Source organism: Coloeus monedula (genome assembly GCF_965178545.1).
Source record: "Coloeus monedula genome assembly, chromosome: 3".
Taxonomy (NCBI): Eukaryota; Metazoa; Chordata; class Aves; order Passeriformes; family Corvidae; genus Coloeus; species Coloeus monedula.
In genome coordinates, this window is record NC_138783.1 from 20,887,379 (window position 1) to 21,165,200 (window position 277,822).

Consider the following 277,822-nt stretch of genomic DNA (forward strand, 5'->3'; position numbering starts at 1 on the left):
CAGGGGAGGGAGTCATGGTGCTGGAACCAAGTATCTACGTCTTCTGCCACAAACTGATCTCCATCAAGCACATTTCTGAGTGAGGAGGAAATATTGGTACAGAACATGCTTGATAGAAAAAAAATCACCCTGAAAATTTGGGCAGACTGAGTATATGAATCTTTTTCTCTGAAAACCCCATAGATGTCATTTGACAGTTTGCTCAGCCCTCCAGATTGCTGCTGACAATTTTGGGTTTTTCAGGAGAATTAATCATACTGTAAATTGTTACACTTGAAATGAAAACCACAATCACCAGTTTATCATACATCTAACTAAAACAAACCTAAGTATTTCACACTATATATACACTATGGTGTTCCATGTGCCAAACATCAAGATACAAAATACTTTGGAGTTCATATTGACGTCAGTTTTCTGCTTCAATCAACATTTACCTTTTAGGTCAATACATTTTTGTGTTTGCCATAACAGAAGCTAGAATCAACATGCTTACACACCTGCAATTATTTCATTTAACTCTTTCAGAGTTTGAAATAAAGTTTGTAAGGAAAAGGCAAAGCTAAATACAAGTGTGCAGTGGCTTTGCCTGGCCTTTCGCTCAGTTAAAACCAGAAAAATACTATTGCAGGGCTGTTATCTGGAAGAATCACCTTGTTCTTTGCCAGCACTGGCACAAAATATATAACAACATTGCCAGTAATATTAAATACCAGTAATAGCCCACCTGAATAGCTGGGAGACAAACATTCAGTTATTAAAAGTGATGGTACAGAATTGCCTCATTAAGCCCAGTAGCTCACTGTTTACAATGGGCTAGTGCCAAAAGAAGAACACAGTTTTACAGCTTTTATTGCTATTGTCTCAGTGCATTGAAGTATATGTTTTCAGATAACCTACAAAAAAAAACATTTTTAATCAACATGAGGTATTTGAACTCTGTGGCCATCATTTCATTCAGCGCTGCTGAGATAAGTAGCAGAACGTTTGTTCATGCTTGGTTTATACAAGTAAAATTCTGCCTTTTTTTATACCCTTCTGCTCTTGCCAGCATTACCAGTGCTGGCTTGAGAGCTGGTGGAGAACACAACATCTGCCCAGGGATGGATGATCTGTGTCACGAGTGCCACAAAGGCTGGCAAACCATGACCACGGGTGCCATTGGCTTCCTCAGCGCTGCCATCCCAGTTTTTTTGTCTCCAGACATTCCAGATTTAAATGGTCTCAGGATAAGAGTATGTAGGAATGGTATGAAATGTGCAGGCACAAAGTCACAGGTGCCCTGCCAAAAAGTACACATGCATATTCACATGGGAGGTTTGTTGGCAGGTTTGCTCCCTTGCTTTCTCTCTCACATGTATATGTATATATGTATATATGTATGTATACACACATATATATATCTGTGTATATTTTCTTTTTTTCTGGTCCACAAGTCTTCCTTCAAGCCTAGAATTGCCAAAACCCCTTTCACTGGCCTTACTCTAAATTGTTGACAAGAGCAACAGCTGTTCAGGAAAGTGAGGAGAGGACGTGTATGTACAGCAGGGAAGAAAAGGCATTCATGGAGAGAAGGGCAGGAGAAAAGAGGAGGTTTCACCATTCACAGGTAAAGCACATCATCCTGGAGGTGCAGTACCCTCTGAATGGGGTAACCAGGAGTTTCTAGGCAGCTCTCTAACAACTGATAGCCTGCCTCCATTCCAGGAGTGGGAACACTATCCCAGATTTCTCTCAGGGATGTAAGCACAGTTTCAGTGGCTGCCCATGTCCAGGACAGTGCCATGAAGCCAACACTGGAACTTCTCTTGTGCAGCACCAGTTCTACATCTCCCTTTACTCATGCCCATCCCAATTACAGCTCCTCAAAGGAGAAGGGAGGAGGAAGGTCAATGTTCTCCACTGGAGACTGAAAATAAATATAAAAAAACATGCAAAATTGTCTATTAGTGCATGAAAGACAAATACTGTTTGCCTCACTTTCCAGCAACTCCCTACCTTAATGGCAGAAGATAGACAATTAATAGTGTGGCTTCCGCGTTAAATCACGTTGGGGGCTATGGCTTAAACCCACTTTAAAGAAACTAGGCCAATCATTTTATGAGGCGTGGGAATTGTTAAATTGGGCTACCCCTGCTGCTTTACACAATTGCATGGAGACTGGTATTGTGGAGAGGCTTTAATGAAGGCCTTATATAGCTCTAGGTCAGGACATTTGCATTTGTGAAGATTACATTGAAAACACAAGAAATGAAACAACATGAACAAACAGCAGTGTTTTCATCTTAAAGAAAAAAAAAACCCAACACATTCCATCCGTGGGAATATGGTACAAGGGACTGGGAAACAATGGTTTCTATTTCCAGCTCTGCTGTCAACTTACAGGAGTCTGACCTTAAGCAAATCATTTTACTCTGGAACCTCATTTATCTGCCGCGGGTATGTAGAGGCTCATTAGTACTCCTACTAATGAGCTTCATATAATCATATGCAAAGCACAGCATTTTAGTAGATTTTGGAAGAGTAGGATTTGTAAAGCCCTTTGAAATTCATGATGATGTAGATATGTAAAAATCTGCCTCTTGCTTGCTCTCTCTCACACACACTCTCTCTAGGTGATAAGGATAAATTCCATTAAAAATTTCAATTCCCAAGCACAAACAGTGTAAACCCAAAGTCCAGTTCTTGAAGTTTTATTACTTCTTTGAAATAACAGCGCTAACACTCACACTCAAAAGAAACACGAACAGCAGCAGGGTACTGGAGCAGTTGATCCTGAGCAAGCAATAAAAGCCCATACAAAGTTGAACTTTGGATTACATGCCATGTTGAGTTATTGAATTTGACAGGTTAATTTGTTCATTTCTTTGACCTGATTTATACACTCACTGTATACTTGCAGGACTCCTCCTCTTCAGGTGTTGCTTTTATACTTCTTACCTCGTTATAGCCTCAGTAGTACAGAGGCAGTCACCTGCTCTGAGTGCACAATTGCAAACCTGTCTTTTACTAAGCTAATTGGTATAGGTGGGAAAAAACCCTAGCTGTCATGCCCACAGCCCAAAAGCAAGGAATGACCCTGTTCCCAAAGGAGTGTCTTAATTTTTTGCAGTTACAGCAGTTGGATTAATAAAATATTATAGCTTTACCTACAAATCTCATCCATCTTTCATCCTTTTGTGACAAAATACCAGGATAAAAGCTCTGACTTAGCCTCCTCACTGGAAATAAGAGGTGTATAGGTTTTGACTGGGATATTTGCTTCATAGCAGCTCATATGGTGCTGTATTTCGGATTTGTGACCAAAACAGTGCTGAGAGCACACTAACGTTTTAGTTACTGCTGAGCAGTGTTTATACAGCATCAGGGGCTTTTCTGCTCCTCAGGCTGCCCTGCCTATGAGTGAGCCAGGGGTGCATCAGAAGATGGGAGGGGACACAGGCAGGACATCTGACTCCAGCTCACCAAAGGGATACCCCACACCTTATGGGGCTGTGCCTCCAACAAGTGGGCACCCAGGAGAGCCATTTGCCAGCTCCAGCTCCAGTTTCACAGGCAGAGGTGAGCCCTCACTGCTTAGGGAGACATGTGCTCACACTTAAAACAGAATACTTTCCTGGGGAAGAAAGAAAAGATTTGCTGTAGGAAAAGTGGCCAGAGCAGTCCTGTATGGGGCTTCAAGGCTCTGGTGAGCCACAGTCTCCTTGCAAGAATATCCCAGCTATTTGAAAGTGAGGAATACTGTTGGAAGTTAATTGCAATGGTGGAGAAATTGTCCTGGTTTGTTTGGTGCAAGCTTTATGCACACTAAGCGTTTGCTTGGTTGGAGGTTTTGGATGTTAAAAGTAAAGGGAAATTATATTTTTGAGTGATAGATGAGCCAAAGGTTCCCTTGGCAAGTGAGGTTTTGCCAGGGCAAGGAAGCAGCAGAAAGACCACTGCTTTATAGGAGATCAAATCCGATTTTTATCAGTGATCGGTTTTGTACCATTTGTTTTTTCATTGAACCTAATTGCATTACTTTGCATTTATCCTTGGGTAAGGAAAAGTTAAAAAAGGTAGAAGTTTCTATTTAAGAGAAATTAGGTCAGGCAAGGAGGTTTGAAGGCTTTAATTATAGCCTTGTCTTACCAACAGACTAGTTTTGTTCACCCTCTGCACTTGCTGTAACCTCTCAGAAACACAAGGAAGGCCCTCCACACCCTGCTACAGCCAGTCAAAAAACCTCACCTCCTTGCACATCCCCACAAGGCTCTCAGGATTTCACCATATCAGGAGCAGATCTCAAACCACCACCCAGATCCAGCAGGCTTCAGTGTTCCTTGAGCCAACATCACTTTGCCTTGATGGGCCAAACAATCTCCAGCACAACCCCCTCACCATGCAATCTGGGAGAAGGTAACTGCAGCACAGCAGCCAGCTTCTTTTACCCATCACCTTCCTCCCTGCGCTGCTGCCCTTCCATCCCCAAGATGCACAGTTTGTCTGTCTTAATGGGATCCCGAAGTTGTCCATGGGATCAAACCTGTGAGCAGACACTGAAGGGGTCCAGGTCAAAAATAACCCTTTAAAAAAAAGAAAAGTGTGTATGAAGAATCACTGAGGACATTCAACACCTGGCAGAGCCAAGGAGGTGGCGATCCGTGGGAGTGGACATGAGGAAGGATGGGGCAAAACCTAGAGTCTCAACCTGTATCCCTGGAGGAGTCAGAGCTGGGGTCCATTCCCACCACTTTCTGATGTCCTCTGTCCTGCAAAAGCTGGCACCAGTGCTTGGAAACCTTGGATGGATTTGTGTCAAGCCCTCCTTGGCAGAGACAGGTCTTTCACTAAGGGCACGCTGTTCAGAGAAACAGGCTTCAGGGAAACAAGATTTTCGCCCTACCACATTCTGGCAGCTTGCCACCATGTCCCTCCCCAAAACAACACATTATTGAACTCCCCCAACACCAGAACCCACAAGAAGCTCTGTGACTCCCATGAGGACAGCACTGGAGCAGTCACCTGGACCCCTGCCGAGAGAAGCAGAGAAGCCCAAGCATCCAGCACCCAAGAGAGAGGGTGCTGCTGGCACCCAGCACCTCGGTAGCTTTTCCCAGACAGAGAAGGAGAGGGGACACAGCAGAGCCCCTGCGTGCCCCCCTCTGCCCAGTACTGAGCTATCCCTGCTCTCTGTGACTTCTCCTGGGAGAGGACTCCCTTACTACATCCATGCCGCCAAGGTGACAGCTGATGTAAAAAGAAATGTCAAGAAGGCATTTAAGGCTTCTCATGCCCCCAGGATGGCTGTGCCAGTGCCACTCCTAATGCTGTAAACTGGATGTGACCGGAATGGAGAGGAAATCACAGCTCCCCTTTGCCCACTGCAGAAAAGCATCTCTTTCCTTCCAGACAGGAATGCGCCAGTGTGGGGTAGGGACATCAAAAATCCCCGCACTGCTTGCAATTACCAACACAGTTGTGTTGCCTACTTCTGGAGCCAGGACTGACACTGGGGTGTTTCCTACCTCTCAGGCCCAGACAACTGGCAGGCCCACCCACTCCTTCCTTAAGGGAGGGCTTGTTCCCTGCTGGGTGCATGAGCTGGCTCTACATGCATTTACATGTCTTCTGATAGCACCCAGAGAGTCACTCTTCCAAAATCCCTGCACTAGAGACACTGGGAGTCTACTGTGATGTTGTGATGATTAACACCAAGCTCAATCCCCATCTTGCAGACCTCTATCCCTGTGCCTGCCTCAGGAACTAGCACACAGCTCCAGGCTGGGCTGTGTGTGATGATGAGCTTTCCCTTGCAGAACTAACAGGATGTTTTTGCACTTTGGCCCACCCCATGCACTCATACACACACTTACATGGACAGCTTTGCAAGTGGGGTCACAAGAGAGCACCTTGGGGTCTGAGAGCATCCTTCTGGTGCCAGCATCCCAGGCAAGCTTCTGCATGGACACAAGAAGTGTTTTGCTGCTCCTCTGAGAGTAGGAAAGGGGAAGACAAGAGAAGGTTTTAAGAACAAGTATCTACTTTCCCCACTGCTGAAGATCTCTTTCACTTGCACCACTCCCTCTCCTCCTCCAAAACAAGGTTTAGCTCACCAGAAATTAAAGAAAAGCAACAAGAAAAATGTGGAATGGGAGCATAGCAGCAGGGAGAGCCAGGGCCCCAGCCTGGCAAGGCAGAAGAGAGCAAGCCAAGCCATGCCACCACGAGCTCCCAGCTTCCCATCACCTCCCACCCACTTCCGCTGGAGCAGACACGCCGCTCGCTCTGCCGTGGTGCCAAGGCCTATCCCTCCACGCCTGCCCCTCCTGCTCCTCGCCCATCCAAGCATGCCAAGGCACACAGGCACTGGGCTGCAGCCAAACACAGATATTTTTGAGCAAATTCATCCATCTTCTGCTCAGCAGCCCAGTCTCCACTTCTGCAGCTAAATGATCAACCTCACAGCCCATCCTCATCCCTACCAGCACAAGGCATCTGCAGAAAGGGGCACCCCACACTGATGCTCCAGGGTTGTTTTCAAGGCCATTTCATATAATCAAAATGACCAAGTGTTTCCAAATCTGTCTAGTAGAGCCTTCTTTTCTGTTTAGCATATCTTGTGGAGAAAAAGCAAAGGGGCATCTTTAACCCAACTGGAGAACACCGAATGCATTGTGAGAGTGCTGCAGTTGTGACCTCTGCAAGAGCCAAGCAGGAATTCCTCCCCCACCACCATGGGTATTACCAAGGTGCTATTGAGCTATGCACCAAAAGAGGCTGGTGGTATTAGAAACGGGATACAAGGAAGGCTACAAGAGCTGCAGGGTCTCTCTACACTGCTTTTCCCCTATGGTACCTCCCCTTGGAATTAAGTTTCCAGCTGGGCTGACAGACTTGGAAGACGAACTTCTTTTTAGCAAGAGAATAGGCCTAACACAAACTTCCCCACAGCTTTCTGATAAGGACATGACAGTCAGGAACCACACCTAAGGAAGCTCTTCCCGGGCTTGTTGCAGTCTGCAAGGTCTCTGTCAGCCTTGGCAGAGAATGGTGGTTTTGGGCAGAGAGGGGCTGTGCCATCCCCTCCACAGCAGCACAGGGATGTCCCTGGCAACAGCAGCCTCCCTGCTCCTGGAGTACAGCTGTGGTATCACAGGGAGACCTGGGCACCATGCTCGCTCTCAGGCACGTTTCTTCGCAGAGAGAGTGATTTTCACATGGACATCTTGAGAGTGTGCTGAGATTTATTGTTGAGTCAACAACACATTGTGCAAGAGGCCCTGTGAGATGTAGCAGGAGCTGGCAGCTGCCATGGCACTGCGGAAGGAAAGTCAGAAAGCTGTGTCCCCCACTCTGAGATATCACAGCATTTCCATACCTTATGTTACACACCTGATGTGTTTTGAAGGGACAAGCCACTGGTGTACATCCTGGTGATCCAAGATGTTATCACTTTGTTAAGAGAAAGACTGAAGATAGGCAGATATGGACATGCAGGGAATATCTTGCTTTAAAAAAAAAAAAAAGTGGGGGGGGATAAAATACAACTTTCTGTGGGAAACAGTCTCCCCACAGGAAGAAGCAGAGGTTTCTTTTAAGTGGGTTTATATTTTTTTTAACATTACAAGAATTTTGTTTTAAAGGAATGGTGTTTCACCTGCAAAACCAGAGTTCATTTTATCTCCTCCCACTCCTCATTAATCAGCCTCAAAGAACATTTTTACAATGAAGAGATACAATATTAGTTAAACTAATGCCTTACAGACAGAAACATTCCCGCAATCTTGCTGAATGCTTGGAGCAAGCAGACAGGTCCTGAGAATTGACTGGAGGTAATGAGGCTCTTGAACAAGGGTTGCTCTGCAGAAGGCACCCCAGTACCAGCAAAAAACCCTGGCCTTACCAGCCTCCATCAAAGGCATCGATGAGGCACATGGCCTAGGCTACAAAGACGCGGCACAGCAAAGAAAACACTTCTGGGTAAACACAGACAGCAGCTGGAAATCTTCATGGTCCAGTTTTGGGAAAGAAAGGGCAACACTGTGGAAGTTGCTGGCCCCTGTGCCGAGAGGCAGGATGGCTGTTCTAGGCAAAGCCCCATGTGCAGGGTGGGCAGGAGGGTGACCTGCATGCTGTGTCAGCCTTCAGCATGGGTGAACAGAGAGGCGCAGGGGCTGCAGGACTGCAGGGCTCTGCACATGAGGCAGAGAAGCAGGCATTCGACATTTCAGCAATGGGTTATGACCAGAGGAATTTGAAAAGGAGTCTAAGGTGGTAGAATAGATTAATTCTATGCTCATCAGCAAGGTTTGTCTGTTTCTAGGTTTGACCGCTTTTCCTTCCTCTTCTAGTCCCCTAAGTTTCAATTCACCTTTTCCACAGCCAGCACTTTAGTAGTAGCTGACACAAAAGGAAACATGGTGGTGCTACAAAGGAAATCTGGTAGGATTTGCACAGGTTAGAAAACAGTCAGGAGAGACCATGGATGCAGTGGTGAGGCTAGAAATGGATTCAGTTCTGGGAACGGCAACACAGAGCACAGTGCAGAGTGGTGAGGGACACTGAATGCTGCAACAAATTGGTAAGCCTAAGCTCCACAGAGGTGGAACACTCAAAGGCACCAGGAGAGGCAGGATCTGACTGCCCGAGCACAGAAACTGTGCTCCAAGTAGGAGCCTGAACAGAAAATGGGGAAAAGGCCAGGTTGGATAGGGCTTTGAGCAACTTGGTCTAGTGGAAGCTGTTCTTGCTTATGGCACAGGGGTTGGAACTAAGTGATCTTTAAAGTGCCTTCCAACCCAAACCATTCCATGATTCTACAGTAAACAAGTACCAGAGCTAGATGTGGTGGACTGAATACAATAAGATAGAGGCTTTTGGGAGCTGCTCAAGAAGAGAGTCACCAAAAAGTTACCAGCACTAGTCTTGAGAAAAAAAACAGGTCTCAAAATGAAGTTTGTCAGCAAAGGGGAGGAGAAAGTTGCAAAGTGTATCCCACCAAAGGAATAGGGACACTAGCAGAGAAAAGAAACCAAAACCACTCTCAAAGCAAGAAATGAGAGGGATGGGGGAAGCTGAACAGACAGAGGACATCAAAGAATGTATTCAAGCAAACAGAGAAGAGAGAGAAAACAATAAAATAAATTGACCAACACTCTCCAGTGCCCAAAAAAGGCAGGTATGACGTAGGCTGTGAAAGAACAAGGCAACAGGGACCTGGTGGCACAGGACAAGGCCAGAGGGTAGCAGTAGAAACATAAAGGCTCACAGGAAGGGACAGGAAGGATGATCCATAGCATCAATGCAAGATACAAGTGGATGGGGAAGCAGGAGCAGGAGAAGATGAGAGAACGGCCAAGACAAGCCAGAAGCAAAGTTAATGGAATTAACAAAGGCGCAGAAGAGTCCGTACTAGTATGGCAACACTAATTAAGAGGATGTAGCACCAAGATATGATGGCAGAAAATAATTAAAGGTTGTTAAGAGGAAGTAATTTAAGGCTAATAAGAGACAGTAATTTATCAGGAGCCAACAAGAAGAAAGAGCAGTGAATTCAACAATGGAGTAAAAATAAACAGGCAGAGCAGGAACCAGAGCCACCAGCATGATAACAAGGACAATGCCACAGCAGCACATAAAGTCTGCACACAAATGGTGAGCTGATGGAGTCCCAGATGGAGCTGTCAGGCCTCCTCCCTCTCCTTATTCAAATCTTCCCTGAATACCCATCTGTGCCAGGAGGCCTTTGTGAAGATATCAAGCCAGTGATCAGGGAAGATGCATCTTTTTGAAGTAGGGCCCCTATTGCACTTGTCCCTGCACCCAGCATCTCAAACAACAGCTCTTGGGGCAGAGGTTGTTGTGGGGGGAATGAACACAAGGTTGGGGGAGGGCAGCAGCCAACAGTAGATCCCTGAAGGAAAGTGCCATTGCTGGGCTTGCAGAGCACAGGCAGCATGAGGAAGGGGCGAGAGGGCTTCGTGGCTGCAGCCACAGCTAAGGAGTGACAACCAAGATCTTTCCTGGGGAGCAAAGGACTGTCCTTCCATGGGAGTGGGGAAACAGGAGTCCAGGCATCAATCTGGGACCAGGAAGGCAAGAGGAGCAGGCTGCCTTCCCCACAGCTCTTGCTGCATCTTTACAGCACCTTCCTAGAAAGCACATGAAGCTTATTAGCCATGTTCCTGGTGCTCCTGCTCTGTCCAGCTCAAACAGGAGATGACTGCTGTTGCCCCTGCAGCAAGGATACTTCTCACTCCCTCATGCCCAGGGTCCAAAGCCAGACAGACACAAGTGCACACCTATCCCGCTGCTCTCCACATCCAAGCTTGAAAATCCCAGTCCTGAGCCCAGACTGCTTCAGAGGGAGCGAGTGGCCAGTGGCCGCACACCAGCGGTCAGGTTTGCTCCAGCGCTCCCTCCCGTCGGCTGTCCCTGGGCTCAGCCGCAGTCACCACAGCCCAGCCTGCTCCTCCAGCTGGGGACGCGAGGCATGGAAAGGAAGGGCTGCCCTGGAATCAGGAGACGCTCCTTGAGACGTGGATGCAGAGAGCGTGGGAAAGAGGCTAACGACATTCATGTTCATCAGAAGGCAGATAAAACCACTACAATAATAAAATTTCATTATGACAGCTAAGGAAGAAGAAACAAAAATTCATTGTTTACTGTGTCTATAATAAAGTACAAAGGTACCTGCCTTTGCACTACTGGTTGCACAGACAGGTTTCAGCCCTGGGTGAGGACTAGAACTTGCTGGTGCATTTTGTGTTGGTTTCCAGGTGGCAGATCAGCCCCTTGCAGTGTTAACTCAACCCTCTGTGCCACAAGGTACATGCAAAACACCTTTCCTGGGGTCCTTTTCCTTATGGAAATAGAGCAGAGATGGCAAGACTCACTAGTTCACACAGACATAGAGATTTATGGATTTATCAAGAAAAAGGGAGGACATTAGGGTCCTCACAAACAGCCAAGGAATGTGCTTCATCCTCATTAGGCATGGGATACATTGGCATTCATTCTCAAGACAGAAAATCATTAGAAACCTGACTTTTGTTCTTCATAGTGCTTTGGTTTTCACTAGTGCACTCAATTTGCAAATTCGAGAGAATAGCATGGGAAAAGTTTCTATTTTTAACAAAAGAAGGTAAAAACTTCTGAAGTAATGAATTACTCCTGGATAAAAAGATTCATCTTCTTGAAAGAGTTTTGCTGCCTTGTGTACTCCCACACAATACATTTTACATACTTACATTTTGCATGCATATATATACATACAATTCTCCTACAGAGTACAAAAATAAATTGATCCATAATATAGACTTACTCTACATATGCATGTTTTTTATTCACAGACATGTGTGAGAAAGTTTGAGAAAATGAATAACCATGCCAGCCTGAGATTAGAGCCAGGAGCTAGAACAGAAATGGATAAAAGCTATGTAAAAATAAAAAAAAAATTAAAGCAGTAAAGCATCCTGTCCTATCTGCTAATTTTTAAAGATTTTCTTTTTCCCTACCATGTTTATTTTTGTTAAGAGAGGTCCATCCATCCCAAGCACCAGAGCAGCTGACCCAGTGGCATAGTTACCTCCTGATGAGTCATCCATGTCCTGAGCTGAATCTCCACACCTCTATCCCAGTAGGAAGTCTTATTTCATAAAGCTCCATCAGGGCGTTCACGGTGATGTCTTAAGCGCCATTAAAAGCTCAGACCACCAAGACAAATGTTTATTCCTCAGTTTGACTCATCTCCCCTTTTTTTTGAAGAAATCCATTAGTGACTAAGCATGTTTCATGACCAGCTTTTTAAAATGTCTTTATATGATTTCGCCTCACTTAAAAAAGGTTTTCCTAGTTTTGCCTCAAATGTTCACAAAAAGCAGTGAGTCTAGAGACATGGGTCTAGCTCAAAGTTCCCTTCCATTGTAGCATACTCAATTTGCTCTGGTGCATTTTCTCCTAGTCTGTTTTTTCTCTTCCTGTTCCAGCAATCAGGGCTTAGAAAGATTAAATTTTTCAGGTGAAAAAGCTCATTTTGAGGCTTTGTCCAATGGCTGCTCCAAACAGCCTGGCAATCCTAGCAGTGAGCAAAAGCCATATCACAGGCAGGGTCTCCAAACTGAGCACGCAAAACACAGGAACTCAATGTGAATGACCTACAGAAGGATCATGAATGACCAATAGATCAGTCATTACTCATTGTGTTATTTGGCAAATTTATAAAGAGCAGGCATCTAGAAGGATAACTGCAAGCCTGCACAGCCTTTGGATGGAGCTCCTGTGGTTCTTTGAGTATCTTCAGATGAGCTTGTTTCCTTCTCCCTGCTTCTGGTTTCTTATCTGGTCGATGGGACTAGTGATTACCACGGGCTTTTGAAGCCACCTGGAAATCTACTGATGAATAATGATAATAGCACGCTACTATCTTGATGGTTTTTCTCAAACTGCTCCTAAAACACTTCCCCTCGAAATGAACGTGGGCTGTCACTGGTGACCCAGTTCTTACTTCCACACAGTACATCCAACTGCAGCAGAGTGCAGAGGACATAGGTAGCACCATAAGCACCTCTCGGGATTTTTCATCACTGTGACCTCGAACTTCCAATTCTTCTTACAGAAATGCCGAATTCATTGGCATCACTTACTGGGCTGATTTAGTGGGGTGAAAGTCCTTGGGCAAGGAACCTGTGTTCTTCCTGTGGATAAACAACAAGATGTATGTGCTCAGCCCTTTATGGTTCATTGGCTAGCCAGGAATAGTAGTGGTTATGGAGTCCCCATCTTTTTTTATGGCAAGCCTGGGTATGAAGCATACGGGGCAGCTCTGGGCCTTTCCACAAAAGCCTCAAGATGGACTGAAGGTTGTCCTAAGGAGCCATGGACTGAAATGACCCAAGTTCTACCTCTCTCCCAGGCTGAGTCAGTGGAAAGAGCTCAGCACTGCTGAAGAGATCTTTTATTTGGGGCCAACATGCAGGACTTGATACCATGACCTACCTGTCCTGGGGTTATGTTACGAAGCCGCTTTGTTCCTTGACCATCCACTCAATGCCCAAGGACACTGTGCCTTTAAGATGGACCCGGGGGTGGGTCGGTTGAGGGTTCAACAGCTGCGGCCATACAGCTCAGGGGCTCCAGGGGCTCGGCGGGGCTTGGGAGGGAGTGCGCTGGAAGCGTTGTGCCGGTTTTTTGGGTTTCTTTTGGGTTTGTGTTCCGGCTAGCTGTTGGTTTTGGGCGGTTTTTTCTCGTTCTTTTTCCCTTCCCTTGCCTCACTGCCTCCCTTCCCTCCTCGCCGGTCCAGGGAGCCTGTGGGTGGCCCCAGAGGGCCCATGGAGTAGCCCCAGCTGGTCCGAGCCCAGATGTCTGTTCCCTCTCCGGGAATTTGCTGTATTTTGAGGGGGTTTTTTCCTCCCTGTTCTACTCTGTTTTGTTTGGTGTTAATAAACAGTTTGGGTTTTTTCCACTTTCACTTGCTGTGACCCACTTGTCTTATTGGTGAAGGAAAAGGGGAGGCCCTTCTCCCTTCAGAGGAGACACTCACTCTGGAGTATTTCCTCCTGAAGTTTTGTCTCCAAAGCCGAGACATAAATTTGGCACCCAACTTAAGGGGCATGTGAAAGTGGAAAAAAAAATACAAAAAAAAAACCATTTGGTTTGAATCACTTTTGTATTGAGGTACAGCAATAAGACATCACCATGCTGGTTGATTTAATAATTCTTCTGTGGAACCTAGCCATAAGTACATGTCCACAGCTGTGGGCAGTCGGGTCCCTGGCTTGCACTTTTTATAAGTCAGGAATAAGAATCAGGACTGCCATTTTGATATGCCTGGTGTTAGTGATCTCTCGAAGTTTGACAGAAGTAATGGAAACCATTGAGAATGTGTATGTTATGTTGTTTTTCCTTTCTGGCCTTGGTAGTTTTCTTTTGGAATATATTAACAATTACACCCAGTTTGTTAGGGGAAAAGCAGGGGATGATAATTCCCAGCCCTTCATCTCCTTCTTCCCCTTCAGATCTGGCACGTCACCTTTTGAAAGTGTCCAATTTCCCCTGGAAGTCAAAGATACCACCTTCTTTTTATGTTATCTAGCAGGGTTCCTCTATGTAGTCTCCAGCTTGTCTAAAATAAGGGCTGAGATTTCCAGAGGAGTTGCACAGACATCCTGCCCCAATTGCGGAAAATCCTAAGTGGTGTGGGGTATGGGAGGACATAGGCCAGACCCTGAAGCTGTTTTCTGACCCAGTAGCCTGGAACTTTCCCCCTGAACAAATTCAGAATCCAGCTGAGGTGGGGAAGCATCTGAAGGAAAACTGCAATAACAATGCTGATGAAAAGGAAAAGCTCATTGCCATGTGCTGGGTCCTGGCTAATGCTTACCACACGCTGCTAGATACTCTAGGGCAGAAGATTCAGCCAGAGGGGCAGGAGAATAAGTCAGCAGACACCCTAATCACTCCAGCTGCAGCAAAAGCAGATGAGGAGCCTAAACCAATAACAATTGCCCCTGTCCAGAGAAAGAAACACAAAGCCAAATCCATTCGCCCAGTGGATGATGAAGGGCAGCCAGGACCTTCAGAGCCAGCAGAGGAATCTGAACCTGAAATCATTACTGTCCATAGAGAGCCTTCGTACCCTGAGGAAGGATTACACCCGACGGCCTGATAAAACTATATTAAGTTGGATGGTCCGAATCTGGGATGCTGCAGGCAATGGTACAATTCTGGATGGCACTGAAGCGAGGCTTTTGGGATCCCTGTCACGTGATCTAAGTATCAACCAAGGGGGCCTGAAGCTGTCAGTCTCTGGACACAGCTCTTAAGAAGTGTGAAGGAAAGATACCTGTGCCGGGAAGATCTCCAGCTGCAGCTAAACCCCTGGAAAACCATGGGACAGGGGATTCAATGCCAGAGAGAAATGGCAGTGATAGAGATCATATTCTCAGATGACCAAGCAATTAGGAGCCCTGACATGGTAAAATGCACACCAGTGATGTGGCTGAAACTCGCACAACATGTGCCACCAGAATACGCTCCTGCTTTAGCAATGATGACATGGAATGATGGGGATGAGACAGCGAGTTCTACGGTGAGGAGGCTCTGGGCGTATGCAGACACTGTGCACGGCCCAACACAAGCAGGAATCGCAGCTGTGGAAAAGAGTCTGACAGAGACCATACAGAAAATGGAAGATAGAATGGACAAGACTCATCAGAAATTCAGGAAGGAGCTGAAAGAGGGCCTTCTCCAAATCACATCAGTGCAGACTGGAGGCCCTGTTACCAGAAGCAGACTTCCCACAGCTAGGGAGAGAGGGTACACCCCAAGAGCTGAACTATGGTTCCTCCTGTGTGACAGTGGGGAAGACATGAGGAGGTGGGATGGAAAACCAACTTCTGTCCTGGCTGCATGGGTGAGTGAATTGAAGAATGGTAATGCTGAGAGAGGGAGTTCCACCAGAAGGGAAGTAGCTCAAGTTTCAAATGATAACCAGAACTAGATGGGCCCTGCCTCTAGCCAGGAAGAGGCCAGGGAAAATCGCATCTTTTGGACAGTGTGGGTTCGATGGCCTGGCACATCAGAGCCACAGAAATATGAAGCCTTGGTTGACCTGGGCACACAGTGCACCTGGATTCCATCGAGACACATGGGGGCAGCAGAACCAGTTTCTATTTCTGGAGTGACAGGGGGATAGCAGCAGTTGACATTGCTTGAAGCCAATGTGAGCCTAACTGGAAAAGACTAGAAGAAACATCCTATTGTGAGTGGCCCAGGGGCCCCGTGTATTCTGGGCATAGAGTTCCTCTGGAGCAGGTATTTCAAAGACCTGAAGGAACTCAGGTGGGCCTTTGGAACAGCTGCTGTGGAGGCAGGGGGCATTAGGCAAATGAACACCTTGCCTGGGCTGACTGAAAATCCTTCTGCAGTCGGGCTCCTGAAGGTAGAAGAGCACTGAGTGTCAGTTGCCACCTCGGCAGTATAAGACAAATCAAGATGCTGTGATCCCCATCCACAAGATGATCCGCGAGCTGGAGAGCCAAGGGGTGGTCAGCAAGACCCACTCACCCTTCAACAGCCCCATCTGGCCTGTGCGCAAGTCTGACGGGGAATGGAGATTGACTGTGGACTATCGTGCCCTGAATGAAGTGACTCCACCGCTGAGTGCTGCCGTGCCGGACATGTTGGAGCTCCAGTACGAGCTGGAGTCCAAAGCAGCGAAGTGGTACGCCACTACTGACATTGCCAATGCATTCTTCTCCATTCCTCTGGCAGCGGAGTGCAGGCCTCAGTTTGCCTTCACCTGGAGGGGCGTGCAGTACACCTGGAATTGACTGCCCCAGGGGTGGAAGCACAGTCCCACCATCTGCCATGGACTGATCCAGACTGCACTAGAAAAGGGTGAGGCTCCAGAACATCTGCAGTACATTGATGACATCATTGTGTGGGGGAACACAGCATCGGAGGTATTTGGGAAAGGAAAGAAGATCATCCAGATTCTCCTGGAAGCCAGCTTTGCCATCAAGAAGAACAAAGTCAAGAGACCTCCCCAAGAGATCCAATTCCTACCTGTATATATATGAATATACATATGAATTAAATGTGTGTGTTTAAAGTTGAAATATATTAATTTGGGCATTGAGCAGATGGTATGGAATAAGGGGTGGAATATCCTGGGGTGATGTTACGAAGCCGCTTTGTTCCTTGACCATCCACTCAATGCCCAAGGACACTGTGCCTTTAAGATGGACCCGGGGGTGGGTTGGTTGAGGGTTCAACAGCTGCGGCCATACAGCTCAGGGGCTCCAGGGGCTCGGCGGGGCTCGGGAGGGAGTGCGCTGGAAGCACTGTGCTGGTTTTTTGGGTTTCTTTTGTGTTCCGGCTAGCTGGAAAAGGGTTCTGTTGTTTTTTTGGGGTTTTTTTTCTCATTCTTTTTCCCTTCCCTTGCCTCACTGCCTCCCTTCCCTCCTCGCCGGTCCAGGGAGCCTGCAGGTGGCCCCAGAGGGCCCGTGGGGTGGCCCCAGCTGGTCCGAGCCCAGGTGTCTGTTCCCTCTCCGGGAATTCATTGTATTTTGAGGGGGTTTTTTCCTCCCTGTTCTACTCTGTTTTGTTTGGTGTTAATAAACAGTTTGGGTTTTTTCCACTTTCACTTGCTGTGACCCACTTGTCTTATTGGTGGAGGAAAAGGGGAGGCTCTTCTCCTTTCGGAGGAGACACTCACTCTCGAGTATTTCCTCCTGAAGTTTTGTCTCCAAAACCAAGACACCTACCTTAGAAAAAGATGGTACCCACTGTGGTACCAAAAAGTCACCTATGTGACCAAGACCATCTGAACAGAACCACAAGCTTTCATTAAGCATATGCAAAGGCATCTCTGCATTGCATCCACAAGATAGTTCACTCAGATTTTTCAGTCCGCCTTGCAGCCCAGACATGTCTACAGAAGCAATGTGCAACTTCTCAGCTGTCTGCTCCCCCTTCTAAATATAAAGCACCACCTTAGTCATCTTTCCCTCAGGCTTTCTGACTAGCAAAGGGGAAGGGAAAAACTTCACCAGAAACTAAGGGGAAAAACACATGTGAAGTATAGGTTGGTTAGTCCAACAATCACTTTCTCAAAACAGCCTATATCACATTTTCAGAGCCAAGAGTAAGGATTACTAGGTAAAACAAAGACTTATTGAGACAGCCTCAGTCACAAGAGCTGAAAACAGACACTAAGAAAATACAGCCCAAGATATTTTACTCTTCTCCAGCAAGACTGAAATAGATGCCTGAAGAAGAAACCAGCCTCTAAATTCCACTATTACAAAAGAGACCACCTCAGGTGTGGTCTTCTGCACTAAAGAGGTTCCCAATTTCATTACTGTCTTGAGATTTTTTGCTATCAGCAATCAGATCTAAAGAAATCTTGTAAGACTAGACACTGGTCCACTAGCCAACAACAGTCAGGAAATTTTGCCAGGAAAAGAGCTGACCATAGGGGTTTTGTGTACAGATGAGCATTCCCTCCCAAGCCATCAGTATCTCAGGCCAAGAATAACACCAAACACGAAAAGTAATAGATAACAATAGAAGGATTTGAATCTGTTGAAATAGCAGGTCAATTTTTGGCAGATACTTAATTGCAGGAATCTGTCCTTCATCTTTACATGTTCACTGCACTTCAACCATCCTCAGCCCTTCCCTTACACAGGAGAGCACATATTTTTAAAAGAAAGGCAACCAGACAAGCAAACTGTCAGGTAAGAAGAACAAGCAGTTCACGTCATATCTTCACAGTCAGTTCTACCACACCCAACCTCTCTAAGAACCTACTTCCTGGCTATGTTTTTGTTTTCTGATAAAAATATAAAAAGAGCAACAAATGTGGGAAATGCACATTTTCCATCTCCAGAAGCAGAACACATTTCTTGTAAATCATGGATTGCCACCTTCCACAACTCCAGCCAAATGAGTAGCCCACAAAAATCAAAAAGCAACCCTTTACTGAGGTTTGGCTTACTTAGACAAACAAATCAGAAAGATCCTGGGAACAAAGCACCAATGTGTCTTAATACTCCTACTCAGACCCAAGCCAGAGTCTCTTCTGTCTCTACTGCAACCAGAGAAATAAATGGTGAGCCTACATCCACATCAATAAAATCTATTCAGCACTGCCCGAGAACCATAAGTTATCAGGGAAACACTATTAGCCTGCTAAATATTTAGTGTCACTTGGCCTTCAGTAAAAAGGAATTGCTTCTAACAGGTAGTTAAATTGGGTCAGATATGCCAGACCTTTCCAAGATCATAGGAGAGAAAAATAAGTCAGCTAGAGCAGGGGTGCTTTCTTGTGAAATTACCTACTGAACTCTCCAGACAATGGAATTACGCTCCAGGCAGATGAAGTTAGCTTCAAACAGTTCAGCCTCCCCCTATTCTGACTTGGAGTGCCCCTTCCAGAAGGGCACAAGTGCCACAGAAAGCACCACACTGCTTGCTGAATGTCTCTCACCTACTTTGTGCTCAAGCACTGGCTGAGCACGTGCCAGTGCTCTGCCAACCTTACAAGCCCAAGGTACTTAATCCCCATGTGAGACAACTCAGCCAATGGCACCCAGAAAGGAGTGCCAGGCAGTCAGATGAGGCTGATCTGAAGGGCCAGAATATCTCATCAGCAGCTCTTTTTCTTGTGTAATCATCTCTTATAAAGAAAACGAAAATTAAATTGAAACAGTTGGGCTCCTTGTACAAATAAAAAATATATACTCAATGCAGGGTCACTTCCAGTGAGAGGTGCAGATGACAGCATCTTCAACACAATCTAGACACAATCAGCTGCTCACATAAAGAGGCACCATTTTATCTTTGCATATGCTAATGAGAAATTCAATTCCATTTCCTCTTGCTTGGTACCTTCATCATTAGCTTTCAGCTCTCATGCTGGAAGGGAGAGTGAGTTCACTCCCACTCAGGTTCTCTGGCCTGTCATCGCTCTGCAGGACTGTCCTAGTCTACTCTGCTGCTCCCTGCAAGGAAGCTCCTCCACTCCTCTGGGCCTCTTCCAATCCCTACACTTTCCCCTCACCACAAGCAGCAGTAAGGCAGGGGGGACAGCAGGTTCATACAGTAACACAAAAGCCCTTTTGGTTTTCTTCCTTTTCCTACAAACTCTAATGCTACATCCACTTTTATCTCAACCGTTGCCATCACTCCTGCTCCACGCTCAGCTGGGACAGGCTGTGATGACAGCTCTTCCCCCTGAAGGGTCACCACCAGCTCAGAACCATCTTACCACCATCTGCGAAGCGAGGACAGCCCATCCCCATGTGTGTATGGCCCTATTTCCTAACACAGACTGCCACCTGCACTAGGGTGACACTTGTGCCTGAGCTGTCAGAACTGAGGACCAAAGCAAGTCATGGGGAGAACAAAGCATTGTCAGAACTGCTATCATTCTTTCGAGTATGCAGGGACAAGTGTTCAGCTTCCAACCTGGTGACTATTAACCCGATTTGGGGCACACCTACTAAACTCACAGGCAGTACAACTCAACAGTGCATGACCCAGAACATCAGCATCAAACAAGAGAAAGCATAAACAGCTGGATGGCAAGACTTCATTCCATCTTAGCAAATGGCTTTTCAGCCTCATAGTATCACCATGCTAAATCAGTTTTACCTTAAGCTTGACTTCTTCGCCATTTTTGTATCACACACAGTAACAACAAAATTCAATTAGCATGTTTATTCAAACACGAGTTACACATAACCCTTCAAGAAATACACTGCAACTAAGCCTTCGCATATCAGATTTTTTCATTTAGCTTGTCTACAAGACATACTTTGCCAAAACAGCACAATCAGACTAATTAAATGGTTACATCAGAGAACTGCATGTGATGAAAAAACAGTTTAAGAGCAAAGACCATACAGAGAACATATTACTGGATTACAGCCCAGCATGGATCATTCAGAAAGTGATAGGAGGAAGTTTTTTCCAACAGAACACAAGTATACAGCATCATTAGTATACATTTTCCATTAATAATTATTAAAAAATAGAAAAACTGTTAACTTCAAATATTACTTTGCTAGCCACTCTACCTATAAGGTAAAACCATAAATGGACTAATTCTGCTTAGAAGGTGGAAAACATTAAGTCTCTAGAATTAACTAGAGCCCCATTCAGCAAGCTATTTATGCATGTGCTTAAGCCCCACCAACACCAGTAAGGCTTACACATGTTGAAGTATTATAATTAACATTAAGAGATTCCAGCATGCATCAACAGTGAAGTGCATGCCAAACACTTGCACTGAATCAGGATCATATCCCTTAAAGTACAAGTTACATACATACTATAGAAATCATCATCCTTCTCTCTCAATCTATTATTCTACCAAGAGAAAAACCCCTGCTGGGTACGAGAAAAACTGACAGAGTCCCCTGAAGAAGCATGGCTTTTCATGTTTTATTAACAACTCCAAAAGCATGCACAAGTCAGTGCCAGGGACAATCTATCTTAATTCTACTTTCCATCTTCAGTCTTTCGGAAGAACAGAATTTACCCGATTTGCACCAGTATATCTGTATGCAAGTTCAAGATCAAGGAACTTGCTTCTTCAGATCCTTCCCCAAGTGATCAATAGATTCTTTGAACTATACATCTGTACAATAATGTCAGTGACTATATACAATCCTGCACAAGATATTGAAACAAAGCCACAAAGTTACATAAATAAATGTTCATCTTGAAAAATATTTAATTTCTCTTGCACTTAAGTGTTACTAAAAACACAACAACAATCCCTGCAATTTTGACCTGTATCACCACTCTCTAAAATTTAAAAAAAAAAAATTCCCATAGAATTGTCCTTGTCTAGAAGTTATCTGTATGGTTGTTTAAATAAAATCAGTCTTGCCGTAGCTATGAAATACAGGTAGCCAGGAAGATGTTCCACATGCTTGGGAATGAAGCATTCCCTTTTGGTTGGACTAATTTGATTGTTGGGTTTGGGGTTTCTTTTTTACTCTTATGTAACCCACTATATAATAGTGAACAAAATACTTTTGTTTCATAGAAACAACTAACATTTGCCCACACCAAGCAAATGGTCTATTTACAGATTCATTAGGACTGCCTGACTGACAGTGAGTGTAAGTTGCTGAACTCCAAGAAACATGGAGCCTAAAACGGCGACACTCTCTGCTGAATCGCCTTCCCCTTGAGGATACGTCTTATCTGGAGAAAAGAAAAAGACAAAAACATGACATTCATCGTCTTGAAATGAGTCACAATCTGAAAAAAAACCACCCTAGACCCAGTTTTGCATTCATTTATCCAAGCCTAGGTCCTGCATTCAGTTACACCAGAACTGACCCCACTTCACAGCATTTGAACCAATGAAAGGCAACAGTCAGCAACTCAGCTGTGCTTGTTACTAGTCTTAGGTCAAGAGTTACTTTTTTTCATCAAGTATTTGTATAGCCCCTAGGAAAAAGGGATTTTTTTCATCTGTTACTCAGGCCTAAGAACTGTCATTACTAACTATGACAAGAGCAATAAAAGCATGAACTCCGACCATACTGAGATGAGCAAGAGAATAAGAAGGAGTACTGCCTCCATTACATTGCAAGGTTACAAAGACAAAGCCTATCCCAACAGCAAAAAGCTTTTGAGATGGAAAAAATAAAAGCTGCATGTGAAACCTAAAATTTCAGGTCTGTATATTCTGCCTGATCTTGATGTTGAAGCTAAAGATCTATAAAATAAAATGGCATTTGCTAAATCTTTTCCTTGAAAGCTGCAACTCAAAACCCAAAAGAAACTTTTGGAGTGGAATACAGCTTTTGTGTGGATAGAGACAGATGGAAAGAGAGGGTTGGTAGGAATTTTTTTACCTGTTCCCCTACAAGGCCGTCAGGAACCAGATGAACTGGCTGCTCATTCTCCAAGTTCCTGGCACTCGGGTCCGCTCCCTTGCGCATGAGCAGGCGCACAGCATCCAGCTGGCTCACGCGGTACTGCAGGCTGGCAGCCACATGCAGGGCTGTGTTGCCATTGTAAGCCTGGGGATGACAAGGCAACTCCATGAAGGAAAAGTGGGGGCATGAGCCTCTCTTTCTCTGTCTGCATTATGAAAAAATCACCATACCTTTGCATTAACGAAAGAGAGATAGTTGGGCAGCTCCAAAAAGAGACGAATGAGCTCCAGGTTTGCTTCTTCTGCTGCCAAATGTAAAGCAGAGCGACCACTTTTGCGATCCTATCAAAAAAGAAACTGTTTAGTCTCCCCTGCAGGTGCTTCACCTATCCAGGGGGAAGATGCAGACAAATAAAAACAGAAAGCAAAGTAACTGCAGAGTGTTGAGCAAACATACTTGCACTACAATTCATCAAAAGTGAATCTGAATATATATATTTTAATATCAACATCTAATGAACAATGGAATCCGATCTCATCTGCAGGTAAGCTTACATAATGTAATATTTGATATTTTGGCTAAGTAATGGTCTGGCACGGCACAGACCTGAACTGCACAGGTAAGTAGTTTTCAATTAAAATTTGCAGTTCAAGAACAAGGTGTCATCAGCACCCTATTACTATGGGTACCTAAGAGTGCTCCAAACATATTCTTACTTTTACAGTGCTACTCACTGCAGCCAGCGTAGCATCATTCTGAGTCTAGAAATTAGACTGTCACCTCCCTCTTTCCCCAGGGTTCATTTGCATTGATAATACCTTGCTCTGAATAAACGCAACATTCTCATCCTATCTGGGTAAATTAAGCTGTAGGGAAGCTTTCAAATTAGTCTACTTCCTGTGTAACAAAGCTGAAATGCAGCGTGGGAGAAAGGGACATATTCTGCTTCCATTCAGAATGTGTCCAGAGACACATTCTCTCTGGATCTGGCACTTCAGACTACAGCATTTTACTTACTTTCGCTTCAACAGAGGCTCCCATTTGTATCAGGATCTTGATGGTTTCTACCAGGCTCTTGTTTCTCAGCAGAAGCTCCTGGACCTCAGGGGAGTGTGGTGGCTGACAGTTCTGCAGTTCATGCAGCACAGCATTATGGGCCAGAACCGCACAGTGCAGCGCTGTCAAACCTGAACATCAAAAAAAAATAAAAACCATCATGAATGAACAAATGCAGTATAGAGGTGTTGACTGGCTGCTTGTTTCAGATTGGATAAAGGAGCTCCTACCCCCATTAAGCCCAGGAATGGTTATGTATTTGTAGGTGACAGTGACTGCTCCCAAGCAGCTTGAGATTTGGACTGTCTATCACCAAAAGAGTGAAGTAGCAGCCTACTGTGAGCTCTCAGCCAGCAGAAAATTAAAGAATAAATTTCTAATATTTTTTTTTTACAAAATCTACATTAGAAAGAGCTGTTTTATGGAAAAGAGGTCCAAATACAACAGCTCTCTACTGCCAGATTCTGGCTTCTGTATGCACTGACACAACACTGGCATGCCAAGGTTTTAAACAGTGGCCAGTTACAACCTACACTCTCCTTGCCAAACAAAGCAATCACAGGTAAGAGGAAAGAGGTCCTGACAGACACAGACTAACCATGTTTTCATCTGACAGATATGTCAATTGTACCTGTAAATTTCCATCTGACAAAGAAATACTGTATTTTGTTGCACTCCCATCAGTAGCTATAAAACATTGTACTTTCCTGTAACTCTGTAAATTATAAACTCTTAACTACTCACCATCATAGTTTGTTGCCTCAAGGTCCACATACTGATTGCTTCCCATGGCTCCCTTTTGGATTGCCTGCAAAAGTAGGAACAGGTACACATTTAGGTCTTATCCAAACCACATACTGCTTCAAATTTGTTTACCATCTTAGTGCAGTAACTGCAATAAAGCTGCAATAAATAACAGCATCCCTGGAAGTGTTCAAGGCCAGGCTGAATGGGCCTCTGAGCAACCTGGTCTAGTGAAAGGCATCCCTGAACACAGCAGGGGGGTTGGAACTAGAAAATCTTTTGAAGTCCTTTCGAACCCAAACTATTCGGCGATCCTGTGATTAAGAGGAGACTTACTGTTTTGGTTTGGTAAACTAGAGGATTCCCCCAAAATTACTCAAAAATGTTGATGAGAACCTTTATGAGAAATTCAGTCCCACTTTAAGCTGTTATCTGTAGAGCCCTGAGACAGACTCACAAGGCTACCCAGAGAGATGAAGAAAGGAGTGGTGTTTCCAGAGTTTCCCAACACAGCTAATACCAAGGCAGAGAGTCAACGGCCGGGGCAGAGCTGTGCCTGCCTGGCTCTTACCTGGAGGACCTGGGCATGCCCCTTCTCAGCACAGACATGCAGCGGCGTTCTACCCCAGCAGTCTGTGGTGTTCACTTGAGCCCCCAAGCTAACCAAGTCCTGCACAATGAGATGCTGATTGGCAGCCACAGCAACCTGGAAAGCACTCTGCAAACATCAAGAAGAAAATTTAAGCTATTAGTCATCTGATCTCTAACAGGAAAGAGCAACTAAAACAAATAAAAACCCCGGCTACCTGGTATTATTTAAGCAGTGATTATGAATACTAGGAAGCCAGGACAAATGAAGCAGAGCACATAGTTTTACCAGCTCAAGGTGATCCCAAGAAGTATTAATAGCTCAAGGTTAATATTAGTATGCAGGCTAAATCTTGGGGTTAATATTAAATAAGCCTTTCACCACATCTTTCTCAAGGTTCAGACATGCAGAGGCACTCAGGTGCACGAAGCAGGCGCCAAGATTTGTTTCAGAATGTCACCTGGCCATTGTGCTCTTTAATATCCAGCATGTGCAGGGCAGCCATCTTCCTCGCAAGAACATAGGAGAGTGCTCGACGGCCCTGGGCGACAGCGATGTGGAGGAAGCTGCAGGAAAGACGGGCAACAGAGTTACACCACCAGACATCAACCAGGGCTCAAGACAGCAGAGAACCAAATGTGTGGAAGGGGTGTTACACTGCCAGCCTCATACCTCCTCTGTATAACTAAGACAGGAACATGGGTACTTTCTTACCAAGGCAATTTAAAGCATCTAAATCAGAATGTTTTCCTCCCCATTTAACCAAGTCTAACTATTAGCGCCTGAAATTAAACAATTCATCCACTCAAGTGTGCTGCAGCTCTGCATTGCAGCCATCAGCAATACCACAGTTTTCACCTGATCAGCCAAACCAATGCACTTTTGACACAAACACTGCTATTGAACTGCTTCACTATAACCCATGGTCTGCCAAAACCCAAACAGAAACATTCCCCAACCTCCCACATAAGAAACACCAAGATAAACGGCACTCACGTGTCTCCATCAGCATCTTTTGCAAGGAACTGGTCTTGAGAGATGTTAGCCAGTTTGTTCTCCTCCTGCTCCACTTGCCATTGAAAAAATGACTTGCCCAGCTGCGTTGTGCTTCTGGCAACGTTTTGGTCAGGTAGAGAGACATTCAGAGCAGCCAAAGAGACGCTGCGCTCCAGACTGCCACAGAGGCTGCTGGAAAGCAAGCTGAAGTTGGGGGCATGAGGGGCAACCTCGGCCTGTGGGTGGGCACTGCTCAGCGGCTGGAGGGGACTGGAGATGCCATCTGAGCCTTCTGAGTCATTCAAGAGGGAAGAGAAGCTCTGTGACGGGCAGTACTGCAGCTCATGGCCCTCAAAGGTGTTCTGCTGGTAGACAGGAGACTGGTCACTGCCAACAAATGGCCTGTAGTCCAGGGAGGCATCTGAAGGATAACTCTGTGACAAATCTTGGTTCTGGGATGCAGAGAACTGGTAATGCTGTGGTGGATCAAGCATATGCTGACTGGTGTGGTCTTGGAATGCTTGGTACTTCTGGGATGGGGAGAAAGCCTGTGTTCCTGGGCTGTCCTGGTACTGCTCAGCAGGCGAGCCGTGGCTGGAGACAGAGGGCAACCAGCTCACCTGCACCGTGTTCAGGGAAATGGGGCTCGACTCATTCTTGATGTTTATAATGTTCTGAAGCAGATCAGAACTGCTGTCATGCTTTGGGTCAGTTTTATGTGTCTCCTCCATGCTGTCCATAGAAGTTGGTGTCTGGGGTGGGGTCTGACAGGAAAAAATAAAGACAAATCAAAATAAGCCCCAGAAAGTTTAGAGGTATAGCTATATCTAGCAGTTTCTGATCATACAAAGCTAACTGAAAAATAAAGGCATGAAAAAAATTACAACAAACTTACCAGGAGATGTGGGTGAACATTGGCTTGGCGCTTGAAAGAAGGTCCATCAGAGAGGAGTTCAGGAGCCTTTCTTTTGCCACTGTGGCCTAGTATGCTCTTGAGTTCTGCTGGAAAGAAAATAAGTTTAGAATCCATTTGGAGGGTAGTCTTATAATTGATTTAAAGTGTTACTACAGGGTATGGATTAAAAAATGGTCTACCTGTGTATGGTTCGTAGTTCACCAATCCTCCTTGTGCCTGTTAAGAAAAATCCAAATTATTCTGTTATTATAATGTTATTTCTGGGGGAAAACAAACAAAAATAAATAAATAAACAAACACCAAAAACAATCCACCAAAAAAAAACCAAGCAAGCAGCCATGACTTCCTTTTGTAAACACAGAATATACCTTAAAATAATTCTAGTATGTGGTTGTCTAACCCTAACTTAATTGCTTTTAATTAAGGTTAGAAAATGGAAATACTTTAATGAAACTTAAATAAAACCCACTACTTTTCTTTAGGCTTTTCAAGCTATTTGTTATAATACCACAAAACTCAAGAAAATCTAGGGAAATACACTATTCCTTCCAGAGACCTGAGGATTTTTTTTTTTTTAAACATAAATAACCCAGCCAATTTTACACTTCTTCAGTGCCGTGAACTTTTATATGCAAAAATCTTCCCTTGACAACACTTATCTAGGAAGCTTTCAAACACAGACTCAGAAAAACAAATCTAATGAAATCAAAAATACCCTTTAATCTTCTCAGAATTTCCTGTACTTTTTCATCTTTTCAGACTGAAAGGGCCTACTTTTACACTGTGTGCTTTGCACAGAGAGGCGCAATAGCATGACAAACAAATCTGAGGAGAATCCCTAACCTTTCCAATGAATGATCTCATTCCAGTCAACACAGAATTTCTGTGGTTTCGCAACACAAATGTATCCTTATCCAGACTCCCTTTAGAAAATAAAGCTTAGTAAGAACACTTTTAAGGGCCTCTTCTTCCACGGTAAACCTTTCTGATTTCTTCCCAGCTGTATTCTTCCATTATGTATTGAAAAGGAAAAACACTGACTCCATCCACAGCAGATAAAGTAGAAGCTCATTTCTAACGTTACCACAAAGTGCTCTCTTGCCAGCTTCGGTAACCACTAAAATCAAATCTGTCAGTGCAAAAAGCTGCCGGTTACCTTGCTTTCCTCGGTGGCAGGACTCGAGGACATCTGTTTGCTGCTCCTGAAGTGCAGCAGGAGCTCCTTCACAGAGTTCTTCACACGGACCCCCTGGAAAGGTCCTCGGTGCTGCTTTCCGCCCCCCATGTGTTGTTCAACTGTGGAGACATGAAAACAAAACCCGAACTTAAGCCACCGATTTCGTCCTCGTTTAACAAATAACAAAGAAAAAACACCAAACAAACCCGGAACTCTTGTGGAAAGGCACCTAAATCCTGGTTTAGCAGAGAGGAGCCAGGGAGCTGCCCTCCGTACCACTTCGCCATCCCAAGGGCGTGCGGCTCCTCCGCTGCCCCGGGGACCGCCCTGCCGCTCCCGCTCCAAGGATGGAAACACCCCGGCACCGCGCACGAAGCGCCGGCCACACGCGTCCGCTCTGCACCGCTTCGGCCGCTTTCACCCCAAAAGGACCAGCGGCCGGCTTCGCCTCCCGACGGGACGGAGCGGGACCCGCGGCTCCGCGCTCTCCCCGCCACCCTCCGGGGCCGGGGTCGCCGCGGGGACGCGCCGTACCTTGCAGCGCGGGGCGGGGGCCGCCCCGGGGGTCCCTCCGGCCGCCGCCGCGGCTGCTCACCGAGAGGTCCGAGTCGGATCCCGGCGAGCCCGGGGCGGAGGAGTGCGCCGGCGAGCAGCTGCCCTCGCTGGAGTGGGGCGAGGCCCCGTAGAAGTAGGCGAGGTTGATGGGGCTGCTGAGGGCGCCGCCGTCGCCGCCATCGGGCGCCACGTCCCGGCTGCTCTCCACGATCATGGCGGTGCGGCGGGGCGGGCGGCGGCGGGGGGCGGCGGGCGGCGGAGCGGGCGCGGGCACGGCCAGGGCTGGGCGGGCGGCGCGGCGGCTCTGGGGGCGCGGGGCCGCGGCCGCGCTTATACAGGGTCCGCCCCCGAGGGCGGCGCCGCGCCGGGCGGGGCCGCGCTTCCCGTAAGGGCGGCGGGAGGAGCCTGGCCGTGAGGGCTCGCTGCCTGTGCCCGGGGGTTCCCGGGCCGGAGTCGTGGGTGCCGCTTCGTGCCTTGTCCTCCAAGCTTGGGCTTCACAGAATAACAGAATGTCCTGAATTGGAAAGGCCCCATCAGGACCATCGAATCCAACTGCTGGCCCTGCCCAGAGTACCCCGAGAATCACACATGAGCCTGAGATTGTTGTCCAAATGCAGCCTTGGCAGCCCTCGCTCACAACGCATGCAGCCACTAATTGCCACCCTCTTAGGGAGCTGCAGAGGTGGGAATGACCAGCACCTCCCTCAGCTTCCCACCACTGCTGATGCCACCTTACATCGCCATGGGGAGATATCCCTCACCCTTCGCCCCAGTCCTGCCAGTCCTCAGCTCCAGGGCGCAGACATGGAAGAACTTTTTGTTCATGTGCATCGTGTGAGCAGCATCCAGTGAAAAGGGGAACGTGAGCAGTTACTCACAGTAGAGATGAGTCATCTGTGCTCCTCTTACCGGAGCGTGGAGTAGGCAGGGGCAGACAAGGAATGATTTTGGGTGTAGGTTGCACCATACTGCGGTGGCAGAGCCTCTCGGTTGAGGCCAGCGGGGAGAAGTGGGTAAGCCACACGATGCCAAAACGAAAGGTGGGCGAAACCATGTGCCTGTGATTACTGTTAACATCACTGAGTTATTACCAGTGTTCGCAGGGCAACTTCTCAGGTTTCTACTTTTCAAACAAATATTTCTGCTTTCCTATTTCCACTGAGGTCACCATCTTCTAAAATACAAGTGAGCAATTTTGCCCATGAGGTTGAGATGAGGATGTTTTCAGCACCGTGGCTGCTCCAAAAAAATATGTAGTAAAACACCACGGTATTTCTAAAGTATATTATGCAAATTGGAGGTCTATAATTTGTATGTTTTAATTGTATTGAAAAACATGAGACAGGTGCAATATGAAATTATATTAATCAGCCCATGAGGAGGCAGGAGGGAATTGCTATATATTATTCAAATATTTTTGCCACCATCAAGTGAAGGAAGGGTTTCGCTGAGAATTACCTAGGCACTTTTCCACTCTAAAGACTGTTGTTTTACACCATAGTTTGAATCGATGCAGCCAGACTGAAATTTGCAAGTGGAACCCATAAAACAAAATCAGATGCCAAGTAGTGCCAGAAATACCCAAATAAATGTAAAAATTCACTTGCTCCCTGAGCAGAAACTCTCTCCCAAGCACATCTTCTCCCTCATTTAACAAAGCATTTTACACAAGTGAGGATTTATGAAATCAAGCCATATGTTTTAAACACACAATGAGATGGTTCTCTGTTCCTCAAGCCTTAGACCTCAGTTGTCATACCTTAATCTTAGGCAGATACTTTTCAGTATTTTCTCATTGAAAAGCCCTTGATGCTCAGAGATCCTGGAGCCCACAAATGCTCTTTGCACATTCAGTGGCTGTGGGGAGGACCCACAATTCTGCTTTCCAAAGCAGATCCAACCAATGGACCTTTGCGTTCTCATCCCTGCCAGGCAGCCCAGAAAGCCACTTGTTTTAATCTCACAGGAGGGTCTACAACTACTGCAAAATGCATCTTGTCTTTCAACAGGCAGATGGTAATTCCAATCTGAGAAGTCGATAATCCAGAAAATTAGATTTGTCATCACAGTTGCCAGCCATTCCCTTTAAAGTGTTGAGAGTAAAAGAGATTTCAAACCAAAAGTGGATTTCTCCCAGTGTAGTTAGTTCTTCTGTATCATACAAAGTCCCTAAAACACATGCAGGCAGGGACAGGCAGCACCTTTATCCTTGCTATTCAATAACAACTTTGGAATGGATTTAATTGGAGATTAGTCTCTACATATGAATAAAAACTATTCTGTAAAACCATTTAATGAGTTTGTGTTTGGTTTTTTTTTCCTAAAGAGGGCGGGGAATTTCTTTTTCTCTTCTATTCCAAAGTCTCTACTCTCCTGAAGGGTGAATTGGTGACTTGCTCTCCTTTTACCAAGCAAAATCCACTTCAGGCAACACTTTGATACCTCAGCTCGTACTTGTCTCATCAGTGACATCTTATTTATCAGGTCTACTGGCATAAATCTACTCCCAGTCAAAGCAGATTAAGGCAAGTCTAATTCCACCAAGCTCCATAACAAAAGGCTCTTTCAAAAATACACACACACCCATTGATTGCACAAGATGAGCTGGCTCCCAGCAGCCTTGTGTTCTCAAAGTGCTTCTATGCGAGTTACTGGTAAATTATTGCTACATGCACAAACTGTAATTATTAATGCTGCAGACCTTGAGCATTAATGGATTTTGGGTTTTGGCCCAAACACTACGTAACATCTGTGGTGACCAAAACCCTGTGAGGCATCTTCAACCAAAGTAAGTTCCTCTGGGGCAGGGTGGTGACCAAAAAAAAATACTTGTCACCTCTGCTCCTTGGGAAGGCTTCCAGCTGCTTTCAGCCTTCTTTGGCTGAGCTTTAATTCAGTGTAATCCACCAGCCTCAGAGCTGGAAAAGGCTGCGAGGTAAGCACAAGGCAGCCACCTCAGCTCCCTGAGTGCTGTCTTCCCATGTTTTTATTGCACCACCTCCCTACTGGGATGTATCAATAATGCCAGCTAGCGGCCATTAGCAGCAGCATTTGTCCTGAAACCCCTCTTCTATACACCTGCAAAAGGTGAGATAGACTTAACTTGGTATCTCAAATAACAACAAAAAAGAAACAGAATGCACTTGTTTCTGAAATCTCTGCTTCTTCCTTCCCTTCAGAACACAGCCCAGACAAGTATCGTAGCATTAAAAGCAATCAGTCTTGGTTTAGGTTAATCCAGTATACTTGATTAATGAAATAGCTTTTGAGAGTGTGACTTGTGCATACCCATGGGCTACTTCAATGGGATCTAAAAAAAATTCATTTAAGAACAAAACCAAAATCCAGTTGTCTTGAAGCTTGTGCTTGCTGAGTAGGGGTGTCATCACTGAAATCAAAGAGGCTGAATACTAACACCTTAGACTTTTACCACCAGCTACACATCTAGGCTAACCAAGGTCATGCGTATCCCCTTTGCTATCCTAATCAGAACGAGCACAGAGAAAAGATGCAGTGTGCCTGCACTGCTTGGTCCCTGGGGCACGTACTGGGATGAACGCTATAGGGAATGTAGGCTTTAAATAAAGAAATGAATGAATAAAGCAAGCCCAGGAAGGGGAGCTTTGTCTTCCCTGTAGAGCAGCACGTAGTCACTCTGCCAGGCACACTGTATAACCTCCCTCTGTGAGTGAGGAGCATGTCAGCTCCTCACTCACAGAGAAGCCCATGGTTCAGCAGGTATGGGAGCAGAATAAATCTCTCCCCTCAGTCTGGCTCCTAAGCAGCAGCATGGAATAAGGGTCAGCCTGTAGGTGCAGTGTCAGAGCACAAACTGCTAGTAACAAGAGCTTGGTTTTGCAACATGTTTCTGGAGCAGCATGACCTTTGTGGTATTTCTTAAACTGGAAATAAAAATGGTAGTTTACAATCCAGTTGCTTAATGCAAGTGAATATTTGCTGTGTGGATGTCAAGCGTGCCTTATTCTCCACTAGGTGTAATTTAGGCTCCTGCTGCAGACTGTGAGTTGAGGTGTGCAAACACACCGCCACACCTCCGCACCCCAACAGCATTTCCAACAGCACACACCATCAAACCATCCAGCACAACGCTCGGTTTGCTTCTAGAATGGTATTGGGAAACACAGAGGTAAAATAAAATAAAAAAAAAGTATCTCCTCCACTCCTAGAGAGCATTTGGGGTCTGTACCTGAGTTTGCTTTAACGGTTCTGGAGAGCACTTGTCAGCAGGTTGGAAGTGGTCCATGACACGAGTTTACTCTAAAAGCTGAGGAGCCAGTGTTTCTTCCCTCCTTTGCTATACTTGTATTGCTGCATTTTTCCTAGACTTTGGTCTCCAAGACTGACATTCTGGGATTGACCTGAACATCAAAAGGGGGCATGTATAATTCTTCATATTAAAGAAAAACTCAGACTTATTTAACACATTTCTTTTGGGCCTTACTCCTTTGATCCAGAGTATACCCTCAATTCTGCTTTTTTTCTCTCAAGCCATCTGATATTTGAAAAAACAGAAAAAGTAAATTAAAAAAAAAAGTGGGTTGTTTCTAGGTAGATCCTTCAACGCTGTATACATAAAGCAGCTGAAATCAGTACAGAAGAAAAGAAACCCTAAACGCAGCAAGTGTTGCAAAGCTGATTTCTGTGAAAGTAAACAGTTTCCTTGTATGTACACCTCATGTTTGGGGACATTCCTCCCGACATATTCACTACCCTGGTTAGTCATGTTTTCTCAGCAGCTTACATATCTCATTAGTTCATTAGTGCCTTGCAGTAGGAATGCATGACTAAGAAATACACACACCACTGGTGTCACAGCACGTAAACAAGGAGCGGGAGGCCGTTTCCCCTTAGCAAAGGGCAACGTCACATGTCGCCTATAAAGGATACAGTGTGTACATAGATGAGGTAGAGAGTGCACGTTCTTGCCTCAAAGTACGTGGCTTGTTATGATATTCCAGTTTAGAAAGGGAGTTGGCGCAGTTTCTCAGTGCTGTTAGGGAGACTCACTGTAGGTTTGGAGGGGTAAGCATCAGTTTTCCTTGTTGCTCATACTGAAGACATTTTTCCTCCTAACTCAGGTAACCAGCCTGGGACAAAACCTGATATTCATAGCTCACATTAATTTCATTTTCTGCTGTCAGATGCAGGAGTGTGTGTTGCAAGTACAGCAGGTGAGTTAGGCTCTGGTGTACTTCGATTTTGGTGTTCCTACCTTCCACAAACAAGGACCACTTCAACCACCTGTAAAACGAAACCTCTTTCTAACAGCGGCTGCAGAGCTGTCCCAATGCACATTGCCACTCAACACTTCAGTATAGACATGGGAGGAAAAACTCTCAAAGTGAGATTTGAACCTAGAAAAGCATAATTTTTTGAACTGCAATCTATGCAGACACTTGCATTCCTACACTCGGTTTATGCGTAGTAGCGGGTAACCTATATAAGATTACTGTTACCATACATCCAGGCTTCCCAAACATCCGTTTTTCCACTCAAAAACGTTGTCTAGGCAGATTTTGAAAATTTTTGCTCTTCTTGGACGTGGCAAACCAGCCACTTCTACCAGACAGCAGGTCTAACAGCTGACCAGTCCGGAAACCCCAGGCACAGTGTCAGTATTCATACAGCCCACCCGTGCAGTATTTGCATGGCAGGATCAACACCTGCAGGAAGCCTCAGCACTGATTTGCACAATCCTACACATCCTGTGTGCATACCATCAGTTCAAGGGTGCAGATCAACAAGCAGGAAAGTCCAGGCAGAAGCAAGACAACCAGTAAAAAGCACTTGTAGAATGTTAACACTGGAGAGATCATTGAAGAAAATGCTCTCATCTAATGTCTTGACCTTACTTCACTGTGTTTTCCAGCTTATAGAGTTTAAGTGCCTTCAGTTCAGACATCCATTCACTGGAGAAATCCCAGCTTTCAAAATACACATCTGTCTGACCATTGGGAAAGTCCTGAAACTCAGCTACAGAGCTGTCCTCCATTAGTCAGACAAAAACTCAATAAACAGGAAATTTTCTCACTTAAAAAAGCACCTAAATCAAGGCAGACAAATAAGATTTTATTATGGTAGGGAAAATGTTAGGTCACTTCCAAACAGCAGTACAAAAATTTTCCTGGTGCTTAGGATGAACTGCATCTACTAAGCCAAGTTTTATCTTCAGTTAAACCTGTGCTGGAACAGCTGGGACAATACCTCTCCACCTATGGGTCAGAATTTTCTGTCACACAAGTCTCAACCACAGATGCCCTATGTCTGCATAAAAGACATAAATATCACAGAAAAGATCCAAATACTCTGTTCTTTCTGTAGACTTAACAGCCACCTGCTACACGTCTAGAAAGAAATCCATGACAGTAATGACAACTTCACAGTAATATGTAAATCACGCACGAGTTAGCATAAAACATCAAGAAAGTTGAGAATAAACTCTTTGATTTGGTGGGGCACTGTGCTAAGCTCTGTTCCCAGGCGTTGGCTCCCTCCTCCAGTTCCCAGCTGGGAAAAGACACCTACCAAAGCCAGACACATCCTGTCTGACAGGACGCTGCTCTCCACAGAAGCCAGCTCATGGATGTTGAAGTTTCCTTTTAATTTCCTGCCAATTTCTTAAGAAGAAAGCAAAAGTAAGGCAGCACTTTTTTCCACCTTGCACGTTTTGTCTCAGGAGCTTGTGACTGGGAACACATAAAGTCACTCAGGGGGTTCTCAGTGAGGTTTCTTAGCAGCACCATCAGGATTGAGTTTTGCTGCTCTGGAAAGCCCAGGTGAGAAGCAAAGCCGGGTCAGACCACCTGGGCTGCAGCAGGAGGCAAAGCCAAAGTAAGGGACGGGGCTGTGACTGCCACACTGCTGCTCCAAGTGGCCCAGGGATGGGAAAGGAAGCTTTCCAGTACCTGGGACTGCTGCTGCAAACCTGTTTCCAGCAACTGATTATGATGATGATGATCTCCCAACCACGACCTCCAGGGTGGCAGGGTGCAAGACTGCTTGGCTGCCCCTAGCAGCCCGGGGTTTGGCTGGTGCTCAGCCCCCCCGTGACAGAGGGCATTTCCTCCCTGCACACACCCTACTCCCACCCACTGCCATCAAATGCAACAGGAAATGTGGCTTGCTGCTAAGAAACTAAATAAAAGGTCTAATGAGCAAAAAAGAAATCACTTGCTGGAAAGTGATCACCAAGCTGATACTGGAGTTTTGTTTGGAGCAGAGATACAGCCTTCATTTCAATGCCCCTAGGTGACATTTGTCCCTGACTGCTGGTCACCCAGTCTGGCTGAGGGAGAGCCCAGGGTATGTCCCTTTCCCTGCCCTGTCTGTGCCTCCAGCAAACCACCCCGTCCCAGCTGCAATCACCTGGCTTCCATCTGAAGTACGTGCGAGCTACCCACTCCCAGTCACACACGTCTCCAATGTCACCATGGCACACACATACCCCCAAATATTTGGGGTCTGAAAACCAGACCACATTTTATCCTCTGCAAGAGACTTCGTGCTGAGCTGCCCTCCCTGCCTGCCAGAGACAGGCACAGTTAATGAACCGGGGTGCTGCATAATCAACCTCGTGTGGTAAGCCAGGGAAACCCTCGCCAGGTGATGAAAAGAAGTTTATGGTTTGGTTTAATAAACCCCTTAGCATAACAAAATATAAAGTGAATTTTAAGCTCATTAAAATTACTTCTTTTCATTCCCACAGATTTGTTTTTTCTGAATTACAAGAAAGTAGGTGTAGATCCCTATTTTTATATGCTTCCCTGTGTTGTCTCCCAGTGCACCATGGCAGTTTACTCCTGTCCTGTTGAAGCTGGCAGGCTCATATTCTGGTGGTGCTCTGCTATTCCAAAATTACTGATGAGCTGCCAGGAAAGAAATTGTAATCAAGATATACAAAACACCTTTTTTCACTAACAATGTTTCTTCCATTCAATACTCTCAAAGCTTAGCTTTCCTTCCATCCATCCGTCCATCCTCTGGAAAGCTGTTACATCCTCCCCTAAAAATGCAGATGGTTTCAGAGAGAGTCACCCAGAACAGCTAAGCTATTTAGGAGTCTTTTGCCACCAGATTCACTAAGGGTTTTCAAAAATCCCACCATTCTTTGTGGTTTCTTCTCTCTTGGCTGTTACCCATTACCTTCCCAAGAGCCAACCATTCTGCCATACTCAACTCCAAAACACACAGAGATAATTATAGCACAAGCCACTTGCGAGGCTATTACAAGTGGAAAAAAATTATGAGAAGCCAATATTGTTTCAATCAATTACAGTCTTTTTTAAGCAGTAAATCAAATAAAATTATAACAGCATACCTTCATGTTGGAGGAGTGAAGTTAGAAATAGGTCTATGGAAAACAATCCTGTTCTTTGCACCCCATTGGCAACTGATCATTCCTTATGGCCATGCCAGTGTGAATGACTGAGAAGTTCCTCTAAGGTTTAAAGGTGTGAAACAGAGAAGCAGTGGTAAGGAAACTTTTTTTCCCCTCCCTCATGAAAGTCCTGCTTACTTTGGCTTTCTGTTCACAAAAAAAAAAAAAAAAAAAAAAAAACCAAAAAAAACCAAAAAAAAAACACCAACACCCCACAAGTTTCTTACGGCTCCCAGCTGAGTACCCACAGGGCACCCTTATTGCAGTGGGTCTTTTGGCTCTGGTTAACAGGAAGGAAACGGGGATGTTGTGACATGTGAGAGGAAGCAGGGTGGAGGAGGACAGTGGCATGAGCATGGCTCCCTGGACTTTTTCTGCACAGTGGAATTTCCCAGGTGGGGTAAGCCCTGGTTGAGGACATTCCCCTGTCAAAGAGGCTGGCAGGAAATCCCAGGCTGGCGTAACACTGCCAAAAAAGAGTCTAGAAAACACTGATATGAGATAAGAATGATGAAAAAGTGCTGTGCAACAATGGCTCAAAGAGAAACCTGCAGGTACAACCCAGTGGAGTTTCCTTTCTGTCAGGGTCAGGTTCTCTTTGCCCACCTCCTGCCTGCAGTGCTGCCTGTATGGCAGGCAGGAGGTGGGCATTAAGCTGCGTCTTGTATCCCTTTTCTGTCTTGGCACTACAGGGTAAACTGGAGAAGCAGGTGCCTGCATAGCATTCACATAGGAAGCAAGAGAGATGCAGTGTCCCACAGAAAAAAAAATAGCTCCAGCCTTTGGGAGGTGGTGTAGAACAAACACCTCTCCTTGGCAACTGTCTGGATTTCAGTGGGACTTTGCCCTCAGAAAGGTTGGAATGAGTTTCACTGGGCTAGTGTCGGTGTGAAAGCTCCATACAGCCAGGAGCCTGGTTAAAATGGGAAGGGGAATATGTGAAAAAAAAAAAAAAAAGGGAAAAAAGTAGTCCCATTTGTCACAGATGTATCAGATGTGAAACAGTCACCTTCTCCAGTAGATGAAAATAACCTTCAGCATGAAAAAGTCTCCTGGATTTTCCTAAAAGATGAGCAGATCCATTTGAATCATTCTCTCTTTTCTTCTCCTTCAGCAGTGGCATAGGCCAGGATTCACCCTGCATATCAAACATGGTAAGCAAAGACAGGGCACCCAAATCTTTTCAGATCAAACACCCCTCACTTTCAGCGCCTTGTGTTACCCCTTCCTAAATGCAGTTAACTCATACAATTTCCAGAAACTGGCACCAACAAGGCAAAAGCACTGGACCACTGATCCCCCTGCCCATTGTGTCCCCAGTGCCTCCTGCACAGGAACATAGATGTTAAAAACAAACAGAACATCCTCAGATTTTACCCCCACCCTTACCCTGCCCCAACAAGCTGCACCATCCCAAAGGTGATAAATTCGAAACCTTCCCCCTGCAGGCAGGAAATGCTGTGTGGGCTCCATCTTCCTGTTCACAGGTGTATTATATCACTGGAACATGTTCAGCTGATAATCTTGATGGGCTCAATACTTCTCTCTGAAATAAGGATGGTTTGTTCCAGCTGGGGATGGTATTTGTTTGCTCACTGAAGGCCCGTGGTGCCCTCAGTCTTGTCTAATGCGTGTCAGGGCGGTGCCTCATCCGGACCCTTGCCCTGCTCTCTCCTGCAGCAGCTGTGGAGCAAAATGTGCTGCCTTTGGGGACCTGAGGGGCTTCTGAGTGCCTTCACAAGGTATCAAGGTCTCTCTTTGCAAAGAGGGGAGGCTGCAGCCCCAAAGAGGTGCGGATGGCCCAACACCACAAGTAGTAGGAGCAGCACCTGGAGCACCACTCAGCTCATCCTTTGTCCCAGGTGTCACTGCCTTTGGAGTTAGGGCAGCTCAGGTGCTTTGACTCCTAAAATCATGGGGGACCTTTGTTATCAGCTGAATATGTGATAGAGGTCAGCTCCCTCCTGGGCACCACTCACCTGCTGCGAAGGAAAGGAAAATCCAAGTCTGACAAGAAAAGAAAGACTGGAAGAGTAAAAATGCCATGGCTGATGTGTGGCAGGGCAGGATGAAAAGTCCTGACTCCAGCCAGAAATGAAAATATCTACTTGTAACAATGTTTGTTGTGCACCAGAACAGGGGCAACAGGACAGCAGGAAGAAATGTGTTAACAATAGGGGACCTACATTTCAACCAGCAGATATGAAACTTCTGGGATTGGAAGATACACATATGTTGAACACATGTTACAACAGTGTAAAATAATTACAATATCTACTTGTTAGTGGAGTGCCTGATATTTTTTTCACTGTATTTTTAAGACGGGGCTTTTTATTCAGTAAAGTGACTTGCTTTTTTCTAATTTACTTATCAAAGCAAGGGCAAAAGCAAGGCGCAGCAAAAGCAAATAGTAATAATACTAATACATAGGGAAAAAATATAAATGTGGAGCAGAAAGATATGAAACCATTAGAAGGAAGAAACAGCTAGAGACAGAAATAGCTGCCTTGCCAAGAGCAAGCTACAATTCCCTGAGAGAAGCTGACTCAGAAAAGAGGGCAGGCAGAACTGGAAAGCATGACTCACCCAGCTCAGGGAAAACTGAAGGGTAGGAAGGAGTGGAAAGAACTGAGTGCAGGATGGCAAGAGGGGAAAAACCTTGTAATTTGTCGTGGTTCTTTCACTGCGGGTCCTTGGGCCATGCCTCTCACCTACTGCACTCCCACGGGCATGTCCCACCTGGAAGCTCTTCTGGGAGATCCTTCAGAGTGAGCTGCCACGGCGCAGTAGGTGAATAGTCCCTGGCATATAATTAATCCTGGTCGTTGCAAACAGCCTGCAGCAGAGATCTAGAGGCAAAGGGGACAGCTCTGTACCAAACTGAACCAAAAAACAAGAGGTGCCTTCAGAGGGCCCAAGCACAAGGGCCCAGGGTGAAAAGCACATGTCTATTTTCAGAAATGACCTGGGAAGGAGAGAGTAAAGATTGGAGGGGCTGGACAAAATGTTGAATGGATGGCTGACCCAGAGAACACTGACTGCCACAGCATGTCTCGCTCTCAGACCACAGACACTGCCTAATTTTCTATGTTGCACAAAGAACTAACTTGAGATGTAGTATTCTATCCCAGTAAAGTTTACTCCTCTCAATACTTTTGTGGCTTAGGAAAAAAAAATCAGATTTCAAAGACTATTTTGGGGGAAAAAAATCATCCTCTGAAGGATAGTCTTCAATCTAAGAGCTAGCAAATCTATGTCATCAACTGATTTCACTCTCAAACAAGCTTTAAGTAAAGGAGCCTCATTCAGTGGTGTTTGTGACATTTGTTTTCAAAACACAAACTACACAGGAGTTAGAAGACAAACCACCACCAAGACGAATGTGTTGTGGCTTATGTTTTTCATTTGAGAGTCATCCCAGACTCTTTTTCAGTGCCTCAAAGCCCTCTTCTGGCCACATTCATTAAGGACTAATCTATTAAGCCCACACCAGCTGACAGTCAGGATGTGGGGGAGGGCACGTTGCACTTTCACTTAGGTTAAATGACGTGTTCATTCTGCATCTGGGGCTCACAGAAAGTAACTCATACACTCTTAATTCTCTAGCATTCCCCCACAAAATCCCTCTTTCCCCTTACAAGCAGAGAAGCTCCTGTACAATTCACCACAACAGACTCACAGAGCAGACCAGCTTGAGTTACCCCAGAAGGCTTCTGAATATGCCCACAAGAGGCTAGTAACACCAACAGTGAAGGAGGGCACAGTAACTGGGACAGGATTTTAGAGAGTCATTGCCCAGATACAAGCTACGTTCCCTTACAAGAGAGTTCAGATCTGGCTGAATTAACTATTTAGGAAGACTTAAAGATCCAGATTCAGGTACATAATAAAACATTTCACTGATTTCAAATACATTGATCTTGCACTGTAAACAGAACAGCTAATGTTAGTAGTTACCTTATATGCTGCAAACTGGGGATGCAGGGCTAAACCATGGGATGAACATAAGAAGCCCCATTCCAATCTGATCAGAAGCCGTGTTGTTTCGGCTTTTTGCCGGCCCTGGTGAGCCTCCTGTCCCTGTGTCTGATGAATGAGGCTCAGGCCCCTGCCCTGCTAAGCAACCTATGCCATCTCAGGCAAGTTACATGCCTCCTCTGAGTCACCACAGCCTCTGAAGGGCATTTAGCACATGATGAAAACCTGCCTGTGCACTCCTCCTTATCTTGATTATAAATGCTTTGGGTTTCTTTTAAAAAGTTCCCCAGCTATGATATCTGTCACATCTACAGTCATGTGAGAACACAATATACACGCTTCAAACCAACTGGGAGCAGAGTTTGGAAATGTACCTAATGTGACTGCTGTGTCATCGCTGTCAGGAGGGCATAGAGGAAGAGGTGGGTGAGCAGCCTGGGTGGGAAGAACTGTTCCTTTTTTAAGGCATGTGGAGCTTCTATGTACATTCAGTGTGCTACCTCAGAGGGGTGGGTCTGTCCCATGCAATTGGTATTGCCTTTGGAAATCTCCACATGACCAAATCCCTGACCTTCTTCCTCTCCTTGGTGTCACAGAGCAAGACCTTTGCATGTTGTTTTTCCTTAACTGCATCCTACTTTTTTGCTTCCCCTCTCTGTCCTACTCCCCCCTCTCACTTCCCCTCTGAGGAGGCCTAGGGCCTGATCTAACTCCACACTGAAAAGCAGCTCGTGCTTTGCAGCCTCTCTCGTTCATTTTGGGCTGAGTGAAGGCTGAGGTAGGTTGGACATGATGGCAGCACGCTTCACTACAGTTTCCAGAGCCAAATGCTGGGAATAATCTGCTTTGCCTTTGCCCTGTCCCTCGGGGCTGTCAGGTGGCACTGGTGAGAGCAGGCTGGGGCATGGCCCCAGCTCTGTGCTTTGGAGGAACGCAGGCAGCACCCAGATCACAGCCCTGGCCCTTGTCCCTGCCCTGTCCTCTTCGGCAGTCACCATGGAACGCGAGGGGAACAGAAAAACGGAACAAACACTTGGCAATGCTGCCTCAGCACTCTCTCCTAACTTGCAGGATTTTGTCACTCAGGGATTTTTACTGGTCAAACAGGCTATTTTTGGCTATATACGTCAGGAATCAGTACAAAGGGCATTGCACCCTGCTTACTACTTTCCCACCTGTGAACCCTGGCTGCAGGCTAGCTCCAAGGCAAACCAGTAGACATCCCCCAAATCCTCCACCCTTAGGCCATCCCAGAGACTCCCCAGTCTGTGCCAGGCAGCCACTCTCTCCCTCTCCCCATGACCCTGCAAACACAGCCCTTGGGCTCACGGGGCAGTGGATGCACAGCCCGCCAGCGTAGGATGCCCTACAGCCCTTGAACACTCAAACTGACTCACAGGACGCATCTCTCCTCAATTTTTCTTCCATTACTTAAGTAAAAGCTGTTCATAACATAGAGAAGCACTGACCACGCTGCATCTGCTCTTCAGCCTGTTTTTCTTAAATGAAGTGGCTTAAGGATTTCCTGTGGGTCAGCTGGGCTGTAAAAGCCCTCAGAGAGCCTAGATTATGTACAAGCTTTTGTTATATGTCAGGCCTGATACACCAACAGAGGGAAACATCAGTGTGCTTCAGTGCTAGGTCTCATGTCAGGCACAGATCACTCCTCTCCAAATACAAATCACCAAAAAAAAAAAAAAAAAAAACAACCCACTTAGAGCAAATTTAATCTATAAACCATAATGTGAAACTCCTACCCAACACAAAGTACAAAATGTAATAGGTAAATCCAAGGGAACTACTATGCAGCTATAGAAATATAAAGGAGGTGGGGTTATGGCAAACAAGATAAACTGAGACTAAATCAGATTAAATAGTTCAAGTAAACTTGTCCTCTTTATTAGGAACCTTTCCTTCTTTGAGATTTTTGGCTATTAAAATTGTTTTTCTGATCACATCAGGAAATAAGACAGTAGAGCCTTCTGCATATTGTAAGCATTACAATAACATACATACATTAGAAAAAAACAAGTTCTTTGAAAACAAGTTCTTCTCTAACACACAGAGTTCTTCACTGCTCCCAACAGAGAGTAAGAGCCTTCCAAACAGTTTAAATATACCTTAAATGATCTGGACTTAAGGAGTAAGTGCTTTATAAATGAAATATACATTTGTGACTGAAGTTTTTTGCTGTTACTTAAACTTATACATGAATTGAAGAATGTTTTAACCCCCACTTCTGCAACAGAACCAAAGTAAAATCCCAGTATCCTCCACCCTTCCAGAAGACAACTTCAAACCTTCATTTTTGTCATGTACACATGAAATTGTCACCTGTAGTACATAAAAAGTTGTACAGACGCTTGTGGTAAGCAAAGTTCCCATTTTTAATTGCTTACCTCTAACAAGTAAAACAATGAAAAATGGTGATTTAAATCTCATGAAGCAGTGCTGCATTGCAGGTGAAATTAGAAGCAACTGAAAACTTGAAAAAGGGGAAATGTTTGCTTTTTATCCTCTCTTCTCATCAACAATTCAACGAATGTTTTTATTAAATTCCTAGAAGGAAGAAGTCAGCCTAAGAAGATATATATGAGAAAAAGGATTCTCAAAATATTACAGTGCAACACTAATATACATAAAATGGAGTTTACTTATTTTATAAATAAATTACTCTGGAATCTTCCAATAAACACAATAAAAGTAGGCTTTTTTCCACTGGAATTCAAGACACCTGGATTTTGAACAAAGTAATTAAAAAGTAACAAAATACCTGTATTGAAAGATTAATAATCAAAGTGATCTTCAGTACAAGAATGAAAATAGCAAAAACAATAATATTTCTTCCTTTCAATGGAAGAAAATGAAACGAAAAGGAAGACAGGGCTTTGAAAAACCTTTTTATGTGTCGAGGAAGACACTTAACAGATGCTGAGAAATTCCTTTCTGGTCCTGTTTCACATCAAGTAACTTCAAAAATAACCAACCTCTTAACCTAAGTCCCTATTAAGTTCCATTTAGAAATTCAAAGAAACAGATTTTAAAATATTTTATTGCTTCTATGTTTGCATATACTGTACATACACAACTGGGGCAATGGTAACAAGATGAGAATAGCAATGAAAAATCATTCATAGATCACCTGAATGACATCTAAAAGCACAGTGTGCCCCAAACACGGGTAAACCCTCAGTTTCTTCATTTCTCCTCCCTGTCTATTTCAGAGCCCAAAGAAAGGAAATCTTGATCCTCATTCCAAATCAACTGGCAATTTCCCTGAAGTTCACTACCAATAGTTTATCTGTTATTAAAAAATTAATCTAATTAATCTAAAGGATGAGGTTCTACCAGAAGGCAATTAGACACCTTTGCTAATAGCAGTCCTTTCCTCTTTCCCTCCACTGTCAAAGCACTCAAAAGAATATTTTCTCCTCTCTCTATGCTTGGTAGCTAACAGTGATATAAAGCTGCTGTTGAGGAGCAGTGGCAAGCACTACAACACCCAGAGAAGACACATGCAGCCACAACATTTTCACACACAATATGGCTTTATGAGTTAAACCTAATGGTCAGTCCACAAAACAAGTAGTTTCCTTCAAAGTGAAAGTCTGAAGTCCTATTTCCATGAGCATTATTAGGATAGAGTTGACATTCAGGATGAAAGTGTTTACTTATTTTAAAAATCACACCTGAAAAAGATGAAAGGTCATTTTCCATTGTGGTAGTTTACTTTCCCAGACCTGAATTGGTGTGGCCTCTTTTTTGGCAGAGGATAAATTGCCACTACCATATTAAAGGAAGAAATAGTTACCTAAAGCTAATGTATGGGCAGATGCTATGTGAGGCAGTTGTCAGTAGGAACCAGCAAATCGGACCTCTTTAATTCTGATTTGAAAAGCTAAGAATAGGTGCTATTTCAGTGTACACAATTCCTCCAGACATGTTTAAATGTTTTTAAATTGGTAAGTTTATAGATGGGTGGTACTGACTCCTTTTACATGCTAAAATAATTTATATTTGTTTTTAAAACACTTCTCAGTTGCCCTTTAAAATGAACACAACCAGAAACACTGTTGCTGTAGCTGGTAGCATTACCTCTCTTGGGGCTCAAGGCAATAAAAGTACAAACTTCCTTAAGAGAGCAGCAAACTTAACAAAGGGTAAAACTTTTCTAACATAAAGATATATTATTTCACTCCGTGCAACCTGTCAATTTGCCTTATTAATCTTCTCAGTTTGCTCACAAAGATTCAACTTTGTTTTGACACATAAGCCAGTGAAGATTGGCTTTGGCCTGAGTGGGACCAAAAATAAGACAACGTGGAATACTCCTCTGCTGTTTAATTTGGGAGTGGAATTTAATAAAAACTGTTTTCAAAGCGCTTCTAGTTAAAACTGCAGACAGACTCAATCAAATAAGCAGCAGTAAATGCCAGGCCAGGAGGCTGGAGAGCCACCAGCGGTCACCCCAGCAAACCTGGGTCTGGGCCAAGCAGCTGTATGAAGGCAACCCTGGGCACACTTGGCTTTTGGGTGCGGGGCTTTCCACCTTTCAGACTGGCAGCAGTCAAGCTCATGAATAAATGACAGAACTGCCAGACGCTGAAGAGGACTCACAGCGTGGCCTTGACCACCACTGCCAAAGTACACCAGGGCACTCGGGTCACTTGGCCTCCCTGTGCAGACGCGGCGCATGAAGGACGAACCAGAGCCACTGTCAGCTGCCCGGCTTTGCAGGAGCATAATGGAACAGCCTTAGCTCACAGGGAAGGGAAACACCTTCACTGGCAAACGAAATACTTTCATTGGCAAGTGCTTTAAGCTTCAAGTAGGCGAGCCTGCAACTTGAACTTGCAGAAACTGCCTGAGACTGTGTTTTCACTGAGGTCATAAAACACACATATTCTCATTACTGATAAATCAAGAAGTAGACAGTGTATCACAGCTCAAAAGAAATTTAGTAGTACAGTAAGGAAAACTAAAATACTGGCTACTTGACTATTTAGCAGCCAACTGTAAACAACAAAGGCGCCTAACTAGTGTGCTCAAATAAATTTCAGCAAATTCTCCATTACTTAATTCTACAGATATTGTGGTTGTGCTTCCTTATTGGTGACTTTGGTACACTCCCTTCATGTTTCTAATAAGGACTTTGAAACAAGAACAGACACTGTGCTTCTCCGACACTCAACTGGAAGAGACATCCCTTAAGCTCTGGAATGCTGAGAGAAAGACCATTGCCAAAGTCCTTCCCAGGTTTCACACACTGTTCTGAGCAACGAGACCCTGGCAACAGAATCAGTGTCATATGGATTAAATTAGGCGTACAGTGCAGACAACTAGTAAAGCTAATTACCCAAACAGTTTCTTATTGAATCCTGCCAATTTAATTTAAGGTGCTCTCTAATAATCTCAGGTATGAATGATAAGCTTGAAGGAATCAACCTTGCACAAAGATATGGCCTGAACAGTCAACTCCTCTTTACCACCCTTCACAGCTACCCAGAGTTAAGGCCACCCTACTTACACTACATGCAAGTACAGTACCCAGACTTCCTCCATATCATCCAGCATCATTCCATAGCTCAAAAGAGCAACTGTACTTCAGCTGTAGCAAAAGACGACAAAGGGATACCCATTTGTGCTAAGTTTGCAGAGGGCACACATAAGATAAAAATGCATCTATTTGATTCTTAACAATTATTTCATTAGGGTGCAGGTTATGTGGCAAGTAATGAGCCACAGACATCTCCCAAGCATCCACAAAGTGCACAGCAATTCCTGAGAACATTTTCCTCATGACAGAATCAAGCTGAAAGGAATACCAATCACTGTTGAAGAGGCTCACTTCTGGCCCAAGCTCCTGAACATTGGCGGTTCTGATGACGATTAAAGTCTTGGGGCTGCGGTCCAGCAGCTGAATAACGGCTCTGCGGATGTTCCTGAGCCGCCGGATGTACACTTCCACGGGGAAGGTGCTGAAGTGGGACCAGATGGTTATGGCTATGACCGTGTTCCTGCCACCCACGATGCCGTTGAGCTCGTTGGCGATGTAGCGCAGCTCGCTGCTGAACACCGTCGAGAAGCGGATGGGCGGCCCGTGGCAGCGGAACTTCAGCAGGATGTTGTGCTTCAGGTCCACAGACATGAAAGGGCCCACGTTCTTAGGACTCCCCAGGTTAAATTCCACTAGATCTGAAAGGCCAAGAGCAAGCGTTACTGAAAGATGGCGCAAGAACTTCAAACTATCAACAAGATGCTTGGACCCCAGGGCAACCGCAGGAGAAGATAAGGAAATCTGAACATAATTCTAAGAACTCTAAAATTAAACCCAAGGTGAATATAATTTTTCAGAGTCGAGTTTATGACTCAACTTTATGGGTGTTGACTCGAGTTTATGGGTGTTGAAATCTGCAGGACAGCACATTTGGCCTTCATAAGGCTGTCAATGCCTTTTCCAAGTTTCCCAAACTATTTCCTTCTCTCTTGTAAAAAAGAAATTTTCCAAATAGTCATTATTGCCCTCTGAATCCAGGGTTCACCAGAACCCTTCTAGCAACTTTAGGACTCCATTAAATTTAAAGATTACTTAAAGTTGTAGGAATTAAGGGGGCTCAAAGTCTGTATTCCAACACAACTGAAGTGCTTCAGGGGAAAGGGATGAGGGAGGCAGGACTATTTAAGTGGGTACTGAAATTCTGCTATTGCTATTTAAGTAACTTAAATAAGGAAAAGCGCCCAGAAACCTATGAACAGTAATGGAGGTCATTTTTTACTTCATTCCAAAATCTCTCCTGTGACTGGGATGCTGTAATGCTTTAAAAAGGCAACCCAAGTGACCTCCTGCCATGACTCCCAGGAAGGCCACCTTAACTCACAGCCACAGCAGCAGTCCTGTTACAAGGAAAACTTTGCAGATATCTGGTGTCCCCATTTACAAGGCCTACATGTTTACAGTGTCTGCTCAAACATTTGACTAACTGTCAGGGCTTCTGATGAGGTTCTGTCTTTCTTCTTCCTTTGTTTTGTCCCTGTCACTTAGTAAAATCAGCTCTGTGTCTGAGATGTGAGAAATAAAGCTTTGCAAAGGTCTTTAATGACAAAGCCAAAAAAAAAAAATTACCTGGAACAAAAGTTGTCAGATATTCAAACCACTGCCTTATTGTAGAGTCTCCAAACAAGTGGATTACTTTTCCTTGTAAGCACTCAGTTATATCATCTGATTTGTTAAAATTATGGATCCAGTGTGTTCTGGACCTCCACTGGTCTTCATAATAATAACCAGAAGGGGAAGCTGTGGGATCTTCAGCTCTGTCCATACTGCTCGAATCTGGAAGAGAAAAATCCTTTGAAATTAACATGCAACAAAAGCAGCCTCCATAATCTTCTTGGACACGTAGTCAGTGACTGCTGACAAGAGCTGGGTGGCCGAATATAGCCTAATTTGATTTAGATTAAACAGTATCTCTACCGCTAATGTAAAAAAGTATCTGACGCCTTTCACCCTGAGCTAGAAGTGCTCAATGGTGGGTGTTAGTCCAGGCAGAGAGGAGTGGAGGCAGGGAGACCAGCGGAGCATCTTCCCCATCCCGGCGCGGATCCCAGCGCGGCGGCCGCCGTGCCGCAGGGCACTGCTGCCCTCCAGCGCCCGGCCTGCGCACGGCAGCGCTGCTCGGCGGGGACACCGACCCCACGGGACAAGCCGGTAACACTCAGGGAAACATCCAAAAAACCCAACACGAACCCACCAAAAACCCCAAACAAACCAAAACAAACCCGCAAAAAACTCCTCCTGTGGAAGAGTGAAGTCTGAACCATAAGGCCTCCAAACCCCAAAAAAGCCAGAATTAAAGCTATGACCAAAAATGTTATATGTGCCATTTGACTATGGTAATTATGAGAGTCTCTAATTCCATGGATTTTATACTTTCTCTCTGCTATCTAGCCCCCTCCCCATTTACTGCCTGAGGAGCAACTACACACCAGGGAAGCTCTGTTCCATAGGATGCCTTTTTAACTTGCAGGAGTGATACCTTTCAAACAAAGGTATCAGGATTAGAGGAGATTACAGGAAGAGAAACTGCAATTTCCTGGTTATGTCAGCCAAATATTGCCATATTTCTCTTAGTAAACAGAGTGATATCAAACTTCCCTGAGGTTGTTTCAGGTTCCTCCTTTGCCACTCGTGTATTCAAATACCTCAGCTGAACAAGCATGGAGATCTTCCCCAGCACAAACACCAGCTGCATGGAGCAGACACTTCCGGCTGCTTAAACAATTCTACTCACCTTGGTGTGGAGACTGCTAAGAGCAGTCCATGCCTTGTCATAACTTACAGCTGTTTGATAAAGCACACATTGCCATGGCCAAAATCATGCCAGGGACTGTTCTAATGATGTAAAAGTACAAGCACTGGAATTCCAGGGCCCAAAAGCATCCTCTGATAGATGCTTCATTATAACACAGATAGAGCCAACAATAAACATCTTTCCTAACAAGCATTTTTTTATGGCTTTTTCTATTCAATAGCCTCTGCATGTTGCATTAGTAGATGTTAACCTTAGAGGTTAGAGGATGTTAACCTCCTTAGACCTCACAGGCACACTGTAAAAAACAAACTACTATTATGTTTATGTAACACAAATAATATAATCACAATTACCACAGAAAAAAGCCATCAGAAAATTTTATCTCTGGATGATTCTTTAAATCTGACAGCAGGGACAATGAAGGAAGAAAAAAAATCCCAACTAATAATGTAGACTCATCCAATATTTATATACAGGAATCCCACAGAGAAAGGGAAAAAAAGCCTTCACATGGTCATGCAGTTAAAGACTAATTCATAATGTGAATTCACAACTTGAGTTTGTTTGATTCTAAGGTTTGATGTAAAAGCAATTCCATTTTTTACCTTTTAAATGGACTCTTTGTCTACACATACACACACACACATATATATATATGTAACAATGGTACTGAATCAACTTTTTGGTGCCCCACAGTAAATCAGCATTTCAAGTCTGTGTATAGCGTTGTACCAGTTTTGGCCCAGAATTCAGAAATTCAGCAAGCCTTTACTTTGAGATTCTATAAAAGAAAGTAAAAGCTCCAATCTGAAGTTATAAACCAAGCATAGAAATAAAAACTTGTATTTCAGAAAAAAAATTTTTAAAAACTTGATCTACATTTACGACCCCACAAAAAAACATGTACAAAAAGAACAACAGCAGAACAATGAGTTTGTGTGTACCATCAATCCTAGCAAATCCCCACATTCACAAGCATCATACCAAAGAGTTCAGTTTATTTATTCAGAGACTGCTGTACGTGGAAGGAATTTCCCTGAGGAAATGTGCTATTCCTATCAACCATTTTTAACCCAGCATTAATCCTCAGGACATGTAGGCAGGTTTTGATCATTCATAGCTCCTGGAAGAAGGGTGACAATCAAATTTTGAATTTGCAGCCGTTTCTGTCAGGAAATATACAAGATTAAAAGAGCAACAAAAACACATCACCTAAAGGACCTAGAGAAAGAAAAGGGGCAGGAGGTAAAATGCTGCTAGCCTAGTAGCAGAACTGTAAAACTTAAAGCAAGAAATGCTTTAAGTTGCCTTCTGTTCAGACTATTAGTCAGGTCAGTAACTCTACCTTAAAAGTCTCCTATAACCTTATGAAAAAAAATATTAAAACTTTTCATTTAAGAAATAATTCTCTGTGTATCACATTTTGTGCAGACTTTTTAGAAGCATAAAGAGCTTGCATTTGGATATGAATGAGATAAAACCTCTAAGTTTATTTTAGTACAGACTGTCTTTGCTCTGTTCTTAGAAAGGCACCGAATAATTAAGTTCTGGTCCAGAACTGTAGGTTCTGACATCCTGTGGTAACACAAATTATAGTAATACCTGAATGCAAGTTATCAAAATCTGTTAGACAACATCCTTAACAAAGAAAGAAATTTAGAAACACCACACAGCTGTTTTCATTAGATTGAGAGTTTGGTAAGCAGTTACTCTAAGACATTTTAGTGTGAGTAAATGCTAGGGGAAAAAAAAGACACTTTTGGCAAGAGAACAAACTTCACTCTTCTTTTGATTTACTTTTTTGCTAAAAATTCCATTTATGTATGTAATTTTAGAAAAAAATTTTCATTATTTCTGAACTTGTATTACAGTTAACACCCAAAAGCCTTCATTGTCTCAGTGCAAATCTGATATTGATTTTTATGCCATACTAAGAAAACAAATGAATTGTTATTATTTGATGTCTGTTGTCCTTTTTATAAATTTAATTATGAATTACAAACAAGAATCTTTTGCAGCTCACTTTACCTGTAAATGCCTTGGGCTTTACAATGACTGAATCAGGTCCACTGGAGAGTATCGGCCTTTTGATATTCACGTCACTTGAACAAAAAATGAACACAGCAACAGTTGTAAAATTTACTGTAAAATTCAAAGGTAATATTAATCTCTTTTTTTTTCTTAATCCACTTCAAATAAGCACACAGTACTATGAATTTTTTACTCTAAGTTTAGCCTACTTCCTATAGCTGAATTCATTCCACATTAACTTCCTCAAGACCACCATCACTATTCCGAATCCAAATTCAAAATTTCATGGCACTGACACAACTCTTGTGCACACTTGGCACCGACACAAATCTCAATAAAGCCATCAAGCAATCAGAGGTGTGCAAGAAGCTTTTGGGGATTAGCCACAAAGATGTTCCCAGATTGCAGAACGTGTGGTGACAAACCAAGGGTACGTGGCAGCAGCAGCAGCTCCCAGCTCATTAATACTAAGCTCTTGTTGTCTTTTGCTACTGTTTTGAAGAGAATCCTTGTCTATTTATTTTTTTCCTCCATTTAAGAAATAAATTATTTGGAATTTCTGTAAGCCCCTTTGGTAAAGGATTTCAGAGCTGAATGAAACAAACAAATAAACAATCAAAACAAAACCAAGAAAAAGACCTTTCCCATTCCCATATGGAAACATCACAAATAAATATAAGCTAAATTTTACAGGTGAACTGCCAGAGACACAGAAAGTCAAAAGACCCACTTACAAAGTTGATAAGGAAGAGCCAAAAAAAAAATTCCACTGGTGCTTACTTTTATTCCTGGTCTTGGTTATAACCATGCACACATGCTTTCCTAATTAAACTATTTGGAGCTGCTACTCCAAAATTTTTCCCAATTTAGGCCTCAAGTGAACATACTGCCAAAAGACTTTCCTTCAACACATTTGTTGGAGAGCAAGGCAGTAGCCTACAACTACAACTCTGAAACTACACAGTAACTAACTTTATCTAAATTCAGCTGTGCCATTTCATACAGGAGCAGTTCTGTCACACCTACCCCGGCACTAAGAGATGGTTTGAGTTTTTTTAAAATGCTGAATGCAGAAATAAAATATGACTGTGAAACTAATTTAGTTTGACACTTGAAATAGCATGCACAGATCATTTCCACTCGCATGGGTATTGCTCAGCAATTTGTTCTACCAGGTGTTTTCTTTATGACTGACTTAAAACTGTTTCTAAGATTTGAAAGTCATACTGAGCAACAAGGAACACATTGCATCACATTTAAGATGACTTTTAATGAGGACAAAATCAGTTGGAAATTTCTGTAAAAATAAGCCTAAAACACAGGTCCTTTTTAGGTAGTTTAGATTTGGCCAAAAATACTTCTCAAAGCATTGTTATTGATATTGCAAGTGTAGGTATGGAAACAGAAAAGAAGGAAACAGTCCCCCAAACCACCACCAGATTTAGACAGCATGCTCTTGTGAAATTCAGTAGGGTTGAATTCAAAGCACAGAAAGAGAACTACATGCCAAGTTTCTTTAAGATTGCTGTCTAAGATTCTTGCACAGCTGAATGGAGTGGAACAGACTATTCAACAACTAACATCAAACACCTGGTCCTGCAGATACACTCCTCCTCTAAGGCAATGTGTCATATTTAAGCAATAGGCTAAAGTTTGTACAAAAAAAACCCAAACAAAACAACTTGACTGAGTATATATAAATTTAACAACATACAAACCTTTGGAAAAAGAGGCTTTCCTCTTGTGTCAGAAGACCTTTCAGATATCCACCTTTGGCATGGCTGATTCGGCTGGCACAGGACAGCTTTCGAGGCTTGTAACAGAACCATGGCTCACCCGTGTAGAGATCTGTGAAGTTACAGACTGGGAGACCTCCAGGCAAGCAAACGTTGCACTCTGTAGTTTCTGAATACCTCCCAGACTTGAAAGAGCTTTTGAAATAGACTCTGTCCGGCCTTTCCTCTCGTAAACGCAGGAGGACTTGGACTGCTTCACTCGGATGGACAAGTGACACAGAAACTTTGACCTCTCCTGGCCAAAGCAAGGTAAAGAAGACTTTGTAAAGGCCATTATGGCAATCTACAATCCTTCCTGCTGCTCCAGCTTTCAGCACAGGAGAGTGAATTCGTGCCTGTAAATAGTCTCCACCATACTGCTTGGGTTTTCCTTGGAAATCCTTCATACGAACGAGTACCTCTAACTGGTCACCCACCTTGAAGAACCTGCTGGGTGTCACAATCACAAAGTCACTGTGTGTGGGATCAGTGCTTTGTGCAAAGGCGATTTTGCCATCAGGGGGCTTTGGCCACTCTATTGCAGCAAGCAACGATTCCTCCTCCGCTTGTTCCCTTTTGGACAAGATCTGCTGCGCGTACCCACAGTAAGGCTTCCTGGTAGTTTTGGTTGTCTGTGACAGAGAATGCTGGACATTGTTTTCTGTTATCCAATTCGATCCTGAAACTGTGTCATCATCCAGGTGCTGGGGAGAAAAAGATTACCTGAAGCTGTGCTATGAAATGAAACACAGTGAATAATGGATGCTTTGTCAGCAAATGATCCCAAGAACTGGGCTTTGCTTTACACAGCTTTGAAGCTGACCAAATGAAGCAACTTCACTAGAAGACTCAAATCTATTACTTTGATCATGGGATTTCTAAGGAAACAGGTGGGCAACCTGTGGTTACCCTGCTTTGGCAAACAAGCATTTAAATAGATCGCATCCAATGTATGGCAGTATTTCAGCTACCAGTATATTCTCTAAATATCAGCCATGTGAAAAAAAACGTTGGATGATTAAGTTATAACTCATGTTCTATTTTCTTCTGCAGTAACATTTTAGCCTTGGAGCACCATGAGGTCTGATAGCTGCCCAATGTAATGCAAGGAAATAGGGTTTCTTTGAGATGCTGCGCTGCCGATGAAGCCAAGGCACCCCCTGCACACGCCTTCCAGAGAAGCTGCATGTAGCAGCTGCAGTCATTTATCTGGTCACACTCACACCACTTCTTGGCTAATTATCTGAAATGCATGTTTCCCTGTAATGTGCACATTGAAAGAAATAAAAGAACAAAAGCCCAAGCCTTCTGGGACAATGAATTCATGAGCCAGTTGGCAAGTAGAATAGTGTAGGACAAGCTAGGACTAAACAGGCAAAAAAACTGTTTGTTTCTTTATAAGATTTTAAAATCTATATACAGCTGCTTCTAGCACCAAACGAAAAGCAAGCAAAGAATCCCCTAATCCACACAAGAGTTTAAAAATGAAAATAGTTAAATACAATGCTAGACTAAGAGAGGGGGCTTCTGCTGCAACTTGACATCAGTGTCCAAAACTGTATTTTCATGCAAATGACTGCAGATACCACCTTCTTTATGACATCACACAATTTTGCAGGTTTGTAATAGGAAAATTTTAAAAATAGCACAGCCTAAGACTCCAGAGCTACCCATGAGACTTCTCATCAGCAAATCCAAACATACCCTTCAAATACACACAAACTCAGCGGTTAATGAGCAATTAATTATCAGGTATATATAGTAGAACTTATCCATACTTCTATTTCATAAAGAAGGAAAATTGTTTTTCAAACAAAGATTAAAATTATACCATTCACATAGCATCAGATGATATAGTGGTTTAGATTTGAAAGATTGCTAAAAAATTCAAACTACATTATTTTAAATCTTTTAAAATATCATTGTACTTACCAATACCCCAGTGTTTCCCATTTACTTCCTCCATAACTAACTGCTCATCAATGTACTAAAAGTCACAGCACTCATATTAAAGCCTTATTCATTGTTATATACCTTTTTTAGTCCATGGAAATATCACCAGTGTATTAAAATCATTTGAACCACCCTGAGATTCAACATATTTTTTAGAAGAGAGGTAAACCTGACAAGCAATAGAAACAGATAGGCTTTTGAAGTCTGTAACATAAGAAGCTGGTTTTGATCAGCTTAAGAGTAAGAGGATGAGTACATTAGGATGTAGGATGGATACACAAAATCTTCTTTGTTTGATATCCAAGTTAACTATAAAACTTGAAACTGTGAATTGCTACATTGTAGCTCTAAAATGTAAATTGACACATACCCATCTATACACCAGATGTTAACATCACAATAGAAGCTTTTGCTTCTGTTTTATATTCCCACCCAGGTTTTAATAAATTTTCCCTGAAGGCCATCTGAGATAATTCATAATTATTTTTGTTTTCCATCACAGCAAGCAAATCTGCAGATGTACGCCACACATTATTTTTATAAATCCAGTAAATTTGAGCCAAAGCTGAGAGTGAAACTCAGGCACAGTTCTACTTTAAATCTTGCCTACATGCATTCTTGAATTAAGCCAAGTTTCTATTTTTGGATACCTTCACAACTTCTTCCCTTCACTTGATCATGCATATATATATATATATATATATATACACAGAGAAAATACTGTATGGAAATATTTTTAAAAGTTAGCTATATATTTTGATGCATCCAATAAGCTGGTAACAATGTCTCAGCAAAAATTTTTAAGCATTTTCCTAAAGGGGGGTGGAAAGGGAGAATATGTATGTATGATTAATTGCTGTTTTCAGTGTAAGTTCCCAAGAGAAAGTTTCTATTTTTCAGTTGGTTCTTCAATGGTTGGTACTTCAGGCTGGGGGACATGGGAAAAAGAAACCCTTTCAAATTAAGAAGGGAAATGGCTATCTAAGACAGCTTAAAGACTGACATATCCCTATTTTTAATCTTCTATAAATTTCCTCTGGGTTTTTAACCCAGTCTTTCTGTCAGAGATGTAGAAGATGCCATTTCTGGCCTAGCTAGGCTTTCTGAAGTCTTTCCAGGGGCATACCTATATCCTTCAGTGGGAAAGGGTGCAGAGAACACCCAAACCAACAAACTCATTCAGAAAACAGAACGTGGTTCAATGTCTCAAAGTCAGTCCAGCTACACAGATTTTTAGCAGAGCACAAGGCCAAAGCTCTTCACTTGTATGCAGCTGATAACAAGGACAAGCACTGCTACTTCAACATCTCCAGGTTATGACCGACCCATTAAGCAGAACAGATCATACCACAAATATTTCCTCAAACTCTCTTCAAAGAGCCTGAGGGGGAAGCTCCATGAAGGTAAAAGCAGAGCTTCTTCAACATCCTGAAGGACCATTCTTTCTCCAACATCCTTGTTCATCCTTACAGCCCTCTCTCAAGCCCAACCAGGACCATTTTGTTGCAGAACTGTAAGCTTATGTGTCAAAATAAGCTACACCATGTATGCTACTCACAGGAGAAAATATTGCAGAGATTACCTTTGCCAGGAGAGGCAGAAAAAGCTCCAGAGTCAATTAATATACCAAAGATCCTTGACTGGAATAGAAAAGCTTTCCAAACCATCTTCCTTTCTTAAGTGTTTCCCAGGCTCAGCTCCAAACAAGTACTTAAGTTCTCCTCCCCCTATGGATAGGCAAGGCCTGCCCTGAGGCAAATAATTAACTTAGTTTGTCCACACTCTGTTTCCTACTCTCTCCTGGCATTTCCAAATCTCTCTGGCTCCTCTGTGTTGTCATACTGAGACTGTGCAGAACTGAGGGCTTTCTGCTGTAGTTAGTAGCCAAAACTAAATAAAATTCCTTTATAAAAACAGATAAAGAGGATTTCTCAAGAGTGCTCTTCCTTTATGAAACAGATTCTTTTACTGTTCATTACAGGCTCCATGTTGGATAACACCTGCTTTGCTTATTTCCAGGTATGCTTCATTCAAGGTGTCATATTTTAAGTGCAATTTCCAAGGGACTTTACTTATTTGTTTGTTGGGTTTGAGGGGTTTTTGTTTGTGTAGGAGTAGTTTGTTTGATTTTTTCTCTTTTGTGTTTTTTTTTTTCTATCATTACTTTTTTTTAATTCCCTGCATTTTCAAGCTAGACAGAACCCAAATGTGACCACAAAGTAATTTAATGGATGTCTGCCAAGTAACACAGGCAGGACAGAAGGGATTACATGTCAATAAAGCACAAATAAATCCACTAGCAGTTCCTGCATTAGAGATGTCATAAAAAGGAAAAAAGGAAGCTGTATTTTTAAGATAACTGATGGAAATTTCAGCCCATCTCCTCAGCTTTTGGCATTCTCACTGCCAACCAAGCAAAAATTAGATATAACATACAGATCAACCCAGGCAATAATGCTCTCAAGGATATTCTAGAAGGAGTCACAGAGTACTTGGGTAGATCTGCAATGAACACCTGTCCTCAGTTAAACACCATAATGTAGGTAGCTGATGGAAATTGCTGCTGAAAAGGTGGAACTCCATCTCAAAGCCCAGTATCTTCCACCAGCTGTTAACTGCTGCCTTGGCCTGGTACATGCCAAAGAGCTGCTGCAAACCTGCCTAAGTCACTGTCACTAGAGCAGGAAATAACACAGGAGATTCCCAGGCAACAGGCATGGTGGGGAAATAAAAGTTCCAGCAGACAACATCTGAAACTGAACAAATACCAATTCCTGAAAGGTCAGTCATCTTATTTTCAGTGATTTTACACTCCAAGTACTTTATTTGTTGTCTAAGACAGATATGAAATCAGTTCTCTATCATTACCATCTCACAGCACTGAGAGGCTGCTGAACTACTCTAAGTGTCAAAGCCAATCCTCAAAAGCCATCACCTGTCAGTCAAATGTTCCAGAAATAATTGGAATAAGATAAAGTTATCTTTTGTAGGCACCTGCAATTTAGCAGCAAGAAATAAAAACTTTGTTACACAGTTATTTTGTTCCGTTTCAGCTGTCTGATTTCATACATCATCCTGGCAAGAAACTTCCCCTTTCCCCATACACTCTCTCTTCTAGGTGCTTTTAAATAAAACAGTGCTCACAACCAATCCTGAAGTGGTTCTGTCACTCTAAAGGCCACTGGTACAAATACACAAACTCTCCTGTATCCTGAAGGCATGATGTTTAGGCAACATCCCAATACTTCACAAAAAATTATTGTACATTTTATCTGTCTGGCTATGTTCACAGAAAAAAAATTATAATAAAATAAAAACACATTTCTTCTGGTACTATGTGATCAACTATGTGACCTCAAAGGAGTAGTTATTCCATACTAAAAAGCAAAGTAAATAATAGGAGCTGGGTATCAAATGTTTTGTGGACGGCTTGTTTGTTTGTTTGTTTGGGGTTTTTTTAAACACAAGGTAAGGAAAATAAAATTCTGACATGGATAGGGCTGCTGAGAGGGTATCATTAATAGCTTAAGAAATTAAGAGGAAACATTCCAGCATGAAAAAGTATAAAACCCTAAAGCAAAAAAGAAGGGAGACTAGGTGGGGGGTAGCTGACAATTGCCTTAGATTTGAGCTTTAGCCAGCCAGGTTGGGTGATTTGGGGATGAGAAGTATGTCTGATGCATTTACAAACATGTTCTCAACAGTAACCAATGATAAGCTCTCCTTCCAGAGCCTGAACAGATTTGGTTACAGATATTCTGTGAAAGCTTTGAAAGATTTTTTTCTGGCTTTGATCTCTGACTGAAAAGAATCAGCCTAAATGCCTATACTAGACTGCCTGGGAAACTGAGCCAAGACAGAGACAAATACAGGAGCAGATCCATTCAGAAAAGTCAAGACAACAGAAGAGGTTAGAGTTGCATGTTACAGGGTAAAGATTTACCAGCAACACAATACTTAACTGAGTTTAGAACAGCAGATATGTAAAGGGCAACAAAGCCACAAAGACACTTATCATGGGCAGTGGCAAGAAAAAGCACAGAGCGAGCACCCAACCCGCATTTTCCATTTCACTCTCAAAGCACTGCCAGAGCCCTTTTCTTTAAGAAAAGTAATCTTCAAATGAAAAGAAAACAGTTTAAGATTCTAAATATCAGCAGTCCTCAGGCAACATCCTAGGTCAAAAACCAAAACAAAATAAAACCACAGAAAGAAAAAACAAGAGCTACCTCCCATGTAACACAAAATGGATCATACTAACTTGAACCAAAAATCCACCAAACAGTATTTTGATTGCCAATAGTTTCCAACAGCAGAGATGTGGGAAAAGAAAACAGACCAAACATGTTGTGCTATTTCCTCCTGTAGACTTAACACAGTTTCTAGCACTTTATGGTTTAGACTTCTTAAACACTAGGGTAGACCTCTTTAAGATCTAGTCTCTGGTAATGGATTTTTCTTCTGTGCATTCATCCAGATTTTTTGAATATATGCTTTTAGTAACTACAAAGTCTTACTGCAAGGAATTCTGCAGTTTTTCTGCAATCCATGAAAGAACATCCCTGCTTCCTTTAAAATCAGCATCTGCAGTTTTTATTTAATGTGTCCACTAGTACTGGAATAGGTAATGAATGTTCATTCTTCAGTTATTGATCCTGAGTCACTTGTGATTTTAGACTTCTCAAACATTTTCCTTACCCTTATGTGATCCTCTTCCAATTCAACTGCATTTTTTGTGGAGTGAGGGGGTTTTACAGCCCCTCTTTTGGATCATTTCATTTGGGCATCACTAGCCAGGAGGCAGGAAGATTCTGCAAGCAGCATATACACAACTTAGAAGCATAAAGCAATTACTGACTGGCTCCCATGCACAAAGGACAGCTATAATTTAAGGAGGTGTTAGGCTAAGAATTACAATGTTCATCCACCAAATGCAGCACTGGAATGCCCGGCCAGGCAGGCAGCCAATGGGCAGGGTCAGCCTCCAGGGCTCCCAAAGACAGATCCTCATCTGCCTTGACTTTAATCTGGGGTTACTGACTAAGCAGTTTCAAAGTACCTCTGCACTAAAGTGATAAGTAAAATGAAGAAATATGCAAGACAGACACAGCAGAGGGAAAAAGGGAAAGGAAAATAAAAATTGCATCAGTACAGGCCGGAGATGAACAAGCCAGCTAACAGCTCTGCAGGGATTCCAGGAAACAGCAAACTCACCATGTGTCAGCACATTGTGGCAAGAAATTAACAAGATCCTAATCAGCTGATTGAGCAAAGTTATAGTTCTCCTCAACTTGACCATGGTGAAGTCAGACCTAGAACATTGTGTCTGGTTTTTTGACAACCCACACCAGAGTAAAACTGGCAAGACCAATTAAGAACCCCTGAGATGATTAGGGAACTGGAATGACACTAAGGGAACCAAACCTTCTTTTTTTAAATCTGGAGAAGACCGAGGGGATCTAACTGCAGTCTTTCACAACCTACAGGGGAGTTACAGAGGAACTAAAGTACACTCCAACAGGATAAGAGGCAACTTCCTGTTGCACATAAGGCACATATTCTTCCCTGTAAGAGGGATGCAGCTTTGCAACAGACTGCCGGGGTAGGTTGTGAAATCTGAGTGTCCTTGAATATTGTCAAAAGTGAAAATACCCTGTTGCAATCCAAGCTAACCCTGACGTCAGTCCTTTGGAGAAGGTGCTGGATTAAATACCTCCAGACATCCCTTTCACTATGAATTTTCTGTGATTCCAATTTATGCCTAAATGCTGTCAGTCAGGTACAACCCTAACCTTACACACAAAAGTTAATAATGTTGCTCAAGCCATCTTGGAGAAGAAACAGGCTCTACTTACCTCTAACTGAAAAAAATTATGGACCAGCACCACAACAGCCAGCACAGCCATAAGCAGGCAGAAGAGCTGCAGTCTGAATGAGTCACGCCACATGGTCCAGTCGAGTCTTTCCCTCCCATGTTAGACGTTGCCATGACTTCCATTCACCACAAACATGAATGTCATTTCGTCTCAGCAAAGCACAAGAGAATTCAGTTAACTTCCACTTCATTCCTACAAGTGCATTTGCAAAAACTGTATTAAGTCCCCAAAATGCTACCAGAACTGAAGTCAAGTTTTACACTGAAAGCTTACAAATGGTGGGAGTTTGCAGGGCAATAACTAGTACAACAGAACTGTCAACATAGATTCATTTTGTGGAACTCATCTGAGCAGCATTATCTGTCACATTACATAATTCTCTTGGACATGTCAGAGCAAACCCTTATCATAAAGCTGGCGTCACCCCTAGTTGATACCAAAAAAAAAGGCAAAAGAAGAGTGCAAGATTTCAGTCTGGCAATCAAAAAAACCAAAACAAATCACCACTACCCTATTTATATGTTATACGACATCACCACCATCCAGACACCACAAGACTGAGACTTATAGCAGAAACTTGTGGGTTTAGACATCTCCCATTTACCTGTTTACACATTCCAATAAGTTGTTATTAAAGACTAAGTCTGAAACAAGTTTGGATAAGCAAGGTAAAAGATATTTCCTCCAGTTTTCTGCTTGGGAAGAGGGGAAAAATAAATCAACTGTAGCATTAAAGAGGAGATATCTAAGAGACTTGAAAGCACCAAAATTTAACTTCACGCATCACCTGTAACATTACATTACATCTTCCCTCTTTTGCTGTTTTATCATTCCTTTTACCTCAGGTACTCATACGCAGCTCTAAAATTTTTTAAAAAATAAACTTCTGGGTGTGTTTGGGTTTTGTGTTTCTGGGTTTTTTTTAATCTAATAATTGTATTGTCTTTCATAAATTTTAACTTCCATAAAATATTATTCCTTTAAGGTTGCTTGACAGCCGATCTGCTATAAAATCACAGACTTAACACCACTGATTCAGTTTCCACCACTTAATGCTTGCTCAGAATGACTCTTAAACCTTCCTTTCTTTCTGAGGAGGACAATTTTGATGCAGTCATTTTGCAAGCAAAAAGGGTACTGTTCATGCAGAAGCTCTAAACTTGGAAACAGAAAACAGATGGCAAGGAGAGACAGTCAAAAGACACCAATCTCTCCAAACCTAGTATTCTCAAAGCAGCATTACTCATACAACCATCCACCAAGTGCAACAACATAATCAAATGATTATATAAACTTTGTATAACTTTCTATAAATAGTATAACTGAGAATTTATACTATTAAGATAGTATAAATGCATAGTACATATAATCATAAGACTATATGAAAAATGCTGTGTAAAATTAAATGAAGCGTAATGATACATTAAATATAAAAATTAATTAAATTATTTATCAAACGAATATAGGCTAGAAAACTGAAATACATTACCATTATAACCAGGACAGCCTCAAAATAGGCCACACATCAAATTGCTTTACAAGGATTATAGAGATTATAGCTTCAAATTGAGAATTACAGAGATTATATTTCTGACCAATGAACAAGCATTGAAAGAGCAGGACATCCATTAAAGTGAAAGTATCAAAATGCCACAGAAATGCAGCTTTGTTGGAACAGTTCTGCACTAATATGAAATTTGCATAAAACAGCAGCTTGGATCCTAAATTGACAATAAATATACCTAAATACATGAAAATGCTAATTTAAGGACATATCTACCCATTTGAGGAAGAGTGAAAAACAGAATTTTCACTTGTGTTGCTGAGAATTCTTTCCATCACTGAAAAGCACAAGACACTGAAAATTAATAGAATGTTATTTCAGATGCCTAAAAAGGCCACAAACACTATTCCATGTGTTTTTATTCAAAACTTTCTATCTGTAAATCTCACAAGCCCTAAAACATTTAAATGTACAGGTTTAGAGCTTTCTTTATGCTAAAGGTGTAATACACTGCCAGTTTCATCACCCCTGAACAACTGATCCCGTTCATTTCTTGTATAAGGAAAGCCTGTAAGTACACCAAAAAGCCTTAGGTTCTTACCCTACTCCTGAAATGTTCTCTGAAGCCATCCACATGAAAGGCCAGATAACCTTGGAAACAATACATTAAAAAATAAATTTATCTACAGAAACACACACAAATATTTTTTCTAATAAAATTCATACCTTGGTGGTCTGCTTACAGTGGCACAAAATAAAATGGCAGTTATGACTTTTTACTTGTAAAATTACTTTTGTTTCTACAATAAACCAGGGATTTTGTTAAAGTATTTGATTCTTTTAAACTTCAATGCTATGCCTTTGAATTCTCTGCTATTTACTGCTAAGTATTACTTCTCTCAGCTTTTTTCCATGTTATCACAAGCCCCATTTTGCCCAAGGTTAAAAACAAAAACCGATTTAATGACATTTTTATGAACACATCATTAAATTACGCCTCATGCTCCATCACGGGATTGTGGGTTTGGGTTTTTTTCAAGTGTCCATTACTGCCAGCCCCCTATCCCCACAGCTCTCTAAGCCAGCAGCGATACACAAGCAGGTATGAGTGCAACCGCTCCAAATTTTGTCCTGCAAATCGCAAAGGCAGAGGAGCCGCTACCTCTGGCGATGCCCAAACCATGTCACTGGGGCACAGGGGCTCGAGGCTTGATGCTTCCGTGGCTGCCAGCACGGAAAATCAGATTTGCTGCTGTTTTTTGCAGATTCCGCCCTGCTCCCCAGGGCGCGGGGCGCTGGCAGCCCCCCAGCCCGATGACATTCCGGGACCAGCGCCGCAGCCCCCGCGGCGGCCCCGGCCGAGGAACACGGGACCGGACACGCACCCACGAGCCAGGGACGGGGACAGCAAGCAGGAAGCACCGCTGCCGGCAATGCAAACCGCACAGCTCTCTTTTATTGCTTCAAAGGTACTTTTTAGGGTGCCGCGGGGTGGGCATCCCCGAGGAGCGGCAAAAGGCAGCCTCAGCATCTCTGAGGAGCGGCACAAGGCAGCCCCTGGATCGGCAGGAAGCCGAGCTGAAATCCGAGCGGAGCGGGCAGGGCGGCCCTGCGGGCGGATGGGCCGGGCCCGCAGGGACGGGGGATCCGAGCAGGGCACCCGCCAATTCCGGGACCCCGCACCCGCCTCCCGCCCCGGGCCTCCCTCAGCGGCCCCGGCCCCGCCGCGCGTTCCACCCGCTCCCCGACAAGCCGCGCAGGCCGCGCCGCCCGCGCCCCCTCACCGCAGCCCCGGCACTCCCCCGGGCCAGGCGGCGGCCTCGCCCCCGGCCCGGAGGCGCTCGCTGTAAATGCACGGCTCCCGCCGCCCCTCCTTCCTCCCCGCCCCCCACACAGCGGCGGCGGCCGCCGCGCCTCCTCCCGCCCCGCCCCGATACCGGCTCTGTTCCCGGGGCCGATGCCGCAGCCTCTGTGCTGGCAAGGGGCAGTGAAAACAGACGCAAAACCCAACAAAAACATCCCTGTAATTTTTGAGCCACCGCCGGTGAAGCCAAAGAAAGCAGGATGTGGAGAGGGTGGCGCGGAGCTGGGCACTGTGGCCCGGGTGGCATTACCGTGGGTCCGCAGGCGCAGCCCCGGCCAAGAGAGAAGGCTCTGACGCGAACCATCGTAGCTCAAACGCTGTCGAGCCTGGAGGCGCAAGGAACAGGGGGCAGGAGAGTCGGCGTTTTGGACAGGGAGAAGGCTGTGAAAGGAGAGCCTGGCCACGGAGCAGCTGTAGGGACTGAGCGGGGGGAGCCGGCACGGCCCAGTACAGCAGCACTGGGCAAACGCAGCTGCATTGAAGGCAGGACTTAAGATGCTTTATGAGAACATGCGTGCAGTCAGTGCTGAGCTTTGCACCCTGCACGAGAGCCGGGTGGCACTTTCAATCGGCAGGACATCTGTAATTTGCTTTGTAAACACTTGTAAACACTGCGTAAGTTTAGGAATGCCAAAACACCTGCCAGCAGTTCTTTGGATGAGTACAGCTTAAGGTCTTGAGCTTATTTTTACTAAGTATGTGGGTTGCTTAAAACCAGAAATAAGACAGAGCAGCTGAAATATTCTTGCAAACACAATATTTTAGCCAATATTAACATAAACATTAATTGCCTACTCTTGTCTTCTGCCCCCACCCCCCATCAGCCACAGCTATTTTGAAGAAGTGACCTTACCTCTATTTTTCTCTTCCTTTCTGCATCTTACAACAGTGGTTACCTGGTAGAGATAGAAAGCAAAAATCTCAACAGGCACCAGCTTTTATTTGTACAATATGCTGTAGGTCAAGAATTGAAAGCCATCTGGCTGTATAAGCAGAATACATTGAAAAGAAAGTATTTTGAAAGATAATTGATACTGATTTTTTTTTTCATCTCAATATACAAAGTCTGTCAGTGCTATAGCAATCTCATTTCTCTTCACTCATCCTTCATGAGCTATGCAGTGCATCAAATTCCCCTACAAACTCTCCAGCTCAAAGTGCAACCTAAGGCAAAACTATCTAATCAGTGTGTCAAATGCCAAGCATTATCCCATCTCTTATATATCTGGAGTGATGTTGGGAGTTGAAGGCATGGAAGGTGATAACAGTGAGAAAATCTGTCTCATCTAAGGAAATAGGTACTGCTAGGCTATCTTCTGCCATATTTTACATTTCACCACCCCTCAGGGATGGGAAAGGATCCCCACGCTACTTTTCTCTATAAATTCTTCAGTTATCATTGTAGTTAGTCTTGATGAAGGCCTAATAATGAATCAAATATGCCTTTCTAATCTCTAACATGGTAAGCCCTTTTGCACAAAGAGGCCAGAAACCAATTACTCATTGTTTGCCCCCATGCTCTATACAAAGCACCATGTAAAAGGCTCTTTGGCTATGAGTTGAGTGTCAAAGACATTGGTGAGGTCTCTTCTACCTCATGACCATGCAATATCTAAATGTCATCAGTCCCAAAAGAACCACAGCTTCAGCAGCTGTCGCTCACCTTACATCCCTCCTTGTTTATTACACCAGAAGCACTTGGCAATTATTTTGAGATGAGTACAGAAAGCTAGATAATGAGAAAGAATCAGCCTTTCCTTATTTCTTTTTCCAGAATTACATGCAGTAAGATGAAGTTTTGCTGGGCCCTTGGCCCCATTGCCCTTCTCTCCCTTACCTGCAAAGAATAATCAATATGACACAGTATATTTGAAAATGCGTATGGGACTACTGAACCCATTCTTGATTATGGGCAAGTGTTGGGGAATGTTTTGGTTTGCTCCCTGAGCAACTGTAACATGCTTTTGTCCTGATGTATGATGAGATTTAACAAACAATGCATTGGACAGTCTGCAAAGAGCACAACAGACACTGTTCCCTTTCTATAGACATCTTGATCGTCTCCTTTTGCTACATTACCCTCATATCACTTCTCCAATCCTTTTTCACTTCCACAGTCATCGGGGTCTTGTCCTTCTGCAGTCCTTAGAAAAGCAAATTTCACTCTCATCTTGCCCACAGGTTTGCCATGTGCCTTGGTTTCAGGCACAGCAACAATTAAGGTCTATTTAAGTGGTGGAAAAAGTCTTTAGCTGGCCTGGTGCCACCCAGATGGCTTTCACGCCATCCAATGCTTGTAAAGGAATAACGCTTTTGTCAGAAGAATTCTCTTCCAGCTTCCTCAAGTCCTTTTCCAAAAGGTTACAGAAAAGCTTACCTTCAGGCACCATCAGCCCTTCCACAAACCCACCTCAATGAGCTGTGCTGCATTCCCACTCCAGAGGCAAGTTCCCATTTCTTCTAGGTGGCTCTGTTCCTCTTTGGGCCTAAGAGAAACTCTTCCTGGTCTCCCTTTCCATTTCTCCACCAGACAATGGACATGGCCACAGCCATCTCAGCCAAAGGCTGCCCAGAGTAGATCCTGCCCATTTAACACTGACCCTGCTACACCAAAGGAGGGAAAGCATCAGGCAGCTAGGAATATGAGAAAGCAGGCGAGAAAGGTAGCTTACCTGTCCTACTGGTAAAATAATACCTATTTCATACGCTTAAAAATTTCAGTATGTGTGAGTAAAGCCAAAGAATCAGAGACCAAAAGGAAAGCCAATCTGCTGTAAAAGTTCTGAGCTTGGGAATGAACAAGCTGCAATGAGAGGAAGACAAGTGGATGAACTCCATCCTGGAGAGCTCAGCAGTACAAGACAGCTGGAGAGCCAATCTTGAAAACGTGGGCTCCAATACCACATGCATTTGACCTAAACTTCAGGTTGAAGGGGCTGTAGAAAATACTGATGGAAAGAAGAAAAGTGAGTTCTGCTTGAAACTGAGAGTTTCCCAGTGTGTCCTGTTTCTCCCCAGGTCCCACAGACTCTAAGACATAAGCAGTGATAACCTGCTCAGCACATCTTCCATGCACTTCCCACACCAGAAAACATGCTGCAAATGCTCAGGGGACTGGATAACTTCAGCTGGTGTAACAATGGATAGGAAGAGATTTCCCAAAGGCTGCTGCTTGAATGCAGTTTAGCACAGTGCTAAGGAAACAGCCCTGACTGCTAGACTGCTGCTTCTCACAGCCCTGCATTGTCTGATAATTGCCTGGGCTTTTCTAATGATTTATGGCTTTCAGTCCAACACATGAACATTTTAAACACAGTGTGTCGGATTTACATTTTCCAGAGCATCCTTTATGATCATGGGCTTCTCAATTCTCACAATTTAAAGCATCTTAGAAGTCAGAGGCTGTGACTTGTTTGATTTGGGCATCTTGTGCACAATTTTCTGATATTCCTTCCCTTGGTTAATATAATCTCACACATACCAGAAAGAACAGCTATACTGGTTTTGAATGGAATAGAGATAATTTTTTTCACAGTGGCCGTGGTGGGTCTGTGTTTGATCTGTGCTGGAAACAGTGTTAATAACACAGGGCTGTGCTTACAAAGAGCCAAAGGCTTTTCTGCTTCTCACACCACCCCACAAACAAGTGGGCTGGGATGCACAGTAAGTCCTAGAATAGGTAAGGATTTCAGCCTGTAAAATCAAAAGTAACTATTTCCATTTCAACAAAATGGGCCCATCCACTAGCCATCCCTTTATTTTCCAAATCTAGCCAAAGATTTTAATGTCTGATCTTATTACAAATATGAATAAAAGTCAGGGACAAAAGGGACCTTCAACCTGAGCTCCAGAAGTGCTATGGTTACTATCCCTACAACACACCATTTAAACTTAGTAGTACAGCTTTAAGGTCTTTACTCTAAAAGAAAAGGGCTCTGCTCTTCTCTTTTCAGACCTGAAGTGGAGTTACTTCAGCTATGCCTATTTCTGACTTTTAAATAGAGTCGTAGAATGAGGTAGAAAGGAGCTTAAAAATCACCTAGTTCCAACCCCCTTGCCATGGGCAGGGACCCTCCTGCCCACAGCAGGAAACCAGAGCAGATTGCTCAATGCCCCATCCAACCTGGCCTTGAACACTTGCAGGGATGGGGTATCCATTTCTCTGGGCAACCTGTTCCAGTGCCTCACCACCCTACAGTAAGTACCTTCACAGAAGAGCAAGAAGAGTCCCACTCACAAAGTCTTTTCTTTGGTGTAATGAAGTAGAAACACGTAGTAAAGACTTCAAAAATGTCCACTAACCTCCATGTGTTACAAGTTGAATTAAGCAAAACAAACTTTGTTGTTTTAGTTTTTGTTATTGTTGTTATTTTTTTCACCTTTCAGAGAACTGTGTTGCAGTAAAACGACTTTCATGTATTTCTGAGCTCCTCGACTGTTTCCTTTGTTAAAGCCTGAAAGATTTTTAATTAGTCTTCATTTGCTTATGAACAGCCAAAAGAGTAGGAGAGGCAACACCACACATTGCGATGGTGTTTCTCTTGATAAGCCCTTAGTCTTAATTCTCTCTCTAGAAAACGCTGTACAGAATACTGCCACATCTTTTAATTTAAACACAGCAGGTAATGAAGAACATGAAAGAGGGCCAGCAATAGAAACAAAGGACTGCAAATCACAAAGACCAATTTCAGTGTCATTGGTGAACTCATTTCAAGGACCCTATTACACGCTTACTGTCCTAGGCACTGGAACAGTGGCCATCAGATGTCTGAGCTAATGCTTACCTTATCATCACTTGCTTTCTACTCCTGAGCTTCCCATCTCCAGAAGAGCCCTCCAATTGCAAGATTATGACTATAGCCATAAGAGTCAATATAAAGTACACCTTAAGATTTTCAATAAATGTACAAATCATTTATTTAAAATTCAAAACTCAGAGATACAAACAAAATATTTAAGAAACAATAAATCCAAAATGTAAACACTTATAGAAAATATATGAACTGTACCAATTTAACCACCCACCATTCTTCACAGAAAACAGCAAGAAATAGAAAGACAAATCAATACCCAATTGTTCTTTTTTTCTCAAATTCTAGTTTAGAGGTAGAATACTCCTTTCAAAGTCTCAAAAAAAATTTAATTCAGTAGAATTATGCTACAAATTAATTTGGCCCATACACTTATAAATGTAATGAAGCCAGAAAAAAAAGATTCTTACTGAGAGCTCTTGTACAATAAAATTTGGCATGGCACTTTCCAAGAGATAAAACACCTTTCCTGATAAATACTGGCTTATGTTTTTGCAAGAAAGGGATCCTGTGTTTCTTCCATTACTGACAAAGAAAACATTTTAAAATAGACAAAGTCACAACTTTTTGGCAGGCATACAGAAAGTGTTTCTCAGTAACTTGTCCTAGAAAGCCAATCTGGGGGAAAAAAGGAGTGTAACTATTAAAAGAAGACATTTTGAAAGACTTTATGAATACTTGATGCATACTTATTTGGGTGGCACAGTCCTCAAGGGGGGAGTGGGGGGGAAGTTAATATAACGGGAGGAAAAAGAAGAAGTGTCTTTTCTACTAGCTGGGGAACTAACCAGTTTATACATTTTATTGTCATCAGTCAGTCTCCACTAACTGCTACAATTCTATCCTCTCAGGAGAAAGTGTATCTGTGTGAGACACACTAGAACATCAAATCAGTAAAAATTACCCAGGTAATCTCAAAGGAACATATATTCCATTTTTGCTCATCAAATAACCTGCTACAAGTAGAAACAAAAATTATAATTGTTCAGACAATATATACAAATTCATAAAAAAACAGGAACAATTTGCAAGCTCAAATACAAACATTATTCAGAAAAAACCCCTTTTTTTTATATATAGAGACTGGCTGCTAAGTGCATTATTTAAACTGCTGCATGCAAGTAGTAGAACCTACGGTTGTTTAAGAAACTTAACTAACAACAACTGCTAGGCTTCTACAATTTAGTTTAGCAAGGACTTTCTCAAGTATTTGCTGAAGGACATTTGTGGTTCAGAAACAGTAAAATAAAATTTGCAGTCTTAATGCCTTCTTGCTTTATGGTATATAGACCCACTTGTCCCAGCCTTCAGAGAAAAAGGCAAAAGGGTCATTTCTGCCACAGAGTAGCTGAAAATAGGCCTGCATGTGCCAGCTATCTCATTTGGGGCAAAACTACTTGTGTGGTACAATTTAAATAGTCCGAGCTATATTTATCTGATTTTTCTGAAGCAAATTAAAGAAGCATTTGAATTGTACTCACAACAAAGCTGGCAACATTACCCGGCAAATAACCAAGTTACCTTTCCCACTAACACTGGAGGATTAGCCCAGGACAAAACACAAGGGATAAGCTTTTCTTCTACAAAGTACATTCTTCTGCTGAACATGAAGCCTTGCAAAAGGAAAGAATACAATATTAACACAGGAAAGTTTCAGATATATTTTAGGCCTTCCAATTCTTTTATGAAATTTCCATCATCTCCAAAGGAAACTGTGCATCCCTATCCAGGTAAAAGAATATTACATACCTAGATTATGGAAATTTATCTAAACAAAGATGAGTAAATGCTAAGCCATATATTAAACTATGATATTTCCACATCATGATTCTTTGAGAGCTCAAAACAGGGCTGAAAAGAAGACAACTTTAAGTATATATCCAGTTTTATTCCTTACTTTTCCACTGTATCCCTCATTATGTCTTTCCTTGTATGTATTTTAATGGTCAGGATTAAAATATTTTCTGTATATACAAACTAATTACATTTAGCTCTGTAAAACCTAATCCAAAACTTCACCATTCTTTGATTTCTCTATATTTAGGCAACTCATCTTCTACACATGCAAAACTTTTCAGAACATTAGAAAAAAAACTTTCTAGTATTTCACAGTTTCCCCAAAAAAGTAAGATAAAGCTGACTATTTGGCGGTACATGCTTTGCTGTACCTACATAAAACCACTTTTGGATATACAGGTTACACATTAATAAGGACAACAGCTAACCTAGGCATTAGTTAAAATAAGTTGCCTTGTCTTTGTGCTTGCAAGTCCTAATAACAAAGCAAATGTGAAGAAACATCTAGGGCTTCCATAAAAAATTTACTTTCACCAAGTTTTCCCCCTTTGATGCCTCCAAAATTAGTTGTTTCTCCTCTAACTGTGCAGCAAAAGTGACAAGAGAAAACAGCAGAATATGTATGCTCCCTCAGTGTCCTCAGTAAGTGAAACCTTGTTATTCAGGCAGTGGTCTAGTTCCTCCCAGGTCTTGCAATAAAGCAGTCTCCCACGAAAGAGAACTTACTGCATTGTTACACCTGACCACTGCTTCCAGAGTGTAAGATCCAACAACTGCTTCATAGACTGAAATAATTCCTCTCTCAAAATTCAAAGAAAATCTCTGAAGTTTGGGGGGGTTTACATAAGATATTGACATTCAAAGAGCTGAGTCCTATGAACTGCAGATCCCCAAGCATGGCAGATTTAAAGCCAAGTTCAGAACCTTCAGAGGACAAGGGTATGATCATGTGGACTACACACTGCTTTGCCCAGGTAATCAGATGTTGTGATACATTAATGCACCTGTACCATTTTCAATACCCAAGCACAACTGTGGCTCTAAGATCTAATTATGAATATGGTCATGCTACAAATGTGCTGTAACCACATTCAGTTAGAAAGACAGCACATTAAGAACCTACCACCTCAGTTGTTCTGGGTTTTCTTTAATGCTCCCATGTATGCAAGGCACAGCCAAAGGTCAGCCTGACTGCAGAGACAGCTCTTTGGAGAAGTTGGTGCTCTAGAACTTTTTTTGGGTGGGAGAAAAAGAGATGATGGCTACTCTATACACAGAAGCAAGCTTTATTCTTCCAAGATGAACTTCACCACTGGGAACGTGGCTGGTACAAGTCCAATACACCATTTATGTTCTAAATAAAGGGTATTTTGAGGCCTCAAGAAGATACTGGCCTCATACCAAACTCCTGAGTTGCGGTAAATTTCAGCTCGGAACCTAAAGCAGACATGCAACCAAAGCTTTCACAAAACCCAAATTATTTTACATGGTAACGTGGCCATCGGAGTCGCATTAAAAGAGCGCTAGTTAGTTTTAGTGACACCATAGCACCAGAAGTTAACCTGTGGATCCAGAGAATTATGATAAGCCTGTGTCTTTGTAACTGAGAAGTAAACAGCAAACTACTGCAACACCGGCCTCCCAGTACACATTGCAAAATGCAGCATCAGCAAACGCAACTGACCCCTGTAAATCACAACATCAACTTTTATTTCACTAGTGTCCATCACAAATCACATGGCAAAACAGATTTCCCTTGTCACTGTTCAAGTATGCTAAGATACCTAGACTATGCTTTCCACTTTCCTGCTGCTTCCCCAGTGTTTATCTTGCCTAGCCATCGCTATGTTGGGTTTTTTAATGGGAAAGGGTCAGGTATCTCAGCATATTTCATAACAGGGAAGAAATACAACTTTTTATCCACATCTAATTAAAATGTCAAATACTGGAGATACAGGGGAAAAAAACCAACCAAAAAACCCAACAGAGATATGAGGAAATAGTTTTAAGTCATGGCATTTACTTTTAGTATTAATACCTGTAGATAGAAGTAGTTGTGATCCATCAAACTCACTATTGTCTCGAAAGCCATGCAAATCCAAACCGCACAAGGACATTAGCACCCTTGTTGAGGAAAACATACACCATCAACTCTCCTGCTGTAACCCAGCAGTGTAGTCTTGGAAATGATGTTCCCAAATCACATGCTCTTTGGAAATTCTTATTTACTCCTGGCTGCTACTGGTCCCATTTTGAGTCTTACCTGAGAAAGCAGGGAAATTCAATCCCAGGGCAAACAAAGGTCAAGGCTTGTTTGAAGCTGCCTGAGGCCTCTCTCCTGTAAGTCCTTATTTTAGTGTGTATGTAAATGACCTAATTCGTCACCAGCAGCTTCAAGTTATTTACAAAAAAAGTCACTGACTCAGACGCTGGTTTTCTGGAATGCATCTTTGATACACTGACCAAGCTACTCTTGTTAAAGTCAAAAGAAGTCTGAATTTTCATCTTTCTCAGCAGGCTGTATTCTGCCTATGACAGGATACACTGCCTGTATTGACTCCATTTCTTCCCATATTGTTTGCTTCTCTCTGCAAAATAAGAACTTAATCCTTCTTTGTAGGAAAAAAACCAAACAAATACTTACTAACAGTCACCAAAGCGAATTTACAGCAAACATTACCACCAATGCCATATCCACCCCCCAATCTTCAGAATTCATTTAATGGAGGCCAGTCATTAGGATACCAGTTTTATGTTTGCAAATAAAGTGCATAACGATTGTCACTGAGAACTTTGCTGATTTTAGCATAGTTAGTGTCAATCCTCAGCAACATCAGTAAAATAGTAATTACAACATAAATTGTTAACATGAGTCAAAATCTGAAACAGCACACATGAAAAATTAGTTTTGTACAAACTGGAAAAAGAAAGACAAAGGAAGGTGAAATGGAATCCCTAGTCCTTTGTGGAAATGAGCCCATTATACAGCTATCCCAACATGCAGCATCTGAAACGAAGAATCATGGTCTGTTTGCTTCCCTTCTACTATTCCTGAATTCAGTTTGTAGCTTTCTGGTGGTGTCTGACACATTTCACCTTGGACAGGGGAAGATGTATCTTGAGGGAGCTCTACAGAGATGGTGTCAGAGGAAGAATCTTGGCTTTCTGCTGACACAGCAATTTGTAGACAGCTGCCCTCCATTTCCTCATTGCAATCTGTGTCTTCATCAGCCTCTTCCAGCTGCTGAACAGATTTCAAATATTGCTGTATCAGTCCATTGTCCTGCTCATTACTAGAGCTCTCTTTACTTTGCCCACACTCCCCAGGGCCATCCTCTACATCTGAAGAACATGCTGAAACAGACTTCCCACATTGTTTGATGGTTTCCATTGAAAGGGAGCTCTCCGTTTCTTCAGCTAAACTCTTTTCAGAGCTACACAGGTCACCGGCATGAGTCTGATCAGCTGCAGAAGAATGAAAACCAGAATCTGGGAACTGCAATGAAGACTTTTCTGGAAGATCATCCTCACTAGCTGGAACTAACAAAGCAGAACTAACACCTGGTGGGGTTTCTTGCTCCACTGTGGATGACTGAATAGGTGGTTTGAATGAACATGAAGTACCAGCTGAAGGGATCTCAGCACCACCTAAATTTTGCATCACTGAAAGCTGCCATTGTTGAAGGGATTTAACCTGTAAAGTACAGAGAAAAATTCATTATGAAATGCAACTAAAAGTATTTTGATTTCTAGAGGATTGATTTCTTGCATTCAGCAACCAACCTCTAGCATAAAATCTAAGACCAAGTGACAAACAAAAGGCTTGCTACATCTTTAGGGAAAGTTTGTTCTTCCCACTGAAATCATGGCTTTTAAACCTACATGCCAAACACTGACAGAGCACACAAGCTCCCAATTCAAGTACCTGAAGAAAATGAAATCTGTTCTTAAAACCAGAAAGGATTTATCTGTTTTTAAGAAAACAGCTTTATTTTTGGAAGAATAGCTTATTAAAAGATGTATTAATAACTTTCCTGCTTCAAAAACAAGTTGCTCACAAGCAACACAGCTTGACATCACTTAATTTGCCGTGGGCATTTACCAGTCACATCATTCTTCACAGTTCTGCTTATGTTTATTTAGCTTTTCTTGCATTTTGTCTTCCTTCTCACCAGGCCACAATTTAGTCTTTAGTAATAAAACCAGTGTTCTTGCACTAATGTTTCTGAAGGTTATTTTCCTCCACAATGCCAGTACAGCAAACAACACAGCAGTAAGATTCTATTAAAGCACCCAAATCATCAGAAAACCTGAACCATATTGACTATCTCTTCAAGATCTGCAGTATGAAATAATGCAAATTCACATATAAGCAGATTCAAATTCAAATTTCAAATTCACATATAAGCAGAAAAACAAGAGGACTAAAATTACTTACCTGGTTCCAAAGAAATTTGACAGCTTCCTCCTGTACAAGCCTCTGCATTTTATCTTCCTCTCTTTCTTTTCTTAGTCTGCAAGAACACACATCCAAAATTTATGCAGCTTAAATAAGCAACATTTGGGTAACAAGAGCAACAAGAATCCATAAAAATGCCTACTTATGTAACAGCACTCTTGAAAGATACAACGGAGCCTAACATTAAGAAATTACTGCAGTCTGGCTTGCCATAAATACCCAACTGCTGACTTCAAGTTTCTTTTTCAGTCACATTTAAATTCTGCTTCCATTTACTGCAGCACATTTGTTGGCTTAGCTATAATGTGTCTTTTTGTAAATGGAACCTGAGCTCTTATTTTTTCCTGTACAACTATCACCCCCCCACACACACCAAATAGTACTTCTTCATTTCAAATTATGCTGTCCCCATTGATACGTGGATAGAGTATGATGTGTAAGCACTGGGAGTTTCTGGAGGTCCACTGAGCACTCAACTTCATTCACAGAACTTATGTCACTTGTGATAATGAAGAAAAAGAGCCAGTCAGACTGACAGCTCCAGGCTGATCCAGAAAGATATTAAGTAAAATCCAGAATTTTTGTCTTTGTCTTACAAATTGAGAAACTTTGACCATGATCTCCTCCAAACATGGATTCACAGGATCAAAAATTAAAACAGAACCAACCACAGAATCATATGTTAAAATTGTATCATTTTCAATTTAAAATTTAATTTAGAATTTCCTCTACCAACAAGGTAGAGGAAATTCTTCTTTTCACCAGCAACAGAAGAATGACTGTCAATATGGACACCTGATTTACAGACTCTGTAATTGTGAGGAGACAAGTAAAAAAAAATCCCACTCAGCAATTTCTATTTTGAAATATGCAAGTCCTGCTTATAGAGGAATAGAAAAATGTGTTCTAACCCAATCCATTTATAGAAGGCACTTTGAGACTATGAACAGCTATGTGCAAAACTGTGCTTACCTTACAGGAAGTGATCCTGTAATGTAATCAGTTTCATGTGTCTGATGCTAGGTTCTACTGTGAGTAGTTATATCAAGGCCCATCTGGAATGATGGTTGTATTCATACAGCCTTGAAAATACACACCATGACCTCAACTTACTTTTCTATTTCAGCAGTTAAGCAAATGATGTGCTCCTGCATTCTGTTTAGTCGAATTTCATTCCGCACTTCCTTGGCTCGAGGATGGTAGTTCCTTGTGTAAAATCCTCTCCAGGAAGCTTGAAGCTTGGTAGCTGCTTCAGTCATCCTTTGCAGTTCAGCTGCACCTTGATCAGCTGGTGCTGCACCTTGCACAGCCAATGAACCAGACCTTTCTTCTGTCATCTGGTCAGGACAAAGAGTTTTTACTCCTGATTCAGCAGCTGATGAGGTGCTCGGGTGACTGTGCAGAACTTGGCTTTCAGAGGCCCTTAAAGAGTTGCCAGTCTTTGCAGCCAGGCCAGCTGTTCCGCGATCAGGAGCGGGCACCTGTGGCATCTCTTTGATATTCTCCTGTGTTTCCACACTTCCTGCTGCTCTATTAGGGTGCTCTCCCATAACAGACAAAGCTTCTTGCTTGTTAGTTGTTTCTCTACTACTATTAACATCTCTCACACATTCAATCACTGTATCATCATCATCTTCTTGGCCCAAATTGATTCCATGTAGCTTCAGGTCTGAAGCAGGAGACACTGGAGACAATCCTGAAGCAACTGGCATAAAAGTAGACTCTGAGGATAAAAGGCTGCTGTTTAGTTTGTCTTCATCTGTCTGTACATCTTCAAGGTGTAGCTCCTTGGGAAAGCTTCTTTCAAGAGGAAAAGTGTTCCTTACTGCACAGGAATGATCATTGTTTGCACTTGGTCCAACCCAAGAATTCCTCTGGATGACAGGTTCTAGACAAGCAGAAAGAGACATTCTAGTATTAGAGTATTTCAACAATAATAATAGCTCATCCAATTCATACGGATTCACAATTTGGTTTTGACAGTTAGCAACTGGGTGGGTAAGATGATCCAACATGCTAGTAATGATGAGCATGATTTTTGTATTAGGACAATACTTATCACAGTAACATCCAAACTTAGCAAATACCAGGTACAAACTGCACTTCCTTGGAGAATAAACTTGTATAAAACAGAAAAGTCAAAGTAGTAACTCTTTCGTCTGTTGGATTGGGTTTTTCACCTAACCAACCTACTAGCATTTCAAGACACAAATAAGCACGGACTGGATTTTTTTAGAAACAAAGTATAACTTCAGCTGAGAAAACAGATGAACAGAATAAAATAATAACAGGGCCTTGTTCTGAAATTCCCTCCACAAAGTTAGCACAAAGTTATGTTCAAAAGAAAAATATTTATCTCCACAGGTAAGATTACGGGTGTAGATAAGCTACTTACCCTTTTCAAGAACTATCTGTGATGGCTGGGCCAGGCCACTGTGTTCATGAGCAACTGGCACTGTTTTGCTGGGAGCAGAAGATGTAGGTGGTTCCTCATTTTGGTTTTCATGCATCAACTGCCTCTGGTGGAGTCTAAGAACAGGGTGCAGCAACAGATTTTATGTTTCTTTTAAACTTTCTTTTGTACAGAAAACATCTAAAAGAAACTATGAACTATTCCAAAGGAAACAAGTGATCAAAACATTCTAAACAAGAGGCTAGTTATGCAGACTCCTATACCTACAAGACACTAACAGGACTACTCACAAAGCAGGGGACTGCAGTCTTTTTCTGCTCCCCTTCCTCCTGCCTCTCTTTCTTCACTACATGTATTAAAAAAGAAAAAAAAAAAGAAAAAAAAGAGAAAAACCCAACATGCAATTCTGACTACAGACTGAAAACCATGAGGCATTACTACACACAAGGAAGGCATGCAGATATTTTAAGTATCTAATGTGGAATACATTGTGTGTGTAGGTATAGACGAGTTTGAGGAATGATGGGAGTGTCTTTTACATTTGAAAGTGAGTGAATCAAGGAATAGGTGTTCCTGTTACTAAAGGCCCAAAATCCTAGTACAAATCACAGAATATTGCCACAAACAAAATCATCCTTTAAAACCCAGAGAACACATGGTTATTTCAGCCCAAGTAAATTAGAAGATCATGAGGCAGAGGTTGAACTGCCCTATAAATCATATATGCATGTGGATATACATGGGTGAGGATTTGTGGGGATTCCTTTTTCTGATAGGGTTTTTTGGCTTGGTTGTTGAGGTTTTTTTTAATTTTTAAAGAGCTGTATTTAGCAGACCACCTTCCTGAATTTTCCCCAGAAACATCATGTGAATGCCAGAGCACTTAGCTAGAGATTCCAAGGTCAAGATGCTTTGACTGCACCTTCTCCTCAGAAACAACTACAACGCTGCTACAATTTTCTCCTGGAGGCCAATTTACACTTGCTAAGTGTACAGTAACTCCTTCCAGATGCTCCCAAGCTTCTGGCCCTTTTGAGGAGATACTCTTCTTCTAACCACAACACTTGTGTTGCTCAACTTTTTAACCACACTACACCACTTAGGTAGCCTGCTCCTGGGAGATGAATTTTCTGCTTTATCTTTCCACAAAAAAAAAAAGTTTGTCAGTAGGTCCTGGGGAAGAGAACAACCTGTATTGCTCCATTTTCTGGCTTCTAACCAAAATTAGTTCACCTTTACATGGATGAAAAATGCACCATGATAACTCTACTTATCTATTTGCACAGATCTTAGCAAAACAGCTACTGCTGGCAGAACCAGCAGGTTCTCCAGAGGCCTCTGCTGACAGACCTCAGATGCCAGATACAGATGGACAAACGCATCCCTGGGAACAGTGTCCCTCAAAAGACAACCTTAACTTTAAAACCAAGAAAGAACCTGCCAACAATAAAAAAGTGGCCAATACACCAGTATACCACAATAGTCCTCATTTACAATTAGAATGAAAGTTAAGCAAAGCTCCTTTTTGAAGTTTTCATCATTTTTTCTGTGGCAAAAGAAATCCCAGTACATAGTTTGTTTATTTTAATCACAATTCTAACACAAATTACCTTCAGAGTCCTACAAAGCACAGACTGAAAAATATAAAGAATTTTCCCCTAGATGGCCCAGAAAGCAGGAAAACACTCCTGCTGCTGCTGCCTTGCCTCTCATTCCCATCTTGGATGCATACTATACATTATACTTTGCATCTCCTGCCCCCACTGCTGCTTTGAAATACTTAAAATGAAATCTTACTATATCTAACACATAAGATACATAATTATGTTCTCAATTACATTGTCTAACAAAGAAAGTAAGTTCTCACCTTTGCTTACTCAGTATTTTTTCCAGTTTGGCATCCTCTTCAGTCTGGAGCCCATATGCAGATATGAGAGGACAAACAGTAGCCAAGTACTGAACTAGCTGAACATGCTGCCCAGGTCGATATGACCTCCCTTTCCCTTGACTGTAGAGCCATTCTGCTTTCAAACTGTTAGGAAGGGGGAAAATGGTCACCTTTAATGAATGGCATAAAACCAGTAACTCTGTGTTTTTAGTGGGTACCCAAGAGCTAATCTACAAATCTAAGCAAAACTTGGAACATGTTCAGTGCCCAGGGAATGCCATTACCAGAACAATGAATAAAGTATTCATTCATTTAAGCATCGATGAAACAAACAAAACCCCCCCCACTTGTCCCAAACTGTGGGGTCTTTGCTTTGTGTGTAATCTTTGAGCACTGAAAACACATTTGTGTCAATGAACTTATCACCAAAGCTTTCACAGAAACAGAGAAGTTCACAAAAACATGCAAACTAGACACAGAGAGCAAATCTTGCCAAAGTATTCAACAAGTCTGGTTTTTAAATTAAATTAATTTCTGCCTGAAAATATTTAATATAACACACTGACATGTAATAATACAGTTAATACAGAATACCCCATTATTAATGAAAAAAAAGTATGGATTTCTAAGAGGCAAGTTTTCAGGAAAGTCACAACATGCTATGGTGAAACAGAAATAGAATTAGTTTACCTTTGACCAAGAAAAGGGCACACTTTTATTTTAGTAACAGGGAAAAAAGGACATTAATACCCTAGAATACATTCATGTCCTGGACTAGAATGTGTTTATACTGGATAATACTTATGCTTAGACTGTTCTGATGTCAAGAACTTTGTCATGCAGATATCATAGTGACATAATGACCACAAGGATACAGTAACAAATGATTTGACCAAAATAATATTTAACTAATTAATAACAAAAAAAAGCCAAATGTAGAAATGCACACGTAAGTCATGCTTTTTATATAAGGGCACAGTTGAGCTTCCCCCAAGACAACAGCTTTAACACCTGCTGATTGTCACATTCTGCAAACTCAAAGAGGCTGTAAAGGGTAACAGACCACTGATGAATTGGTACCACAGTTTTGCTTTGTAGAAGTACTTCTGTGAGTTGAGCAACAAAACAAAAGCCTAATTTCATACTTTTATTTAAACAAGCTGGTGATCCTACATAATTCCAGTGCAACAGATGAAAAATTTAGCTAAAGCAATTTTAGCTTAGCCAAACTTCATTTGATAATTTTAGAGATTTAATAATACTATTATGTCACCTTTCCTTCTGAGAAATCACATATCCATCAAGGACTTTAAGGTTCAGACACCAGCTGACAATATAAGGCCTGTAGTCAAAGCCAGGGACAGAAGGTGTGGCCATCACACAAGGATTGTTCATAACTGACAGCTGTTCCAATTGGCGAAGAGGGGCCAGGAAAGAAACCTTGAGAAAACAAGATACATTTGTTAACTGAACAGAACACAACACATTTCTCCTAGATGCAGCTGGACAACTCATGCAAAATAACAGAATGACAAATAAATCAAAAATCACATTCAATTTTTGAACACAAAGGACTACGAAGGACCTTCTATCAACTACTGCCATTTCCCATTAATTCTTCAGTAAGTGCTATTAGTCCTTGGAAAATATTACCTTGTCTTAAAATTGTGGGAATGGGGCTTTATGTATAGAAAGGTACAGTACTTCTATGACTCCAGTTGACTAAAACAGGTGTCAGATTTTGAAAACGAACAAACAAACAAAGGGCAAGCCAGAAAGCTGGAGAAACACCGTCCTATTTTGAAGGGAAATTATTGCCAAAAAATTTTCCTCCGACTTAAAATCCCAACCAAGAGTTTTGGCTGCTACTTACAATAAACAAACAAAACAATAAAGACAAAAGTCACAGGCAGATTATTTGCTTCTCTTACACAGTGTTTGAAAAATAGGTCAGCGGCAACAAGTGCAATTCAAACCTATGTTCTAAACACAGCAGCTGCAGAAGCAGTTGATCAGCTCAGCTTTCAACTTTCAGACAACCACAAAAGATATGAATTTAGGCCTGAAAGTAACATCCTTAAATAATATAAAAACATAACAGAAAAAAGACAAAGTTTCTTTCCAGACTAAATTTTAAAAGATATCACCTAGCTTGTGCAGCTAATGCAGACATGGTTATTACACACAAACAATGAAACTATTAAAAGTTGGGTTGTTTCAAAGCAGAGAGCCCATTTTCAGTTAGAACCTCAAAAAATTGTTCAACTTCCTTCTTTCCATCTACCAAAACACAAGGTGATCTATCTTCTACATCTTACCTCATTTAAATCTCTGATTTCATTTTCTGCCAAAGAAATAACAGTCAAACTCTGAGGTAGGCAAACTGGGGCAGTGCGAAGTGAAGTTATAATATTTCCATGTAGCAACAGGGTCTAAAAAATACAGTGACTAAATGAATGTTTGATCAAAACCCTCAGATTTCTTTTTCAGGCATGACCTTACAAAAATACATGCAAAAGAACTATAATTAAGGCTTTCTGGTCACAGTTATTAAAAAATGCACTTGGAAACATTTTTCTCTACAGTGTGCATGCCAGAATAGTTAACAGTATGTTTTGTCTTGATTCATGATAGGAGATAAGAGAACAAAGAGCTATGAAGAAGATATCACCATCATATCGTTATCAAAATCATTGGAGTAGTTACATAAAAACCATTGCCTCAGTTCCTGCAACTTGAAAACAAGGAAGAGAATTCTTACACGCTTCCCTCTAGAAATTACAGTTAATTAATTAAGATGCTCTAAGAGCTAGTGTTTGAATAGTGAATGTCTAAAGGCAGAACTTTTCAAAGCAAATCTCTTTATGTAAAGAATGCAATAAAAACAGAGATAGAATAACATCTACCTTCAGCGAGGTAAGCTTGGAGAGATCGCTTAATTGAGCTATGTTGTTGTCCGACAGATCAAGATGCTGAAGAGACAGACAGGAATTGATTTGTTCAATGGCCTACAAAAATAAAGAAGTCAGTTACCCACAGTAACTCTTTTTTAGCCACTAAATAAAACCAGGTATCAATAACTATAAATTATTTTGAAAGCTAAAAAAACCATCAGCTAAGTAAGCCAAAATAAAAACCATGTTTTAATACAGTCATATTTTAAAGATAATAATTCTTTTTCCTGTTTTGGAGACTATTTCCTTTTTCGCATTTCATTTTGATATCAAACCTTTTATTTTCCCGACACAACTCTACTCCAAAAGCTGCCCTCTTCTATTTCATAAGCCAGTAGAGAAAACCTTAACATCGTTGTTCCAATCAAAACATATTCAGATCTCTTTGCAGCATTTTCCAAATTTCTATAACACAAGATTCTGGTAAATGCAACAGACTAAACACTTTACCTTAAGGTTATTTCCTGCCAAATTCAGCCATTCCAGGTGCACCAAATCCTTCAGCCCTTCCACATACCCAATACTATTATGAGGCAAGTTGAGCACTCGGAGCTTGGTCAGTTTTGCTACCCCCATCATTCGCACCAGACGATTGTTGGCTACAGAGAGCTGCAGATGGACACACGAAAGAAACACTTTTAACTACACAGACAGAATAAGCTTCTACTTTTAGTAGTTAAAAATCTACTCCAACAGATACTTGTTCAATCTACGTATTTCATTTTCAAGTAAATAACACAGACAAAAAGCCTGCAAGAACCAGGAAATAAATTACTGATCAAAGAACATAAGTCTTCACAACTCACTCCACAAACTTAAGAGGAAATTCTCCTAGCAATAGCTAAATAAAGGGAAAAGAATGAAGAATTGTGTCATATGAACACAAGGTTTTAATATCAGAATTGCCAATTCATTGTGCAAATTGTTGCCCCACTCCTGGTGTAAAATTGCACTTACTGTCAATATGGCAGAGGACAAAATATATTTCACAGAATTCTCAAACAGGTTCTGTACTAACAGGACTGTAAAATGCAGACTTTTTAAAGGGTAAATCCTGATTAGACATACACTTCAGTAACATGATCACCAAGCTGGCAGTGTGATGAAGGTTTGTTGTAGCAACAAACCCCACCTCTGCCAACTCAGTGTAGCTTGTCTGTAGAAGTTATCAGGCAGCTTCGAGTCTACCCAGAGGCAGTTTCAGTGATAATACAACATTATTTCTAAGGTTACAAAGCTCAAGCACTCAAAAGCTAAGAATTATCAAAATTTGAGTTATCAGTGACTTTTCTAAGTGTTCTTATGATGCCCCTCCCCCATCAGGATTTATTTAGCTCATTTTTAGTTACCCAGGTAATTCACAAAACAGCCTCCTCCACTATCAACTGTAGACCTCCACTGAAAACAAAGCTTTCTACTTTAGTTAGCCACCATTTATTTTCCTCTGAAGACAGTAACTGCTAGCTTACCTCAATTGCATAATACAGCCTTAAGGCAGAAGATGCTAACATCATAGCACCATTATCTGATAACAATTTCAAATCAAGGAACACTGACCTGCATCAGATTCCTGCATTTCTCCAAGTGTTCCAATTTAATTATCTGATTTTTGTCCAGAATCAGAGTCTGAGTATCAGCATCACAGGGCAAGGTTGGACCCAGTTTTTGCAATCCTTGACCTGAGCAGTTGACTACCAAGCCTTAGAATAAAAAGGAGAAAAAAACAAAAAAAAAGCACCACAAGGTTTATATACAAGAATATGTACTGAAAAAGCAGTGCAAGACAAACAGATTTGTTTTATAATGGATGTAGATAATTTGAAAAAATGGATTAACTTTCTTTTTTATGTAAAACTGAAGCAAATTACTTCAGCTAAAACACCTCAAGAGTAACTGATCCAATTAATGGAAGATATACCTACCAGACACTGTCCCAGTTAAGAACTCCGGCAGAATTCTGGGAAAGTCACAACAGAGCCTCTGAAGTGAGATGCAGCAAAATTCTGGCAGCTAAATTTAAAGGTGTGATCCTCAGAACTCCAAATTTCAAAAGAGCCTAAATTTTAAAATTCTTCAGATTTTAAATTTTGAGCAGCTTGACAACTACCTATGCGTAAGCATTCTAACTAAACTAAGAAGCCATTCATGCAGCCATACTACAGTACTGGGGGCATTAGGAGGAACAAACTGTAAACAGGCTAGCATACCATTTACTTAATGCACCACACAATTAAAATGTCCCAAGCCAAGAGGGCTATTATATGAAGTTAAAAGGCAAACATTTGCCATCTACAGGGAGCCTGAATCACTGGGTACCCAAAGTGATAACTGATAATAATTTTCATACATTAAGCCTCTGCTGTGTATTTGATGTATTACTGTAGTGCTCGTTCTCCTCTTACTATCTGTTCAGTAAATAATGCTTCCTTTTTCAGCAACATTTCCAAAACGGTGTTCTCACCCTAACATGCTGTACATATTAATTCTTACAGCTTACAGGTTTTTGAGGTTTAGTTATGCTGTGGATGTAGACAAACATTTTCGGTGTACCATTTTGTCAACTAGAGACCATGGATTTCTAAGAAAGATGTCTGACTACATTTATTATATTTCCACTGTTTTCAAATCCATGGCTGCCCCAAGAGCTTTGTAGAGCATCAAGGCAGAGCCAGCAACCATCACACTCCTGTCTTTGCACATTCAGGGAGAAAGTACTGCTTGTTTCTCACTCAAGTAGTCACTTCTGCAACCACTTGGTCACTTTGATTAACAGAGAAACTTTGTATCTGCTCATTTATCCAAGAGTTTGTTACAGAAATTCACAACTGGCCCCTCTGGACTAGGGGAGGGGCAAAGACCCACAGTACTGAACTGCAAGAGTAATCCTTTTATTCATGTGCATAAGGTGTCCCCTTCAAACTGGGGGACTTGGAATGTGGCTTTACACATGGTTCTCAGAGATTTCCAGCATTCAAGTATAACGTGATCTAACTGCTACTTAATATACACAACCATTTGCTAAGAACCTGTATTTCTATGGCGACATCATCCACCTGCTTCTCCATTGATCTAGACATCCCTGCAGTCAGGCTTGCTATAATCACTTCTCCATGATGCTAGACAAAGGAAGGTTTTCACAGAGGTGTTAAACGAGCCTGAATGCTGGCATTATTTCCCTTGTCTGGGGATATCCTTTATAAGCACCTTCAAGACTCAGAGAGGCATAGGTCCCTCTTTCAAAATGGTCTGTCCTTCTCCGCCTTGTAACAAGCTGGAGTCCTTTAGTTCGCTTGCTTAAGCATGACAGTTCCGTATACGGCATGAATCATATGTACCTGTGTAACTCTAAGAAATTAATACGATTCCATTCTATAAAGACTCATTGATATAATACCTGGGGAACGAGATTTTCGTAATAGGCTTTCAGGAGCCATGAAAACATTTCAAAATTGCCTATTTCTCGTTTGGCAGAAAGCAAGGAACTACACCCTCAGAAGTGGCGCTGTCTCCAAGACCTCTCAGTCCCCCCCCCTAGGGAAACCGGGCCCTATATCATTCAGATCCTGGCCTATAAAGGTTCTACAAGGCTGCGCGATCCTCAGCACGATGGACAGCCGCTCCGTCCTGCCCCGAAGCAGAGGCGCTCCTCAGGGCGGGAAGCGGTGCCCGCTCGCCCCGCGCTGCCCCGGCCGCCTCCAGCCCCCGGGGGCCCTCAGGGGCCGCCTGAGAGCGGGGGCAGCGGCAGCGGAGCGGCTGAACCGGCCCCACACCCCGAGAGGAGGGGGCACCGCCGCCTCCACAGCGCCGAGCCCCCCGCGCCTCTCCGAGCGCCACAGCACCTTTCGGGACTCGCAGGGCCCCAACAACGCGGCCCCGCCGGCCCCCGGCACCTGTCCGGGGCTGCCCTTACCCGCTCCGGCCGCCTCATCCCCCGCCCTGGCCGCAGCGCCGGCGGCCGCCATGCCCCGCGCTTGACAACACCGCCAGACAACCGAGCACCAGGCGCCGATGGGCCAGACGGCCCCGCCACAGGAGACCGCGCCTTTTGTCCTGGGTAGAGCGGCGGGTCCCACGTCCGGGGCTACGCCGGGGGAGCCCGGCCGGGCGAACGCTCCGCGAAGCCCCCGCGGTGCAGCCGGGGCGGGGCGGTGCTGCCCGGCCCTGCCCTTCCCGCTCCGCTCCCGTCGGGCCCCGCGCGCCGCTCCCGACACCGCCTCCCGGCGTCCCCTCCGCCTCTCCGGCCCCTCGCAGCCGCCGCCATCATGAAGTGAGCGTCCCATCCGCCGCTATCCGGGCCCATCCGCCGCGGGGAGGCCGCCGCGGGGCCCCGGCCGCCTCCCCCGGCCACCCGCGCCCTCCCCTAACTCTTCTCTCCCGCGCAGGGTCGAGCTGTGCAGCTTCAGCGGGTACAAGATCTACCCGGGCCATGGCCGCCGCTACGCCCGCACTGACGGGAAGGTAAGGACGGGGCGAGCCCCGCGGCCGACGGCGGGAGCCCCGCGGCCGGGCGGTGTGCGGGGAGCGGAGGCCGCGCCTTTGGGGCTGTCCGGAGACTCCGGTGGTCAGTACAAGTCGCTCGTATTGAGCGGTGTGAGAACAGCATCGGTGTCCAGGTGCCGTAACTGCCGTCAGAGCTGCTCCGCAGGAGATCCGTGCCGTGCTGTAACTCGGGATTGGGTTTTAGGATGAGGTTTGCAAAAGGGGTCTTAAAATAAAACAGCAGGTGTAAAGTACCAAAGTTTTGTAGAAAATGCTGCTTAGACATCCTGCATCTAATGCTGAGATTTGCTGGAGCCAACATCTAGTCTTCCAAATTAATTGAGTAGAAATCTTTGGGGTAAAATAGGGTGGAGAGCCCTTTCAAGCTATCGTGTCATATGCAGACAGGACTGTCACTGCCTGCAAAAAGAGGGCTTGGCTTTTGAGTATCCCAGTACAGCTGTCTTGGTCTACAGAATCTCCTGCAAAATGACCAGGAGATAGACTGGTTGAATCCTTGTGACCACTCCTGGGAATTAGGTTGTACTTTAAATTGAATTACATAGCTAATAACAAGCCAGCCTGCTCATTCTGCCTGTTGTTTTAGACAAGCAGGTTAGTGTCACTAGGCAAGAAGGAACTGGGTGGAGCATTGATCTCCCTGTGTTCCCTAGGCCAAGTTTTGAGTCACTCCACATACAGGAAGTACATTGTTGCTTGAGGACAGACACTTGGAAGGAATGATGCTGGACACAGCTATTGATGCTGTGCCTGAAATACACAGCAGCTCTGGATGCAAGTGGTAATTTGAGCTTTTTTTTTCAGAAAAATGAAGCTGCTTCAGAATGCCTTGTAAGGTGTCAGTTTGACCAATGTAACAAAATGCAAAACTTTAAATTTCTTGAATTATCTTCTAAAATTTTTAATAGTCAGGGCTGTGTTTAAGAACTCCAGAAGCATCAATGTTGAAAAACACTGACTCAAAGAATACTTAATGCAAACTGTGATAATGTCTTCCATGGCAACAAAGCTTACACAAAACACTTTGCCTTCCCAGGTTTTTCAGTTCTTGAATGCAAAATGTGAGTCTGCATTCCTTTCCAAGAGAAACCCCCGTCAGATCAACTGGACTGTTCTGTACAGGCGTAAGCACAAGAAAGGACAGTCAGTAAGTACATATCAGCTAATGGCACTGTAAGTTGGTGACCAAAAGATGTGGTCACTGGTCTGTTAGAGGTCACTTGAGCTTGCCAGTGTTCAGCAGAAGCATGACCCAGGTCACCAGGTTGAAGACTGGTCAATAATGGTGAAAATGTGAGTGCAGTTACATGAGTTTATACACCACTTCAGCAAAATCATTGCATTGGTGTGGTAGCACTTCTTTAAGGGACCACTCAGAGCCACAGTAGGTTCAGTAGATCTTAATAATTGTAGGAGTGGCATATGTTTTTAAAAGTTAGTTTTGGTGAAGGTGGGTAATGCTGTTTAATAAGCAGACTTCCTAAAAGTTTGGTCTTGTAAACTTCCTGAATAGTGACAACATAGGGAGCTGATTCCAGGGTTAGGGGAGCAGCGATGACACTCTTAATATAGTCTCCTTGAAAACGTTAGGCTGTATCTTAGCAGGTCTTTTCCTATGTAGCTTCACTGCATGAAAAGAATAAATCATGAAGGCACGTAGCATGAGGTATCTCCAGTGCTCTTGTTCAAATGTGCGCAGCAGAAGAGCTTTGAGAAGGCTTACATCAGTGCAGTAAGTCAGCATTCTTGCCAGTTTGGTTGAAGAAAGAAAGTTAATGCATGATGGCTTACACTGCTCCCCAGCACCTGATCCCACTTGAATAGGTGTGGAGTGTCATCCTTTTAGAAGACACCATCAAAGGTTTCTCCTTCCCTTTTTTTCTTGTGGGAGTTACAGATGGCTGAACTTTTGACATTATTTTGAAATAATTTTTTTCACTTGCTGTAGAAGCCTGGAAGATAGAGGGGCTAATGTGTGTGTCTCCAACACTGATAACTGGATAGCTGGGGAGCCAACCAAGGATTGTTGGTAATAACACACTATGGAAAGTACAGGATGTGGCTGGAGAAGGGGCCGTATGGAGGTAGGGCAGCACTTCTGTGTACTCAACAGAAGGATTCTCTAAAGTGAGGAGTGAAATTCAACTTTGGTGTACAGTTTTAAATAGCTTTAATCTCAATAGCAGCTTGTTTCTGTAATTGTAATGTATTTAATGTCTTGTGATGCTAATTGTCTGTGTTCGTCTCCTGCCCTCTTAGGAAGAGGTCCAAAAGAAGCGCACGCGCCGTGCAGTGAAGTTTCAGAGAGCCATCACTGGTGCCTCTCTAGCTGAGATTATGGCCAAGCGAAACCAGAAGCCCGAAGTACGAAAGGCGCAGAGGGAACAAGCTATTAGGTGAGAAGTTAGAGATCACTGGAGCTATCCCAAGCTTTTCAATGATTACAGTACTTTTCATACAAAAGCTTAAGCTCTAGGTGAGCTCCGTGTTCTATAAGATTTTTGTAGGGTTTTTTGTTTGCTTTTAATCTATGTATTTGTATGTAATACTGAATAATCTTGGCAAGAGATACTAGCAGCAGAGAGGGGTCTCTTTGTGCACTCTTCCATTGTATTCTTGTGATACACAGTTCTGCTGTCTCTGTAGAAATCTCCCCAGGGGATAGTGAATGTGGAGGAGAAATCTGCAGTAATACATTCCATTCCTGATCTTGGGATGCTCTTACAGCGTGAGACAAGGAAAGAGTGAATGGCAGACACGGATAACTTCCTCTTTTTTTCTGTGAATTAACAGGGCTGCAAAGGAAGCCAAGAAGGCTAAGCAGGCAACCAAGAAAACAGCTGTTTCTGCTGCAAAGGTGAGATGCAATAGGAAAATAGAAACTATGAAATGGAATACACCATGCTGTAACACAACACACAACATTCTGCTGTGGCACTTTATTGGAAATTCCCATTTCTGTTTTGAGGAAGCAGTTTTGTAACTTTTTGATGTGAAAGTTCCTCAGCTAGACTTTTTTACTGAAGTTAAACATACCCAAACAGCTGCATAGAATGAATCTTTTTTACAGAATAAGTAAATATTACAGTAAAACAACTTTTTGACATAATATCAGATATAATTGATAAAAATTTGTCTGAACGTGACATATTCACTATCTAGGAACTTGGTAACAATATATTGATGAATGTTACCATGTTGCATTATCACTTATGAATTAGTGCCATATGCTGGCTTAGTGTTATGTGTGTAAACATCTGTTAACATGATCCCAATGTTACAGGTTTTAATTCTAGTTTGATCTGATCTGATTTCCATCAAGAGTGTATATAGGGATACATTTAGGACTGCAAATAAACAGCTTTTTGCTCATACTTCATTATTTCTCTACAGGCCCCTACAAAGGCAGCACCTAAGCAGAAGATTGTGAAACCAGTCAAGGTTTCTGCTCCCCGTGTTGGTGGAAAGCGCTAACTTGCCAAACTGTTGGTCATGCTGAATAAACATCTGATGGAATTCCATTACTTGTGCCATGGTCTGCTCAGCTGTGTGAGATATACTGAAGGGAATGAATCTGTGAAATAACCATGTCTGGGTTTTGCAGACTGAAAAGCATCTTCCTGCCATAAAACACTTGGTTTCTTAGACAATCTGCTGTATTAGCACGTTTCCCCACTCCTCACTGAGTGGCTAAGCTAGCAGGGGAGATGGAGCTGATGTTTGAGGAGTGTTCTTGCCTGAAGGACAGAACAGTGCCTAAGCTTATTCTGCATCTATGACAAGTGACATAAAAAGAGGTTTCTAAGCTCAGACATAAGCTAAAGGAGGTGTGAAGCAGTACCATCTGTAAGTCACTTAAAAAGGTCCTGTGTTGTGGAATGCATGTAGCAAGATCCAGAGAATCAAATAAGGAAAAGGTTAAAAAAGGGAATGGATGGTTTCACAGACTGCGTGGCATTTACACACAAAGGTTCAGATGCAACTTCTGGGTTGGGAAGTTACAAAATGATGAATTGCTGGAAGCTGTTGTCAGGAAAAGGATGCCTGTGAAGATTGAATGGCTTCCAAATACAGCTGATGAGCTGCTGGTACACAGTCAAAGCTCATTTAGGTTCATATTTAACTTCCTGGAGGCAGATATTGGTTCCCTTAGTAATTTTCCACCCTCCCACCGCTAGAGGGATTGAAATTCCTCATGGGAATTCCTCTGTTTGCGTAAGTAACTGCACTCTACAGACAGCATGCCCAAACTTTGCCACGGGTTTGCTGGACAGCAATAGCCTTGGCAAGGCAAGTTCCTGACATACTAGAACCACAACAGGAACCTTCACTATTTTCTGGATCACTTCGTTGTCTGTTGATGCCACATCTTAATGCCTGTTAGCTCTTAGGGCTTGGTTTGTTACCTCACTACACCTGTCAAGAAGGCAGCTGTGTTGTCACATTTCAACTTCCTTCGAAGCCCTTTTGGGCTTCAAAAACAATGGCCGTAGTGGGCACTGTGGGTTATGGGCTATACTTTTGAGCTATACCTTGTCTGGGTTTTAATAAAATAGATATAGGTCTGGATGAAGGCTGCAACCCATTTAAAAAAGGTCTGTCATGGTTATATTAATGGAATTTGCACCATGATCTTCAGACAATTCTGCTTTTTGCTATTTAAAAAACCCCATAGGGGCTACTCATGTTTAGATTGAAATTTAAGGCTTTTAAACTAGTTAACACACTTGAAAGGGAAGGAGCCAGAAACCGGAGGGGGAAAGAGAGGAAGAAAAATCGCCTGTAGTTAGCAAGGAAAGGAATTTTTAATAATTTAAATCTGAAGGCTGAAAACACTGAAATTTACCTGTGCTACTGGTGATTAGATAAATCACGTCAGTGTCTTGTAGAAAGCACCTGGTACCCTGAATGTGTCCTTGTGAATGCTTTCAGCTAAGAAGCTGAAAATCAAGATGAGCTTCTACCATCTGCTTGAAATACCATTAATGATATATATAGAAATTGATTGGCAGATATGACTAATTAATAAGTCAGTATTTGTTAATGCTTTGAAGTTTGCAGGCTTTGGCTGCCTGGTGTCACTGCAGTGGTGCACAGAAGTGCTTCATGATTACTCTTCCTTGATGTTTATTTCTGAGTTCTAACTGATAAGGGGAGAAAGAGTAAAAAATTTAACAGGTTATTCCTCCCACAAGCTGTGCATCGAGTGAAGCAGGTTGTTCTGAGCAGGGCCTTAACCTGGTGTAACAGCACGTTATTCAACTCAAACATAGATGTAATAGAATGAATTAACATGGAAATTAATATGAGCCCTTGTGTTTATCTAATGCAATGTAGTTGATCCTCTATCAAGTATTTATCATAAAAAATGGAGTACCTAGGTCTGTCACAGACCCACAAAATAGTTTAAGTTAAAAAGGATCTCCAGAGGACATCAGTCCAACTCCTTCTTCAAATCGTGTTTGTTTAGATCAGATTGTTCAGTATCCAGCTGAGACTTGAACGCAGCTCCAAGGACGGAGATTCCACAACCTCCTTCAGGCAACCTGTTCTGGTATTCGACCACTGCCATTTTAAAATAAAATAAAATAAATCAAAACACTAAATATAGAACCCTTTTTTCTACATAAATAGAGCCTTTGGCCAGCCTCGCTCCATGTGGTCAGAATCTGTGTGTTTGGGTGATGCCTTAGGGGATCACTGTGCTCCAGGTGCGTCCTGCCGGCACCGAGCACAGGGAGGAAGGGTCGCTGCTGCGCTTTGCCTGGGTGGGTCAGCCCGCGGTTCCTACCTCTCATCTCTGTTAAGGGTGTAAAAACCAGCGCAAAGCTCGGACAAGTAAAACGCGCAGTCGACATCTAAAGGATTTTCTTTCTTGCCTCTTACAAACAAAACAGCGCGCACTGAGCGCCCCGAGGGAGGCGTGGCTGCGGCGCCGGTGCTGCTCCCGGCCGGCACGGAGGACGCTGCCAATCTGCTCGCAGCTCTTGCCCCCGAGGCAGTGCTGCGGTAGAAGCCGCTCCTTTCGGCGCCAGGGCTGCACAGGGATTTACTCGGGAGCGTCCCCGGCTCCCGCAGCCACGACCGCGGCCCCGCCGCGGCCTGTGCCCGGCGTCTCCTCTGCCCGGCTCCAAGATGGCGGACCCGTTCCCCCGGGTGCCTTCCCCGCGTGCCCGCCCCTTCCCGGCCCCTCCTGCGCGCGCGGGGCTCCGACCTCACTTCCGCTTGTGCAGCAGCCATTTTGTCTTTCCGCCGCCGCTGCTGCCCGAGCTTCTCCCTCCCTCCTGCCGCCGCGGGCCGCGACACTCCAGTTCCCCCCCGGGCGCGGCTCCCGCCGGGCCGGGGCCGATCCCGATCCCCCTTCCCTTATCTCGGGAGACTCCTCTGCAGCCCCGGCGCGGTTCTGAGGGCGCGGGGGCGGCTCCCGTGCCCCCGCCGCGCCATGTCCAGCGAGGAGAGCTACCTGGCCATCCTGCGGTACCTGACGAACGAGCGGGAGCCGTACGCGCCGGGCACGGAGGGCAACGCCAAGCGGAAGATCCGCAAGGCCGCCGCCTGCTACGTGGTGCGCGGCGGCACCCTGTACTACCAGCGGCGGCAGCGCGACCAGCAGCGCTTCGCCGAGCTGGAGGTGGTGCTGCAGGCCGAGCGCCGCGCCCGCCTCATCCGCGCCGCGCACCTGGCGCCCGACGGCGCGCACCGCACCCGCCTGCAGACCTGGCAGGGGCTCTCGCAGAAGTACTGGTGGAGAGGTGAGCGCGGCGGGCGGGGGCGGCGGCCGGGGCACGGCGCGGCTGCGGAGCCGGGGCTGCAGCTGCTGCGGCACGGAGCCACAGAATCGCGGCTGGAAGGGACCGCAGTGGGTCATCCGGTCCCGCCTCCCTGCTGAGGCAGGGTTACCCCAGAGCACATGGCACCGGACTGCGTCCGGACGGTTCTTGAATATCTGCACTGACGGAGACTCCACATACTCTCTGGGCAGCCAGTACCGGTGCACGGTCACCTTTACAATTTTTCCTCCTGTTCACGTGGAACTTCCCGTGCATCAGTTTCTGCTCGTTGCCTCTTGTCCTGTTGCTTGGCGCCACCGGGACCTTGCTCCGTCCTCCTGACACCATCTGTTTAGATATTTATACGTGTTAGTGCAGTCCCCTCTCAGTCGTCTCGTCTCAAGGCTGACTGGGCCCAGTTCCCTCAGACCGTCCTTGTAAAAAAGATTTTTCAGTCCCTTAATCATCCTTATTGCCCTCTCCTGGACCTGCTCCAGGAGTTCCCTGTCTCCCTTGTACTGAAGGAACGTCCGTGTGCCCTCCCCAGCGGGACCAGGAGGGGACTGTCGCTTGCTGAGTGACCAGTGCCTTTAAACGCCACCTCGAAGCACGTAGTCTGTGGGCAGTGACATTGTGTCACACCCTGAGAGCCAGGGCTCGCTCTGCACAGTGCAGCTTGGTCAGCAAATTGTCCAGGGCTTCTTGTCTGGTAGTGGTACCTTGCACATGTGGAAAGACGGAGTATGGCTATCCCCTCCAGGTTTTGCACACCGTCTGCTTAAGACAGTGACATCTCAAGCTGTGCCCTCGGTATAGGGTGATAATCCATTCCACGTGACCCGGGTTAGCTTTGGACCTCATCCACGAGTGTGATGGTGTTCATGTTTAAGTTCTACAGCTGCCAATGGTGGTTGGCAGTCCTGGCACTCATTGTTATATTTGTCTCTTTCTTGCAATGAGAAGCTGAAAAGACCAGACTAATTCTCAGCTGCGTTCTGAGTGATATCACAGCTGATACAAATGGTGGTGCCTGAACAACAGCAGTTCCCAATTGGACCTTCTTTTGGCTGAGGAAATGGCTTGATAACATGTTCCCTTTGGATTTAGTGTTCTACTTTTAGTCCTAGGTATCCATTAAACAAGTAGCCTGCTTTTCACTTGCTGTGGGCCCAGTGTGTGTCTGTATTGCTTCTCTTGTTCCGCTTTCTTCATCCATCAGCAAGTCTGTCATTTCAGCTTCAGTTTTCCCTATTTTCATTTGGAGGGGTATTGCTCTAGCTGCAGCCCATCCCTCCAATCCAAATCTCATTGACTTGAAGATCCTTTTCATGTGAAAAAGGTTGGCATCTCAAAGCTGGTATATCCGTTCTGGGTACTGGTTTCCTTGCCTCTATCTGCATTCTCATTGTCTGCCCAGCATTGGACTGTTCTAGCATCAACTCTCAGCCTATGCTGGAAGCTTCCTCCATGGGCCTCAGTGTAGCTTCTGTTTGTCAGGAGAGAGCATTCTGTATTCTTTGATCTTTCTGGTCACCTTTGTTTGCACATCCTATATTCTCTTACTTCTCTTGCACTGAGAATACTAAAATCCATTCCATGCTTTCAGTTCAAGTATTACGCTTCTTCCCTGTGTCTCCTTTAAAACAATGTTTTCCCTGCCATTACAGTACTTTTTGGCTGCTAGTGGACAGCAGCTTTGGCCCAGCTGTCATCCTGAGATGGGCATCATCTTGGGGTGTGTCTGTTCTGTAACTGCAAGGCAATAGGCTGGAGAATGGCTAGGAAGGGTGTTAGAGGTGCGATTTGAAGGCCAGAGACCTCCTGTCTTATTTCAGATGAAATCAAGGAAATGTAAAAATGTTGAAATGGGCATGAATGTCCTAGGTTGCCTTAAGTCTGTGTTTTCCTGATCCTTGCAGAGATGTGTATGTATTGATCATGCATGTCATGCTCTGAGAAGGTGTGAGCAAGCAAGTCTAAGTCTGTGTCTGCAAAGGTTTTGAGTTCTGCTGGGTTTTGAACCATAGAGACCCAGCTGCTATGTATGCTTTTATATTGTCCTAGTGAAGAAAATGAATTGGGATTGAAAGCCGTGCATGGAAAATGCCTTGGTATCTAGAAGAGGACCCTGGGCTTAGGACCTTTTGAGTATCTAAAATTATTTATAGAATTACAGAATGTGCTGAGTTGGAAGGGACCCACAAAGATCATTGAATACAACTCCAGGCCCTGCACAGGACCCCCCAAGAGTTACAAGAGTCATCCCCAAGAGCATTGTTCAAACACTTCCTGAGCTGTCAGGCTTGGTGCTGTGACCCCTTCCCTGGGGAGCCTGTTCCAGTGCCTGACCAACTTCTGGGGGGAGAATCTTTTCCTGATACCCAACCTAAACCTCCCCTGGCACAAATTCAGGCCATTTCCTCTGGTCCTGTCATTTATACTTGGTTACACTGGTAAAGTACTGGTGGGAAATTGATTTATTTAAATTCTAAAATCATAAGCAATTGATTTAAGTCAGTGTTAATAATGCATATCCATGTCATTGCATATAACACAGTTGATCCTAATTTTGCAAAAGCCCTTAAGTGAGGCTTCCAATTGCCGTCGTCTTCAGTAAGAACAAGCCATTTGCGTGGGCTAAATGCAAGATTATGTTATAGCTTTTATTACCTTGGGATTATTAGGCTAAATGTCTAAATATAATTTTTTTTTCTGGCCTTAAAAATCTTTCCAGGAGGGTTTGCTTAATGTAGTGACATTCTTAATGTTCTGTCTCAAATGACTGGTAGTGACATACAATATCATGCAAATGGTGTGAGAGAACCACAGCTGGTAATAATGAGTCAGAGAGGGAAAGTATAGGTGTCTGACTGCATTTTTCTTGGTTACTATGTAATATTTTTGATTATTAATTATCAGTGTTTTGCTAATCACCTACATATTGTAGTTATGTGTTTAAGGTAAATTGAATTAAGATTAGAAGCCTAATCATGCTGCATTAATTTTTCTTAGGTATTCTTAAGCAGGTTAAAGATTACATTAAAGAATGCAGCAAGTGCCAGGAAAAGCTAGATCGCTCTAGATCTCTCTCAGATCCCTCTGAAATGCTGGAGGAGCTAGGACTGGATGCAAAATCTCATGAGGACAGTAATGAGACAGATGATGAATTGAGTAACACAGCATCAATCCCAGCTGCATCCCCAAAGCCTGTGAAGAAGAAGCCAATAGCAAAGCACGAGCTTGTATTTGTAAGTACCATTGTTTACATCTGAATGGATTTGCATTGTCAAAGATATTGAATATGTAGAAATGGGTTACTGGTATACATGTGATGAAATTAATTATAGTGCATCATTGTTGGGAAATAAAATCAGCCTGCATATTTTGCGGGGTGCAGAATCTAAGATAAAATGAATGGCAAAATTGCCAGTAAAACATCACATACAAGGTTCTTTTGGGCTCTATATCTGTTTCTTGATACTATATTGATGTATAAAATTCTTGTTCATAACTGCAGGCTCACATGCACGTAAAGACACTTGAATTTAGAAACTGTTTCAAACTGTAGCATAGAAAAATACAGTCAAAGAACTGTTTGAATGTGTCTTGCCATTTTTCCAGTTGTCTGTTTTAACTGTGTTTGGAGGGAGGGTGAAACTTAAAGAGTGAAAGCAGTAGTAAAGTTAAACTGTATATTCTACAGGCTTGAACTGATTGTATGGTTGCAGAAAATAATCCTTTTCTGTGTTTCAGTGTGAATGCTTAAAAAGGCACAATCTAAATGTAATGAAGTTCTCATAATGTTGTTTATGACAGGTTGACAGTAAGGGCCTTGTGAAGCAGTCATCTTCCAAACATTGTCTGTCAGTCTTAAACCAACTGAATCAGCAGAGGCTTTCCAATCAGTTCTGTGATGTGACTTTGCTGATTGAAGGAGAGGAGTACAAAGCTCACAAATCTGTCTTGGCAGCCAACAGCGAGTACTTCCGAGAGCTCTTCATTGAAAAGGGAGCTGTCACTAGTCATGAAGCTGTAGTGGATCTGTCAGGTGAATTGTTGTGGGTTTCAAAGCTAGAAATCATAATATCCTAAGTAAGGTGTACAGTATTTAATTCAGTCTTTTTTGACTGTTGAAGACAACCAAATTTTTTGTCTTGTTTTTTTCTCTCTTTTAAAAATCTAAAAGTATTTTGTGTGGATCTTAATGCAAAAGTGTTCAGTCTGATTTTGCCTAATCTGATTTTCCATGGGCTGTGGTATTTAATCTAAAAATTTCTGAGAGGCTTTGGATGGATTTTTACCTTGCTTAGGCATGTTCCCTCCTTGTATTAGTCACAAACGTTAAAAAGGGAAGAAAATCAAATGCTTGAATACATCAAGCGGGAATGTTGACAAGCTGCTTGGAGAGCTGTTTAGTTTAATGAATGCTAAATTGCTTCTTAGTTCTGTAAAGCGGAATCATACATGTCTGCTTATATCTCAGACCTGGTACATAAAAGATAGGAGACAATTCTAAAATAAATGTTCTAAAAGTAGCTTTGTAGTGATGAAGAATACTGTACAGAACATATGCCTTCTGCATTGCTTTCTCACTTAATAACTGTCTCTGCATGAGCAACAGACATGGGTGAACAATAATCATCTAATAGGATAGTCCAGAAGGTTCCCCACATTAAATATTTGATTTATTATTTATGCAACTGTGGAAAATTATACCAAGTTCTTATATTTAATCAGTTCTATCTATATATCCATATCTTTATTGTTTTCAATAGCTACTTTCTTGTCTTATTTTTCTGCCACATCATTTGTTACTTAAGACCTGAGTACTTTCTGAATGTAGCAGGTCCAGAAAGACTTTGGTTAAATTCATCTGCTCTAAAAGTATTGTGACTCTCCCAGCACCTTGAAATATTCCTCATAGAATTTTATTGGGAAACTACCTAAGTTCTTCTTAGTTACTGGAAAAGTTGTCTGAGCTTACTTACACGTAGAAACTACATGAGGAGGCAGCTTTAGTGTAAATGACAACCGGGTCCCAGCGAAGGGCTCCAGTGTTATTTCCAAGTGTGTTTTGCTATAAATTTCACACTTAACTGTATCAAAGGTGAACTGCTGTTTTCATCATGGGATATTTTGGTGTAATTTCAGGTCATCAGTATTTTCTCTAATATCTTGTTTTATTCCTGGTAGGTTTCTGCAAGTCCAGTTTCCTGCCTTTATTGGAATTTGCTTATACTTCAGAATTAACATTTGACTTCTGTAGTATGGCGGAAGTGGCCATGCTCGCTCGGCATCTCTTCATGTCAGAGGTCCTGGAAATCTGTGAGAATGTGCACAAACAGATGGAAGAGAAACAAATTACGGTGTACCAAAAGGGAGGTATTCAAACAGTAGAGTCAACACAAAATGTAGCAGAGCAGGCTGAAGTGGAGATGCAGCCCGTGGATGGTGCTGAGCAAGCTAAGCTCACAGCCAGTGAAGTGCCAGTAGCTGTGAATGGAGCTCCTTCCTCTGCTGGGACAGAGGAGGCAGCAGCACCCCAGCCTGATCTGCACCCAGAGCCTCTGGAGGCCGCTGTGAGTGATCCTTCCAAGCCTGTGGAACAGTGTGAAACAACTGAAAATTACATCAAGATCCAGCTGGTGGAGAACATTTCAAACAGCATCTACAGCAGACACAGCACTGAGCCATCAGCTGTGGAAGCCATGGACACTCAGAATCAAAGGGAAACTGAGACAGTTCAAAATGACAGTGATAAAGCCCATGTGGACTCTGCTTCAGAAGACTCCTCAGAGACACTCAAGCAAAAAAGCAACGAGCAGAGCAGCTCTGTTTCCCAGCCAGAAAGCCTCGCTTCCAGCCAGGATGATACTTACAAAAGCAAACTTCGCCAGCGTTCAGTCAGTGAGGGGGGATACATCAGACTGCATAAAGGAATTGAGAAAAAACTGCAGAATAGAAAGACAAATCCTAAATCTGCAGTGCAGCAGGTATTCTGTCATTACACCTGTGGTTACCAAAGTAACTTCTAAGCTGTGGCAGTTGTGCAAACAAAACCCCAGAAGCATTGACTTGGCATCAGTATTCCTTCCACATTGAAGGTCTTTAGAATGCTTGGTGACCACAGCCTAGGTCGAGTATCTTCTCACAGCTTGTTATGGTTGGACAGAAGTTGTATTATCTCCGCAAAATTCTTAATGATCTGTGAATTTAATTGAGCTAGCTCTTGTGTATGTCTGTCATAGATACAAATACTTATCTGTTAGAGAAGTGAGATCCTACACTTCAGACTTGAAAACAGTGTTGGGAATGAAAAATCTTACATCCCATGTGGATATTAAGATGTGGTCAGGAGTCACAGTAATGCAGTCCTGCTACCTTCAGATTGGGGTCAGTTAAGAGAAAGGTTCAAAGAGCACTGGTGTTAAAAACTCTAGCACTTGAACATACTAAGTGTGTAGTAACTGAACTAGTTCCATTTACAATTTTTTTTAATGAAACAGTCTTATTACTCTTTCCCCTTTGAGAGCCTTTCTTCTTTCATTGTCTATGGGTAGTTGACATTCTTCTCAAGGGGCATTCATGCATTTAGTTTGTGACAGAGTGCACTTCACTGCATGTTGGCAAAGTCTTCTAAAGAGCTGTTAGTTTCCAGAGGAGTCCTGAGAGTTTTGCATACTAGAGCCACCAGTCCCACACACAGGGGAATAATTTGTTATTGTTACAACACCCTAATTGACAGAAACTGTAGCATTTGTGGTTTTTTACAGATGGACAGCTTAAAGACCAGACGTTAAAATTTGTGTGATCAAAATACTTGAGCAACCTATTTTTGCTGGTTAGAGAGTGCCAGGGTTTGGTTTGGTTTGGTTTTGTTTTGGAAGGGAGAATATTTACCTTTGGGGATAGTTCCTGTTAATTTATTTTGCAGTTTTTAAATCCAGTTCCTTGACAGATGAGGTCCACAGACCTATGGAAAAAAGGAATTGCTTGGGATCGGACTCAGGAATAGGTTTCTGCTTTCCTAACTTGTTAGTAGCTTTTATTGTTTTGTCTCATGCATCCCTCAACTTTCCCATATGTCATGGGATGTCATATAAGCTTCAGGAAAGAAACACTCTCCTGAGTTTCCAGTTTTGATGCTGGGAGAGTAACAGGAAAGAGATGGCAGGAAAAATACTGCCAATTTAAATTACAGTAGTTGCACCTGGCATGGAGATATTGGGGATGAGATGTGCTTTGTAGGAATTAATTATTTTCCTAGCTCTTACTACTCATATACTGAACAAAATTATTTTTGTGGCTTCACAATTTAGCCAAGTTTGCATAAGTTATCAGAGCAACAGGAAATTTTTTTTAAAAATACATTAAAAATTTTTCTCTGTGTTGAGTTTCAGTTTAGTTTTCAGAGGCATGGAAGGGCTGGCATGTTTTCAAAAACTGCTGGGCACCTCACTTGTTGGGAGAACAAGATGAAGAAATAGGGGTGGTTGTACTTCCTTCCCTTGCCTTCTCAGAAACCCAAAGGGGACACAGGTTACAGGACATTTCAATATGATTACTTACAGTTTGGCTTTTAAAGAATTTGGCAGCAAGTTTCTATGAAGGAAGATGAGATTATCAGCTCCAGGTAGCACTGCCAGTACCACCTGACAAAAACCCACTAGTGCCTTATTTCTAGATAAAAAGTCTCTAGGAAAGCTGGAATGCTCTTAACTTGATAGAGATCATGACTGGCAGTACTCTGTGCTTCTTCTGTAACTATCCCTTAGCTGCCACTTAGGCAGTTACTCAGGGCTGAAGAGTTCATTGTCCCTGAATTGGTAAGTCACTGTGGGACCATCATAATAATAAGTTTATGGTTTTTCACTCACCCTGAGATCTGTTTTGTAGTGAACTGAAATGAGGTAACTTTCTAGCAACTAAGCTAAGCAAAATGAAGAGGTATTACAGTAACACAGAAACATCAGCTTTTAATACAGGCTTTCAGACAGGGTATGAAGTACAGTGCAGTAAAATTCATTCAAAGGTTCTGTTTTTCCAACTTAGGTTGCCATGAAGCTGGTACAAAGAGGAAAAAAAATGAAACAGCCCAAAAGAGAGACCACGGAAAATAATGAAGTGGAAGCTCAGCACAAATGCACTGAGTGTGGAATGGTGTTCCAGCGGCGCTATGCGCTTATAATGCACACGCTGAAACATGAAAGATCTAAAGAATATAAATGCCCAGTAAGTTGAGGGGTTGGGGTGGTTTTTTTTGTGTGTGTAGACCTTCCTCTTCATGAAAATTAATTCAGTAGTGATATTAGTAATTATTTTTCCTTGCCTTTTTTTGTACATACATTTATTTTCCTTACGGATTTCAGAGTTGGATACAGCCTTGATCTGGATGGGGTGAGGTAGAATGGGGTGCAGCCACTTGGCCTGACAGCAGTGTGTGACTTGCTGCTCAAGACAGTGATTTGCTTTTAACCCTACCAGTAAATTTATGTTTAGATTAGACTGGAAGTTAGTCTCACTAGGAAGTGACCAGTGGTTCTGTCAGTAGCCATAAAATAAAAGTTTACAACTATTCGTTAACCTGAGACAAAATGGCTGTTGGAGTCAAGTTATAGATTTAACTAATCATATTACTGTGCTTAAAACATTTGAGTACTTTCTTGTTGTTTTAAATAATTCTGTTACATGCAAAGTAAAGCTGTAATATTTTCTGTCCCAGTTGTGCAAGAAAGAATTCCAGTACGGTGCCTCTCTGCGCGCCCATCTGGTGCGGCACACGCGGAAGACGGACGCCACCGCCGCAGCTCCTGGCGCCGAGGGGACAGGCGTGTCCTCGGTGAAAGGGAGAACCAAGCGGGAGTTTGTGTGTGACATCTGTGGGAGAACTCTGCCTAAGCTCTATTCTCTCAGAATACATATGCTTAAACATACAGGTGTCAAACCCCATGCGTGCAAGGTAAAGTCCTTTTGCTCTCTAATCAGATTAGTAATGTTCTCTATTACCAATACATTGGTATTGATACTCTGCGCTAAAATTTATGTTAATCTTGGTCACTTCACAATAGGGAAAACTGCTGCAGCATTCATGATGAAATTGCTTGCAGTCCAAGAGTGAGAAAATTAGAATGAACTTGAGTTGTGCAAGTTTATATTCTTGTGTCTAGAAGAATGTCTTCCTTCAATTATTCTTAACAGACCAGTTGTGTCACTGGTGCAAAATCACAGGCTTGGCCATTCTAGTTCCCAAGAAATACAGGAGGTTTTGTTCTGTTTGAAGTTAAACACCTATTAAATGATTAGTTTTATTTGTCCTATTCCACCACGTATGGATTTTTTTAGGTTTGTGGAAAGACCTTTACATATAAGCATGGATTAAAAATGCACTTAGCTCTCCATGAAGTACAGAAACAGTTCAAGTGTGACTTGTGTGAAAAGTCTTTTGTCACAAAAAGAAGTCTTCAGGAACACATGAGCATTCATACAGGTAAGTAATGTGAAAAGGAATCCTTTTCTTTTGCTTGGCTATTGTATTCTGCTGAACTTTAACATTGTTCTTCAGTGTCAAAGGAACTGTTTAAAAAAATAAGTGGTAGTTTGTTCTTCTGGTCAGGCAGCTGAGATATAGGTAAATAGTCATTTTCTGGGGCTTTTTACCAAAGTTTAATGTTATCATGCAGATGTTCTATGCAAGAATGGGGAATTGTGGTTGGTCTGTTCCTGTGGTTTTATGTACATGTTTAATTCTTGTATCATGTCAGTTCAACAAAAAATAGGCAACAGGCTGGGATATTCTCGAGCACTTAATCTTCCAGCCTGTCCTTTTAGAGGAAAACATGCTAAGTTAAATGTCTCAGAATCTCCATATACATTTTACAGGATTTCCTGTACTAATACTGACATTTTATAAAGCCTGGTGTCTTGAAAGATCTTAGCATGTGAAAGATGACAATATAATAATTTAATACAAGCAGAGTTTTAAAATTGTAATGTGTAAACATTGTCTGTGTTTCTGGTTTTCTGGGCTGGGCAGAATCAGGAGAGATATTCAGTTAGGACAATGTGTTCCTGAAATTAAGGAATTTATATTAGTAGTCATCACTCCTACATTGATGGAATGGAGCAGAAACTTTTATTTTAAGATGTTTTTCCACAAATGCAAGATACAAGCAATAATCCATAAGCAATGCTGTGTTGCTGAAAAAGTTGCAAAATACATAAACACAGGCTTTTATCACACAAGAGGGCGGTTTTTTAGGCTGCTCACTTTTCCTGACTAAATCATAGTTGCAGTGATGTACCTATGTTTAAAAACATGAAATAAAGTAATTTAGAGTTCCTACTCCCCCCTTTGTATATTATTACATTAACACATACAAATACACCTTAAAATTCCATTAGGGTGTAATTAAACCAACTTCTCTTACTGCTCTGATTACTTGAAATAAATTATATATGAATTATTATGAACCTGTCTCACAAAGCACTCCGGAGAAATGGAGGCCTGGCTTGGTAACATATTTTGTTTTGTTTTTGCCAGGAGAATCCAAATACCTTTGCTCCATCTGCGGAAAATCCTTCCACAGGGCATCAGGACTCAGTAAACACATAAAGAAACATCAGCCAAAGCCTGAAGTTCGTGGATATCAGTGTACTCAGTAAGTCAGGTGATGGGTGGTTTTAATCTTAGCATTAATGGTCATAGTAGTTTTCAAGATTAAAAGCAGCTCCTTGTTGTAGCATAAAACTGTTCCACTGGCCTGGGATAAGACTTGTAAAGCATGAGAATAAAAAATGCATTTTTGTAAATACGTGTCCTGGAGAGCAAAAGCTTGGTTTTAAACTGTTACCTAGCTCTAGTTTCATGCAGCTGTTCTCTGATGACTGCACTGTAATTGGTGCTGTAATCAGTAGCTGTGTGGGTGTACAGCTTTTTTGTAGGGCAGATAAAAGAGTGTAAGGTTGTCAGAGGCCAAGGGCCTTCAGCCTGGTTTTGCTGTCTTTTAGTGTGACAGCTGATTTCAGTTTGGTTTGAAGATGTCCTGTAGGGTCTGCAGTGTCCTGCGCTTGTATGCATTGCTGTGTTTAGGAAATGGCTGTGCAGGAACTTCACCAACTGAGACTGACTGTTGCAGTTCTCTTGATTATAAAACATAATATTGCAATAAGTGGCATTTATTGTTAATGGCATTTATTATTATTTAAATAATAGCACTGTGCACTTCTGGTAAGCAGAAACTGTAACTGGAAGGTGTGTTAGTGCACTAGCAAAACATGGGTACTTTTTCCATGACCAAGAGGACTATAGGGAACCTTTCAAGTGCCCTGCAGAAGGACAGATAATGCTTAATTTTGGAACTCACAATGAGGTCCCTGGGAAGCTCTGTCAGATATTAAGAGGAGTGGTACAATTTATCTGATTGCCTGTAGCAACTCAAAGTTTTAAAGGAAGTAATAATCTAAAGAATTGCTTAAAGTATCTCAGTAGTGCCGCATGCTACCAAAAATGCTGTTTTCTAAATTACAAAAACTTACTTCAGGTCTGTCAGCAATGGTTTTATGTAGTGATTTTTAATGCTAAAAGTATTAATTCTAAAAATACAAAGAACAGAGCTGAGAGGATGCACAGACACTGTTTCCTGAAAGATACTAGGGAAGTCTATACTAGGGAATTTTAGTTTTGAAGGTGAAATACATTTATAAACAAAAACTTTTTACTCGAGGCAGTAGAGCCATGGGTGCAAGAGATCACCTTGACAGAGAAGATACTTTGACTCCACAGCTTCTTCAAAATAGCCACAGTCCTTGCTGCTTCTTCAGCGAAGGTCTCTACTAAGGATGTAATTCATGTTGTCACAAGTGGCTTAGAGAGCTTCACTAAGCAATAACCAGACTTCAGTTTTTTAGTTTGGTGGCTGGGAATGGAAAGCTCCCTGTCAGGCTTCAGTCTGAACTTCTGGCCTAGTTGAGCAAAGCTAACTATGAATTACTTCTTTAAAATGTTCATGGAAGTTTTGCAGTGAAGTATGTGTTTAAGTTGCAGTAATGCATGACAATGTTAGAGGGTGGTGGTTGCTTGAGTTTTTTACTTCTCTAATGGCTTTTCCAAATAAGAATCCTTGAGGAGAGAGCACCAAGTGCCAACCCCATTCAAGCCCCTGAGGGGTCTTTGTGATACTTTTTGATATGGATGTGCAAACTGAGGATCCCTGAGAGTCCCATTTGAACTGGAGCAGTCAGATTTTCCAGCCTAGGAGGAGGAGGTTGTTTGGGTGGCTCAAAGACTGTTAATCTTTTTTTTTTTCTTTTCTCCCTCAAAAGCAAGGAAGACTTCTTTTCCTCTCCAAAATACCCATTATTCAGGGAATGTAACATTAAATGTTTTGTTCCTGTATGGAAGCCTTTTTCATGTTCAGATTCCACTGGATGTTGTGAATTCTGAGATTCCCTTATACCAGTGGTTGATACTACAGAAGTTGAATCCTCCACCTTTGCTTGCTGGCATTGCTCTGCCTCTGTCCTTTCTGGAGTCATACAGCTGTATGTTGTTACATGAGGAAGAGAGAGAGATGAGCAGCAGAATTTCTTTCAAGGGAGGAACCATGTTTTTGATTAAACCAAACTGTAGTTTGCAGACCAAGAGGAGCTGTATAGTCATACTATGGCAGAGTATAAATGAAGGAAAACCATGAGTTTGCCTGGGTTAAGATGTGTACAAGCAGCAAGCTAAAGAATGAGTATCACTACTTTCAGATGCTTTCTTGCAGGATTATGAATTTGGTTTCTTAAATTTCTAAAAAACCCCTACTTTTGAGCATTAAAAACAACAAATTCCATCTATCTTGGTGTCAGTCCTCTTTGGTTGAGGGAAGAAGCAGCTATTACTGTCCTCATATTTTCATATGGTATAATATAAATTTCTGATGTCACCCAGTTGGTAGCAGAAAGGATATAGTTACTCATAACAGACAAAAAGGTTTCAGAGGTCTTCAGGTTTTATTGCAGGCTTTCAAATAAGCTGCTGTTCTTTTTAATTTTTCGTAGTTTAGAATGGGATTGTGCTTTAAATAAATAATTATTAAATACTTAAGTATTAAATAAATACTGATGATGCAGTAGGTGTTCTCAAACAGTTGCCATTAAAGAAGAGGGTCTCAGTGCCTTTGAAATCAGTGCCTTTCTTGTATGGGATGCTAAAACATTCAATGTTACAGGTGTGACAAGAGTTTCTATGAAGCTCGGGATCTTCGGCAGCATATGAATAAACATTTAGGTGTGAAGCCATTTCAGTGTCAGTTCTGTGGAAAATGTTACAGCTGGAAGAAAGACTGGTATTCTCATGTAAAGTCTCATTCTGTCACGGACCCTTATAGGTAAGAGGAAATTAATTTAACTGAAATGTACTAATCAAAGTGAGGTTATACAGATCCACAGCCAGTCAACAAGGCACTGCCTACTTTCAAAGTACCAATGGATTGATGGTGACTGGGGTCTTGAGTACTTGAGAATGGGTGGGTGACTTTAAATAGTGTGGATTAGCTGCTGACCTGGGACACAGTCCTGCAAGTAAGACATGTGAAGTCATAAGAGGATAAATGCAATCAATGAAGTTAGAAACGTATGTGATCTCACTTCTCTAGAAGGGTAAGTGGAAGCTTTGTGGCTGTGGATAAGAGAAAATGTAGTTCAGTCCAACAATAATGACTTCTAATTATGGAACTACTTGCCATATAAGACAGTATTCCCATTAAACTTTGCCTACCATCATTAAAGTGCATTTTGGTTTAAAAGACATAAGTGTACAATAATAGGTTTAATAGATTTCTCACTTAACACATTTTAGGTGCAATGTATGTGGAAAAGAATTTTATGAGAAAGCTTTGTACAGAAGGCATGTAAAGAAAGCCACACATGGTAAAAAAGGAAGAGCAAAACAAAATCTGGAACGAGTTTGTGAGCATTGTGGAAGAAAGTTTACACAGCTCCGGGAATATAGGAGACACATGAACAATCATGAAGGTATGTAGAACAGAACTAGTCATGGCATCCCTCAGCCCCTAAAAACATGATGGAAAAAGGGGTAATTGTTTCTTTGAGTCTGCATGTGTCCTGTCTGGCAAGACATGGAGGAGTTTTTACAGATTCTCCAATTAGTTTTATGCGAATCCTGGTTTGGTACCTTGCTACCAGTGATTACCAGAAGTTGCTGTTGGGGTCTTGCTAAAACTCCAGTCACACACAGGGACTGTGACAATTTTTCCTCAGAACCTGAACAGAAGAGGAACTTTTTTACAAGTGATTTAGAGGGGTAAAATATTCTCTACTTTCAAAGGTGCACGCAGTTAACAAAGTACTCTTCAGATAGGAGAATGATTGGCCTAAATTTAAAAAACAAAAAGGACCAATGTTGGAAATTGATCAACTTCTTGATTTATAACAAGTGGTAAACTATATGATGTTTGGGAAAAATATGAAAACTTTTTTTATATATATATATATTTTTTTTTTTTTAAGTACATGCATTTTTGCTTTAGATGAAGTATGAATTTGATTTTTGAGTATTTGTTTCTTCCAGCTGTTTTGGGAGCCTGTATATTCTCCTGTCTCGGAGCAAAACCGTTTTTTTTTGGTTTTTTTTGAAGCATGTCTCCTTTTAGAGAGCATTTATGAGTAAATCTGACAGGTGTCTAACTACTGAAATAGAGATTTTGTGTTTGTTTGTAAACAGAGAAAGTGTCCTGTAGTAGGTGCTCAGCCTAAATCTAGAGTAACTGTCACAGAGGAAGAGCCAGTAGTGAGATGGTGTTTGTCACCACCCATACACCTCGTTAGATGTTACAGACCACAGAACTCAGATGTTATGAGGGAAAATAAGATTATACAAACATCAGATGCTGTATTTGAACATATGCAGTGTGGAAGAGGAGGGGTAAAGCTGTAGGTGTACAGGAGGATTTACAGAAGCAAAGGGTGACTAGAAATATAAGTGACAAATTCTGCGCAGTAAAACATGGCTTCGGAAAGGCATCGCCAGCAAAATAAATTATTAGAATTCCATTAAGCATTGTACACTTAAAATAAGGAAGAAACTGCATTAAAAGGAATCTTGAAAAGTTTTTAAAAGCGAAGTGTTGGCTTGGGCTGGGCACTTGTGGAAAATGTCACCATTGAATGCATGATGCTTGCATATGTTGTTCCACAGAAATGGTGAACAGGATCTCTTTCTTACATGGCAGCAGTACAGTGTTCTCTGCTCTCCCACACTGCTGCCGTCCCTGTCTGCGCTGATCCTGGCTCCCTGTGAGCTCCGGGTCACCTTTCCTTGCTTTGCCCCGCGCAGGTGTGAAGCCGTTCGAGTGCCTGACGTGCGGCGTGGCCTGGGCGGACGCGCGCTCCCTGAAGCGCCACGTGCGGACGCACACCGGGGAGCGGCCCTACGTGTGCCCTGTGTGCAACGAGGCCTACATCGACGCGCGCACCCTGCGCAAGCACATGACCAAGTTCCACAGGGACTACATACCCTGCAAAATCATGCTGGAAAAAGATACTCTTCAGTTTCACAACCAGGGGACGCAGGTGGAACATGCCATCAGCATTTTAGCGTCAGACATGCAGGAGCAGGAAACCGAGATCAGCTTTGGTGCTGGTGAGGGCGAGACTGTGGTAGTGACAGGAGAGACTCTCGAAGCCATCGAAGCAGTTGCAGCTACTGAGGAATGTACATCAGTCTCTACCCTTTCTGACCAAAGCATCATGCAGGTGGTAAATTACGTACTGGCACAACAGCAAGGACAGAAAATGGCTGAAGTGTCACAGGCCATTGAAACTGTAGAAGTAGAAGTGGCCCATGTAACGAAGACGGAGCCAATTTAGTATATGAGAGAGCAAGAAGTGTAAGGTTCTATGATCTGTGAGAGCCAAATATTTAACGGGTTATCTGAGGCTTTCAGTGATGCCTGTTCTCAAATGGTTAATCCTCAGTACTGAATGTTGTGATGACAGAATACTGCACCATGCATTAGAGGGAAAAAGTTCCAATACTCCAGTGTGGGCCAAGGCTTTGAAAGCTAAGATTTCTATACTGGCTATAACTTAAAAAAAAAAAAAAAGGTTAAAATAATGTTTTTGTGTCATGGAGTGAGTATCATACTGTAACTTTGAAAAATTAAGAAGAAAAAAACATATAAAAAGGCTGCACTAAAAACTAGAAATGCACAGCTATTGGTAGCTTTTTTGTTTGTTTTAATGTGCATTTCATCAAGTTTGTGAGCAAATTACCTGTATTGGATTCTGTCTGTTTCCTCCCAAGACAAGGGAGGTGGTAGAATGCTTTGTGTAGCGTGTGCTTAATATGACATACAGAAAAACTGAAGCTTTTTTTCTCTGGGCAAATGCACCGTTGGCATTTAGTGAATCCCAGTTCTGAAGAACTTATTTAAATTCCAGGTGTGTGGGTGGCTGGTCCAAGGTTCAGCAAAACGCTGTAAAATGTTTTATAGATAATGGGCAGGAATCTGCTGAAGTCTGAGGGAGTGTTTCTCCAGGATGGTTGTGGATTTAAGTTGACCAGAGGACAGCCCACCATAGGCAGACTACTTAGAGAAGTGAACTCCTTTTCATTTGTAAGGGAGGAGGTTATGCTGCAGCCTCTGTACAGAGTCATGTTTAGCTCAGCGATGTTTGTTTGGAAGCTATTGCCAGCACTGATGTATGTACCCAAAGCAGGCAACCTGATGATGGATGCTTCTAACTTTGCTGTACATTTGATGTAGAAACTGTCAAAGGAACTAATGGAACACATCTTTGGGAACTGAGGAAGTCCAGCTAGTTACAGACTGATCTTGTCTTGTATTGGAAGGAGGAGGCCTGCTAATGCCCAAGCAGGACACATGACAATATCAGGGTAGAGAGATATGAAAATCTTAGTATGGGGTAAAATTTAGATTTGTCTCAAAATTACCAGAATCTCTAGAAAACCGTATTACTGCTGCTTTAAGAAAAGTACTTCTAGGGCCAGTTGATACCTAGTGTTGCACCACATAGTTGGACAAATCCTTACTGGGTGTTCCTGCAAGTAAGTGTGAATGACAGCTGTGCTTGGCCCAGGTTTCCATGTCCCTGGTTTAATACCATGAACAGGGCACATATAAATCAGTACAAGGTGTGGGTTCCTTCGTTGCTGCGTGGTTTTTAAAGCAAGCTGCATATCTGTCAAGGAGACTGAAAGTGCTTTGCATGTGAACAATCAGAGCTGTAGTCTTTACATCCTTCTCAGTCTGTAGTGGTATCACGTATTTCCTAACTTGGACAGCAGCAAGATACCTGAGCAGCCAGAACTATTGCAGGGTAAACTTCATATATAAAGTGACATGCACAGAACTCGGCTACCTGTGAAACAGATCCACTGAACAAATTTAAGCAAACCCTGTGGCAAAGTAACCACCTCATTTCAATTAGTATTTCTACTTTTCATCTTACTTAACTATGTGGATATCTGTCTACTAAGCTACAGAATGGACTGTTCTTTTTATACTTTGCAATTCGGTAGATAAGCAGTTGTTGAAATTTTTTTGTTTGAGTTCCTGTCTTGGATCCAGATTAATTTGTAGATGCCTATTTCAAAAGTCAGGGTCTTATTTCAGAGAAACAGTGTAGTTATTTATATATCCTGCAGCCCTTTACAATTGTATTATTTTCTAATTACCAAATGGAGTAAAACTAAAATGAATATTAAAGAAAAATTACTGCTAGCTGTAACTTGAATTTTTGTATGGTAAAGAATCTGGAGATAGCCATCCTGCTTAAAATTAAAATACTGCCATTATGATGGAAAAAGATTTAAAAGAGCACTAGGTAAACTTGAAAATTTACTTCAATGTTTGTGTGCTAAAAATAATTATGTATTACTAAAGTGAGTAAGTGTTCAAGGAAAAATAGCTGTAAATAGTGCTAGAACATTATTTGTATATTTAGTGTGTTACCTTACAAAAAAGAATATTACCAGCACCTTAGTTTAATCTTTGGTGCATTTATTTATTTGCCCAGCCTATGGAAGAAGTGAATCTGAATTTCGGAGCCTTCCTATCCACTGTCAGAATGCTTTTACTGACTCAATGATCTGCTGTTTAAAAACAACCACCAACCAAACTAATCACAAAAGGTTGTTTTCTAAACAAGATTCAGCCAGGAATGTCAAAGCTGAATGTTGTGGCTCCCCTTTCCTAACATGCTGTGCCTTACCTTTTCCGAACGGCGTGAGGTAAGTAGGGAGTGTCACTCTTGGCTTTGCTGTTCCCATATGTGTGGAGTTGCCTTATGTTTTTCTTTGGACTTCAGCACTTAAGACATTCACTACCCTTCTGCAAAAGTCAGGCTGCAAATACGCAGTTGGTATCTGATTTTTTTAAAAACAAAGTTCATGAGAAGTGTCCATTCATTAAGTATTCCTAGTGAATTCCTGTACATAATGAATTTGATTTGTACATTCTGCTGTTTTTATTTAGTGTTAGATGTATAAAGTTACGGTTATTTCTGTCATCAAATAAACTGAGCTCTGCCATGAATTGCTCTTTCAAGAAAAATCTTTTTTTTTCCTGGGGAAAGAAGGTGTTACAGAATTACTTACTCTTCTTCGGTATTTCACATTCCATACACAGATTATGGCCTGAATAGTTCTAGTAACCCCTGCTTTTTAATTTTTGCTTAAGGCTCAGAGAATTATGTTGTATGGGGAAAGGGGAAAGGGGAAAGGGGAGGAGAGGAGAGGAAAGGAGAGGAAAGGAGAGGAAAGGAAAGGAAAGGAAAGGAAAGGAAAGGAAAGGAAAGGAAAGGAAAGGAAAGGAAAGGAAAGGAAAGGAAAGGAAAGGAAAGGAAAGGAAAGGAAAGGAAAGGAAAGGAAAGGAAAGGAAAGGAAAGGAAAGGAAAGGAAAGGAAAGGAAAGGAAAGGAAAGGAAAGGAAAGGCACTGCCCTCCTGAATTGTGTCAGAACATGGCTGTACAAGAGCACAGTGCTAATGAAACACCGAGTGTAGTGATCCTGAAATTGCTTTGGCTGCAAGTCCTCGCGGTGGGTGAGGCAACTGCTCGGCCCTCTGGTACCCAGCTGTAACCATTTTGGTTTGTTTCAAATGTTAATTTCTCTTGACTTGGGTGTCCATAACACTGCACTCCAAAGCAAGCACCAGCCAGCACTTCCATCTTGGTCTCTGCCCTGGGATGGGTATTTGAGCAGGGGTTGTGGTGTGGAAGTTGTCCTGCAGTGTCACTCTCCTGGCTGAAGGATGAGCTGTACAGCTGCCTCCAGGTCTGGGAACAGTGTCCTGTGCCTTTCCCTTTGCTGTTACAGGATCTTCAAGGCAGCACCAATGTTGCAGAAAGCCTGATTATCTTCTGTGGTTCATCCTAAGGGAATGCTAGGAGTTTTTTAGCACACTAACTCCTCTGTGAGCCCCTGTAAGTAACCAAGCTAAGTCTATACATAAAGAAAAATGGGGGTTTCAAAAGGCTGATTGCTGAAGGAGTAAGGAAGGCTTCTGTTGAACAACTGCTGCTCCACATGGGTTCAACTATCATGGACAACAGCCAAGTGATGTGTGGATAATTTTTGCCCCACTTTGTTTCTACTGGAGCTACAACCATGTCATTCCTCCCTGTTAAAGGAAGCACCATGAATTTCTACAGCATCAGTGTATAATGATAACATTCAGGAGCCAGTCTACAGCTGGTGCTGACAACGTGTGGAACCCCCCAGCATCTCTCAAGCAGCTCTTAACTGAGGCTTATTCTTGTGCAGAAATGTCCAGCTGCTGCAGGAGAGGCCCTGGTCACTCCGTTGTCACCCTCAAGTGTAGGGCTGTTGGGGAACATCCTTACAAGCCTCGTGTGACCTTTAAAAGACTTTGCAGAAAGAAGGTTTTTCTTGTTCCCCATGGAAAAATTTTGTCCTGCAGGCTTTGTCTCTTGTCAGGGGTCACGTGCCCTGCCTTACAGCTTTGCTGACTTAAGTGGTGCTTTTAGATGTGGAGTAGTGCAAGCTCTTGTCCTGGCTTTAAATTTCACGTGTGAACAGGATTGTTACACAAGCACCTGAGTAACAAAACTAAAGCACTCCCTTAGGCCTTCGTTCCACCATTACCTGTTCAGTGCCTGCAGCTGTAGAGAGCAGCTGGTGTGAGTAGGGAAGGTTCCCACAGCTACACTTCGTCATCATGGCACTGCTATGGTTCTGTAATGAGCTACTGAGCATCAGCAAACACCTTATGTGCAACTACCATGTTTACAAATTAGGGGAAGCTGGGGGAGAAAAGGAAAGACAATTACATTTTTATTATAACTTGCATTACCTTTAGATTAATAGCTTGGCATCAATAAACAGCAATATGGACTCATAATTTCACGTTTCAGTGGAGCTCTTGCTACCATAAACACTTTCTGTGTATCCATCTCATCAGGAGATCCAGTCCCAAGAAACAAATTTAAGAACTGAGCCACACGCCAAGCAGAGGTTTTCCAGATGTTGCTCCATGCCACTGCATCAGGAAGTTCATTTTACCAGCCATGATGTCGCTGCCACTCCTCCCTCCTCCTTACCCAGCCTGAGGGGCAGCTGGCATTGGAGTGTCCAGACCTCAAAAAGCTGCAGAGTTCAAAGGTTTGGGCAGTAAATCTTGGGCTCCCACCACTGCCGATTACTAAATGTGAACTGGCAAACATGAATTGAACATGCTGTGTCCAGAGTTCAAGTGTAACAGCTGATGTTCTGTGCTCTTGAGTCCATGGATAACTACACACCTACCCCCAGGCAACGGCTCCACATAATTAGACATGAACAGCTTTCCTAAGCACTACATAAAATGCCAGTATTTCAAAATTAGACAACAATAGGAGATCTTTTTGCTAATGAAACCAGAAGAAATAAGGGATGTGTTAACAGGATAAAGTAACCAATTTGTTAATTGTCCAATATTTACGGTGTTCTAGTGTCTCATGCCAGAGACACAAGACAACAAATTTTGGTGAGTTTAGAACATAACCTTCCCTTTTGTAGCCTAAGGGCAGAACTACTCAGCATTCTTCAGCTTGTAGTTTTATAAGGAATTCAAAAAACCCCAACCTCTTTGCAGAACACCCTTTAAGGCTACCAACTACACAAACAATAAGCCTTCTTGAAACTCTGTTGCTTCTCCAAACAGATTTATCTTATCTTACAGCAGCCCAGAAAGAGTTCTAGTGACACCAGTGAATTCCAATAGTTTAAAACCCGTTTGCCCCCTCAGGAACCAGAAGTTGCCATTTTCTCAAAAGCTGACTTCTCCTCCCAAGTCTCTTTGGAAAGCCAGCTTTGGTAAAGCCACTGCAGCACACAGAACTCAGCAGAGCCCTGTGAGTTCTGACAAAGGGCTGCTCTGCAAACCTGGCAGCCGTGGAGATGAAGCTCAGCGGGCCTGACGGCAGCTGTGGCTGCTGCCATAGGGCTGCCGGGAGGACCACAGTTGGCTTTGCCAAAGTTCAATGAATACCGTGATTGGGTCATGTCTGATACGGCACAAGCTGTGAAATAGCACCCCTCAGTTACCTCAGAGACAGGCTGGGGACTCCTTCCTGCTGATAAAAATCTTCATTCTGAGAATCTGGATGATGCACCTCCCACACTCTAAAGGAATGAAATTAGGTAAGGGGCTACACCCAGCACTGCCTGAAACACTGCCACCAGTAGTTCATCACACTGTTTGGTGGGACTGTTTTGTTTTGGGTTTTTTGGGGGGGAGGAGGGGGCTTCTTGCCTTTTGTTTCCTTTTTTTGGGGGGGGATTGTTGGGCTTTTTTATTATTTTAATACAGTTAGATGAGTTTGGATCCATTTACAAGGCAGCAGGCTCAGAAGAGCCCAGCTGCAGGGTAGCACAGCGAAGGTTACTGGGTAACTACTCACATCTTCACCTTACGTCACCAGTGTTCTGCAGGCTGCTCAGGTGCCAATTCCTGCTAAGCAAGCATGAGCTCCCTGGGAAAAAACTACACAAACTGGCATTTAAACCACTGACAGGCACACACATCTTGCTGTACTAAGCAGTTCAAGGTCTCAGAATACCTCCTGGAAGCACTTCAACATACCTAAATCACATTGTTTATCATGAGTTTCAGGATTCTTGAACATCCTTTGAAAAAAAAAAGCCAAACCAACCAACAACAAAAAAAATCACACCAAGAACAAACAAACAAACAAACGAAAAGGCTCTGCGTGCAAAAACCATGACTACTCTAACCAGAGCCTCCAGCTTCAAGTTAGTCCCAGCTAACATTTGCATTGATGATATTGTTCAGGTCAGTCAGTTTGTCCTGCAAGCGTCAGACATTAAACACCAGCAGACACCTCGGAGCAACAAAACCCAGCTTGTTTGGCACTCAGTCCTGAGCCATCCTGATGGATTTCCTTCCATGAAGAAGGAAGAGAACACTTACATTGGGTGAGGCAGGATCACTGCTCACCTTCAGCTGAGATTTAGAAGTTTCTGCAGTCTCTCACAAGGTCTAGGACTATTTATTGACCGTGGAAGTAAGAAGATAAATATAACTTTTCCTCTCTCAGTTGCATGGAAGGCATTCCATAGCATGTCTGCTCTTCTGCCTAGCAATTTCCTAAATGATTTTGAAGTACAAGGAAATTCTGGGTATGAATAGCTACTTGAGTCAAAGATGTGGAAGACAGTGGTGGTAGGTTAAGGTTAACTAAAACAAGGAATAAATTTCCAAGTCATTCTCTTATTTGAAGTTCTGTTTTTCTTTGTTCCTATACAAGTGACTAATATAGTATGAACCACCTACTGAGGAGCACGAGAAAATAGCTATTCAGTATGAATTACCACTATCTTAAAGGGATTTATTCAGACAAACATAACCACACGTGATGAAAATAAGTGAAAAGTTTGTCTTGCCTAGTTCCAGTAATGCCCAAATTGCTTTTGGAAGTCCTGAAAGTCAGTTTTGAAAGTGTGTTTTGTTTTAAATAAACCAAATATTTCTGCTATGGAAAAAAAATAATGTATACATTTTTATGTTAAGTTTGTAACAAGGCTTTTAAAAGAAAACAGTTACAGGTATTCAACTGCACCAGACTTCAAAGAAAAAAGATTACACATACAATACAAAAATACAAAAAAATATTTTTAGAACTTACAAACTCAAAAGTCTAAGTGGTCAGAGCTTTCCTAAAATAATAATAATAATAATAATCATAATAATAATCATAATAATAAAAAAATACATTACAAGATGCACTTTCCTATCTGCACTTGCAAGTTCAACTTTAGCAAGAAGACGCTTTTAGAGGCAGGATGAAAGCAATTAATGTATTGAATTCTACAGCCAGTTCCCAGAAATTCATTTAGTGGTTGACACTATCAGGTATTTGAGTTTAAAAAGAACCTTATGTTTGTTTGGGGTAGGGGAGGTGTTGCTCTTGGGACAGGTGGTGGTGTTGCTGTTGATAATGTTCTATTTTACCTGTTCTGTTAGTAAAATGTTTTACAAATATGCAATCTAAATTAGAGTGAAATTTAGATGGTCACTACTAGCACTGAAATCCTACAGCACTGTTCTGCAGTATGAAAGCTAAGAAATAAACTGACCAGATTTATGTCACTGCTGAAAATCACTGCAAAAGGAAGACAGGTAGGAAAAGGTCAAGTTTTATTTCTGAAGCTGACACTTGTTAGAAACATCAGGACTGCAGATACAGCATTCTTTGACCTGATAGTGTCCACTGAGGTCACAGGTATCAAGGCATTTTGTCTTAAATGGCAAGACAGGGAAAGTGCATCTTAGATTTTTCATACTAAGCAGTGAGTTACCAATTTTTGGTGTGGCTTTTATTCCTTCTAGGCATAGTAAAGAAAAATATTCAACCAAAGGTGAAGCTTAATGTACATTAGCTTGTATTTTTGGTGGTGGCTTTTGTGTACCACTAGGAAATGCTAACAAGCACTACTCAAGGCTAATGATTTAAAAGGAGCACACTGAAAATACTGATTTACCTTTGTAGTGAATATTCTTTACAGACTGTATCTAATATACAGACAAGGCCCATTTCCTTAGGACAGAACAGGCCACTGAAGGTTACACATCCTACATGAAATTTTAAACAAAATCAGAGCTAAGTTACCAGAGCCACTCAGAGCAACGTAATTCCTAGTTTGCAGAGACTTAACAAAAGGTGACTTCAGGGAGAAAAAAATACAGGTTCTTATTTTTCCTGTTTAAGATTATACTCAAATTAATAGTCCAGTAACACCTCTAGCACAAGACAATGCTCACTCCTAGGAGTCAACTGTTTCTCCTGTTATGAAGAGGGAGCCAGAAGTGAGAATGCAAGAGCATTCAATTTTGACTTTATTAAAGAGACAGTAACCTTTTTCATCCACCTTATTTAATCACTGACAAAAAAAAAATTATCTTAAAAAGGTACCACTCCAATTTCTTTATTATCTGTAACCTTTTGAAACTAATCACATGAACTACAAAATTAGCAAATGCCTTGAAATCTGTATACAAAACATAAATTACCTCTAATTTCAAACTCATTTATTAGTGTACCACTCAAAATCTTAAAAAAGTGGCTCCAAAGATAGTCTCATACCATTCTTAAAAAAGGAAACTGTTCCTTTAATGTTACACCCTCCCCTCCCCCCAAACTCCCAACTTGTAATCCACATCATTTAGTTATTTTCTTGGTCATGGACGTTTCCAAGATGAGATTTTATATTTCGTTCCCATAGCTTCTGGTTGTCAGAAAATCCATGCTTTCCTTTATTGAAGGAATTTGGTCCTGCTGAGGTTGGTGTATCCCTGTGAGAAGTAAAACAAGAGCAGTTGAGAAAGTCAGCTCACCTACAGTAGTCTGTGCCATGTGACACTGAGAATGCCAATTACAAGCCAAATCTGCCCCAGAAACTACCACACATTTCCTTCTGTTACATCAGGAGCCCTCACTATTAGCAAATGTAAGCTGGCCACAGACCTGATCTCTCCACAGTACACCAAAACAGAGCTGGGGCAGGAGGGGAGGTGGCAGTGGCAGTAACTGCTGCCAGCTGCGAAGAATTTGTTGCAAGGATTAAGAAACTGAGGATCCAAATTTGCTACTGGAGAAAAAAGAAAAACCACCAAACTAGAGAACTTCCAGAGTGACTGACTTTAAAAGCAGTCTATCATAATAAACATTTCTAAAATACAAATTTTCAAAATTCATCCCCAGTTTAAGTGAAGCCTTCTCTGAAAAGGTCCCTACTTATTTTAGGACTGGTCTTCTACCCTCTCACATCTGTGGCAAGCAGAAGAATTACATAATTTATTATAAAATAAAGAATTCTTTGTCTTTCTGAAAGATGATTCTCATCTTCCCCTTGCACATGAGTTTAAAAACGTGACCAGACTACCTACTTCAAGGCAATTTATAAAACTGAAAACTAGAAAAATACAAAGTAGAGACAAGCAGAATTCCTACCTATTACCTTTACAAGAAAAAAAAAAAGAGCTTCTGTTTAATGCAGACTCAATTTCTTCCTCAAAAAAAGGCAAGCATGATTCAAAGTTCAAATGCAAATGTACTACTTTTAACCTGTAGATGAAACATTTGAAAATCCTGTTTCTGGAGAAATGCTTCTTTAACCTCTTCTATTGATGCCTTAGGTTTTAACTTTTCTATTTTTCAAATCCTGTACTGCCTGGTGTGTAACTCTGAAGTTCCTTGTGGCCTGTTACCTGCTGTTCTCTCATGCTGGTTGGACATAAAAAGACTCTCTAGGTTTCCACCTCAAGGACACCAGGCCCTAAAATGTGTAAACTAAAAGCCTCTAAAGAGGGGAACCCACTTGGGGTAATTACATAATGAACTGAAGTTATAATTGGAGAATTAACCCTGATATGCAAATGGACCAAACTTATAAAAGTGTGAAGAACCCGTGACCCAGAGTCCATCTTGGGTGGAGTCTTTGGCCTGTCCAGGGTGTACCTTTGAAGGCCCTTCAAATAAATACCTGCTTTTGTTCTCTTATTCTTGTCTAGTCTCTGTGTTTTAGGTGGCCACCCCAGGCATCACTTTCTCCTCGTATTCTTAAGCCATCTGCAAGACCTGCCCTGAGCTGGGGAGGTACTTCACACGCTCACCCCTCCCCAAAGCCCAGTTCAAAGCTGCCCTACCTTCCGATGTTCTTCATGCGCATCTTTGCTTCTGGGGGCATCTCCTCTGGTTCGCTCTGCAGGGACAAAGGAGGTCAGAGCAGGGCTGGGCACTAGCTTTTGAACACTTCAAATGCCTGACAAGATAAAGGCCAGACTACAGCCCTACAGGACAGCAAAGTGACTTTGGACACAGTGGAGGTCCTACAAGGTTATAGAACAAAATACAAATTCCTTTGTTCGCCTCTATGTAAAAAGGAGCAGTAAAATGGTAACAAAATATTTAGCAAACCAGAAGCACAAGTTTCCTTTGCCTCCCCTTAATCAAGCCTAGAGAAAGCAACTATTAATTCAAATTATGCTGTGCATCTTATTTTCAGGGAGAAGTTACCAACATTTTAATGATTTCTTGAACCAACACAAAGCTATGAAATTGTACATTCTTAATCAGAATCAAGAGATGCTTCTAGGTTGAAAATTCCTGACAGTTATGTAAAGAACCATAAATAACCCACTCTCTGCCTACCACACCAATGGTATTTTGTGTTTGTCACTGGTTTATTACTCACATCTTCATCTTCATTGAATGCTGCTGCTACAGAAAGGGTTTTTGGAGCCAGGGTTGGAACAGGCTCTTTAGGCTTCTGAAAAAGATAAAATTCACAAGTAAAGTAAGTCTACTAACTCAAAAAAACTACCCTTGGCTTTTTAAGCATTTTGGTAAAATTAAGTCAAGTCAAACATCTTCACTAAAATGGGCAAGCAGGGGGAAACATTTTTGTCTAAATCAAGCACATGAAGGATCCTCTAATGAAAAACGAAAACGACTGCTCATTTATGTGTGATCACTCTGAGCAGCAAGCTGAACCCTCTCATATTACAGCTCCCCACATGCAGGTCTTAACTTTCTAGCACACTGCAGGGGTACTCAGCCACTGGTGCATGACATGAACAATTAAAACAGAACCTGAATAACTTGTGGTAGCTCAAAATTTTACTGCGTCACTATTTCCATTATTCTTTTGGGATATTCTTATCCATCAATGTCAGAAAAAATGAATATATTTACTTTCTTCGATTTTAACAACGTGACAGCTTTCTGGCTTAAAACAATTCAATGCTTTTAAACTACTACCAGTGTGTATCACACAGTCCACTTAATATAAAGTTCCTTTAAAGAGTATGTTTTTTATTTCCAATTTTTTATTCCTCTATTTAAAGTGTAGGAAGCTGTCAAACTCACAACTGTTCCATGTAATACAACAGTGGCACCAAAAGTTACTTCAACACCACTGAGAAAAAACAAGTTACTAGTAACAGTTTGCTACTATAGTACTAAATCAGTCCTGTACAGTGCTTTCCCCATTTTGCCTTTACTGGCAATTCTTTAATACACACTCCCAGAAGCTGGTACTGCAGCAGAGCCCTTACGCAACTGCCTACAGCTGTTCTTCACCAATACTGTACAACACATAAATACCATTTTTAAAGCATCTGCAATGGGTAACGTACTAGGGGAATAAAAATGACTGAAAAGAAACAGGGCAAGTTTCAGCACTGTCCCATCTGGTGCTCTGTCAGTCACCCATTAAATTCAGTGAACCAGAAATCCTGAGCCAAATTTATTGCCACTTTGGACATGAGAAACTGAAGAATGCTAGAAGCTCAGAGACGGCAGCCTTGTCTATTTTTCCAAAGTCTGAGCTGCCCTGATTGCATTTATATCCTAGAATGCTGCCAGCCCACATCTCCCATCTTAAAATAAGAGAGATCTCTAAAATGCTGGCATTGCGGGTGCAAGGCTTTCACAATTAGAGTTTGAATTTAGTGCAGACAGCTATTCAGAATGTATCCATCACAGCGATATGTGGGAAATGTAAATGAACTGTATTAAATAGAGAGGCAGCCCCTGGCTTGCCCTTGGCCAAGCCAGCAAAGGACTCGGAGAGCCATCAGATTCACATGGAAACAAGCACAAGGATACCTTGTGCTGGACAATCAAGGAGATCAGAATTCTTAGAAACCTTTGTAACAAAGCCTCATCTCTTGCATTTAACACAAGTAAATCACAGTGACCTTGCAAAGAACAGGCAAAGACATGGAAATACACTGCAATTCCTCATGCTAAAATAAGATCTTTGGCATGGAAGACAACCTATTAAGCCATCTAGATGCTTTCTTCCAGCTTTAAGCTCCTATGCAATGAAGCTTCCAGCACTCATTTCAAAGTAGCCTGAATAGTTTAACAAGTCTGCTCATTTCCCTCAGGAAATTACTGCAGACTTACCAAATCCCATTACAAAATTATTCTGTATGTTTAAAGATCTACAGTTCATTTCAATCAAGTCTTATGCTTCTTGAGACTACTGACCTGTTATTAATCACCTTGAAGTACTTAACATGCATGACTAGCTGGCCCTGCAATGTCTGCTTAAACTTTACCCACGTTACCCTCATGGGATTCAAGGTTTCCTTCTGCAAGGAAGCCTCCCCAAAGTACTTCCCTTTTCCCTAAGATTCCCTAACATGAAAAGTCCTCAGTAAACTTACATTTGCTCCCAGTTTGATGGATATTGCAGATGCCTTCTTTGTTGTCTGACTGCCTATGGAAAATCCAAACTTGGACATTTTGGCAGGAGCAGGCTTTGTGGTGAAGTCTTCAGCTTCTTCATTAGCTGCCCGTTTCTCTGCGCTGCGACTCGAACTTTCTCCTCCATTACTGGAAGAAACAGTCTTAGTTTTCACAGGTTTTTCTGCCTCTTCTTCAGGTCCTGGTGAAGTCGAAACAACTTACCAAGATGAGCTACTTTTACTGAGCAGATTGATGGGAGCAGCAACCTCAAAAAGCATTATACTTTGGGTGCAATAGGTAAGATGTTTTTAGTGACAGCAGTTTCCACCAACGCATATTTAGTGGACAGCAAAACACAAAGAGGAGAAGAAACTGCAAGCACTCCACTACTCGTAAAGAACTTCTTGTATGAGCCAGGAAAACAATCTTGAAGCATCATCTCTTTATTTAGTATGGAAGTCAAAGTTCATGTAGTAAATTAAATGTAGATGACTAAATCTTTTTAAGTTTTTAAGTTGCCACAGATAAGCTTTCATAATTGGAATCCCAATTCCAAATCTAGAGTAGATAATCTAAGTTAAAATTAATTCTACTAAATTCCTACAAAATCATGTCCATGCCAGTCTCTAGGCTTGTCTGGCACAACTCTAAAATCATGGGAGTGACTACAGTGAGGCCGGCTGTCTCAATCATGTTTCAAGTCACTGCTTGTCCGCATCTCATCTGTAATAAATCTGCCAAGCTCTGCTTGAGGAAGGAATCAGCACTAAAAAAACATATATATAGATTTCATCTTTTCTGCTTTTGTATAGTCATGGAAAACATAGCAGCTGAACAGTGATCCACAGAGAAAAAACATTCAAGTAACATTTTCATTCCTATAAAATCAGTTTCTTCAGCTACACCAAGAGACAAAGGTGTCCTTGGAAAACTCACACTGAACAGAGTAAATGCTTCAGCAAAAAGACGCTTCCCTGCTGCTGCAATAAGCAAACCACTGCAGTAGCAGAAGGGGGGAAAACCGACACGTTAGGGAATGGACAGGGAAGTGCTCTCAGTAGCAGTTTAAAACAACTGGAGCTAGCACAAGTTCCTCATCACATCAAGTGGAGAACAGCACCTTCCATGCACAGCAAATTCAGACCATCAGGGAATAAAGTTCTTTGCACTGCTAGTGCAAAAAACTACTACGTAAGATGAAGTAATGGGAGAGAAGAAAGTCTGAACTGGGGGTCAACAAGATTGTAGCTCTGAGAAAAAAAAAAGAAGCAAACAATATCAGGAAAGAGAAAAACTAGGGACTCAATCTATATATATATGTTTGTCTGCTATTTCCCAAATCATAAGCAGCAGAATATACCACTTCTACCCCACTCTTCCAGGTATCAAGATAGTAAGTGATTGAAACCAAAATGAATTTATCATTCACCTTCAGAAATATGGCAGATCACAAAAAAACCTGTAACTTTAATCAGTTTCATCATATTTTAAAAATGGTACTGCAAATTTGATCCAGCAAATATAGATATAAAAATGAAAAACAAAGGAGGAAAGAGAAACAATCAAAATTTACACAAGTGACCTTGGGTACTGGTAGTGGTCTTAGCACAGTTTACCAAAAAGCAATCTGCAGAGACTATGAGAACATCCTTACAGCTAGTCCATGAAATCACATTAAATAAAATATTCCAAGTTCAGCCTAGGTACACTAGAGACTGTGATTCAAGGGTAGGTAGAAGACTCACTGGCATTAAAAGTGCTGGAACCATAGAGCTAAGTCTTCTTATTCATAACATACAAAACCCATAGCAGCCCAAAATTCAGGACACAAGGAACCAGTCTAGGTTCCTAAACTAGGGCTAGCTTGAAGGTTAGGACACTACAGCTTACTTCTTTTAAGTGCAAATTCTCAAATACTGCTGAGCACAAGGTGAAGCCTAATACAATCTACCCATATCTGTTTTCTCACCAAATCTTAAAGAGCACCTCTCTCAGAATTAGTTCCTATCAGCACTGCACCCTGAGTGTTATTTCTACTGGGCTCGCCATGGGATGAACTCCAGACTGCTGAAAGAAACACTCTTACTTGATGAGAGAGCTGTAAGGGGCACTGGACAATTGGGGAAGGTGGGGAAGGAGCAATTGTGCTGTTTAATTTCTGCAAGAAACAAAAATGCAGACATTTTTATTAACTATTAAACAGGTCTCTACTATCTCCCATGCCAGTCCATAAATATATTCCAAGATATGAAGACTTCTTTATTATTTCCTGGTGGTCACACTTCACCTACAGAAAGCACCTATTTCCAAACTAGACTAGCTAGTGTCCTTTTCATGGATTACAGAAATAAAAAGTTGTCCTACTTCACAGTGGCTTCACTCGTGTGTATCAACAAACCACACGAGTGGACAACTTCCCCTGTCCAGGTGGCTGAAGTGACAAGACTGACAGTTCCAGCTGCACAGCATTTCAGGATCTGTTGTCCCTGGGAGCGTGACCACTGGGACATGTGGGAACAAACCAGTCACAACTAAGTTAATTTTAAGATAAACCCCACTATCTTGGCAAAAACTAAAGACTGCAAATTGCCTTCAAAAATCATCAGGGAGCAACTATTCATCCTTAGGGCCAACCAACACTCCTTAACTCACTCAGATCATGTTTCAGCACACCAAAGAGTACACAAGACAGTATGAATTTCTGATGTACTGATGCTGTCCAGTTACTGTATAACTAATACAAAAAAACCCAATACCATCACCAAAAAATGAAAACCAAAACGCCACTAAAGCCCAACAAAGAACCAAGAGTCAAGGAACTACCTAAAATCAAGTAAAACTGTTCAAATGTCAGCAATTATCAGAAATAACATTCACTGTTGAGGCTATCCTGATTGGTTTCCTGATTTAATTTTTCAACAGATCTAAAAAGTGCCCTTTCCCTTACAGATACATTGAAACAAAAAACAAACAAACAAACAAACAAAAAAACCCACACATCAAAACCTAACTAAAATAAAAAAAGAAACACACCAGGAAAGAAAAGCTTTATCTTTGAAAAGACACTGTCCTTTCAAGTTTAAGTTAAGGGAAGAAAGAAGAAAAGAAACATCCAATTAAAATCTTCGAACCAAACAGTGCAGAAATGACAGGAATATCCAGTCATAATATAAATACTGTAAGACCAAACAGCAAACTTACAGATTGCTGCAAAGCAAAAAAACCCCAAATGCTTAAAACAGCAATTAAAGAATATTCACTGTACCCATTTATAAATAACTTACACCATAACTGTTGAAAGTTAACCTTTGAGGCTCTGTCTTCATCCTTGCAGACAGCAACAGTCATATTTCTCTCAAAACACGGTGTAAGCATTCCGTGTATTTTTAAAGGAGAGAAACAGCGCATTTGCGCCAACAAGGAGAAGCTGGTGTAATTTTACAAAAGCGCCTGTAAAGCTGAGGACAGCAGGCCCAACTCGGCCTCTCCTCCAGCGCAGCCCCCTCAGGCCCGGGCCACCCCCTCTCCCCGCAGGGCCGGGCACCGCACGGCCCAGCCCGGGCAACTCACGGCCGGGTGAGGCACACCTGGACCCCCCCACCCCCGCTGGACCAGCCCGGACCCCGTTCCCACCCCACAGCTCCCCGGCGAGAGGCGCTACATGTTCACCTCCTGCGGGCTGCGGCCGCTTCGCCTTCTCCCCCTCGGCTCTGCCGTCCGCCATTTTCCCCCGCCTCCGCCGCCTCACGCGCCGCGCACGCGCGTGCCTCGGGCCCGCCCCCGCGAGGCCCCGCTGGCGGCCGCCGGCCCCGCCCCTGCGGCGCGCGGCGATGCGGGGCGGGAACAGCTCCGCACGTGGGCACGGCTTCCCTTCCCTTCCCTTCCCTTCCCTTCCCTTCCCTTCCCTTCCCTTCCCTTCCCTTCCCTTCCCTTCCCTTCCCTTCCCTTCCCTTCCCTTCCCTTCCCTTCCCTTCCCTTCCCTTCCCTTCCCTTCCCTTCCCTTCCCTTCCCTTCCCTTCCCTTCCGAAAGCGGGGTATCGGAGTCACCCCCGGCACCGCACACTGAGCCGCTGCATCACGGGGCTGCGGAGGAACCACGTCCGCTGCCGCGCCCTCCTCAGGGCGCGTGGTTTAACGATTCCGTTTAACCTTCCGTGATTCACAAATATCATTACCTCATTACCTCCTCTGTGTGTATAAATATCTAAAGTGTGTGGAGCGAGTGCGCCAAGAAGATGGATCCAGGCCCTTCTCCGTGGTGCCAAGCAATGGGACAAGAGGCGATGGGTAGAAACTGATGCACAGGAAGTTCCACCTGAACAGGAGGAAGAACTTTACTGTGCAGTGACCGAGCACTGGAACAGGCTGCCCAGAGAGGCTGTGGAGTCTCCCTCACTGGAGATATTCAAGAACCATCCGGATGCAATCCTGTGCCATGTGCTCTGGGATGACCCTGTTTTAGTCAGGAGGTGGGAGAGGTGACGCGCTGAGGTCCCTTCCAACCTCACCCAATCTGTGATTCTGTAACACGAGTTCAAGTGAGCAGTGACACCACCTTCCCCCACCCCAGTGTGCAAGCCAGTCTGCAGATCAGAAGAGGCTGTTTGTATGGAGGAACAGCAAATGACAGAAGGGGCATGGTACCCAGCCCACAGCAGATGGTTGGAACTAGATAAGACCCCTTCCAGCCCAAACCATTCCATGGTTCTATGACACTCAGCAGCATGTAGTTCCACTGTTGTCTCTTCCTCCCCTGAGGAAAAAGAGTCTGCCTGAGGTACACACACTCACACAGCCAGTCCTTGCACTTCAGGGCTTCCCAGGCAGCTCTCAAGCATCACCTGAAACACCACCCTAGGGTAAAGCTTTGTGTACTTCCCAACCACACACAGCTGAGAGGAACCAGGTCTTTCCCTCTGCCAGAGGTTATCCATGCCTGGAGGCCCCTGCACCTCACAACAGACAGTGAAGAGCAGTATTGGGGTAGTGAATCTTCTGCCTTCCAACCCCCACCTTGCAACACCATGTAGGAAGAGGTCACCAGGGAGTGGGTCATCACCAACTCCTGGTATACCTGTGTGAAATTATACTCCCTGCTCCTAGTCTTTGAATTCTCAGGACCCAACTCATCATCTGCCATCACTGACTTTAAGCATCACCCATAGGGAAAGCCCTCCTTGTCCTACAGACAAGACAGCAGAACTGTATTTAACAATATGCCCATGGCAGCTCTGCAGCCTGAACACAGACTTTCAGAGACATCAATGTATTCTGAGTTGTGAGAAAAAAGGCTCTCTGCTCCTCTAAGTATTTACTAATAGGACTGTTTACCATCTCAAAAGTTCCAGCACTTTGGGAAATCTACATTATATGGCCTGAAAACACAGGCACTCTGGGATAAAAGTCTTACACAAAAGTATGTAAGATTATTTTTTTAGCACAGTCAAGAAATTTGCCTTATTCCTTCCAAACAGGGACTTGATCTGTGCCAGACAGAACACCCAGAAATACATGGTGCAGCTCCCCAAACTCACGCAAGGTTTTAACCATTTGTTTTCAGTTCACCTATCAAAGGTCAATTCGTCTGCACACAAAAGGATTCAGGAAGCAATGGGAGAGGTCTCTTTTACTTCATCTTAGCGATCTTTTAGAATAAAACTTAGACAGCCTCCAAAGCAGTGAGCTCTGAAGAACAACCTTTGCATTCAGTAATCATCACCCTTGTCCAGCACAGTTCAATTGAACACACTGATATTCTTTGTGTAGAGTTATTTTTTTTAGAACAGATGATCTCATTTCTCTTACATAATTTCAACATGTGAATAAATTTTAGCAGCTGGACTACTAAAGTAATTTTAAAAACCCAACTCTTAACAATGGTCATTTCAAATGTAAGCAACAAAACATGTTGTGAGATTAAGAGCTGAACAGAGTTCCAGATGTACAGAGAAGCCAGAGCATTAAAGGACACAGTTTGCATGTAAAAAATTCATTCTCCTCCCCATTACTCTACTTTTGCTTTAGTTTATACTTCTTGGGGTAGCTTTTGGCAAATTGCTTTTGTACTTCTTCCCGTCCCTTTCCATGTTTAAGTATGTTGATCAGGTCTAAGGTTTTCTTCAGTTCCTTTACAGGTTTGCTTACAAAGCCACAGTATTTCCTTTTTGGAACAAATTCCAGAGCCTTCTTCCAGTCAGCAGTATCTTTCAAGGTTAATAAAATATGCATCATTTGATCTAGTGTGAGGTTTTTGGCACCAGTACTCCAGAGCAAATACTTGTCCAGTGGAAGGGCTGCAGTCTCCAATCCTAATCGCTTTGCCCGTGCTAAAGAGACTCCTGTTTTTATGCTCTTGTCAACCATTGACCCAACAATATAGATCTTATCATGATCAAATGTTTTCATCACTTTGGGAGAATCAGCTGTCAGATAGATGAGCTTATCCTTTGGAAAGATTTCTGTGTAGCACTGGTCTGTCACGGTGATAAGCAGCTTGCCCCATGCCTCTCTATACTGCTTGATAAATTCCCTATGATAGAGGCTATCATCTTTGAAGTTACAGAAGTGGATGTGGAACGGGTCCACAGATCTCCGATTGCAGCTCTCACTCAGTACTATCTGTCTCACTGTATTTGTGACTTCTCGGACAGACATTTCTTTTTCATAAGACATGTCAAATACTAGAGGTTGGCCAAAGATCATGGACTGAGCAGCCCTCCAATTGTATGCTTTATCCATAATGCTGGACCACATACATACAAACGAACTCTTTTTGGTCTCATCCGTTTTTGAAGCTTGATTTTGTGCTTCCAGCCTCCTTTCCCTTTTCTCATCCATCTTTCTTTTGTCATTTTTCTTTTGAAGTTCTTTGAGATGCAAATATTTTAAATACTTCTTTTTGGCTGACTTAGAAGGGCACTCCATGAAAGTTTTTAGCTCTTCTTCACAGATATTTTCTGGAACCGCTCTGCCAGCTAGCCTCCACATCTCCAAGGTCTCACGTGCAGCAGCCAAACTGGAAAGCTCCTTAGGCTCTGAGACTGTCTCACTGGCCTCTTCTTGCAACCCAGATTTCATTACCTTTTTCCACTCATCTAAATCTAATTTTTCTGAGGGTTCACATGACTTGTCCTGCTTCAGACAAAGTGATAAACTGAGAGCTCTACTGAGTGGAAACAAATCCTTTTGCATCCTATGTTGTGCAGCAAATGGAAGGACAGAACTTCTCACAATTTTTCTCAGAAGCATGTTAGCAGATTGCATACTTAGAGACGTGCTGTGTTCCAATGCTTATCTATAAAACACCAATAAGATGGGAAAAAAACTTGTCAGAAATCACAAAGAAAACACTTGCAGATTTTTATTCTTAGTAATGCTGACAGAAAATAGGTTACTTCTTGGAGGATGCTAGAAATTCCTCCTTCCACTATGAATTTTTCTGTTTCCTGAATAAAAACAGCTTAAACCAGCTATACTTACTGCAATTCAAAATGTAGGCAAACAACCTCCAAGAATTGTCCAAGATCTGTTTAAGTTATCCGTATCATATGACAAGCCTTCACAACCAAAGTCAGTGAAATGCTGCATGGAAACCAGAAGTATTTTTATATAATTTATCTATCCTGTGAAAAAAGAAAGAAGAGATGGAAGAATAACAACTAGTCCAGAAAAAGACCATCTTTTTTGTTTTTGCTAAATTGTCTGTGGAGTTGGCATTTGCACATAAAGCTGAGGACATAAACCCCCCCAGTCTCATTAATTTTATCCACATTTGTATTTAAATATGAAAGAAAAACACTTAGTAGAACATTTAGTATTTTCCTTGGCCTATGCACACTACTGAACTAAGCATCAGTGAAGCTTCAATGCTTGAGGAAACATGATTTGGAAAAAACTAGAATTAGTTCCTAATTTTTAAATCAAAATTCACAATCTTCCTAATAAACTGAAAATAATGTGATATATAGAACCAGAAGTTAAATCTAAGGTTTGTAAATATGTACCCGCTCATACAGAGGCACAGAAGGAGCAGTGTATTATTTAGAAATGTTATATAACCTGGCATGTGTTTTGCTATACAGTAATTGGTCAGATTGGTGGCTGACCTCTCATGTTCTACCGTTATTAAGATAAAAGTATCAAGAACAACCAAGCAACCCAACAATGCGAAAATTTGTAAGTGTTACAATAGAGGTATCCCTAATTTTACAATGAAGCATTAAACCTACCGGCAAAAGTAATAATCAAAAAAATACATTGTCTAGCATGGAGAAATCAAGGGATCAGGTCCTCAATTAACTTACATTAGTGCAGCTCCAGTTAAGTCAACATTGAACACCAGATTTACACCACCAGAATACTTGATGACAGCTTTTGATAGAGCCAAATTACCTTCCAGTGTGTCACTCACATTAACATCACTACTGCATGAATTAATCTAAGTCTCTGAAGAACCTAGATGCGTAGCACTGAAAGTATTTTTCTGGCTTTTTTTCTTTAGCATGACTTCACTGAAACTCATCTCAGTAACAGAAAGGCTCTTCACTGATACTTCAGAGACTGAACAACTTGCCTTACTTCCCCAGCACAGCTGCCCACTCAGAATCACGGAATCACATAATAAGTAAGGCTGGAAGAGCCCACAGTGGATCATGTGGTCCAACCTCCCTGCTCAGGCAGGGTCATCCCAGAGCACAGGGCACAGGATTGTATCCAGAGAGGTCTGGAATATCTCCAGTGAGGGAGACTCCACAGCCTCTCTGGGCAACCTGTTCAGTGCACGGTCACCTGCACAGTAAAGAAGTTCTTCCTCATGTTCAGGTGGAACTTCTGTGCAGCAGTTTCTGCCCGTTGCCTCTTGTCCTATGGCTTGGCACCACGGGGAAGAGACTGGATCCATCTTCTTGGCACTCCCTTCAGACACTCTCACTGATGAGGCCGGCTGCAAGGGAGCGGCACTGCACATGCACGCTGCTTAACAACTTTTAAACCAGCCCACGAGTACCCGAGCCGCTGAGCGCCAGGTCACACCCGACACATCCGCGCTGTGCCCCACAGCCCTCCCGGGGACACCGGCGCGCCCGCTCCCCCAGCTGCGGCGAGGACCGCGGCCTCCGAGCACCGCGCCGCGGGTGGCGAGAAGCACCTGCCCGATCTCCGGCCGCGCTCCCGCCCGTCGGCGCTCGGTCGGAGCGGCCCCGGCCCCGGCCCCGGCCCCGGCCCCGGCCCCGGCCCCGGCACCACCGCCGCTCACCTCGCGGAGCCTCTGCGCCTGCGCGGAGCGGGCCCGCCCGGGCGCGGTACGTCCCCTCGGCCGTCCCCGGCGCCCCGCGGCCGCACCGCCAGCGTTCCGGGCTCTCTGCGCCTCCGCGGCGGCACCTGCGGCGGGCGGCGATCCGAACTCTTCCATATTCCGTTCCCGGGAAGCCCCCGGGCACTGAGGGGGCTGCCGGTGGGTCCTGCCGCCGGCCCTGGTGCGGGGCAGCGTCTGGCCCCGCCGCCGCGCTGCGCTGGGGCGTGAGGCAATCGCTGGGGCCGAGGGTTTTGTCAGCCCGGCCTGGTGACCTGTGATGTCTCTCTCCCCACTTCCCTTTCTGCCTCTCTTCTCCTCCCTCCGCCCCCGCCTTTTTCTTCCTTTTTAAAAATTTAATAGCACAGAGAAGTTTCGCTTATTTTTGGCACGCTGGTTGTTGTTTGATGGTGCGTTGTTTTGTTGGTTTTTTCCCTATCAGGTGGGGATTTTAGTGGAGAACGTGATCTGTCGCGATGAGTTTTCTGCTGCCCAAACTGACCTGTAAGAGGGAAGTGGATCAGGCAATAAAAAGCGTGGCTGAGAAGGTTTTGGTTCTCCGTTTTGGAAGAGATAATGATGCTGTTTGTCTGCAGCTCGATGATATTGTAAGACCAATATTTTTTTTTTTTTTTTTTTTTTTAAGAACTATACAAGTATACTTGTTGCATAAAAGAGAAGAGAATGTTGCTTTTGGCCAATATGGGGAGTCATTAAAAATTTCGTGACAAATATAGAATGAAGTGCTACTCTATTTATAAAAAGGTTTGAAAAGTAAGCATTGATGTTATTATTGTAGTGGCTGAGCAAAGTGCTTGAGGTAGACAAGATGTGATATTCTAAGCCCTGCTTAAGCTGGTAACACATAAGAGAAACAGGCTTTATAAAGCTTGCCACCCTTTTTTCCTCATGTCTCAATCTAATTGTCATCCACCTTTCTCACTCTTTCCAGCTTGCAAAAACAGCTCATGACCTAAGTAAAATGGCAGTCATTTACCTGGTGGATGTGAACAACGTCCCCGTGTACACCCAGTATTTTGACATCAGTTATATTCCCTCTACTGTATTTTTCTTCAATGGACAACACATGAAGGTTGATTATGGGTAAGTCATCCTACCATTGCCTATGATGTCTGTAAGAACTATCAGTCTTACTCTATGTTACTGTGTCTGGGGAAGGTAACATTTGAAAACTATCATGTTGTTACCAGCATCTGCATTGAGAATTCTGTAGGAAGCCAGAAGGATGTAAATTAGAGAAGTATTTTGAAATATGCTCTGATGCAATAAGTAGGAGAAAGATGTCTGACTCTGCAAAAAACAGTAAGAAATCGTTAAAGTCTTAGACATGACACTGCACCTGTTTGACCTTTGGAGGTCACAGCATATTCCTGACTTGGTTATGCCATTACAAAGTTAGTGCATTCTTTCAGAATGACCAGATCAGAACCCCTTATCTCATGTGCATCTTTTCATGTTTTTAGGTGTTTTTTCTCTGAATACTTTAATGTTACAATTCTACCTTTGTCTTATGCTTACATTTAGGTCTCCAGATCACACCAAATTTGTAGGAAGCTTCAAAACAAAGCAAGACTTTATAGATCTGATTGAAGTGATCTACCGCGGAGCAATGAGGGGAAAGCTCATTGTGAGAAGTCCCATTGATCCCAATAACATTCCTAAATACGACCTTCTCTACCAAGGAATTTAATGGGTTCATCGGAGATAAGAATTACACAAATGGACGATGTTCCAGATCCCTTTTCCTTTGAGCACTTTTCCTCCTCTGACACTGTGGGGCAGTTTGAGCATTTACCCTGAAGGATCATATTGGTCTCCTTCTGAAGACAGACATTCTGTCACCTCATGCTTTGCTCATAAATAAAGCTACATGTTCATGCACAAGTGACTGTTCTTTGAGTTCTGTGCTGACCCCTACAAAACAGGCAGGCTGTGGGCATCCTCAGCTATGGCATCTCCAGTGGAACCTTCTTCATGGAACCAAGGCACTCTGTTATTTGTCTATTTAGTACCACTTTCATTCAGATGTAAGAACAGTAAACCTGACATAAAAAAAACTATGCTTGCTCTCGCGAGCATTCAACTGAATGTGCCTTTCCAATAGAATGTTACACTTTTACCCATTGCTACTTAACAGGACAGAAGTTTCTTCAGAGAGAGATGAAGACTGAAATCTGAAATGGATATAAACACAAAGTTGATGCTCTCGTCTCTCTGATACCCATTAGTACTGTTAATGGTTTTTTTGACTGAGGGTGGAATGTTCTACACTCGTAGGAGAAGGTTTTGTCAGCCTTCTGAAGGATGCTTTTTTGCAGCCTTTGAACACTTTTGATTCCCATGGGCTTGAACTGGAAATTAAGAATAACTTTTGTTTACATTCACTTTAAAGATCATTTGAACTTCTGCTTGTACACATTGCATGCCTCGAGTATGTACATTTATAAATTGTGTTTCCCACCTGTGTCAAACAGCTGAGAAGAAACAGCAATGTCATTCCTTTGCATCAATTTGGTAACTGCAGGTTGCTAGACTATTGTATTTCTACAGCAGCACATGTATTCTCATTGGCTTAGTTGGCCTTAAGATGGAAATCACTTTACCTTCATGTGTCATGTTTGGGGCACACCAACTCTGACTGGAGGGAAGGTAGTAGTATATACTTCCCTGATGCATTATTCAGCTTAACAGTAAATGTTTCAAGGAAGAAGGTGGATATTCCAGCTCTTGAAAGACTTTAAACAATATATGGTACATAGAAAGGAGGAAACAGTGTTTACATGCTTCTTCTATTCCAGATTTGGCTTCTAATGAAGCTAAGCACTTAAGCAAATGTTTTCCTGATAGTTTAGTCTGATTATAGAGCCATAACTATAGAATGTTTATTATAGAAAATGATACTGCTGAGAGTTGATGTACCTTAACATCTTTAATTCAACTTTAAGTTTCACAGCTAGCAAAAGGATTGTGGCTTAAGGCTTTCAACAATACATTTCTTTCCTAATAGTTAAGTTTTGTGGTTTTTTCTCAAAACCAAACAAACTCGTTTCAAACTTAGAACTTTAAATTGCTCCGCAGTGAGATGAAGGTTCTTAGGTGATGGAAAGGTACAGAGGAAGTTACAAAAGGAAGAAACCACTATCAAGAACAAACCAGTTATACCTTTATTTATTGCCTCTCTTCTTACTTGTTCTGCTTCTGGTTGCAACAGGTGAATTCCTAAAGGCTGTCGTGGTCTTGGCTCTCAGCATGCTCTTCAAGTACTTAAAGACGGCTTGTAAGCAGCAGGAGGGTGCTAAGCCATACTTTTCTGTTCGAGCAGAGAAAGTAGGACAACTTATTCTCATGAGAAAGCCCACAGTTTTATTTAGAGGTTTACTGTTTGACACCCATTCCCAGCAGTAGTTGTGTATCCGTTCCTGTACTTCTGGATCGTGTCTGCTCTGGTGCTGCATGCTGTGCGTGGAGTCAATGAACGCCAGAGTACACTTTATTCATTCGTCACCTCATGTTTTCTCTGCACCAGCTGATCAGCAAACACCAACCCACCATAGCCATGGGCAATGAAGGCCACATTCCTGGCTGCACTCTTTGCAGTGAAATGATCCCATACATACATGGTATGCTCCTTGGGGCTGCTGCTGCCCCTCTTGGGGATCCACGAGACAGGCTGTGTAAAAGGAAGTGCTTCTTCCCTGGCAGAAAATCTCTCCTTTTCAGTGTTCAGATCGGTGAAGTTGTCATTGGGGTTCAGTACAATCACTTCCCAATGGCTTTGCAGGGCCATTTTGATGAATGGTATTTGTGTTCCATGTCTCAGGACCTCACTGACAATTGTCCTACACCCCCACTGTCCAGCACAGAAAACTCCATGGTCTTGAAGAAGGATAATTAGGCTAGAGGAACTTGTTAGTGCATTCTTGCTCATGAAAGAGAAACTTCTTGGTTCATCCTCTGTAGCGTCAGTAGCAATATAAACCTTCTGCAGCATGCAGACTCTTTCCAGGAGCTCATAAACATACTGGGTAATAAAATGTCCCAGAACTTTGTAGCGTTTATGACTCTACTCATGTCCATTCTTGTAATAACTGAAAACAAAGGACTCATTTGTATCCAAGTGCCTCAGTTCCCCTTTTATATTGAAGTCATATTTTAGTTCCTCTTCATACTCCGAACCCTCTGTTAGTTTCCTCAAACTGAGGTCACGCTGTATTTGTAACCATTACAAATTAAGAAGGCTATAATGTCAAAGTAGTGATAGACCTCCACACAACACCTGCCTACCCACACCCCCATTGCATTAGAATTTAGATTTAAAAGCTGTTACAGATGAAATACTTGTTGATCCAGAGTATTTAGTGGTGATGTATAGTAAACCAGCTGCTTCTAAAAAAGTCTCTTAGAGATTTCAGTTGCGAAGTTCCAACAGCAGTAACTCATCTGCCTTTATTATGCCTTATTTCAGTTTGATAGTTAAAAATTTGTATGCTAGCATGTTTATTTAAAGATCTGTTTAAGGTAGTTTGAATTAAAGGCTTTAAGAAGGAGGCACATGTACATGGTTCATTGTTCACTTGAACAACTTTTGTTGTGCTGTCTCCTAGCCATTATCTTGAAACTCCACTGAGATTCAAGGGTGCCTTTGAAATACAGGCTTTGGCAGCTGGAAATAGTCCATGTGTTATACTGGATCCTGAATTTTTAAAGAAAATCAAGCTGCACTTACTAAGGACTTCAACCTTCCCGTAGCTTGTGTACCAGCATACTCTCCATGTTCTACCTTCAACTGCACTAGAACAGATAATACATGTATGTGTTTGCTTTCTACTAATCACTCCAGTTAGTCATTCATCCTTGAAAGCACTTGCCACATGGAAATATAGGAATGGATGACAGAATAAACTAGCCACTGTGATCCAGGAGCAGGAGAAAAGAAAGTCCATGCAGCAAACTATCATGAGATTGGATTGAGGTCTCCAGTTTCAGATTATCTCTAATGACTGATATGAATTATACCAGGAAGAGATTTTTGTGCAGCTGAAAAATTAAGCTTAGCAGAACCTTCTATTTTCCTAGTAACTTTTCAATCTACTACTGACTGTCACTGGCTGTAGAATGGCAAACAGGATATAACCTTTGGCATGGTCAGAATCCTATCTTTACAGGAGTTTAGTCCTAACACAGTCCTTATTTTTTTTCTGTAAATGGTCTGAATCAAGTTATATTTGGCAAGTTATACTATATACCTTTAAGTTTTTCTTGCTGAACTAAAATAAGTTTTTCAAAACACAGTAAATCACATTCTATGTTAAAAGTCACTATATCATCTGATAAAGCCAATTACTAGGACAAAAAGTGATCTGAATATTTTCATGTAAGCAACTTGAGCTGGAACCCAACTCCTTCAAGGAATGCAAGTTTCCTTGAGGTAAGGTGCTCAGCAGATTAAAAATTATTTCTTACACTCCCAAATTAAAAAACCTCAAAACCCAAACAAACACATTTTTGCTTTTCAGCATAGCAACACCACATGTATTTTCCTTTTGAGTAATCTCCACTGGGCTAGTGTTATTAAGTCCTCTCTTCAGAGTCATTCCTGTCTTCTGATTGATAGAGAGCAGGCTAGAAAATGTTACTTTCTCCTTTTTTATCTCATATAATCAGTACACATAGAAAAGGGGAAAAATCATATGCTATGATATATAATCCATTTACTGTCTTGCCAGTTTCTTGAAATGGAAACAGCACAAAGAAACTGCAAGGGCACCCATTCATCTATGATTTTTTCATTCTGCAGGAAAGCACAAAAGACACAAAGGATATGGGAGAAGAGTCTGTTATACTACTGAAATATGGGCAATTAATGCAAAAGAGATAATATTTAGTAGGAAAGAAGCTACCCATATTTCCTGTCATTGTTCCCATGAGATGAAGTGGGAGAAAAATGGACATATTTTAAGGAAAGATGTGTATGAAGAAAGGTGCAGCTTTCTGTAAGAATTAGGAATAGGTAGATGCAGTTTCCTCAGAGTGGTATGCTGTGGAGCACCTCTCAGTCCTTTTCTCTCCTCATCCCTAAAAGACTGGAGAGACTAATTTCCCAACATGCTCTGAATAGGAAGTTACCATTCTCTTACTTCAGCTACTAACAGCAACGTTGCTTCTTCAGTTCCAAAACACGGATATGTGATTCCAAATTAAACCCTGAACACCTACTTTACAAAGCACTGTGAAAGGTTTCTGAAGATTTCAGGAGGCAGAAACAAACAAACAAACAAACACAGTTTTACGTGGGGTGCACGTATGACTTTCCTTCCTAAAATTGCCTTCAAGACGCGAAATGAAAAGTTTTGAGGCAATTTGTAATAGGTTATCACTTAAGAGTTCACTTAAATAGCAGCTTAGAATTATATACTTATTAGTCCAGAGGACTGATTTTATTGTTGTAACATAATCACTTATAGAATTAAAAAGTAGCAATTCTAGATTGTTCTAGATATAGCTGCATAATGCATGTACTTTTTTGTGGTAAGTCTGCATTCTAAATCAGTGATGATTGCTGTTTGTACTTCATTGTCTATATATAAATGCAATGTTTAAGGTTGTATATGCTAGCAGCCTTTACAATTGCTACCTTAATTTTAAAAAATCGCCTTTGGGGCAAAATAATCCCTCTTTCCCTTCTTCTCACTTTTCTGTTCAGATTCTAAAATGTTTCAGGTGTAACTTCGGCTGGTGCTTTTTACAGCATTTGGCATATTCTAAACACTACTGCAGTATAAGTACTATATAAGATCCATAAAGATTACTTTGTTTTCCATTTAAAACCACCTTATTCTAGTAAAGCCCAATATTACCGTATGCTCTCCTGTAAAATCTGTAATCATCATAGGCGGAAATCTTTTTCACTCTGGGAGTGTAGACAAGTCCTCTGCATGAAAAAAATAAACCCAACCATGGTTTCAGTTTTCATTACTTTATGTACTGGGGTGTATATTTATAAAACCTATCAGTAGCTGATAGTTGCGGCCATCTAAAGTGCTCCAGATAGTTCCAAGTTACAAACTAACCTCTCATGTTTTTAATTTACATCTCACAGTAGGTTTAAGCTAAACCTCGAGTATGAAACTAAGCATTTGTCCACACCAGTTTTAATTCCCACTAACAAGAAAAAAGTAAAACAGAAAGCTCCGTACAAAACTTACAATTCTGAAGCTACCCTGAAAAAAAACCACAAAGCAAAAACACCCCAGCCAACAAATCTTCGTCTCCCCCCGGCTGTAGAAGGATTTCTAAGGGCATCAGCTGCAAAACACAGCCAGCCTGGGTTATGAGGGCGCTGCCCGGCTGTGCATCCCCCTGTCAGGGGAATAACCTGGCGGGGTCTGGCTGTCAGCTGAGGGAAACGCCATTAGCAAGGTGCAACTTAAACCTGGGTCGGGTTGGGTTCACTATTGCTTCTTCAGAAGCAGTGCGGTTTTCTCGATTCTTTCCCCAAACGGGTCAGTACAGAGCTCTAGCTGAGCAAGTGAGAGCAGGGAAGGCCTGAGGGGCAGCGCCGCGGGCGGGCGCTGGCTCCGGCGGGGCGGGGCGGTGCCCGGCCCGGAAGTACCCGGGGAAGCTGCGCAGGCGGCGGCGGGGCCGGGTAAACAGCTCCGGCTGTGTCGGTGAGTGCTGTGTGCTGCCGCCGGGGCCGCTCGCTCCCACCCGCTCCCGGCCCTTCGGCGGGGGAGGGGGCAGGAAGGCAGAGCTGCAGCCGGCCGGTAGCGTCTCAGGGGGGCCTGTGCGGCCGCTGTCCCCACGGGGCGGCCGCGGTGTCTGTCGCGAACGAGCGAAGCCGTCAGGGCGGTTGAACGGAGGGCACCGAGGCAGGGCTGGTGGCGGCGTTGCTGCTCCGCTGGGAGAAGGCTCAGGGGAGAGTGTGAAAAGCTGGAATTGCTGGCTCAGGCCCCCCGGATTTGCGCGTTTGTCGGAGGGAAACTGTTCTCCTTGTAGCGGGAGAAGCCGGGGCCGGGGCTGCGGGGCCGGGGCTGCGGGGCTCGGGCAGCCCTGTCAGGGCCGGGCTCATGCGGTGACAGCTCGGGCGCTGCCGCCCCTGGGTGGTGCCTGTTCTCCCCGAGCTGTTAGGCGGCCCCGTTTGTCGGCTTTTCCTTGTCACAGGCATCGGAACTGGCAGTATTTTGGCTTTTCTTTATCGGTCTGTAGCTGTTGCTGTTGCCCACACCGGGGGACTATGGCTCTAAGTTAAAAAAGCGCCGAGATAAGTAAAAGTCCCCGAACTTGGCTTCTTGAGAGACTCCAAACCAGCTGTAAACTTTGAAGGTCTTATGCCAGAATCATATAGAATATGTATAAAGAGAACACCTATAAATGCTGGAAGCTCTGAGGCTGTGTTCTTCCAGTGATGAAGTTTATGGATTTAACAAGAATCCTTGAATATTATTTATTCTTGGAGCCCTTGCAGTGGTCCTTTGTAGCTCCTTTTCCCTCTATAGTCCAAGTGTGAACTGCTCATTAGTTGTGTGATTGCAGTGAGGAGTTAATCAGTAAATGTCTTAGCTGAGGATAAATTCTAGGACAGTTTCATTAACAGTTCTGTCTATGCTGACAATCTAGAGCCTTTCTCGAGTGTGTGGCTTTCAATTGCTTTTTACCAAGGCGTATAGTGACAGGACAAGAGAAAATGGCCATAAATTGAAAGAGGGTCAGTGTAGATTGGACATGAGGAAGAAATATTTTTTACAATAAGGATGGTGAGACTGGAACAGATTGCACAGAGAAGCAGTGGATGCCCCATCCCTGGGAGCGTTCAAGGTCAGGCTGAATAGGCTTTGAGCAACCTGATCAAGTGAAAGGTGTCCCTGCCCATGGCAGGAGGGCTGGAATATAAGATCTTTTAAAATCCGCATCCAACCCAAGCCATTTTATGAATGTGTTTTCTTTGTTCTAGTTGGCTCAAAAATTATCTTCTTCTTTCTTAGTACCTGCTACTGTGGTCCTGCTTCCCTCTTAATCAATAAACCAGAAATTGTTAAGTTTGTTTCTTTTTTTGTTGTTGTTTTTTTTCCAGTAGAGAAAACCATGTCAGGAAGAACATCATCTTCAAGTCATGTCAGTGTAAGTGTTCCCAAAATTTCCAACAATTTCTTTTGAGGCTGTGGGTATCCTAGGCTGTTCTGATGTGTTTGTACAACCAAATTCATTCTTCACTGATCTAACTTTTGCTTTCTTGGAACATGCTTTCTTGGGAAACTGTTTATTATGGTAGCAGTCAATACTAATGTCTATTGTTGAACGTCTATTGATACGTGATAGCATTTGATTACACATAAACAGGGTGTTTTCCAAGTTATTTTAAGACCTAGACTAACCTCTAAAATTTTAGAGTAGGTTGAAGTAAGTAGAACAGCTGCAAAACTGTGTAAAACTCGGTATCTGCATAGATGTACTCAGAGGCTTCTTGTGCTGTGTATATTTTTTCCTGAAATATCCCTATTAGCAGTAGTTTCTAGCAGTGGGAGTACTGGTGAGAACAAATGGTAGACACGGCAATCACTGGTGTGATTGGGTAAGGTCTAGGAGGTCTAGTGGTTTAGAAATAAGCTGTTCCCAGCACTGTGTTTATGTACTTTCTCTGGCCCTTCCTCCTACAGGTGGAAACCTTCAGGAAAGTATTGCTGGTTTAGATGAGGAGTCTGCTGAGTGCGTATGCACATGTATGTGTAGAGTTAGTCACTTTTTGTTTGGGAAAAGCTGAGACAGCTGCATACCTTGTGTTTAGCATAGATTCAGACCTGTCTTTCCTCTTGACTTTGTGCTTGTTCTCTAAGTTAATAGTGGACACTGTAAACCAACATCTTCTTAATGAGTGCAAGCATTGGGAAGATGCTGTATGGTGAGCTGGAAGTGTTGCTGGTTAATGTATCTTGTGCTTTTTATCCCCTTCTGTCAGTTGTCTCTTCTTGTTTACTGTGTCTGACTTTATGTGTACTTTAATGTTGTCTGTTATGTCATTACAGAGGTTACCAGAATCTCTTTAATTTTAAATGTATGTTAAAATTCTAGATAACTATGTATTCTTAGGAATCTCATAGCAGAAGCTGCTAGTCTGGCAGCAGGTGGAGGTCTGAAGTAAGAAATCTGTTCCTAGCCATTACAGCGCAGATCAGAAACATGCATTCTGACTGATAAACGTGTTTATAGGCCACCTCTAATACAAAACCAAACAAATTTGGAACAACCTACTTGTAGAAGTTCCCGAATAAGAAAATATCTTGTTTCAATCCTTACATGTTGATTGAAAAAGAAGGGAGGTACTTGTATGGGAAGTTGTTGCCTCTGTGTAACATTTGCTTCCTTTAGACTTTGAGAAATCTGTTATTAAAGGCATATTTGTTACAATGTTTTACCAGCAAAAGCAACTTGAGGTGCTGTGTAGAAATTCAGGTCTAATTACGAAAAACTTTAATCTTACTTTCACAGAAGTGTAGAGAAGGAGTTAGAGCACTCATGATTCAGACTGAAGGATTGAAATATTATCTCCTTATGGTGCAGCATGCTTCGTTATGGTCTGTCTGAAGGACTACCTGCTGAGCTAATTAATGCAGTTGTGGTGTTAGTAATTAAGTTGTTAGCGTCACTGTTCTGGAATCCCTGCTTGTAATTTCATGTTACAATGCAAGGCATCTGGTGGCTTGCAAATCAAGTTCATAGGATACTTTACAGTGTCCATTGATGCCTTAGGTTTTAACTGTTGTATTTTTCAGATCCTGTATGTAACTCTGTATGTATGTAACATACAGGGTATGTTAGTATGTAACTCTGACACTTCATATAGCCTGTTAGCTCCTGTTCCCTCCTACTGGTTGGACATAACAAACCATCTCTTGTCCTTGCATCTCAAGGACACCTTGTTGTCCCGGGCCCCAAAATATGTAAACTAAAGCCTTTGAACAGGGGGGAGCAAACTTGGGGTAATTACTTCATTGCCTGAGATTGTAATTGGAGAATTAACCCTGATATGCAAATGCACCAAACTTATAAAAGTGTGAAAAAAGTGTGACCCAGGGTCCATCCTGGGTGTAGCCTCTTGACTGCCCAAGGTGTACCTTTGAAGGCCCTTCAAATAAATACCTGCTTTTATTCTCTTAATCTTGTGTAGCCTCTATTTTCAGGTAGCCACCTCAATCATATGGAGTGACTTCAGCTTTTTCCTGGCTGATCTAGACGCAGTTTGTCTGAAAGATGTAAATGTTGCATTCCCTCTCTGATACATTCTCATCTGGTTGTATCTGCAATGTCAGGTTTTGCTTCTCAGGATGCCTGGAGCAATAGCAATGCTTGCACTTTTATTCTTTCAGTTGATATTTTAACTGGTTTAATTAACTGATAGGAAGTATGATCCTGTTTCCTTGTCTTGATGAACTAGTACAAATTTAGTTTGATCATTTTTGGTTTGATTTTCAATGAACAAACCTTTTTTCCTATATATTTTTTTCTGAATTGGTGAATTTCTGTGAATTACTGCTTTCTCTTTCAATAATTACTTTCAAAATGCTGGTTCCATTTCTGTGAGAGTTGGCAAGGACAATAGCTGATACCATTTTGAGTACATGAAAATCTGTTTGATGCTAAGTTATCATACCAAGATACTTGTACTATTATAAGATGTAATTGTTCTTCATCCTGATTTTTTTCTTTTGAGAAAGCAAACCTGGTCCATGACATTCAGCTATTTTGTTTTTTCTTTATCATTCTCTAAGCTGAGACAGAGTGTAAACAAATCGGATTGAAATAAGAAAACTGTGCCAGTAGATTGGTTGTCACCTTTTTGTCACATGTCTGAAGATGTAAAGTTAATGAAATAGAGCTTTTTCAGATGGTTCATGTGTTAAAACTAGCTCATCATGTGGTATGACACATGATTTGGGATCAAGCATTAATGAGGAATGCATTTAAAGTAAAGGCACAGGTCAGGGCTTCCCTTACAACTTTATTTTGTCCAGTTAAAAAAAAACAACTTTGTACATGGCTGTATGTCAGCTCGTAGCAACACTGGGTAATTTAGTTTTACCATGTGTAACATCATCTATTTTCAGTTTCATATACCAAAGAAGAAAACAAATGCCAAGTCAGAGGATGTCCAAGTTCAGTCCCCTTTGGCAAGGCTCCCAGGTTCCCACCATTGTGACTACCCTTTAAAAGAGGTAAAGAGTTCTTCAGAGTGTAAAGTGTGTAGGAGAATGTTACGTGAGGCTTTGTTTTGGAGGCTGGGTTTTTTCAACACCAAGTGCTGCCTTGTGATAAGAACTAATCCAGGTTGTCTTGAGAGAGACAAGTGTGTAGGTCTGAAATCTGCTTGCAAGCATACATTTACAGAATTGGGAGTCTTAGTGCCATGCTTCCAGCCTAAATCATTGAAAATAAGAGTTTGTCCTCAGGTGTAGTTTGAAACTATCTTGAAAATCATTAATTTCAAGGTAAATATTATACTATTTTTTTAGTTGATTGTCTTCTGACTCCTGAACTTTTAGGTTGTATTTGAATCACTTACCAAACTTCTTGTTATGATATGGACATAACTTTTACATTGAGTTTTCAGTTATCCAAGAGCTTAAACTTTTAAGAGAATATATGAAGTACTGTATGACTCTTGACAGAATTTTAGGTGTTCATACAGAAATAACTGTATTAAGACCAAAAGACTGTAAGAGTCTTATGGCATCTATTGTGAGTGAGTGTCTGGATCATCTCAGTCACATATAGAGGCAAATATTTGCCTCTATAAATCTGTTTCAAATTTAGTAAGCATTTCAAATGTCAAGTGTTGGAAACATGTTTTGCTATGCTTGTTTCCTTCAGCTCAGCATCCAGTTTGTTGCTGGCTTTAGTGCTTTCAGAATCATGGGCCTGGACAAACAGGCTCCCCCTCAGAGGAGGTTTAAACATGTAGTGAGGGAAAGTAGGAATTTTTTTTGACTTACAGTAGTGGTGGTAATGTGACCCAGGTCTCTAGGTAGGCCAGGTCATTTGAGAATGCTGCAGCAGAGGCTCACTGTGGGGTTGTGTTCTATACTGGAAATGCTTTCAGTGAGCAGAGCATCCAGTTGCAGTCCGGTTTTGGAATGGGAGGTAATGTCTCCTATGGCTACAAGCAGCAACCTCTCAGGCAGATCCAGACAGCACTTGAATGGAGTTCTTCCTGTATTTCTCTCTGCCTCTATAAAAATCATGATTAGACTGGGTGAATTGAAAAATACTTTATTTCCTTGTTATTTCCTGGATGTTGTCTCATTTTCCATTTCTTATTTTTCCTACCTATGTCTATATATTTCGAACTTTTCCATGTAGTGGGGGATTTCATATGCTTTAAACACTGACTAGTTTTTATGTTCCACTTAAAAAAAAAAAAAAAAAAACTTGCTTGTGAGTTGTCAGAGCTTGCACCGTGTTGTTTGAGAAACTTTGTGCAGTTTTCAGTGATTTGGATGTATAGGTCTTTCCTGTGCTTGAACACCAGTGGTACAAGGTGAACTGGGTGATGTTTGAAGGCAGCAAGAGGGGAGAGCACCTTCAAGGCAATTTCTTGCTGCTAACTTTAATAACGGGGGTGTTTTCCATTGGAGTTAGTCCCCATGGTAGGGAAAAGTTTGATTTGGGAATGCCCTTTCAGACTTCACTAAAGCTTGTAAAATACATGTGGGCATGAACTTTTCAAATGCCTTTTCAAACCACACTTAGAAATGAAGATAAGTTTGTCTGCTTTCAGCCTGAGTGGCATAATTTTCAAGCATCTCTTGTGTTTATTATATTTTGAATTTTAAGAAATGAGGATTAGGAGGAGGTAATGGCAGAGGGCAGGAGGTTTCTGGAATTGCAGGAATAACTGTGTTTTGGTAGGGCTTCATTTATTTAATTTGAAAATATAAGTACTTTCTGGTAAGAGAATTTGGAAAAAATGAAGTCTTGCTGTTTTGGAGTTTCCCACCTAAGTGCCAAACCTTCAAATTGCATTTCCTTCTCAGGATTTTATATCTTTTATATCCATATTGTAACCTGTATAATTTGCCTAAATGCATGGAGTTAGCCTCTACTTTCTGCATCCTGCATCCTGTGTATTTGTGGTTATGTGGAGCAGGCCTAATATTTAAGTCCGTGTTTGGTATAGTCCCCCTTGAAATAGGGAAACAATGGAATTGTCCTGTATTTACATATTTCTTCAGGAGAAAAACATTCTATTCAAAGATCAGGTGGTATGTGGCTACTTTAAACCACACAAATTAATTCTTTGCAAAATTGCTGTATATGCTCTGCATGGCTTTGATATATTTGGTCAGTTGCATTGTTTCAGTGTCTGGCATTGTCTCATTTTTCCAGTGCATTATCCATTATGACATATTCGTGTCTGTTGAAATCTGCCAATTTGATTTGTTTTGTTTCAGTGGAGGTTAAGTGCCAACAACAGAAAGCCTTCAACAAAAGGAAAACGGCAAAAGGAGTGCAACAGACACAGCTCTAATGATGAAGAATCAATTGGGTAAGAAGTCATCTCAAAATTAGTTTATCTCTGTATATTCAGAGTTTCACAGTCTTTCTTGAAGATGGGTGTCTCTGGTCTCTAGCTAATTATTTGTGTCATGCAGAGATGGTTTTCAAGCTCACCTTGAGAGAATCATGCTTCAGTGGTCTAATGGCAACTGTAACCCTTCTTTTGGGTAATCCCAACAGAAGACATTAGAATGAGAGTGCAGCACTTACTAGAGGAATTACTGCTTGTTAACCTGCTTGGAGTCCTAAAAGGTGTTCATTACTCTCTAACTGTAAATTGTCCTTCTAGTCCTAGATATCTTTAGATATTTAAGAAGCTTCCCAGAATTCTTTTTCTTATCCCTTTTTGTTCTGTAGTCCACACTCATTAGCCTAAGCTTTATCAACTCTTACAAACAATTTAAAAAACCCTTAAGCAATATGGTGATTAGTAGTGGAAGGAAGTAAAAAAATGAGAGCTTTTTCACCTCTGTGTTTGTCAAGGCACTTAAGTAATTAAGACTGTTGATGTGCCACTTGTTTATTTTCTGTTGCCAAGAGCAAATATATTGGTTTCTTTGAGATTATGGCACATTATTTTATATGATAAAATCATCTTCTGCAGAGTTGTCAGCTAGGTAATTGTTTTATCCAAGAAAATTTTGAAGCTGTAATTCCTATAGTTGACAAATGGAAACAAAAATGTAGAACTGGATTTATTAGCAGCAGCTAGGAAACATAATGACTTTGTGACAAAATGAATATGTTTGTCTTAATGAAACAGTTGTTATTTCCCAAATCACTTAATTCTAAATAAATGAAAAAGCATCCTCTGCCCTATTTTCTGACTGCAACTAAACTTGCCCATGAGTAGTTTCTTATCAGGAGAGGCTGTTTAAAAATAAAGTACACAGGTAATGAAAATGAAGGTGATTTTGACACTGCTGAGTTCTGTGGGTTTGAGATATATGAATAGTTATTGTTTAGCCTGGTCTGTATATTCAGAATGCTTCAAAGTGTTGCAGGGAAGAGCTGAAATTGTAAAAGATGCTGAATTTATTTTTCATACCTCCTCAGAGGCATAGCTGTCAGTTTACTTGTACTTAGCTCAAAAAGCTTCTGTCAGTAACTTTTAACTGAGGAAGGAGCTCACAGGGTCAGCCTTACAGAATTTAATTGCAGTTTTCTGAATTTTATTTGTGTTGTGACATAGTTGATATCTGATATCAATCTCTAAAGGTCTTTCAGTAAACTTTGAACTGATTTTTGACATTGAGGAGTTTGGTTTCTTTAAAGCTAACTTTAGATCTGGTGTGTATTAATTTTCTGTTATATATGTTTTTTTCAATATGTGAATAGCATTTATAGGTGTTCCACAATTTTTACCCAAATTGTTATCAGCCCAATTTGCTCATGATAGTGAGAAATTATTTAGACTACAAAGACAGCAAATATTCAGATATTAAACATGTGCATTTTTCAGTTCCTTGAAAAAAGATGTGCGTCTAGAGAGTAGCTGGAGGCTCTCTGTAAAATAAATTTACTCTCCTGTCTGCAATGGAGGTTGTACTAAGTGTTCCATTTGGATACTCGGTGCTTCTCAGAAAGTCAAAATCAACATGGTGACCTCATTGCATAAGTGGAAAGAGCACATATGTTCTAAAGGGGTGGTTTTTGTTGAGCAAGAGTCTGAGAACTGACAAAATTCAGAAGAGGAAACAGTGAAGGTTGTGTGCTGCAAGTCTTTCTGATGCAATAGTTTTTATTCCCAGTGAGGATTTTTATTTGCATTGCAAAGCAGGAAATAAGTCTTAATGACAAACTCCTATTAGCTTCTAGTATTTTAAAAACTGTCTTCTTTATTGATAGGAGCCAATCTCAGATGTTAAGGGAGGCATGTTTCATCTAAAGTGTTGCTTCAGGATTGTTATTGCCCCTTAATTTTAGTCAGAAAGGACAAAGTAGATATATTAGCACAAATCTACCTTCACATGGGTGGGGGTTTTTTAACTTAAATTCTGGATTCCAAAATTTGGTAGTTGGTTGTGCTGTGATGTGAGACCAGGGGGGTTTGTAGCAGCAATTGCAGCTGCTCTCACTTGTGCAGGTCTGCTCCTGGGCTTGTGAAAGGTGACTGTCAGGGGATTTGTCTGTGATCCCAGAGACAGCTCCTGGGGCAGGTTAGTTCCCTAGTTAGGGGGGAGGGTGGAAGGAGTACTTAAATAAGATGTGTGCAATTCTTTCAGGTCAGCAATTTAAATGTTCAGTGAAATACATGTCACAGCTGAATCAAGTACTGGCCCCATAGCAGTCAGGTTTTTGTTTATATAGCAGTCAGGCAATCATTTACATACTGGTCCCCCTTGCTCTGACAAGTGCATTTGGTCAGTAATAACCACCTAGTCCAGCAAAGCAAGGAGGTTCATAGGGATGTTGATGCTTGGTGTTTGTTGGTCACTGACTTCTCATCAGCTGCTGGAAGGTCAGGACCTTGAATCTGGGACAATCAGAAGCTTTCCTCACAACCGGGTGTAGCCAGTAAATGTATCAATCAGAGTTTCCCATTAATGATAGTGTATCACATTGTTCTTTTGGGCTCTGAAAGGTCAAGGAGCTCCTGGGCTGTGCATCTGCTGCAGAAGCTCAGATAGCTGAATACACATCAAGTCTATCAGTGGTTTTATTCTGTAAACACAGGACAGATCCTCAGCTTGTGTGAGAGCTGAGGGAACAACCCTCAAATGGTATGTGACATCCCACTGCCAAAATATTTGTTTCCCAAAACTTGGGTTTACTAGTAAAAGAATATAGGCATGAAGATGGTGGTGTATACAGTTAATAGTAATTTAGTCCCAAATGAGTCAGTAGCCTCCTGGTCTTATTTTGATCACTTTCTAATACAAATTTGAATGAATTGGAGACAGCAGGTACAGCACTGGTGAGTATATGTGTGTATGCAATATGATCATTGAGTAAGGAACCATATCAAGCAGCTGTGACTAGTGTGTGAAATTGAGGTCAGACATTTTCCCCAAAGAGGTATAAACAACTAATAGCTTTTGTTTCTGTGGTTTATAAGGTAGGATAATTCTTTTTTTGCTTGTGAAAAGCAATATGAGACTTGCTGGGAGCAGCTAACAGCATTTTTCATAATATGTTTTTTGCTTATTCCATCGTTACATGCATAAGTATGTTTTCATTACCTTTGCTTTTGTATTTTTTTTCAGTTTTGGGGAGGTAAATGAGAGACTATGGTAGGTACTTGTAGAAACAGAAATAATTGCCTTTGGTTTTCTTTCACCAAGATGCCTCCAGTTTTACTGTTGTACAAATTACTTGCTGGGTCTGCTGGTGGGACTTGCTTTTAGTGTATACTTTGCTTTTTTCTGCTTGACACTTACTTTAGTCTTTTGAAGTGTCTTTTGCTTGAGTTGCTCACTTTATTCTGGGGACAATTGCAACAGATAATTTAGGGATCTGTGTCCCAACCATTGTTTACAGATGTACAGGCTGGCTTAAGTTTAGATGTTTCCCTGAATCTATTATACTTCCAGTCTTAATGACATGATTTTCAAGAAACACTGCCAGAGGCCATTCCCCTTTCAGAAAGGGAAGCCATTGAAAGCTCTTATGCTACTCTTCTGCTCTGAAGGTTAGGTCATAACCAGTTCAAGAACTTCAGTCCAAACCTGGCGCCAGATAAGAAGTGATGCCTTGGCCTGGCACTGATCAATGTATACTATTGACTTCCTTGTTTGTTGAAGGTTCCTCTCCTTTGCATAGATTTCCAGAGCCAAACTTGCTTCAGGGTATGTGTGTGCGCTTGAAATTATAAGATCATTTTTGCAAAAGTACTTGCCTGAAATCTGTAAACCCCATTTAAATTAGGGGAACACAAAACAGTACAAATTCAGTGCCAAATAACAATCAGTAAACCAAATTACAGAGGAGCCTGGAGCCTGCTAAGGTCTAGCCTGATGTGAGTGTGAGCAAAGGATGTCAGAGCTGAATTTTCAAGGTGGCCAACAAAATATAGGTAGTGAAATTACCTCCTGCTGTGGACTTTTTTGTCATTATGTTGTTTAAACACTCAGTGTTGGAATATTTTCTGTTACATTTACAAGTCTTGATCATACATGGTCACAGAGTCTTTATTTTAATTGTGTATTCCCACTGGACTAATTACCTTGCTGTTTGAGCCTAAATTTAGTAAAATTTCATTATGATAGCATGTGTTTGAGAAATAAAAAGAAAAATATCTGGCATTTCTGTGAGGTGGAACAATGAAGACTGAAAGAATTGAGATCTGGGAAATTGATAGGCTTGGCTTGTTTTTAGTCAGGACAGCTGAAGTGTTCCATGGAGAACAGCACATTTATGTTGTCTCATGATGCCCAGCAATAATGATTTTAAAGCATTTGTTTTTAAGAAGCAGCAATTTTCTGGATCACATCCATAGTGCTAGGGCCTACATCTACAACTTTTTTCTATTTGGAGGAAAAAACACCATTTAGTTACTTCAAGATTTGATTTTTAATTTTTAGTCCTGTTAGAAGAGGAGGAGGGGAAATATCTGGCTTAATCTGGATTAATCTTTCATTACATCATCTCTTCTGGCATCCCAAGAGCTGAAGTGACTTCAGTTCTTTAGTCTTCAGTAACTGGCCATCAAAAGTAGTTTGGGTGTTTCTTGTCTCTTAAGGAGGAAATTTAAAGTGCAAGAGTGAATTTCCAGTTTTATAAGATAACTTGTCCAAATTTACTTGATGACTTTTGCCTTGAAATTTTCTTTAACTGCTTCAGTAGTTGTGAATTTTCTTAACAGTCCAATAGATTCTTGTGAAGCTGAATTTTTAATTGGTCACATTTCTTAAATATATATATTCTCTTTCCTTAGGTATTGCTTATTTATTTCTTATTTCTAATATACATTACAGTGGACAAACAATAAATGATGTAGAAGTCTGGTTGCTATAAGCTCTTCTTAATGGTGATCTTACAGATGTATTAAGCTGTGGTTCACGTGTGAGCTCAGTGTATGAGAAGTCCAGAGGAAAGCCAGAACTTCTGATTCAGTGGGGACTTCTATAGGAAAATAAGTCTCTTGCTTCCTGTACTGAATCAAGAACTTGCCAGACTTGGGATGTGCTCACTTAAGCTGCTACAGTTGAGCTCCACTATTTAAGACATTAATGTTAATAGACTGACTCTCAGGACCTGTGTTCACTTTCTAAGCTTTTCAGTAATTAAAGCATATCTTGAGATGAATTCCAATCTCTGGATCCTCAGAGTGTTGCAGAAGCCTCTATTACGTCTACAATATTTGAGGCACATACTCGGAACACTTTTTTGCATTAACATTCATAGACTATATACAGAACTAGTGAAAGAACAAATGTCCACCTGCCTTTTCCAGACTGCATAAAACATTCTGGAGTGCTACTGTGCTTTAGGTTGGTCTTCAAATGAGACTGTCTTTGCCCATGTGACTTTTTATTCCCTCCACAGAGCCAGTGTCTCACTTGAGAAACCCTGGATTGTTTTTCCAATAGCTAATTAGAACCAATCTGTTACATAATGCTTTGTCTTGGGTCCGTGTCCTTGGCATCAGAGTGCCTTAAGTGGGTTTGGGGGTTCTTTTTTATTGGTGCCCTTTTTTTTGTCTTTTGAGATGAAACTTTAGCTCTTTACCACCAGTTTTCCTTTGGGAAACTTCTAAGAGGAGTTCAGAGAGTGAAGGAAACTGCCTTCACTTGAGCTTAAGTTACTTAGTTTTGAAAGGGAGCCATTTAGATTTATTGTGCATTGTCTAGACAGACAGCCACAAAGTGTACACAGCACAAAGTGTGGTGTGTACAAGACAGTTCACTGGAGTACAGGAAGGAAGTCTTGTTGTACAATTACTAAATATTTATATTGTCTTTCTTGTATTCCTTTTACACTTACTATTTGTGTGTTTTGTAGTCATAGAATTGAGGTTGGAAAAGACCTTTAAGATCAACCTGTCACTAGTACATCTCTGTAGATTTTAATTAAATCAACTTTGTAGAAGGTACATGCTCAAACTTCTTACTGCTGGTAGGGCTGTGTGATTAAAACATTTTGGAGACCTCTGGTCTGGGAAAGGCGTAGCAGAGCTCTAGGAGAAAGTGGCTCATGGCATACACATTATGACATTCAGGGGTGCAAAGATCTCATCAGGCTGACTGCCATTCCCAGCCTATAGGCAGCTTGTCCAAGCTGTGTGTAGGAACATTTGTCTTTTCAGGTTCAGTGAGGGGTTATGTATCTTGTCAATATGGTAAGTAACTAGGGAGAGAAGTCTCAAAGTGAAGTAATGATTGAAAGAGCAAAATAAAAGGCTTATATAAAACATCTGCCCCAAGTTTGTTGTGTTTCACTAGCATGGCAGTTCCAGATCTTTTTTTAGGTTCAAGCATGTCTGTCCTTCAGCCACAAAAGTTTTCATGCCCTACCTGTGTTTATTTGCCACTCGGTACTATGTAACCAGGCTGCTGAGCTGAATGCAGCATGTCAGTGGGACAATTACAATTGCTGGCGGAGTTGTAAACCCACTGAGGAATGGCAGCCCTTTGCTTAAGAAATGTTACTGTAGCATGTGTGTAACAGCTATGCGAGTAACAGCTAGTAGGTTTTTTTTCCTAGCTATTAAAAGGAGACTTGCTCTACAGCGAGAACAATTTTTTTTGTTGTTATTCAAGACATGCAGTAGAAAATTCTCACCTCAGTAATATTTTAAAACCAACATATTAGCCTGAACTGCAGTGTCTTCGTAGGACCAGCCTTTGGAAAACAAGTCCAGTTCTCAGAGGTTTGAAAATAAAGTAAATTCTGACAAATTATCTATGATTTATAATGCTTATCAGCTTATAAATTCAATAAGCTGAAGTTGGGTCCTGCCACTGGGTCACAACCACCTTATGCAGCACTACAGGCTAGGGAAAGAGTGGCTGGAAAGATGCCTGGTGGAAAAGGCCTTGGTTGTGCTGGTCAACAGCAGGTGAACATGAGCCAAAGTGTACCCAGGTGGCCAAGAAGGCCAGTGGCACCTGGCCTGTGTCAGCAGTAGTTTGGCCAGCAGGATCAGGGCAGTGATTGTCCCCCTGTACTCAGCACTGGTGAAGCCACACCTCGAGTGCTGTGTCCAATTCTGGGCCTCTCATTATAAGAAGCCTTTGAAGTGTTGGAGCAAGTCTGGAGAAGGCAGTGGAGCTGGTGAAAGATCTGGAGCATAATTCCTGTGAGGAGTAGCTGGTCTTGTTCAGTCTGGAAAGAAGAAGGCTGAAGGAAGACCTTATCACTCTCTAAAACTACCTGAAAAGAGGTTGTGGCAAGGTAGGAGCTGGTCTCTTCTCCCAGACAACCAGTGACAGGACAAGGGGACATGTACTCGAGTTGTGCTGGGGGAGGTTCAGGTTGGATATTAGGAAAAATTTATTCACTGAAAGAGTGGTTAAGCAATGGAATAACCTGCCCAGGGAGGTGGTGGAGTTACCATCCCTGAAACTGTTCAAAAACAAGTAGACATGGCAGTTTGCAACATCGTTTAGTGGCATGGTGGTATTCAGTTGAGGACTTGTTGATCTTGGAGATCTTTTCCAACCCTTACAGTTCTGTAAGAAAACTGTTTAAATTTCTGGCCATATTGCAGAATTAATTCTACATGTGAAGACTCAGTACCAATCTAGCAGAATTACCAAAGTATAGATACTTCTTTAAAGAACTTTAGTAGGGCATTTTTACTGACTTTGTAATTCATAATTCTGAGTAATCTGTTTTAGTGAAAATGAATAGAAATAGTTGGAGCTTCAGAACTGGGAGATTTGTACTAACTTCTTGACCTTTTCCCCCCCAGCAAGATCATGATTAATCTGCTATATGGGAACACATAATATTCATGGTTTTGAAATAAGGTGCCATGAAATGAGTACTTGTTTTCATATCCTGCAAATGGTCAAGTGTACACTTTCAGAATAGCTTGTAAGGCCATAGTAACACCACTTCCAACATTTTGTGATAACAAGATGCACCAAAATTTCCATTTCAGTGCTTTTTGCACTGAAAGTTTACCTTTTCAGAATTGCATATTGATATGTTAGTCATTCATGCCAGAAGAAGAAACCTTGAAAGGTTGTCCTGATGAAAAGATGAGTTTGTGGTTGCTCTTCTCCAAAGAGAACTACTTAGTAAATTGTCAGGGCAGTGACCTTAATTCTAGAAGATATGATGCAGAGACAGTGGACTCATGGAATATCTTTATTGAATTCATGTGACTTAAAAAGTTCTCAGCACCCTATTATTAATGTATTGTTATATGTATGGCAGGCAACCCAAAGTTATCTTGACGAATGTCCTGAGGACGAAAATAGGAAGAAAATATTCACAGGCGCAACCTAAAACTGGTGTTAATTTTTCTGATGCTGGCAAGCTGCAGTCAGATCAAGCACCCTCATCATCTGCTGCCAGCGTAAAGATATGGCAGATTTTAAACCCTACTCTCCAAAGTCTTTTTCTGTCTAAAAGGTATGTTGTCTTTGCCTCATGTCACTAAACAAAGTAATTTTCCTTGCAGTTATTTCTTCATGAGAAAGTGTTCTTTATTGTACCACAGTTTCCTTGTTAATGAACGGTATTTTATCTCACTTTGCTGAGTTCACTTGTACCTGGTTCCTTTAGATAATCATTGAGAGAGATGCTGCCAGGCATGCAGTAGTGTTTTTTTCTGACCAAGTGGCTTCTAGATGGTCCTGTACTGTCATGACCAATTAATTCTAATTTAGCCATTGGTTTCTCAAAATGTTTTTGGGGTTTTTTTTTTATTTTCATGAAAAGAATACACTTGAATTTAACTGCAGCCCTTTTCTCAGAGAAGATATTGAGGTGTATTTTCACTGTTAGTGCATTAGACTACTCATGAAAATGGGAAAACTGGCATAAATGATCAGAATAAAAGCATATCAAGTCTAGTATCTTATTTGCACCCCTGCAAGCAATGGTGAATTGTAGATATTGAGGGAAAAGTATGGCTAGAGTGAATGCTTTATTCTCTGGGTTTTCTCTCTGAGCTTCTGATGACCAACAGTTTAGGGGTTTCCTTTATTGGAGGTTACATCCAATCTACATGTTTTTCAGTATTAGACTTTTCCTCTTTAAGTTGTATCTCTTTGATTGTTTGTCCCCTGTGGATCTCTACAATCTTATCTGGAAGGCGGTCTCCTGATTAAAAGCAAATTTATTTACATCTTGGTGCAAGAGGAGATCTGAGTGCTCTCCAGGCATCATGTAGTCTGTGCTGGAGTGTGCTCTGTGGATGAATACAGACAACAGGAGAATTATGCAGTCAATACCTAAAAGGCAGTGTTGTTCAAAACAGATTTTAAAAGGCCATAGCTTTACAACCTAATTCAAACTAAATTGCAATGGAAGTGGTAGAATTAAAATCCCAGTGTGACAAAGGAAGTGGATAAATCATGGTCTATACAACAAGCTGGCTGCAGTGGCATTGTTTGAAGCAAGTTGCCTTGCTTTTACGCATCGTGTGTGTTCAAGTGGGAATTGCATCTTCATATTTCTGCTTGGCTTATTTTTGATGCTTGTCTGTTTTAACATCCAGGGGTATTTTTCTGAGCCTTGCTATACTGTAGAGTGCCACCTCATAGTTGAGAAGTGAAATAAAATCTAATGCTACCTTTTGTGTACGTGCTACTTTTCTACCTGTTCACTAAATGCTTTAGAAAATTTACTCTGTTTTACTAGAGGCTTCTTGTTCACAGGAAAATCAAGATTGTTTGTTCCAGAGTTCTGAGAAATGTGTACAGATACCGCGTGAAAGCTTTTTAGAGATAAATATTTACCAGTTTTTAAAAAATACTACATGATGCGTTAGAGGCAATGCAGTGTGCGTTGTATCTGGCTAAGGTAAAATCACGTGGCTAGTTTTTCTTACCCTGGTCTTCTTTTTTGTTTATCTGCTTTCCCTGTATTTTAAGTTTCTTAATGAGATTGTTTTTTTGTTTTTTTGTTTTTTGGCTATAGGGGACTAAAAATACTGATGTTCTATTATCAAGACCCTAGGATACATGAATTTAACAAGAAGTTTGTTCCTCTAGAGTTCAGTGCAGTACTTATGATTTACTGTTATATGTATGGCAGGCAACCCAAAGTTATCTTGACGAACGTCCTGAGTACGAAAATTGGAAGAAAGTACATAGACAGCCACGTAATAATTGATGCAAATTTACCAGCTGCTGACAAATTGCAATCGGGCCAACTACCCTCATCAGCTGTTGCCAGCCTACAGACATGTCAAATATTAAGTTCTCCTCATGAAAGTTCTTTTCCTTCTGAAAGGTATGTTACTGCTGATTTTGTCAGTCTTCCTGAAATGACATAACTTCACAATGGAAAAGAATTTCCCTGAAACAGCTTTTGTTCTACTCTTTTCTTGAATCAAGGGGTCAGTTTCCTGAGTGCAAACTAACATGCTTCTCCAATGAGCCGTTTTAACATTACATGTGTTCTGGTTTGCTGGACCTGGTGTTAAAGGGCTACTTTCCTTTCTTAGAAGGAATTTCTGTTTGCAATAGATCACTGTTTTGATTTGGGAAGATGCACAAGTAATTCAAACACATCTAAGTTGGTTCTGTGTCCAGAACCAAAATCTTGCTTTTCTATTGGTGTTAGTATGTTCTAGCATGATTTCAAATAACTACTTTTGCGAAATATCTTCAAATTCCTCTCTGTGATAATAAATTTCTTTTCACATTAACCCACTGGTGGTCTCAGTATTCCTAACAGGGTGGCTTTGGTTAAGGGCTATGTGTGTCCTCTTACCACTTAATATCTACTTTTCATCTTTTCTTCCTATATTTAGGTTGACTGAGCATCACAGTAATATTTGGCATATAAAACTAGCAGAAATCAGATATTAAAATTAAATAACATCTCTTTTGGTCTAAGATGGAAGTTGCATTCGAAGTAAGCTGTCTCCTTTTGTCTGTCATGGCTACATCTTTGCTCAACAGCAAATTTTCCACAGGAGAAAACAGCAGGAAATTCTGAGGAAGACAATGGAAAGATGAAGAAGAGAAGAATGATGTGGGGGTTTTTTTTAAGGCAGGAGTAATTAACAATTCCCAGGTTAAAGTTGAGAAAAGTCAGTCATATTCCTTATTCTGATACATCAGCAGCTTAGAGAACTGAAATTAATAGCAATTCCTTTTTTTTTTTTTTTTTTTTTCCTATTGGGTTACCCATTGCTGCTTAAATTAACCTGACAAAGTTGCAATTTAAATGAGATATTTAGAGAGAACAGTTTAATAGGCTGTCTCATTTTAAAGCATCATATATGTTGCTAATTGTTTTCTGTAACTTAAGGCATACTAAAGTTTGGGGTGTTTGTTTGGATTGTTGTGAGTTTAGGGTTTTTGGTGGTTTTTTGGGGTTTTTTGGTTTTGTTTTTGTTTTATTGCAAAATCTTTAAGATCGATTTTCTAGTATCTGATTTTTTCACTTTGTAAAGTTTTGGATAATGGGGGGTAGTGGATTTATAGAGAGGAAAGCATGATTTCTTGTATTTAGCTCTCTAAATCTGAGGGTGCATCTTGTGTATTGTTTCCAGCTCATATCTGGAGCACAGTATCATATATTAAGCACAAGAATGGTTTGAGCTAGTAATTTTTTTTAGTAGTTGTGAACTCAACTTGCTTTAGATTTGGAGTGGTTCATTGTTTGAGTGATTAATATTCTGTTCCTGTTACATGGTTTTCTAACGCATTGTGTAAAAGGCGTGTTATCAGGAACCAACATTAGGATGATTTTTCACCCTTCCCTAGTGACCAGCACTTTAGTGCAATTTGTAATAGATACCATATGGGAAATGGAGAATTTAGGAATGATTTCAACAAAGTCATGGCTTGATCCTGGTCACCTCACTGTAAGTAAAGTCACTGCATTACACACACTTGGCACTGATTTTTTTGGGGTCTCTTCTTTGGAGGAGACTAATAAAAGCTCCCCCCTTGTAAGTGTTATGCATCTATATGCACACGGTCATACAGAGAGTCTTTTGTACCATCAGAGTAGCTAGAATGCATGCTTTGTATTGCTGAAAATTGTGCTACTTTTGTACTGTGGAAATTTCAGATCAAGTCAAAGAATTGTATGTCCTCAGAACAGGGTGGTAATAAGTCAACTTATCTCTACCAGCTAGATCTTACTGCCAGCTCCCTCTCCATTCTTGCTCTTGGTATTACAGAATTGGTGGATTTTTGTTGCTTTTCTGCAACCCAGTGTGAAATGCATTTATTTAACTGAGCACTGGCCTGTTGGTATAACTAATGAATTTGAGGTGGGTTTTAAAATGTTTAAAGTATTTTTCTTATGGTTGTTAAGAACACTTTACAAAATTCATTGCTATACCTTCATAGGCGATGCATATATCGGTTAATGGGTGCATTTAAAACTGAATTATCAGCAAAGCTGGAATGAATAGAAAATAAAATGTGCAGAATTTATGTATAAAGCAAATATGTTTAGGAAAATCTATTGGCTGAAACAACCCTATTCAGGTGCTTTCTATTGTTAAAATGCCCGAAAGTTGAGAGAGGTGTGGGTTCCAAAATAAAGTTTTCTGTAGTCAGCTGCCCAGTGTATGGGAGACTCTTGTTCCATATACAGAATTAGCAATAGCACTTACTGAAAACTACTACTATATGTGGTAAAATTCATTATTCTTTGTGAATGGAAAGATAATCAGTAATTTTTTCACAGCATTCATCACTGTAGTATCGGAGCCCTCTGGAAATCTTTGTCTTTACGGAATTCCCAAAGAGCACTGATACTGCAATCTTCAGATACATCACTAAAGATCAGGCATCTGTTCAGAAAGTGTCCAACAGTTTTGGTCTAGTTAGAGATGTCAAGAATGTTTTTTGATGTGGCGGGTGATGACTTTTATGAGTTGAAGCTTGGCTGTCAGTGATGTCAGACACTGTGATGATCACTTAGCTCTTTGAAAATTTGAGACTGAAACATTCTGAGTTAACCACATTATAAAACTATTAACACAAAATCTATTTGGATTAAGTACTGTAATCCTTTTCTGTTTCTTTTTTTCTTTCTTTCTTTCTACGTCCCATCCCTCTCCACCTCCTTTAAAGTTACTGTTTCAGGCCCTTTTGAGCAGGAATTTCTATTTCAAATAATTTTGCATTGCAGGATCTTACTCAATGGATTCTACTAGCAGTTCTGAATCTAAATTAAAAATATACATTCCCACCATATTCATTATAAAGGCAAGGATAGTTAACTGACTGTTCTTTTTTTTTTAATGTGTTCTTGTTGCTTTTTTACAGCAAAATAATGTTTCAGTGTCTGATCTCAAGCATGTCAGATTCTCATACTGTGCTTTTTAGAAGTGTCTGTTTAATTAATAATATTGGAGTCTCTGTGTAGTTCCACAACTGGACTGAATTAATTTGTGTTTCATTTGCCAAGGTCCACATGTTTATGGGAGAGGCAGAAGTTTGTAGTCTGACCGGTTCTTGTTTCTGGTGGGATTTTTATTCAGTATTTTTACAAAATTAAAGATAAGTCATAGTTAATATTATTTACAGGTCTGAACGTTGCCTGAGAAAGACAGATGATGAACTGTGTAAATTGACCAAGACTTCTAAGGAACCAGAAAAAACTAATGCTGTCACTTTTAGAAGACGAGAACTGCAGAGGAAAGGTTTGTAGTGAGCAGTCATCTGGCAGTTTTTGGAGAGTGTTGGGACATTTTCCTTTTATACTCTACTATTATGAGAAGAGCACAGAAATAAATTAGGTTGTTGCTCACAGCGTACGTGTTTCTTCAAAATGCAGTTTATTACAGGTACAGTAATAATATATCAAATGCCCGGTTTTAAATAGGGATAAAGCTATGGTGAACCTAATCTGTGGAAGAAAAATGAAACTGAGTGCAGCCTCACTGCACTGTTATAATCTTGATCTTTCTAAAAAGTCTTATAATAAAGGATGTAATCTGTTAAGAATGTTCAAATGGTTTGTGAACCCTGCTAAAATGTTCATGCTAGACAATATTTGATTTCACTGCTGAAGAATTATGACCTCTATGCTCAGTCTTCAGGCATAATGTGCTGTCTTTTTATACTGGTGACTAATATTTGCAGATTAGAGCAGGAAATTGAGAATATTGCATTTGGCAGAAGATGGAAGAGAGACTGTGGAGTATAAAGTGCTAGTTCTTGCTTGGAAGGGAGCTATGAATTTGGTTATACCCTTAACTAATTATGCAAAAATAATAGTAATTTTAGGGAATATGTTTTGGCAGCCACATGCAATTAAAAAAGGAAAGAACTTACTCTGGAGGATACTTGCTTCCATGCATTTTATATAAGACATAAATGATATGAAGAAATGTATAGGTTTTTAAGGACAATACATTACTTTTTTTTTTTTCTTTACACAGAAAACAAGCACTGTGGTGAACTGGAGAAGAGGAGCAGACACATGAATAGCACTACTCTTAGTCAGAAGGAATCAGGCTCTTCTGATTCTGAGAAAAGGAAAAGAAGATATAGTGGCCATATTTCTGATGATTGTAATGCACACATTCCAGAAAAGTCACTTGTACTCTCTGTAAGTTGCACTTAATTTTAAAGTATGTGTTTGTGTGGACACCTTCACACACACTTCAGTAGCAGCAGTAGCAACATCCCAAATAAAAGGATTATGCTAATAAACAGGGTTTATTATACAGGTATATTAGCAGGTATTGCCTGTTGAGGGAGAGTAGTTCAGTGATGCACCACAAAAAGTGAGTAAATATGGTTCTGTCTCCATCATCACAATATGCTTATTGTAGCAGAAAGGTTGTGAAAGATGAGTGACAGTGTTTCCTTCAGACAGGAGCATGGATTAAAACAATTTTGAAAATAAGGCATTTAGCTACGTAAGTGAAGCTTCTTTCACAGATGTTCTAGAATTAGGGACTTTAATAGCAAAACTGCAAAGTGTACCTGAGATTATTGAAATCTTGCAGATGTCATCTTTTTCATTCCTCCTCAGTCTATTGTACTTTTCCCTAAAGTTTTCTTCTTATCCATCATTAGTATTTGAAAAAAACCCAAACACATAAAAGACTGAGGGAATCAGTCAAGTACAAAGTGTGATTTATATTCAAGCATTTGAATACAGTAAAGGCATCTCTGTAACCTTCTGATTTAAACCCTACAGAGACAGGCAGTTACTGAACCTGCTAAACTTAGCTGACCAAGCCACACTTCTGTAAAGTAAAGAAGAGAGCACTGATTATTGGTCTCTCCATGTCTGACACTGACAGAGCTGCTAAAAATCAGAAATAGTTCCTTATTCAATTTGAATGGGGGTCATTCTAGCCTTTTAAAAGGTTGTCCCTCGTGCCTTTATGTAATAATAATGTTTGGAATATGAGGAGGGAGAAATTATCCTGAATTGAGCATTAAATGTCACTGTGTTAAGCTATAATTATTTTTTCTAGCACGCAGCTAGATATCAGTGATCACTGATCTGAACCATCTGGAAATGTCAAGAAATAAACTTATATCCTGTCTCTGATTCCTGTTTCTAGGAAGAACAAAGTTTGGGTTCAACTCAGTCTCCTGGCAGCAGAATACCCTGTGAGGATGGACAAGATCACAGATCTGATACTATTCTGGTGCCAGATTGTCCAGCAGAGAGAGACTCTAAAGATACTTCCACCCACAACCACTTAAGGGCTGCTCACAGCTGCACAGAGGAATCTGGCTCTGAGTCTCCTCTGAGAAATTCGTCAAAGAAGCAGCTTTCTGCCACCAGTGAGGATGTGATTTCAGCACAAGTTAGTACGATCAGGAAATTAAAGATGGACAAATCTGAGTACCTGAGCAAGCTGCGGAACAGAATCTGCAGGGGTAATCAGCAACTTGTTTCCATTGACCCAAGTATGTACTATGTCTGTGCTGATGACAATTACTGGTGGTACACTTAGGCACTAGGAGAACTCGAGTGTAACTGGCTAGTTGAGACAAATGCAACAAAAGATTGAAGACTGGCATCATGTTGCTTGTAATGCATTGTACAGGTTAGAGAGCAGTGGCTGCTGTCAGGGTCTTGTACCTGGGAAACAGGATAGACAGCAAGATTCTCAAATTTCAATCCTCTTTCTTCAGCTGATTTTGTGGCTATGGAAAAACTGAGCTTTTACTTTTTAATGATGCTAAAACTGAGAAAAATTATTCTCTTCTTTGAAGCAGCTGTGCTATGTCCTGTTTCATTTAGTAGCCAAATAATTTTGAGGATCTGGGATAAAAGGTGTTCATAAAGATGCAAAGCAGTGCTTGTTGCATACAATTCCATGAACGCAGATCTTGGCTGTTTTGAGCAGTGTACTTTAATATCACATACTGCAAGAGAGAATTCTTTACTTGTCTGATATCCACAGGGAATGAAATACTCTCCTGTCTTTAATTTGTAGTATATGTCTCCTTGTTTTTTCCTTTTTAGTCGTCCTTTCCAGTGATGATGAAGATGGACCTCCTGAACCACAATGCACAGAGCTGATGCAGGATAATATCACTGAAAATAAAGAAACAGGCCAGCAGTCTGACTTCTGTTTCTCAGGCAAGCAATTAGAAGACAAGATGAAAAGTCACACAGAGCAGGTAGTCCAGTTTTTGGCCTATGTATTGTTATGCCAAGCCTTTAATTCACTTCTGTAATGTGTGTTATAGAAAATGATTGTTTATTATGGTCCCAGTCACAAGCAGAAGTTGCAGTGATTTATTTCAGAGATAGAATTCTGGACGTCTTCAGAGAATATCTGTGGTTGTGAAGCTTGGGTGTTTTTGCAACACACAGTGTATTTCCTATTTTAAAAATAAACTTTTGGAAGTGTTAGTATCAGAAAACAGGAAGGATCAAATAGTAATGTGAGCTAGAAACAGACATGATGAAGATACATCTGTGGAAAAATTTGTTTTCACACCATGTTTTACGTTGATCATAGTTTTTTTTGTCATCCAATCCTCTGTTGTAATTCAGCGCATATAGACGTTCAAGGATCTTTGTTGACTGAAGACAGAGATAGGGTAAAGCTCCCTTTCCTGTCTGGCTAGCTATAGAACTTGAATCTAAAAGTAGCCATAAAGGTTGTTGCCCCATTTTGGATTTGATTAGATTTTGGCTGCTTGCTTTCACCTGGATCTGGGTTATCTCTGTAATCCTGAAACAAGTCAGAAGAGCCATTGCTGCCTCTTCTCATAGGTGAGTTAATTCAATCATAAGCATTGAATTGGATCCTGAAGCTTTGATATGAAAAGAAGGGTATTATTTCGTTGCTCTGTTGTTTGAGTTTTTACTAATTTAGAACCAAGTCAAGAGCACAGATCATGTCTTGATAATGGAGGTGTAGCAAGGTACTGTTAGACCCTTAAAGAAATTGTCAGTAATGGATGTAATAACACTTAGAGCTTTTCCATATGCATTCTTTATGTGGAAGCTGGCTTTGGGAGTCAGTTCTTACAAGCATGAAGAAAAATATTCCTAAGGTTACAGGAGGGGTGTATCTAACTAGTCCTGTAGCAAATACACTTTTTTTTCCAGTTTTTAACAGAGTCAGTTGAAGATAAATGTCCTCTCAGCTTACCTTCGGGAAGCACACCTAGAAAGCAGATGAACCTGGTGCTGGATGTTGAATTTGATAGACTACACATTGGGAAATTTAAGTGTTTATCAACAGGTCCTGCTAGGGTAAGTTGTTCTATTATGATATTTTGTGAATATTTAAAAATTCTTGTTAAACAAAGTCAGTGGTACTTAGTGTGGAAGCATAGAGTTTTTATTATTGTTGCATTGAATTCCTTTGGCTAAACAATGGAGTGTGTGGTCCATTGCCTTGTACATTTGGATTGCTGTCAGTAGAAAAACTAACTGTGATTTGCTGTGGCCTCAGTTTTCATGTGTAAAGGTTCTGCATAAATGCTGTACTGTAACACAAGTCATACTGAGGAAGTTTTTATTGAATTCTAACAGAAAAAAATGGCCATGTTAATGGCCAATTAATTTCACTTAAAGACTAATTACTTTTCTCAGAAATAGTAACCATGTTCTAATAAAGTAGTCCATAATGACCAGAGTTAAGATATATACCATGCTCTTGCTTTTAAACAGAAAATTGCTTTCTTTGTGGCTTCAAAGAGCATAAAAACTATCCTAAAAGCATTAGTGTATAGACAAAGTGCTACTCACAGGGTGTAGAAACATTGTAGAAATGTAAGTGAAGATGTGCTTTAAATGGAGCACCAGCTCCCAGGAGTTTCAACAGGTTTTTGACCAGGTTCATTCTCTGTATATTGCAACTGAAAAAGAAAGGTTTGAACCTATCTTCTTTTGCCTTCAGCAAGACATTTTGAAGTCTTGGATTGTAATAACAATTTCAGCTTCTCACAAAACAGCAGTTCCAAAAACATTTCATGGAAATTTCCTAAATTAATAGGCAAAAATAATTTGAAAGATGAGTTGAAATAATTTTAGGGTCAATGCTCTTAGGTGTAAAGTAGAAATTTTCCTTAGTGGTTACACAGGGGAAACCTCCTGTGTTAATATATATAACCTTTTGTCAAAGTGACAATAAAGCTCTCTCTATTTAGCAAAGTCTCTTTAACACAGCAGCAGTGCAAGTGGAATCTTGAAAGGCTTTTAATTCAAAGGTTGATGTAAAGTAGCACCCCAGTGTTGAGCCATTTCTATCATGTCCTGACTTCATGCAGTGCAGCTGATGGCTTCTCAGAGGTTGCTTTAGCTCCTTCTGTCCTGAGTGCTGATCTTTTCTCTCCTTTTTAAGGAGCCTGTAGGCAGTTCTGCAGCTTTGTGCTTATTTATCAGTACATTGCATCTCTGAAAGTTACTTGCTGTCCTTTAGGTTCTGCAATGTCTTTAGGAATGTTGTTTTAGGTGAAATAGGCAATATGAAGTCTCAAGCTAAGCATATTTGACTTGAGCTTAATGGTGTTCTCCAACCTGAATGATTCTACTGTATTATTTTCAGTTTATTTCACTATAAGGAAAGATGTGCAGATATTTAAAAATCCATATATTGTTTTGCTCAATTCGTAAAATGCAAACTAATGTATATCTTTTTTAATCTTATTTCAGTTTACAATGAAGAATATTGTGATCCCATTTCAGGGTAAGAGAATTTTCTTTTCTTTAGCCTTCTCTTAACTGTATCTGTAAAGTATGGCATTAGAATGCTAAGTATGTATTTCTGTTATGAATAATTTATAATCTTACTTTCACAAAGACATTAGATAGTTTTTAATTATTTATGTTTTTCAATAAATAAAAGTTTTGGTGTCTATAGTGTAAGCATTAATAACTTAGCAGCTTCTTGTACTTTTAACATGAATTGTCATTTTAATGGCTTGCCTCCCATGGTGTTGAACTGTAGTAGATATGACTATGCATGTTTTTGAGGTGAAACATTCAGCTTTTCAATTTAGGATTTTAGATCCTTAGGTTTACAAAATTGCATGAGCAGACTAAAGCTAAGAGGAATGTAACTATAGATTTGCATTCAGTTGATTCCAAAAGATGATGTGTGGTAGGAAAGGGTTTGAGCAGTTCTGAGTTGAGTTGACTGAAAGCAAATAGGAATTAATGATTTGTAGTATTCTTTTTTTCCATATTTGTAGGTACTAACTGTGGTTATTTTGAGGAAAAAACCCAACTTTTTTCAGGAGGAATCCTGCATGCAGGTGTTTAGGTTTTTGTGTTACAATTTGGTGACTTTGTTTTACACAGTTTGATGTAACTGACTTTAATATTGAATTCTCAGTATTTTATGCAATGCAAGGAATAAAATCTATAAGTACTATGTTAACACACTCTGTCATACCTCTCAGCATGTAATTACTGTAACATGTATGACTTTATCTATGGCTGTTAAGAGTATGGTTCTTTTGAATTCTGTTTTCTATAGTGTCTCTTAAGAACATTCAGCTGACAGTGAATACCCTAGATCTGAGAAGATTTGGCTGGTGGAAAACTGATGGTGGCTGTTCTTCAACGATTATTTTTCTTTGGTTGTCTGAGGATTATGTAGAAAAGATTGAAACCCAGTTGGGAAAATTAGTTATCAGCAAGCCATGTGAGTAATTGAGTGCAATGAAAATATCTAATATATGGCATGTCAGTAAAGTGGTTGTTTTATGGCTGTGGTTTTTGAGTGCAGAGGAAAGCCTATAACATTTTAAACATCACAGAATCAGAAAATAAACTGAGTTCAAAGGATCATCAAGTCCAACTCCCAGCCCTGCACAGCACCACCCCCAAGAATCACACCATATGCCTGACAGCATTGTCCAAATGCTCCTTGAACTCTTCCAGGCTTGGTGCTGTGACCACTTCCCTGGGGAGCCTGTTCCAGTGCCCAACCACCCTCTGGGGGAAGAACCTTTTCCTAATATCCAACCTAAATCTCCCCTGGCTCAGCTTCAGGCCATTCCCTCAGGTCCTGCCACTGGTCATGACAGAGGAAAGACCAATGCCTGCCCCTCTGCTTCCCCTCATGAGGAAGTTGTAGACTGCAATGAGTTCTCCCCTCAGTTTCCTCTTCTCCAGATGAAACAAGCCAAGTGACCTCAGCTGCTTCTTGTATGACTTCCCCTCAAGGCCCTTCACCATCTTTGTGGTCCTCCTCTGGATGCTCTCTAATAGCTTAATGTCTTTTTTATATTGTGGTGCCCAAAATTGCACACATATACTCAAGGTGGTGCTATACCAGTGTAGATAAGTTGGTTACTTTTGCATTTCTAAAATGCCTCACTGTACTTATATTTGGAAGAAAGAAACCTAATATGGTGTGATTCAAAACCACTGCTATTTGGTAAAAAAACCTCAAAACACAATTTAATTGTAGTCTCTGTCAGAAGGCCTTCTGAAACTAGACTTGTGTACAAAGCATCTTTAACATACATGGATGTTGTAAATATCCTTACTCTTGAGCATGGTATATGCTTGGCAAGTAAAGGTTGAGTTGACCTTTGACAAGACTGCAGTGGGCCACTGCGTTATTATTGAAGAAAATTTCCACTAAAGGCCAAATGGGCTATTTAGTCTTAGGGTATTATGGACTCACTGTATTTGATTTTCTAGCACAAAGCTCTGTAAAATAGAGCATAACTTTGGCTCATATATTCAGAGTGGCACAATCATACAAGGTTTTTACATAAGCAAAATTGTTGCAAGTAGCATCTACTAAAAAGGTGATTGTCAGCATTGTCTATGTGATGTTTAATAGTATCTATTCCCTATCCAGTCTTCACCTGTATGAAGAAAAATTATAAGTAATGGTAGTTTTACATAAGGAGTACAAGTAGTTTGAAGCAAAATACTGAATGAAATTTTAGCAGAGCGCTACCTTTAGTTGATGCAAGTTTATTGAAGTTACTGGTACCTTCTGTAGACATAGTTCCCAGTGAAATGAGTGGAATGAGTATGAAGATGCAAGGACTCTTTTAATCTTAGGTTTATTTGCCTTGGTTACATTCTCATTGGAGGAAACCTTTAGGAGTTTTTATTAAATTTCTATCTTTGACTGTTCTACACCTTCTAATTTTACCTAGTAATGTAAATGTTTTGACATGTTTTTAGAGACATTGAAAAAATCAGTGATGGTTTTGCAGATTGTGGAAATGGTTACTACGATTCTGCTCTGCTGCCTTGTGTGTTAATATTAGAAGAAAATATATAATGGTGGATCTGACAGCCTGAGAGGGGTCAGAGGAGTTCCTCAGTGGGGAGAGTTAGAAAGGACTTTAATAAGAAGACAGGATAGGCTGTGCTTGTACATGCTCATGGCATGGCCAGATAAGTGCATTGACCAGCAAAGTACTTAAATGTGACGGGTCCTTCTTATGCCCTTAGCCCTCTCTTTTTCCCACACTGCTTCTTCCCTGAATTATCTGAATGCCTCTCTTTGCTGCCTTTAGGTCTTTTCCTTAAACAACCTCTATTAAGTCCTGTGTAATCCCAAAATACTCTTCCCCTGTATCCCATCATGTGTGCTGTACACCTCAAGTAAGACTCATCTTGCTGGGTTTTGGGTCTGGACCCTTGGGCTGAGATTCTCTTGGGACAGCCCTGGGAAGGGCCCAGATTGTGTGTCTCTTCCTCAGCCCTTAATTTGGGTTCCTACTTGCCATTTTGCTGTGCTCCTCTGGGTCTGTGAAAGTGAGACTTTTTTGGGCTGATGGCCCCAGTGATGAACCTGGCTGGGTATTGTTTGGGCTTCCCTTCCTGGCACTGTCTCTCTAAGTTCCTTTTTGGGTGTTCAGACAAGTTTCTATCACATAATCTAATAGTTACTATTATCCATTCTTTCCTTTTTCCAGCCAAATCCAGTGAATTTGTATTTTTTGAACTATCTCAACCACTCACAGAATGGGAAGAAGACAGACTGACTGAACTGATTACAGGTGTGAGCAAGAGGAACAGAGCACCAGATCTTGCTGAGTTTTTGTCTTTGAAACAAGCATTACCATTATTTAAGGATGTTTCTCCTGAAGAAAGCTCTTTCATAACTTACAATAAGGATCTACTAAAACAATACATGCCAAAAGAGAATAACTCAGATGCCTATGAGCCTGTAATTCAGGTTAGTGTGTAGCTGTTGCTTCATTCATCACCACTGGTTAGCATTCACACATTCTAGTAAATTTTAGGTCAACCTTCTTTCTTAACTCATACCTCAAAATTATCAGTCAAAAATTTGCAGTCAGCTAGATTGTGTCCACAGAGGGATAGTTTGTAGACCTCATCAGTAAGTGACAAGTATCAATGCTTTAGATAAATTCGTGGTTGTGTAAACTTAGAGCCACAGGAGTGTTCTGCCCTTGTGGTGTCTCTAGGGCAGCAAGCAGGAAGTTCATCAAGTAATGAGCAATGGCACCATCTTTTAGATAGAGCTGGAAGTACAGCAGAGGAGGAGCTGTGTAGGTGGCCCTCCGGGCGCCTCTTGTACCACCGTGTACTTGTGGGGTCTCCACAGCTTGAGAATGCTGAATTATTCCTCAGACTGCTGGGGAGATGAGTCTGTGCAAGTTAATGTGTTGTCTTGGTTTAATCTCTTGAGTAAATGTCTAAACCCAACCCCACATCGTTGTCACTTCAGAAATTGCATCTTTGTTCCCACCAGTAAAAAGCCAAGAGACAGCAGATCAATCAGGCCCATGAAAGTGGGGACTTTAAAAGGAAGCCAGCCAGCTCAAATCTGTATTGTTTTTAGGCAAAGGACTAGATTTTCAAAGCTTCCAAGCATATACAGCTCCTGGTAAGACATTCTGATACTTGTCTCCAGCCTTTCAGGTCATGTTTCTTCTCCAAAACCATTTCTAAGGCACTTGGCTAAATAATGTTTGAACAGTTTTAGAGAGAGATCATGATCTGTCATCATTTTTTTAAAGGTTCTTAACTTTTTAGTTGTCTGAGCAATGACACGTTTGCTCAAATACCAAAGTTTCTACTTTGGATCTTCAGCAAGAATCCTCTTTAGTGATGCAGGGTACTCCTGTGGGCTTTAGGCATGGGTTTTATGTGTTGTGTTTTCCCTATCAAGCTGTATAATGCTTTTTACTATTGTTTGTGTTTTCTCTGGTAGGAGTCAAAGCTAAAAGTGATCAGGCCCAGTTATGCCCTTGCAAATAAGCAGAATAGTGGTTGCTATTCTATATCTTTGTCCTCTGCACTGAATGAAGAATGGAAAGAAGTAAGAGAAACAGGAGCAGTTAAGAAGTAAGTGTATTTCATATAGAGAAAGGGAAGATATAAGAAATTGAATAAATGAATTACTGGAATAAAAGCCCTCACTTAACTGCCATTCTCTAGTTGATTTGAAAGTGTTGTATGAAAGTCACTCTTCAAATCTAAAACATCAGCAAATATCAGTGTAGTTACCTGTTAAAAGACAAAATGGATGTGTTATAGAATGACAGTCTCACAGAAATTAGAGCACATCTAGTCTGTGACTACAAGGTCATATCATGGGTGCATCAATGGGGAGGGTGGGGATCTCTTGGATTCTGTGAGTATCCATTTAAGTCTATCTCAGCAAAACTTACTAACTTAAGCTGAGTTTTTATAAAATCTGAATAATGTTTTCTTTTACTGTTCTGTCACACTCAATCTTTTTATAACCATTTGTCATCTAGTATTGCTGCACATTTTATATAGCCATTTGTCAAATACTTTGATCAAAAATAGAAAAACAAGATGAAGGTAAAAAATAATCTGCTTTTCAAAAGTTTTTATCAAAGTTTCAACGTGCATTGGGGTCTAACACCTAACTGTTGGAGGAGGAAATGGTAAAGTTTTGAGAACTATTGCTTTTCACAGGTTTTCTAAAACAGCCATACTCAGAACAATGTAATGTAAAACAGTTTGTCACTGTTACGACATGATTTCTGTTTTCTAGTTTAATTGTTTATCCACCCCCACCTGCAAAAGGAGGACTGGGAGTCACAAGAGAAGACCTAGAGTGCTTAGAATATGGAGAGTTTCTCAATGATGTCATCATTGATTTCTATCTTAAGTAAGTAATCTCAGCCCTTCTTGTACCCTTCACACTCTCTGGGGCGTGATGTGGACTTGAATGTTACTGGAAATGTTAATCACTAAATACAGTACAACAATTTTAGAAGTAACAATGGGATGCATTGGACTTTTTCTTAAAGGCTTTTTTAAAAGTTTCATGTTTTTCAAAAGTTTTTTTAGCAGTTTCATTTGTTTTAGTTTCATTGGTTTTGTCCCTCTAAAAGGGCTGTGATAAAATCTAGACAGAATAACTAGAAGAAAAAAGCTTCTTGGTGACCTTACAGAACAGAAAGTGTTAAGTAGGCAGTTGAAAAAAGTAGAGGATCTGTAGTAGTATTTTATTTACTAAGTTTGCCTGAAGTGGAGCATCCTCTGCTGTTCTGTGCAATTTCAGGTATTCTTCTGATGCAGATCTGCAGAAACGAACACAGTTGATACATCTTGAGGAGGTTGTGCTTGGCTTAGCTACTCCAAGCCATCCTGCTAAAGTTGCTTGTGAAAGCAATTTTTCAAGAACTGGCTTTGTGGCCACCAGTCCCTAAAGTTGTGGTTTGTTTTCACTCTGCTGACTTAGACATAAGAAGAATTCTAGTTCTTTTGAAGCTTGTCAGCAGGAATTGCATTTTATTTGGCATCTGGATGGATGCAGGAACTGTGAGCAATAGGAAGGCTTGTCTAGAAGATTGGAAAAGGAAACGTGTAACAGTGCTTCAGTGGGTTTTTCCAGCGAAGCCTCTTGTATTTTGCTCTAAACTAGAACTAAATAATGCATCATGGTCCCCTGAAGAGCTGTGGCTTCTCAACAGAGAAGGAAGATTTAAATAAAAGAATTTAATGCAGTTGTGGTAGAAATCCTTCAGCTTTTAAAGTTTGTTAGACTTCCCACATTCTCAGTTTTCATTCTGTTGCAAGCTGTATCATGTGTGACTGTGTTACCCAAGTCATCAGGTGAAGCTAGAGGCATGTTGTGTAGGATAACTGCAATTGTGAGTGCTTTGGCCTTCTAGAATGACAGCATAAATACTGAAGCTGATGTTTATAATAAAATTATCAGCAGTGAAATAATAAGTACTTAGCTCTCACATGGATAACCTGTAAAAGTGAAATGGTCAGTTTAACTGACCTGTTCCATGCTTTTTGATTATGCACAAGTATAGCATTCCATAGGTTTATACTTGGTTAGGTTTTCAAGTCTCTCTTAATTGTAAGGGTAATTGTAGGTACCTAACTTTCAAAATAGATTCAGAAGCTTGAATACTGGAGAACAAATCAGGGACAAAAAATAACTGCATTCTTAGTAGCTGCTTGGCTATTACATGCTCTGATGATGTGCACCCATGTGAATAGTTAAAATAGAGAGAAAATTTTGGTGTGATTAGTGGCTGTGAAAGCAACTGATACTAAGCATAACCCAAATATGATAAGTCATTAAAATAACTGCCTTTTTTTTTTAGCAGTAATGGTACTTTATAGAACAAGAATTTAATAATTTTCTTGGTTTTTTCTTTGGTAGGTATCTATTATTGGAGAAGGCACCAAAACATGTTGCTGACCGTACGCACATTTTTAGCAGTTTCTTCTACAAGTGCCTGACAAGGACAGAAAAAAACCCTGAGGGGGATGTCAAAGTTTCGTAAGTTCATTTTAGATGCCATTATGACCAGAAACTATCTATCTATCTATTGATGCCACTTGGAAGTTCTGGAGATCATCTACTAATCAGCATGTAAAATAGTTTTTGGTGTTTTCCAAAGGGTTAGTGATTAAATGTTGTAACTCACAATTTAAACATACTGGTGTTTTTCCTTAAAATCAATGTGATTCATACTGAATAAGAATGAAAATGTTACCACCTTTTTCCAGCTTTACCTGGGTATTTACTTCAGACAATTATTTATTTGATATTTTTATCATAAATGCACGGTTTTGCAAGATATGCATAATTTTAAGAGGTTATGCTACCAATAATATTTTTATATTTACTGCATATTTCATTTTACATATTGGTAATAAATTATTGACCAAAGTTTTAGTAAGAAAATTTAGTTGTACACCAAGCTTTCGCGTTTTGTTTGTAACACATGAGCTCACTGAATTGGAGAGTTTCCCAAAAAGACATCATTAGCAGCCCAGGAATCCTGTATCACATTGTGTTTCCTGCTAACTGGCTAAAGGGTAGAAGCATTCTTAGCTCACTTTCAGTTTCTTCTCAACACCGATGTTTGAGAGCAAAGCCACCAACATTCATTCTGTTTTCAAAGAGTCACAGAATCTGTTAGGTTGGAAAAGACCTCTAAGATCATCGAGTCCAACCATTACTACCCAGCACTACCAAGTCCACCACTAAACCATGACCCCAAGTGCCACATCTACACATCTTTAAGATATCCCCAGGCCTGGTGACTCAAACACTTCCATGGGTGGCCTGTCCCGGTGCTTGGAAAACCTTCTGGTGAAGGAATTTTCATAACAGCCAATCTAAACCTCCCCTGGCACAACTTGAGGCTACTGCCTCTTGTCCTGTTGCTTGTTACCTGGGAGAAGAGACCAACACCCTCCTCACTAACACCTTTCAGGTTGTTACAGAGAGAAGTAAGCTTATCCTCAATGAGCATCATCATTCAGCTTATTGAAGGCTTTTTTATTTCTCTCTGAAGTGATTTTTTTTTTCTTCTGTTATCCATGAAATCCCCAGATTTTTCATTCTACTGGCAAATGAGGCCACCTGCACAGAGAGGTGTGTGTCTTCCATCCTTTTTAGGTGACAGTCACTGCTGGGTAAGAGCTGTGTTGAAGGGAAGAAAAATGAGTTTTCTGTAATATTCTCAAAGATGTCTTGAAAATTCATGTAACTGTGTTCGAAAGAACGTCTTCCTTGATTTTACTGTCTTCTGACTTGGAATGTTCTGCAGAGAAGACAAAATTATTCGTGATAAGAATGCTGTTATGCTTTGATCCAGTTCCTTTTACAAGGCTGGACTGTGCATAATCTTCTTGAGGAAGAAGAATGACACCCTCAATTTACCATGTTTCAAGGACTGTAGCTTTTCTGGATTAGGAGATAGTTTTGGAAATTCTAGTTTTGTGTTTGGGCCTAGATACTCACCTGGTGACTACAGATGGTTTGGGTTGTTTGTTTCAGTGGGTTTTTTTGGATAAATGGCTAGTGAAAAACCTGGCTCTGTACTGTTGTAAATGAAATTAATCTCCACAGATGTAGCTACTTAGACTCTTCGCTTTGCTTCGTTCACACAGCGCAGGGACTGGATTGAGAAAGTTGCTTTTTTAGGTGCTTTCCCAGATTGTAAACAGGCCTTCCCCTTTGAAGTTCCCAATACTTCTACAGTCATGTAGCAGAAGAAGTTTGCAGCAAGTCTTCACTTAGTGGTGGCCCATGCAGAGTCCTATACTCGCCTGGTTTTCCACTCCTCACTCATTTTCTCCAGTTCCTTCTACAATGAAGTTGTGTTTCTTAATCAGAGATGAGGATGGGATCACAATGGTAATAGGGATGTCTGCTGAGTAGAGTGAATTTTGCTTTCAGATCATATTGGACCAAAGTTCTGTGAAATGTTGGTTTCTATTTCAACTTGTGCAGACTAAGCTGAAACTCTAAACTTAAATATCTTCTCAGATTTTTCTTGTTCTCGTAGTATTGTGTCCTCATGCTTTGTCTGTAGAGCTGTAAATGAAACGTGGTCCAGCATTTAAATCTCAGGACTGGAGGGCATATGTTTGCACAAGACCCTGTGCAAAGCGTTTAGCTTTTTCCCTTCAAAAGATAAGGTTGTTCAGATAGGTCTTCAAAAATGGTATTGTGAAGCTTAATTCATGGATGTTTTTAAATTATTATAGACTTGTATTTACACTGACTAGTGTTTAGATGATTTGCATTTAGTGTAGTAAACAATAATTGCAAGAAATCCATTCAAATCTATGAATGATTGTGGGTTTTTTCGAGAAGAGCTTAAGGTAGTTCAGAAATGGCTCATTAGTTACTTGGGCTCAATGGTGCTGATTTATTTTTAATCTGTCTAGAGTAAATGAAAAACCCATTGAAGCGCTGGGGAGATGTAGGAGTACTAATCCCTATGCCTTGTTATAACTAAAAGGAACAAAACCAAACAATTGTCACTTGTTTTTTTTCAGAGCGGCACAGAGAAGACACAGAAGAGTAAGAACATGGACTCGCCATATAAATATCTTCAATAAAGATTATATCTTTGTGCCTGTGAATGAGGAGTAAGTCTGTGTTTTCAACACCTTTTCTGATATTTAACGATTCTAATATTTGAACATTAAGGTGGTAAAAATTTATGCCTGTAAGGGTGGATCATTGCACATGATAGATTAGATTTTGAAGTAGTAACATATGTGGAATGAGTAATTTTGGAGTCTGTTCAAAAGATAAAATGGTTATTCAGTTGTCATCTGTCAACTTTGTACCTTTGGTTTTTCTTTTACTGAAAATTGCTGTTAGGTAATTTTCAGAATAATTTGTGTGTCGTTATGATGATTCCTGTGCACTTCAGTAATGTTTCTATAAAGAAATCACAGCAACTCATAGTGTCAATAGATAAAAGTAGAACTTCCACAATCTGTGCCTTGGCCTGGTTGAATAACTGAACTGTACATGGAAATTCCTGTAAAACTGAATAGTCATCGAAAGGTACATAATGTAAAACAGCTGTGGAAAGGTGCCACACCTTCAGCTATATTCAAAACTGGGATCACCATCACAGATATTAGTATTTTTTTTTATTTTAGATTTTAGTTGGAATGTGGAATGGGTGCTCAAACACTGATAAATTGCTGTGGTGGGTTTCTTGGGGTTTTTAAAGGAATTGATACTTATTTTTGCTATTATGCCACAATGCAAAGTAAAATGTGAGTGAGAGGATTAGTATGAGATGCCACGAAAGAATATGCAACGATGGTTGTGTGTCACAGAACAGTTGTCCATGAGCTCTCAATATTATAAAAGCTTTTCATAGCCTTTTCAGAATTCAATGTTACAGAGTTTTGATGTGTTTTTCTCCCTCTCCCCACTGCTGGGCAGGTCTCATTGGTACATTGCAGTTATCTGTTTTCCATGGTTAGAAAAAGCTGTGTATGAGGAGTGTCCCCATCAGAATTCATTATCTCACTGGCCTCAGCAGTCTCCACTTGAGCCAGAGAGTGAGAACACTAGAACTGGTTCACTGTTCCTCAAGGATGAAGAAGAGATGGATGGTAACAGAAGTTCATTTTCTAAAGGTACGTAATCTTAGGAGAAAATTATGTCAAGCCATGAACAATTCTAACAGTATTTCAATCCTTGAAGGAGGGAAATTATGTGAAAGATGATTTCTAAGACTTCAAGACTGATTTAGTATGTTCTTATATTATCATGCATAGCAAGGACTGCAAGTTGTTTGGCATTCTGTAAAATACTGGAAGAGACATGTAAAATCAGTGATGATTGGAAAGTTATTTGGTTTCAATAAGAATTTTATCAGGAGGAAAGACCTTTGGTAACTGCTATTTCAACATTCAGAAGGGAAGGTTAAAAACTGGTTTATAAATTACTTCTTCACTTTCATATCTTGAATACTAATAATCATGAAGTTGAAAATAAAAGTACTTCGCTTCAGAATTATTTTCTTAACATTTTAAAATTTGTTCTTTTGTACTAGGTGGCAATGAAATTGCTGCTTCTGCTTCAGTTCTATATTCAGCTATTTCTAAAGTAAGTGCCTTTTTGTATCGACAGAGAAAACATGTTACTCAATTTCTGAAGGCTGCGAGACTTGACCAAGTGATTTTGCATCATCTTTTTTTGTGGTAGTTATTGATGCCTGCATGGCCTGCAGCATGTGCAAGGCATTTTGACTTAGCATTGTCCTCCTATTTGCTCTGCTATGATTTCACCTGTGTTTAAAATCAATTTATCAGTCTACATTTCTGAAATGAGAGCTTCTCTAACTACCTTTAAATTTATGAAGATCTTTGAGTTTATAATTGTTGTTTTTTAAGATTTATTTTTATTTTTTCTTTTGTCTCAGATCTCCCTAAGTAATTCCAAAAAGCAGATTTGTAAAAGGTATGTTTCTGTTTTCTTTCTGATATTGTAACATTAAATTATGAAATTATGTAGTAATTCAGTTATTGTCATAAAACCACAGCTGTAGGTACTTGTCTATTTTTATCACATTTTTTTAAGATATTGGTACTCTTGGGTGGGCTGTATGCAAACAGAATACTTCCTTCACTAGTGTTGGTAATGAAAGACTGCAATAACTTGGTTTTGTTTTTGTTTTTGTTGTATACAGGCCTTGTATACTCATCTTGGATTCCTTGAAAGCATGTTCTGTGCAGAAAACAGCTCAGGTTTTGAGAGAGTAAGTAACTACAGTTTCTACCTTTTAGCAGTAGTTGCTGCTGGTCATATTTCCATATTCAAAATACTTTTCTCTGTAATGGTGTATATTTCTAATGGTAAAGGAAAATCCATGAAGAGTCATGACTAATGAAATTGCAATTATAATGCAGAGGCTTCCATGAAAAGCCTATCTGTGTTCTGCAACCCACATATAATGCAAAAACACTAAAGTGGAGAGTGGAGAAAAAAGAAAAATAGAGAGGTTTTTTCTGGTATTGTTTTTGTGGGGAGAGGATTTATCCCATCCAGTCTAGTAACTTAAGGTATTTTTAAGGGTAGAAAAACACTTTAAATGAATATTTTGAAATTTGAATGATAGTTTTCTAAGGGGCTGATGTTCATTTTTTGATGGTGCTTACAGAATTAGCATTAAATCTACTCTTATGTGCAAAAATGTAGAAACTTGACTGAAGCTGTCTAAAAGCTTGATGTGTCAGTAGAGTTGTAGTGGAATGGTATTTATTTTGAAAAGTGAGTGTAAAAACATATTCAATTTGGTATGTGATAAGTATATAAGTATTGGAAGAATGTCCTAAAAATTTTCAGTACTTTTACACACTCCTAATGACTTTAATGTCTATCAACAACTTTTTAAAAAATTGTTAAATATCTGAAGCTAAATGCAATTTTTCTTTCTCTGTGGTATTCATTTCATTGAAAGGGACAAAAATCTGCAATCCAAATACCACCACCTTCTTGTAAAAGTAAATTCTTCAAAATGCTATGTAAGGGTTATATGAGATTCAGAAATTTTTCCGAAACCATCTTTTCCCTTAATAGAGACTCCTCCCTGCCATGTATGTCTTGTGAGGAAGAATGAAATAGCAACTTCTATTTATTTATTTATTGATTAAAATCTCTATGGGATGTATTATTTTTGTGCACTGTGCCTTGAGCTATTCCCGAGGTTGAAATTCCAGAGTGTAGTTTCATGGAGTTTAGAGAGACGTCACAAAAAGTCAGAAAACCAGTGGAGAGCTATGGAGTTGTGAGATAAGGGGAGTTTGGGAAGCAAACCTCTTATTCCTTCAATTTCCAGTTACACCCTGAAAGCAGAAGTTTAAGGAAAGTGGTGCAGAGATTCTGTGACATTTTCTTTTCCTTGAGTTGATTTTTGCTGTGTTTTGGGCAGTGGTCAGGCTCAAACAAATGAATTACAAAGTCTACAGTCATAGGTTATTGTGGATGCTAAAAAGCAGGAGCAGAGGAATTTTCCAGCTACCTTTGCACTTTATGAAGTTTCTTTCTCATACAGCTAGCTGAGAAAACCAGCTGCTGAAGCACTTTGTGAAGTTTTTCTTTCTTATGCTTCAGCTGAGAAACAGTGAAAGATGGTTTTGTAAACTAATTCTGTTTCTTGTACCTGGGTTTGTTTTCCAGCCTTGTTTTGGTACTCTGGAAAAAATATTTTGAATGGGCATTAGAGAACCTCAGCCAATCCCTCTAGGGGGTGGCTGGTCAAGGGACCAATCCATATCATGCTCTCTCATGTACCAAGATATATAACCTAGCATGTAAATAATAAAATAATTCCCTTTTCTCCTTGGATTTGGATTGTGTCATTTCTCGCCGGTCCTTGGTAAAACAGCGACAGGTTCTTGCAGTTCCTAGGAAGTGTGCTCCACTGAAATGTCTTAATCTTTGAATTGCTTCATGTTTGATGCCTTTCCATAGTTGCCATTTCCCCCAAAAGCTGTTTTAAGTGTTCTGTATGTATTTTTATTCTCGTGCCTGTAAGGACTTGGGGCTTTTAGAAACCAACCACAAGGTCTGACTTAATGCATATATATTTTATTCTCTTAAGTCAGACGTTATGTTTGATTCGCAGAAGCCCTGAGCCTTTGCAAGTCTGGCTAAAGCCAGGAGAAAAATACAGGCAACTATTGCCTTTGAAAAGGAAACCCTTAGGTTTTCAATCCCATTTCTGAAATCAGCAGCCAGCCCTGAACATGGGGTCAGTGAATTTCTACTGAAGCACAAGAACAATAGAAAAGCCTAATAGCAAATAAATCCTAATCACTATAGAAGAGCTTTGTTAAGGTTTTCAACAAGTCTTTAAATACCTTGGGCACTATTAGATTGCAAGGGTTATATTGGTGCAATTGTAACTGAAGTTTTTTGTAAGGTGAGTTTTAAGGGGGGTTTAATGGTTTGCTTAGGTTGAGAAAATGCTGCTGGCTTCTTAGAATGAAGCCAGGAGAAATATGTGATAGCCAAGAAAATTATTCCTTTAGTTAAGGTACAAAAATATATTGGTATCCTAATAGCTTGTAGAAACTCTGCACAAGTAGCTGATTTTAAATGACATGTATATTTGTTTTGTATGTTGCTTGTTGTGTGGTAGAAACGCCTCTGAGTGCAACAGAATATTTGATAGTGGAAATAGTATATGAGTTTCTTTGACAAATTCTGTGAAATAATTTGGCTAAAGCTATTTTAGCTTTTTAGCCAACTTGGAACAATATTGACTAGTGTCCCAAAAGGCATTGAGCTTGGGAGTTATTTCTCAAGTATTTCAGCTGTTTGCTTTCTTCTGTAGGTACCTTGAAGTGGAATGGGAAGCTAAACGAAAAACACACCGGGAATTCAGTAAATCCACAATGATTGACCTGTGTCCCAGAGTGCCTAAACAAGATAACAGCAGTGATTGTGGGGTCTATTTGCTGCAGTATGTGGAAAGCTTCTTCCAGGTACAAATGCAAACTACCTTCTCCTTTCCCCCAAAATTACCTTAAACCACAAACCCTATTTCTGAGCAAAATAGCCAGATGCAAAAAGGCTGTGATGCAGTGTCAAAAGTGTCAAAGCCATTTGAGAAAGAGATGAAACCCATTCTTAAGTAATGGCAGGGATCCTTCTGTCTGGTTTCTCATGTGTGTCTATCCTCAGATATTTCTGACCTCATAGTTTAATGTTGCTTTGACACTGACACATGCTGACTATTTGGGTGTATTTGCAGCCTATTTAGTGTCTGCACTCCTGCCGTACAGATGTTACAAAAGTATCTTTGCATCTCTTCTTGCAGTATCTAAAACTTTGTCATTGGTCTTTGAGTGGGTCTGCAGGCAGCAGCTTCTGCAGAGAGAGGGAGAGGGGGAATTTTTAAAAGGGAATGTGAAGAGCTAAGAGAGCCTCTTTTTCAGCACATACCTTTAAATATCTGCAGATCCTGGGCTTCAGGCACTGTCTTCTAGGGTGTCCCCAAGTCTTCCTGCCCCTGATCAGCACACTGCCCTTTGCTCTGTCATGTGAATGGCTCTCCTAGTTTGATGCTTGCATGTGTGGCTTGAATTCTCTGAGATTCCTGTGCATGCAAAGCCTTGTGTGAGGCCTTGGGCAGTGAACAGGTTTTTCTGCTGTAGAACAGTTTGCTATTCCAAAGCACCCGTACACGAGTACACCCAGTGTGGGGGTAGATTGGAGATCTGTGTGCATTTTCAGGGCTGTGATCTTTTCGAGGTCATGGGGATGTTGTGGGATACATCATGTATCTGGCAGGAGGCTACAGTGGATAGATACAGGCTCTTTGGAAAGCACAGGCACAGAACCGAGGAGGTAGAGCTGTCCTTCATGTGAGTCAGCTGGAAAGCATGGATCTATGCCTAGGGTTGGGTGAGGAGCCATCTGAGAGGTTATGGGTAGTGACTAAAGAGCAGAGTACCATGGGTAGCCATGGGCATCTGCTGTCAGCCACCTGATCAAGAGGAACAAGTGCACGAGGCCCTCTTTGGACAGGTAAAAGCAGCCTCACATTCATAGACCCTGGACCCTTTGGGTGACTTTAACTTGACAACTTCCTGGAGAGTTCCTGACCTGAGTGACAGGTGACCCCATGAGGAGAGGTGCTGTGCTGGAAGCCAGGAAGGTCTGGCCGGGGACATAAAACTCCAGAAGTTCCTTAAATCCCCAGTCATTCTGTGGTTCTGTAATAGATGGGTTGAGCTCTTGTGTAGGTGGAAAATTAAATCACTTACCAAAGCTTTTGAACTGCCCATTCTCTAACAATGAGGACTTGCTCTTGAAAAAGCAAAGCTTGGGACAAAGTGGTTGTAACTTGTCATGAGCATGCCTGCAAATCATGATGTGTTCTTTGCTTTACTGTTTCAATTTATCGTATATTACTTTATTCAAAGGAAGGAGAAGATGAAATATAAGCATGGCAAAAGAATGAGGAGGGAAAAAAGAAACAAAATTGATTTTGGCAAATCAGATGTGTTGTTGTGATCTTAACTGCCAAAGTTGCCAGCACCTCTCAACTGTTTCGTTTTGCTATCCTCTTTCATTCCAAATTTTCCCCTTCTCATGTCCTGAAAGTGTTATCAGTATTCTTACTTTTTGTTGTCTTCTTTCAGAGAGACTAGCTCACAACAGAAAAACCACATGCCTGAGACAACTAAATCTCAGCATGCCTTAACTACTGTATGCTTGATTCTTTGCTATAGTGTGATTGTAATTATGTGTTTTATGACTAACAAGGGACAGATGCATTTTAGATATCAAAAGTATGTCTACTTTGTCAAAATACATGAAGTCTGCCTTTAATATGGGTTAATACTGATGTATCTTTAAGAGAAGTGATGATAACCTGTTTGGTGTTTACCATGGGTACCTTTTGGTAAGGGCAAATATATGTCATTGTGACGAAGGAACTGGAATTTGACTTCAAAGGCTGTCATTCTTGTATGGAAACTTGTTTGTACCTCCTTGATCTCAGCAGCAGTGGAAGGGCTTGAAATTCTTTCTGAAAGTTGTGTTAGAAAATTCATGCCATAAATATTCCTTTTTCTCTTACCAGAATCCCATCGTTAATTTTGAACAACCGCTGCATCTGGAGAATTGGTTCCCTCGTCAGCTGATCAGAAGCAAAAGAGAAGAAATTCGAGACCTGATCTTGCAACTGCACTTCCAACAGCAGAGTGGCAGCAGCAGCTAATGAATCCAATAAATGGCAGTCGTGGCAAAGGACACTGCTGTATAAAATAACTAACTGGAACTCTGCTTAGTGGTGTTTGGTGTCTTCCTGCCTTGCAAGGAAGACAAAAAAAAAAAGGCACAAGGAGTAATTTTTGTTCAGCATGTATTTATTTAAAGATTTTTTTTTTTCACTGGTGTTGTGTGGTCTAATGATGCTGGGATGGGGAAGGGAGGAGGTTGTAGATAAGAGTGTAAATATGTAAGTGAAAGCTAATGCCATATGGATTGCTAGTTGATTCTTTACTTGGAATATGAAAGCTGCTTACAGGTATATGCCACAAGGATGTAAAAATACTTTCATCTTTTGGAGCCTGTTCTCTATAATTCCGTATAAACATGGATCATCATGTAGGAGTCAGGCCTGAAGACAGGATTTGGATCCTGTATTGTCTCTTGATTTTGCAGCTGATACAGATAGAATGAATACTATGTATTGTTTTACTTTAAGGATTTAATATTGACTCTCTTTAGAGATGTATTTTTCGTTTTGTTTCTGATTATATACAGAAGTAATCTGCATGTGTCAGAAAATTCTGCCAAGATTTGAGCCTGATGAGTTTTGATTATTTTTTTCTGAATTATTTTCCCCTTTCCTAGCATTTTCATAAAAGTGTATTTCCATGAGTGGAAGATATTTGCTCGAGAGTGACTGCTGATGTACTTTAAAGTCTGGAGTGTATTTTTTTTAAGGTTTTTTTTTTTTTTTTCTAATCAGATTTGAGAAGCAAACTTGCTCTCAAAGTACATACCAATACAGTATGGGTAGGCAGTAGATTTTTAACACTGTTCACCTGTTTTTGGGGAATAATTCCTACAAATCTTAAGGCATCACTGCATTAGCAAGGTAAGCAGGCTGTTGCTTAACGATCTCAAAGGTCTGAGGTGTTCTACTGAAAAATAAGGTCATTAAGATATATGATTTACATATAAGGCAAACAGGATTTGTACCTTGCTTAGGAGAATTGAGTAAAGATGCCTGAATATTGAGTGTTTGAACTCAGACTTGCTTTGATAAACTAGCACAAGTTTATCATTGTCTTAATTTGTATTTATGTAGTTTTTCCTTGAACAGTGATCACATTTTGATGTGTGCACTTTTTTCTGTACTCACTGCACGATAGAAGGTGACTGTTTTAAAAGGATGCTTTGTCCTGTTCCCTGTTACTTAAGTGTCATGTCACCCTTCAGAAGGACTGTCAGATAACCACCAAAATCACGTGTCATAAAACAGTCTACAAAACCAGAGCTCTTAAAGCTGGAAGTCCAATAGAGAGTTAAAATAAAAATTGAGGGCAACCCAAAGATATGAACATTTTTATGTCATTGCAGAATTCTCAGGGCCCCTTCCCTCAAGACTGCTCTGAAACCTGGCATTTGGAAAATCCAGTTATTATTTCAGGTCTGTACAGTCATCCAACACTCCTCCATCCCCCTCTCTTATTGTTTCTCAAACTGGGAAGCATTCTTTCTGGGGGAGAGAGACAATTCTAAAACAATTTGCTGAGCACAGTTACCTTCTGTATAGCTGTGAGCAGCCTTGTGCAATGACTGTATGTTTTTTGGTTTTGTTTCTACTTTAATTCTGTAGTTTGTCACTACCCCTTCTTCCCCTGCCCCCCAGCATCTTCCCCTCTCATCCCAGAGTTTGTGTCTTTCAGCACCTAAATCACAACACCAGCATTACTTACAAGAATAATCTGTGTATTTATTGTAAAACAAAAGATAAAATGCAGAAATATGTTCCCTTTCTCTACACCTTTCTTAATTGAATAATATTTTCAGTGTTCCCTTATGAAAAACAGTTTGGGCTTTTTCTTATGGTGTAGAGTTAGGTTTTATCACCAAGTGATTTGTTCTTTTTTAGATACTTAAAAAGCAAAATAATGTATGCAATTTTCTAAATTGATTTTATAACACAGAAGGATTGCCTTTTTAGATTTCTTACATATGTGCTATGAGAATGCCAATGCATTTGATATTAAAATTATCTCCAGAAGCTGCTGAATGTGGTTGTTACCATTCTTTTCCCAGCTGCTACAAGTAACCCACGAGTTCAGTTTAAGACAGGCCATCTTACTGCTTTTAAGGTATATACACAGTGTGTGTCTCTTCACCTACGTCTCACCCAGTGATTATGGGACCATCAGCCACAACCCACCCCATTCCAGCCATTTGCATTTATCAGGTATGTGGTAAGTGCTAGGAAGTGTCTGTGGAAGAAGCTACATTCCAGGTATCTTCATGTTTCGTTCTTATTTGCTAGAACTCCCCAAAGTTAACTTTTTAACCAGACTGACTCATGGACCTTTTTGCACAGCTCCTGCATTTCCATTTCCTGTATTAAGCCCTGTCTAACTGAAATAGTGGAGTGACATGATATTTCAAAGCAAACCAATCTCTGTAAGGCTCTTTACCCTAAGCTGTGTCATTTTTGTTTCAAGGCAAACAGTTGTACCCGAGGTGTTAAATGTGCCTGTCAGTTTCTTTGAAAGAAACTGCTGCATTCTGTCTGTGTGGGACACTGAGTCACGGAGATCTGTTTGAGGTGCTGCTGGCAAGCACAACACAAGAAGCAAGGCATAAGAGAAGTAACTTGTAGGAAGTAAATCTGCCAGGAAAAAATCTAAAAAAAGTCACCTAGTTCTCATCAAGAGTTGGAGAAGTGAATCTGCAAGTGTGATTTTTGGTTCTTTTGTTCATTTTTTATAAGTAAAAGGGGACTGGTGTGTTTTAGCAATGGAATTGCAGGCATAGATTAATTGCAGTCCATCAGGGCTTTTGTGGTACTCACCTCCTGGAACTTGACCCTGAGATGAGCTTGCAGTGCTCAGTAAATACTACACCTTAGAAAATAATAAAACCTGGAAAGCCATAGTAGTAACACTTTTACCTTGGTTAGGACCAAGAAGCAGAGTATTGCTTCTGGCACCTATCCCTCCATCCCCCCAGAAAAGAAACCCAAACAAACAAAAAAAAACAGGTAACTGTTTTCCAGATGGAAAAGCAGGAATTGTAGAATGAGACTTGAAAAGTGCCAGGATTGAAAATGTGTTGAATAAAACCAATACTAATAGTAATAATTCTGCCCAATTAAATTGAAGTTGGAGTTTGAAGTTCAAATAGAAGCACAGACACTGGGATCATCTTTGACTGTTGAACAAGGTAAGAGATTTCTGGTCAACAGTTCAGAAAAGGAGGAATGCTGGGAATAAGTTTACATTACATGGACAGAGTTGATAAGTGTGAGATTAATTTGGTTGACCTAACTTCCTAATTTTTCTGCTCAAAATACAATACTTTATGATGGAAGAGGTGGCAGTACAACAGGCTATGGTCGGCTGAATTTGGTCAGCTGGAAGTTTAAACAGCCTCAGAACTTGTTTATTTTTGGGAGGTGTTCACCAGAGAGCTCTTCAGGAGCACAAGCAAGAAGTGCTTGGCACTTGTCGCATGACAGTGAATGCTTGGCAACAGCAACCACAGAAACTGAACAAGGGAAAAGGCTTTGTCTAACCTAATTGTCTCTGCTAAACTGATTGGGAATTTTGTTGGTGAATCCTGTCAAATGCCATAAAATCGGCTTCTGTGTCCAGTCACGGGAGCCAAGTTAGATTAGATTCTGGATATTAAACCATGTGAGCTTGGAGATAGTGGGTATCTGCCGTGATGTGGCTCTTTACTAGAGGCATGTTCATTAAAATATTCCTTTATTTGACATTCTTTTAGTTACACCTGGATTTAGCTTTTTGAATAAACTGCATTTGAAAAACAGGGACATTAGTTAGAATGACATGTATGCTGCAGCAGTATTTCAGGGAGTGTTACCCTCTAAAGAGCTGTAATTCAGCTAATCCCATTTGCTATATGAAAATACATGTAATTTCTTCTCAAAAATGCAAACTGTCAGAAAACTGTCTTTATTTTTGGAGGTACTGGGGTGACCTTGGTGTGTTGTGTCACTAGAATTACACTTTCCTTGTTTTCTCATTAAGCAAGAATGTTTTTCATTAATAGTTTTGAACAGATACAACTCAGCTGCTCAAAATGAAGTATTACACATTTTCTGATACAAAGTGTTACTTTAAAGGCTTTCATCAAATCAAGGAAAGAGTTAATTTTCCACAATTATTTTGAAAATCTATTGCAAGAGTTGTTTTGCTTGTTTTAAGAAACTTTAAACAATTGTGCTTTTAGTTATGCCTTGCTATTATAAATGTAGGAGATTTTCAGCTGTTACAAGTCTACATTTGAGTGCTGAAATCACTTGAATATGAAATTGACAGCAAACTAACATGAATAAAACTGAATTTACACTTTTAAAATATTTTATCATACAGAAGCTGACATAGCCATACCATAGAAAACAAATTTTGACAGAGATGGTTTTTATACTATTCCCATTCTGAGTGCCTTTGAGTACTTCGTTGGTGAAAGAATCAATACTGTAAATCTAAAAAACTGTCCAGGAAAACTTTTAACTGGGTTTCATACTTTTACTGAAGTATGTGTGTTCTAGCTTTTGCCTTTATAAGCATGTGTAGTGTTTCTAATCTTGATCCAATTGCATTTTTGCAGGACAATGCAAGCAAAAGCATTCGTAACATTGAAAGTGAGTCTCTGCAGAGGATCACAAAATAAAGGCTGGTCTGTGTTGAGTCCAGGATCATAGTAAAGGTTCCCAAGCTAGCTCAGAAGTTGTTCTCTCTACCCAGAGCTGCTAAATAGGACTTTGAAGCAGTTTCTGGGCACCAGTGCAGTCCTGTCCCTGTGCTGTTCCATGTATAGCTCCAGCGTGGTGCTGCCAGCATCATGGTTATCTTTGCAGAGCCTGACTAGGTCAGCAGTGATGGTTTGATAGATCCAAAATGTCTGATTGTAAGAAAACTGGGGGTGTTCAAGTGGCTCAGTGGTTAAACTTTAGGTGTATTTTAATAATTTTAGGGTGGAGAGGGGAGAACCAAAAAAAATATGTTGCTGTTTTGAAAAATATCAGCTGGAGTCTGTTAGATGTCAGAAGACAGAGCATAGAAACAAAGGTCATCTTATTTGATTCCTGTGAGTGTTGTATGTGTAGTACTGCTGATCATTCCTGATATGTGAATTGCTGGCAGCTAGGAGAGAGAAGTGAGCACTGCACTGCCTAAGGAGCTCTATGTAAAAGCTCTGCAGACAGACACCTGGGAATCCAGCTTTGAAATACTTACACAAAACCACTACCAAAAATAGTCACTTCAGCCAAACCAGTGGTTTGTTTAGAATGATCTGAACACAGTAACCAGCAAGTCCTGAGTAACACCACGCAGAAGACAGCCCTGAAGGAGATTTCCTAGTGGTCTGAATGCAGTCTGCCATTGCAGGACAGCTTCCATACACATTTCCACAGTGAGCTGACCCTGGACAGGATGGGAACTGAGAGTGCTGCTGCTTTCCTCTACTCTGCCCTTTCTGCCATTTCCTTAGCTGATCATCTCTTCAGGTATCTTCAGGTAATGTCCTGCTGCTGCTCATGTCAGGTAATACCTGAACACAGAGGAAAGAATCACTACTTGCCCTGGCTTTATCTTTGGAGGAAGCACTGCTTTTGGGATGTAGGGGTTAGTGGTGTAACAGCACAAGACTTCCTCCTTTAGCACAGACTCGGCAGCAGCCTTGTAACCAGAAGAATCAGTCCCACAGAGAGGTTGCTTCAGTGTTTATGTATGCCACTGTGTTTAAGCCAGTCATATATATGTGTGTATATTTGTACAAGCAGAAGACAAAACACACTGACACTTTCTACTGGAGATTAGTGTGCTCCCCCTGATGTTTTGTGGTCAGTAGGATTTTTAAAAAGAGCAGAAATTGAAAGGCCAATGAAAAGTGTTGTTAATTAAACGTGGAAGGTGCTGTCCTTGTTTGGACTGTCTGTTAATGGTATGAAAGCCCTGGTAAAGAGCTTAGCTGGCCAGATTAAAATTAAAAAATTGTGTCAGTCCATCTGCTAGCTCCAAGGAGTCTACTTCGATCACCTTTTCTTGTTTCTTCACTAAAGCAGAATACTGTCTTTGAAAAGAGCAGTGCCAGGATGTCTTGGTTGACTTCTTTTACCTAATGCTTTCTCCAAAGATAATGTGTGACGTCAAGACATTTCCAAGAAGGGCAATGCTCTTGGTTGGTTCAAGGCTACTGTAAAGACAACAGCTCTCTTGCTAAAAGGGATTGGGGTTTTTTGCTTTTATAATTTTTTTTTTTATTACACAAATAAGTATGTTTGGCTTCATTTGGAAAATCTTTCTTTGCCTTCCGGGAATGATTAACACGGATCTTCAAATAGTTGCAGGTAATGCAGACATCTTTCTTATGTTCTCGTTTACAAATTTAACTATGGCAGTGTGTAGAATTAAAAATATCTCTCTGATTTAATTGTAACAAAGGGAGCTAATACAGAGAAATGTTTGGTCAAATCTGTGCTGTGATAGCAGTGTAAATATGGAATACTTTGAGTGATTGCCAGGTGGTATAACTGCACAATTGTCTTGTTTTGAGTACAGAAGTAGCTATAGGAGGCAATTTTTTTTCAACTTTGAGATGTTAAATACTGGTAATTTTTTTCGATTTTTATTTTCTTTATTAATTTTGTATTAAATCTTAAAAAGTAAGGTTCCATCTTCTGCTTTTGGGCACTGAACATGTGTCAGTTTGGGTAGAGATTGGGGGTTTACCTTAGTGACATTTTTAGATGTTCTTTTCTGCCTCTGATAGACCGTCTGGTGATTTTCTGCAACAGTGCTCATTATTAATATACTGTCAAATAACCATGCCTTTCATCTTTCATAAAAGTCAAAGGTCTACTGACTTTGAAGTTGCAGAATAAACTCATAATCTGTGGGATGAGAAATGCCATAGAGTTATTACTATTCTTTCTCTAATAAATGGTTGGTTGTGATTGTTTTTCAGGCATGTTTTCCAAGGAAAAGGGGGAAAAAGTGAAAGAAGTTGAGCTAAATAATTTCAGATCAGCTAACTGTGAAGGATAGAAAATTAGACTGTCAGACTAAATCTCAATATACGTGTTCTTACCTCAGCTGTTTCCTCAAGTTTCTTCTGGAATTATGTGGAACAACTAATATAAGAGGAAATTACAAAAAAACAAAACCAAAAAAGCCTCACAAAACAACAAAAAACCAGATACAACAAAAAAAAAAAAACAAACCCAACATAAAGCTGATGAGCCTTTTTATTCCTCTTTTTTTTCCCCCTGCTCTAGAAGAGTAGGGACCTGCCTCAGTGATGAAAGGTTAACTGTCCTTTCAAGCAGCTTTCTTTTTGCAAGCTATAGAGATGGTTCTTGGGGAAAGAAAGTATGGAGTAGAATTATTTCTCTCTTTTACTTCTGGCCCTGAAAGCTTCTAAATACATATATATTTACAAATATAGTCCCATTGACCTCAGCCTAATGACAGAAGGAAAGTTAAACACAAAGCAGTAGAATTCAAAGGGTTAGAGCCTTACACTATGTTACCATTTGATGGGATACTGTAAAGAGCTTAAGGTTGTTGATAACATCGCAGTCAGAGACAGGTTCTGTTAACAGAAAAAAGCACAGCAATGTCCTTCAGAGACTACAGAAGTGGAATGAAGATACTAATGATTGCATCATTATCTCATCAGAGAAATTTGTGTGGTTTTAATTTCACAGCAGAAGCTTATTCAGCTGCAGAAGGAGGACAGGCTGAAGAAGTTTCACCAGCCCCTCAGCTCAGTGACTGGCAGCTGGCAAACCCTTCTCTGCCTCCTGGGTTGAAAAAGCCTAACAGCATCATGGATGCTGAGCAGTTCCACAGGCATTTGCAGTTACGAAGGAAGCGGTCCATTCTGTTCCCCAGTGGAGTTAAGATCTGCCCTGATGAATCTGTTGAGCAGGCTATTGCCAACCATCTGAAGTATTTCAGGCTCAGAGGTAAGTACATCTCGTGGGTAATTGATAAGGAACATTCACTTATAAAAAAGTTTAATTAAACTTTTAAACATAGTAAATATCAGGCTGTAGGAAATACATTATTACTGGAGAAACTTTTCTGTGATAATCTTGCTTATGAGAGCTGGTCTGGGCTAAAACCCACTGTCTGTCTACACTCATATAAGAACTCTTGGTCCCTGAAACCACATTGTTTACTAAAATAATCCTTTCTCAGAACAGTTTGAATGCTGAGAAAAACAGGTGCTATGTACAGAGTAACTAAATAGCAGAGTCTATTGGGTTTATTTAGTGTTCTTAAAGTGCCAGTAGATTTCATTGAGGCATCAGTCAGAAGAGTCAAGTCACCTCAGCCGTGTGACTTCTGGCTCTGGCTGGTTGTGCAAAGTACAGTGTGTTTTGTGTAGGAAGCCAGTCTCTGTGTGTTGGGTTGTAGTATAATAGACAGGAAGCCTTTCTTTTAAAATGTGGAAGTTGGTGTGACAGAGCTTTCTCTGAAGAGCTGCAGTATTCCCACTGACATCTTTCACCAGATGAAATATTACAGTAACATGATGTATTTCGAACCCTTCTGTCTGACAGCATTGGAATGGGGCATCACAGGCACACAGCACTTTCTGCTCTGTGTGTCTGTACTGCAGCATTCAAACAATCTGTCATTATCTTAACATGTTTGTACAAAACTGGCAAAATGACAAAGAGCTGCTGTCAGAGGAGAAGGAAGGGTGCTCAGAGACTCATGTTTGATGAGATTTGATTACCTATAGAGAAACTCTCACTGGTGACAGTTTATTTACTTAGACAAGAGAAAAACAATATCAACCAGGAGTTGCTTAGTGTTTACATAAAAGTAAACATAAACAATGTATTTGGAGAACAAAGTGGAATTATATGGGGTTTTAGAGCATCATTCAAATATTAATTGGGCCCAGCTTGCAAGGGATGTTGACACTGATGATGATGCTGATGGTTTGACAGGCTTTGCCAGTTTCTTATTTCCACCCAATAGGACTCAACTGTTCTCTGTTTGCTCCAAATGAATCCATATATACCATGGGCTTTAACTGCAGTCACCCCTCACTTATCTGTGGTAGGGGTAGATTAGGGCAACACCAACTAAGCAAAAGTGTGAGTGATAATAAAGAAGAAAGAGATCTGTAAATTAGGTTGCAAAAGTATATTTAGGTCTTAATAATCCTAGGCTGAACCAAAAATCCACCTAGTCCATCTGTTTCCTTACTGGACTTAACAGCTTCCACAATCCACAAGATTTCCTTGAGCAGAGAGGCTGTGACTACCCTTAGTGCTTTTAAGTTAAAACTTTTGAAAAAGATCTCTGAAAGGAGAAGAGGTGACTTTAATTAACAGCAAGGCATGCAAGGTCTGGTTCAAGCAATTTGTCATCTTCATTCTGTCAGCAGAAACTGCTGTTCCAGGAGTGTTGGGTGGTGTCTAATGATGTCCTGAGTAGGCACCTGAGGTGATGTAAGTTAGCGAAGAACTGTTTCCCATGGGAGAGACCTCACACTGGAGCAGGGGAAGAGTGTGAGGAGTCCTCCCCCTGAGGGGGAAGTAGTGGCAGAAACAGGCCCACTGCCCCATCCCCCTGCACTACTGCAGGTGAGGAGTTAGAGGAAACCAGGAGTGAAGTTAAGCCTGGGAAGAAGGGAGGTGAGGGGAAGGTGTTTCATGATTTGGTTTTATTTCTTGTTGTCCTGCTCAAATTTGATTGGTAATAAATTCAAGGAATATCCCCAAGTTGAGCATGTCTTGACAGAATTTGGTGTGTGATCTCTCTCTGTCCTTACCTCAACCCAAGAGCCTTTTGTTACATTTCCTCTCCTTTGTCCAGCTGAAGAGTAGAGTGATAGAGCAGGATTGGTGGGTACTTGGTATCTGAATTCAGTGTTACTGAGTTACATGCAAAGCTTCTAGTAGCCATCCAAATTGCCACAGTCCTCTGTCAACAAAATAATCCTAGGAAAAAGTGGGGTCACTGTTTAACACTCAGAGACCAGCCACTATGAGTGACTAGGAAAACAACTGACCCCAGAAGGGAATAAATATAAATGTACACAGAATCTGCTGATTTTTCAATCTCAGTGTGTATTTTTTAGAATCTTTTTTAAATTCTGTATATGTTGAAGTAAGAAATTACTTCAATATCAATATATACTTTCTCTGGAAAGGATGGTTTTAATACAGTCTATTCTTTCCTTGGTTTTGCCTTACTGCCAGCAGTGCAATGTCACTACCTTGGAAAGAAAGGTTGATTGCTATTTTGATCTAAAAGCTTGTTAGAAAATCAGAAAAGGTTTGCATGTGCTGCTTATCCAGGCTGTTTGTTCCATCTGTGTCAACCTCAGAAGCAAACAGGTGGGAATATAATTACCTGTCTGTAGCTCCTAGCTTTGTTTACTTTTGCTAGCTTGCAAAAGCCTCTCTAAGTGTTAAGAATGACAGATGAACATTCCTGTCATAGGCTTTAAGGAAGTGCTTATGTCATATTGCTGTAGGCTTAACAGTGTACAGCTTTTTGTTTTCTGACTACAACATCTGGATTGTTTGAGCCTTAAAAAGATACAAGATGAAGAATATGATAAATATATAATAAGCCATTAAAAAATCAAAGTGGAACAAAATGTGGGGATCTGGAGAAAAATCAGTGCTTTCTAAAACAGCAGTATCACCCTTCAACATATGGAAGTCCAATTAATGGTATGATTATTCACTGGTGGTTTTATTACTGTGGTATTCAGAAGCACCAGCATAGAACAGGGGTGGAGTTGTACTTGTTTTTCTACACCTGAAATCCAAAAGAAAAATTTCTGAAGTGCTGCTTTATTCTTACAGTCAGTCACATGCAGAACAGAGTTTTGCAGTAGCAGATGATACTATTTTCATTCTTTTGAGACAAATCCTGGGTTATGATTGTCTCTGTACTGCCCAGTCTCTGTATCTCTTGTAGCTGTATGTGGAGGTTACTGTTGTCTGATTTTCTATTTCATTTTTTTCAATATGGGGATGGAAATCAGTCATAGATGTTTACAGATTCAGTACTGTAGGCCTATGGGTTGGGTCTTAGGGTGTTTTTAACTGATGTCCTTTTAAATGGTGTAATGTTATGGTTGCTGATGGAAGAGTCATATAAGTGTAATGGTGGTTCATGGCTAGACTGCTGTGACAAACACAAAGTGTGTCCAATGGGCAGCTGGAGATTCCACAAAAAAATGTTGTGGAAATCTAATAGTGGGATTTCAGACAGTGAGTGGTCTAGACATGATAATGTCTGTTATGATGTTCTTTGCTGCTGACAGGGAAATGGTAGCCCAAGCCACAGGTAAATTAAATTTATTATGTGAAAAATAGCCATGCCCACTCAGACCAAGTCTGTTGTGACCAGTCACTCTATGCAGACAATTCAGTGAAGCTCTCAGTTCTCTGTTGTGAAAATTGTTGGTAGAGGATTGTAGTAGGCGTGGAATTTGAATTAGCATGTAAAACAGAAACAATATAAGGATTACAAGATAGCATGGCTTGTACTGTTCACCTGTCTCATGCCTGTTAATTGGGTAAAACAAATGCTGCTGGATTTTGTCACCATGGCTCAGGGTAATATGCTTCTTTGCCACCTCTGAGATGTAATTACTCTGGTGGCTACCTTTCCTAGTTCTCTTTGCAATTTTTCCTACTGTGACCCTCTTTCTTAAACTATTCAGTGTATGCTCATGAGTACTTTTTGGTTTTGTGAGCACTGATCCTCTTTTCACATGAGTAGATCAGATAGTCTCTCTGCCAGAACTGTTCTTGTCAGCCAGAGCTTCAGATAAGCTGAACATCTAAGGACAGCTTTTACAGATACTGACCAAACAACGAAACAGATGGTATTGCAGTGGGCTGTACCTGATGAGACACATGGGCATTTCTGAACTTTGGAAAGAATTCCTGTTTCTCAGGAATTAAATTCTGTGCATGACTGTAGTCCTTAGACTGGGCATAGCACTATGCTTGCTCATTTTCCCCTTTCTTCAGTCCCTTCAAATCTGTTTACTGAAACATTAGAAATAATGATGTTATTTTCTGCCCATGAACATAGTTAAGAGTAAAGTTTCAATTTGATACAGAAATCATAAATGTTACAAGTTATTCAGATCTTGCTAATGACGAAGGCAAAGAGCCAAAAGTCATAAAAACTACCTGGATAAATAGAATACATTAAATAAAGAATCTAGCTGGGTGAGCCTTTTTTCCCTGTTTCTGCCCCATCCCTGGCACATATTACTTATAGCTCATACTCAGCAATAAGTTTCTGAAGTTTATTTGTAGAAGGTCTGTCTCCCTCTATGTTTGAATTTTTAGATGCCAGCATATGCTTCTGAGAAACTTGACTTTTTCCATGAAGGACACTTGTTTGCACTGAAATATTATTGGTGAGAATAATTTATTTGCTAGATTTTAGTATGGTAATGTTCAAATCAAAAATCTTTCATGTGAGTTAGCTAATTCACATTCAAGCCTTTTTCCGTTTAAACCCTTTGTTTCTTTTATGTATCTTTTAAGGGTTGCTTTAAGGGTGTTATAGGCCATAGACAGTAGCATTGCAGCAATAGATGAGTGATTTCTTTGCATGTGTGTATTAATTTAACAAAGCCTTTGCAGTAACGACCTCATAGGAGGTATCTGTCAGTGTGACTGTAGTCTTCATCAAACCCCTCTGCCATTAAGCTGTTCAGTTGTGCAGAAATTGTTAGAGAGGAGGAGGAGTTGGTCTCATGTTGCCTCAAAATAGAATATTCAGCCTGATTCAGTGCTCCTAGTCACCATACACGGTTCAACTCTTAAGAAGCACTAATGAGATTTAATTGGGATTAAACTCCAGCACTGCCCACTTACACGAATGGCCAGAAAGCCACCCTACCCCCTACAGGGTGCTCAGTGCTGTCATGTGGTGCCTCTTCTGTTAACCTCAGAAATCCCTGAGCACACACTGAGTGTAATAGGCTAATTGTCTCCCGTTTGAGAGATCAATGCATCCCCAGTGGTACAGCTTGAGCCACAAGGATGCTGTATCCAGGATGCTCCAGGTGTGTGAGGGGTAGCCAGGCTGGAGAATTTCAGAGCAAGAGAAAAGTCATTTAATTACATCACAGATCTTAGCTGGAGGTTTTGAAAACAGTGACGATGTCTTTAGGAAAAGATGCTTCAAATCAATTTTTTTTCACTCCTTCCTGCAGATTAGTAGGACTGAAAAGAGCTTGTGTCTGCCTATGAGGAATTTTTTGGGTTGAAACACAATTATTTTAAGCTTTTCAGGATATTGTCTATTATATTTGAGTATTGCTTGAGCATAGACACTGCATTTGACATAGAGAAGCTCCCAAGGGCTGGGTGTTTCTGCTTTTGAAGCAGATATGCTGACAGACAATTCCCATTGGAATTGTCTTATGACATGTCTGGCTTTCTGAAGCAGCCTTTGAAACCCGCCTTGGCCTTTAAAGGTTAAAACATTGCTTACTTCAAGTGCCTGTGACACCTGGCTCAAGTAGATGCTTGCACAAGGGCGTGGACCAAATGTGCTGATCTTTTAATTTTTTTCCTACCTCCTCTTTCACCTGAAGATGATTATTTCAGTGATGAGTTAAGTGACTTCTAATTTGTGAAGCTTTTCAGGATGGGGAGTACATGGAAAATGTAGTATATGCATGCAAAATATACTTTGGAGACAAGCTGCAGAACAAGCGGTGTGATTTGCATTCTTGGTTTGAATTCTGGTTTATTGTGCCAGTCAGTTACATTTCTTCAGCATACCTGTTCTTTTTCCTGTAGTCAGCTGGACCTGATCATATCTCTTGTAGCAGGGAGCTTCTCTTTATCTCATAAGCCTTCATTTTTTTTTTTTTTTTTTTTTTTTGTTAAACACTTGAATTCTTTGGTGGAAAATTGCAATGTAGCCGAGGGATCAACTAACATTAAAATACAAGTTAGTTATTACTGCAGCCATGGGATGAAGGAAGCAATTTTCCAGAGGAGCTTACCTTCCCACTCACATGTAGCTTCAAGACTCTTAGCTCACTGCCTTAAAAGATTGATCTCGATTTTATGATGCTTTTAATCAGTATTGTTTGCTGGGGATTAGAGGCCTCATCACAAATCCTGTCTCCTCCAGGGCCTGGTGTTGCTAATGCTGTCCCACACATCTGTGCCCTGTAGTGGGCTAGTGAAAGTTTGGTGTGAGATCCAGACATGAAGAGCAGCTCTTTGCATATGGCCCAAGGGCAGAGATGCTCTTCAGGTGGCAGTGGCAGTGCTGCTGGCTCTGCTCAGCAGTTCTTCCTCATGCTGGCAGGCCTGCCTGCTTGGTCGGTTTTTTAAGAATTTTGTAGCTAGTCTTAGAAAACTAAATCCTAGAAAGATCATAATGCAAAATGCAGCAGTTTCAATCATAATTCTGAATTATTGGGCTCCTGGCAATTTATTATAAGCTCTTATGCAGCAATTTTTTTTTTCCATTCTCTATCTCCTTTAAATGTTTTATATTTAAAAGTCAGAGTTGTATTTCTGCTTGAAAAGTTTAGTGGTCAACTGTTTGGTCCCCCCTGACTCTCATTTTGTTTCAATTTCTGTTTAGGTTTCAAGGAGTTGCTATTTTAAATCTTACTCAAATTTGCTTAATTTATTGTCAGCATATCTATATAATGTATTTGACACAGACACTGGCACGTTTCTGGAAGGACAGAAAGGAAAGATAGTAAATTATTTTAAAAAGTAAGTTATAGTTATTTCCTGAATCTTCCAGTTAACTCCTGTTTAACTTCGGTTTTGTGCCTCCAACTTTTGTCTACAGAGTCTCAGAATGCTTAAAATCTAGTTAATGAAAAACATGTTTTTCTTTATGGGAGTTATCAAGAATTTGTTGGTAAGAAACTCTGAAAAACCTCCCTCACCTACAGATAGCTAAAAACCCATCACAGGGTGTGCTTGCCTTCAAGTTAAAAGAAGGGTGATCACACTTACTAGCCAGCTTGAATGCACTGTGAGGGTGGTGTCTTTTCAGTTCCCTGGGTGGCCACATCAAGTCAAGGTAAGAATTGGCTCCCTTTTCGACTTTGCAGAAGGAGAGGCGGAAGATAAATTGTGCTTGTCTCTTTCTTTATATGTCTGTGATTTGAACCACACTGAATAAATTGTATTGTTCTGTCTCTATGCTCGGAATGGCAACTCTCTTCTAACTGTGAAACAATGAAAATATTTATGAGAAAGAAAGAAAGAAAAAGAACAATTTTGTTTCACTCTTCCTTTGCATTTACTCTTGAGCACCCTATAAGTAAGCAAGTCTGAGGCTGGTTCTTGTGATGAACACTTACTGCCTGGATTTTTTATCCTGAAGAGCAATCCCCTGCTTTATGAACTGGCCAGCTGGAATAAGCAAGACAGTGACAAGACAGACTGTGTCAACAAGGTTGCAGGGTGATTGTGTTGGCAAGCTGCTCACCATGGCTGAGGGTGTGGTTTCCTGGACAGGACCAACAGAAGTGTTCAAATGGCAGTTGTGGCAGATGTGTGCTTGGAGTTTATCTGTCCTTGTGTGTCAGAACTAACACACTCTCAGACTCTGTGGAAGGAAGAGAATACAGAAGGAATTCGCACTATGTTGTCCAACTTGTTGCTCACCTCAGTGGAAACAGCTAGATAGGAGAGGCTAGAGAGGACAAAATGTGACTGCTTATCCATATCTCATTTCTTCCTTTTGCAGAATACATGGCTGTGGTGACAGCTTAGATCTAATTAATGGGCTTGGAGCCCACAGATGTCACAAAGCCTTTGGGGTTGGAATTCAGTGGAGTGTCTAATTCCAAATGAAAGGACACACAGAAAATCCTTAATCTATTGGGAGCCGATTGGAACAACTGTTTGTATGGTAGCAGCTTGCATTCAGGCAAGACACTGTCTCATCACATTTATTTTAAACTTGTTTAAGAGCATTAAGGAAAACTGTATTCAATTACTTGCAACTGGGAAGCCAGTCCTTTGCCTGTTGGCATTTGAAAACCAAAGGATTAGACAGTGTCCCTGGAATGTATTTGCAAGCTATTGCTATAGCTTCAGTCGTTACTGAGAGTCTGCTGAGGACTTATCCCAGCCACAGGAAGTAATCTCATTGCGGGATCATTGCTGTACAACGCAGCACCTGGAGTGAAAGATCCAGAATGTAGGATATAAGTACCACCAAAAGAAATGTGAGCAAGGGATATTCCTTAGTGTAGGCTTCTGGATTTGAAACTAGACTTCAGTTTTTTACTGGGTGCCTAGCTCTTACAGGTGGGATGGTAGAGAGAATGCTACAGATGTTATTTTGCTTCAGGAAGCTTATTAGTACTCCAGCAGGAACCAGAAATCCCAGAGCAGGATTATGGCTTCATTGCCTGAGGTCTGTGCAGAAGTCGGATGGAAATGTGGTCCCTGCCTCAAAGGGTTTGCAAGTGTAGCTTGAGGGGGGGATGTGAGATGGTGCATGGATGTTTGTCAATTTGTCTCTTTGTTTCTGATTAATAGAGATACGTAAGTGAAACTGATTGGAAACATGGACAATACTTTCCAAATGACTGTGTCTTACAGATAAAGTTAACTGCCTAGATGCTGGAGGGGTGCTAGAGTAGTAACATCCTACTGACAGTTAATAATGAAGAGTTTGGGGACTTTATTTTTCTCTGGTCACACATACCAGATGAGCTACAATGCTAATCTCCATGTCATAAAGCTGTTGGGAGCGTGGCATGGAAATGAGAAGTGTCTTTGTATTTGCAGAGTTCCACAACAGAGAAATGGTCTCAACTGCTCTGATGAACTGAAATGCAGGGTGGAAAAAAAACTTTTTGTGCATGGTGCCATCCAGTGTGCCAGAGTCAGCTAAGCTTTAAGGGTGCTGCTGCATAGGAAACAGTTCCTTAAGGCTGTTATTTGTAAAGCCTTTGCATTTAAGAAAAATGTCCATGTCTTGGTTGAATGAAAATATTTCCATATGTGATCTATGTGTTTTTTACATATGTACATTTAAACAACTTTGGAATTTGGAAAAAAAAGTATCAAGAAGAAATAACAGCAAGGTACTGGGTTTGGCAACCCAGAGCTAATTTTAAAGCTGATTGAAGAAAATGACTTCCTGAAGATAGATTTAGTCTCCTGTAAGGGCTTGCTTGTGATGTCAGGACTTTCCTGGAATGCAAAGCATTCCTCTGCTGAACTGTCTGCATAAGTAGTGAAATCAGATTAAGGTCAAAAAGCAGGTTTGTCCACTACTACTTCAGGATGGCATTTGGTGTAAATTATTTTGGGAGTTTGCCTTTTAATGTTGCTCTCTTCCAGGACACAAGGGAAATCCTATAAATCTTTCTCTCTTTGAGTTATGCTGGGTCACAGAGTTGTCCTTGCTTGAGCATCATGTGACCAACTGCTCTGACTGGCAAAAAGAGTTTGTGCAAGGTTGGGAGGTCTCCAATGATATTAAACCTTAATTCTCAGGCTGACTGTTCAGAGCTGTCCAGTTCTTTCTCAGTGAACACCTACAGTACAGTTAGAGCTTGACTTCTTTCTTACTGTATTATTTTGTGTCATCATTCTGCCCTGTTTTTTGAATTATGAGTGCAATTGTAGTTTCTGAAACATATTTTAAATTCTGTGTAAAGGTGAGTCCAAAGGAATTGTAACTGACTGAGCCTACTAAACTTTGATCAATGCCACTATCTTTCTTACAACTTAAGCTCCACCTCTACTTCCTGTGAGGACATTTGCCATACTATTTTGGTTTTCTAGGTTTTCTAAAAATTTGATTCATTGATCAAAGGGCAGTTTCACTCACTGGAAATACTGTTCTTGATGATTGTTAAGAGACAAGTGCTTTCTCATGTTCTGTTATTTTTTTCTTAAATTTTCTTTAATTATTTCTGTTTAAAAAGTCAGGGAGAGAGGTAGTATGAGTGTGGAAGATCCATTATGTCTTCATTTCAGTCCCTTCAGTGCTTTCCACATTGCCATGTAGATGTCAGGTTGCTGTGTTCTATATGTTAATGCGCTGATAAGCTTGCAACATTGGGACAATAATATCCTGGCCACTCGTGCCACAGAAGCATTCCTGTTGTACTAACACCAGACTTTTCTTGTGCCTTCAGTGTGCCAGGAAACAGTCTGGGAGGTCTTCAAGACATTCTGGGACAGACTGCCGGAGCGTGAAGAGTATAATGCCTGGATGAGCCTGTGTGAGGAAGGAAAAATGAGCATCTTTGAAATGGGCACCAACTTCAGTCAGTCTGAGGAGCACCGGAGCCTGATCATGAAGGTGGGTGCAGCACCTGCTTGGAGTGTCCTCATGGGCAAGGGCATCATGTCCTACTGCAACATGCAACTTTGGCATATCACATTTGGCAGTAATGGACAGAGCCCTTAAGAGACACAGGCGTGGGTATTCCAGCTCGAGGATCCATAGTTCTGAGATCAGTTCCAAAACAATGCTGTGGGTGATCCAATGGAGGGAAAAGCAGCAGTGATGAAGAGAATGTTGTCTTCAGTAGATGTGCTCCTGACAAGTAGATGGTGTCCAGATCCATGATGTGAGTCAGGTTGTGGTGCATTTAGCAGCCTTCCTGCTCTGAGCTGCACACTGAGGTGCCTTCAGCCCAAATGGCACTCAGGAGCAGGAAGTTCTAAGCTGTAGTTCTGATGCTACCAAGCCCTGTGGCATAATTGCCTTTTTAATGTTCTACAGGTTTGTGATGTCTGTGCATTGCAACGAGTGTAGTTGTAAATAAAAAAGCTTCGGTGTCCTATGAAGGCAATAAATAACATTAGGTAACTCACCATGGGAAGTTGCAGGTTAAAATCAGTGTACAAGTGTAAAACAAGTCAATAAAAAAATGCTGAATATCTTAGTATCTTTTCTGTTGATTCAAGTTTATTTTAGCTTAAAGAAAACAAAAGAAATATGTCAAACTAAAAAAGCCTGTCTCAAATGAACTTTAAAATTAAGTGCTTAACTTTGTATTCATCTAAGATACAGTAGATATCTTAATTTCTCCGGATAAAAACCTTCTTAAAATGTATGGTGGCTTATGGATCTTCTTTATGATTACCTTTGCAAGCTAATGAATGGTAAGTCTTAAATGTGTAACCCCATAGAATCAGTAATGTTCAGTCAGTGTGGATGCGCTGACTTTTTTTCCTCTCCTCCTCTTTTATTGCACTTCTATGCTAGGAATGTGCACTAAGGAACGTGAATATGGAGACTGTTGTGGATCATGGAGACAAGTTTTTTTTCCCGAGCCTGCATGTTAGTCTTCCCAGGTGATGCTAGCCAAACTTTGCTTCTGTGAAGTCTGATGATGCTGTTGCCCCTAGAAGACTTTGCAAAAGGATGGAGAGAAATAAAATTAATGTGATTTTTTTTTTTTAATGCACATAGCACATGCAACTGTTTTATGTAAAATTTTGGCAATGAGATGATCTATAGTGGGAGTTTATTAAAAGAAATCAAAATGACTCTTGGAAACGGGTTGATGCATCTAACTTCACACTGCTGCTCTCCTGTTTTGGGTATGGCTCTGCAGAATTATGGTGGAGTCAGCTAAAGTGCTCTGTGTTTGGCCTTTTCAGAAGGTTTATATATAATTTAGGTTTCCTTTCTCCTGTAGATGGATATATTCCCTTCAGCACTGCAATATTCTGGAAAAAGCACTTTTCATTCTTCTATTTTCTTTCAGCACAATTGGTAAAAGGTGATGGTTCTTGGGCTGATTTGATAATAGATTAGTCTGTGGTAAGAGGGACTGATTGCTGTCACCTCTGTACTCCACAAAATGTCACAAATCTGTCAGGTGATTTTTTTTTAAATAAAAAGCTGAACTCGGTTTAACTTTGGTTCAAAGACTGAAGGCAAGAGCACTCTATTCTATCCCCCAATCAGTCACTGTCAAAAGATCCAATGACCTATTTTTAAATGAATAGGTCAGAGAGTGGATTTAATTGCTAGCTCTAGTACTGACTCACCTTTCTCATATGTTCTTGTGTGCAAAATTCTTGTCAGAGTGTGAAACCTTTTTAAAGCAGCAGTGAGAATGTTAAGTCCAAACAGATGTAGTGGATACATCTCTGCTTTTAAGAACATCCTTCTTGCTGCTGGTTGCTTGCCCCAGTCTAATGTGGTGGTAAGAACTGGGGTTTAGCCTGTGGGACCAAACACCCTTCTAAAGCCCTGTGTCCTACCCTCTTGTTCTTTCCACTCTCACCAGCTAAGAGGACCAAGTTGCATGGTCAAGCCTTTCCATTACTTGTGGGATTTTGTTTCCCTCTCATTACGCCATGTTCATTCATTTTGTCGCTGTCAGCTGTTGCTATTTTTTTCCCCATTCCTTAGGTTTGACCTCTAAAGCACTGAGCACTTCTCACCAAAGGGCTGCTGTCATTTCACTGTGTGCACAGCACTCTGTAGTGGCCAGGTGTGATACATCTAATAGGCCACACTCTCTTGCTTAAAAGGAAGATTCACTTTTCCAGTGGTTTTTTTGTTTGACCATTACACTCCTCATTAAATACCACTTGTTTCTAATATTCCTCTGCTCTCCAATGTCTACAAATCATCTGTGGTTAATTTCAAGAGTTTAGTTTAGAGCCTTCAGTGATAAAAGTAATTCTGTTTTTCTTTTGGTATATATTGGCTGTTACTGCCATAGCATTGCTCTGCCGCCTCTTTTGTACAGGCATGTTGGCAGTTTCTGGCAGTCTTATTTCAAAGTGTCTTTTTGTATTGCTTTTTGGTAGATTGCAACACGAACTTTAATTTTTAGAAATGCTGCATGTCCTGAATTTTCCCCTTCTCTCTCAAAAGAAGTCCAGGGTATCTGAAAATTAGGCAAACTAAATCTGTGGGGTTTGCTTTCAATAAACATAATTCAGCAAACTGATTGCTTTCATGCTGTTTATGTAGTAGTGGGGAGGAAGGTCTGTTATGAGCAGTGTAATTAAATGCAATCTTATTAGCCTTCCTCCTTGTTTTTTTCTTAACCTTTCCTCTGAACCCCAGTAATCACTGTCACACATCCACAGATGCTGCAATGTCTGCTCCAACCTAACTTAGTTCATGCAGATAAAAATTCTCTTTCTCTTACTTTTAACATACTTTCTTACTGGATATCAGCTGGAGCTTAGACCAGCTGATCTCAGCTTTCATGCTTCTTTTTTTTGTGTTGGAGATGTGAGGTGTGTCTCTGTGGGTTTCCCTGTAATATCTGTATATACATGCATGTGCTAATACAGAATGTATATACTAAATTACCTGAGTTTCTTATAGCAGATCACCTGCCAGATTTTCAGGAGGAGCAGGTGGACATCCTTGTGCCAAGCATAAAAATGGTTTTAAATATCCTTCTTTTTTCCCCTTTGAATTTTCCATTTTAATTTATGTTAATTGACAGTACTTTACATAGGGAGAACACTATCCGAACTAATTTCTTTGGATATTAAGTAGATTTACAAAGTGTGAGATTGTTAACCTCTCTTTTCAATTCCTGATGGAAATGCAAATGGAGAAGGTAATTCCAGTCCATAGGGTGGGGTTTTTTCAGTATAAATCTTCATGTAAACCTTCCTTCCTACAAATTAATTTGGTTTGTGTTCCTTACTGTGTAGCTGTATTTCAGTGGGGAGTAAAACCATGCTCCATAGAATGTCCTCATTCATCCCATTCTGCAATTTGAGACAAGTATGTTTGGAATTCCAGTATTGCCAAATTTGCCCTGACTCTGCCCTGTGATTTTGGCCATGTTCCCACTTGTGCTAGGCAATTTTTGGAAAATCCAAGTGAGGAGAAATGCAAGCAAATTTAATACTGGTTTCCCAAGAACAAGGGGTAACTTGCCATGAGATTGAAGCACTGCTGCCAAAGCACCACAACCTGTGTGTTCATAGGAGAATTTACAGCTGGCATATGGTATACTTTGTTAGATACCCACATAGCTGCTGGGCACACTTTTTGGCTTTATAAATTACTGATATAATGCAGCAGTTTTGGAGCAGTTGGTTGAACTGTTTTGACACTGTTGTCCTGCAAGTAGCCTTTTGCACAAGTTGCATCAGAAGATGCTGCACTGAACGTTTAAGTGTGGAGGAATAAAGCTAAAAGAACCACGGGTGTGAAAAATATGGAGTGGTAGTAAGAACAAAGATATCTTCAAGAGGTTTAAAAAAAGGAGATCTACAGTCAAGCACATCTTTATGCAGTTTGTGATACTTTAAAAAACCCAGAGCCATAAACCCACAACTTGCAGAATATACTGCTAATCACTGAGCTTCTGTTGAAAGATACTGGTGAGTGTCTTTCACCCTGCAGCCACCTTGCCAATGCCTTGATTGCTTACATTCTTTAATGGAAATTCAGGTGAATTCAAATTGACTAGAAGTATATATGCTCACATAATTAAACCCAGTATCAGATCTTGTTATGAACAGAATCCATAAATGTATCGCAATTAGAAGAGGAGGGAAAAAATACAATTCCTTCCTATGGAATATATCAAAAAGAAACCCTGTTACTAAGTCAGGTTTCAAATTTTTTTACTTTGATTTTTTTTCTTTAGCCTGACATATTACAACAGAAAACAAGGAAATAGAACAGAAGTGCATGTTGAACTTCTGCTGGTTTGTAATGGAAACTTTATTATAGAATGTGGCTGTCACACAGGCTGACATTTTGCAGGTGGCCTTTGGCTGTGGGGAAAGAAACATGTCAGTGGTTTTCTTGGGTGATTACTAAGAGCAATTTTACAGCCTCTTGTTTAATACCCTTATCAAACAGAATATATTTTATTTAGCAAAGCAAGTAGAATGACTGCAGAACAAAAAAGTGACAGTCAAAATGTAGAATACATTTGGTATTTCTGTGCAGTTGTCAAGTTCCTGCTGGCACACGAGGATCTCTGAACTCCATGATTCTTCAGCCATTTGTTATTTGTGGCAGTCTCAGACCCCTTATTTCCAAATGGGAGAAAAGACCTTAGTAAACAGGGGAAATGTAGATCATGCTGAGGAGGAAGCTTCCTTCTGGAGCAGGAGACATGAGTCAGTGCCATGCCCGCTGCTTAACCCTGGTTTCTGTCTGCTGCTTCCCGTGTGAGGATGAAGTACAGCTCAGCAGTACCTGCCACTGGGAAGGCCTGCAGGATCTAGACTGTGTGAATTATCAGTTTGGTGGATATCTTGAAAGAGGTCTGATACTATTCCTTGATGGGTAGAGAGAACCTAAACTCCTGATGGTCCTACTTCCCTGTATAATTGCCACACATCTTGTTAAGTCATGGTGGGCTGAGATAATTGTTGTGACCTTTCTGTTCATCAAAGCAGTTAAAACAAGCAAAGATGCTTTCTGACTTGCGTGACTTTGGCATTGTTCTTTTTGGTCAGTTATATTGGGGCCATTTTTAATTCATAAAAATCCTGAAACTTGATGTTTTACCAATCCTGGAGAATTCAGGAAATTTAGGTTTGGCCAAGAGTCTCTAATGGAATTTGAAGGTAGGTAGACCCTCTTCTTTCTAGGCTGCATCTCCTTCCCAAGTCCCTAGCAAAAAGCAGTTTAAAGCCTGGTGCTTCAGGGCTTTCAGTGTGAAGTTTTGTCTGCATCCTGCATTTCCAGTATGGGCATGTAATGCATGTCACAATTTCTATTTCTCCAGATTTCAATCAAATTTCAGAAAGTAAAGTTTTAAGGAGACACTGTTCCTTACAGGTCTGATGACAATTTACAATGCCAAGACGTTGGGAAAAGCTGTTATGAGAAATGAAGCATTAAAAGAACCCATGTAACTTAATCTGTTGAGCAGATACTCAGCCATACCTGCTGAGGGCTCCCATACAATCCCATGTCCATAACTAAGCATATCTGAGAGTGTTGGGCAGATGGGATGGGACAACAGGAATTAGGTTATGAATTCTTTCCAAAGGAAGCAGGTCTGTGGGATTTTTTTTGGTTGCTGGTGAGAGGGAAATTTGTGCCCTGCCCACTCTGGTGGGTCTGAGAGCCAAGAGTTAAGCTGAGACTTAGTGTGGAAAGGAGTTTGTAGCAGAGCTTTGCCTGAGAATCAAAAGGCAGACAATTTCCCCAGGAATCCCCAAGACTGTGATGGGAGGTGCTAACCTATCGAAAGGCAACTTGAAAAGTTCCTGGGACAAGATACAAACCCTTCAATGGTGTTGACTCCGCAGTACTTTTATAAAGTATTGACTTTCCAGCCCTGAGCAGCTCTATTTGCTTCAGTGTGTTTGCAGCATGAACTGCTCAGTGACAGATTAGTGTAAAAGGGCAGAAGGCAACCCTGCCCGAGGATGTCTGAATGGGTAGTGTAACAAAATACCTTCTTAGTATGCTGAAATGGGTACTTAGCAATGTACAATAAATGATTCTGCCTGAATTCTAAAAGCTGTGTTTGAAAGTGGGATGTAGCATCCCAATGATATGAATTACTTGGAACCACTTACTCCCAGTGCTGTAGTTTGAATACCTCACAGAAGCAGATTATTTTGTCTTCCTCAGGTTCCTGTGGAAGTCCTCTTCTGCTGTCTCTCCTCTTCCCCTTTTCTGTGACCTTCCTTGCTAACCATTGCCTTTCTCTGTTTACTTAAATGTCCTAACCACACTTTACATTTTTTTCTTTGCACAGAACACCTCCTTTTGTTTCTTCTCAATCTGGAAAAAAACAGATCACATCTGCTCTTTCACATCCCCCATCCTCTCGTATGGATGCAAAAAAACATTTTTCAATTGCCCTCCTTTGAGCCATGTCAGATTTCCTTCACCCTTTTTCTTATCCACGCACTTGCTGTTCTCCTATTGACTTTCATTCTTTGCATTACAAGTTTTAGCCTCCTCTAGCTTAAAAAGAAAACCCCTCCACCTTTGCCATATATATCTATATATAGATATAGATATCTCTAGCCTTCATTTCAAGTTGCACCTAGTTGAAACAATATCTGTTCCACTAAGCTGCTCCTGCTATCTCTCCTCTTACTCACTGTAGACTGTATTTTCACCTTACCTGCCAGGGATGTGCCTCAAAGCACTGCTTCCTATTCTGGCCTTTCTCTATGGCTTCAATTCTGGACATTGCCATCCATTTCCTTGAATTGTGCCCAGTGCTGCGGCCTTGTCTTCAAGGGAGCTCTGCCACGCACCATGGTGGGGAATCAGGATAGGCAGATAGAGAATCATTTCCAGTTGTATGACTTTCCTGTTGTAAATGATGTGTATAGGTGGGTTAAATCAAATATGCTTGGTACAGTACTACACAGATGGGATTAAATTAATATGGGATTATTTCAGATCTCCTTGGCATCTCCTCTGTCTTTTTTTCCTGCCTGGGATTACCCTCAGGATGCTTTGTCTTCTATGCATAATGATAGTCTCTTAGGATCAGGCAAGAATGTCCTATAATTGCTTTTCTGCAAGCTCATGAGTTGACAGAAGCTCCTCTGGTTGGTAGCGTATGTGATTTGTGGTATTGCGGTAGCCTGTGTTTAACACATTTGTAGTAATGCACAATAACTTTGCATTATGTAAAAGTACCTGTTGAGAAAGGGGAGCACTACAGCAACTGACACAAAACTCAGCTCCCAGCACTAGAAGAATTGGTACAACAATGATGTCAGGGAAGGTCTTGGTTCAAGTATTCAAAAGCTAAAGACGTTAAACAATCTTTGCAGGTCCACGTGCAGTAGGTAAATTTCTATCTCCATCTGAATGAAGGAAGTGAGTCAGAGAGGTGAGGTGTTTTGGCAAAGGCTATTCTGTCCTAAGTGATTAAAGAAGCCAGTATTAGAACTCTAGAACCCTTGGCTTCTAATTAGGGGGAAAAGTTGATGTTTGCCATGGAGTTCAAATATATCATCGCTTGCCCACCCCAGGCTGGAAAGCAAATCAAACATATGAGAGAGAGGAAGACAGTCACGCTACAAACTATTGCAGATCATGCTAGTTTAGCAGTAGGGGGTGCTAGTTTACTATGAAATTGGATGAGAACTTAGTAATTTGATGCCTTATCAAAAATGTGGGTGTGGAGATTGTGTAGGGTTTCTTATTCTAGGCTTTGGCCATTAAAATAATAATTTGACATTTCAGGTTTGGTTCTTATAAGTTCTCATTATAATTTGTTGAATGGATGACTTGGAAATAGCAAGGCATATTGGTTAAGTCCAGGGACCCAGACTCAGGGAACTTGGGAGCCACCAGCTCCTCAGACTGCCCTGCAACAGAGTTTTGGCCCAGGCAACCCTCACTGGGGCACCCCTATTCCTTTGCTCTAGGAAGTGGTCAGAGCTGAATATACAGGCACTGTACAGACCAGCATAATGACACCTTAAAAAAACTACCCAAAGTCCAGCACAGCCTTAGTGGCCTCAAGCTAGTTTTCACTGTAGACTACCTGGTTTCTTTGTCACTTAAAACTAGTCTTGCTGTGTCTTAGTTTTTCATACTAAAGGATCTCCAAATGCTTCATTAAATGGAGTTGTACAAGAAATGTTGGTCAAAGAACATGCTGAAAAGTAAACTGACTGAAATTAGTGTTTTGGCAAGCCCTGCTCAGGCTGATATCCAAGCTGTCTGCCATCCTGGCTGTGACCGTAATGTCCATGTGTCCTACAAAGAAGAGAAGGGTAGTCACTGACATGGCCCAAATCAATAACAGCTGAGTTTCTACACTTTCCTAGAAACACAGGTGAAGAGAATGAGCAGGCCAACCTGCTCAAAAAGTCTCTTTTGCCTTTTCAACCCTCTTTCACAAGAAGTATCAGGCTAGCTTAGAGTGACCGTCCTTAGGTCACTGAATACAAATGGCTGTTCTTCAGAGGAGCTTGCAAAGTGGAAATAGTATGTTTAAAGCTAATTATAATTTAATTTCAAAGGAGATACCTGAGTTGATCCACTTTGTGTTGTTTTTACTGTAAAATATACCTGCATTGATTACATAAAGAAAGCCAGCCCAATAAGCAGTCCACCAAACCATCCCTTTTTGCCCCTCTAAAGCAGAGAAGCAGAAACTTTGTGAATGGACAATAATTTTCTGTAAGTATTTGATACTGTCTTTACATTGGTACAGCAGCAGGATACAGCATTATTCTCAGCAGCTGTCATGCTGCAAACTGCTCAGAACCTCCTCCACTTCTTGTAGTATTCCTCACAGAGCCTTCTCTGACTCTCCTCTAGAACTAATGGCACTAATACCATGAGAACTTTGAGGAAAAAATGTGAACTGTGTGGCCCTTCTTAGTCTTTTTGAAAAAGAATTGTACATGAAAAAACATCATCCCTGCCACTTGTATAACCATAAACAAAGTCATCAGATTAATCATGCTATGGTACTTTAAGCTGTAACTTTACTTTCAAACAATGGTTTTAAATATATAGACAAGTAGCAGAAGTAATACTGAATTTCTGAAGACTGCTTCCTTAAAAGGTTTTTCTTGTTGGCCTCCTCTAAGGTGGGAGATTGTTGTACCTCCAGAACACTACAGAAAATGCAGAAATGTAGAGCAACTCTAACAAACCTAATGCTCTTTACACTGTCTGATGTTGAGTTTCAGTTGTATTTTGACAATGTCAAATGTATTTCCTTTTCAGCAGGGACTTTGTTAATAAATTTTGAACTTAACAAATGACAGTACAGAAAATAGAATTATTTCAGCATGCAGAAGGAAATAAAGTGATATAAACTGCATTTCAATTTCTTTCACCTTATATTACTCAAATATATTTTGGTTTTGTTTGTTTGCTTTCCAGAAACTGTCCTATACAAAGGAAGCAATGGGGAGGTGAGTATCTGTATTCTCCTTGTGTTTTATTCTCTCTGGAGATAACAGGCCAAGACATTTTGTAACCTTTTCTCTCTTTTTCTTGTCAGTTCCTGCACTGATTGGTCATGTGGGTAAGTAATTTTCCCTTTCAAAAGGCTTCTGATAGGTAGTTTCTCTGGTTCTTGCTGCTGCTGGCGTTGATTTGTGCACTGAAGATGAACAAGATTCATCTTTGTTCAAAAGGACATACAGAAAAGTGTGGTGGAGAAATCTGGTGGTTCTTGCATGTGAACCTCTGTCCTGGTATGGTTGGCATGATCAAAATATCTCAGCCAGTCTGAGGCTTGTACTTCTGCTTAAGTGTGTCATCACCTTCTTGGCTGTCAGGCTGCCAGGCACAGACACAGGCTATTTACCTGAAGAGGTTTCATGAGGGAAATCTGTTTAGGAAAAGGGATGTGTCCATAGTTACTTGTGTTCGTGTTCTGGTTGTCTTGAACACCTTTCCCAAAAGCTTTCAGGTAGTCCTGGTTATCATCACTAAAACGATAAGGAAATGGAATATTTTGAAATGCTGTTTTTAAAGAATTTCAAGAGAAACACAGTTACGAGGGAATTGGTTGCTTGGGCTCCTCATACTTTTAACAAGGCAATAAAACTGAAAACTAGTCTGATTTGTGGCTTCTTTGTACCAAAACAAACCTGAACTTGACCTGTTATCTTCGTGTCTTTTACTGAACTGAAAACAAGTTCAAATCATTATTATTATTGCTCCATTGCTACTCAGAACTTAATCTAAACTGTTATTTTTAGGGTAATTCAAACGCAAACAATCTGATGCTGAACTCCTGTGAAAAACTGACAGGTTCAATTCCCTGCTTTAAAGGCCACATAAAGCTATGATAAATACAACTAATTAAAATACTGGGAAGAGTAATCATTTAACAGACTTCTTAGGAAAGCCCCCAATGTCCCAAATTAGGTATCCTCATAGTGATCTCATAACCACAGCATTTATTAAAAGTAATAATGTGAACTGAAAGTGGCAAAAATGATTCCTAAAAGGTTGCTTCCTCTCTGTCCTGTGGAGCTGAGTGCTCCTTTGACAAGAGCACTCCCTGAAGCTTCCAAGTCAGCTACACAGTGTACATGTGTTCTGAAGAAGTTTGTTTGGAAACCTACTGCATCCCTCTGTGTGATCATTCAGGAAATCTAGTAAATGTAGAAATGCATGAGAGGCATTGGAGTCAACGCTAATGAATCTAGAGTCTGCGTGCACTGGGCTGAGCAAAGGAACAGTGCAAAAAGCCCAACTGTTGCTCGGAAGGTGGATCAGAGTGATTAATGTTGTACTTGTCAAAAAACCATCTTATGAAATGTTTTGTGGCAATATTGAAGGGGTTGCAGTAGACTATTGGGAAACTTTACCAAATTCAGTTTACTGTGGGGCTGTGCTGCATCTGTCTCAAAAATACACTGCTTTTATTTCAGTATTTATTGCTTCAGACTGTTTATAGCTTTAGGGTGGGATCTTTGTTATTGCCATCAGTTTAAACTTTAGGTTTACTGTATCTTTTCCTCTATAATTTGTTGTTTGTCTTGTGCTTGGAAATGGTAGTGTTTTATAGCATAAAGAGAGTGATACAGGACTGAAGCAGTGACAGAAACAGGTAGACTTATTCTGGGTAATAGAACATCAGGAAGAAATGAGTAGAAATAATTTTGCCATTATTATAAAATCCAAACTTACTCTAAGAGCCTTCTGGACATCTTAGAGCATTCATGGTTTAAGATGTGGAGTTTGTAAGCCAGAGTCCTACAGAAAGCAAAGCTGTGATTTTCTGTCATGGGTAGAAGATGTCTCATCTAACTCCAGATGTCTTCCCCCAAGAGGAGCAAGTCAGCCATCTCAATACTGCCAACAGCCAGTGTTATTCCCTGAAAAAAATAACCAGACCTCCCAGTAAAGATTAGAATAAATGTTCTAAAAATATTCTGTAAGAAGTCAGCATAAGTACCCAATCCAGGACCACCATCAGCTCTAAGGCACAGGGTGGTAAATCCAGTGTCAAGTCCTTGCTGCAGAAAGGAGAAGTGAGTGCAGTTCTACCATCTCCTGGGCATTGCTGCCCTCACCTGCTGACCCACATGTGCAGAGAGAGCCTGGTCCAGTGCAGGGCAATGCTGGGATCTGAACGCAGCTGACTTGGCACCCAGCTGTGCCATCTGTGTCAGAACGAACAGCTGTTCTGGTCTTGAGGGATGGCAGGACTGTCCTAACTATCTAGATATCCAGGGTATCTAGATGAGATGTTCAGGTGAGATTCTGACACTGCCAGGGAAGGACAGGCTTCTCCAGGCAGTGCCTTGAAGTGAGGATCTAGCAGGAGTCTCTGACTTGTCCTGTGGTGAGATCCAATGCCTCTGATGACTGTGCAGAAGTAGCCATTTCACTTTGGAGGCCTGGCACTGGGCATATTTCTTGGTCTGTTTTCCCACTGATAAGAATAAGAAATTTTGCCATAGGTTCTAGAGCACAGCCCCTACACAAGAAACTCTTCCATAAGCTTTGACAAATCTCTTTTTTCTGTGGAAAAAAAAATTTTCTATGAAATGAGCTCTTAATTTGAGGTTGATCTGAAATAGAAGACAATCCCTTGATATCTGTTCATCATTATAACTTTCTAAATCAAACCAAAATTTTGCTGAAAGCTATAAACCACTATAGAATTGAAGCTGTGACTTGAATAGTTTAATACAACTCATGTAATCCTGCCTAGATGCCAATATGGTGTCTCTCTCTAGCTGGAAAAAGCTGATTTCATCTAGTTAAATGCTGGGATAGTTTTAATGTAGCCTATTGAAAGGTGCCTGGTACTCTTGTAGTTCAGTTCCGGGAATAACTCCCAATCCGGCATTACTGGCAGTGATGTAACAGCAGGATGAGAGTTTGTTCCCGTAAGGTTTAGAGCGTGCATTCACGTAGGCTAAGTGCTACCCTGGCCTTTTAAGGAACTGAGGGATTAAACTAAGTACCACCAAGGAGAAAACCTCAAAAGGAAAAGCAATATATGGGACACAATCCAGCTGTGTACAGGGCAGCTCAGTGGAAATTGTAGAGTTTTTGCCCCAGTTGGAAGTGTCAGAGCACTACATCAGCTAAAGACTTCTACTGATTGCTTTATTCAGTAGGCCACTGGCACTTCACATAAAAATGTTCTGTCTCTTAATATTGGAATCTGTCTCTTTACAACAGGACAGTCCTTTGTCTAATTCCTGGGGGGTCAAAAGCCAGATCTTGAGAATCAGCTGAGAGCAAAGGAGGAGCACAAAATTGTTGAAGCAGAAAAACAGAGCTGTTAGGTCATAGCCTTGCTTGAATGCTGTATGCACAATAGCATGCTGAGGAAAAGAAAGAGGACAGGAGAATAGTTGAAAAGGAGGAATATAACACACTACTTCATTTCTTCAGAAGCATTTATTAATGTAAAATGAAATATGTAGAGGCATGTGTCCTTTCTGATGGTACTTGCTGATTCTGTACTCACCAAAATTAATTGTAGTAAACCATGTCCAGGCCTCCTGTGTTCTGTCCATGTTCTCTGCCTTGAAATACATGGGCAAATCTAGAATCCATACTTTATCAGCAGTGGCAGAAATGGTTCGTGTATCAATTCAGCTTTTGTGCTATTGATCTAAATGTGCTTCATGAAAGAATAAGAGTTTGTCTTCTGCACTGGGCTCATTTCACCAGCTCAGCAGTTCTGTCTGCAGTGACATAGAAATGTGCCTGAGATTCTTTATTGTTTGCTTGTGGACTTGGCAGTGATATTGCTCATTTCGGAAATTTTTTTATCATCTGCACAGCTTTACCAAATGTGAGGAGTTCCACACTGCTCCTTTTTCAGTTGTATATTTTCTTTTGTGCTCCCTACTGTCTGGCAGCAAATATGAAAGGATTGTCCTGCTCTAACTAGAACCAAAAGAGATGAAAATTCAAGAACTGCCTAAATGAAAATTAAGATAAATGCATGTAAAATTTAAAAGGAAGAGAATCTGAATACGAAGCGTTGCCTTGCATTCTGAAATTGCATAAAAATGCTTCTTAAATTGTGTGCTTAGTTAGTTCAAGGCTGTGTGATTAAAATATTTAAAAATTATAAAATCAGATGATAACATTTTCTCTCTTTTGTGCAATATGAGAATTGAAGTAATATTATTCAAGAAAAAGACATGCTTGACATAGCCAGTTAGACTTTAAACATTCAAACTGACCAATAATCTTATAAATATTAGATAAACTGGTGGATGTTCCGAACATGTACAAATCTGAAGATGTTACTTTCTTCAACCACATAGTTGGGTTTGTCTTAAACCTTGAGGAGAAATGTAGAGAAAAATCTAACTAATACCTTCATAGAATTTCATGGGGAGCTGTGAAATGGTATTACTGTGATGGCCCATTTGACAGGTCCAGGCTGTTGCTTCTCCTTAATAACACAGTATGGCTGCACATAAAGAACCAGTCTGGGCCTATGAGTCAGTGGAACTCTCTTTATGCTTTGGTGGACTGGAACCTGCCAAGCCTTCTCCTGACATGACAGATGTCATACAGAAGTACGTACCATGGGCCTTGAAAAAAAGGGGAATATGGGCTGTATTTGTGAGCTGTGATTGCTGTACTAATATGTATAGGCTGTCCATAAGCACTGTTTGCTTCAGATCAGCTTCCTAGGCCCTTATGGATCTTGTCTTACACCTGCCTAGATCCTGGTGTCTAACAGAGCTGTGTGATCTGAAACTGGTTGTTTCTGCCAAGGAAACACAAGTGCAGTGTTGTTCGTTCTGGTGCTTAGACATCTGCTTGTATGTATTCCTTCCTGCCTTTCCATACATATGTGTATGTTTTTATATTTTGCTTACTGCTCAGCCAAGATGATCCAGGGAATCACTCATGCAGGTAGGACATTAGAAATTACATTTCATATGTCTTTGTCTCAAATTCACACTAAAATCTTGTTGGAATACAGTCCCTCCACCTCAAGTGGTGTGCTTGTGCAGGTAGAGTTAAAAATCAAGTGTGGGTCCTGGATTAATCCTGGGGCACAACCATAAAAAATCCCGTGTATTTTAAGTGGTGCAACTAAACAGGAATTTGAATCTGTGTTTACATTGAAAAGTGATGTGTTCAGATAATTCAGTATATGCATTGCCATGTGCATTTTGAGTAACTTCCTTAGAGGTGTCCAGTACAATTGCTGCTTTTTTAGGTGATCGATAAAGTGGGCATTTGAAAAACTAAAATGTTATGGGGAAGTAGAAGGCTAAAAGAAACACGTGCAAAAAGAAAGCAAACCTCACCACTCTGGTAAAGTAATGAAAAACCAGTGTTGCACATAAGGTGACTTTGGTTAGAGCATAGCATTCTTAAAACAAAATTTTTATCCTCTTGGAAAAAAGTGGTAGCTGATCGTTTGGCCAAATTTGGTGCTTGACTGGTCTTGTTTGGTTAGATTGATTAGGGTTTTAGTAGGTGGTGTTTAAGCACTTGGTTTTTAATTTTCAGCCAGCTGTGCACTGGAATTCTGTCAGAAAATTGGTTAGCTCCTGAGGGCTTGTGTTTAAAAGCCCCTCAGTGCCAGTAAGAATATATTACCTGGCCTTGGCAAAGAGTGGGGTCTGTTGCTGCTTAAGGAGATGGGTTTGCTACACAACCTTAACTCTCACCTTGACACTGGCCTTACTCTCACCTCACCTTTCAGCACTGTCACAGCTGCCCCAAGGCCTGGCTTGGGCTGTGGTTGTCACCATGTGGCTAAACCGGTGCCTAAGGTGACGTTTGTGACAGAAGTGCCCTGTTGGAGAACTGTCATTTCTTGGACTCAGTGACAGAGAAAGTCCTCTGGGACTTTTGCAACTTGGAGAACCTCACTTTGATGTGTCTATAACCAGTTATCTGATCTAGAAGTAGAACCTGAGAAAGATATTAGGCCTTTCCATTTGCAAACTACTCCTCTTTTGAAAGTGTGATTTATAACACAGCATTTTGTTTGGGTTTTCTTGTCTTCTTTGAGGATTTTTCCTTTAAAAACTCAAGCAACTTAGTTAAAGCTGATCTCATGGGCACAATGGCAAACACAGCTGTCCTTGGGTGGGTGCCCAAGGTGGTGGCAGCAGGGGCTCCCTGTGGTGCTGGGGCTGCCCTGAGGTGCCTCCAGATGGCTTTGACGGGCAGGGCTGAGCCCTACACTCACGGCAGTGGCAGCTCAGGAAAAGCCTGTGTGAGAAAGGGCAAAAACATGGCACAGGGAGAGGAGGAGGGAACAAAAAGCGTGAGAAACAGTGGCATGGGGAATGCCAAGGCCAAAGGCACCGCCCCGTGGCAAAGCGTGTATTCCCTGCATCCAAGGGAGGGCTCAGACTGGAGCAGGCAGACCTTTCCTGAAGGAGCTGCTGCCCCTGCAGAGCGTGCCCTGGGTAGAGGAGTCAGGAATGAAGTTGGGCCTGGGAAAAGGTGAAGGGTAAGTGGTGTTTTAATGCTTGTCTGCTTCTCACTACCCAAACATACTAAAATATGCAATAAATTAGTTTTCCCTAAGCTAAGTTTGATTTGCCCATGGAGGTAATTGGTGAGTGATCTTCCTGGATTTATTTCAACCCAGAAGCTTTTCGTCTTATTTTCTCCCCTGTCTCACGGAGACGGAGGGAATGAGAGTGGCTGGGTGGGTGTTTGGCCCTTGGCCATGGCTAACCCAGCTCAGAACTGGGTGCTCAGTTGGTCAGATAGTAATTTTAGTCCTTTTGAGATGCCCTCAGTTGCAGCACGTGTGTAGAAGGCTGGCAGGGACGATGTGGGATCCGTGGGTGACCTGTGCCTTGTGGGGCAGTAGCTGGAGGTCAGGAGTGCCTGGAGGCCCCTCAAAGTATTCTGGGCACCAACCTGTGGGCAGCTGGATGGAGTCCTGTGAGTCCCAGGTTGGAATCAGAGCTTACCACAGCAAATCATGTTTCTTATTGTCCCCTTTGATAGAAAAGGGGGTTGATATGAGAGTCAGCTAATGGCTATAAATAGGTTTGAACTGAACAGGACATTAAAAATCGTGTAGCAGAGTTTTTACTGTTGATCGCTTTGCTTTTGTTGAGGTTTTTATTCTGACCCTATTTACACTGAACAGTTTTTAAGAAATAAAATCCCAGACTGACTCACCTCTCCTGAAAAGTAGAGTCATGCTTGGTTCTGAACATTAGACATGGTGCACTAAAATGCTTTATTTACTGATGCTGTGATTTGGTCACACTCTGGTATAGATGTAATCTACTTCCTATTGAAACTGGTAAAAGACACATCTTGAAGTTAGGTGAACTTAATTGGAAAATATTTCATCAGACCAATTAATAATTAAGCAATAGTTTTTATTGCAGTTCTAAGATGATAGACAAGTAAGGAAACCAAATCCCTCTAAAACATGACCGGCATTCTTAACAAAATATCGTTAAGAGAGGCTATCTTGTCTAAATCATAGTCTTAAGTAAAATTTTCCAGTCTTGGAAATGGTTCCAAGATTTGCTGAGTTTGTCAAAGAATTGGCAGAGCATTATCTTGCACTGTCCTGGCTGAAACCAGGTACTGGTGTCCATGAGATGGAAGCAGACACAACTGCATTTCAAACCTTGCATGGAGCTCATTGATTTTATTTGTGCAAGAAAGTTCATGAACATACTGTGTTATGAATGGATTGAATGGATTGTGGGTTTAAATAAATCTCTGCCTTTTGCCCAGGCCTCTGGTGGCAGGCAGTAGCTTTTTTGAGGTGGCCAACACCCCAAGACCCACTCTCATTTGCAAGTTCTTTAATAATTGTTGATTCAGTCTATTATAGAATGAATTATTTATTTAACAGACACAAAAATAACCAAGATTTAAAGATTTAAACCAGACTATTACTACACAGGAATAAGACAAAAAGAGGACAACTAGTATTATACATGCGGGGTTAAAAGTACCATTAATTTTACTGCTAGTGAAGAAATAATATAATTTAGGATCCAACGTTTCTTACCATCCAATTTCTGATGGAGCACACATCGAAATTCTTTCCCTCAATGTCCAGAAAAGTAACCACAAAGTTGCATCCAAATTTCGGGAAGAAATAGTCTCGCACATTCCCAGGGAGTCTGAGACTTCTGCCTCTGTGACAATCTGTAGTACTTTTATAGTGTAGAACAGGCCTTTTGGTCACCTGTGGTTTTTAAACTCTTCCCACATCTGTTAAGCTTGCAGACCTTTTGGCACCAGGAGATGATACCTGCTGGGCCTTGCCTGTCTGGGTTATCTCTCCTATCTGCACTGGCCACCTGTGGTGGGAGAGGGGTGATATGCCCTGCCACATAGTGTTTAAACTCTTGAATAAGTATTTTCTGATTGGTTCTTGTGGAGGTTTTTATTTTTTGTTTATATTTTAGATTTGTTGTGGAGATCTCACCCTGTCAGTTTAGCATTCTCTGAACTACATTTTGGTATAGTTAATCATTACATGGAGGATTAGACTGTGACTCCTGGGAAAGGATGGGTGAAAAAATCCTTGACTTAAATAGAAAGTTCCGCAGGTTTGCCTCAGGTCTGTTTATTGGCACATAAGTCTTGTGTCTGTGAGGGGCAGAGGGAGAAAGTGTTTCAGACATTAACTCAGTGAAACTATGGTCTCTTTGATCATATGCTGATGCTCTGGTATCTGTAGTATGTAGCTGTGAATCTGGTAGTCTCCTGGTACAGGAAGCCTTTTTTGGAGTGATACAGAGACTGACTATACACCCTGAGGGAGGCAAAATATCCATCACCTTTGAGTGGAGTTTTGCTTGAGGATAGACTGCAAAACCAGACATAGAGTATGTGAATCAAAAATCAAACCTTGCAAGGCCAGGAACCATGGCTGACATTGTATATATTAGAGTGAAGACTTGCTGCAATGAGTGCTTAGTTGCAAAAGTATGACCACCAATAAAAAAAAGAGATCCTTTAGAAGTGAGAGGAATACCTCAATACAATGAACTTCAGTAATTTTCAAGTTCCGTTTCTCTCCAGCACTTAAACTTCCAGTCTTACAGCTTGGGCTGTATATATTAACAATATGACAAACTAAAAAAATAATTTTTCCTTCATTCAGGAAAGATTAGTTTCTGTCAGAGCATGTCTCCCACTCTTGGTGACTTGACAGTTGCTCCAGGCTTACAGAATGGATTCCAAACCTCTTGGGTTTATTTTAAGAGTTGTGTCAAAACTGCTAGTTTTTCTTCAGGCTGATGGTCTTCATCTGATTGTTTTTCTGAAATGTTTTTCGGATTTGGCTCAGAGTTGTTTTATATGTGTGTGTGAATCCCATAACTGGATTTTGAAACTGATGTGTTTTGAAGATTTCCAAATAAGCAGAATAAAATTAATGCTGAAAAGAACCCATCTTCTTGCAGTGATTTCAGTGCATTTACAGTGTTTTAGTGCACTGGGGGGTATTTTAAAAACTGAGTGGTTTATAGGGTATTAGCAGTTTTCTTTGTCTTTTATTTCTCTGCATTTGCTGTCTTTACAAAACTGCTAGAAGGCAAAATGTATTTTAGTGTGGGACTCCATGTCATTTGGGATATAAGAGGGTTAGCAACCCAGAGAGGCACATGATGTGCTGTATGAAGCGACCCAAAATCCAAGTTGCAAAATATAACTGAAAAAAGCCTAATTTTTATGAAGTTATGAGCAAAATAGTACCATGAAAAATTTCTTCTGCACATGTGCTTCTTGGTGTAGCATCAGAATCAAGGAAATAGCAAAAATGACTGCATTTATCTTACCACATCCAGCTTCAATTTCTGATTTTATTTTTATCTAGTGGGACTCCTACTCCACCTTTGGATGCTGACGTCACCACGCTGAGAGGTCAGTTTTAATCTAACTGCTGTTAAGGCTGATTTTGAATTATCAGAAAATTGAGAAATTAATATGTTTGGATTTCAGAAAAAAGCTCTGGATTTTTGCATCTCTGTAATGTTGTTTGTAATCTGGAGATCATGTTAACTGCTGACAATTTGTTATTTTATGAATTGTGAAAATCCTAACTTGAAAAATTAGTTCTGTGCCCTTTTTATTGCACTTAAGTTCATGTTTCCAAAAATACATCTGCTTAGGCAGAATGTTATAATTTTATATTGATTAATGTATTTGATACTTTTCCTCAGGCTCTTAAAGTGTCTTCTCTGCTGTTGCTGTTGTGATGATGGGAATAGGAATCAAATTTTACTATTGGTTTATGCTTGCTGAACTGCTTCTGTGTGTATCTACATGACCATGGGTATATAGAAAAAAAAAACCAAACAAAATAATACTGTTCTCTTTCAGATGCAGCTGCCAATGTTCCTCCCCCTCATGAGATCTCCGTTGAGACTCCTGCAGGTGATACCATCCATGAGCTTGACAATGTAGTCCCTACTGTGAGTGGTTTTTTTCATTTGGTTCAGCATTCTGTTGCCTTCCCTACATGATATTATTTATGGTCACGTATTTCTAGCAATTAAAGGTGTCATTAACATAGTGTGTTAACACAAACTTGAATTTCATAAAATCAGGGCGTGAATTTCTAGTTTTAAAATATTTTCCTGAGGAGATATTTTTTTCATTTGGAGAGGCTTTGAAATGCCTCTTCCGCAGCAGTCGGAGATAACAGATCAGTTGAGCTATCAGATGAGGATTTTGCTAGTGCCGTAGGACGAGAAAGGGAATGCCTGGTGGTTCTGAAAGCTCCAAGAAGAATGTGGAACACTCTTATTCCCATGGAAGCACGTTATACCTTAGGTTGCTGTAGTACTGTTTCAAGGGTCTGAGTGGTACAACTGTGTAGGACAGCAGAGAGGTGGCCTGGACAGCCTTGAAGACGGATTCTCTGCTCCTTTTCTCTGTTGATATAGGCAAACTTCTATTTATCATCTTACAGGCCACCCTTTCTGTGATATTTAACCAAAGCTCACAACACTGGGAAATCTAGACCCCATACTTAAAATATCTCCATAGAAGTGAGCTGACCACCACATAGGTTCCAGGGAAGTATTTCCTTCTAGGAAACAGGTCCTCTGGATAAATTTAAATCCCACACTCTAGAGTCCAACTGCAGTATTCATGGGCCAACATGACTGAAGAAAATTTTGCAAGCCAGTGGTATAAATCAGCTGGCTTTTTTTTTCTTATAAAAATGAAACTTTCAATGGGTAATGGAGAAGTTCACAAATTTGCACATGCTGCATATAACAGCTGATTTATTGTACTGGGTTTAACTGGGCCCTATTGTTCAAGAACCTAGTGTGGCCATGAAACAAAGCTGATCCACACTGTACTTTCTCCTAGAGCTTTAAGTGCTGACTGGAGCTCTGATGCTGGAATAAATACAGAATATGAAACAGACAGCTTCTGACTCAAGTGCAGGGTCTGGCCTTATATTATGCAACAAGAACACTTGTGGTTTGGTCCCAAGAACAGCATTATTCTTTTTTTGAAACAGAACTGCCTGGAATATTTCTACTGGAGCAGAGAATAGGGCCACTCTGTAAATTGGAAAGGAACCAGAATTAGATTGCTGCTGCTACAGCGTTTTCACTCTGCACAGTTAACATCCCACCTCACTGTTCTTAGCAGCCAAAAGGCATTGATGATTACAAAGCCAAGAGTGAGCAAAGCTCATCTTCTGCACTTTATATGTTGATTGTGCCAGGTTTTGGGGGGGCTTATAAATGATTTAAACTACATAGTGTTGCAAACAGCCACATGGTAGCACTATATATATGCCTGCTGTGTGTATCTCTCAAATGCTAACTAACCTTAAGTGATGTGCCAGTCCTTATGGTCTTTGGACAGAGTTAACCAGCGAAAAAGAGATGTGAGGGGCCAGAAAGAGAATTTAATTAGCAAATTTTAGAGGGTTCCTAAACTATGTAGAAATTGCTCACTGATGGCAGGTAAACTTTCTGGAGAAAGTTTTTCCATTTCCTGCATGATTCATAACTTAGGCTGCAGTTTTGATGAAAAGATCTGTTTTGCTGGCTCTTTCTCCTTTTTAACAGGAAAAAGGCAACAACTATGCATGTAAATAGTCAAAGGCAAAACCTCTAGCAAAAGACATTTGGCTAAAGTTAACAAGCCAGCCTTCCCTTCTCTCCCAGACAAAGCTCTATTTTTTTTTTGTTTCTGACATCTCAGTATACCACAAGGAATTGTATGCTGTTTTAAAACTGCTAGGGAGGTGAGCAGAAAGCATGCAGACATTCAAATTAGATTAAAACTTGGCATTCACTGCTGCCTGTGGCAGTGTGCATGATTGCTGCATGCATCCCTGATGCACTGCACAGCCACTGCTCTGGGGCTTTTTGGGCAGCTGTAGACACAACAGTTGAAGCCCACTGCTTTAGCTCAGCAGAGCTCCTTGCAGTTTCCCAATGCCCACTGTGTATCTGGGGGGATCCTTCACCTCCTGAGGCTGAACAACACAGGGTGTTCTTCCAAATGTAGAACTTGGCAAAGGTAGCTTGTCTTCCCGCTGGAATAGTAAGTAGGAGTAACGTGATAAATTGTGTGAATTTTGGGTAAATCAACCTTGGCTGACTGGGCTCAAGTGAGATGTTTGGGTATCCATGGCTGCACTTTAAATTGCTTCATGAACATCCCACACAACTGTATTTCTGTTTGTACCTGAGGTCAACTAGATGGACTTACACTGAAGATGTCCAAATAGAAAACAGAATTATCTTCAATATGAGAATTCTCAAGAAATGTTCTTGTTTAGTAGATTGCCTTATTAGTTGCTGCCTCTGTCCCTGAGGTTTCACAAGCACTCCATTATAGTGCAAGGCAAACAGGTGTGCTGATGGCTCCAGTGAACACGCTGTGCTTTGGACTGCAGTGTTCAAGTGTCATTCATAAGTGTATCTCTTCTCTCCCTTCTTCCTTCCTTTCCAGATCAATAATGAGATAAAGAAGCAGGACGAAAAGCTAGTCAGACCTGTAACTGAGCAGATGATTGAGTTCAACATTTTGATTGTTGGTGAACAGTACAGTGAGGAGCTGAAGGATCCATCTGCTGCTGAGTATCAACTGCTGTCTCAACGATTCATTTCTCAGGTGATTCCTTTCCCTTAACTTTCTTTTTTCCTTTTGCTGGCTCTGCAAAGCAATAGTAGCAAAAAGCATCTGTGCCAGGGCTGATTTTTGTCTCCCTATTGTTTCCAATATGTGTTTTTTATTTTTTCTATAATGGTGGTAATTATATTACCATCATCTTTTGGGGGCAGGGTGTATGTCTTCCTTTTCTCTCTGGAGAGGCATCTAAGTTGTCATATGGTTGCTTATCATGAGGCTTATCTTTTCTCTAGCTTTGCCTCCTGCTTAGTCCCATTTAGTTGGGGATCTCTGAATCCTTTTTACTGGAGCTAACCCTGTGCCAGATCCTGGGCCAGATGGGAAAGAGATGTACTCTTCACTGCAGCCAAAAAGCATCACTACAACTGTCACAAGTTGCTAGCGTAGGCTAGACATCTTAGTTTTCCTAGTTGTGTGGCCAAATAGCAATGCCATGGTATGTGTGTGTATAAAAAATAGAAGATGGGACAAAGTCCACCTGGCACATGGATGTTCCACTCCTTTGATCCCTTGCCTGGTTTTCTCTGAATAAAGAAGCTCTTGGAAAAAAAAAAATCGGCAGCACTGTGATTAAGTCTCACCAGAGTTTAAAAATAAGGAGATGGCAGAGGGAAACAAGAATTTACAGAGTAAAAAAATAATCACCAACTGGCAAGGATCTTTGGGAGCTAAAAAACCCTCTAAACCAGCATGTACTTTAAGTATTCTCTATCTTGGTTTTGTCTCCTGTAGCACAGTTAATTATCTTGGCAGTCTCTTTCCATTTCTCCCCTTGGAATGTGTCTATACAGTTCTTGGGGAACACTGGATGTTCTGACTTCTTATTTTCCCTTTTTCTAATAATGAAACAATGCCACCAAAACTACTCTTCCATAAAGAAAGAGAATATTTAACTGGTTTTTGCCTATTAGATATAGCAGCTCAGATATATTTTTGGAAAATGCTAAAAACACTTCCTGATTTTTCACCACATGAGAAGTAGTGAATGGAATCTATACTAATTCTTTGGTTTTCCCTCAAAATAGATTAAAAGCGTATTTGAAGGACTACCTGGATACAAAAACATCCATATCCTGGATTACAGGTAAAAAGATACTGATGCATATGTGGTGATTGAACACGATCGTGCATGGTGGTGCAATGAGCTGACACGATGCTTAGCAGAATGTCAGGCATGTGTGTGGGAGTTCCTAGGATGTATTAACCAAGTGCTTTCATATTTGCTACCTCTATATATGCAGCTGAAATAGAAATACAGAACTATATGTAAATGGAATTTTTTTTTTCTTCTGGCATTTACCAGAGGATCTCACATGAAATGTTTGCTGTGATTTTAAGACAAGGTATTCTTATTCAAGATTCTTTACTAAAACAAAAAGATATATTTCTATCTGATACTTCTTCTAATATATCCAAGTGTTAAACAAGGAAAGACACAGAAACCTTTTTGGAAAAAGTGTGGTGTATTTAAATTTCTTTTTCAAATTCTTAATGTTAATTTGGCATGACTCTAAAGATTAGTGTTTAGGATACATAAGGTTTCTCTCTTGGATCAAAACAAAGGTGGGAGATAGTTTGATAAATGATATGGAATGTTTTAACTCTCTGTATTCCTATAAATAAATTTTAAATACCTGATTTCCTCAAATCCATTTGTGCTTCAGAGTGGCATTTAATTTAAGTTAATGCATCAAACATAAGATGTCTGCGTTTTGCAGCAGAGGGCTCACAAATTGTGATTTTTCTTGAATGGACCGGATATAACTCTCAGAATCTAATGTGTGTGTTCATAAATTAATCTAGATTGTGTTTTCTTTGAGACTGTAAGCTGTATTTATTGCTTGGGGTATTTTAGCTAGAATACACACAGGTAACAAAGCAGCCATAGTGAGAAAGGTCTTGTGGTTGGAACCCTAGACTATGTCCAGCTTTCAGCGTGGAAGGTAGCAAAACCTTTCATCTTGGTATTTGCAGTCTAATATGTTTGCAAGCACTTGGTTCATTTGAGAAGAAAAATAAAGGGCTGATATTTCTAGCAAAGTACTGGAGCTCTGTGCTCTGCTGTGCATGACAAAAACCACTGGTTGTAAGTCAAACCTTTAGGTCAAATAAGTGAGCCTTGATCTTTTTGGTACTGACAGCAACTTAACTGTATTATTTACAATAATCTCAGATGGCTCTGCTCTGCTGATTCCTTGGTATCAATAGGCAATAGTTCAGTAAAAGCAGAACAATTTGTTATGTAGCAGAATAGCTATGAGTAACTATGCAACTTAAAAGGATTTTGCTGTATGTGTTTTCAAATGGGTATGCCCTGTAGAACACCAAAGAAAACTTGTTAAAACTTTAAGACTTAAAGGAAACTATGATATTGATTTAACAGGTTTTGCTGTTCTGTTTTGTTTTTGTATTCAGCCCTTCAGAGGAAGACAGGTAAAGACAACTTTTTTATAGATATTGTCATAATACAGATAGAAGAACATGTTTAGCTGGAGGACATAGTTTTCTGGGATTTGTAGTTTTGGCTTCAGAGCATGATAGTTATCTAACATAAATATTATGAGGGAGGGTTCTACCAGAAACTGCAAGCAACTGATCTGGTTTCATTAAGGATAAACATAATTTGTTTATTTAAGTCCTAATAATAAAAAACCCCTCAGGAAAAATCATCCTAAACACAAGTCAGCTACTCGGGTAACTTTTGTATAAGAGTCTCTTTTGTGAAGAAAACAAAATTGCTTAACAATGACTCAAAGTCTTCATACTTTGCAGCAAAGTCTTGAATAGATATAGGACTATTATTATTACTGAAATTGAAGTAGATAAGAAACCCACAGTTCTCCAGCAAAGGCTGTTGGCTTAGCTTCAAGGCCAGAGGTGCTGCAGATCTTAGCAGAACTTTAATGTTCTTTAGCAGAACATGGGATCAGTCTGGACTTGTTTTTCATCAGACATATGCAAGTTAAGAATCCAGAATTTTCCTTATTTAGTGTGTTAAGAATTTCACAAGACACAAAAAGAACTGCAGCCTTACCTCACTGAATGTATTAATTTGTTTCGTGTGTATCTCAGCACAGGCATAGCCAGTTTCCGTGAACAAGTCTAAAAAGAATGAGAATTCTAACTTTTTAAGAAAGGTTAGATAACACAAATCTCTTCACAAACTATAGTGACTTAAAGCCATCCCCTATTACTGGGCACTTCTGCAGGCTAAGATGCATGCCACTGTTCACAAGAGCTATGTTCCAGGCACCAGATGTTTAGCCCTTTCCAGAAAGAGGATGGTGTTGTAGTTATTTGTTAGGAAATATGAATGACAGCACAGTTGTATTAAATCTAAATGTTATGTTTGAGGAGCATATTCTGTTCTACCTTTGCTGCACCTTTTCACTACTGCTGTCCTTTTTAATTTCCTCTGCTGCCAGTCAGTGGCCCATGGTGAGCCTATGGTGGGCTCATGTCAGTGATAGAGCCAGCAGCAAAACCTCATGCTCCTGGGTTTAGTCAGTGTGTTTGCAGATTGTCTCTGTTGTATCTGGCACTGGGGCTTTAAAGACTTCTCTAAACAGAGCCATTGTTTCAGAAATCTAACCCAGCTCTGTGGAATGAGGAAAACCTGTATTCAGAGCACATTTTTCTAACAATTTATGGGTTACTTAATTTTCTTGCTGTGTTCTGTGTACAGCCAAAATGCATTATATCTTCTGAAGTTCCCTTGTGCTTATGCCCAGTGTATGGTAAATCTGATTGCTGCCTACGCTGTCGTGTGGAAAAGGACATCCAGATGCATTCAAGAGAAGAAAATTAAGAAAATGGAGGAGAGTTAATATGAAAAAACTCCTAAACTGTATACAGATCCAAAATTGAGCTATAGAATAAATGATCAAATGAGTCTAGATAAATGTTCCCAATTATAAGATGAATTAAATACTATTTTATTGTTATTAAAAACATTCTTTCAAGCAGGCTAACACTGCACAGTGACAGAGATTAGGACTCTCACTTGCTACTATAGATTGCTACTATATACAGCCTGTTTTTCCTGGCTGTTTTCATACCTCAGAGCTGTTCCTACTATTGGCATGACCTTAAAATCCTCACTCTTGCCACTGCATGCTGGTGGACCCACTAATAATGCTTGCAGAAAGCCAGTGTTTTGGTCTGCTTGTGGTCTGTCTGCCATTCACTAGTAGAAATACTGGACTGCGACCAGACCAGATGTCAGTTTTTGGTAGCATTTCCCTTGAGAATTTTGTGAAAAGAATCAAGTAGTTTTTATTTAGACTCCTTTTTATTTTCTTTGTATTTTTATACTAAAAAGGGTATTGACATGGGTTCTTGTGAAAAAATATTGTTTGCTTGCTTTGGAAAACCTGGCATTTCTCATCTGTGTTCCTTCTCTTTGTACAACTGAAGTGGGGTGGAAGTTCACTATGCTGTCACATTTGATGGAAAAGCTATGAGCAATGCCACCTGGGACCTCATTAACCTTCATTCAAACAAGGTGGAGGACAACTCCTTTATGGGCATAGAGGATAATCCAACAGTTGTGTACACCATCAGTGATTTCCAAGATTATATTGCTGAGATCCTCCAGAAGAATGCTCTGCTTGAAAATGCTTCCATGATTTTAGACCCGAAATCTCTCCAGCTTACTAATGGTGGGTATTAATTATGATCCATTGGTGTGCCACACATCTGACTTCTAAAATAAATCTCAGATGAGTGAACTATTCAGCTATCTTCTGAAAAATTAAACAGAACAAAATCAACTCTGTTATAGCCTGTTTTGCTCTGATCTTAACCAGGCCAAGTCATTAGCAGTAGCATCCCATTCTTGAACCATTAGCCTAGACCCCCCCACACACCTTTTTTTTTTTAATTTTTGTTTTGATATGAGGTTTGTGGTGTGCAGTTTCAGTAATACTTCCAAAAGTTTATAGGAATTAAAGGAGGAAATGTGGTTCACATGGTGCATATTGCATCAGTGTGACCTTCAGCTTAGTAGGTCTGTGTTTGCCTTAGGCAGCACAAAGGAAATACCCAGGCTATTGTTGAATATTCAATGATCCCACTAGAGGTGATGAAAGAGTGCTGTCACCCCTTTGTTCTCATCTTTCCCCTCCACTTCCTGTCAGTGATTTGGAGCCGTTTCCAGAAACAAAATCTCTCTGGTAAACTTTTTGAAAACATTTTACTCACAAAACTGAAATCAGAGAGGGTTTTTCAATCAGTCTTCCAACACAGCTTCCTCACACTGCAACTGCAGCCTTTAGATCCCAAGTGTTTATATTTCCACAGTGAAAGAAATACTGCATCCCACATCAGAAGTCCCGTCCTGGATTACTGAGAATCCAGTTGTGCTGGAGCGCCCGGAGTTTGATGTGAGTATGGTTCTGAGCAGTGGCCTTTGGACACATTTGAACAACTTAACCCAGCCAGATAGAATTGTAACCAACACCCAGAGTTTCTCTATGCTGTTGTTCGTGCAGAATAAGTACTAATGAAGGTGTACCTTCTATTGGAGTAAAAACTGGGGAAATCTCTCATGTGACAATTTTGGTGTCTGTTGCCCAACAGTCTCCTGTGATCATCTTGTTTCGATTGTAAACTGCTTTAAAGATGTGATTCTTCCTTCCATTTCTTTGCAAAGAAGAACTAGATGTAAACCCTAAACCTGGCTGCTAGAAGAGATAAAATGCTAAGTTTCATAAACTCCTTTTGCTACTGTATTTCTTTCACAGAAAGTTCTCAATTTGGTTTTAAAATGATGTCCATCCTCCTAATACCAGCAGGGGAAAATAACAGGCACTGGTTTCTTTTCTTGTCTCTTGAAATTGTAATTGTCTCCTCTGAATACCTCCAGAATAATCCAGGGTATTGGACAGGAGACTTGGTGTCCCTGACCATGTCTGTACAATGCAAAGGGACTTCAAGCAGAGATACTGAGTTGATCTCAGCATCGCTGGCACCTAAGTCAGTCAGCTCTGCCAACAGTGAGATCTTCCGAGCACTGAATCATTGTCTGGGCAGTTGGTTTCTGCTCTCCACTCTGTTACATAACACAGATATACTTTCACAAAGAGATGAGCTCAGACCATGCCATAACATCCAGGGCCACCTGTGCTGGATGGTAGGTTCTCCCTCAGTCCATTATGAGACAATGTTATGAACACAGACACATTTAATTTCAGCCAACTTCTGAAATTTTTATGTAAGCAAAATTTGTTTTCACAGAATTCAAATATTGTTGGAATGGATGTATGTATAATGTCCTTAATTTCATGTCAGTTTTCCCTGAGTTTTAAAAACTATTCATTGATGTCTAAAATACAAATTCATGTGGATTTGCCACGTGTAGATAAACATGAATTTAAGTTAACTTTCAGAAAAGGGCTTTCTCTTTACTGGAGACATCTTACTGGAGACATCTAACTAGTCTAAAATGTTGTAGATGTTTATTTTAGTAAGACAAAGAATTTTGTCGTTCTATACTCTGACAGATGTGCAGGCAGGAAGGTATTTTAGAGTAGTGGTAGCTTTGCAATAATAAATTTTAAACCAGTTTTTGGGAATGTTATGAGAAAAAATGGTGGAAGTTACATTTTTCTAATAACGGACTATGAATAAAGGCTTCTATGCCTTCACTCAAAAACTCTGATTATGTAAAAAGTAACAAGAATATCCCCAAACCATCTGTGTACAATCTGCAATACACAGGTAATTTGGAAAGTAGCTTCACATAAATATAAGAAAATCCTAAATATGCTTAAACAGTACACAATTGATCAATTATTTCCACAGATGTCAAACCTTTATGGTTCAAGTAGATACTCTCAAGTAGAACTGTTACCTATGGAAAAGAATTTTGCTGTAGTTTGGTGATTTGAGAATGAGCTGGATTTGTCTTAGCATACCAATATCATGATATAACGTGAGACTCTCATGACTTCACCAGCCATTTGCTAGTAGATGGTACAACTAATTATTTTCTTTGGGTTCTGCAGTTCTCTTTAAAAGAAAACCAAAAATCAGGTCTAGTTTTTGAAATCTGTATTTTCTTGTTGTTTATGTTCAGTTGTAACAGGTAGAATGCTCTGGCTTGATGAATACAATGCCTCTCTGGCAGCCAAAAATGGAAAATCAGGGAGGGGAGTTCTGTGTTTACAGCCATCCATCATATTTGTAAGCCTTTCACATCAGTGAAAACCCGAACTTGCCAGTATGATATTAAACTTGTTAATGTAATATATTGCCCTGTAACAATAATCTTTCAATAATGTTAGTTGCCATAGGAACATTTATCCACATTCTAATAAATGATGAAGTGCAATCCCTGGCAACTAAATGCTTACATTAAATAAATTTATTGAGGAGTGGTTGCTGGTGGTCCTAATTAATTTTTTATGGAATTTATATGTGTAATTTATTTCTAATTTTTACAGTAACTCTTTTTACAGATTTATTTATAGTGGTTAGTCTTGCCAAAAAATAAAATTGCTGGAGTATGTGTCTCTATGGTATATATACTTCTCAACTCATTGTTACCACATAAATTTAAAAAATTGATGAGACTGTGGTGGCATAACAACTGGCATTTTTAAATGTGATCAATACATGCAAACAAGTAATTGAAGAAAAGAAAATACCTTAACTGGCCTGTTTCCAAAGCATTCAAATGCAGTTGGAATTAAGCTGAAAATTTAATTCACCCACATTTTAACCAGGAGAAAAATTTCAGATTGAAAAGTATTTGGATTCTTCCTGTTATTCCTGCTGGTCAAGCAATAGAAAGAGATTTGACAGGAATGGTGAGCTGCAGAAATGATTAGAGTGGTTTTGAACTGTAATACATATTACAGAAACCTGCGTCCACTGCACACGTAAGTTTACACATCGCCATTAGCAGTTTGTTAGTCCTTAGTAAATTGCTACTTCTTGAAATTGCTTGGCAGTTTTTCATGCCCCACAAGTTTTTGGGTCCATATCCCAGTACTGCACAGCATTTATATGTGGGCAGGTATCCATGCAAAGCACTAATTCCTGAGTTTTAGGCTATCAGCTTGCTTTTGTAGCCTTGACCAAATAACATCTTTATTGACTTTTTCCAATATAACTACCATATCAGACAGTAGGAGATTAATACTCAAAGATGAAATATGCTAACTACTTTAACTGGAAACCAACTAATGGTTGGGACATAGAGTAGTAAGTAAACAGTGTGGAAACTGGAGTTGTAAAAAAGTATTATTTTTTCACATTTCAAATAATTCACAAATTCATTCTGCATATGCTTTGTTGTTCATCATTACTGCTGATAGATTTTTTTTTTTTTCCTGCACAGGTGTCTTGGCTTTGAGACTAAATTATTCCAAGATCTAAGTGCTCCTCAGTACATTCTGCATATGGTCTTTGTTATCCTCCTGGGTTTTCATACGCACAAACTAAAAAATATCAATAAATGATGACCGGACTTGCATACATCAAAGTTCACTTTCTATACTGTTTCATGTATCATAGTAACTGAAATATTAGAATTACTGTATTGGTTGTGTGGCTGATGAATAGTAGCTGTTAAAACCTCATCATGCTTCAGGAAAGCAGACATTTATCTTTGATTTAATTAGAGATGGACAGATTCATTTTTTCAGCATAGGAAAGGAGATGGGGTTGGATATTGTTGGATGGTAAATCTCTCAATACCATAAGGGATGCTGCACTCCAATCAATCTGAATGTCTCCCTTCCCTTTTTGATGGACATGACTGGGTATGACATTTGTCAGAAGGATGTGCATTTTACATGTATATTGCACAGGATTAGTAAGGGTCTATATTTGCCACTCATCCTGCTGCTGTACATCTCTCCCTCAGAGGCAGTAGTCCAAGACTTGGCCACTGCCTGCTGTTAACCCCTTCTGTGTGTTCAGCCCAATGCAGATGATCAGTATTTCCCCTGTAATAGTGGAAATATTAATAGTGGCTTCATGTTCCAGGACAGCACCTTTTTAGCTGAACGTCCTTCTGCAGATGAATCAACTGTCAGCAATGCTTTGCCCTTTGATTACACCAAGCCAGACTCCACCTCAGACAGTGAGCAGTCCAGTGACAATGAAATCCAGCCAAGACCAGAGAATATTGACTATGAGGCCAGTTTGGCACCTGAAGCTCCACTTTCCTCAGAGGCTGACATCACTGCTTTGCCTGATGGGCTGAATTTAGAGACTTCTCGTTTAGTCACTGTACCAGTGCTAGAGCACGATTCTATGGACTCTCAGGAATGGCTTTCAGCCCCCAGTTCTTCAGAAGGTAAGTTAATGCCACTGACTGAAGCTTAAATTTGGCTACCAGTGTTTCCTGATGCTCACCAAATTATAGTTCACCAAAATGAGTTTTTAGAAAGGTCTAAAAATTGAGTATCTTTCTCTGCCAGTTTTTGCCTTTTGTGTGTGCATGTATCCAAGAACTGTATACCAAGGTAAAATGCTTGTAATAGCTGATAATGCCTGTTTATCTCTTCTGGAAATGATATGTACGTGGCACTTGTTAAATAGCAGAGAAGTAATTTTGTATGTCTTGACTTGGCCCATAAAATATCTGAATGGAAAGTAGGAGAGGTTAACAGGGATCCTTATGATACAAAGGGATCCTTTGGCATACAAAGGCCAGGATATATTATGGAAAATGTGGAATACAGATCTACAGAAAATAAAATTAATGAAATTTGACCCTTTTTATCATAACCAACATCTAATTGTAAATTTATTTTTATTTTTAATGTTTGAAGATACTGGATTATCTGAAGAACTTTTGCCTTTAAGTCCTTCTCACCTTGTGCCTGAAGAATCTCCATCTACCGATGACTATGTAGTTCCTCTGCTTTCTGCACCAACAGTGGCCTCTTCATCAGTTGTAGAGACTGATATTAAAGAGAAGGAAGAAGTAATCCAAGGTAGTCCTGAGGGCAGTGACAGTGCAGACTCTGTGGAAGAAATTCCTTTTCCCTTAGAAGTGCCCCCTATGGAAGATGAAACTGATATATTTCTTGGAGATAGAGTTATATATGATGATGGGTCTGGTTCAGCTTTTGATGGTTCAGGAAAAGAAATGGAATCAAGTATCTGGCCTTGGGAAGAAGCAACCTTGGAACCAGTTTTCTACCCTGGTCCTGATAGCTGGCTTGAAGATGACAATGAGTCTTTGTTAATCAAAACTGAGGATATTCCTGAAGGCATGATTTTAGACTATATTCTTAACTCTGGGAATAAATTAGATTATGATCTCTCCAAAGATGAGAATGAAGGGATAGTCGATATAAAAGATTTCCTTGATGAATCTGAAATATTTGTCTTTCCAGAGACTACAACTCTGCAAATACCTCTGTTACAGACAGAAGAGCCATCGTCTGTGGAACCATCTACACAGACAGAAACTCTGGGCATGTATGACTCTTCTTCTGTCATGCCAACTGGAGAGGCCCCTGTCTCACCACCATATACAGATGTGTCTGTGGAAGATAGTCTTGTTATATCCACAGGAACTGTCAGTATGGAGCAACCTGAGGAGTTTAGTGTAGGCCAGAACATAATCCCTCACGTAGTTGAACACCAAAGTGAAGACAGGGCAATGGCAGAAGAACTATTCACAGTGAAGCAACCGGATGTAATGGAAGCTGCTACGATAGGACACTTGGACGCAATCTCTTCAGGAACTATTCTGGCTGCAGGTCCTTCCATGGTAAAGCCTGATGCTTCCACAGAAGAGCAGCAAGCCCTAGATTCATCGCTGGCAGACCAAGACGCTCCTGGATCAGCAGTGAGGGAACCAGCTGATTTTTGGCCTACTGACAGGGCACTTGAGACCTCCTTAGATCAGACAGTGCAACCAGCAATGCCAGTTGTTACTCAAGGTTCAGCTGAAGTTCCTTCTGTAACAGGTCACACCACTGTCCTAGAGGGCTTTGCTGTGCAGGATGGTACAGACCATGACACGCATGTTTCCATGAGCTTCAGCACTGTTATGGATTATCAAACAGTGAGTGTAACAACGAGCACCATTGAGCTTCCATCCCATCTCCCTCCTGTGGTATCCTCACCATCATTGTCTGTGGCTACCTCAACAAAGCTGGGAGATGAAACAACAAGAATCCTGGATGTTTCAGTAGACCTGGATGGTGTTAGCACTGTCCACTTTTCTCCTGGGAGGACTGAGGAGGGAAGGAGAATGACGGAAAGTCACATGGAGCTAACAACTCGTGTCCAGTCCACAGAGATGGCCAGTGTGGCTTGGGCCACACATGAAACTCACTATAGTAGCACAGTCCCATCCCGAGCTCTAGTTGTGTTCTTCAGTCTTCGCGTTACCAACATGATGTTTTCAGAGGACCTGTTTAATAAAAACTCCCCTGAATACAAAGCCTTGGAGCAGCGATTCTTGGAACTGGTAAGAGCCACTTCTATGCTAAATGTCCACAACCAGATAGACAAAAACTGTTGGTAAATTATATTTAGTCATCCCTCTTTCGCAGAGGGCAACTCAAAACTAGTGTTTACACATCAGATTTGTGTCCCTCTGTGGGGAAAATTCTGTCTGGAAATGGGTGGTGGCATGCTGTTCATCTTTTATTCAGTCAATAGTCTCTCTAAGGCAGAACTCCTTAGCACCATGGACCAGCTGCTCTGCTGGTGCCAATAAATATAGCAGTGTAGCTGAAGTCACTACCACACTCCCCCTACTTGCTTCCAGAGTGCTCTGTATTTAGTTTTTAGGGAGAAAGATGCAAAAAAATCTGGGGCTGTGAGCAGGTAGCTTTTCTACAACACATTCCACCTGTCCTAAGTAAGAGGTAGCTCAGGGAATTAAGCTGCTCCTAACCTGGCTGATGACTAGGAAAGCCTCACAACAATTACACAGCAACGACTGCCGAATTTTAACTGGGAAATTCCCCTCTTCTGACTGAAACAAACATTCTGTTGTGAGAGATGAAGGGAGCGAAGCAGAGAGAAGGGGGACATGCTTGAAAGAAAAATCCTGTGAAATGCCAAGTATTCATGGTACTTAGATCAAGGGTGAGCATGACGTATGCCCTGAGAACTGTATTTCTGAATTGTAGATTTTTAGAAGTCCTTGCAAATTGATATACTCTTAAGTATTCAGGCTCCTGGCAGGTTGCCAGCACAGACCTCAGCTGGGTAAGGATTAATGCCCTTGATGCAGGATTTGGATAAAATCATTCAGACTCCCATTGTCTGGTGTAGTAGCAGTGCAACTGGCTTGAGTAGAGAGACACTCAAAGATTCAGCTTTTCTGTCACATCCCCTGTGTTGCAGCTGGTGCCCTACCTTCAGTCAAATCTGACGGGATTCCAGAATCTGGAAATCCTGAACTTCAGAAATGGCAGCATTGTGGTGAACAGTCGAATGAAATTTGCCAAACCTGTGCCTCGGAATGTCACCAACGCTGTGTACATGATCCTGGAAGATTTCTGCAACACTGCATATCACACTATGAACCTGGCCATCGATAAATACTCCCTGGATGTGGAATCAGGTAAGGACAGCAGGGAATTGCAGCTTAAAATAAGAGATCTAGCAAAATTTCTGTATTAGGTACTAAGGATCCCAACAGCTCAGAGGCTGCCTACTGCTTTTCACAGGCTGGGCTTTAGACAGCATTTCATAGAGTGAAAACAAATTAAAATCTGCCCTGGGACAAAAGAGATGAAAATCAAAGTGCGATCCAGACAGAGAAAGCTGTATGGGGTCCTTATAGATTTGTGGAGACAAAATAACTCATGGAATACTGTGTATAATGCCCCTGTACTTGGCCTGGGAAGCAAGGAAGCAGATGGCTCAGGGAGAACAGTGGTGCCCATCTCTCTTGTGCTTACTTTAATGGTTTGAACTTATTCCACATGGTTTTTCCCCACAGGTGGTAGCCAGTTTACCTGCCTGGTGGGCAGCTGCATAGGTAGCAGTTGCTGCCTCATTCTTGGGGTAAGGTCTTGGTTGCACTAAGAAGTGACAGGCCTTCTTACTTCATTCCTCTGATACAGGGAGAAAGTTGTTTTAGTTTTTTCCCCTGCCCAAGTTAGCCAGTAGTTTAAGCAACCATATAAGCAACCCAGAAATAGTTTTCTGTTTTAAGGTTAGAGAAAAATAAAGAGTGCTGACCTGTTGGCATATGGTAGCTGTTCTTCTTGGATAGGTCTCTTATAAAGGTGGTCTAATTAGCATGGAAAATGTTCTGATGTTGATTGTTTAGCTGTACGCCAGCCTCTTAAGCCTGATACAAGTGAGGTATCTTGAATGCTACCAGCTTGTGTTCCTTGCAGACAAAAAGGCAAATCCCCTCACAGCAGATGGTGAGTGCCCAATGATCCTCTGCCCATCCCCATATGCTGCCTGGATTTTCTGTAACAAGAAATACTGGAGATCACCTGTGGTTTACTCATTTGTAAAATAGAGTTTCAGCAGACAGAGAAAATGAGGTACTGCCTGTTCCAGTATGAAAAAGACCACTTTATACTTGCTTTTTTGCCTGTTGGGTGTTCTTAGCCATGCCACTGGCATGTGCAGACAGAGGAATACTTGCTTGTGCTTGTTCACCTTAGCAGAACCTTTTGTTTCTCAGGAAAGATGCACAATGGATTTTTGTGGATGAACAAGAGACCATTAGAGAAGATGGCAGCCAGCACCTTGTCTCAGTTAAGGCTCTCCTCTTTCATTAATAGTTTTTGCTCTGTGTATTGTCAGGTGAGCAAGCAGATCCGTGCAAGTTCCAGGCCTGCAATGAGTTCTCTGAGTGCTTAGTAAATCGCTGGAGTGGGGAAGCTGAGTGTGTCTGCAACCCTGGCTACCTCAGCATTGATGGGCTGCCATGCAACAGCATTTGTGATCTGCAACCAAACTTCTGCCTGAATGATGGCAAGTGTGACATAAGCCCTGGGCAAGGGGCCATCTGTAGGTAGGTCACCCTGCTGTTGGAAGTTGTGCTTCCTGGATGAAAACTCCTATTGCCTCCTCTGTTGTAGCATTCTATAAGATTTGTCTAAACTTCTGTATAATATTGTGTAACAAGTGAGTAGATTGTGATTATCATTCATGTTCTGCTGCTCAGTGCAAGTCCCAGTATATCATCAATGAGACTGTAACAAATTAGTAGAATAGAAACATCAGAAAATAAAACTAATTAGGAATAATGGTTGTAATGAAACACAGCCAGTTGTTCAAATCACTTTTATTGACCTTTGGGGACAGAATTTATCTCCAGAGGTTTTCTCAAGTAGCAAAGTTTCTGATAGTGTCATATCACCTATGAGAGTTAATTCTAAAAGAGAAATTCATACCTCAAAGGCATATAGATAGTGCACCAATAAATTAAATATAATGCTTTTGGTTTGGAAAAGGCATTAAAGTAAATCATTGTACATGTGGGAAAAATCATGTGGGTTCATAAATGGACAAAGGAACAGACCCCAGATTTTTGCTTTAAAAAAAGATACAGATGCATCTGAACAGGATTGCTGTATTTTGCAGGTAACCAAAAAGATTTTGTGCAAGATACAGGCAAATTGTTGATGCCCCTGACACAGCACTTTATTTTTTACTTTTCAAGAAATGTAATAGTCTATTTTTAAAAATAAAATGTATCTATCAACAAAAATTAAGAAAACTATTTCGAAGAAGAGTATTACTACTAGTAGTTATGTGTTACTTCCTGTGATTTTCTTTTTTTTAAAGTTTACCTAGAACATCTCTAAAGTCAATCTTCAAGTGCTAACAGTTAACAGAAGGAATGAAAATGGTTTTAAAACTTTAAAAATGAGAACTATCATAGATGCATTATAAATTTAATCATATTTGTGTGAGAGTGTTGATTAGAAGCAGGTAAGTATCTGAACTCAAGCCTGTTCCAGCCAGTATTTATTAAAAACTTCCTGAAAATTTGAAGTATTGCTTATTACTTTCAGAAACGGTGTCAGATCATTATGTTAGAAGACTTAATTTACTGACATTTCTTATTAGTAAGGTTCATTGCTGTGCATGGTCATAATACATTACAATACCTTGGGTTTTTATAGAAAAAACTCCCAAACACCCATAATGCAAATATATATTTTTACTGGTGTACTTAAAATCGATAATGAGAACATTATAATTCCAATGTTCAAAACAACATTTAGGCAGAAATGCTGAATACGGTTTTGGGCAACCATTCCACAATTACAGTCTTGGACATGCACGTCCATCAAGTCATTTATTTTATGTATCTGTTTAGCCATTGTGAAGCTCACAACACTAGGAACATTCTACTCAGCTAACACATCTCCATTAGCATTTGCATTACAGGATGATAAAGACAACTGCTTTCTACCTTTGCAGTATTGATATGCCACGTGCAAGGCTCAGTCAAGGCAGGAGTTTTTCCTCAGTCTAAACACCTTCCAGTTTTGACACATCACAGGGTACTTTAACACATCACAGGATGCTGTAAATTGCATAAAGCACAGGTGTTTCCCACCACAAATGCATTAACATTTTGCTATTTTACCTACCCTCATTCAATTCAGTGGTTGGGGTAGTTCATCCTGGAGAAGAGAAGGTTTCTGGGAGACATTTCTTGTGGTCTTTCAATACTTAAAGGCGTCTTATAAGAAAGGTGAGGACGAACTCTTTAGCAGGGTCTGTTGTGATAGGACAAGGCGTAATGGTTTTAAACTAAAAGAAGGTAGATTCAGACTAGATATAAGGAAGAAATTTTTACAGTGGGGGTGGTGAGACACTGGAACATGTTGCCCAGAGAGATGGTGGATGCCCCACCCCTGGACTGGATGGGGCTCTGAGCAACCTGATCTAGTTGAAGATGTCCCTGCTCATTGCAGGGGACTAGATGACCTTTAAAGGTCCCTTTCAACCCAAACTGATTATCTACCAGATAGTATATCCATAATAATAATAAAAATAATAAAGAAAATTGATCGGACAATGAAAAGATATTTATTGGGGTGACTTAACTGAGGTCACATCATAACAGGAACTTCAATACATTAGCCAAAGCTTTTGCTGGTGTGTAATTTCCCTGTTTCTTTGTGGCAGGTGCCGTGTGGGAGAGAACTGGTGGTACAGAGGGGAGCACTGTGAGGAATATGTGTCTGAGCCACTGGTTGTGGGTATTGCGATTGCTTCTGTGGCAGGATTCCTTCTTGTGGCATCTGCTGTCATCTTCTTCTTGGCCAGGACCCTTCGAGACCAGTACACAAAGAGTGATACTGGGGACTCACAGGGGTAGGTGACACCATCTAATATTTTAAAACATTGGCTACAATAAGGATAATTCTGTCGTAAGTCTTATATCAGACAGTTTACAAGCAACAGGATGTACAGGCACCTCCAAATGCCAGGCTTCCTTAGTCTATCTGCTGCCCCTCCAGGCTGCAGAGAAGCTCACAGTTTGTTTATTGCTCCCCCAGGCAGGGTGACAGCCTCTCGTCCATTGAGAATGCAGTTAAATACAATCCCATGTATGAAAGTGATACGACTGGCTACAGCCATTATTACCGGAGATACCCGCAGCTAACGTCCTACAGTTCCACCAGTGCAGAGACATCCACAGACTACAGCAGTGAAGAGATCAGGCACATTTATGAAAACAGTGAGCTTACTAAGGAGGTAAATGACCTTGTTTTCATAGTGGCATGGGAAAGATCATGTAAACAGTAAGCTTATTCCACACTTCTAACGGCAGAGGTGGGCCCAATCTTTCCCCAGTGTCTATGCTCTAGATAAACAGGTTGCAGCAGCTGCTGCAAATATTTAAAAGAATACAGAAAAGCTTGCTTTCCTTGCTTGCTTTTAGAGAAAGTTCTGGTTTTGTTCTGAGCTGTAATGAATTTCACATAATGAAGGAGCTGACCCCTTAAGTAACTTCACAGGGGTTGGGGAGGTTTGATGTATTACTTGACACAACATTTACCTTTTAAAGCCAACTATCTTATGTAAGGGTAGTTACACAGTGAAAAACTGGTACATCCAGGCCTTTTCACAGGCTCCTTTTGTTTTGGGTATTTTCTGACTGTTTTTAAAGTTAAAGTCCTTCTATTAGCTGCAAGTTAGATCATATCTTCTTTCTTCCTGTATAGACAGTATCCAAGGTTTACTCTAGAAGGCTAAAGAGAAGGGATTTACATCCCAGAACTAACCACAGATCCTTAAGCAACTGTGAGAGGTGTGAATCCAGTATGTAGTTGGACTGGTAGGCAACGTATCTCTGAGATAAATGGTTTTGTTAAAGCCTGTTGAAATGCTACACTCTGTCCAAACCCTGGTTTTGATTTAAAAGTGAAACATTACTGAATTCAAATGAAATGCTTCACTTAAAAAAAAAATAAATTAGAAGAATCTTAATAAAATAAAGAAGAATTTTCGTATTGGAGTGCCCAGTTTCAAGCCCCACTCTTTGAAATAGCAATGCATAGGAGGCTTATTTCCCAAAACCCAGAAATGAGTTATTTCAGTAGCATTCTGATTCCTATTATGTACTTACAATTCTGTTTATTGTATTCTAGGAAATTCAGGACAGAATTCGAATTATAGAGCTCTACGCTAAAGACCGCCAGTTTGCAGAGTTTGTTAGGCAGCATCAAATGTGAGTGAAATGTCTTGTCTGGATAACTAACTCCTTTGATGTTTTCTCCTGTGGCCTTTAGTACATTAATGTATTCTTTTTTTAAGGTTCTAGAAATGCTAGGACACTAGAGGCTAAGATTTCCACGTTATTTTTGAAGAGGTTCAACCCTTTACAATACTTAATAATCAGTGATAAAAGTAGATAGTCCCAGAAAAAAAAAAAAAAAGCAGTGAAGAGGAATCCCTGAGTTAATGGTTATCAGAGCTCTGACATCAATTTTGGTTTTTGAAAGCACAGAATCTTCTTCATTCTTTTAGTGTAGTTCCCATTGCCCAGTGCTTTGTTTAAAATCAGAAATTTTAAAAGTATGCTAGTTTGGCTTTAGTTCTCAAGACTTGGCAACTGACCAACACCTGACAGATCTCTGGCACAGTCCTGTCTGGTATGGTGGGCACCAACTATAACAGAAACTTTACAATTCCAAGCAATTAAGCAATCTGAGCTGTGTGCTTTGATGGAAGCTAAGCACAAAGAAGGTCCTCAAGGAATTTATTGTTAGCATACACACTCACATGAACTGTACTCCTGCTGTAGGAAGCAGCAAACCACAGCTTGCTGAGTTACTTTGAAAGGTACTGTAGTACAATTCCTTGGCATCCTATTAAAAATATCTACAGTAGCAGAAAAAACTTGTGTTCCCAGATCTTCAGCAATAATTTTTTTTTAATTGAAAAGAACAGCAGTTCACATTTTTCCATGTCAGTCATTCATTTTTTCATCTTGAAAAGGCTTGATGTCTAGGTTTTCCACAGCTGGAAAGTAGTAAGGTCTGCCTTGTATAAGCCTTGAATCCAATGTTTGAAAGAGATTAACTTAATCACTGCTTTTCTGTTTTTCATTTCAGGAAGCTGCTTTAAGAAAAAAAGAAATTGATAGAATACACGTGGGAGATAAACACTACCATGCTGCCACAGCAATGGGCTCAGATGTAACTGCAAAGTTACTTATAGTCTTAACATTGCATGGATGGATACAGATGTTTTCTCAATGAATGGCTAAAATGTACAGATGCCTGTTTATCTCAATTTCTTCTGGCTTTTCCATGTAAAGTGACATTTTTAAGAGGTGATCAGAAGGGGCAGAGGTTATGAAAGTTCATTTTTCTTTAACTTCAAAATGGACATTGAAAGATTTTGTATACAAAGGCAAAAAAAATCTCCTCGGATAAGACAAGATACATGCACAACCAAAATAAAATGCACATTGAAAATCCCTGCTTGGCATTTTAGCCCCTCACTGGAGGCTCCAGTGGTGATTTCATTGGTATAAAACACCAGTGGAAGGAAATATTTGATTTGCAAGGGAATGAGTTGTAGGGGAGAACAATTGTGCTAGAATTTTGTTAGCATTATTTAAAAGCATTCCTGTTATCAACACAAAGAAAACCTCACAGGAAAAGCTTTTCTTCTTCATCAGTACAGAAGCCTGATGTACATTTTGCCACCTGGCATTAGCAAAGCAGAGGATAGCACCGAGCCTGCAGCCTCCTGAAGGCTCTCCCTGAAAATCAGCATCACTGCCGCCTGTCAGTGACCCACAGGGAGCCTTGGAAAGGCAGGGCGGTGCTTCTGCAGCACAGTGCAGTGTCTCTAAAGCCAGGATGGTTGGTTCTCCAGCTCATTCTGGCAGACACACAAGCTGGGGCACAGAAGGGCTTCTATCATACAAATGTTTGTGAAGCTTAAGTGACTAACATTGATTTTTTTTTTTTTTGTATGTAGACATTTTGTTTCATATTTTGTAAGTTAATATGCATTATTTATTTGTTGTGTGTTTCCTTCCCAGCTTGTTTTCATAATGGATTTAGTAGTTGGAATAGAAAGATGACTAGTTTTAATAATGAAATACTACACTGGCATTTGTGCCCATTCTTTTATATCTATAATATATTTAGTGTTTACTCAGTGTTGAATTCAGCCAACTAATATTTCAAATTACTGAACTGGGCAATAGCCTGCCATGAGCTCCCTTTCAAAATCAGGTACTTAAGTCCGTGCACATTTGGTAGATGTCAGCATTTTCCTGCAGGGAAAGGAAAAAGTGAAATTATTCTTAGTTTAGTGGAAATCAGCATAGAATTACTTAAGCAGAAGAAGTCAGTCTAAAGCATTTTTAAATAGCTGAATTGAGATGGGGACTTCCAAGTAAAGAAACAGAATTTTATCTTCAAGTTATGAAGAGAGTTCTGAATACTTTAAGCTGTGTTGGGGCTCTGCTCAATCACCCAGGGTCTCTTGTTTAAGTCATTAACACAGCTGTCAGGGTTAGGGCACCAATTACAATCACATTAGCTTGTGCTAGCAAAAAAGGCCAAGTGATTTATTTCTACAGCTTATGTAGTTCTCGGCCCACATGTGCCAACAGCCACCTGATACTTTCTAGAGTTAAGTGATAATGAGAATTACTTGATTGTCTTTAGGGAGCTTAGCTAAACAACAGAATATTTCAATGCAATTTTTCTACATGTCCTGGATAACCTCACTGGATCATTTGTATAGAACCTTCTTGCCTTGAGTGGCAGGGGATGGGTATCAGAGCCACACATCTGTCAAAGAAATGCTTATATAAACCACTGAAAACCAAATAATGCCACACAGCAGGAAATAATATGGTGCTGCTGAACATTGTGACCAGATGTTATGAGACAGAGGCCCCACTCTACTGGCTGGCCCGAAAGCTGTCAGAGCAACTGGTCCAGAGTTTCTGAGGCACAGCCCACTCTTCATGGCCCTACAGCAGCACAGCTGAGCCACTCTATAACACCAGGGCCCGTGATCATAGCAGAGAATTACTGGGCTCAGGGTGGGCAACAGCCTGGGACTTGTTTCTGTGCAGCTCAGCTGCCAGCCCTGGGAGACCTGGTGCCGCTCCTGCTGAGTGAGATCCCGCACCTGGGATCACAGATGTTTTCAAGGTATTCTGCTGTGCACAAGCTGAGAAGAGGTTTGGTTATACTGAGTGTGAGGTATTTCAGTGAATATACAGCAATATTTTCTTTGTGTTTGTGTATACATATGAACATGATGGTATCTTTCCACTACAATAAAAAAATTATTTCCAAAATATTTTTTCTATAACATTCATGTAGAGACTATGAGTTTGACATGGAGAAGACGTCTTAGCCATGAGCATTTGTGTGTGTAGGATCAGAAAGCTGTGTTGTGTTGTTTTGTTTTGTCTTAACAGAGTTGGCTAAGCTGGTAAACTCCTTTGCTAACAAAAGTGCCAAATGTAGTTCATTAACACTTGCAAGGTTATAGTCTGAAATTTCATGCTGGAAAGCACATACCTGAGTGCTTTGCTTTCAGTTAAACTCTTTTGAAGTTGTTTCATCCTAATCAAAAAGACAAGAATTTAATGAATGATTAATTTTCTTTGATACTTTCCCAATCCAAGGTGAAGATAAAGAACTCAAAATTAAAAAATCAAAGAAACAAAAAAAAACCCAAACCCCCAAACCAACAAAAAAAAAAAAAAGCAAACCACCCCTCAACCAGCTCTGTGTACAAATCTATCAGTCTATTATCAGTTACCATGCACTTTTTCACTTATTAAAAGTAAAAAGTGCAGGTTTGAATGACTTGGTTTCATTTAAGAGCATGGAAAAAAAGCACTTATTGTTTATGAAATGCTGACCGGTCTATCAGCAGCTGTGTCTCCCCTCAAGGCTGGAAAAATAGAAGAAAATGAGGTCCTGCAGGCCCCTACCAGCTGCCCCTTTAATAGAGGATGTCAAACACCCAGCAGCCCAGGCTGGATCTCTCGAGGCCTGACTTAAACCTCAAGGCACCAATCCACAGTGCTAGAATTCTATCAGGGTCAGAAATGCAAACAGAAAACAAGTGTTCAGAGCTGCAAGACTACCAGCATTTCAGGAATTGTGTGCTTGTCTTGTATTTGCTTTTTTGCAAAGCACAGAGCCTTGCCCAGCAAGTTGCTGAAAGATACCAAGTAACTGAGTATTCCACTAGGCTCCAGACTGTGAGCTTCATGTACTGCTGGGTACCAGTTTAGTTCCAGAAAACAGACTTTTTCATGTTCTCAGAGACAGCTGAAACTATGAACTCCTCCTATCTCCTCCAAACCAAGGACATGCATGAATAAACTTTAGATTTTAAGAAGTTACAGCTTAAATGTTAGAATGAAAAAAGCCTTTAATAATCAAGACTTTCACTCACATTTCTCATCAGACCTGTTGGAGTCAGTCCTTGTTCCAAAGGGCTGCAGCAGTGTGAGAGGACTCTGTGGATTCTGTGAAGAGAGGCACAGAAAGGGGCTAGAGCTCCAGCATAGGAGCAGTCATCTCATTCTATAAAACTCAAAGGAAAAATATTCACCCATACAAATTTATCTACCTGTAAGCATGGTAGGACAGACACAGACCGACTCTGTACAGGATAGGAAATGGGTCAGGGCTGTTGTTACTGTTTTAAATGTTAGTTGAAAACACACAGGACTTTTGTGGCACTTGGTTTATTTGAAGAGTACTACAACACCAGCAACACTTCTGTCTTATCCTTCACTACTTGATCCAGTTTGGGAACAGATATATCACGTTTTACATAATATTGATCCATTTGCTTTTGTTTCTCAACTGGAAAAAAATACCAAAGCTCTTTCTGGGCCAGGAATGTTTTTCTTTTGTCAGATCAAGTGGGAAAGTTTTGGGTTTGCCATATTTACCACTAATTGGCTCTCCTATTCCAGATTATTCATGATCCCCAGGAATTTTAGTTGAGTTCCCATCCTCTTGGACTCTTGTTTGTGCTGCTCCTCACCCTCCTTGTTGAGTCACCCAGCACACTGAGCACTCACAACAGGCAGCTCTGCTTGGGGGATGGCAGCAGGTTCCAGGACTAAAATGTCATCTTGCCTAAGGTGCTACAGCTATTCAGAGCCTGTGCTTTTAGTTTTACTTTGTCTCCAATTAAACACAAAATCTGATTTAATCTCTTCCTCGTTTCAGGATGAGAAATACTCTCAATACTCGAATTTTATGAGACAGATGCCAATTTATATTTTTTAAAAATCAGTTATACCATCAGCACATCTAAGGATTATGTTTCTATACTGAATATATAACTTGTGGTAAACTGCACTTAAAGCCTGACCTTTTATAAGGGGACACTACCCCAGCTCTCATTTATGCTACTAAACCAACCAAATATGATTATCTGTCTTGAATCTTTGGAGGTTTAAGTCTTGTTCAAAAATCTATTAAACACAAGTTAGAGTTGGTGTTAATCAGACTTCCAGTTGCATCCCCACACCTGATTACCAGATGGGGGAACCATGCCTGTCTGGAAAGGGTGATATAGCTTGAACAGAAATGAAAATGGAAACAATAAAGGATATGCCTATACATCAAAACTTTATGTAGTAACATGGGCATGTGGCTGGATAAAAGAGAGCCAGTGAAGAAGTAGATTTTCAAAGGTGAGCTTACAAGCAATTCCAAGTGTGAAAGATTTCTACCTACTCATGGGAGACAGCTAAGAGGAAATTCACTCAGCTCCACCTAAAGAGGATTACACAATGATTATATGATCTCTTGTCTCAGAAAGGGAGGGGGATGCAAAACACTTCCAGCAGCAGCACAGGGCTTGTCTCCTACCATAACCTACGGGTAACCAACCGGCTGTAGTTACCTGTTTGTAGTTCCTGTCATCTGCTCAGTAAGGAAGTGCCTCTTCTTCCCATCCCTACTTTCAGGTGGAAAGATCAGAATGTTTTGATCCAAAAAAATGCTTTGTACAGTTCTCCAGTAAACCAGAGACTGCTGCACAGCTTTTTTTTTCCCCTTTTTTTGTCCTTTATTATTTAAAGTTTTGATTAAAAAATTAAATCAAAACAACCACAAACAATAACAACAAAAAAATCAGCAAAGCCTTTCCACCCTTATTTTTAGTGTTTGCTTTTTATCTGCTCCCCTTAGGCATGGATGCAAACCCACAGCCATTTTGGGAAGGCAGTGTGGTCTACACAGGTCTTCCATATGGAGTTCTCACTTTGCTCTTCTTCCCACCACAGCAGCGTTTATAATGTCAGCACATGAATATCTGTTAAAAAAACCATCAGGTTTCAAAAACGATCCCACACTGGAATGTCCTCCCATGGCTTGCAGAGAATGTGACTGGGAGCCTCATAAACACAGAAATTGACCTTTCAGGAGACTTAAACCTTTAGCATTATGCATATAGCTTCTGATGGGACATGTCATGTCTAATGCAACACTGAATACACCAAGCTAACAAAAGCAGAAGCAGTGGGTTTGTGACTTAAGAGTAAGGCTGATGGTAAGTGCTTTGCGGTTATCTCTGAGAACATCAATGACACCACGGACATTTTTCAAAGAGCAAAGCACATGAGAGCTTTTCACTTATCTGCCAAGAAAAGAAAGGAAATAGCACCTGCTGGTAAGGTGTTCAAAGCAGAGAACCTGTCCACAGTTTGTAGGCAGCCAAAACCAGTCTCTAAAAAGGATCATTTAGCCTGGAAAGACGGAATAAGTGATGTCAGGAAAAACAAAGTAAAGAGGTTATATTTTAAAGGGTTTTTCCTATATAAGGAAGAGGAGAAACACCCCATAACCACTTTGATTTGATAAACCTTCAAGTCAATACTTTTATCTAATTATCCTTAATATTGCTTTGCTAAAGGGAGAGCAGCACTCTGACCATTTTGCCCAGTCTGGCCCTCTGCATCTTGCTGCTGCCACACCCAGAGATAAGCAGAGAGGAAGGATTAAGTACACTGAGTGCATCTATCAGTAGAGGTTAAATGGAAAATTTTACTTCTGAAATACTAGTGAGGGATGTGCATGACCCAGTAGAGCAGAGGTTCTGCAGCTTCACTGCTCAGCACCTATTCGAGAGCTGTCTTGTATCAAGTACTCTCAGCTGCCTGTGAACAAACTTGTAAAACATTCACTGCTCCTCTCCAGGTGGAGCACTGCAGCACCCCTTGTCATGATTTAAAACCTGATTATCTGTGATGACTAGTAGGTTCCATAAACACTTAACAAAACTTCCCACTGTTTAATTACTTGTGTGTAAAAAGCAGGTGATTTTATAACATGAAAAACTTGATCATGGGGGGAAAAACCCCACATGACAACCCAACAAAAACCAGGAGAGCTGTTCAGCCCTGTAATATAGAAAACCAAAGATGCAAATTCTCCAACACTCGTGTGAACCTCTCATGAACAGTTTTTAAACCAGCTCTAGTTAACTAAGCCTTGTGACATACAGTGGTTGTGTCCTGTCCTCATTCTGCTCTGGGAAATGGGAAACCCCAAATCTAGCAAAGATTAGTCCTCAAGCAGAGGACACATTCAGGGACCAAATTTGAAAATCAAAAGTATTTATCCAGCTTTAAATGAAAGATCATGCAAAATCCCACATACAATTAATGCTGAGAAAACAAACCGGTATAGCAAAATACAATTACTTACGCTGTCTTTGGCTAGATTTTCTAAGACTACCAGCTGACCAGTTGTCTCACACATCTGCTTATTTGATCATTCCAGGACTTCTGCTGATCTCCAGTGTGCTTGCCTCAAAATCCTGCCACTCTGAGCTTTCTTTCCTCTAGTTAGTATCATAGACCTTCAGTTTGGAAAGCCCTAATCAAAACTCGACTCAAATTAAAGAAGCAGCCCAGCCCACTAGCAATAGTAATACCAAATGCTCTACATCCCTGTCAATTGGATGCCACTTCTGAGTGCTTTTGAGGCTAGGAGGAAGAAACAAAAGATGGGGAGAAAAACAGATGAAAGACAAAGCTTGGCTACAGTGTGAGTCAGCAACAGCTCAGATACAAGTCTGTGTGAAACCGCAGAAATTGAAGGAAGTCCCATCCACCTAGTTTTTTAGGGTCTTACCAAGGGCAGGACGAAGAACTGATATCAGCCTACTCTAGTTACAAGGTTTTTGGTTGATTCCAACTGAATAAATCTGATTTGCAGCTGCCTTCAAAATACCATATGGACAAACAGGGTTCTTCCAAGCATCAGCAAGAAAGACCAAAGCAGCCACAGCCTGCGTAGCGCCAGCTCAGTAATGTTGCCATGTAATATGCAGACCACAAACAGTCAATATTGTACTAAGAGGGAAGACTACCAGCTTAGGCTGGGGTCAGGGCAATGGTCTAGGGGTAAAGATCCTGTGCAGCGTAGCACAGACTGAAGTTCAGTGAAGGCTAACTTGCCCTCTCGGGTGAGCTATTCTACATGGACTCTGAGGTCACTCAGGTTGCTTCCAGACTAGGGGACCTCACAGAGCACACGAGTGGTGGTTTCATCAGTACTGATCTGCTGCCTTGATCCACAACTGAGCTCTGGAAAAGCAGGTTGGCTGCAGCAGGCAATTGCTGGCCTGGAAAGGATCATCCCATGGGGCAGCCCACATCACCCTGGCCATTTCACCTGCACTGGCAGCAGGTGTCCTCTCAGTGATACCCCTATCCATACCTTCCCGTGGGTAGGGAGGCCAAGCTTGCTCCCCAGTGATGACAGGGCTGTTCAGTTTGGCCAAGAAGGGGTGCCCTGGCTTTGGTGGGTACTCACTTCTGGCACACGCAGTGCTGCGCTGGTTCTCCAAATGGTGCGGGCTGGAAGGGTGCTGGGCACTGCTCACTGCCAAGGGTGGCATGGCTGAAACTGCAGCTGCCAAACAGCCATCTTCCAGTGTCTTCTGAGCAGACAGAACCACAAACACAAAAGTGTTCTCTGGTTTCAGGGTCTGAGGACAGTTCTCCTCATAGCTTATTATGGGAAGTGGCTCCTCTGCAGAAGACATCAACTACAGGTACAGTCTGCTTCTCAAAGGAAGACTGAATAAATGCAGTCCTATTCCAACTGTGAACATAAGCTTTGACATTTTACTTGCTTTGAAATTATTTCTTTAAATCATGCTGGAAATCTTATGCCTATGACTTTTAAAAAGGAACCTGTTAACTCAGGTATCAACACATTAATGAAAAATCTGCTGCAAGGTGTTTCTAGAGGCAGTGTTGTTGTAGTCAGAGTGCTTTTTGCAGAAAGCTGGCTGAACATCACCCTGGACACTTACTAGCCTGAAGAGCATCCAGCCATTGAATAAACCCCTAAGTGTGTCCCAGAACTGATCATGACCCAGTCTTGAAAAATTGTGATCTGGATAAATTCCAACACGAATCCTTTCCTTCACACCTCCCTCCAAAACTGCCACCTACCCACACAGTCACCAAGGTCCAATCTTTAATGTCCTCCCTGTATCTTCAATAAGCTCTGCACTCAGAATCTCAAAACAGTCTTGTCCCAGTCTAGTAGATCCTTACCAGCAGGGACACTAAGCACTGGCCATTGCTCACAGTAAAACATTTTTTGGTAGTAATAATTAGATACTCTCCACCAGAATACATATAACTTCCCAAGCTATCACACTTATCTGCAGTTTGCCTCTCTGCTGAGGCTGGTGGTGACAGTCCATATCCACTGGAGACTGCAATGATATGACCAAATAATTTCACATAATTTCACCAAATGATTTTTCGAGGACAATTGGTTTTCTAGTTGGCACTGAATCTCAGGAACATTCAAATAAAACTCCATATACTTTAAATTACATTTCATCTGAACATTACCCATATAAATAAGTATGGACATTAATGAAAGGGAGATGTCAACACTAAAAAGTGTTGAAAGTTATTTTAGGAGTAATGAATGCTTTGGGGATTAACAGTAGCATATGGTACCTTTCACCTCCAATTTACTGGTACAAATCCAGCTAGAGCAGCATGGATAAAAACCTTTACCATCTGGTGACTTATTACTTTATGGAAAATTAATAGGTGTTTACATCTCACACACAAAAATACACCACGATGACTGGAAGTCTTGTCAGCTTTCTCAGTAGACAGATCAAAGAGGGGTAGAACACTCTTCCCCTCCCCCAGTATAACCAGTCTATTTACCTGAGAAGTGAGGACAGCTGAATGCCAAATACTACTACCACCCCATACCAGAAATTAAAATATGATCCACCATGTTTCCAGTCTTTGCTAGGGAACAGGATGATTTATGGCTTTCAAACCAAAATCCCATCTACTGCTTTCCTACCCCACAACCCCCCAAAGCAGTAGGTGTAACAATATTTCTAAAAGCTTTATCTAGCTTCTTAAATCATTGGTGCTATAACAGTGCTACTTTACAATAATTCACATTTAGCAGCTCTCATATCACCCATAACAAGGAAGCCTGAAGTAATCAGCTTCCATGCCTCAGTGAGTTCTTTTGAACATTATGCTTTTTTATTCAAGAGTACCATCCAAGTTTGAATTACCTGGTTTGTTTATAAATTTGCCCTCCTGTGTTCCAGTTTCTCCCCATGAGTCAGAAAGATTTTTTTTCTAAAAAAATATTATCATTATTTTTGTAGGAAACATGCAAGCAATTACTATCAATTTTAAAATTAATAGCAACAGGTACATAAATGTCCTTGGAGTTTCCTCTTAATTTATCACTTGGAAATGTGGAAATCACTTTATATAGAACAGAAGTTACTAGCTGTTTAATATATTTAATCTTTTTTAGTGGCACACTGGAGCTTCCCTGAATAGCTTGAAACTGGGATAGTCAGAAGATAATTTCCTTGCCCTCTTTAAAGCTCTATTTTTATCCCGTAGCAATTAGTGGTTTTTTGGCTAAGGCTGAATGCAGCTACTTTCACATCATGTAATGACCAGGAACACAAATCGCATCAGAGAAATCTCTTAAGTTTCCTTGGCAAATCTGCACCTGTTGTTCTGTAGCCTCTTAATAAAAAAAACAACCCAAAAAATATTCTTGTTTCTTTACCCCATGTACACTTTAAACACTATTGATCAAAGGCATGACAATGCAAACTAGAGACTTTCTATTCTTTCTCCTTTGCCTGCTTTATCAGTATGAATAACACATGCCAAGTAAGACAAAGCTAGAAATAGCTAAGAGGGATTAAGATCTGCCAGAAACACCATCCTACACAGCAGCCCCCTGGCCTGACCACCTGTGTCCGGATACAGTGTCTGGCAGGGCTCCCCATGCATCTGCTAAACTTTCCCAGGTATCTTTGAGCTTTTATCCTTACTCTGACAAATACACACGTATTAAAATAAAGCATCAGTGACTACTATGTCACCAAATATTTGGAGCCAAAAGTAGCCCTGTAAAACAGAGAACACTCTGCATTACCTCAAAGTGACCAAGCTCCAGGCCATAGTTTAAATACAGTGTGCACCTTGGTCTTTGTAATGACTTCTCCCTTCCAGCTCTTGCATGCTATTAATTATACAGCTGCTGAACCACAGTGGAATTCCTGGGCAAATGAATGTGCAAAGCTTCTTCTAAAAATGAAATGCAGTGCATGAAGAGTTACTCAAGAATTTCAAGGACCAGAAAGTGCACAGGCCCAGATACCTGCCATATGTGCATGGCCTGCTAGAAAGAACCCAGTTTAGGATTTTCTTGGCACTTATGCATTTAAGATTTCAATCAACAGCCTTTGTCCTTCTTCTGTGTATGTGTGCTGCAGACAGAAGGCAAGAGTGCTTAATTTGAGCCTTGCTTTCAGATAGTCCTGAGAAGTTTCCTGTCTCTCATCAAAACAAAAAGCTTCTTTAAGGCTCTCTGTCAGCTGGTGCACTGCTCTAGCAAGTTTTCTAGGAGAAAAACAAGACAACCACAAAACCAGAACCACAAAAGCAACCATTTGACACATGTTTAAATACAATCACAAGCTGGCTGAAACTAGATGGAGTCCTAGAAAAGAGATAAAGGGACAAAGTCTGCTTTGAAATGGACCACAGAACATCAGCACAAGCTTGTGCACAAAAGGTAAACCAGAAGGACAGGCTGTACCGGGGATTCGCTGTCATCCCCACAAAAGCAGCTCAAACCAGCGTGCTGTGGCACTTGCAAGGCAAACCAGGTGTCTTATTGCATGCTGAGTAAAACCAGGGCAAAGATCCCAAGAGGTTTGGTAAGCTGTCCAATTCACAAAACAGGCAGTCTAAGCTACAAATTGTGTCTTCCCACAATGTCCAGCTCCTCTGGCACCATGCTTTCCAAAAGCCAGAGAAATGCTCTGAAAATCCACTGAGAATTCATCATTGGTGCATCTGCACGTTGCAAAGGCCCCTGCAGTAAACTCTTAAGAAGCCTTGTGGTCCATGCTGGAGCATACATCATCATAACCTTGGATGCAGTAACATTCTTTTGGACAAGCTTAAACCCAGAGTTCAGGCCTACGTGCTAGTCACTGGATTTACATTTGCAGTACTACACAAGGAAAACTACCTCTAACTTTGTAATCAGCAAGCTTCCTCACTGTCAGAGCGAGACTCAGCCTATGGAATTACCCTACTATGTCTTGTTAACTCTTTTAGCTCAGTCTCCAAGTGGGAAGGGGGAATAAATAAATAAGTAAAATAAAATATCAAATGCAGATTTTTTATTAAATGACACACAGCTACTGCAGCAGACTTCAATGCTATTAGATGTACCAGAATACACTCAGAGAAAAAAGGGGTATGTGCTGAGACTATATTATCTATTTCTTGTCATTTTCCCCACCCCACTATCTTTTTTAATTTCTGATTTTTTGCTCCTTTAATTTTCTCAACTTCTCCCACTTCTTAGCTGAATTTCTTATAGTATGAGTATAATCTTTTATTTTCTCCTGTCATGAAGTGGTACTTGAATGAGTGTTGTACACTGAATGGCAGCTGATTTTCTCACGTTCTATTTCAGGTGTCTCAACTTTAAACAATATTTTGTGTCCCCTTATATCCAGTTGCCTTTCCTTGATCATATTGCTATGCCCTAAATTCAAAATCATGAGCTAGTAATTGAAAAGAAGGACTAAAATGTATCTGCCTTGTGTCTATGTATCTATTGACCTGGAAGAGATAATAAGAGAAGCTGTCTGAAACTGGAGGCATCTTCATCTTTCATACAAAGACATTTAACAAGATCCTGTGACCTGACAATGAGCTTAAAAGAACTGGACAACAAATGAGAAGTACTCAGGCATTTAAGCACACAGTGGTTCTGGAGGGGTTGCTCATATTCTGGACTCACTTCCACTTGGAGTTCTCAAACCCAAATACTCTTCCCCCCCCGCTTTCTAAAATGGGACACCTTAGCTTAACTTCCAAGAGAGAAATGTGATGGCCACTCTTGAAGGCATCTGACAGCAGTACCTTTTGGCATGAGTGTGTATGTGGACTTCATCCTTGTCCTCATCTGCACCCCCGATTGAGCTGACCACACAAAACTAACATACTGCTTCAGCCATCACCTCATCCTCTTTTGGCAATCCTGCTTTACATTCTATACATGACTACCATGATATAGATGAGACTCAGGGTACAGAAACACTTACGTGAGACTGGGTTTACTTAGCATAAAAATCAGGATATCTGTGTAATACACATAAAAAAGCATAACTTTGTACACACACAGAGCTATCCCAGGCAGCACTGTCCTGTTCTCTGAAACAAAGGTGGAAACCAGCACCAAAGGGAACAAAGCTCTTGAAAGTTAATGCACTCACACAGACATTCTGCTGGAGATTTTCTCAAGGACTCACATTCCTAATTCTGTTAGATCCTAAGGGGACTTTTTCCCCTCAAAAACTCTGCCTACTAACACAACTCCAATGCGAATTTCACAAAGGAAATAGGTTTTGATTCATCTTTTATCAGGTCCTCGATTCTGACCTGACTTTCACATTCTTTTTTTCCCCAGACATTCTGTAATGGTTGTAAATACAACAAGGTCAAAAATAATCTTGGATTCTTCTGTAGGGATATCACACTTGTGACACTGACCACAGCATTTTTTTGTGTGTCTCGTCTCCAGCCCATACCTGCTATTTCTTCCTTTGCAATTCCTACAGAATCTGATCTCTCTCATCAGTCTGGTATTCTTTTCTCTCAGCCCCATCACCACTGGCCTTTCTATATTCGCTACATTTCCTCAGAGCTATTCAGTGTAGTACTAGTTAGACAGTTACCCTAACTAGTAGCTTCAGTTACACTTCCTTCACTGATCAGCCATCCTCCTGAGCTTGGGAGCTCTACCAGGACTCATCCTCTGCCTCCAGAAACATACTCACCTCCTCTTCCACTTTACTGCTTCACTGTACTGCCATCCCATCCCATTTTGTGCCACTACCCTTTGTTGTCCCACTGTCTGTACGATCTCCAATTGAAAACTCTTGTCCACAACTGTCTGTGGAGATTTCCTTGTCTTCCTTTTTGAAACACTTTTAATGACTGGGGTGATTGGGGTGATTTCCCACCCCAACCCCCCAGACATGCTTTCCCAGCAAAAAATCTACCCAACAGATGTATCCAATTTGTGCTGCTAACTTAAAAAATCCCTCTAATCCAAACTTAGAAAACTAAGGAAAGGAAATTTAACTTCTTTTTAATAACACAGAGAAGAGTATCCCATTTCTAGTTTTTTATATAGCTCTAAACTCACCATTCTCATATTCTGAAATTACGTCCAGCCTTGTACATTTAGTTTACAGAATCATGATCAATTTTCTCTGCTCTGGGACATACTCATAGCTGTCACAGGCTATCTATGTTAATCTAGGCAAGCTACTAAATTGCTAAATATCTGGAAGTCTGAAGCACCTGCTTCCTCTTCAATAGAACCAAGAGAAGCACTCTACTTGCTCAGATTAATGGTAGGCCAAACAATACTGATCTGTATACCTTTCCCCAATCTATTAATTGTTCTCCTCCAATAATTAGACAAGGATAATGTTAGTGCCCCATTTGGGTGCTGAAGAGGTCCTCAAGCACTTGAGGAAGGTTCACACATAAGCTGTACAAATGAATCATAGTAAAAGAGCAAAACTAAACCCCAGCAAAAGCCATTAAATCTGGCCAACAGTAAAAAGAAGAGCAAAGCAGAGAGACACCTCAAACCCTAATGGTGCAGTGTGGATACAAAAATGCTGCTAGCAAGGATTTTCTTGCTGTTTTCTAAGCCCATGAGAGACTTTTCTCTCTCACAGAAGAGGTAGCAGAGTTATGTAAACAACCAAACACCTGCAGCCCTGAAAAGTCTTGTTTATGGTATAGTAGAAAAATATTTTGACAATGGATGTTTTAGGATTTTAGCCAATCACCCCCAAGGGGTGGCTGATCCTTTGTCCAATTAGACTGTGAAGAAAAAAGTCTATAAAAGAGTTTGTAAAATAATTAAATAAATCAATCTTGCTGCACAACTCCTGCCTGCTGGATCTTCTCTCCTCCTCCCTACGGCTGCAGGACACGGTGATACACCCTAGGGTTGCAGTAATAGTGCAGGACAAATAAAGATTCACGAAAGATCATACCATCTATTAAACATATATTACCTCTCCTCCAAATGACATGCAGAAAATTCTCTGCATTTACACTGTTCACCTCATGTCTCACTAACCACAGTGTCAGGGTCTCTCAAGTGGCATAAGTAGTAACCATTGTCTTATATTAAAACTGCATGCTGATCTAGCAGCACAAGGCCTCATTAGCAAGAATAAAGGAGAAAACCTGGCCAAACTTCTCTTCAGTTTTCATTTACCCTTTAAGGACAGTCAAGAGAGCAGATGGTCTATCATTCCCGCACAGCTTCTGAGTAAAGAAAGCTGATCCATTTATTTAATAGTCTTACCTCCTGTCAGTCCTGTCTTTGGCAAATGGCATATTGCAAGCTTTCCCCTTATTACAAGACTGCTTTCCTGACAGGCTTGGAAAAATTTAAGCTTTCCTGTCAGTCAGATGAGTCCCTTTATCCCATTTGGCAACCCATCAGCAAGTCTGTAAAAATAGACTGCCATCTGACTAAGCAACTGAGAGACTGTAGGACATGCTGGAATGCAACCAACCTGAATGCTAGTTAATCAGCTGATGCCTTTTCAGCAGCACCTTCTGGCTGCTCATAAAGCATAGGAGACTTCTTTCAATAGTGCACTTAAAAGAACATATATAAAGTGGGCATTTGCTTTCTTCTTTGGTGTGAGGATGTGTGTGTGTATTTTGGGGTTGTACTACAGCTTCCTGATTTTAAAGGAAGTTTGTTAACTTGAGCCTTCCCCATGAGTTCTCTCTAGAAAGTCTCATGCTGTTTTCTTTTCACCTTTTGTGCTTTGGGACAAAAGGGAAAGATAACAGACCCAAAACCAAACAAAGTTCAGAAGACCTGAAAGACTTCTGCATAAAGACTGTTTGATGTAGTGCATACAAGAATGACCACTGTTGGCTATTAGGAAGGCAGTGGACAAATATGGATCAATCTTTGTGAAAGTGAAGTATTTCATGGTACTCTGACTGTATGAAGAGTATTTTGATATTAATGACAGAAAATTTTTCCATCTAAAATAAATTAAATTGACTCCATTCAAATCAATCACTAACACAAGCCAGAAAGACTCAATAAAGTAACTGAAAGAGACTCTTCCTTCCTCTCAGTATCTACTTCAGCAATTTAGTTTTCTGAACAGGGTAACCTTGGATAAAGAAGTTAAGTGTAAATGACTTGCTGGCATCAATCTATTTTATTACTTCAGACTGAATAATAAAATGTTACAGCTTCAAATAAATAACGTGATTCTAGCACCACCAAATTTAGCAATTAAAAATAATCTCTGAGAAATTTTTGAGGCATGTATGCAGGCTCTGCCTCACTATCTGAACTTCACATTTTGGACCACAGGGAAACACTCACCTGCCTTTCCAACACTGCTTCCACTCCCTCACTGTTGAATGTCTTTAAGCAGATAACCTACAGCACACTCTACTGGAATTTCTAGGCTGGTACTTAACTGAGAATTTTTTCACTCATGCTTTTCCAATTTACTTTTATACCTATACAAATGATAATTATAATTAAAAGTCTTATAATATTATTAACATTGTTCCCTAGAAATGCATTAGACAGGGTACCTGCACTTCAAGGAATAAGCATACTATTTTAATTAGGAGAAAGCACCAGTATGGGATAAAAGGGAAGGAAATGTCGGGGAATTTATCAACTGTCAATACCTACTGTCTTAAGGACAGGGCACAGACTAGACTGTTACCCCAAATTACTGCTATCCCAAATTACTATGGAAGACTTCACTTCAGTGATAACTTTCAAGAAAAGTTTAAATAAATGCTGTGTCAAATATGAGAGGAAAAGCCAGTTTCTAAGACAAAGTGCAGGATCCACTATTCATTTCATTTTTATCACAATTATCCACACTGAAGGGAAGATTGGAAAGAAGAAAGTTCTTAATTGTTGCTATTGCCCACCCATGATTTTATTATTATTATTGTCTTAAAGACATTCCGTGGTGCTCTACAAGACTAGGTGAGTAATTAATTCAACACATCTCCAGAAAACAACCATGTATTTACAGTTTCACAGAAAAATGCTGATAATAGAGGAAAATATATGTGTCTCAGTCCTCTACCGAAGTCTTTGAGGAGAGAAACACATCTCCAAGACATAACTCCAATCAGTTTAGGAAAATTTGACCCTTTCTACTAAACTTCACAGCAGAAAAATTCTGCCTGGAAATTGCACATCACTGACTGATCCTTTGAATATCGTTAGAAGGCAAAGAAAGCTGTCCACTATTTTGCAACTGGTCACAATCCATTTGCCACCATGCAGGAGTTTTGTTTTCTTGACTTCTTTTTAAAAACTAAAAATAACATCTTTTTGCAAAGAAATGGTAGCAACTGGTTTGATACAAACGTTAAATGTAAAGTCTCCCTGTTTCGCCTGCTCCCCATGTAATTTTACTGGATGGCACATGTTTCAGATCTTGCAGAGGATATGTCCTTAAGTCCCAGAGCAGACAGGCAAAGTTCAGACTTACTTCCTTTTAAATATGATGATTAGTTCTTGGTCTCAACTTTGTAAAATTCGGAGATCAAAAAAGGAATCCCCCAAATTTTGCTACTTAGAATTGGAAAGCTTGTAAAGAACAAATGTATATATTAAAAAAGAAAAGATGCCTAGATCGCAGCAAGAACATGAGCTCCTCATTTCTCCAAATGATACTCTAATCTGTTAGAAGGAAGGTCAGTTTAGGATTATTATGTACTTTTCATTAGCTGGGGGCCTCCTGCTCCCCCCTATGTTGTTTTTCCTTATAAGTGCAGGAAGGACTATTCATTCCAGTTATGGAGCTGCATGCAGTCAGTCTAAATTATTGCATTTGTGCTGACAGGGATCAAATGAACATTTAGGATCAGAAAACCCTGTAGCTGCTTAGCTAATTATAGCAGGGGGTGAGTGTGTGAGAGGAGAGATGAGAGTTGGCATGCTGGACCTGAACAAGAGATGTGAGCAAACCTGCACAGGTGTAAATGACAAGGGTTTACTGCAATGCAAATCCTGGCATGGCAATTTGAGTCATACCTGTCTCCTAGAGCAAAAAATAGGAAATGTGAGCTGCTGACTGTAATGTGTTCCCAGCTTCCAGCAGCATGAGCAAACAGAGCACATCCTATTGCCAATTTTTCTCTCTTTTTCTTTGAGCACCTGGTTTTGGGATGTGTGCTTTCCAGTACCTATTTTTTGGGGTGTGCACTTTCTATCAGCTATGAAAGCTTTTATCAGTATGCTTTGGGAGGCAGCTGAAAGCACAGAGGAAAATGTGTACACAAGAAATAACCATCCAGACAGTTTTATCCTATTCAAGCAAAGCTGAGCTTCTAGTCCTGACTGGCCCCTAACCTTTTTCCTCTCAGTTAGAGTGACCAGCAATGGCTGGACAAAAAGCTGTATTGCAAGGAATTCTTCCTGCAGTCAGCCAGGGTCATTTTGTGAAGTGCTACAGATTTTCATGCAAGATACTGAAATTCAGTAACCATGTTCAGTACGGCAGTGTATAAACCCCTGATTAAATTAAATTCAGTTTAAAAAAATACATCCACTGGTAAACTTGCTCTTATTTCAAAAGGATGTGCTCAAAGCAAGCACTACTTGAGCTAAGGCCCTGCTGACCCATAGATCTGCTTCCCACGACAGCTGGAAGGTTTACTTTACTTTCTAAAAAGTTGTACATGACTGTTGGCCATGCTGGGCCAACACAATGACCAAAGTAGCATTTAGTTCCTACATCGTTGCATAGCAGTGCAATCACTGCTCCACATCCTCATTCTGGTAACAGTCAGGATGTTTTCCTTGAAAATTCTGGAAGACAAATTTTTCATGTCACTGGCACACACCACACACACAAATAATAATGATAATGATAAAGATAATGATAATGATAATGATAACAACCAAAATCCTACAACACAACACACAAAAACCACCCCCAACATAAAAATTCAAGCATCCAAGAAATCTTGCTGTCACAACCCACTTAAAAGAACAATAAATCCTAATTATCTGTTGTATCCACAGCTAAAAGTTTGTGGGGAAAAAAGCACTGGAAAGAACAGAAGCCTCACATTTCAGGTTTAAATTTAATCCCAGGATTAGGGATTAAAACCACAGGCTTCCAGAGCAAAAGCAAACAATCTGTTTTGGTGAGTTAAAACCTCATTGAAGAATAGACAAACCAATACTGGGTTCTTTCCACCTGAAGATGGTGGAGTACTGGGAAATTTCTTCAGACAGTATCCAGTTCCACACAGGGCCCAAGACTTCAGAAATACGTGTCTCACAGCGCACATAAGAAAGGGATGAAGTCCCACAGGTGCTACCTCTCAAAGACTCTTTTTTCCTCCCTGCAGTTCCATTCTTCAGCTAACTCCCCTCCCTTCTGTGCAGGGATGCTGTTGTAAATCTCAAAACCACTACTGCTCTCACTACCTTCTCTCTGTTTCCAGGACTACTAAGTAGCTTAAAAGTAAAAGTAGTTGCTTCAAATTCTTTTCCATGTTTCTGTTGATCCGACTTCTGTCTTCTTCAAGCTCAGATTTCTAACTCCTCCCAGAATAAATTAAGAACATTTCCTTCATTCTCACTGGTCTTAATTTTGCAACAGTAGTCAAAAAACAATAATAATAATAATAAAATAATAAAAATATTCAGACATACTTCATCAAGCATTATTTTTTCTTTCTACAGGTTCTTGAAGTGTACTTAGCCCAACAGACATGTTAAAAAAACCTGTTCTCCCCATAAAAGAAAGCATTTGCATTTCCCATCTCCTGTTTTTATCCCTTAAAATTATCTGCCTCACCTAACATTCTCCCACTTTGCCCACACTCAAGTTAATATTCTCTGTGTGTTGGTACAGACACTGCAGGTATCACCTTTCTTTTCCTCTATTAAAAAAATAAAAGCAAACAAAAAACCACAAACCAGAATAAATGCCACCACTACCAAAAAACTCCACACCCAACACCCCGCAACAGATCTAAATCCAACAAATGGAGCTTCAGGGAATCACTGCTTCAATGAAGATTCTCAGTGAGTAAATCTCAATTGCAAGCTACTTAGGGGTGTTTGATAACTTGCAAGCACAGAACCAAGAAACATTTTTCATGTTGCTTTATGAATGCCAGCTGTGCATCCCATGTATTTCAAAAACGAGATTCAGGCAGCACAGGGGTGCAAGCCACTAACATTCATGTAAGTCAAAGGATGGACAGTCTTGCTTTACCACAGTATCATCAGACAGAGTAGTGCTAGAGCAACATGCTGAGCATTTTTGACCTACTAAAGTCCTAAATGAACTCTGACTACTCAGGAGTAGTCCCTCACCCAGCCATGACATTTCTGTGAGTGACATCATTAGAATATCTCGAGCAAGAAATCCCTGCATCTCTTTCTAGCCTGAGAACTTAAGGTCTTTTAAACTTGGATTTTCTCTCCTAATTTAAGATTAGAACAAGAAGGCCTGGAGTGACAAGCAGCTGGGGATTTTGATATTACTATATGTATGTATTGTTGCCCTGCTATTGTATCACTGCCTACAGGTTTGCTTCTGGCACCATTTCTTTTGCAATTACTGCTCACCTTCTCATCGTGTTCTCCATGGAGCAGCAGCACACAGACTATCACGTAAAAACTTGTTTGCTAGACCAAATGCACACCTGGCAGCCATGCAAAAAAACATTTACCCTCTAGTTTATCTGGTCCTCTCTACTAATTTATGGTGACACCAGTCACATCCAGCACTGGAACTGGAAGAGTTGTGATTGTGTTTTTTCTCTGCTTCTGTAAGAGGGGAATAACACCTTTGATTTGAACTAGCAGTAGAATCATGGAATATCTTAAGTTGGAAGGAACGCATTAGGATTGAGTCCAACTCACTCCTCCTCACAGAACTACCTAAAAGTAAACCATGTAACTAAGAGTGTTGGCTAGACACTGGTTGAACTCTGACAGGCTTGGTGCTGTGACTGACCTCCATCTCCCAGACGAATCTTTTCCTAGCATTCAATCCGGACTGTGTGCTGGAGATGCTTAAGTCCATCCCCCGTTGCTGCTGGTTCGATGAATTTTCGAACAGAATCATTACGCACACAGAGCCGGGGCATCAGCGTGGTGTCCTCAGAATTGCAGACCTGCACACAAGTGTGCCTGGAAATGCCCAACACTGAACCTAAGCCGTGGTGGCCGAGCCGTCTCAGCCCACTGCCACGCTGGGTCAGGGACAGTCCCCATGGAGGGCTGGCAGTCAGAGCCAAGCAGCCTCAACATCCCTCATCCAAGCGCATCCCACGGGCTCTGGTGCTCCAGCTGCCACAGGGAGGAAGAGGCTCAGGCACAGGGGCAGCGCTGGGCACCACAAAAAGCACTGCATCTACAGCATTACACTTATGTGCCTACATAGGTAGGTAATACTGGCAATAGTTGCACACTAACTGCATACTAAAATGCCTTTTAGCAATGCCTTTTGCACATAATTGTATGGAACTGTGGTGCAGAAAATCATGCTATGAAAAGCCATTGTTCGCAAAAGAGACCAAAAAGTCCTGCAACCTTTGTTCGAATAAAGGGAGTGAGTCGACTGGGGCATAACCCCGTGGAGTTTCTCTCTCAAGGTTTCGGAGGACACAGCCTCCTTTTATCCTAAACTCCCAGCTGCATGTTGCCTTCTTCCTTGCTCCATTGGCTCAGGTACTAGAAAGGTACAGCCTTCCCAAATGGCCTAGCACATATTCCCCCCTCGAATGCGTCATTTTCCTCCAAAGTTCAGAAGTTCAGGCTGTCTGGGTTCTGCAATAGACTTAGCAGGGAACCCATTTGTCTTATTACCCTAAAATTCAGGAGTTCAAAGTGTAGTCAGACTGTCTGCAACAAACTTGTGGGGCTTGAGGTTGGTAGAGATATTAGGATCCATTCCAAAGACATTAACATCCATTTCCCTTAAAGACCCTCACCCATCGGATTGTTTGTAGCACCCATCTCTACTGTCACTGGGGTGTATTTGGCTGCTATGTATGAAAGTAAAAGCAAATGCAGCTTCCTCATGGTTGTTGCTGTTGGGTGGTTTGTGGTGGAGTTTGCTCAGATGCTCTGAGTTCTTTTTGGGCTCTGGGAGTGCGTGTGTATGGGAGTGAGTTGTGTGTTGATTTGAGTTTGCCAGCACATAGGATTGACATGGGCATGCCCATGATGGAAGGCTGGTTTGCTGAGAGAGTGTCGATGCATGGCTGAGTGTCTTTTAGGGTTTTGAGGCAATTGGGGTGTGTTCTGTCCAAGGAACAAATTGGGAATGAGGAAAAAGAACAAAATTTCATTAGGGAAATTGCTGAATTAACTGAAAATATTTGCCTCCTACCCTAGACACCTGAGTTCATTCATTTCAGCCCAGAGATCATGTACCATCAAGACCTGGAAATCTGAGCCGTGTCAGGAGTGCTGGGAAGGACCTTGTCTAGTTCTGTTGACTACAAGAATGGCTGTGAAAGTGAAAGGAATTAACTCCTGGATACTTTGCACCCAAACTAAGAGGGCTCCCAACTCAGAGTGGACAGTGGAAATCACTGGACCCCTGCAGCTGAAAATTTCAAAGACATTTGTAAATGAACAGCAAAATATACAGACTATAGCTATGGGAATCATTTTATCTTTAGGTGAAAGTGGTGAAGAAAATTTAATATTGACTTTTATCCAAGGGTTTGGTAAAATGTGTAATCTGTCCAGCATTACAGCCTGCTTCCCTATCCCCAATTCAGCAAGGGAGCCTATTCCTTGGGGAATTATCCCTATAAATCTGTCAGTGGAGATTCAATATAATAATCAATATGATAATGAATAATGTAATAACAAAGGAACTTGATAAGTAAAGAGATTATCCAAAGCCACAGAAAGGGGATTCCAAATTATAAACAGATACTAAAATGCCATTAGAGAACAGAATGGCCTTGGCTCTATTACTGCCAAAGAACAAGGGGTTTGTGGGTATTTAAAATTGGATAGAGAACATTGTTGTGTACATCCCAAATGTAACAGAAGATCTCCAAAGACAACAAAATAGAACAAGTTGCTGACAGCAACATTATCCAAACAGCCTCTGAAACTAATTGGCTCAGCAAAATTCTTCAAGGAATTAGAGGGTGGTCCCTGAAAGGACGGCTGGCTGGGGTACTGGAAACCATTATAATTGTGATCATAATCGTAATAATTATCAGCATTGCTATTGGTCATGTTTGCAAAATGATTGACCTTAACCTTACAGGAATATATGTGACTGTAGATAAAACTCGAGTTGAACATATCAAATGACCTTAAGGAATTTGAGAAGTTTCAAAGGGGGGAATTGAAACCAAAGGGTTAATCTAAGAACAAGGAGTTCTACTGCGTATGTGTAGTTATAGCAGAGAAACAGGGTGTGCAGGGTCTGCTTACTGAGCAAGGACAGAAGGGAGATAATGGAACCTTGGAGGGGAGTATATCTGGCTCAGTAAGGCAGCCCCAGCCAAAACAAGACCATGAAAGGGGCAGAATCAGGGGAGGGGTTTATGGTAAAGATCAGTTATAATATGTATGAATTTCCGGGAATTGTGGTGCACATGCCTGTGATGAATGTATGTAAGCAACGTGCTTGCAGAGGATCGGAATGCACGCTGGGCGGAGCTGTCCCCCGTGCATCCGGGCCCGCAGTTAATGATGCCTGCTTCTCGATGCTGCGCTGGGGCTAAGGAGCTCGATTTACCCGACTTTCGGTCATTTTCGGTGACAACAGAACTGCCAGAATGCCGTCTTTAAATAATACTTCAGACAACACTACAATGCATTCATTTAAAGAGCGGAAGGTGGTTTATAATCATTCCAAAATGGCTCCAAAACGGAAGAATTGATCCAGCACGGCTTGCAGGGAGGTTTTGTAGGGGCAGCATTAAATATTTTCAGTGCGGTCTAGGACACTTCCCACATTCAGCTCTCTGCTGGGAGTCAGAGCCAACAGTAGTGATTCAACTAAAGGAAATCTTTGAAAAGATGATCATGATTCTACTTCTGTCATCTTGCTTTATTAACAGAAGCAACACAGAAACAATTGTGCAAATACATCTGTTGCTACAATTAAGATGATGTAACATGTTTGCTTCAAGAGTATGGTACAGTGGCAGAGCATAGCAAGGGCTCTCTGACTATCTTGAATGCATTTTCTATGTTTGCAGCATGTTTCCAGAATCTTTAAATTATAAGTGGTGCCTGCAAGAATCACTTCAACAGAAATGCAGCATAGTGGCATACCTATGACATGATGAGTTTTTGATGTGGATATGTGCATGATGATGGGAGGATCAGACCATGTTGTTCTAGCGATTATTTAGACTTGAGACTTACATTTTACTTTGTAACCTCTGTCGAAATGGTAGAAGTATCCTTGTGAGTTGCTGAGAAAACAAGTACCTTGCCCAGCTAACTTGTTGGTTGGGGTTTTTCATTAAGCTGCTGTTAAACAGGAGAGGTTGGGAACACCAAGGGCTTGCTTCTATGCTTGCTTCTATGCTTGCTTCTAAAAAGTTCAGTTTATCTGTTGACAAATAATGTAACATTAATTAATATCATGTTTTTTGTATGTCCCAGGTGTTTGATAGGGAAGATAGTAGAAGAGCCAAGTCATGTTAAGATTCTCCTTGATGCTTCTGCTCATCTTTGTGTTGTTTCTGAGAATAACCTGCATATTGGCATCTTCATGTTTTTAATCCATGTGAGCCGAATTTGCCAGCTTCTATCTTCTGCAAAAAGAGATTTGTACATCAAAAACTTCAAAGCATTAATACTTATGACACTCTCACCTAGAAATAGTATATGATGTTTGTGGTAAAATATAATCTGGTGAGAAAGGATTTCAATGTTCTCTGTTTTTTCCTTATGTAGTAATCATTACTTAAATTTACCCCAAATGTAAGCTATGCCTACATTTGGATTCCCTTTTCACTGAACCAAAAACTCTCAAAAGCAGTATATTGGTGTCACCCGAGTAAGATGCTGACAAAGCTGAAATTAAAGAAAGTTCGTTTTTTAATTACTTCTGTCCAGGGTTTAGAAGTACAAAAGAAATGAAGGGGAAAATGTGGCAGGAGCAGAAATAGCTTTTGCTCTGTTAAGAATTGGTGCCTTTGGCTGGATGCAAGTGGTAAAGTTGACCTAATAGAAAAGCTGTTCTTTTATACAGTCCGCATCTTATTTCAGTCTGTTCAAGGGTGAATTTTGGAATGCTTTACTTCACCTCAAGAAGCCTTTAGCATTGAACCATGGCTGTCCTTTAATATTTTTGGCTGTAATATATGAATAATAGAATTGAGGCCATACTATGGCGAAGAAAATTATGGATGTTGATACTAAAAAAAACCCTACATGCAAATGATAACATTTGTCATGCTTTGTAGATTGCAGTTCTTAATGTGCTGCTCCAAAAGGAGTAAGGGGTGACATATTTTTCTATTTCCCAACTTGCTTTCAAATAATTTCAAAACCTTTATGCTTTTAGGTAATAGCTCAATTTTCAGGGAGATTATGGTGTGGTGATGTACAGTGATTTGGAAATACTGTGACAGGAGAAAGAATTGGTGACAGAGGGATTTATGCTCATAGATAATATTTTTCTATTTTTGTTACCATAGTCACTTCCTTTGAGAACTTTGAGAACTGATTGAACTAATGAAGATGTTATTCCTTCTATGGTTTTTTCTCTTTAAATTTTAAGGTATGCTCTTTGAGATTTGTTTAAAATTGCATAACCATTTGTTTATAAAAGCAATCCTAAAATAACATAGAGGTCTTGTTTCTTTTGGGAAGGACTCAAGGTTCCAAGGCTTGATGGCTGGTTCTTACTGCTCTAAACTTTGTTCTCTTGACATGCTGAACTGCTAGATAAAAGTCCCTAAGGAATAAGTTGTGGCCATAAGAAAGACAAGGGATCAGCCCAAAGTGGAATGTCTGAGCACTGACTTGCTGGCTCACCATTTAATGACAAACTTTTCCTCTGCTTCTCTCATGTGTTGTTCCTTTCTAAGCTGTCTGTATTTTACTTCCCAGATAGGACTGTCCTGGTTAATTCCTCTGACTCAGTCTAATATGGCGCCAGCCATGGTCAAAACTTCTTGGATCTTTAAGACCTCGAGGACTTTTAACCTTTGAGAGACTTGCAGTTTTCTGCAGGCTAAGCTATGCAGTAATCCTTTTTGGTTTTCCCTTTGGCATGTAGAAGTTGGACTGCGTATTGTGTTTGTGTGAACTGTGTTTTGAGACAGTGTTAAAATCACTTAATCAACAACTAGTTCCTGCATTGCTAACTACATCTATTTTAATTAGAGCAAATGAGATGTTATTAATAGATATGGAAAGGACATTAATTGGAGAATATGGAAGTGTGCATAGAATTAACATCTGTAAGTTAAAGACTGGACTAATTCAATATCCTCAGTTAGTGACTTATATCTGGTAAACTTTCATAATCTTATAACCTTTGCTTTACTGCACCTTGGAGTGTTGAAATCCCATTCAGCCTTGTGATAGCACTAACATCCATGAAACCTCATGCAAATACAAATTTGTATAAAACTGCCTTCCAATGCTTGTTTCATAGTCTGTGTTGTGTCTTGTTTGCACCAGTCCCACTCCCAGAGGGCAGCTCTCCAAACTGCCAAGCAACTACAGTTTGTGGTGTTGATATCTTTGTTGGCAGCTTTTGCTAGATAATCAATAGCTGAATTGGCTGGGCATTAAACTTAGCATTAAACAGGTAGTACTGTCACTAGACATTCTGGAAGAGTTTATCCTCTGTAAGAGAACACTGTGTTCTTTCTATATCAGCTTCTCTGCTGTACCTTCTCATGTGTCATGTGCAGCTTCACACACATGTATCTTCTTGCAAATATCATATTCAGCAAAACATATTAATGGAAAAAGAAGCTAATCCACGTACTCTGACAGATTCCACCAGTAATCTGAGAATCCTGCATCATGAAACTTCAACAGACCTTTTAAACGTAGCATGTGGCCAAGCACTGAAACATGGCTGTGCATGATCTAGCTGTAGTTTAGCTTTTAAAGTGTATTGTATATTGTTTTATATCTGCCACCAAGTGGATCAAACACCACATTTTTTGTATTAGGAGAATTATTTTAATCCTGGCTCAGGGAAATTGTAGAAATTGTGATTCTTTTTGTGGGAAATTGTGAAAAAAAAAAAATTCTTTGGAAAGTCTTTGGTTTGGCAAAGTGACATTTTTTGATTTTGGTTTGTTGTTTTTCTGGTGTTTGGGATTTTTTTAGTTTGCTTTGCTTGGTTAACTAAGTCTGGACTGCTGACCAAAAATAGAATGTTTAAATGCTTTATTTCTGCTTATTTTCCTTCACAGTGATATGAGCCAAGAGAGGTATCTCTCATTCTATGGTAAGTGAAATCTTTAATATAAAACTACAAAGTATATTGACTTTTCCTACAGACTTAGTTAATTACATGCAGTAAAAAAATATAGCTAGCATTTGTAAGTTCCTCTGTAGGAAGTGAAATAATCAGTTTGTGTAATAAATAAGTTAAAATTTAGAAGTGAACTGAATTATTAGCATTGAGAGATTGTAGTGACAGGTGACACAGACTGTCTTTTTTTCTCCTCTTTGCTAAATATTTTGTTTATTTTTGTACTGATCAGGATGGCTTATGTAGTCACAGTGCTGCTGAACAAATGAACCTCAGTCACGAGTTGAGTAGACTGTGTATTGTTTTCCCCTTGCACCACCCCAGATTTTGAGGAGGGTGCCAGCAAGCTGTTACAGATGTGGATATGTGGAGCAATTGTTTTTAGTACTTAGACCAGAACAGCGAGTCACTTCTGTATGCACTTATAATGTCAGTTGATAACCATGGCCTATAAAGATAAAAGTTTTGTAAAATATTACCTAAAATAATGTATTTAGGTTGCTTAGTTTTAGTCTTTCTTACAGATCATGTTGTTCAAAACCCACATGATAATGAGAACAATAATATGTTTGCAATTCCAAACTGGGTTAAGCTGATTGTTGTTTGTGCCTAGTTTTACCAGACATTGTATTGATGCACAACAGACGCTAATGCAAAAGAAAAGTCTAATTAAATTTTTCCCAGGGAATTTCTGCTGAGTTGGTTTGCTGTTTGACTAAGCAAAGTTCTTATCTTAATTCATAAAAGAGAGATGGAAGTATATGATGTCTTTAATTGGTTCAAACAACAATAATTATGTTGATATGATGTCAAGTTTCACGTCTGCATTGCTTATCAGCCTGAAACTTCTGTGATTCTCATTTTTATCAGTATCTGGTTTTGTTGAGATTAATATGTTTTTTCTTAAGCATAATTTTTCTTTGGGGTGAGGCTGCTTCTTTGTTCTGTTTTGCTGTTACTTCATGTGTTAGTTCTAACTTCTGGTTTTTTTGGACAGTGCTGTCCACTTTACTAAGGCCATATGTTATGACTATAAACACTATTTGTTAATGACAAAGCTATTTTTTGTATTAAGCTTAAGTGTTCTGAAATAAAACCTGGTATTGATTCATCTGCTCAGATTGATTATATTTTGGTACACCTGTAGGTATAAAAAAATGCAATGGCTATTTGTAGTACTAGTAGATATGCTTTGCAATTTGAGTGTTACATATTTTTATTTTTCTTTCATTTTATTGCCTAGGTCTTCAATAATTCATATCCTTTAAAAATGTTGTGGGTGTAAACCACAGCTATTTTCACTCTTTGTGACATATCTTACTGTATCTTACAACTTTGGTGTTCCCCCAAGAATTTTCCTTTCGTCTCTTTGTCCCTGGTGTCAGACTGAAACAGTCTCCAGACTCTTCAGTAAAGGGCATTTCAATAAAATAGATGTCTCTCGGAGTTAAATAACTTGCATGGTTTCTTGTCCACAATCACCTCTGAGTTTAGTATCTCTTTTCCAGTTGTTAAAGAATCAGGAGACACAGGTTACGTTTTGTTGTGGGTATCAACTGCCTTTTACACTAGAAGCAATATGGCCTTGAGGTTATTAGGATGACTTACTTGGCAGACAGAGCATACAAAAAACATCCCCCTTGGTGGATCACTACTGTTCTGGATGTATCTCCTTCCTTTTGTCACAGTCTCCCAGGAGCAGATCTTTACTATTCCCTCTGCCATGATGTAACATATTGCTTCCGAGAAATTTACAGCTAGAACTTCTTCAGCACAGAGTGGAGAACTTTGCCAGTAATCTGAAAGCTATAATGTTTCTTCTTGTGTAGCTTCTTCCAGATACTCTGTAAAGCCAGGGTTCCACAGTAAACAATACCAGACACCGCTGCCATGGCCCTTCACAGGGCTAATTTAGTCTAAGGGGGATGTAAAAATGCAAACGTTTCAACTGAATAAATGTAGCAGGAAATTAGAAGTATCAGTCATCTTGACATTTATGATGCTCAATGAGACAGAAGGCTCACAAGACTTAAGAGAATTCAAAATTTGAGGATGCAATTTGCAACGGTGCAACTGTGAGTACATGCTTCAAGAATGAGTAGCTGTCATGAAATAGATTGTCAATAGAAAATGTAAAGTATAAATGCTATATGATATTTAGCAGTAATTTGCATACAGAATTGACTTGTTTGATCAACTAGCATTATGTATGTGAAATCCAGTTAGTAAGTCTGTAGTGGTTGGCTCTGTATTCCACAAAATCAAATTTCCTTTATACAATTAAGAGGATTTTTATATAGAATTATGTTCAGGAGTTAGTGTGTAAGATGGTGGTGGGCATCTTTGAGTTTTTATTCCACTTCTATTTATCTGATCGCTTCATAGATTAGTAGTTTTGAAATGCTAACTTCATTATTCATGAATGAGTTAAAGTGCAATTATGAAGTGAGATATTTTTGATCATCTCATAATCTCAGTCTAATTCAAAATTACTTCCATTTGGGATCCACTTTTGGCGTTCTTGTCACTAGCCCCAAGTAACATTTTCTGTATAAATAACAAATTGTGGTCTCTTCTGAAAATTCTCTGCCATTTACAACAAGCATGTTGTATTCATAAGCAGCAGTGGGTATAGTGTGATCTTTCATTACTGGTACAAGCTGTTCCCCTGGTTATACTTTTCCATTTTGGTATCAAAGAATTGCCTCCATTGGTGTTTCCCTTCCCTGAAAAATTTCACGTGTAGGGTCTGCATTCTATCTAAGCTTCTGTCACTGCTTTTCTGTGAATCTCTCATGGAAAGTACTGCATTTATTAAAGCTACTTTCTGCTATCCCTTCTTTGAGATGAAGTGCTCTTATCTTTTATCCAGACTTTCTCAGGAATATTTGAAAATTTCTTTTTCTTTTAAGAATGTGCATTTGTTAAAACTTTTGGAAAAGGATTATATATATTAATTAATTAACTTTGAAAAAATAAGAAATAAGTCACACCCATGAATATTTATATTTCAAAAATAGCTGTGAATTTTTTTTAGTTTTACAATGCAAAATTATGCTGAAATTACCAGTATTACTATTGCTTCAAATGGTCAGTTTTGGTTTTTTTCTAGTTTAGGTATATGATATACTCTAAGACTTTTTTTATAGCTTTTTTTGTATTGAATCCCACTACCCATCCCCAAAAGAAGAAAGTAGAAATCCATTTTGTGTAGTTTTTCAGGGTATGAAAACAATCCTCCTGGCTTTGTTCATATTCCCTAATCTCACATCTTTGTGTCTCATAATTGTATCTTTTTTCTGTATGTTATCTGTATTTTTTTATCTGACCCTTTCTTACTCTGGGAAATTATTTAGAAGCCATTAAAAGTGTGAACATAGGACAGCTACAAGATTTGTGTAAAAACAGATTTCCTTCAATCTACTCATCTTCCTCCCTACAATGTGGATCTTTTTATTTAGTACATGAATATATAATGAGAATATATTAGTGCATTTAAGACTATGACCACCCACAGTACACTTGAATTCAAACCAGATGAAACATGGAAGAACAGCACATGGAATAAAACCATTTTGAAGCACTCAGTTTACCAGATCTGTCTGAGGACCAATTTACCTTTTTTTGGTGTGATTTTCTAAGAAAATTAAGCTATTATGAGCATATATTTTGCTTACATTGTTGTCCTTAAATGTTCTTTATGTTGCAGCAATACTAATATTCTGCAAACATCCTGGGAGAAAGTAACAGGGAGAAATTGCTATATACATCTTATGTTTTGAATCCCATACTATTTTTTTAAATAAGTGTTTTGGGAGAAAAAAAGAAACAAGTGGTACATTTCATTTCTGCCCTTGAGTTTAGTTCAGGGCTTTCTGACCTCACGTTTAGGGAAAAAGGAAACAATTGCTTCCCATTCACCTTTACTATTCCACTACTGATTTACATATCTTTAGTGTAGGAGCCTTCAGCTGCTGTTTCATTTGTTAAGAAGCTTTGGGTGGGTTTCTTTTGGCTGGTTTATTTACTCTTTAATTTTGAAATTTATTTTTTCTTCATGTGGAATCTACTTCTAAATTTTGCCCGCTGTTGTTTTTTTCTTTATCTTTTCAGTTCACCCATCTCCTTTTTATTGAGTTTGGGGCATGGGGCAGAGATAGCTGCATCTGTTGTACCTTCTGTGCTTTATACAGTGCTTAGGCACAGTGATATTCTTTGTTGTCTCTTTCCTAATGATTTTTGTTCATTTGACCCTCTTTTTTTGCCGATTTGTGCAGCTAGGGCATCAGCACATTTTGTCGCATTACATTTTGTCTCTTTTTCTCTAAACTTACACATGTATTTTGAGGAACACAAGTTGAAGGACACTTTTACAGATAATACTCTCTAAGCAGATAAAAGTAGATATCAAGGTATTAAATCTTTGCATTTGGTGCCAATGGTGTTCAGTTTTACCTCTTGTACTTAAATTGAATCAAGTTGGTGCAATTCCTGTTTGTCATGTTTCTTTCATTCTGGTTTAATTCAATATTTTTTCAGTCATTAAAAACAGGCAAGACAAAAAAAAATGTCATAATGAATGTGCTCTTTTTAAAAAGACAGTTTAAAAGTTCATGCGGGTGTTGGCTTTTCTGGGATTATTATTTTGGCATGCTCTGAGGGGAAATGGTGTTTGAGGAAGTTGTGAGCCTTTGAACGCAGTGTACTCTGTCAGTAGGGGTGTGGTTTGTGAGACACACATTGCACGTGCCTCTGGGAATTTGTGGGTTTTCCACTTGTAGTAATAGCTCTTTGTTAAATTGCACCTTCTACCAGCTGTGAACCAAGGGGGTGCTGGCTGATGAGTAATGCCTGGAGAGCTAGTGCAGGGCTTGGCCAGCAGAGATGATTGGGATCTTATTCTCAGCTTGGTTTGTGTGACCTGATTTAAGGAAAAATTGTGAATGGCATTTTCCAAAATACGTTCAAATTTATTTTAGAAGGGCTGGATGACTGTGTTGAGGTCTGGAGATTCAAAGAAGCCCAAGTTAGTACCAAGATTTTGATACTGTGTGTCCAGCTCAGTGTTGTGTTAGGTGATATGCCATCTCCTTGCCCTCCTAGACAGGTATCATTTAGATCACCTTTCTGATTCTTTTATGAAATAAACTTTGCAGTGCATGTTTGCAGGTCGATAAAAAATTTAGTAATTCATACTGTCAGGGCATAATAGTAAGGAAACAATGTTATGGCTTGAATAAGTAAATCATTTGCTATCTGTATTCTTCATCACCACCACACTATTTTTCACAACAGAAGAACAGGAAGAGGGTATTCAAAAGCACTCTTGAGGAGGACAACGTGTTTAGTTAAATGTAAGTTCTATGTTTTCATTAATAGGCCTTCTACTACACTTTCAGTAACCAGCCATTTCTGCCACAGATGTGGTGTTGTCTGGTCTGGTAACTTCAAATGGATTCACTTCAAGACTGCTTCAGTTGCTCCATGAATGGCAGAGCTTTTCATTCCCAAGCCTATTCTTCCACTACCAGTAAATTTTGGTACAATTTCAGTTTACTCCTTTGGTTCCTAGAATTGCAATTTCTTCTTGCAATAGCCTGAATGTTCTAGATGCTGAAGGATGTCTACTTCATATTTTGCCTGTATAATCCTCTTAACCTAATGAAGAGATTAATTAATTCATATCAATATTCAGAACTGAGAAATTATATTGTTTATGATTGTTTCATTGTCTCAAGATTGCGCCAGTTCTACTTCACTGCTCCGTGGCTGGAAGATTTCACTCTAGTTAAAAAAACTTAAAGATATTTTTTTCTACCAAAAATTAACCACTTGCACAGCTGACAGTTGCTTTTCCTTCTTGTAAACCACTCAAACATCTTATCAACTTAGAAGTAAATAAATGTAGTGAATAACTAGAAGCTGTAAGTGGAAGGCTACAGTGGCTTAAAGAGTCCTTTCTATATACAGAAACCAACACAAATCCTGATCATCCCCCCTTTCTTTTCCCCCATCAAGAAAGAGACACCCTTAAATGAAATTCCTTTTGCTTGGTAGGTTACAAGTTTTCTTCTTGTAGCATACCTGTCCAAGTTCTAGGCAGTGCCAATCCAGACAAAAATGCAAATTGCTTATATGAATTCAGGATGTTGTCAGCACTCACTAACATTTTATCTAAAGTCAAAAGACTATCATCATCCTTGCACCTGTGTTTTGTCTTGAAAAACATAATTGGAAAAGTTGGGGAAACATCTTGTTTGTTTTGCAGTTTGGCAACACAAATCCACGTAAAATATTCAGGAGAGAAATTCAAAGATTTCAGGAGTGACAAGTAGAATGTTTCTAATGTGGAAATACTTATTGTACAAGAGAAAATCATTACTGTATGCCTGCCCAAATAAAATGATTCTAACATAAAGCTTGAAAGCAGAAGTGGAGATACGGGAGAACTCTATTAAATAAGTACTCACTCTGTCCTGCCATCTCTTTAGGAAGTGACTTTAAATGGTGTAAATTTTACCCTGGATCTGGGCCTGACTTCAGATTTGTTTTTTGTTGCTGGGGAGCATACTTATTTAAAGGACACTAGAGTTAGGAAAATTGTTGGACTGCTGAAACATTGTAGAAATGGAAAAAGTATAAATAATTGAAAAACTGCTCAGCCTAATTCAGCGAACTGTGACATTAACTAGTATTATTCTGCCAGTAAAAGCTATGTCCACATTAGGATATTTTGGAACTATAGCTAGGCCAAATATTGTGCATCTGAGCCTTTGCCACAGCAGAAAGAACAACTTTCATATTTTCTCCTCTAGTTGCACTGCTGGAGGAAAACAGTGCTAAAGATTATCTAAATACAAAAACCTCAAAAAATCAACTGAAGAAACTGTCAATTGTTCTTTTTGTAGAAAATAAACTGTGGTATCACAAATGGATCTGGATGAGCTTTCAAGCACCTCCTGCTTGCCTCAGGCTGATCAAACCACCAGGCAATTGTCCAAGCATAGCAGGCTTGGTAACTCTGCCTGGAGTTGAAAGGGAAGAAGTAAACAATGACATTTTTACTCTGGAAAGTGCTTGGTCTCTGCCAAAAGGTTCTCTCCTTCCCCATGTGGAAGTTGTATAGCAATGGAATTACGTTGTCAGGGTTTTAATCTCTGAACTGAGGGATTATTCCAGCAATTGACCCTTCTTAGTTTAGGACTCAAGTTGTGGGTACTATCAGGAAATATTAGTGGGTGGAGATTTGTAGCTTTCTGCTAACAGCACTGGTGTGAAAAACTTTCTCCACACTCCACTGTGGTTTGCAGGACATGCTAGCAGCTGCAGTGGTGATAAGGAAAGTGAACTGGAATCCTGCTACCTGTATTTAAAGAGAGAATGATCATGTGCAACTAGATACAATTAGCATTAATAATTCAAATTAAATAAGTGAAAGAAATCAAACAATACCCTTGTTATCAAATGGTTGTTATATATATATGTGGTTTGTCTCACATGGCTACTGAAGACAAAACTGTTGAAAGCTGGGGCAAGCTAAAAGGAGGGAAGCCATATTGATGCAAGCTTACAGCTGGAGGGAAATGTTTTCCCTAGGAAAGTGGATATTACCTATTTTTTACACATATAATTATGCTTGGATAAATAGTTACATTTATTTAGGATTTTTAAATATGGATCATCATTCTTGCACATAGTATCTTTCCAGAATAATGCAATTATCTGAATAAGCATGTAAACTACACATATTAAAGCAGTGGCCAAATTTTTTTGGCAGATGTGACTGCTTTGTGGTTTAACTTCTGCCTGAACATTTTGACTTTGACAGAGTACTGGGACCAAAGAGCTTCCCAATAAATTTTAGTTGTTTAGGGTGTTCCTACAGACATGTTTGTGTGAAAACTTTCTCTAGGTCAGTTTGGATATGTAGCTCCCGTCCCCAAACTGTCTGAATCCAGAACTCTCTAGGATGTGAATGGCACTGATTTACAGAACTGCTACTATGTCTACAACAAGCAGAACGGAAGTTGTAGTGTTTTGAATTAATGATGCATATAGTTCACCTGCTGTGGAGTTTTAATGCAGTATTTCTAATATCATATCATGCCCTCTCTGTCACAGGAGCAACACTAACAATTTCCCCAAAGCAAAGTATTTTTTCTCTCACACAAAAAGTATGTAAATAGATGAGAATAATTGTGAAAATATTATAAGCTGTTTTGCTTCTGTCATATGTATGATTTTAAAAATATGAAAGATGAGGAACTGCTGGGGTTTGCAGTTTAACAATCATTGTAAAAGACAAACCAACATATCCCTAAACTGGGTGGACAAAAGAAGACAAAAAATATCTTCTATGAATCTGCTTTAGTCAGAGATCAAATAAATTTACTCACTTTAAAATTATTCTATTGGAACACAGGTTTCCCAAATTTGCCATGAAGGGTTATTGAAACAAAATAAATGAGCATTTTTTCTATATTATTTGAAGGCTTTGGTTCTGTAAGCATTTTGTAAGCGTTTGTAGTTAGCAAGCCTGAAAGTAAACTTCAAAAGAAGCAAATCTCTTTCATATCTTACTCAAAAGGAGGCCAAGCTTCCAAGGCAGAAACATTAGCCTCAGTTTGAACTTTTATTTAAGGTCTTCATCTTACTTATTTTGCCATTGGTTTTAGTTATTCTCTGTGCAAATCTTTGCACAGGCTAAGGTCTTGTTGCTCATCAGAATTGCAGTCCACAAATGCAGTGAGAATATGGGGCCTTGTCAAAGACCAGCTCATTTTGAACATTTTTTTTTAAGAATTGCATCTTTTTGTAGACTTGACCAAGCCAAAATTTCCTTTAATCTGTGGGAAGCTATTTGAATGCTACTCAGATGTGAACTTTTGTGACATTAATTTCTTCTATATTACAATATACCTTTTCTCTCTGAGTTCTATATCTGATAGTGAATACTATTTTTAGATTGTATCACAGTCAAATGCTTGAGTAGGAGTTTTTATTCACTGGCAAGAAG

The 277,822-nt window shown here is 40.8% G+C and overlaps 11 protein-coding genes across 18 annotated transcripts; 5 read left to right on the forward strand and 6 right to left on the reverse strand.

Annotated features, from left to right (window-relative positions):
• Positions 1-21,575: 21,575 nt before the first annotated feature.
• Positions 21,576-27,985, reverse strand: NFKBIZ (NFKB inhibitor zeta). The gene is made up of 11 exons (XM_082278325.1): positions 27,846-27,985; positions 26,869-26,905; positions 26,669-26,775; positions 25,774-26,537; positions 25,238-25,343; positions 24,760-24,906; positions 24,189-24,252; positions 23,406-23,575; positions 22,619-22,729; positions 22,365-22,532; positions 21,576-21,705 (listed from the first exon to the last, which is right to left on the reverse strand). Exons 1-11 carry the CDS (start codon positions 27,972-27,974, stop codon positions 21,652-21,654), a joined length of 1,857 nt encoding a protein of 618 aa, XP_082134451.1. The 5' UTR covers positions 27,975-27,985; the 3' UTR covers positions 21,576-21,651.
• A 14,922-nt stretch (positions 27,986-42,907) lies between these two features.
• Positions 42,908-64,091, reverse strand: NXPE3 (neurexophilin and PC-esterase domain family member 3). Its single transcript, XM_082278743.1, has 7 exons — positions 64,030-64,091; positions 62,847-62,896; positions 60,721-60,933; positions 52,856-53,616; positions 51,135-51,208; positions 47,921-48,127; positions 42,908-46,992 (listed from the first exon to the last, which is right to left on the reverse strand). Exons 3-7 carry the CDS (start codon positions 60,811-60,813, stop codon positions 46,442-46,444), a joined length of 1,686 nt encoding a protein of 561 aa, XP_082134869.1. The 5' UTR covers positions 60,814-60,933; positions 62,847-62,896; positions 64,030-64,091; the 3' UTR covers positions 42,908-46,441.
• A 5,962-nt stretch (positions 64,092-70,053) lies between these two features.
• Positions 70,054-86,445, reverse strand: CEP97 (centrosomal protein 97). The gene is made up of 11 exons (XM_082277558.1): positions 86,342-86,445; positions 83,989-84,131; positions 82,882-83,040; positions 82,384-82,485; positions 81,796-81,909; positions 80,751-80,917; positions 79,457-79,621; positions 77,572-77,705; positions 76,290-77,064; positions 75,156-75,231; positions 70,054-74,411 (listed from the first exon to the last, which is right to left on the reverse strand). Exons 1-11 carry the CDS (start codon positions 86,391-86,393, stop codon positions 73,698-73,700), a joined length of 2,601 nt encoding a protein of 866 aa, XP_082133684.1. The 5' UTR covers positions 86,394-86,445; the 3' UTR covers positions 70,054-73,697.
• Positions 86,446-86,640: 195 nt separating this feature from the next.
• RPL24 (ribosomal protein L24) lies at positions 86,641-90,452 on the forward strand. The gene is made up of 6 exons (XM_082278777.1): positions 86,641-86,698; positions 86,814-86,889; positions 87,968-88,078; positions 89,191-89,327; positions 89,725-89,788; positions 90,325-90,452. Exons 1-6 carry the CDS (start codon positions 86,694-86,696, stop codon positions 90,403-90,405), a joined length of 474 nt encoding a protein of 157 aa, XP_082134903.1. The 5' UTR covers positions 86,641-86,693; the 3' UTR covers positions 90,406-90,452.
• A 2,746-nt stretch (positions 90,453-93,198) lies between these two features.
• On the forward strand, positions 93,199-112,253 carry ZBTB11 (zinc finger and BTB domain containing 11). The gene is made up of 11 exons (XM_082279297.1): positions 93,199-93,683; positions 96,714-96,949; positions 97,518-97,749; positions 98,895-99,694; positions 101,754-101,933; positions 102,424-102,660; positions 103,044-103,188; positions 104,242-104,359; positions 106,916-107,074; positions 107,545-107,720; positions 109,042-112,253. Exons 1-11 carry the CDS (start codon positions 93,374-93,376, stop codon positions 109,572-109,574), a joined length of 3,126 nt encoding a protein of 1,041 aa, XP_082135423.1. The 5' UTR covers positions 93,199-93,373; the 3' UTR covers positions 109,575-112,253.
• A 5,893-nt stretch (positions 112,254-118,146) lies between these two features.
• On the reverse strand, positions 118,147-126,195 carry PCNP (PEST proteolytic signal containing nuclear protein). The gene is made up of 5 exons (XM_082278664.1): positions 126,117-126,195; positions 122,426-122,646; positions 120,445-120,519; positions 119,897-119,952; positions 118,147-118,543 (listed from the first exon to the last, which is right to left on the reverse strand). Exons 1-5 carry the CDS (start codon positions 126,169-126,171, stop codon positions 118,414-118,416), a joined length of 537 nt encoding a protein of 178 aa, XP_082134790.1. The 5' UTR covers positions 126,172-126,195; the 3' UTR covers positions 118,147-118,413.
• A 2,006-nt stretch (positions 126,196-128,201) lies between these two features.
• Positions 128,202-131,806, reverse strand: TRMT10C (tRNA methyltransferase 10C, mitochondrial RNase P subunit). 5 transcript variants are annotated; one of them, XM_082279438.1, is made up of 3 exons: positions 131,701-131,806; positions 129,927-130,069; positions 128,202-129,741 (listed from the first exon to the last, which is right to left on the reverse strand). In XM_082279438.1, exon 3 carries the CDS (start codon positions 129,708-129,710, stop codon positions 128,457-128,459), a length of 1,254 nt encoding a protein of 417 aa, XP_082135564.1. In that variant the 5' UTR covers positions 129,711-129,741; positions 129,927-130,069; positions 131,701-131,806; the 3' UTR covers positions 128,202-128,456. The 5 variants fall into 5 exon arrangements, with proteins under 5 accessions (XP_082135564.1, XP_082135566.1, XP_082135562.1 ...); XM_082279440.1 differs by lacking the exon at positions 131,701-131,806 and adding an exon at positions 131,235-131,658 and having other exon boundaries at positions 129,927-130,028; XM_082279436.1 differs by lacking the exon at positions 131,701-131,806 and adding an exon at positions 131,235-131,658.
• On the forward strand, positions 131,766-133,631 carry TXNL4B (thioredoxin like 4B). Its single transcript, XM_082279441.1, has 4 exons — positions 131,766-131,898; positions 132,179-132,344; positions 132,689-132,840; positions 133,282-133,631. Exons 2-4 carry the CDS (start codon positions 132,213-132,215, stop codon positions 133,445-133,447), a joined length of 450 nt encoding a protein of 149 aa, XP_082135567.1. The 5' UTR covers positions 131,766-131,898; positions 132,179-132,212; the 3' UTR covers positions 133,448-133,631.
• Positions 133,632-134,921: 1,290 nt separating this feature from the next.
• LOC309571738 (putative protein ARB2BP) lies at positions 134,922-138,647 on the reverse strand (the record flags this gene model as incomplete). The annotated part of the gene is given in 5 exon segments (XM_082279509.1): positions 134,922-135,248; positions 135,251-135,820; positions 135,824-135,979; positions 137,745-137,849; positions 138,615-138,647. Coding segments are annotated over 5 exon segments (1,191 nt in total).
• A 739-nt stretch (positions 138,648-139,386) lies between these two features.
• SENP7 (SUMO specific peptidase 7) lies at positions 139,387-184,270 on the forward strand. 4 transcript variants are annotated; one of them, XM_082279292.1, is made up of 24 exons: positions 139,387-139,424; positions 140,828-140,874; positions 141,411-141,473; positions 143,856-143,963; positions 146,199-146,293; positions 156,457-156,654; positions 159,921-160,036; positions 160,778-160,947; positions 161,918-162,269; positions 162,832-162,989; positions 163,930-164,076; positions 165,481-165,514; positions 166,307-166,474; positions 168,720-168,982; positions 169,985-170,118; positions 170,798-170,914; positions 172,430-172,549; positions 175,066-175,158; positions 175,976-176,172; positions 176,592-176,644; positions 176,961-176,998; positions 177,228-177,296; positions 179,877-180,027; positions 182,133-184,270. In XM_082279292.1, the coding sequence occupies exons 3-24, from the start codon at positions 141,444-141,446 to the stop codon at positions 182,268-182,270; spliced, it is 2,949 nt and encodes a 982-aa protein (XP_082135418.1). In that variant the 5' UTR covers positions 139,387-139,424; positions 140,828-140,874; positions 141,411-141,443; the 3' UTR covers positions 182,271-184,270. The 4 variants fall into 4 exon arrangements, with proteins under 4 accessions (XP_082135418.1, XP_082135419.1, XP_082135421.1 ...); XM_082279293.1 differs by having other exon boundaries at positions 161,918-162,239; XM_082279295.1 differs by lacking the exon at positions 156,457-156,654.
• A 4,329-nt stretch (positions 184,271-188,599) lies between these two features.
• IMPG2 (interphotoreceptor matrix proteoglycan 2) lies at positions 188,600-242,968 on the forward strand (the record flags this gene model as incomplete). Its single annotated transcript, XM_082279034.1, has 19 exons — positions 188,600-188,630; positions 189,990-190,250; positions 200,435-200,601; positions 210,082-210,113; positions 210,203-210,226; positions 219,974-220,020; positions 220,480-220,571; positions 223,084-223,245; positions 224,289-224,347; positions 225,679-225,696; positions 227,680-227,924; positions 228,565-228,647; positions 232,258-232,570; positions 233,040-234,703; positions 235,591-235,810; positions 237,016-237,226; positions 239,359-239,547; positions 239,733-239,931; positions 240,828-242,968. 19 exons carry the CDS (start codon positions 188,600-188,602, stop codon positions 240,909-240,911), a joined length of 4,101 nt encoding a protein of 1,366 aa, XP_082135160.1. The 3' UTR covers positions 240,912-242,968.
• Positions 242,969-277,822: the final 34,854 nt, after the last annotated feature.

Coding starts and splice junctions, on each gene's coding strand:
- NXPE3 (XM_082278743.1), bottom strand. CDS start 60,813: ATGTGGCGTGACTCATTCAGACTGCAGCTCTTCTGCCTGCTTATGGCT. Junction 53,617..60,720: donor ATAATTTTTTTCAGTTAGAG/GTAAGTAGAGCC, acceptor TTTTCTCCCCAG/CACCTGGATGATGACACAGT. Junction 46,993..47,920: donor TCTGACAACTTTTGTTCCAG/GTAATTTTTTTT, acceptor TTGGCCTTTCAG/ATCTAGTGGAATTTAACCTG.
- ZBTB11 (XM_082279297.1), top strand. CDS start 93,374: ATGTCCAGCGAGGAGAGCTACCTGGCCATCCTGCGGTACCTGACGAAC. Junction 103,189..104,241: donor ACACATGAGCATTCATACAG/GTAAGTAATGTG, acceptor TGTTTTTGCCAG/GAGAATCCAAATACCTTTGC. Junction 107,075..107,544: donor TCTGTCACGGACCCTTATAG/GTAAGAGGAAAT, acceptor AACACATTTTAG/GTGCAATGTATGTGGAAAAG.
- SENP7 (XM_082279292.1), top strand. CDS start 141,444: ATGAGGAGTCTGCTGAGTGCGTATGCACAT. Junction 162,270..162,831: donor ACTTGTTTCCATTGACCCAA/GTATGTACTATG, acceptor TTTCCTTTTTAG/TCGTCCTTTCCAGTGATGAT. Junction 166,475..168,719: donor ATTAGTTATCAGCAAGCCAT/GTGAGTAATTGA, acceptor TCCTTTTTCCAG/CCAAATCCAGTGAATTTGTA.
- TXNL4B (XM_082279441.1), top strand. CDS start 132,213: ATGAGTTTTCTGCTGCCCAAACTGACCTGTAAGAGGGAAGTGGATCAG. Junction 132,345..132,688: donor GTCTGCAGCTCGATGATATT/GTAAGACCAATA, acceptor CACTCTTTCCAG/CTTGCAAAAACAGCTCATGA. Junction 132,841..133,281: donor CACATGAAGGTTGATTATGG/GTAAGTCATCCT, acceptor GCTTACATTTAG/GTCTCCAGATCACACCAAAT.
- RPL24 (XM_082278777.1), top strand. Junction 86,890..87,967: donor ACGCCCGCACTGACGGGAAG/GTAAGGACGGGG, acceptor TTGCCTTCCCAG/GTTTTTCAGTTCTTGAATGC. Junction 88,079..89,190: donor AGCACAAGAAAGGACAGTCA/GTAAGTACATAT, acceptor CTGCCCTCTTAG/GAAGAGGTCCAAAAGAAGCG.
- CEP97 (XM_082277558.1), bottom strand. CDS start 86,393: ATGGCGGCCGCCGGCGCTGCGGCCAGGGCGGGGGATGAGGCGGCCGGA. Junction 82,486..82,881: donor TGGCAGGAAATAACCTTAAG/GTAAAGTGTTTA, acceptor TTATTTTTGTAG/GCCATTGAACAAATCAATTC. Junction 81,910..82,383: donor CCAAGCTTACCTCGCTGAAG/GTAGATGTTATT, acceptor TGTATTTTTTAG/ACCCTGTTGCTACATGGAAA.
- TRMT10C (XM_082279438.1), bottom strand. CDS start 129,710: ATGCAATCTGCTAACATGCTTCTGAGAAAAATTGTGAGAAGTTCTGTC.
- NFKBIZ (XM_082278325.1), bottom strand. CDS start 27,974: ATGGGGGGCGGAAAGCAGCACCGAGGACCTTTCCAGGGGGTCCGTGTG. Junction 26,906..27,845: donor CTGCCACCGAGGAAAGCAAG/GTAACCGGCAGC, acceptor TTTTCTTAACAG/GCACAAGGAGGATTGGTGAA. Junction 21,706..22,364: donor ACGGCCTTGTAGGGGAACAG/GTAAAAAAATTC, acceptor TCTTTTCTCCAG/ATAAGACGTATCCTCAAGGG.
- PCNP (XM_082278664.1), bottom strand. CDS start 126,171: ATGGCGGACGGCAGAGCCGAGGGGGAGAAGGCGAAGCGGCCGCAGCCC. Junction 120,520..122,425: donor CCATCAAACTGGGAGCAAAT/GTAAGTTTACTG, acceptor TATCTTTTTCAG/AAGCCTAAAGAGCCTGTTCC. Junction 119,953..120,444: donor CATTCAATGAAGATGAAGAT/GTGAGTAATAAA, acceptor TTGTCCCTGCAG/AGCGAACCAGAGGAGATGCC.